The sequence below is a fragment of the Chionomys nivalis genome, chromosome 1 (genome assembly GCF_950005125.1).
Source record: "Chionomys nivalis chromosome 1, mChiNiv1.1, whole genome shotgun sequence".
Classification (NCBI taxonomy): domain Eukaryota; kingdom Metazoa; phylum Chordata; class Mammalia; order Rodentia; family Cricetidae; genus Chionomys; species Chionomys nivalis.
Genome location: NC_080086.1, coordinates 149076137 through 149351005, shown reverse-complemented (window position 1 = coordinate 149351005; position 274869 = coordinate 149076137). Strand labels below are relative to the sequence as shown.

Genomic DNA, 274869 nt, shown 5'->3' with positions numbered 1-274869 from the left:
CTCTGTGTCTCATTGGTGGGCTATACAGTGGATGGGTATGCAGCTGCTGCAGGACGCTGGCCCCCAAGAACTTGGTGTGGCATTGCAAGTGTTAGTGAGATTTAAGTGGCAAAGGCAATGAGTTGAAGGTGTCACTGGGATGTGGGCTCAGGGCTTTGGTAGGATTCTGAAGTCTCAGGAATAAACACAGGAGCTAACCTGAGACTCCTGTTTGCCTGCTGCTGGTAGACACTAAGCCTAGAAACATCTTCTAGGGACTGTGGCTCTTGTCCCCAATACCCTTTGGTGGTGAGTGATGTGGGAACCCTGGGAAACTCACAAGGGACCTCGTGGGAGAACTGCTGCTCACTTGAGCTGTGTTACCATTTGGGATGATGCACACTCTGTTCCCTTCTTTCCCAGCTGTGAAACCAGTTTCCTTGTGCCCTAGACTTACTTCTGGGGAATTTGAGAATGTGCCTCCCGAGCATGGTTCTGCACATGCCCTTTACCGGAATTTACAAACTTGGATCGACTCCCATTCGCACCATTTCTCCAGACTCAAGAACATTCTGGGGCCCGGAGGGAGGAACAGTGTGCTCCCAGCGAGGGTAGAGAAGCAGAGAGAAGGTGCCACAGGCAGATGTACTTTCGCTCTCCTGTGTTCCAGTCGGGACCTTGCAAAGTCGGTGATGCAGGGAAAATTGGGACTGAGGGTGAATGGAGAGGGAAAGGTGAAGCTAGTGTAAGCACCAGCCCTGGGGTCTGTGAACCTGCTCACCTTTCCTTAAGCTGAAACCCAACGATTTGATCAAGTTCACTGTTATTCTGGCCTGTCTCTTGTTGGGTTATATAATGGATATAGTCTAACAAAGCTGAGCAGTCTTCAACAGTGTCCTCGCAGTTTCCCCGGGCTGGGGTATGGACTGGGTGTCGTGCTCTCTGGCCATATAGATCTTTACACAGCATGCCTAACCCAAAGATACAAGTTAGGGTGACTGAGGGCTAGAGAGATGGCTCAGAGGGTAACACTTGTTGCTTTTGCAGAGGACCCAGGTTCGGTTCTGGGACTCCAGTTCTAAGAGATCCACTGCCTTCTTCTGACCTCCACCTGCACTAGGCATGCATGTATATACATACATACATATACATACATGCATGGAGGCAAACACTGTGTACAACATTAGAATCAAATCATTTGTTTCAATTTAGAGCAACTAGCAGAAGAGGTTGCTACTTTCAAGAAGTAATTCTTATGCTAATAGTTGTGAGTATATATTAATATTGTGATACAATGTATCTGATACACATTGTGCAGAGGAAGGTTAGTCTAAAGCTGGCTCCAGAGTCACAGCCTCCTGGTTGGGGTGGGACAGTCTTATAGAGGATAAAGGATGTCAAGTGTCTAGCAGATAAGTTGAGGCACAAGGAGGACCAGGCAGTCACACTCCTTCCCTATAGAACCCAAACGGTCTAAGACCCAGAGTCCAGGGACTCACTAACTGGGAGAAGCTAGACAAATGGAGGAGGCTGGGCGAGTGTGGAAGGCCGCCTTTCCCTGATTGAGGCTCAGGTCCCTGGAGCATGGAAACAGGAGCAAATGACCTGTCCTCTATGGGGTCCTCAAAAGAGCAGGGCTGGCCGCAGGGAAAGCTGCCCTGATATCCCCCTGATGACCTCGTCAGTGAGCCTTATGCCCTCCTTATCAGACAGGGAAGGAGGTGAAGGGAAGGGTGGACTTGTTAATCCAGGGTCATCTCCTGAGGAGCAGAATGGAAATTCCCTTGTATATCAGTGATATCAGTGTTCAAGTCCAGACCTGGGAATGACCTTTGCCACACCATCCCCTTCCTTATCTGTCCTTCAGGACAGTCACTGTGCTCTTTTATTGGCTTCATTTTTTTTAGATTTATTTATTTTTATGTGTATGAGTGTTTAGCTTGTATGTATGTATGTATGTATGCATGTATATGAGTATGTGCACCCTGTGCATGCCTGGTACACACAGAGACCAGAGTTCATTGGAGCCCCAGGAACTGGAGTTATAGATGGTTGTGAACCACCATGTGGACACTGTGAACCCCAATCTTCCGCAAGAGCAAGAGTGGTAACTGCCAAGCCGTCTCTCTAGTCCCTTTTACTGGCTTCTATTTTCCACTTATCTCCCCACTCCATCTTCTGTCTTCCCCTTGAGACAGGGTCTCATACAAACTGGATGACCTCATATTTACACTCCTTGCTATTCCTTCAGCCTCCGTGGCCTTCCTCGATCCCCTGCCCTGGCCAGTTGCGTTCAGTCACGTGTCACTCCGAGAGAGACTTACTCCCATCCCTGATTAGAAGTGAGGTCCCACTAAAGTCTCACAACACCTGCTGAAATTTAGATATGATCTCCAGTGCACATTTGCCGTGGTTTTTTTCTCCTCCAGTTTCCCCTTGGAACCCACCCTTTATCACCATCCTGGTCTCACCCAGACTCTTCTGAAGAAAACCCAAAGGCTGGGGGTGCGGCTCAGCGCAGAGCTCGCCTTAGCTTGGGTGCTTTCCTGCATAGTAGGGAAAGTATCCCTGGCATGAGGAGCGGAAGAGTGGGATGGTGGCGGGTGAAGCCGAGGAGCCTTTAGTTGGGACTGAGGTCCCTCTGGGTACAGCTGGCCTCACAGTGGCTCTGCCACCCCACTGCCCACTCATGTGCTCTTGTCCCTAACAACTGGCCTCTCCTGCAGCTCCCCTGTCAGATTGGCTCTCCACAGTCAGGCTATGTCCAAGTGTTGCTATGGGGATGGGAGAGCTTCCCTCCCTCTGACTGGCCTGGACCTCCAGGATTGCAGAGACCGATCTTTTCTGCTCCCAATCCCTGTTGAGGCTGCTGTTTGACACACCCTGTCTCCTCTGAGGAACAATTGGTTATGGCCTTCTGGAGAGGCCCCTGAGGGGCTGGACAGACTTGTGGTAGGAGACTAGTGGCTATCTCCTGAGCTGGGAATGGTGATGCATGCCTTCAGGCCATACTCTGGGAGCTGAGGCAGGAGGATTGTCTTGAGTGCAGGCTAGGAGGTACTACATAGTTACACACACACACACACACACACATGGCGGGGGGGGGCAGGCATTAGTTCTCCAAATGTGATTGTCCTGTCTGCAGAACTGATCACAAAGCCTTCCTTTCTGTAAAGAACCAATGCATATAAGTGCAGAATGCTCTGCATGAAGCTAGAGCACCCCAGTAATCACGTGACTGAGAATAAATATTCAGCCCTGCCATCTGCAGGTGTCATCTGTAAGCCCTGGAGCACCAGCTCCCTTGGCTGCAGGTCCATGGTCTCTTCACTGCACCACTGCTCAGCTTCCCTCCTGTGCTACACCCTGAACTCACGCAGGGATTGATCTTAGCTTAGTCCATCTTTATAACCAACACCTCCCGTTCTATTCGGTCTGCATGTTGCAGAGGACTCCCTTATTGCCTTCCACAGAGGTTTTCTTTGTCGTATTTGTGCTCCTAGGAATTGGAGCTGTGGCCTTGAGCATACAGCAGACAAGCGCTCCACCACAGAGTCACATCCCTAGTCCCCAAGTAATTTTTCTTCTAACTTACTCCAGTCTTGCAGGGAACATCACTGTGGTTTTTTGGCTCTCTCTTGCCTCAGTGTCCCCTCTTTCCCATGCCCTATTAGGACTCCTAATTCAGAAGAAAATGCCTAGATGCCCTTTTTGAACCAGGGTTTTGTGTCACCTAAGCTGGCCTCAACTTGATGTGTAGCTGAGGATCTGCTGGCCTCCACCTCCCAAATGCTGGTATTACAGTCACACTTCACGCAGTTCTCAGTTTGAAACCAGAGCCTTGTGCTTGCTGGGCAAGCACTCTACCAACTATGTTAAAGTCCCAGGCACCTGAGACAACTGAAGGTGGCCCCTTTAGGGGGACGGTGGCCCAGCTTTTGAGAGATACCCCCGCCCTTGCCTGCTTCCTTCAGACCCTGGGAGCAGGGCACCCAGGCACCTGCAAGAACTCGGAGAGCTAACAGGTGGGTGGGCAGCTTGAGTGGGTGCTTGACTTTCTTGCTGGCTTTAAAATTATTTCCTAGTTTAATTGAGTCTCAAAACACTATGGTGTAAATGTGGTTAGAACTGCCGTCGCTTCTAAGACAATTACACCGAGGCACAGAAATCTAAGTCATTTTCCCAGTGACCAGGACAAGAGTCCCAACTAGGGTGTTTCCACCACATCCGGCCCTCAGAGTCATGCTGCGCCCAAACCCTGCTGGTCCTCAAAAGGACAAACAGCCACCCTTTGTACAGCCCCTCTCCACCCCAGCCCTCCCCCTTTTACAGCCTTGAGGCTCAAGGTCAAAGTTATCATTTATCATCTCGCACAAAGCCCACGCCACTCTCTTATATCATAGCTGGGCCCCTAGGGCATTTGGGTTGCAACTCCCAAAATAAGGACCGGGGAGGCATATGGAGAGTTGAGAATATGTCCCTTGAGAGCAACCAGCCTCTCTGGGAGGGGCAGCTCTTCCTTGACTCCCTCTGGTTGCTTCCACAGGGATTGGTTGACTTTGGGGATCAGGTCGCTAAGTTTCTAAGAGAGTCTAGAGACCTAACTGTTCCCATGGAATTTCTCAAATTTTAGGGGTGGCATCAAATAGAAGTGTTTAGGACACAGTGTGAGATCTGGAGAGATGGCTCATCAGTTTAGAGTTCTTGCTACTCCATCGTGAGGACCTGACTCAGATCCCAGTACTCACATAACAAGCCAGGCATCCATGAGCTGCAGTCCCAACTCTGAGAGACAAAGACAGGAGGATCACTGGGACTGGCTAGCTTCCAACCTAGCCAAGAAAAATTGAGTCCCGGGTTCAGGGAGAGACCTTGCCTCAAAGGAATAGGTAGAGATAGAGGACTCCTGATGCCCCCTTCTGATCTCTGCGTACATGCCTGCACACATATACACACACATTCACACAAATAAGATGCACATGCATGCATGCATGCATACATACGTAAATACAAAAATAAATATTTTTTGAAAGACATTGTGTGGCCAGAGCAACACACAACCCTCCTCGTCTGCCACCTGTCTTCTCTCCCTCAGCCCTGTCTCAGAGGCAGCTATGAGACCTCCACCCAGAAATGCATGTCCATTTGGAGGTAGGTGACGAAGCATCTCTCAGTATATTTAGGAAGGCTGGATGAACGCAATGGTGTGCTGGCAGCTATGCCACCACTGGCCCTAAACAGGGAAGGGGGTTGGTGAGCCTGCTCTGTGTCCTTTGCTGGTTACAGTGGCATAAGGAGCTGAGACAAGACTCAAGCATGGCATTGGCTGGATGTTGCTATTATCAATGTATTGAAAGAATTAAGATGATCGGGCACAGTGGCACACACCTATAATTCTATTTGGAGAGGCTAAAGCAGGAAGATCAAGAGTTCAAGACTAACCCCCAGTGCTCTGGAGGCACAGGCATGCAGATCTCTGTTAGCTGTTAGTTCCAGGCTAACCTGGTCTACATAGTGAGTCCCAGGCTAGGGCTACACAGGGTGACCCTGTCTAAAAAGGAAGGAAGGAAGGAAGGAAGGAAGGAAGGAAGGAAGGAAGGAAGGAAGGAAGGAAGGAAAAGAAAAGAAAGAATTCAAGGTTAGTCTGGACTCAAAATAAGACCCTGTTTAAATCACATGTTTATATTAAAAAAAAAATAATTGAAAATGAAGCCCAGTAGGCATAGAGAAGTCTATAAAGAGGCTTTCTCCAACTTCTGTCCCTTTTTAATACTAAGTATAGAGAGTTAGATGAGCAAAGATTTGGATGAAGATGGATGGCCACATCCCTAGACTTCTGCATGTCACACCGATGGTGACTGTTAGCTATCAGTCCTGGAACCCAGAGGCTCCCAGCAAGTAGAGCAACGAGCTGATTCTCCCAGATACACACTGGCAGGATTAACCATTGTTTCTATCTCTGAGTATGAGGGGCTGCTTCACAAGCATGGAGTGGATGTGTGTTTGGGCACAATGGAAGGAGAAAAGGTGTGAAGTTTCAAGGCACATGGGGTTATGGGATACGTGAGTACCAAGCATGACCCTGTGACCTGAAGACAATGTTCTCGTACCATCTCCTGCTCTTATGCTGTTCACACTACCCAGGCAAGGTGGTAGTATACCCATTTTCACATGGAGGAAATGGAGGCTCCACACATCTGTGTAATACTCAGATTCAGTATGTATGTTGAGGCTGGCATGGGATGCGCTACTAGAATGCACGTGTCTAAAGTGTCACATTCAATGCCTTTCAGAGAACTGGCCCTGTTCTCAGGTTCCAGGTCAGGGTCACAAATGGCCTGGCGGTATGTCTTAGGGCGTGCCACAGGCGTGCCAAAGGACGATATGCGTGAACTAGTATGCCACGGCTGCTGGGTCTGCACCAGACGGGCAACCTGAGCAACAGACGTGGCCGCAGACCACTTCTCCCTTTGCCTCTTCACGCCCTTCTGTGTCCATTGTCCTGAGCCTGTTTCCCTTTCCTCTAGCACACTGGTCACAGTGGGTCAGGGGCTCTCCTGTGACCTGTGGTCTCTTTCTTTCTTTTAAATTATTTTAGTTTATTTACATCGATGTTTTAGCAGCATGTATGTCTGTGTGAGGGTGTTAGGTCTCCTGGAACTGGAGTTACAGACAGGTGTGAGCTGCCATGAGAATTGAGCCCAGATCCTCTGGGAGAGCAACCAGCACTCTTCACTGCTGCATCATCTCTTCAGCCCCATTGAGTCTCTTTCAAAGTTCACATTCTGATGTACTGGACATGTCCAGAATTAGGGGTCCACCATTCAGCCCACACAGGGGCGGGAACTGCAATAGCTGCCCTCAGTATGTGGGACTGTGTCTTCAGAAAGATGATCTTGAGGTGGATGGTACCTTCGGGAGGTGACTAGGGCTCAATTCTCTGGGAACCAAGGCACTGAGGGACAAGTGGACACACTGCTATTACTGAGGTGCTGGAGAATGAGCCCCTGGGGGCCTGCCTGCTCCAGGCCTCCTCGTGTGGGAGCATGCAGGACCTCACGTGACACCAGTTACTCTGGCATTCAGTGAGGTTCCTCCTGATGACCCCCAGCTCAGATACTGCAGTCAACCATGCTGCTGCCTCCAGCAGAGGAGGGGACACACCTCCATTCTTGTCACTATTTATTTGTGGCACCTCCTTGTCACAGGGGGCTGGGAGGGTTGGCTCACTTAGGGGGTGACAGTTCCATTGTACCCTGGGCACCCCCACTGTTGCCAGCCCAGGCTGTGGGCTGTCCCAGAAGATTCATTCATCCCTCACTGTCACACACCTTGGGCTTTGGGACAGGCTGCACAGGTATGCTCCTCCACCCTACCTTGTGGCCAGCACTGCTGCCGTTCTGGGGCACTGCCCCAAGGCTGGGGCTGATATCCGCTCCTCTCTATGCAGGAACCAAATTTGCCTTCAGGAGAGTGACTTCCCACCCCCAAAGAGTTGCTCACGCATGCGCAAAGGCTCTGACGTAACAGCTGCTCAATGAGTTTGAGAACTGGGCAAGGAATTTAGATTTCGTTAGTGTGATAGGAACCATTGTCAGATCTTAAAAAGGATGGACTGTGTTCCTAGTCACACCTTCTAAAATATTGATCTGGCCATGGTGTAGGAAACAGGTTAAAGAGAGTTGGGGGTGAAGAGCTGGGTCCAGGAGAGAGATGGGGGTGCACAGACCAATACTGGTAGTAGGCACATGATGCAGATGGACTTGGAGGATCAGGAAGAGACAGAAAGAACCCTGACCCTCACCCCGTAGTGGCTGTGAGGGTGGCCGAGAAGAGGACGCTAATGACAACAGGAAAACATGGGAAATGCTGGGCCCTGGTGCTGGCTTGAGACAACTGGTGAGACAGTTAGAGGGGAGGGGAGGGGACTCGAGACACAGGCACAGGGGTTCATGGGCTATGGGATGTTTGTGAGCTGCTGCAGAGGCCACTGGCAGCCAAGGTGGGGAGGGGGCTGGCCGTGTGACCCGCAGGGACACATTGCCTCTCGTCTCCAGCTCTCACCCGGGCTTGAAATCGCAGTCATAGCCTCAGCCTTGCTTGGTTTAAATGTCAGCCCCTGCCCTTGGCTATTTCATGAAACAGGGTCTCATGTAGCCCAGGCATAAAACTTGCCTTGTAACTGAGGTTAGCTTTGTACCCCTGATTTTCCTGCCTCTACCCTCTGAGGTTATTTGTTTTCTAAACTGAATGTTTGGGAGCATCTTCACTCCCTCCTCCCACTCCTATCTGCCTATAGCCAGCCTCAGGCTGCAATACAGACTGGAAGCAGAGGCAGCCTATAGGCTCAGGTGGTACAATACTTGCCTGTCAGGAACAAAGCCCCCAGATTCAAGCAACAGCACTGCATAAAACAGGTTTGATGGTGCACACCTGTAATCCCAGTACTCAGGAGGTGGAGGCAGGAAAATCAGACGTTCAAGGTCATTCTCAGCTATGTAAAGGTTTCCCAGCCTACTTGGGTTACCTGGAACAAACAAAAACAACCTAGAGGCAGGCTCCCCTCCTGACTCAGCAGATGCCTGTGTGTCCGCTGTAATTCTTCCTAGTTTAGTCTCTGGACACCTGCCATCTGTTCCCATACCATCATTCATAAGACCCTCCGCAAGATAAAGCCTAAGCCCCAAGGCGCCTCTCCCCAAAAAAGGCTATCTCTCTGTGTGCCCCAGAACCATGGCACTCTCCCACCCTCACTTACCTCATCCAGGTGGGCCTTTCTCCACATCTAGTTCATGGTTCTGCACAGAAGACCCAAGATGGCTTCTGTGCCTCACCTATCTGGGTGGAGAATCCCTGTTTCCACTGCAGAGTCTGAACGGCTCCTGGCACTAAGCCCTCCACCCCAGCTTGTCTATTCAGGGACTTCAGGGGTCCCCAGAGGCAGGGGGATGTGTTTCTCATGGCATGGACACTTACAGTGTGTAGAGTAGGGAGCTCTGAGTCCACAGGCCCAGCTTTCTTCTATAGACGCCTCTGCTGTCACCCCCAACTCAGAGCTCAGACAGTTGGTCTTGTGGGTTTGCCTGAGACTCATTCCCAGGGCGCACACTTCTGCATGACTCCTGAGCGGTCCTCTCCTTCCTGTAGCCCCTAGACACAGCCTCTTCTCAGGGTGTAGGATGTAGGCTTCCCATGTTGTGACCTATCTGCACACTGGTGTAGCTCTAGGTTCTTCTCCGCTGGGATGTGTCCAACAGTTTGGGAAGAGTCCAACTCCCCTGGGATCCCAGAGCCTCGCATAATTAGTCATTCTGAGTAATCACCTGGCTATTTTCTAGGGGCCCTGGCCAAGCTCTCACATGCTACCTCCAGGGTATTTGTGCAGCTTTCCCACTCCCCTCACCGCCCCCCAACAGATAAAGGGCTCTGTGGGTCTTTTGTTACCACTGTGCCCTAGCAGAGATCAGCCAGCAGCAGGATCAGCTGGGCCTACAGGATGAGGTAAAGGCAGACCAGGAGGGCAGTGACACTGTGGGACCAAGAGGGTAGCCATGCGTGGGGCCAAGCATTGGACCCCTCTGTAACCTCAGCCATGGTGACTCAAGACAGGGCTCCCTGTGTTGCAGATAAGGAAAACGAGGTGCAAAGGTGCCAGAGAAGGCGGTGCTGAGCCAGATGTGATCCCAAGACATGACTGTAGTGCTGAGATTCTCACCCTGGGGCAGCCCCTCCTTCCAGAGACAGGGGACAGTGTCTTACTGTGTTCTGATGATCACCCCAGAGAAAGAGGAGAAAGAGTCTGGTAGAAGATAATGTAGGCCAGGGATGCTTCAATCGTCCCGCTGTGCAGAGGAGAGCCACCACAGTAAGTCACTCTGGAGCAGGAAGTATAACTCGGTACTAAAAAGACCATGCTTGTCATCCTGTCCCAAATGCCAATGGTACCAAAGTGGAGAAAACATGTGTTACAGCCTCAGCTAAGAACATCACGGTGGTGTTACCTGCAGGGACTTTGCCCAGGGCAGTGGGTTAGGGCCATAGAGGATGGCAGGGCAGGGCAGGGCAGTGGGGCCAGGTTGTCCAAGCCCTGTCCCTAGACAATTGATTGCCAGATCAGAGTGGTCAAGGCAAGGGCCAGTTCTAGGAGCAAGGCCTGTTGCCTGCTACTGGCACTGACTGCCACCAGTCTCAGAGAGAAGGGCACTCTGGGAGAACAGCTGCCAGTTACAAAGGTTTGCAAAAGTCAGGGGTGGGATACTAAGCTGGACTAGGCCCTGAAGACAGGCCTAGCCTACTTCCTCCCTCTGCCCACAGGGAGGCTTCTTAGCTGCCACCAGAGCTTTGACCCCAGGAACACTTGTTTCTGCTCACTCACAGACTGTACTGTTTGGAGATACAAGGAGCTGGCAGAACCAGCTTTGACTATGACATCCTTGGTCATGGGCCTATTGTCACACAGTCCCTATTGCTTTTCGACCCTATATACTTTCACCAAGTTCCACAAGGAATGCGGGGAACCATGGCGATAGCTTATTTGGTAAAGTGTTTACAGTGCATACACGAGGGCCTCAGATTGATCCCTAGTTCATGTAAAAAGCCTGGACATCATAGCATACACATCCCAGTGCTGGGGAGAGATGGGCCCCTCTCTAGGGCTGGCTAGCCTGCCAACTTAGACTAATCAGCAAGCTCCAGATGAGTTTTCAAAAGATAAATAGTTTCTGAGAAATGACATCTGAGGATGACTTCTGGCTTCCACGTGCATGCACACCTGCATATACATATATACCCATGCACATGAACATACAGTATACATACACACTCACAGGGAAGGGAAGAGAGGGAGGGAGGGACAGAGAGAGCCCCACAGTCTATTCCACATTGCCAGCCTCTTGCTATGCACATCACTTCCTGAGGGCCAGGGTAGAGCCTCTGAGTTTCCCAAGCTTCTGGTTTCCAAGTGGTGCCAGGAAAGCAGGAGGAGCTGGTGTGCCCCGAGGACAATAAGCTTCTGAAGCCTAGCAGCCTGAGGTGAGGGATGGGGAACTGTATGACCCTGATCATTCATGCACATGCTTCCTCGTGATACACAGATAGATGCACATCTGGCCACGATCCAGGAAGAGCCCCATAGCAAGGGGCTTGCTTGTTTCAAATTTAACCAAGAATTTTACACAGGAGCTAAGGAGACCGCCATAAGTACACTGACATTTATCTTAGACAACTTGGTGGTGACTCTCTGAAGATTTATATGTTGGAAACATGTGCTTGAGTTTGGGAGTGGTGTTCAAGAAATAATCGAAAGTAAATCAGCTGTAACGCACAGGCTCCCAGGAGTCTTGTCTTCCTTCACACATGCTTATGCACTCTCCTGCTGGGGGGTTGCATGATGTGTTTTGTGTGCACGTATGTTTGTGATGTGCTCTGGCTGTAGTAACTGAATACACCTGTTGATGTGTCTGTGGCAGCAGAGGTTGAAGTCAGGTGTCTTTCTCTATTGTTCACCACTTTATATTTGAGACAGAGTCTCTCTGTGAAGCTGGAGCTCACTGATTGCCTAGACTAGCTAGCCAGCTAGCTCAAGGGATCTGTCCATCTCTGCTTCCCGAATGCTGGGGTTACAGACGTACTTCACTGGGCCCAGGATTTTACGCATGTTCTGGGGATCTGAACCCAGATCTTTGTACTTGCATGGGAAACACTTCCTAATTTAGCCATCTCCCAGCCCTTTGGTGTCCTTCATTAACAAGGCAGGTGTGTGGGAAGGTGGGAATGCCAGTGTGTGACTCTGTGACTCCTGGACAGGTGTTCCTTCCACAGAAGATTCTGGGGAGGCAGCTTGAGATGAAGGGGAGACCCAGGGGCCTCTATACCAGAGGTCTGATATGCTTGCCCAGTTTGTAACCTCATGGTGACTTTGGTAAGTCACGTGGCTCTGAGAACACGATTCTCCTTATCTTTAGATTAGAAAGTCTCTCAGGCAGGCGCCTGAGGTGTCTGTGAGGACCAGGCAGGTTATTGTGTGTGAAAGTGTTTAGCCAACAGTGAAGAAGTCCTATGCAAATGGAAGATGTGTTGTTATTACTGAGATAACACTGGTTCAGACAGGAGCCTTACCCAGCAGGGAAGCATGCTTCAGATCCCAGACTGACTGGAGTAGGCGGCTTCCTCTGCACCTTTGATTAGATGCAGCCTCTGCTATGTCCAAGATACTTGAGAGTTATCAGCAAACAGGACAGGGAAAAAGCCTTACCTTTTGGGAGACTGCACCCTAATGGGGTGGGGGATAAAGATGGGGAGAGAAGCATTAACATAACCAGGAGGAGGTTGTGTAGACTAGGGGAGCTCTAAAGTACTACTGAGAAAACCGAGCAGAGTAAAAGCAGTAAGGATCTTAGAGGGGAGAGGGAGGATGCAGGTTTCTTCTCATTACTTTATAGCGAGTGGAGGTGTGCATGGGCCACGGTGCACATGTGGAGATCAGAGGACAAGGTGCCTGAGTCAGTGTGTGTCCTCCACTGTGTGCATCCTGAGGATCTAACTCACAGCGTGGAAGCAAGCCCTCTACCCCTTGACTTATCTCTCCAGCTAGGTGCTACAGGTTTTTGTTTTTATTTTGTTTGAGACAGAGTCTCACTGTGAGCTGTGACTGGCTCTGAACTTGCTGTGTAGATGAGGCCAGAAACTCACAGAAATCAAGGTGTGCACCTTCATGCACAGTCTAAGGCTATAGTTTTCAGTAGTGGTACAGATTGTGTCCAGATGAGAACAGACCTCCAGGAGGTAAGAGCCCTGCAGGTGGTGGAGGAAAAGCACCCCAGGTAGGAGAAAGCCAGGGTGAAGCTGGAAAGTACCTGGCTTCCAAAGAGCCACAGAAGGCTATAAGGAGAGAGTCAGGAGGCCAGAGCAAGAGTGGGGGAGGGGATAGAGGGGGGACTGCAGGACTTGGGTCTTACTGGAAATCAGATAGGGAGCCTGGGGGGCCCAAGCCCCCACCAAGTATCCTTTTTTATGGTTTTGGTTTCTTTTAGCAACTGTGATTTTTACTGATGGGTGACAACATCTTGTTCTTGGCTATCAGAACTTCACAACTGGAAATGCTGCAGCTGCAGGAGGCTTGGGCCTCCCTGCTCTGCCCATTCTTCCTATACGTAGACACACATATGCATCTTGACCTGTTGAGTGGCTGTGTAGGGTACCCCTCTGACTGCGGTGCCAGGAGCAGACTGAGGCAGGGTGGGAAGCTGACCGCTTAGCGCTTGTGGTCTTGACCTAGGGGATAGCAGCAGAAAGGCAAGAAACTTGGATTTTGGAACCAGAGCCAGGGGAATTATCTTTTCAGAGTGAATGTAAGTATGAGAGAAAGTTGGGATTTTAGAGTGGCTCAAGAACTGGGGACCTGGGCCATTGGAAGAGGGAAAGAGTGGAGAATGAGGTAGAACTTAATGAGGAAGTAAGTTTGAGCTGTCAGTTAAAGAACTGAGTGGAAATACTGAGTCAACAACTAGAATTAGCAGTCTGAGGGCCGGGAGAGAGGAAAACTTCAGAGGTAAACCCCTGGTACCTAGTGAAAACAGACCTTCAGGAGGTGGTGGTACCAGTCAGTGAGACCTGACAGAGGACTATAGGAGCTGAGCTCTTCCTCTCGTGGTTCCCCAATATTAAGAGGGAACATGAGGATCAGGACAGAGGAGAAGCCTGAGGCAGGAGGATAGCAGGGAAGGAAGCAGTTTCCTTGGTCAAATACTGTAGTGTGCTAAGCAAGACACAGCCTGGGGTAGTGGCATTGGACAACGTGGAGGCCACTGGTGTTCCTGACAGGGACACTCTCGGTGGGCTCCTTTCACCAAGGTCCATTCACCAGGATTTGAGTTCCAGAAGGAAAGACAACAAGTGCAGATACACTCTTGAGAAGTTTCACTGAAACTGCAAGAAGTAGGGTGGGGAGAGTCCGAAAAGGATAGGGAAACAATCCTGTTATGTACTGGCAGGAAGGGTTCACTAGAGACTGAACGTTGATTGTAGGATGAGTGGGGAAGATAGTCAAGGGTATACGGAAGGAAGGTTAAAATGCTACACATTATGGAATAAAGTTGACCTGCAGTGTGGCATGGTGGTAAAGAATTGATTTAACATTCATGAGGCCCTGGGTTCAATTCCCATCATTCTGCATCTCCCTTGCATTTCCAGAGTTCAGCAGGGGACAGTGGGCCACCAGATGGCATCCTGGCCAGAGATGAGGACAGGTGTTTCTCTCAAGGAGGACTGGGGCATTCCTAGGGACACAGTGTTAGAATTGAGGACATGAGCAAACCTCCAGGAAACCATGGGGCTTCTTCCTGAATCTCTGTCCTCAGCTTTGTAGCAACAAACACTGAGGACTCCACTAGCATCTGCAGACAGCTCAAATAGTCAAGAAGTTTGGGACATGAAGTGATGGACTCCTTTAAAGCAGGGCATTTGGATACTATGTGAGGCTTCGGAGGGCGAGAGAGGCTATAGTGGGGATGATGGGCTGCCCTACGGAAGGGGCCCAGAGTGCCTCCATTGGCTCCAAGCTCCAGAGGAGGAGAGGGGAAAGCTTGTAGCTTTGTGTGTCCAGGCCCAGCCTATTCCCCTCCCCACTGCAATTTGCTCCTGAGTCTTGGAGTTGTCTCCTATCTAAGCCCTAGACTCTAGCCAAACCTGTGAGCTGTTGCCCAAGGAGGAGGCATGGTGACTGTGTGGGACATGTCCTTTCTTCCCAGGGTACGACCTAGTTCAACTACTAATGCAGTCCTGCCTACAGGCAGAGCCACACTGGGGTGCAGTGGGTGCTAGCATCCTTCAAGACTGCACAAAAACATGACCCCACACACCTGCCATATCCTCAGAGATGGGCACCTAGCCTGGGGTGGCTCCTTTTTATTTTTTATTTTTCATGGCGCCTTAAGCTATTCAGAGTGACCTGCTCCAAGAGACCACCTAATTAAGGGAGGCCTTGAGGGGGATGAAAGAAAACTGGCTGTGAATCCAAAACGTGCCTTCCCTCTGGGCCAGCGGGATGCTCATAGCCCCAGAGGCCGGCTCTGCGCTCCTCCTGCGACCAGCAGCCTCAGCTCCCCGGTGTTTGCAGTTCATTGTGTGTGCGGTGTGTGTGGGGGTGGGAGGGGTGTCAAGGAGCATCCCATTAGACTGAACAGACCCACGCAGGCAGAGAGGAAGGAGGACCGTGCCTTCAGCTAACCTTTATCATGTACCTGCCCACGGCGCAGGACCCTGGGGACCCCACGGTAAGGTCTTTCCCTCATGGCAGGGGGCCCATGGTGTGGTATGTGGTGTTGAGGGCACAAATGAGGTGTGGCAAGGGACAGAGAGTGACTCTGAGGAAAGGACGGAGGGAGGCCGGGTGTCCCTGAGGACTTCACAGAGGAGTGGCAGACAGCAGCTCAGACCTCGCTAGGAGCAGCACCCACTAATTGTGGAGCTGTGTCCCCACGCCTCTCCGCCCCTCCCTCCCCACCCTTCCCTCTTGTCTGCCTCAGTTCTTTTCTGTCTGGAGTCTTTGGATCCCTGAGCAAGAAAGGTCCTGGATGGAATCCCTGGGCCAAGACTCTCCTGTTACTCCTGAGGAGGCAGGAACGGCAGATAACAGCAGCTCATCCAAGGTCACACAACTGTTTTGGTGTCCTATTTTTTTCTCTGTTTTTTTGTTCACTCATATTTGCTCTGTGTGTGTGTGTGTGTGTGTACACATGCAAAACACAGAAAGGCAAAGTTACACAGAGACAGCGCCTCTTAAGCAGTAGGCTGTGTGATGGGCACAGATGTGTCCCGACAGTAAGGGGAGCACACAGCTGCTCAGGCAGGGGAGCCACTGTGATGGATCCCACAGAAGGATTGTATCTGCCTCTCAGGTAGGGTAGGAGTGAGACTGTTGAGGTCTCAGAGGCCTTTCCTACCATTTTGAGGAACTGGGCCTGGCTCTAAGTTCTAGACAGAGTTTCCAGGGGACTTGGAGCTTAGTCACCAGACTCTGGGTCCCCTTACAAGTCCCAGGATTTCCTGACCTAAGGAGAAGGGTGTGGGGCTTGCTTAGATTTGGGATGGACCATGTCACAGAAATCAGAAGTCCTGGCCCTGAGAGCTCCAAAGAATCTCTCTTTACACTCTCCCCAATAAAATAAGGGTAACTGTATTCCTCTGAGGGAAGTTTTACTTCTGGGGTATAGGGAAAGCTGACAAGAGAAAGGGGTCTCTCTGGCAAGCCGCCCTTTCTCCCTCTTCTCGCCTTTGTTCCTCCCCCCCACTCCCTCCCTTCCTCTCCCAGCCAGCTTCTCTTCCCTTCTTCCAGCCCTCCATTCCCCTTTCCCCACCCCCTCCTCAACTCCCCCCTTCCTTGTCCCCAATCGGGACCTCCACAGAGGGAGGGACCACAAGACTCTGGACTCGGCTGTGTCTAGGTGGCCATCTTCCCGCAGAGAAGGAGTTAAGTCTCTTTCCCGCATCCCTCCTCCCTTCTCCGCCTCCCCTGGCCGCGGTGGAGTCCTGCAGCTGGGCCCTGGGCTGACCTTCACCGGGAGGGAGGCCGCAGCGCGCATGCTCGGGCTGGGGACCGGTGCGGGCGGAGGGAGGGCGGTGCAGGCCCGGCGGCCCGGGGCCCCCAGTGCACCGGCTGTGGCCGCTCGCTCCGCACAGTTGGGGGCGAGGCGGCCGGGTCCGTCCCGCGGGCCGCAGCGCACCGCTCCCTGCGCGGGGAGCGGCGCTTTGCCATTTGGTGCTGGTCGTGCTTCTGCGAGGGAAGGAGAGATGGGGGGACGACAGGGGGGACTCCGGCTCCGGGCAGCCTCGCAGGCCGCCCTCCCCTTGCCCCAGACACGCTCTAGGCCTGCCCGGGTGTGGCCTGTGCCCTGTCGGGTTGGAAGAAGTCCGGGCTCTCCGCAGGCACTGTGGGCGGCATGTTGCTGCCCAGCGCCCTAGTGGCACTGAGCTGGTGGGGATCCTGGTCTTTGTGAGAAGGGCTCCCTGACCAAGAACGCCCCCCCTCCCGCACCGGACCTGCTAGAAGAGCATGCTAATGTGTCTGCTCGCTTGTGAACCCAGCTTCTCGGTGGGGGAGGTCAAGGTGGCCCCTTGTCCCTGTGGCGGTTTGTCATATATGTGCCCCTAGGTGTGTGTTTCGGGTTGTGTACACATAGCTGCCGTTTGTGCAGTATGATACCCCCTAGAGGGATGGTTTGGACCTGACTGATGCTCTCCATCTTCCTAGGACTGGTATTCACTCAGCCATTGGTGAAACCACGTCCCACAATCTCCTTTACCACCAAGACCACCCCTGTAATCTTTCAGCTCACTCACAGATCTTGTGCCCCTTTCTCCTTTGGTCATTCCAGACCCCTACAGCTGAGATGCCAGCCCAGCTACTATCTTCTGCTTTTCCTAAAGCCTAGCGGTATCTGCAGACCCACTCCAAGGACTGGGGTTTCCCATTCCCTGCTGGAAGTAAAAGTAGAGGTAGCTGTGATGACTCAGATCTTCGGGTAAATGGCAGAAGTACCACCTGCATCACTGGCTTGTTGCACTTCGCAGGTGCCCTCAACTTTCGGTGTTGTAGAGGACCTGTACCCAGGCCTGGGGGAGACATGGGCGCAAGGCCAGGCCCTGCCCTCAGGAGTCACAGCCTCCTTGGGATACCAAACCCAACACACCTGAAGCCAAGAGTGCATGAGGCATTAGTCCAGTTTCTGGACAAGATAGATGATACCAGCCATTTGGAGAAGACCAGGATGTGTTCCCATGAGTGAGGCCAAGGAAGACTCCCTGCAGGAAGCAGGGTCTGACCTGAGCCTTAAAGGATGAGTGGATGGGACAGGCGGAGGGCAAGTGGAGACATTCCACAATGGCAGAAGAGCCTCGGACTAGGGGGTGAGTGGGGGTTGGAGGAGCAGCTGCACCCAAGCAGATCATCACTCCAGCTACCGGCGCCTGTGGCTGCCGGGGTCAGCCAACCCTGAACCAGTGGCTCCCGCAGCACCTATGTGAACAAAATGTTCTCTCTAATCGTTCACGGTAACAGTGGGCACCCGAAAGGACAATGACAGCTAGGCATACTACCAGGACCTCCAGGAAACTTAGGTGCTGGCCATAAAGACTCCTGGGAGAACCAGCCCTCTCTGCCTTGCCCTGACCAGTGAAGACATTCTGAAGGGCCAAAGGTTAGGACCCCTCGGTGCAATGCTGGGTCTTGAGGGCTCAGTTTTAATGTGTTCCCACAAATCCTCTCAGGCATTGTCCCACCCTCATCTGAATTCTGACAGCTGCAGTCCCAGCAAGCCCATAAATGTGACCCTTGCTTGTCCCAAAGCCTGCGGACTCCTCCTCCAGAAGGTGGGAACAGGCGTGGCTTCTGGCATGGGCGGGGCCTGAGTTCAGTCTGGGGATCTCACTATCTGCCCCCTCTTTTCTGTTCTTCCTCCACTCCGGGGTCGGCCAGTTTTCTCCACATGATTCCTTTTGGGGCTCCCTCATCTTTCCACTTCACACTCCTGCTTTCTCTTCGGTCCTGGGGCGGACCTCACCACCCCCAACCTCTCTGGGTCTCCATGCCAAAGCCATCAAACCCTGTTTGCCTCACTCTTTCCTTCTTACCCACCCAAGTACCCATCCTGGCTCGGCACCGTTCTCCACATTTACTCTTCCTGTTCTCATGAGCCCAATCCATGTCCCCTTTTCGGAAATACTTCCCCTATTGCCCTCTCTTTCTCACACAGAGACAAACAAAGACTCACAAGCCCAGAAATAGACTCCCACAGAGCTGAAAGACACAGGCCGTGTCCTGCCCCACACGCACGCGCGCAGCACAGCGGCTCTTGTGGAGGGAAGCACACAGACCCGGCGTTTGTCAGTGCACGCACATAAACATCCACACCCACAGCCACTGCGCCGTGCCACAAAAGGGTGCAGACACACGGTGTGCGAGACAAGGGCACACACATCTTGCGGACGCCCGGGAACCCGCCTAGCCCGGCACACCCACCGCGGCCGGCCCTGGGGCAGGAGCAAAGCCTCCTCCGGGCTCGGGCTCCCCCCCAGATTCCTTCCAGCAAATGTTTCCCTACTTGGCCTGCCTGGTCCCTGGGGAAAGGGCCTCAGAAATGCGGCAGGAGCCACTTGGGGGAAGAAAGTTGGAACTGCTTGTTCTCTGCCTGGCCCTGTCGGCGAATTCCCTAACCAAGAAACTATTTGTGGAGGAGACAGGGTGGCCGGCGAGCCCCCTGTCACCTCCCCCGGTGCTCCCTCCCCGTGTCGCCACCGGTGGGCCTCCAGCGGCCTGGGCGCTGCGCCGCTGCCCATCTCACAGCCTCCGAGCTGATCGGCTTGGCTTGCAGCTTATCTGCGCCGTTTGGACCACGCGGGGTGCACGGGAGGGCTGCTCTGTCCCCGCCGCGTCGCAGGCAGACCCCGGGCCGCCGGACTATTTCTGTCTTATCAGTGCAGGAATGCGGCAGCCGCGGCGGCGGCGGCGGCGGCGGCGGGCGGGCGGCGGCGGCGTGGGCCGTGGGCCGTCAGGGCAGCCCTGAAGGGGCCCCCTCCCCACTCCGCTCGAGTAGAAGTGTGAGAGAGCCCAGCAGGACTCAGAGGGGAGAGTTGGAGGAAAAAAAAGGCAGAAAAGGGAAAGAAAGAGGAAGAGAGAGAGAGAGTGAGAGGAGCCGCTGAGCCCACCCCGATGGCCGCGGACGAAGTTGCCGGAGGGGCGCGCAAAGCCACGAAAAGCAAACTTTTTGAGTTTCTGGTCCATGGGGTGGTGAGTGGGGGAAAGTTAGCGGGGGAGGGTGAGCGAGCTGGCTCGGGCTGAATGGAGGGATGATCGGGAGGGGCCGCCGGCGCGCTTCGGCTCTCCCACCTCTTTGGTTGGGGGGCGCACGGTCATGGCCCAACCCTGGGACCTTGCTGGCGCCCTGGCATCCGAACACGTCGCCAAGCGGTCGGCTGGGGATGGGCGCGCGGCAGCGGGGAAGAGAGGCGTCGCGTTGGCTTGGGCTCTTGTCAGGGGCAAGGGGTGGGATGTGAGCACTGTGTCCCCCCAAGAGGTGGGTCTCCTCTGTAGCTGACACGTCGCCCGTTCTTTTACTGGTGGCCCCAGGTGTTACCCCTGCCCTGGGGTGGGGGTGGGGTGGCAACTGGAACACACAACTAGGGTTGGGCTGCCTGTTGTCCCTGTTCATCCACTGGGACAGTGTCACTCTGACTGGCTCTGAGGAACTAGGAGCAGGTGACCCTGGAGGCACCTGAGAGCAAAAGCTCTCTGAATGAGGAACCTCAGCATCCTAGCAAGAGGGTCCTGAGGACCTGGCCCTGCTGTCTGAGCTGAGAGAGGCCTACTTGAGAGATGGACCCCAAGTTAAAGAGGTCAGAGGATCCATTGGCAGGCTCAGCCACCAGAACTTGATGACCTTAATACCTCAAAGGTGTGAAGGGCTGGAGTTGGGGACACACGAGGCCTAGACACCAAAGGGATGACAACTATACTGTCCTGCCACAGACATGTGAACACACATGAAAAGCCAGAGGGTACCCAGGGACCTAAGGAGGTAGATGATGGAGTTGAGCCCCTGGAGAGCCTGACAGAAGGGGGTTCCAGGCTTGGGAATATGCGATGGAGGGGAGAATCACTCAGATTTACTATGGCCAAATTTGGTTGTGACTCCAGGAAGCACCTTCTCTGAGAGAGGCAAGGGCCCCCCAATTCCTGACCTCTTGTGATGGTGGTACTAGTGGCAGGGCCCCAGGAGGCTCTTTCCTCTCAGGGCCTCTCAGTAAACCAGACAGTATCAGTGAGTGGCCTTGATAACAGGAGAGCAGCTGATAGGGGAGCCGGCTTCCCTGTGGCAGCCTGTCCTCTGCCCGCAGGGATCTCTGGGGTGCACTTCCCAAGGCAGTCCTGTGGGTTAGTAGAGTTACCAGTCCTAAACCTGGCTGCTTGGGGGAGTTGCTTTAGAGTCCCATGGGGCGAAGAGGAGGCTCTTCTATGGATTTGACCATGGCCATCTTTGGAGGTTCAGTTCTTGAGTGATCGAGGGCCCCTAGGTAGTGGGGAATGGTTTCCACCCTAGTGGCATTGGTGGTATGAGTGACAGAGTCAGGTGGAATGGGGGAGGCAGATTCAGGGACTGACTGGTTTCACTGTAGACAGATGGGCAGGGACAGCTGCTGGCAGAGGGTGTAGACCTTAGGGATGAGCAGTGCTGGGGTGGGAAGGTGGGGGGTTGCGGTGAGAAAGGAAGCCTGGGGGTTAGGGTTGGGGCTTCTTGATCCTGGGATGAGATGAGGAGTGTTTTGTGTTTGTTTATTTTATATTGAGACAGGGTCTCCTATAGCCTACGCTGGCCTTGAACTCACTATATAGGGGAGGATGGTCTTGATCTTTCTGCCTCCACCTTGAGACTGGGGATTACAAGTGTGTGCCACCATGTGCAGTTTATTTGGTGCTGGGGATCGAACCCTGGGCTTCACGTGTATTGGGCAAGCACTGTACCAAGCTATATCCCTAGCCTGAGATGGGGGTGTTTAAATAATAGAGTCTGTACCCCCATCACCTCCCTATTCCTCTGAATCAGTCCTACGTCTTGATTAGCCCTTAAACCTCAACTCCCTTCCCAGGCCTGAACAAGTGGACTCTGGAACACTCCGCTTGGATTTGCACCTCATCTGTTTTGATTGACTGCTAGAGGTGGTGGCTGGGAAAATACAACCCGCCTCCTTTCCCTCCAATTTCTACCCTTGCTGGGATGGGAAGGGAAATGGGTTATGATGTAGGCAGATAGGAAGGAGAAATGGATGCTAACATTGATGCAGCTTCCTTCAACCATCCCTGCCGCCCCCCCCCACCCCGCGCGCGCCCCGCAGCCCACTTCTAGCCCAGTTCCCCACTTGCCATTCAAAAACTCAGACCCTCAGGTGCCCTTGCCCAGCCTCTTGAATCACCTTGGAAGAAATAAAAGTAAGGAGGCAGGCTAAGTCAGAGACTTGGGAGTCCGCTGAAGGAGTTGAGACCAAGGATCCAAAACCAGGGGCCCTGAAAGGGAGAGGGGGGGCTAAAGTACAAAGCCCCAGAAGTGGGATGTGGAAATGAGCTCAGGAGATCAGCGCCTCGAAGCAGCGGGGAGCAGGGCCCATCAGGTGCTGCCTTTGCCGGAACGAGCTGGGATGACCTTGGCGAGGTCGCCTTTCGCTTTGAGCCCCAGTTGCCCCATCTGTCAATTGGGGATGAAAAGACCTGCTCTGACTAGCTTGCAGAGGGCCGTTCGGATGTGAACATCCTTTGAAAGGTTGAAAGGCGCCATTAATATTCATTTTTGCGGTACCTTGCACGGCTCCGAGGCTAGGCTTTGCCCTGGGCAATTGCCTGGCTTCAGTTAGCTTCCTGCTAGGAGACGGAGCCCCCTCCTCCAGAGCGGCGCAGATTCCCGCGCCCCCGCCCCTCCCACCAATCACTCCCACTCCTCGTTCAGCGCAGGGTTACCAGCCCCGGGTCTTGGAGAGGGGCGGGGACGCAGCACGCTGGCCTGGGGGTCGGGACCGAATCTGACCTGCCGGCGCCGGTTTCTGCTTCACCTCCTGCCCCACCCCCCAGCGCCCCGGGATGCCGTCTGGAGCCCGAATGCCCCACCAGGGGGCGCCCATGGGCCCCCCGGGCTCCCCGTACATGGGCAGCCCCGCCGTGCGACCTGGCCTGGCCCCCGCGGGCATGGAGCCCGCCCGCAAGCGAGCAGCGCCCCCGCCCGGGCAGAGCCAGCCACAGGGCCAGGGCCAGCCAGTGCCCACCGCCCCCGCGCGGAGCCGCAGGTGAGTGCCCCCCCCCACCCCCGGCGTGGAAGGGCGGGCAGGGGCGGGCAGGCAGAAGCCTCAGGGACCAGGTGGGTGAGTGATGGATATGGGAAGCCAAGAAAGGATGTTAGCAGCGACCAAGTCATTCTGGCTTGGATACTCTCTGGGGAGGGCTTAGGGGGCACTGGTCTGGTTCTTTTGTGTGCCCACAGTGGAGACAGGCTGCAATAGTCAGCTGCCAGTGTCCCTTCTCTGCACGCACCTCTCGCTCTCCTGCTTGTCACCTGCTAAATCCTTTTTCCAGTCCTTTACCCCAAGTTCTAGGTGATGTTTTAGTCTTTGGGGAGAGAGGCAGGGCTGGCAACAGACTGAGGGCTGAGCTCTAGCGGTGTGTTTTCTAAAGTGTGGTCCTCCGGTACCTCCCTGCCAGTCCCTAATCCCAGGCTGCATCAGAGTTCCTCTAGACCTCCACAGTCCCTATCTTGACAATGGGTGTGAATAGGCGGTGTAATTCCTCAGAGGGACCAGCTCTGCCTCCAGGCCACCGGACCAATTTATTTCCTAGTCTGAGAAGTTGGTGGCACTCCCATGGCCCCAGATGACTGTTGGCAAGATCCCTATGGGCCTCAGTATTTAGCCAAACACACGTGCTTCTTTTTGCACAACAGATGGGTTCTTATACAAGGTGTAATATCAATTTTACCTCGTTTTAAGTAGTTTTTACACATCAAGGAAAATCATTTATAGGTGACCCTTGATAAATTATTTTATAAAATGAATCATTATCTTCTATAGTAAATAACTCTTTGACTTGTGTATAAGTTAAGTTTTGTGTGTACAATTTATTTGAAATCCTTTCATGAGAGGCTTGCATAGTCTAAGAATGGGTCGGTTTTTTTCTTTAATGAGTGAGTGGCTTGCCTGGGCATAGAATAGGGAGGGGGCAGTGTGTGGGACTGCCACATGGGGGCAGTGTAGAGCTATCTTCTAGGCTGTGTGCACTCTTGGCCAGCCAACGGTTTTCTGGGTTGCTTTTGAAACAGAGAAATTCCAGGTGCTGTCTACCATAGGTCCAGTCACTTTGGTTCCAGTGTTGAGTCACACTCACATAGAACACTCCTGCACATTTCCAGGGTCCTTGTGAATGTGGTGTGTCCCTTGGTTGGCAAATGGTCCAAGACCACAAGCGCCTCGTGCCCTTAAACAGTCCCTTCCAAGCCCCGAGCGGCAGGGGTGCCAAGTCCCACCAGCTTCACACCACGACGGCTCCTGGAACCAGGTGGAAGAGTCATCTCTCCTCTTCTTGGAGCTCGGGGCTCTCTTGGGCATGGACCTCCTGCTTGGCAGGAGAAGAGGGTCCTCAGAGGCTGTCTCTTCTCTTCTGTCTTCCCCACCTCCCAGCTTTTTGCGAACATTTCTGCAGTCACTTTTGGCAGCATCTCCTCTTTCCCTAGTTTCTCCTAAGTCTGAATTCCTCTGACTCTGAGAATGTGTGTGCTGAGGTGTAAGGTGTGGGGGGTGGGGGAGTCCCAAGCCAGAGAAAGGACAAGTCGCCCTGCTTTCCAATGGAAGTACGAGCTCCATGTCGCGGTATAGCCCTCAGACGGGCAGACAAGCAGGCTGTGGGAACCCCAGCCAGGCGGGCGGAGATGTCGGGATAATTTAGCAGGTGGCCTCGTTACTCCCAGATCTGTCGCCATGGTAACCTGGTTTTTTCTTTTAAAAATGTACAGTGCCAAGAGGAGGAAGATGGCTGACAAAATCCTCCCTCAAAGGGTGAGTGCCTTTCACAGCAGCCCCCAGCCGGCCCCCACCCTCTGCTGCTCCGCCCTCCCCTCCTCCCTCAGGAGCAAAGCTTTGGGCTCAGCTTCATAGCCACTTTCACTTTTTGCTTTAAAAGCTCATTAAGAAGTGAGGCTCCCAATGTGAGAGGGCAGGGCAGGACTGAGGAAAGAAGCTGGAGAGCCATGGGGGAGGAGGGGCAGAACACAGGGCCTGGGGTTAAGGAGTGGAATGCCAGTAGTCTGAAGGCATAAAGGCATGGGACAAAGAAGGGACAGGAGATTGCTAGGTAAAGGGAACAGAAGGTAGCAGGAAGTCCTGGACATGGGAAAGGGCAGCAGGTGTGGGGCCCTTGAGGCCACCAAGTCTACCTCCCACTGTTTTAGGGAGGTGGCGGGATGAGGCTAGGCTCTTGTGCCTGCTGGGCTGCTGGTTGCTGCCTCCTTCCCTGGTGATGAGATGCATGGATTTTCCTGGAGGGAGAAGCAATCTTTATCCACACACAATGGGGCAATGAGGCTATAAAATAGAGTCCCGGGGATAAGTCCTGTCCACACTTGCAGAATTCCACACCCTGAAATCAATCGGACAGCTCCCCTGCATGTCCTTTGTGTCCTGTGATCACAGAACAGGCACACATTCTGCATTGCCTGACTGACAGCCCTGCTGCGACCCTGTTCCTCCTCCAGATTCGGGAGCTGGTCCCTGAGTCCCAGGCTTACATGGACCTCCTAGCATTCGAGAGAAAGCTGGATCAAACTATCATGCGGAAGCGAGTGGACATCCAGGAGGCCCTGAAGAGGCCCATGAAGGTGCCTTAGTGTGGGAGCAGGAAGAGGGCTCTAAGTCCAGGAGGAAGCAGGGTACCCCCGGGTGGGTGCACACAGCCCTTGTCCTGTGATACACTTTATTTCTACAGCAAAAGCGAAAGCTGCGCCTTTATATCTCCAATACTTTTAACCCTGCGAAGCCCGATGCTGAAGATTCTGATGGCAGCATTGCCTCCTGGGAGCTGCGGGTGGAGGGGAAGCTCTTGGATGATGTACGTCCTGGCCCAGGTCTCTCCAGGTGTCCTGGGGTGGGTATGGGCTGAGTCGAGGACATGTCTGTACTGGGAGTTGGGTCGTCAGCCCTGGTTGGGGTGGGTGGGCAGGCCTGGGGACAGTCTGGGGACAGAGGACTGCCTCTGAGCATACCACTTGCCTGCTGCCAACGTGGCCCATTCTGTGTCCATGGTCCCTGTTCTGCCCCCACAGTCCCTGTCACTTTCCCACAGCCCAGTAAGCAGAAACGGAAGTTCTCTTCCTTCTTCAAGAGTTTGGTCATTGAGCTGGACAAAGATCTTTATGGCCCAGACAACCACCTCGTGGAGGTAAGACAAGTTGCTTCTGCCCTTGAGTCCCCACCTTCCCGCCTACCCAAGGCCCCAAGGAAGCTGCAAATTTGGACTGAGGATCCTCCTAAAGTTCTCAGCCCCATCAATCCAGATGGGTCTGCAGGTGACCTAGCTCTTCCCCCGCCCTGGACAGTGGCATCGGACACCCACAACCCAGGAGACAGATGGGTTCCAAGTGAAGAGGCCAGGGGACTTGAGTGTGCGCTGTACCCTACTCCTTATGCTGGACTATCAGGTTGGTTTTACCCCTCACCTGCATATACCACCCAAAGACCCCATTCTCCTTCCTACTCATCTTCTTTAGGAGCGCACTGCCAAGGACCAGAAGCCCCATGCCCCTGAGTCCCACTTCTTCCCCCTTTAAGCTAGTTGTCCTGGTGACCTTTTCCCAGCCTCCTCAGTTCAAACTGGACCCTCGCTTAGCCCGACTGCTGGGGTTGCATACACAGAGCCGCTCAGCCATTGTGCAGGCACTGTGGCAATATGTGAAGACCAACCGGCTGCAGGACTCCCATGACAAGGAGTACATCAATGGAGACAAGTACTTCCAGCAGGTAACAGATGTCCTAAGTCCCGGGGTCTGGGAAGCAGGCATAGTGACCTAGCATCAGCCCCTCCCAAAGGTAGCCAGCTCTCTTGCTGAATCCCTGAATACCAGGAACTGAGTCAGGGTTATGGCCTCATCCAGGGTCTCATCCAGGCTCTTCCACAGTCTGTTTAGCTGCTTCCCAAGGGAAACATATCTGGGACCCTCCTGGGGGGAGGGGCAGTGAGCAATACCATTCTGTAATGTAATCTTCTTGGTACCTGGAGTTGGGATCCCTGGGATCCCAGTCCTGGGTCTAGACTTGGGGTAACCTGCATTGCTATCCTTCCTGCCTCTGGTTCTGTCTTTGGTGTGAAGGGTGGTAAAAGCTGTGCCATGCCATCACATGTAGCTGGCAGCTAAGAAAACCAGATTGTTGCAAAAATGATCTGGGAAAATTCTACCAAAGTAGAGTATTACTATTAGTGTATTTCAAAATAAACACAGCAGATAAATCTAAGTAGAAATAGTAGTTGGAATTTATTGAGCACTTACCATATCCCATTCCAAACACTTCTGTATTTTAATTCACCTGATCTTCATGACAACCCATGAGATGGAGATTGTTAATATGTCCCCATTCTAGAGATGAAGGCACCAAGACCCAAGGTGTTAAGTAACTTGTTCACAGAATGTGGCAGACAGGACTAACAACCAAACAGGTGTACTTAGGGCCCCTGGCTGGCCTCCCCATTAGTCATGCCTGTTTCTCCACCTCTAACCTGGCTCGTTGCCATGAGCACCCAGTAATCTGACGCTCAGTTTCTTTTGGTCTTCCCAGAATGGAAGTATCCAAATTAGTTACTGTCTCTTCACACATACACAGGAATGACCCCTCTCAATCCCACTTAGATTTTCACACATACACAGGAATAACCCCTCTCAATAATACTGCTTCAGATTTTTGACTGTCCCCGCCTGAAGTTCTCTGAGATTCCCCAGCGCCTCACAGCCCTGCTGCTGCCCCCTGACCCAATTGTCATCAACCATGTCATCAGGTGAGGTGGCCTAGCTTACTCCCACTGGGGAAAGTCTCCCTGCTTTCTCCACCCTCCTCCTGTACCCGCCCCTGCCCTACCTCTGGGCTTCTATGGGGTGTACCATGGACATCATAGGCTGGACTTCTCTGGCAGCGTGGACCCATCAGACCAGAAGAAGACAGCATGCTATGACATTGATGTGGAGGTAGAGGAGCCACTGAAGGGGCAGATGAGCAGCTTTCTGCTGTCCACGGCCAACCAGCAGGAGATCAGCGCTCTGGACAGTAAGGTGCGGCCTGAGCCCAGAGCTAGGGTGAGACCTTAACCAAGAGAGAGGACAAAATACTCAGACCACAGCATGGACCTAGGACTGAGGAACACACAGCCCTTCCCTGCTGAGAAGCTGACCTCCTTCCAAGTTCAGCTCTGCCCACCCCCTCCCCTCCCTGCTCAAAGGAAACCGGCTCTGGGGAATTGTGCTTCACAAGAGAAGCAGGTCCCCCACCTCCTTCTTCCTCTTTCATTCCTCGCCCACATCACGGGGTCAGGTGGAAATCATTGTCTTTCTACCTGCAGATCCACGAGACGATTGAGTCCATAAACCAGCTCAAGATCCAGAGGGACTTCATGCTAAGTTTCTCCAGAGACCCCAAAGGCTACGTCCAAGATCTGCTCCGCTCTCAGAGCCGAGACCTCAAGGTGAAGAGAGGGCTCCGGGAGCATTGGCACCCAGACAAGCACATGGGGAGGGAAAGGTGGACATGCAACTCAGGCAGGTGAGGTACTGGGGAACTCAGGACAGACCTCATGCTCCCCCAGGTGATGACAGATGTGGCCGGTAACCCTGAAGAGGAACGCCGGGCTGAGTTCTACCACCAGCCCTGGTCCCAGGAAGCCGTCAGCCGCTACTTCTACTGTAAGGTAATGGAGGCCCTTGAACAGGAGGCTTCCCTCTCCTCCCAGTGAATCCTTGCTTCTCGCCTTCCAATAGTCTTTGGTGCCACCTACACTTAACACCTGTCCACCATCCTACATCCCCATGCAGTAGTCTCCGGGATCCCAGACTCTTCCAGGGAAGGGGTGCCAGGAAGGGGTACCCCCTGGTCACTCACCAGGATCAATGTAACCCTGCCCCTGCTCACACTTCCTCTAAAGATCCAGCAGCGCAGGCAGGAGCTGGAACAATCGCTGGTCGTGCGCAACACCTAGGAGCCCGTGAACAAGCATCACTGTGGACCAGCCAGCCACACTGTCCAGCATAGGCCCTGGACTCTGGGCCTCCCTCCCCTGTTGCTGTGGGGTTGGGGGTGGGGGAGTGGGGAGGACTGGATTAAAGGTCACTCATCAGACAGCAGCAGCCTTGTGATCATTGGGGACTGGGAAGGGAGGGAAAGAGAGGGAAAAGGCAATGGAATCCTGTAGACAAACTCTCCACAACCCTCCCACAGATTCTTCTTACCCCTCTTCCTAAAAACAGTTTGGCAGAAGATACTTTTAATAGCATTTTCTTATTTTTAAAAAAATACAGTAACAAGCCCTCCATCTGTCCATCACCTTGCCTTGCCCTGAGGCTATGGCAGCCACAGGGGTGGGGAAGCTAAGTGCTGTTGGCTTGCTCCTGTTCAAACAGAGCCATGGCAAGCTGGGTACGGCCTCCCAGCCCCTCCAGATTGCTGAGGCGACAGCGGTGGTACAGTTCCTCACTGAGCCGGGGGCTACAGTCCCGCAGGGAGAACTTCTGCACCAGCCCTGGCTCTACGGCTCGAAAGAGGTGGAGCCCTGAGAACCGGAGGAAAACATCCATCACCTCCAGCCCCTCCAGGGCTTCCTCCTCTTCCTGGCCTGCCAGTTCACTAGCCAGCCGGGCACGGGCTGCCAGGTAGTCAGCATTGTAGAAGCAGCCCTCTGCCGATGCCTGCCGGTCAAATCTGCCCCCAACGGGAGCCCCCCGAGAAGGGTCCACACCAGGGGATGGGGGATCGGGGCCAGCCCCAGGTCCCCCTGGGGGGGATCTCTGTGGTGACAGAATAGGGTTGAACTCTTGAAAATGGACTGGAAAGAAGGCCTGCCAGCCAGATATGGCATTCATACGGCAGCGGTTGAGGACTTCCGACCCAGGTCTCGTCCACACGGTGGTAAGGAAGAAGAGTGTGTCCACCGGGTGTTTCTTGGAGATGACATCCATGAGTCGCACCTGGGAAGGGGCCTCTGCTCGCACAGCAAGCCAGGCCAACCTCGCCCCAGGGTACCGTCGTTCTAACTCAGCGGCTGCAGCCTTCACCCCAAGAAATGGGTCAGGGCCCCCACGGCCTTCCCGGGGCCCATATACCAACAACAGGGTGAGCAATGCATGTTCTCGAGGCTCCAGAACACTGGCAGCAAAGGCCTCAAGAAAAGCCAGGGCGGCCGGAGCTTCAGCCACCAGGAGCGGCAGCACCAGCTGCACCCGGGTAGCCTCAGTAACATAGGGCATTGGCAGGATTTCCACCCTGCTCAGTGGCCGCAGCAGGCTGACTCTGCGGGCCAGTGAGCGTCGATGCCCTCGCTGAGTGACAGCTTCCAGAAGCAAGTCGAGGGTGTATTCCATGCCCCTCGCGGGGTCAAAGCGCCTGTAGCCATTGAGCAGTCGCTGCTTCTGAAAGCGCAGGCGCGGCTGATAGCGCCGATTGAGCTGCTCCAGAGCAGTGTCCACCGCATCGCCTACGTCTGCCCTGCTTGCCCCCTGCAGCGGGCATTTGGGAGCCCCATCTGTACAGGCGAAGGTGTGCTGCTCTGTGAAGTAGTCCCAGCCCAGCACCTCGAAGCGAGAGTGTGGAGTGAAAGGGGCTGGGAGCCCAACAGGCCAGCTCAGCCCTGCCTCTCCCTCAGGAGTCAGCACGGTCAGGTTCCGGATCTGAGCCTAGGTTGGAGGGAATGCACTCAACATTAGTGCTGGTTTTAAGATCCCACCCGACTCCAGATGCCCAGGCTCTGAGGTTCCAACAGCAGCCTCCTGGCTAAACACCTAGTCCCTTGCATGTAACAGAACTCATCTAAAGTGCACAAAGGATGAGCAATACCCACCTTCCACAGCTGCTGCCAGGGGGATTGTGTGCTCCACAGAGCAAGTGGGTCTCGGCACGCAAAGCTCAACACTTTCACTCCCATGGCCACAGGACTCACATCCTCTTCACGACCAGACCTTTGCTCCTACCTATACCCCAGCTCTGGAGACCCACACTACAGAATTCCCCTCTTTTTAACCCTTTAGGACAATTCTAGAAGCTTGGGATTTTGTGGGTTGCTGTATCAGAGGAGAGCAGTGCTGTAGAGGCATTTAAGAAAGCTCCTGGGAGTTTACCTACACATTTAGTGGCACCTGAGTCAGCCCAGGGCTTACTTTACAATGTCCTGGAGCCCAGGGTCCCTTGTCCCTCTGGTCGTTTTAAATTTAGGAAGTTAGCCTCTTTTTACCTACTAGCCCAGCCCCCAGCTCAGCTGCCTCCTCCCTAAGCATCCAGTCATTGCCCTCAGGCACAGCTCACTGCATCGGCTCACTGAATCTCACTGCATCGGCTCACTGCCATCTCACTACATCAGCTCACCTGCAGCTCACTGCAACACACTGCATCAGCTCACTGAATCTCACTGCTTTGGCTCACTGCCATCTCACCTGCAGCTCACTGCATCAGCTCACCTGCAGCTCACTGCATCAGCTCACTGCCATCTCACTACATCAGCTCACCTGCATCTCACTGCAACACACTACATCAGCTCACTGCCATCTCACCTGCATCTCACTGCATCAGGTCACCTGCATCTCACTGCAACACACTGCATCAGCTCACTGCATCAGCTCACTGCCATCTCACCTGCATCTCACTGCATCAGCTCACCTGCAGCTCACTGCAACACGCTGCATCAGCTCACTGCCATCTCACCTGCATCTCACTGCATCAGGTCACCTGCAGCTCACTGCAACACACTGCATCGGCTCACTGCCATCTCACCTGCATCTCACTGCATCAGCTCACCTGCAGCTCACTGCAACACACTGCATCGGCTTACTGCCATCTCACCTGCATCTCACTGCATCAGCTCACCTGCAGCTCACTGTAACACACTGCATTGGCTCACTGCCATCTCACCTGCAGCTCACTGCATCAGCTCACCTGCAGCTCACTGCAACACATTTCATCAGCTCACCTGCAGTTGCTCTATTTCGTTGTAAGCCCGCTCCAACTCCAGGGCACTGAAGCGTTTGTGGAGGCGGTACATGAGGGTACCCTCGGAGACAGGGTGAACGGTGAAGGCGCTCAGGAACGCAGAGCTCCCCTCCTTCTCAGGGTCCCTATTCTTGGCCAGTTCGAAGGAGCGATACTGTTGTCCCTAGAGGACCAATTAGACAATCAATGCTGCACACATAAGCTGTTGCTCCCCAAAGCTCCCTCAGCCCTCCTTAGCATTCACACCATCCCTGCTGCTGCTTTAGGATGGACAGAAATGCAGTGGCTCCCCCACCTCCATTCCCACTTCCAATGCCTACATTTTGGAAATGAGAAAGCAAATAGGCAACTAAGGATATCCTCTTCCCCCAAGAACCCCACTACAGCCGGGCGGTGGTGGCGCACGCCTTTAATCCCAGCACTCGGGAGGCAGAGGCAGAGGCAGGCGGATCTCTGTGAGTTCGAGACCAGGCTGGTCTACAAGAGCTAGTTCCAGGACAGGCTCCAAAACCACAGAGAAACCCTGTCTCGAAAACCCCCCCCCCAAAAAAAAAGAACCCCACTACTCAGTGAGGATACAGTCACAGAAGCACCTCCCAGAAGGTTGGTATATAAGATGGCCTGCCTCTGGGAAGCTCCACCTTCTCTGGGGCAGCAGAGGGACCTCTGGACTTTCCACTTTGGGGAGTGGCCAACTCTAGAACATTTTCACATTGTCCTTAACTATGATGTGCACTGAATGTGGAAATGGGGTGGGGGGGTGATTTCTGGCACCTTTCTGGCTTTAGTGGTCCCTAAGGATACACGCATTTGATGGCCCCAGCGCTGTAAGGAGAGCAAGGGAGAACTGAAGGGGCAGGCTGGCGTCTGGGAAGGACAAAAGGATGGACTCAAGAATTCAGTTTGGATAGCCATCATTCATTCACTGCCAACCATTGGGGGACTGGGATTGCCTTGAAGGGGCTGTCACCTGGTGCTGTGAGACACAGCCGATGCCCAGGGTGTCGATGAGGCAGCGGCCGAGCCATTCATCAGGCCGAGCACTGAGAATGTCCCCTCGGCAGCCATCTAGATGTGGCCGCAAGCGCAACAGGAGACTCCGTGACAGCAAGTAGCCAAAGCCCCCATGGCAGTACCGGGCCTGTTCGCCTGCACCAATGAATTCCTCTGCACGGCCCAAGTATAGGTCCTGGTTGATGCTAAGGTGGCCAGCAAGAGCTGCCAATCGGGAGGCCTGCACGTAAGTATCATCCTGCATGATGAAGAACCAGTCATAGTCAGCCCCAAAGTGTGTGTGAAGGTAGCGCAGAGTCTCTGACATGAGCCAGGCAGGCCGCTCATCTCCATGAGATACCACCTGCATCCCTGCCGGAGCCCGGGCCCCTCGCTGCCCTGTGAAGTAGAGTAGTCGAGGGAAGTGATGTGCTGCTGTACGGTTAACAGCGACAGCTAGGGTGGACAGTGTGGCGCGAGAAGTCAGGACAGCTACCAGCAAGCGCTCACGAGAGCCCAGCTCTGTCTGAATATAGCGAGTCCTGTGGAGAGATCAGAAGATAAGGGGTCAACTCCTGAGTCACTAAGGGAGCATTCACCAGCTGGCCCAGCACATACATCCCTAGGAATGAAAGAGCTGGGATTAGGAAAGGGGAGAGTACCCCTTCTTCATCACTACTAACTAGCTCCCCATGTGAGTGCTCACTGTGTAGGAGATGCTGCACTAGGGGTAGGTGAGGGCAGCATCTGCTCAGGTCTATTCAGTGGGTCAGTGCAGGTACAGTTTTGTTCCAGAACAGTGGATACTAACACCAATGGGTGAGACTCTCAGCCTTAGGGAGGAGAAAATAGGAACAAACCAAGATAGGGAACAAGTGCTTCTAGGAAAGTAACTCTGAGTAGCAATGCAAAGCCAGCAGCAAGCAGCTCGAGAATGAGGATCAGTGCTGGGGACTGTGCACCTATCACCCTCACCTGAGCACCTTCTTGTAGGGCTTGTTAGGATCCCTGTAGTAGGGGACAATCCTGGGTTTGAAGTCTTCATCACTTTGGTCCAGTCCAGTTTTTGAGTCTGGATTCTGTGGCCCTCCTGGCTTCCCCACAGCCTCTACACAGGAATCTTCTCCCTCACCCTGGATCCAGGAAACCCGCAGAAGGCTCAGGCTGCATCCCAGAGACAGCCCCAGGATGAGAGGGAGTGCTGGTCGCAGCAGAGCCAGCAGCGAGCTCAGTCTCATGGTGGCAGGCCCTGACATTGAGTGCCCCAGGGCACAGTCTCAAGGAACAGTAGGTTGATGGGCACCAGACCAGCAGTAGCCCCACAGTTTTAACCAGGGAACCTGAGGTCAATGAGGTCAGCAATAGAGAAAGGAACAAAGTGTGCTGGCTTCCAGGTCCAGCATCCCACAAAGACTTGCCAACGCCCTATGCCTGGTCTTCAGTGGCCATGGTGCTGATCTACCCCTCAACAAAATACTAATGTCTATGTGAACAATGCCACTCACTACCAGGACTGCAGCCTGTAGTCCAGTAGAAAGAGGAAAGAGAGTGCAACGCTGCCAAACCTAACCCAGAAGAGGTTACATTCATCTGAAGCATGGCCTGATCTGAAAGTCAGCAGCACCTGATCAGCAGGGGTTAGGGAAAAGTGCATGCAGCATCCAAACGACAGTCCAACCAAAGGGCCCCACCTCAGCCACCCTGCTCTGTCCTGTAGGGATCATGGCCCACCATGTCTGTTCAGGCGCAATAAGGGCTCCGGACCTACTGCTGCAGGCTAGCACTAGAGAAGGGGTCAAAGTCTCCTTCCACCCTGCTCCCGAGTGTCACAGAAACCCATAGGTTCTAGTAACCCCCTCCTTGTCACAGAAGACCACTAGCCATGCAAGGTGAACACCCATCTGCCCACCCAAAGGAGGTAGACAGCCACAGTGACTCAGCACAGCTGGCCTCTCAGAGGAGCGCAATGGCTGACGGAGCCATCTTGCAGACCATCCCACTCAGCTGTCCACCTTCCTTAGAACAGCAAGAGACAAATTATAGGCACTCTTTACGTAGTTAGAGGTTACCAAATAAAGCAACCCGGGAGACAGCAGCAGTTAAGAGAAACGCTGAGGTCTGGAAAGGCCAGCAGAGGCTCACCACCTTCCTTCCAACAGGACCTCCGCCTGCACCAGCCAGTGCCCTACTAGGTCCCTTGGCAACCACAGCCCCGTGCCAGCCCTCGGAAGAAGCCCCAAAGCGAATCCTAGCCGGTTGTCTGAAGTCAGAAACGAATTGCCTACGTCCCCCGACTGCAGAGGAGGCCCGGCGTCCAGCTGGTTTGCTCTGCGAGCCTCGGCGGCGGAAAGCAGGATCAAGTGGGTGCTCAGTCCGATAAGGCCGACAAGGACACCCGACCCCCACGGCAGGCCAGGGCGAAGATGGGGCCGCCTCGCGAGTGACGAGACCAAGAGCCCACCCCGTTGCGGGCCGAGGAGCTCAGCTCAGCAGCCGCTGCCACCTCACAGCCTAGCCTTTCCAGGGCTTCCTCTTCCGCTGCCTGTCATTCACCCGTCTCTATGGTGACCACATCCGGCCCCTCGCTCCCGCCTCGCGCTCTCTATGGTTGCGGGTGCACCACTCTAATCATAGGTTGTGGTTCCTAAAACCAAGCCGAGTGAACCCCGACTGAACCAGAGATGATCCCTCACTTCAGCTCAACCCTGTTAGCTCTAAAGAAAAGTGCCTTGGGCTAGCCTAAAACTCTCTGTAGCTCTAAGGCAGTGAGAATTACTGTAGACAAGCCGTAGACACTAACACAATGCGGTAAGTCTCAAAGCTGGCAAGTACGGAATTAAAAATCAGTCAGATAAACTCACCATTTGAAGGTGCTTGCCACCAAGACCTGAGTTCCATGCCTGGTGAAAGGAGAGAACTGAATCTATCAAGTTGTCCTCTGACATCCACACGATTTTGCCCTCTTGTGCACGTGTACACACACACACACCAAAACAGGAAGAATTAAATTAGATTGGGATGTGGACGTGCTGAGACCCCAAGTTTCAGCAAGATTTATCCAGGCATAAAGCAGAGTTTTCCAGGTAAAGGAGGGAGCACAGGAAGGGCCTAAGAGGGAGGAGATTGACTAAGGCCAGGACAGCTAGAGCCAACTGCACACCAGCCCAACAGGAGGTAGCAGGAAAAGATGGCAGCGGGCTCCCTAGAAGGACAGTGCCACACCCAGAGGGCAACTTAGAAATATACAGGGACAATGTTGTTGCCAAATGATACCGGAGTATGTGTGCATGTGTGATGTTTGAAAGCTGTCCTGGCCGGGGGTGGTCGAACACATCTTCAATCCCAGCACTTGGGAAGCAGAGGCAGGCAGATCTCTGAGTTTGAGGCCAACTGGTCTACAAAGTGAGTTCCAGGACAGCCAGGGCTGTTACACAGAGAAACTCTGTCCTTAACCCCACCCCACCCCAAAGAGAACCAATTCTGCGGAATTTGTAGTATACAGTGTTCTTCCTGCATATCAGAAGAGGACACCAGATCTCATTACAGATGGTTGAGAGCTACCATGTGGTTGCTGGGACTTGAACTCAGGACCTCTGGAAGAGTAGTCAGTGCTCTTAACCTCTGAGCCATCACTCTAGCCCTGCATGTGCTAAATTCTTTTTTTTTTTTTTTTTTTTTTTTTGATTTTCGAGACAGGGTTTCTCCGTAGTTTTTTGGTTCCAGTCCTGGAATGTGCTAAATTCTTTAAGATTTATTTTTATTTTATGTGCAAGGTTGTGTTGGGTTTTTGTTTTTTCTGCATGTGTCTGTACCACGTGTCCAGGAATGGAGGAGACCAGACGAGGACATCACATCATTTAGAACTGGAGTTATAGATGCTGCATACAGCCAAGTGGGTGCTGGGAGCAGAACCTGGGTCCTCTGGAAGAGCAGCAAGTACTCTTAACCACAGAACCATCTCTCCAGTCCTGTGCTAAATTCTTTTTTTTTTTTTCGAGACAGGGTCTCTCCGTAGCTTTTTGGTTCCTGTCCTGGAACTAGCTCTTGTAGACCAGGTTGGCCTCGAACTCCCAGAGATCTGCCTGCCTCTGCCTCGCGAGTGCTGGGATTAAAGGCGTGCGCCACCACCGCCCGGCTCTGTGCTAAATTCTTAAGAAACAACTCACATGGATGGAAGATTGTCAGGCTTGAAATATACTAAGTTATCATTCTGGGAGCTTTATCACATAGAGATGCATGTCAGTGTCCAGAATGCATTTGTGTTGTCATGTTCACAATATTCTCTCTCCATTTTCGAGAATAGTGAAATATCCCATTACACAATGTTTTCTTTTACTTCTTTTTCTTTTATGGTTGAGAAACTATAATTTTATAGTTTTATTTTGACACCAAGTCTGACCTTATGACATGACCTTGAACTCAGAGATCATCTTGCCCCTGCTTCTTCAGTGCTAGGACGGCAATCATGAACCATCACACCTGGCTATTGCCACAATCATTAAAAGTAAAAGGAACAGAGGAATTAACTTTAATGTTTTATTGTATTAGATATGTCTTAGGGTTTTTAATTGCTGTGAAGAAACCCCATGACCACAGCCATTCTTATATTTTAGAGGTTCCATCCATTATCATTGTGGTAGGGAGCAGGGCAGTGTGCAGCAGACATGGTGCTAGAGCTGAGAGTGATACATCTTGTAGGTAACAGGAAGTCAACTGAGATACTGGGCCGTATCCTGAGCATAGGAAACCTCAAAGCCCGCCCTCACAATGACATACTTCCTCCAAAAGACCATACCAACTCCAACAAAACCATACCTCCTAATAGTGCCACTCCCTATGAGATTATGGGGCCAACCACATTCAAACTATTACAAGATATAACTAAAATGTCAGTTTAATGTATAATCAATATGAAAGGATATTGAAGTGATATTCTACATTTTTCCATATGCCAACTTTGAAATCCTACCAATGTTTTGTTTCCTTGAGACAGGGTCTTGCTATGTAGACCAGTCTGGTTTTGAAATCACAGCCATCTTCCTCCCTGAGTCTCATAAGTGCTGGGATCACTAGTTTGTACCACCATAGTGAGCTCAATTTATAAGCTATCTTAATTCTGATTAGCTGTATTTCAGGGCCCTTGTGTAACCATTTGTTTCCCAGCTGACCAGATCCAAATAATCACACAGAAACTTTATTAATTACAACACTGTTTGGCCAATGTGTCTCAGGCACACTTTTAGCTAGCTCTAACATCTTCTATCCATTTCTATCAATTTATGTATTATTATAGGTTGTGGCCTACCGGTAGGTTTCCTTCTCCTTCAGCAGCTACATGGCATCTCTTTGACTCCTCTCTCTCTCTCTCTCTCTCTCTCTCTGTTCTGATTTACCACCTGGTTTTACTCTGCTAAGCCACTGGCTCAAACAGCTTTATTCATCAACCAATAAAAGCAACACATATGCAGAAGGACATCCCACATCATACCTTGCATCTCCTATATTAGTTACTTTTCCTGTTTCTGGGCCTGGAGAGATGGCTCAGCAGTTAAAGGCTAGGCTCACAACTTTTCCTGTTGCTGTGTTAAAATACTCAGAGCAAAAGCGACATGGGTAGAAAAGTTTTACTTTGGTTCATTGTTCCAGGGTACAGTCTACTATGGTAGCTGGGGCTTCAGGCAGCTCTTACATTGCATGTGCTGTCAGGAAGCAATGGGAGTTGAATCCAGGTATTCACCCAGTCTTCTCCTTCTCCTGCAGTTCCCAAGCTCAGGGAACACTGCCACCTACTTCCCACTTCAGTAAGCCTACCCAAAACAATCCCTGACAGTATGTCTGTCTTGTAAGTTATTCTAGATTCTATCAAGTTGATAATACTAAGATATTGGGCACTATAGTTCCAGACCCTTCTTAGTTACTAACTAACTTCTTAGGCAATACTAGACGATACAGTTCCTTCCTCAGGTCTTGGTTTCTTCATATTTTTCTATTAGAATTTTTTATATTTTTAGACTCCCTATGTGGCCCAGGCTGGCCTTGAATGTTCTAGTTTGCTTTCTGATGCTGTGATAAGACACTATGACCAAAGCAACTTGGGAGAGGAAAGACTTTATTTGGATTATAGGTCAAAGTCTATCATCAGAGGAAGCCAAAGCAGGAACCTGCAGGCAGTAGCTGATGCAAAGGTCATGGAGGAAGGCTGCTTACTGGATTGCTCCAGTGGCTTGCTCAGCTTGCTTTATTATACAACTTAGGATCACCTGCCTAGGGATGGTCTTGCCCACAGTGGACTGGGAGCTCCTAAATCAATCACTAATCAAGAAAATGCCCCACAGGCTTGCCTACGGGCCAATATGATGGAGGCATTTTCTTGCTTGAGGCTTCATCTTTCCAAATGACCACAGCTTGTGTCAAGCTGACAAAAAAAACTAACCAGGCAGGACAAATGTGAACCAATAATCAGTTCTTGCTACACTGAGACTTTCTGTGACTCTTTCATAGTCAGCCTTCATTTCTTCTCCTCTCATCCCCAGTACTTTTCCATGCACAGGATTTTAACTCTGGGTGGGAATACCAAAATATCCAAGTAGTTAGCCAGTTTTCTAAGATACTCTGCAAAGAAGACTCTGCTTAGCAACTGTTTACTCATAGGATATCACAACTGTGATTGGCTATACTGACAGTACCTGATGGTAGAAAACCACAAGATTCTGGCCTTAGATTCTTGTGCTGGCTCTAAGTAGCCGTAGGTTTTGGGGGTTTCTGTTTGTTTGTTTTTGTCTGTTGATTAGTTTTTCTTTCTCTTTCTTCTTTTTTCTTTCTTATTTATTTATTTATTTATTTATTTATTTATTTATTTATTTATTTATTTATTTTTGGTTTTTTGAGAGAGCCCTGGCTGTCCTGGAACTAGCTCTTGTAGACCAGCCTTGCCTCAAACTCACAAAGATCAGCCTACCTCTGCCTCCTGAGTGCTGGGCTTAAAGTCCTGCACCACCACCACCTCACTCTATTTTTCCTTTCCCCTTCCCCCATCAGACAGGGCTTCTCTGTGTAGCTTTTGTAGAATGTCCTGGAACTTGCTGTGTAGACCAGAGTGGCCTCAAATGCAAAGATCCTCCTGCCTCTGCCTCCCGAGTGCTATATTTTTTTATGCTTAACTATGTTTTTTATTGATATTTATTGAACTCTACATTTTTCTCTGCTCCCCTCCCTGCCTCTCACCTCCACCCTTCAACCCTCCCTCAAGGTCCCCATGCTCCCAACTTACTCAGGAGATCTTGTCTTTTTCTACTTTCTATTTCCCATGTAGATTAGATCTATGTAAATCTCTCTTAGTGTCCTCATTGTTGTCTAAATTCTCTGGGATTGTGGTTTGTATGCTGGCTTTCTTTGCTTTATGTTTAAAAACCACCTATGAGGACTGGAGAGATGGCTTAGTGGTTAAGAGCATTGCTTGCTCTTCCAAAGGTACTGAGTTCAATTCCCAGCAACTACATGGTGGCTCATAACAATCTATAATAAGGTCTGGTGCCCTCTTCTGGCCTGCAGGCATACACACAGATAGAATATTGTATATATAACAAATAAATAAATATTTAAGGGCTGGAGAGATGGCTCAGTGGTTAAGAGCATTGCCTGCTCTTCCAAAGGTCCTGAATTCAATGCCTGGCAACCACATGGTGGCTCATAACCATCTGTAAAGAGGTCTGGTGCCCTCTTCTGGCCTGCAGACATGCACACAGACATAAAAACCACCTATGAGTGAGTACATGTAATAATTGTCTTTCTGTGTCTGGGTTACCTCACTCAAAATAATGTTTTCTAGCTCCATCCATTTTCCTGCAAAATTCAAGCTGTCATTATTTTTTTCTGCTGTGTAGTACTCCATTGTGTAAATGTACCACATTTTCCTTATGCATTCTTCAGTCAAGAGGCATTTAGGTTGTTTCCAGGTTCTGGCTATGACAAACAATGCTGCTATGAACATAGTTGAGCACATGTCCTTGTGGCACAATTAAGCATCCTTTTGATATAGACCCAAAAGTGGTATTACTGGGTCTTGAGGAAGGTTGTTTCCTAACTTTCTAAGAAATAGCCACACAGACATCCAAAGGGGTTGTACCAGCTTGCACGCCCACCAGCAATGCAGAAGTGTTCCCTTTTCCCCACAACCTCTCCAGCATAAGTTGTCATCAGTGTTTTTTATCTTGGCCATTCTTACAGGTGTAAGATGGAATCTCAGAGTTGTTTTGATTTGCATTTCTCTGATGACTGAGGATGTTGAACATTTCCTTAAGTGTCTTTCAGCCATTTTAGATTCCTCTGTTGAGAGTTCTCTGTTTAGGTCTGTACTCCATTTTTTTTTATTGGATTATGTGTTCTTTTGGTGTCCAATTTCTTGAGTTCTTTGTATATTTTGGAGATCAGACCTCTGTCTGATGTGGGGTTAGTGAAGATATTTTTCCCATTCTGTAGGCTGTCGTTTTGTCTTGTTGAACGTGTCCTTTGCTTTACAGAAGCTTTTCAGTTTTAGGAGGTTCCATTTATTAATTGTTTCTCTCAGTGCCTGTGCTGCTGGGGTTATATTTAGGATGTGGTCTCCTATACCAATGCATTTAAGTGTACTTCCCACTTTCTCTTCTATAAGGTTCAGTGTGGCTGGCTTTATGTTGAGGTCTTTGATCCATCTCGACTTGAGTTTTGTGCATGGTGATAGATATGGGTCTATTTTCATTTTTCTATATGTTGATATCCAGTTATGCCAGCACCACTTGTTAAATATGCTTTCTTTTTTCCATTTGATATTTTTTGCTTCTTTGTCAAAAATCAGGTGTTCAAAGATGTGTGGATTGATATCCGGGTCTTCTATTTGGTTCCATTGGTCCTCCTGTCTGTTCTTATGCCAATACCAGGCTGTTTTCAGTACTGTAGCTCTGTAGTAGAGTTTGAAGTCAGGGATTGTGATGCCTCCAGAAGTTCTTGTATTGTACAGGATTGTTTTGGCTATCCTGGGTTTTTTTCTTTTCCATATGAAATTGAGTATTGTTCTTTTGAGGTCTTTGAAGAATTTTGCTGGGATTTTGATGGGCGTTGTGTTGAATCTGTCCGAGTGCTATGATTTAAGGCATGCACCACTACTGGCTTGTTTTATTTTTATTTTTTTAAAGATTTATTTATTTATAAATAAGTATCCTGCCTGTAGGCCAGAAGAGGGCACCAGATCTCATTATAGGTGGTTGTGAGCCACTATGTGGTTGCTGGGAATTGAACTCGGGACCTCTAGAAGAGCAGTCAGTGCTCTTAACTGCTGAGCCATCTCCTCAGCTCTGTTTTGTTTTTTTCTAACAAACACTGTACCTAGAATGTGTAGAATGGTAACAGTGATAACATCATCCACCTCAGAATTTTCTGGGTGAATTAAATATGATAATAGAAACAGCATAATGAATTACTAGTCTCAAAAAATAAATATTATTTTCTTGTAACCTCTTACCTGCTTGTGACCACTATGTTAAATAAGGCTGGGAGAGGAGATATGTTGTAGACAATGCTCCCAGGAAGGGTTGTGTATATGTGTATGGTACATGTGTCTGTGTCTATGCAGATGTGTGTACATATGTGTCTGTGCATGGTGAGGCCTGAGGTGGACATAGGGTGTCTTCCTCATTCACTCTACACTTCACTTTTGGAGACAGGATCTTTTTACTAAACTCAAGTTTACTGACTCAGGTAGACTGGCCGGCCAGGGACCCAGAGATCTGTCCTCACTTCCCCAGTACTGGGATAACCGGTGAGTACTACTGTGCCCAGTGCATTAAACACAGGGCCCCGTGCTGATGTGGCAGACACTGAGTGAGACATCTTCCCTGCTTCCTGGGTGAAAGATTTTGACCCACAGCCATTGGTAGCTCCTTTGCTTCAGAGAATTTTTTTAAAGTCACTTACCTTTTTCTCATACTAGATGCTCTGCATTTATTGACATTAAATAAACAGCAAAGCACATCATCCTTAAACAAGTATCCCACAAGCCACAGGAGAGCATGACATAGCCCTGACGGAACTTAATTGGCTAATAGAAACCTAGGAATTTGGCTAATCTTTCTAATCGACTTGAGGTAAACACCCTACTACTGTCATTCTGGATGGGAAGGCTGGGTTTAAATAAAGTAGTGTATCAGTAGTCACTGCCTAATCATGCTGTGCCAGTGAGCCTGCCTCCTTCATCTGCAGTGGTTCACACAAGTCACCTCTTTCAAGGCACTTAGCACCTGGGTGTCATGGTCTGCTTATCTTTCAAAGGTTCTTTTTTCATAGCTCAGGTAATAGTGGCAAGAGCTAACAGGTGAGGTCACAGCACAGTAAGACGCATCTGCCCAGCAAAGGGAAGCAATACCAGAGTGAAGGGAGAGCCAGAAAAATGCAAGAGCACTTTTGCCAGCTACTTGTCTGACACAGTGGAATATATAAAGAACTGAAATAATTAAACATTAAAGAAACAAACAGTCTTATCAGCAAATGGGCAAGTGAACTCAATGGACAGCTCTAAAAAGAAGTAGAAATGCCCAATAAATACATGGAAAAAATGTTCAACTTCTTTAGCCACCAGGGAAATGCAAACTAAACCACACTGAGATTCTGTCTCACCCTAGAGTAGTAACTACCATCAGGAAAACAAAAATAGTCTACAGAGTCAGTTCCAGGACAGCTAGGGCTACACAGAGAGACCTTGTCTCAAAAAGCAAACAAACAAAGAAGAGGAAGAAGAAGAGGAAGAGGAGGAGGAGGAAGAAGAAGAAGAGGAAGGAGGAGGAGGGGGAGGGGGAGGAGGAGGAATGAAAACAAAAATAATGCTGGGTTATGGTGCACACCTTTAATCCCAGAACTCAGGATGAAGAGGCAGGTGGATCACTGTGAGTTCAAGGCCAGTCTGGTTTACAAACAAGTTCCAGGACAGCCAGGACTAAGCAAAGAAACCACGTCCTGAAAAATCCAAAAAAGCAGAGAGAGAAATAATGCAGTCAAAGAAGGGATGAGATGTGGGACAACACCTTTGTACACTCATAGTGTTGGTAGGAACGTAATTAGCCCAGCCACTGGGAAATCAGCCCGGAAGTTCCTCAAAGATCTGAAAACAGAACTACCACATGATCTTAGCAGATCACTCCTGGGCATAGATCTAAATGACTCAAAGTAAGTCCCTATGTAATAGCTGCATACCTAGGTTACAAAATTATCCACAGTAGCCAATCTATGGAATCTGCCTATCAATATCTGTCTTATCAGTGGTCAAATAGATAAACAAAATGGAATCTAGTCCCACAATGGAGTATTTATTACTCAGCCTTAAAGAAGAATGCAATTATGTTATTTGTAAGAAAATGGGTGGAGGCAAGCAGTGGTGGCGCACGCCTTTAATTCCAGTGCTTGGGAGGCAGAGGCAGGCGGATCTCTGTGAGTTTGAGGCCAGCCTGATCTACAAGAGCGAATTCCAGGACAGTCTTTAAAACCATAGCAAGCTGGGCGGTGGTGGCGCACGCCTTTAATCCCAGCACTTGGGAGGCAGAGGCAGGCAGATCTCTGTGAGTTCGAAGCCAGCCTGGTCTACAAGAGCTAGTGCCAGGACAGGAACCAAAAGCTACGGAGAAACCCTGTCTTGAAAAATCCAAAAAAAATAAATAAATAAATAAATAAATGAAACCATAGCAAAACCCTGTCTCAAAAAAAAAAAAAAAGAAAGAAAGAAAGAAAGAAAGAAAGAAAGAAAGAAAGAGAGAGAAAAGAAAACAGAAAAAGAAAATGGGTGGAAGTGGAGAAAATGTTAAGCAACAATAAGTTAGACTTAGACAGATATTGAATGTTTTCTCATTTATTAAAATCTAAATTTAAAAACAGAGGAGGGCAAAGACTGGAGAGATGGCTCAGAGGTTAAGAGGAGCACTGGCTGCTCTTCCAGAGGTCCTGAGTTCAATTCCCAGCAACCACATAATGGCTCACAACCATCCATAATGAGATCTTGTGCCCTATTCTGGCATGAAGGCAGACATGCATGCAGAATACTGTATACATAATAAATAAATAAGCATTAAAAATGATGTAAATTTTAAAAAAGAGAGAGAGGAGGGCTAGAGATAACTCAGTTAATAGAGGGATTGTGTAGTAAGCACGGAACCCTGGGTTTGATTCCCAGTACATATAAATGTGGGCATGGTGGCACATGCCCATATCCCTACTACTCAGGAGGTACAGAGAATCACAAGTTCGAGGTCATCCTGAGCTAACAGATAGTTTAAGGTTTAGGCTATATGAGACCCTGAAAAACATCTCAGTAACACAGGCTCATAATTTTAGTCATCTCATCTACCTTGGAGGTTGAGGTACAAGAATGATCACCAGTTGTGTGTGTATGTGGGTGTACACGCTCTGGGATTGAAGCTCAGTGGTAGACATATGTGAAACATGCACAGGCCCTCAGTTCAATCCTTAGCATGACACAAAACATACAAGTGAACAAAAGAGCATGAAGGTAGAAGGGGTCAAGAGTTAGGACTAGGAAAAGTAATAAACATGAATGATGGCATATGCTATATACATGTGAAAATTGACAATACAACTCTCCTTGGACAGTTGATGTAGGCTTTGAGTAAGGCTCCTTAAGAGCTTCATCAGGAGTCAAGGGATAACTTCTACATACTGAAGCTCCATGTGAGTTTACTTACTTCATAATGAGACAGGCTGGCATAGAGAATGGCTCAGCAACCTCTGGCTACACTTAGTTTGGACCATTCATTCTTTTCACAATTTGGCAACCTGGGACCCCCACCTGCCTCTCTCCCAACAGTGCACAGCATCCTGCTGGAAATCTGGAACCCCATCTGTATCAGCCTGTAGGTATACCAACTTTAAACAACGGAAACAAGTTACTTCCTTTAGGGATCCCTAGATAATGCCCCATTTCTATTCAGACATATGCTGTAACTCATCCTAAAAACAAGAGGGATGGGATAATCTGACCTAAACTGGGTTTGGGTGCATGTGCAATACAAGAAACTGTGTTCTTTGAAGTTTTAGGGAGAATCCTCTATTATCATTTTATGCCTACATACAACTGGGATGGTACATAATTAAAATCAGATGCATGGGTCTGGGGAGATGGCTCAGCATTTAAAAGCACTTGCTGAACAAGTATGGGCACCCAAGTTCAAAGCCCCAGAACTCATACAAAAAGGTAGGCATGGTTGAATATGTCTGTAACCCCAGTGCTATGGAGGGTGGTGGTGTGGGATATTTGTACACTGTGTGAAGGTATATTGCTGTGACTGATGTAATAAAAAGCAGAAGAGCCAATAGCTAGGCAGGAGGTGTAGGCGGGACTTCTGGGCAGAGAAAGGAAGTAAGAAGAAGAGCTGAGCATCCAAGAGGAGACATGGAGGAAGCAAGATGGGCAGTACATGATGGAACGTAGATTAATAGAAATGGGCTAATTTAAGTTGTAGGAGCTAGTTGAAAACACGTCTAAGCGAAGACCAAGCTTTCATAATTAGTAAGTCTCCGTGTCATTATTTGTGGGTTGGCAGCCCAAAGAAAAGTCCGACCACAGGGTAGTGTGGAGACAGAGGATTCATAGGGCTTGTTGGCTGCATCCCCCTCTAGGCTCAGTGCCTCTGTCTCAAGGGAATAAGGCAGAGAGTGATAGTGCAGGACACCTGACATCTTCCTCTGGCCTCCATACACATGTGAGCATATACCACACACACAAATAAAAAATTTTAACTGGCTAGTAAGATATCTTAGCAGGTAAAAAGATCTCTTGCCACCAAAGCTTGATAATTTGAGTTTGATCTTGGGAATCCATGGTGGAAGGAGAGAATCAATTCAGAAAGTTGTCTTCTGACATCAATGTGCATGTGGTATACACATAATAATAAATAAAAATGTAAAGATCAGAAGCATCATGGGAAAGGTCATGAGTAATGAGCAAAAGCTTATGTAACTCAAACCTGTCTGTCAAAACAGAGAACCACTCATATTACACCAGTCAGTAAGCAGCCCCTTTCCCTTAGACTGCATAAAAGGAAGCCCCAGACATTCGTCAGGGCCCTTGAGTGCATCCTCACTCACGTGCCCTGTGGTCAAGAGTGACACTATGTACATTCCTGATCTGTATTGGCCTTTGAATAAAGTTTTCTTGCTACTTTGAAAGCTGCATATGGTTATTTCAATTGTGTAAGATGTCAATAGCACTACTCAGCTGGTGGAGGTTATACAGGGAACGTGGTCAGTGGTGTTTAAGTGACATATCTGAACTGTAAGCACTAGCAGACCATCAAGGAGGAAAACTGTTTCTATGATGCGGGAGAGGTGGGACCAGCTTTCTGAACCCTATTGTTATAGACCTCCCCTTCCCAGTCACTGTCCTCTCTGCTTAATCAGTTCCAATGAGGCACAGAAGGTAGTGACAACAGAGTAAGATGAGGCCATCCTCAAAGGCAGAAGTGGACAATGGACTGAAAAAGGAGCATTGTAAAGGAAAAAGATTTCTCAAGGGTTAGGTGGGTTAGTTTCGGGAACAGCATCTGGAGCAGCATTTTCCTGTCCAGGTGATTGACAAGCCCATTTGGATCTGCTCTGTGTGTGTGTGTGTGCCTTCTTGTCGCCATATTCACATGTGTGCAGATGCCTGCAGAGGCCAGCAGAGGGCACCAGATTTCTGAGGACTATTTTCACAGGCAAGTCACCTGGTGTGGGTGCTAGGAATCAAAACACGCACCTCTGCAAAATGCTCTTAACATCTCTCCAGTCTTTGGATGAACTTTTGTTTGTTTGTTTGTTTGTTTGTTTGTTTGTTTGTTTTTGGAGACAGGGTTTCTCTGTGTAGCTTTGAAGCCTGTCCTGGAACTCACTCTGTAGACCAGGCTGACCTAGAACTCACAGAGCTCAGCCTGAGGTCTAGTCTTTAAAACACAAACAATGTAACAGCAGATTAAAAAGAATTAAAGGGGGAGTCTATACAAAATAGCCTTTACCAGGACAAACCAGGCTTCCCTTAGTGGATCTCAACAAAGCTTCACCTTCACCTTCTTCCTTTTCTAATCTTTGTAATCCTTTGAAATCTTGGGTGATGCTTTCTTTCTCAAAATTAGTGTGCTATCAAAGACACAGGAAGCAGGATCTGAAGCTGCTTATGATGTCCATCCTCGTTGACCTTCAAGCCTAAATTTCTATTTAGCTTGGGGAAATAACTGTAGAGTGCGAGGCTCACTTTCTCAGAGTGCACTCAACGGATGTAACGGTTTCTTTTGTTTCCTTTGGTGTCAACGAGCCTGGAGAGGTAACAAGGGTCAAAAAAAAAATTAATTACATCGTTTTGAGGCCACAGAGTAGAGTTTACAAAGTACCTAACATTGAGTCTGTTAGAAATTTTAGACAGTGAATGTTTCATTTCAAAGGAAATGGAACGGACAAGTCACAGCTAATTGTCCATTAACCTAAACTCAGCAACGTGGTACTTTTACTTTAGACTGTTTCCACAACACTTACATGACTCTGATGGAATTCAGTAACTCGGCTAAGATACCAAACAAAGTTCAGAACAACGTCTGGCACTTTCTAAAAGTTTGATTAACGATGAACGAGGCTCTTCAATTTCGGTTCCATGAAACTAGGACTCCTTTCTCGTATGGAGCCGTTGGTGTGGTCTGCGAAGGGTTACCTCACTTACAGTGCCGCCTCTGCCCAGCAGCACGGCACTCTTCCTTTTCCCTCCACCGCTACCTCTCTGCTCCCATTGTTAGGGCCAGCTCCCTTTGGAGGCATGCTGGGAAGCGTAGTCGCACTCTGCTGGTTAAACCAGTTGAGCAGCCGGGTAAACTTATCTGCTAGAGGTGGTGTCCTGTCTGGGATATCAGCTCGCCTCTCCGAGGAGCAATCTGGGATTTGCAGTTTCCAGCGCTTTAAACCGGCCTGCTGGGACAGGACTCCCGGACTCTAATCCTCCCGCAACGCGGAGTCTCGCGCGTTCTGATGGCGTCACTAGGATCGCGCAACACCTGGGAGTCACTGGTAGTTCTCGAGGAGAGTTCTGCTCGAGGTTGTTGCTAGTCAAGAACTACATTTCCCAGGAGCCCACGCGGAGGCGCGCCAAAGGCCGCCCGGGGCCGTGATTGGCTGGCGAGCCGGCCGCACGCGGAGGAGCTCAAGGAGCAGCTCTGTTGCGACAGAGGCCGAGCGGCGAGGCCCCGTGAGTTGAGGGGGAAGGGGAGCCGGAGGGGAGGAGAGTGCGGACCCGTGAGCAGGAAGCGGGAGGAGAAGCGGAAGGGAGATCAGGATCGGGATGGAAAGGGCCGAAAGGGAAAAGAACTGGCCCAGGCAGAGACGGAGACGCGCGGGTTGTGGGGGAGGTTAGGGGCAGCGAGCGCGGAGACCCTTTGGGACCCGTCGCGGAGGACGCGTGGCTCCCGGGAAGAAACCGCGCCGCAGTCGGTGGGGTGGAGGGGAGCGGCCAAAGCGAGGTCCGGGACGAACTCCTGGCGAAGACCCGAAAAGGAGGCGGCGGGCTGAGGTGCGCGAGCGCCAACTTGGGAAACTAAAGACTAGGGGCAGAGCGGTCCCTCACCGAAGGCCCTGGGGGAAGAGCGCGTCCAAGTGAGGCCGGCGGTGGGGATTGGCGGGCGAGCCCAAAGGGAGGAGACGAGGCTGGAAGACCCGGTCGAGAGAGTGTGAGGGACCCTGACAAAGTTGGCAGAGGCAAGGCGGGGACAGAGTGGAGCACCAGAGGCTTGATAGGAAAATTCCAGGGAGAGATGGACTACTTCTCAGACATTCTTACCAGTAAGTTTAGAATTTTGTAGTATCTGTTTCCTTTTCTTCAGACTCCTGAAAGAACAGTAACTACCCCTGTGCCTCATCACCATGCCCTCCGACCTGGCCAAGAAGAAGGCAGCCAAAAAGAAGGAAGCTGCTAAAGCTCGACAGCGGCCCAAAAAGGGACATGAAGAAAATGGAGATGCTGTCACAGAACCTCAGGTGACAGAGGAGAAAAATGAGGAGGCCAATGGCAGAGAGGCCACAGGTGATGGAGGGGACTTGGGTGTATTTTTTGACCTGGTTGCCCCAGTCAAAATCAGAATCTGGGGGCAGAGGCAATGAAGAATGTGTCTAGTTGGGTGCAGGTGAATAGTCCTGTAATGTCAGCATTCGGGAAGCGAAGGCAAAATAATGGAGGGTTTGAGGCCAGCCTGGGCTTCTTTTACAGAATAAAAGTTACAACACAGGACTGGAGAGATGGCTCAGTGGTTAAGGGCACTGACTGCTTTTCCAGAGGACCTGGGTTCAGTTCCCAGTACCCACATGGCAGCTCACAACTGTCTGTAACTCAAGTTCCAGAGGATTTGACACCCACTGCAAAACACCAATGTACATAAAATAAAAATAAAAAAAGGAACTGTCAATAGTTTAAAAAAAAAAAGTTACAACACACATGTCTTTATATGCCATGAAACCTTTTAGTGACAACCAAACCCATAAAGTTGGAGATAGTGCCACCTTGTTAGCGATCGAGGAAACTGAACTGAAGTGGCCAGCACAGACGGGAGTTGCTGATCCACCCCGATGCCATAGCAGACAATGACAGAAAAGGCAACGTCCTATCCCTCTTCTCAGTTTTCCTTCCAACCTGTGGGGGCGAGCATGTCAGGCTTTCCCATATGGCGGTACTCCTGATGTCACGGGGATGGTGATCATACTGATGAGAGTAACTGGCTGTGACGTGCTGTTCTATGAAGCTCTCCTGAGAAAACAGCCGTGCTTTTGGTGCATTTGGGGATGTATTGAGCTTTTCTCCATACTAACTGTGCTGCTCACCCATGCTGCAAACAGGTTGCTTTCAGAAAATCTATTTTCTGGTTTCCCTTCTCTGTTGCTGTGAAAAAATGCTGACGGAAACCAATTTGGGAGGAAAAAGTTTACTTCCTCTGACATGCCCAGGTTACAGTCTATCTTGGAGGGAAGAAAAGCAGGACTATGGAGAAACGTTGCTTGCTGGTTTGCTCAGCTTTCGCATGTAGCCCACACCCACCTAGCTAGGGGTGGCATTGGCCAGTCTGGTGAAGGCAGTCTTCAATTGGGGTCCCCTCTTCGCATGCCTTTGTGAAGGTGATAGCTGAAGTTAGCTATGACAAGGAGGGGAGCATGCCAGTTTAAGGCCTGTGCCTTCACCACCCCGAAACCTGGCTGCACAGTCCTGGGGCTGCGTGTGCACTGCTCCTTGTCCCTTTGATGTTACCACATTTTTTATCCTTCCATGCATTAAGTTTTGATACCATAGTGTTTGCGCAAGCTGTATGTGACATTTTCTCTCAAAGCCTGGTTTAGTATGGCAGTGCCTTCTGATGACAGCTAACATCAGTCGTGTTCCTGTTCACTCTCCCCTGTGCCATTTTGCAGTGTTTCGTATATCTCTTTTAGTCATCTCACTTGTTTATATGAATATGCAGGGACCATGTTTTGAGGTGTGTGTGAGAGAGAGAGACTTGTACCACAGATAAACACTAAACATTTGAAACATAATAACATTAATAATGGGAACAGAAATAATAGAAAGTAGAGTTAAAAACGACTGATAGAGCTAAGTGGTAAGAATTGTCTCTAAAGTAAAGGTTTAGAGGGAAGCTAGTGGATCCTGGCTGGAGTAGTGGACGGTGGGGAAGTTAAGCACAGTAGGAGGGCAAGAGAACTCAGAATCAGAGAGCGCATAGTAAAGCTTGTCTGTGAAAGCAAGTCTTGTCGTGTGTACTGGATGTAAAGCTCTCAGAACTCTTGAGTCTGCTTCAGATGACCTGAGCTCAGGACCTGTGGAGCGGCCTGTTTGACCCCCATCTGAGCCTGACAACACCTCCCCACATTACATCTGTCTCTAGAAGTGGATTTGCTGACCAAGGAGCTAGAGGACTTTGAGATGAAGAAAGCTGCTGCTCGCGCTGTCACCGGTGTCCTGGCCTCTCACCCCAACAGTACTGACGTCCACATCATCAACCTCTCTCTCACCTTTCACGGTCAAGAGCTGCTCAGTGACACCAAGCTAGAGCTAAACTCAGGCCGTCGTTATGGCCTCATTGGCTTAAATGGAATTGGTGAGGCCCTCAGAGAGCAGAGTGGGAGGGTTCTCTTTCTTGGGCATCTGTTACTCAGTATGTATTTAACACTAGCAAAACAAAGAATTCTGTGAGTGGGGACCAGACGTGCAATTTATGACACAGCCGCATGCAGAAGGTGCTAGAGCAGTTGGTGGGGGAAATGGGGATGGGGATAATGTGTGAAGCCATTGTAAAGGAACAGGACCTCACAGGAACAGTAGCACAAGACTTGACCTTGGAAAGGGAATCCTGCAAGTGAAGGATAGTGGGATCTGAGTGAGAGGTGGAACCAAGGAAGGCCCTTAAAGAGTGTGGACCCTGGTTTGTCTTTATGTCGCTCTCAGGAAAGTCCATGCTGCTTTCTGCTATTGGGAAGCGTGAAGTGCCCATCCCTGAGCATATAGACATCTACCATCTGACTCGCGAGATGCCTCCTAGCGAGAAAACACCCTTGCAGTGTGTGATGGAGGTGGACACAGAGCGGGCCATGCTGGAGAGGGAAGCTGAGCGCTTAGCTCACGAGGATGGTAAGGCTCTATACCCAGGGGCGGGCTGGGCTTCCTTTTGGAACCCTCGGGAAGCTGATGGTTATGTACTACCACAGCGGAGTGTGAGAAACTCATGGAACTCTATGAGCGGCTGGAAGAGCTGGACGCCGACAAAGCCGAGATGAGGGCCTCAAGGATCTTACATGGATTGGGTTTCACACCTGCCATGCAGCGCAAGAAGCTGAAAGACTTCAGTGGTGGCTGGCGGATGCGGGTTGCTCTTGCCAGGTGAGTTTGCTCCCTTCCCCTCTTTCTTTGGAGCCCCCATCTCTTGGAGTGGAATGTTTATTCTGGTAGGATTGTAGACCTGGTATCATGGTCAGTTTGTGCCAGCTGAGGTAACCATCAGTGATGTGGCATGGACAGGTGTGTGGACTAGACTGAACGTCCTGGCTTAGGTACTCAGAAGTGCTTCCATGCTCAGTGCTGGGACCTCTAATGTGGGCCAGGAGTACTCCTGACCAGACTCAAGTTAAACAGTAGAGTTAAGCTTTTCTTTCACCTGACCCTTCCTGTTTTTTGTGCTTCCATCCTGCTAATTTTTATGATAGTAAAATATTAGACAGCCTTGATGTCCCCTGTCTTTTTACCCCTGGAAACCTGTGCTTACAAGTGAGTTTCTATAGTCCAGCTGCTTCCGTGCTCTCCCCAGAGTGCCTAGTCGTGTTTATCTGGTTTCTGGTACAGCTATGAAGTAGCTGAGTGAGGCTGCACACTTGAGAAAGAAAAGAGGCTCGTGGTTCTGGAAGTACAAGGCAAAGGGGCCTCGTTTGGTGGTTGTTTTGCTAGCAGAGTCCTGGAGTGTAGTGTAGGCTTCATGTGGTGGGAGAGACAGAAGTTCGCATGTCTGTCTTCTTGTCTCCTTATACAGCCACGAATGTGCTCATTGGGCTCTATCCTATGACTTTGCCTAATCCTGCTCACATTGCAGAGGCCAAGCACCAACATTTAGATGCATTTCTACCCTCTTAATGTCTCTCAGTGGGGACTCCACATGTATCCAAGCCATAGTTCTGATTAAATGGGTGATACCTTCTGCATCACACCGTTCCTGGGTAGCAGGTTGCTGAGGCCCTTCCATGGGTCTAGAGAGTTGCCCGTGTCTTAAAACATGAGTGCAGTGGCTCCACTTGCTAACCAGAAGCTGCTCTGGCTGGCTTAGGAGCTTCGGAGACAACTCTCAGTTTGAGTGTGATGCTCAGAAATATTCTTACCAGGTTCCCAAGAGTGGTGACTGCAGTCTGGAAGCCAGAGCTTTAGCCTGTTCCTTGACTACCTGCATAAGAAAAGGACTTTGGGGGCTGCAGAGATGGCTCAGAGGTAAAGAACAGTGGCCGCTCTTCTGGAGGACCCGGGTTCTATTACCAGCACCCACATGGCAGCTCACAACTGTCTGTAAACTGCAGCTGCAGGGGTTACAACACCATCATACAGACAGACAGGCATGCAGGCAGAACACCAATGTACACAAAATAAGGTTAAATAAATTATTTTAAAAAGAAAGAAAGAGAAAGAAAGAAAGAAAGAAAGAAAGAAAGAAAGAAAGAGAAAGAAAGAAGAAAAGGACTTTGGGTGCTTGTTGGAGTCTGGTAGCCCCATCCATTGTCTAACTAGGATGGTTGTTACCTTGCTAACTTGTTTCCTCTTGTGCTCTGATGCTTACCAGCTGCCTGCCATTTCAAACCTCACAGGTACAAAAGGCCTTCTCAGCCTTACTGTAGGCTGCATCCCTATAACTCACTTTCTGCCTTTCAGTCCTGAGTTCTGGAGACCCTTCTTTCTCTGAGGTAGAAAACAGAGATTACTGTTGTGGAATATTTAACTGTAAAAATATGTTACTTTTTTTGTTACATTTTGCAGAATATTTGTTAACTGAGTAAAGATGTATTACATTTGTTTCACCTTGCCTACCTAAGGCACTGATGGATAGAATAAAAAGCTGAAAGGCCAATGACTAGGCAGGAGAGGGATGGGCCGTGCTGGTGGACAGAGAAAATAAGTAGGAGGAGGATTCTCAGCTGGGGGAGGAGAGAACGAGGGAGAAAAAGAGGGAGATGCCAGACAGACACAGAGGAAGCAGGAAAGTAGGACATACACAGTGAAAAAAAGGTAAAAAGCCACGAGGCAAAACTTAGATGAAGAGAAACGGGTTAAATTAAGATATAAGAGCTAGTGAGACAAGTCCAAGTTAAGGCCGAGCATTGGTAATTAATAAGTCTCTGTGTCATGTTGGGGGCTGCAATCCAAGAAGCCTGCTACAGATTGACTTGAGGATTCAGTCCAGACCTGACCAGTATTGTGGCAGACAAGCTGTGCCTTCCATTCAGCATTCAGGGGGCCTCTTGTTCCCTTTTGTGTTCTTCAGAGCCCTCTTTATTCGGCCCTTCATGCTGCTTCTGGATGAGCCTACCAACCACCTGGACCTGGATGCTTGTGTGTGGCTGGAAGAGGAACTTAAGACGTAAGGGGTGGGACTGGGAGCCACAGATCCTGAGGGGTCAGTAGCACAGTGCAAAGAAAATAGATGCCCAGAAACTGCCCTGATGAGTGTGAAAGGAGACCAGAGAGGCCAGGTGTAGCCAGTGCCAAATGCAGTTAGAGTAGACCTTTCTGTTTCATTGGGGTGTTTTTGTAAGTCTGAAATGTATGAGCCTTTAAAGCCAAAACCTTTTGTTTTTCCTATGTCTGAAGTACATCTTTATTAAAGACAATGTTTAATTGTATGTATATATCTGTGTATGTGCATGCACAAACACACAAAACATGTAAAGTGAGTCCAATACTTCATGACATGGTGATAAAGAAAAATATTATCAAATATGATCATGGTTCTTTATAACCAAAGAACTGAGTAGCTTGGAATATTGTCTCAGCTTTAAAAGGAAATAGTAGCATATACCTCAGTGCTGTCTCAAAAGAAAGGGCTCAATGTTCCTCTTATGGAATGGGTTTGAGTTGGCCTAGCCCATAGTTCTGGATACGTTTTATTTAAATATTGTATATACAGACTTCACTGCCGCTCCATCTCTACTCTGTTCTGCTGACAGAACGGAAGACTCGGGCTCAGGCTCTTACCATTGACAGGCTCTAGGAGCTTTACTGAGGGAATGCAGTGCTGCCTAAGTCCCTGCTGGCTGCAGGAGCTGCAAGGGCACTTGGGTGTGAGGGTGGGCTTTCTGGATGTGGCTATGTAGGCTTTTTTGACCAGTCTCTTGCTTGCAACCTTCCTGATTGGCTCTTTGGCTTCACAGTTTCAAGCGCATCCTGGTCCTCGTGTCCCATTCCCAGGACTTTCTGAATGGGGTCTGTACCAATATCATCCACATGCACAACAAGAAACTGAAGTACTACACGGTGAGTGGACCTTGGCTCCTGCACCCAGTTCTTATTTGAATTTGTTATTAAATACCAAAACAGCCTTTTAAAGAGGTCCTGCAGCTTATTTTAGTTCCAAAGCCTTTGCACTTGACCATAGTCTACAGTTGGCAGCTGCTATATGTGTGTGCGTTTACGCAAAGAAGTTGACTTCTTTCAGTGCCTGGGGAAGGAGCTGGTCCTGCTCACTGGTGTGAGAGAGAGGTTGATGCACAGGAAAATACGGTAGTATCTTAGCAGTCTCCCTGTAGTGCTTTGTCTTTTTTTTTTTTTTTTTTTTTTTTTGAGACAGGGTTTCTCCATAGCTTTTTGGTTCCTGTCCTGGAACTAGCTCTTGTAGACCAGGCTGGTCTCGAACTCACAGAGATCCGCCTGCCTCTGCCTCCCAAGTGCTGGGATTAAAAGTGTGCGCCACCACCGCCCGGCCTTGTCTTTTTATTTTTAAAAATATTTGTTTTTATTACTGTTTTCAATTATGTGTACCTGTGTGGGGGTTTGTATAGGTATGGGTGTCTGCTCTGTTGGATCCTCTGGAACTGAAGTTAGAGGCAGTTGTGAGCACTAATGTGTGTGTGTGTGTGCTGGGAATCTAATGAACACACACCCCCATACCACTAAATAAAAATGTAATAAATTTTTATGTGTGTAAAAAATGGAGCCAGGTGTGGTGGCATCTACATGACCCAGCACTGTTGGCTAAAGTGTAAGGGTTGTACCAGCCTGGATTCCACAGTGAACATCAGTTTCAGATGGGAAGTAGGCAAACAGACCTTTAAATTCATAGTCACAGTCACTGTGGGAGCATTAATGTTTTTTTTTTTTTTTTTAAGATTTATTTATTAGGTATACAGTGTTCTGGTGCCTGCAGGCCAGAAGAGGGCACCAGATCTCACTACAGATGGCTGTGAGCCACCATGTGGTTGCTGGGAATTGAACTCAGGAACTTTGGAAGAGCAGCCAGCGCTCTTAACCTCTGAGCCATCTCTCCAGCCCCATTAACAGAGTCTTATCACCTTCCAAAATTCTGTTTATTTGTAGAAAATATTATTTATGGATACACTCTTTATCTTTAATCTTCTAGAGTCTAAGTTCTTTTCTTTTTTAATATTTTTTATGGTTTATTTAACTTTATTTTATGTGCATTGGTGTGAAGATGTCAGATCCCCTGCAACTGGATCTTCAGACAGTTGTGAGCTGCCATGTGGGTGCTGGGAATTGGACCCGGATCCTCTGGAAGAGCAGTCAGTAGTCTTAACCACTGAGCCATCTCCCCAGCCCCTAAGTTCTTTTCTTTATGTGTATGGGTGTTCATTGCCTACATGGTCTCTACGTGTGTCATGTGCAGTGCCCAGTGAGGCCAGAAGAGGGTGTTAGATCCCGTGAAACTGAGTTGTGAACATGGATGGTTGTGAGCCACCATGTGTGTGCTGAGAATTGAGCCCGGTTCCTTTGGAAGAGCAGCCAGTGCTCTTAACCACTGAGCCTCCAGCCCCTCTTCTGTCATCTTTAATAATCATATTTTTCAGGTTACTTTTAAAATTAGCAACTGCTTTCTAGGTGAATATACAGTCTGCCTCTTTAGTGGCATGTTTGTTAGGTCTTTTTAGTGGATGACTAGCTTGAGTCTTAGGCTTTGGTTCAGTTAGAAGCCATGGCAATCCAATTGGCCATGATCCTAAGTCCAGGTGGTTTGTTTTCCCTTGTGGGGGAAAATCCTTATTACCCATAAGTGGCATTAGCCTCTAGGTGGGCTGTAAGAGGTGGTTGAGGGCCTGAGCTCCATGGTGTCTGCATGGCTGTATCCGGGGCTTCTGCAGATACTGAGTGTTCTTCTGGTTAATCTTAGGATTTACAATGAACCTTGGCTTGGCTGAGTAAAAGACATGGAATTGAAAATAAACATCCATACATTTCTGGTTAGGCTGTAGCATGACTTAGTGGTACACCTTTGCCATGTCATGTTAGTGTCCTGGGTTCCGTCCTCAAGACTACAGACATAAACACCAGGTTCTAGGTTAGCATGCACTGCTTTAATGCAGTTCCTCTCTTACTACTGCTCAGACTTAGAGCAAAGCCGGTCAGTGATGCTGTCACCCTCTAATCTGAGTGAGAACCCAGGACTGAGCCCCCTTGCCTGGGCTGTCCCCCACAGGGTAATTATGATCAGTATGTGAAGACACGGCTGGAGCTGGAGGAGAACCAGATGAAGAGGTTTCACTGGGAGCAGGACCAGATTGCACACATGAAGGTAGGGAAGTTACGCTGCTGTTCTCCACTTGTTTTGGGAAATGATGGGGGCTGGGGGAAGCTGGGAAAAGCTGGGAAGGAACGCGGGTCATTTCTTACTCAAGGTTAAAGGGTTAATGCTGGGTGTGGTGGTGCACGTCTTTAATCTCAGTACTTGGGAGGCAGAGGCAGGTGGATCTCTGAGTTCGAGGCCAGCCTGGTCTACAGATTGAGTCCCAGGACGCCAGGGCTACACAGAGAAACCCTGCCACAAGCAAACAAACAAAACAACAAAAAAAACTACTGCTTGTGGTGTTCTGTGCACATGCACACCCTAAGCCCCAGTGTGGTCTCCTGTACACCCTTTAAGCTTTTCTTGTCTCTCTCACACACTTCAAGCCCTCTTCTGGTCTCTTTCAGAACTACATTGCTAGGTTTGGCCATGGCAGTGCCAAGCTGGCCCGGCAGGCTCAAAGCAAAGAGAAAACGCTACAGAAAATGATGGCATCGGGACTGACTGAAAGAGTTGTGAGTGACAAGGTAAGGTCTCGTGGTTACATTAGGTGGCTGAGGCATGGGTTAGGAAAAGTACTGACACGAGATGCCTTCTCTTCTTAGACGCTGTCATTTTATTTCCCACCATGTGGTAAAATCCCACCACCTGTCATTATGGTGCAGAACGTGAGCTTCAAGTATACAAAAGACGGGGTGAGTATAGGCCAGCGCACGTGTCAAGAGCCTGTGTGTAGCTTGGGGGCCGGGTATATTTTGCATGGGCAGTTTCAGCAGTGGAAGCCTCTCCCATTTTTGCTCCCTGTACCTGCTGACTTTTACCAGGAAGGGGACGATTTTCAGGCTTAACAGATGGAAGCCGTGGGTTGGGATCAGCTTTGACGGTGATACCTCCTCCATTTTCTCCACCTATGGAGTTGGCATGCCAGGCTGAGCAAATTCAAGTGCTAACCTTTGTTCCCCCTCTCTCTCTTTAACCCACCTCAGCCTTGCATCTACAATAATCTAGAGTTTGGCATTGACCTTGACACACGAGTGGCTCTGGTAGGACCCAATGGTGCAGGGAAGTCCACTCTGTTGAAGCTGCTAACTGGAGAGGTAATGGTGCCAAAGTGGTTCTGGTCCCTTCATTAAGGAAGAAGGGAGGGAGGGAGTGCTCTGGTTGAGTGAGCCACCTGGAGGAGCTGGGGCAGTGCTGAGGCCAGGGAGGCTGGGTGGGGAAGAATCTATGACTGAGAATGCTTGTGAATGCATGCATGTGACAGTGTTTGTTAGGCTGTAAGGACAGGGCACCTATACCTAGGAGTTTCTTTAGAGAAAATGTGTGTTGTGCCTACATCAAGTGCCTTATTGATATATTATACAGTGGGCCTTTCATGTCCACCTAGTCAGCTGCTGTGTATCTTTGCCTCCCTTAAGAGTCTGTTTCAGTGAGTCTTCCTAGGTTTATACTTTTATACCTGTTTTATTGTGTGTGCATTCACATGTGGTCAGAGGACAGTGGTGGGTGTCAGTTCTCACTTTCCACCATGTGGCTTCCAGATCAGCTCAGGCTGTCAAGGTCGGCGGCCAGTTACTTAATCCACTGAGTGTCTGCACCTATGGTAGTCTGTGTGTTAGCGAAGTAGATCAATGGGAAGGTTGTCGAGCCATGTACATGTGCTAGCATCTGTTTGGGTTTCCTTTTTGCCGTGTTTGCTTTTCTGATTCTACTTAACTTTTTCCTAGCTTCTACCCACAGATGGAATGATCCGGAAGCATTCTCACGTCAAGATAGGACGTTACCATCAGGTACAGGCCCGGCGTCAGTGTTGGGGGTCCAAGCCCCTCCTCTGGGAACATCCGCTTCTGCTTCTCCCTGCTTCTTGAATCCTGAGCAAGTACCTTTTAGGGTAGGCCCCTGTCACACCAAGTGGCCTCCATTAGGAGGAGGTTTCCCCTAAATATGGTGGTCTTGTTTTCTCTGCAGCACTTACAGGAGCAGCTGGACCTGGACCTTTCACCATTGGAGTATATGATGAAATGCTACCCAGAGATCAAGGAGAAGGAGGAGATGAGGAAGATCATTGGGAGATACGGCCTCACTGGGAAACAGCAGGTGAGAGAGGAGGGGTGGGAAGGACCCAAGATGACTCAGGCTGTGACCAGATGGTCAGGGAACACACATCACACCTAGCTTTGGGAGTGATCCCAGAGTCTCCTCTATTTCTTTTTTCTAAAGTGCCATGTACTATGAGGTTGTAGGAAAGGATAGTGAGTGGGACTCTTGACAGGCTCTTGAGCCAGACTGCGTGAGAGAACTAGAAAACAGACGTGAAACTGCAGAGTCCCTGGATCATGCCATTGCATCAGAACTGACATGCTGATTGTAAGAGGCTGAATGGTCCTGTTCCCAGGTATCCCCTGTCAGGCCTCAAGGCTAACGGCCTGGCCAGTGTCTTGCTGTATGATCTTGGATCATCCTAGGCTCATGTCTTGCAAAAAATAAATAAAAGGCAATAATGGCAACGGGAGCTGGAGAGGGGAAAGAGGACTCAGGCTGCATGGCAGGTGTAACATCAAGTTCTTACGTCATGGTTCCTCTAGGTGAGCCCAATCCGGAACCTGTCAGATGGGCAGAAGTGCCGAGTGTGTCTGGCCTGGCTGGCCTGGCAGAACCCTCACATGCTGTTTCTGGACGAGCCTACCAATCACCTGGACATCGAGACCATTGATGCACTGGCAGATGCCATCAATGAGTTTGAGGGTGGCATGATGCTCGTCAGCCACGACTTCAGACTCATCCAGCAGGTGGGTGTGACCTGAGCACAGAGTGGAGTGTGGGTAGAAGATTGTGTGAATCACTTGTGGCCCGTGGAGGGCATAACACGTTTGCTAAATTCAAGGAAGGGCTCGGGTCCTTGTGACCTGGTGACAGCCAGATCTCATGACTCTGTAGGGGTAGTAATTAACTTGGTCTAGGTGACCCAGATGAGGAAATCAGACTTTTATTACTGTCTCTGGATTATGAGGAGGAAAGGCGGCTGAGCTTGTAAAGAAGCAAGGGTAGACACGTGGTTCATGAAGCCTCTGAACAGATCAGGAGCCTGTTGTAGACCTCACAGTGGGGGGTGGCACAGCAGGATCTGGCTTGGAAAATTCTGGAATGCTGGTTCTAGTGCTCTTGGGTAAAATACCCCCAGATAAGGGTTTGGGCAGGGCCTCAGAGGAAAGGCTGTTTCCTTCGGGAAGCCTCATACAATGCCTGGTGGTGGGGAGGGTGCCGAGGACCGGCCGTATTGAGCCCAGCATCTGCTTCCAGGTTGCACAGGAGATTTGGGTCTGTGAGAAGCAGACGATCACCAAATGGCCTGGAGACATCCTGGCCTACAAGGAGCACCTCAAATCCAAGCTGGTAGATGAGGAGCCCCAGCTCACCAAGAGGACCCACAACGTGTGAGCCCTCAGCCAGGCTTGGGTCAGGAATGCCACCTGGAGACTGCCAGCTGACACCTGACCAGCCACTCAGGACAGGACCCTGGGGCTGTACTCCCGCATTGCTGCAATACTGCCCCCAGCCTCTCCCCTCAGCCTGCCTTTGCTGCATCTTATCTCCAGCTGTCCGTTTCCCATCTTCCTTCCATTTGGATATGTGTCTGGACTTGGCTGGCTGTTCCCTCCAGACCTTCACTGGCTACCTTGTCCTGAGAGATGCAGCCAGGGGTCCCTGGGTTAACCCAAGGGCACAAGCCTGGGTCTGGCGCTGGAAGGATTCAAGAGCCTTGTTTTATGGGTTTTGATGATGTTGGGGGAATACTGCCAGCCCATCACCCCCATTCCTTATTGCTTCTGGTTTGGAGCCCTGGGCCAGGGCTGTAGTCCTGGTCGATATTTTAATAATTATTTAACTGTAGATCTGTGTGTCATCTACAACGTGTCCAATAAAGAGGAAGCCACAGTCCCTCCTTCCTGGGTCTCTCGAGCATTCTTTCTCTCCCTGAAGTCAGCATTCCCTTCCCCTCAGCAGCCATGGGCCTGAGAAGACAGAAGTCTGTCCCTCTGGAGCTGCAGAAACGTACTGCTCCCCCCACCCATCCTGTCCAGACCAAGCTTTCCCTCAGGCCTGTGTTTCAGGAGACTTGGCTGTGGAGAGGGCTCGTCAGGTCACAGAGGTGGACCTTGACAACTTTTTGACAGTAATGGACGCAGCTAGGAGCTAACGTTCCTAACCAGTTTCCTGGTGTGTGATGCTGAGCAGGAGGCCGTGGACCATACTTTGCAGTGTGGTGTACTCTTGCCGCCACTCACCTCACATAGGTAGAGCTTGTTAAAAATCCAGATTCCTTTCTACACCTGTCAGTTGGAGTGGGAGGTGCAGAATCTGGGGTCTGCATGTGCGGTTCCTGGACTGACAGGAGTCTTTGTCTGGCTGGCCTTTTGGAACTTTGAGGCTTCGTGTCAGCAGGCACTACCATATCCACCTTAGCGGGGGGTGGTTGTTACCCCTGAAACCTTAGTGGCCACCTTTGTTGGAAAGCATGCCAACCATTTTAAAGTATGTGTTAGCAGCACATCTAAGAGCTTACAAGGAGCATCCAAACAAGCAGGAAAGGCTATAAAAATTAAATTGTGGTTTGGAGACTAGGAGAGTCAGAAGTACTCAAAAGGGAGGGAAATCTCTGACCACAGCCTAGGAAGGCAGACTTAATCCTGTTCCTTTAAAAAAGAAAGTGATAAGGATCTGCCCTCCCCAGATGGTGAGGTCCCAGAGCTGCTTAGCAAAGGGACCAAGCCATCCATCCCTTTGAGAGCTGAGACTGGCAGGTCTCTGCTCCCAGGGGACTTGGCTCTGCTGCCTGGGCTGGGAGCAAAGTGGTCTGAGTCACCTGCCCTGAACCTGTAGACTTTGTTCAACAGAGCCACTTGTCACCAAATCCAACTACCTATTGTTATTAGGAAACCAGCTGTGGCACAGGCCTAGAATCCCAACACTAGAACACTAGGGAGTTTGAGACCAGTCTGGGTTCTTTTACCTCTACCACCATCAAAAAGAGAAAGACTGTGGCCCCGGAGCTCAGGGTTGAAAGGACTTGGCATCTGAAGGAAGGGAAGTACACGCAACCTCATAACCCAGTCAGCCCATTTGTCACCTACACCCACTCAGCAGGAGAAAACCAATCTGACCGTTTTAAGAATGCCTAGAAAGTCTGCAAATTATCTAAAATTAGCTGTGTCTTGTTTGGGATTCAGAACTGCCCTCGGCCTGGAAGCAAACAGCAGCTGCGATGTCACCGGGTTGTTCTGAAATGGAGCAGGGGTGGCAGTGCCGCGTGTTTTCACACACAGCAGGTGGCATTTGCTGCGCACCCCCACCATCAGTTTCTGATTTGTGGTGCCCTCTATTCCCAAAGTTGGTGGCTTTCGAGCTGTTCCAGGATTCTGTAGTCACTGTGTTCAAGTACCTGTGGCTTAGCTCAGATCTAGGATCAAAATCCGGCAAAAGGGTTGGGTCAGGCATGGACGAGGGTAGCTGACGGCCTGGTGTTACCTCATTGAGCTGAGAGTTGCCGTTCACCCACGTGGCCCTGATAACAGGATGACCAAGTTCTTGACTAGCTGCAGCCTTCTGCTGGCAGGAATGGCCAGAGCAGTGACTGGTCAGGTACCCAGCCAGCTCTGACTCCCCCACTGGCTTAGCCACCTGTCTCCTACTTTACACTGACCAAGTCCCCCATTCACATCTTAGGGTGCCTAGTTCAGAAGTCTCTGTGATGGAAAAAGACACACGCATAGAGGAGTGCCCTACTCAAAGTAATTTGTGGTCAGCCCAGACCATCCATCCATAGGTCACTTACCTCCTGGTCCAGCGACGCAGTAACTGCCATACAGATGTCCTTGCTAGACAGCAAGTTGCTCACCAAACACCAGTTAAGTGAACATATGCTTTGACTGACAGCCCTCCCTCTAAGAATGTCACCTCCAGGGATAACTCACTTATGCAGGGCTCTGAGATGCATTTGTAGAACAGCACAGTACACAGCAACCCTTGGTGTCAACTGTCACTCATCCATATTAGAGACAGCTGCATACATGTACTGATGAGGACAGCAAGATGCAGGTGCAGAGAAGCAGTACAGTTAGACCTGAGTACCCAGGGCTGGCGAGATGGCTTGTTGCTCTCACAGGGGATCCATGTTCAGGTCCTAGTTAGTACTCACTGTTTTGGGTGACTCCAGCTCCAGGGTCTCTCAGAACGGTATGCATGTGCATATACACACAAACATAAAATCTAACAAAGACCCAGGGATCCCTAGCATGCATGTATAAAGCTGGGCACACCAGCACACTCCTGAAATCCCAGCCCCGGAGGAGCAGAGTCGGGAGGATTCCCAGAACCTGCTGGTCAGACAGTATAACTCAGTTGGTAGGCCCTAAATTCAGTGAGAGACCTTGTCTCAGAAAAAGAGGGAAAACCTTGTAATCCATTAGATCTACTCAAATCAAACTAAGGATCAAAAGAAAGAAAAAGTCGTAGAAGGGGGGAGGGGGAGAAATAAATTCAAATATTTCTATAAAAATGCATAAACAAGCCAGGCAGTGGTGGTGCATGCCTTTAATCCCAGCACATACGAGGCAGGTGGATCTGAGTTGGAGGCCCAGTCTACAGAGAGTTCAGGACAGCTGAGGCTTCAGAGAAACCTGTCTTGAAAAACAAAAAAACAAACAAAAAGCAAAGCATGGTAGTGTATAGGCAGCACAGAGGAGGCTGAGGCAGGAAGGTTTAAAGCCAGCCCAAGCTACATAGTAAGAATCTGTCTCAGAAAAGAAATTGTGTTGAACTGGATGTGAGTTCAGTGGTAGGGCACTTCTCTGGCATGAAGAAAGCCCCAGGTTCCATTCCCAGTCCTGCAAACATAAATGTTCATGACCAGCTCATACATAGAGATACTGATGTCAGGGACCACTGTTTTAATGGAGGCTTTCAAGGAGAAACCAGGAAGCTGTGTTTCCACTTAACTCCTACCCTCAAAGTTTTGGCAATAGATGGGGACAGTGGCATACCCCCATTTAGGGAGAGTATTGCCCTTATCAAGATGAGCTTTTTTGGCAGAGGCACTGATGTCAGGGACTATGTATTAATGGGAGCTTTGGCTACAGAAAGAGTGTGTTAGGATTCTGCCTGTGGAAGTTCAAGGTCATCCTCATCTAAATAAGGAGAGATTTGCATAAGGCTCTGAATTCAGTCACCACCAACACCCACTCCCCCAAACAAAAAAATATATCTGCATTGTGCTATCTCTCAGCACAGTGGCTGTTAACATAGGATACAATGACATGGATGAGAAATAAAGTCACAAACAGAGCTGGAGCAGTGGATGGGTTGTGAGCTAACCAACACCCTGGTACTAGGAATCGAACACGGGTCCTCTGAAAGAGCCACAAGCAAGCACTCAACTTCTGCGCCATCTCTCCAGCCTGTGTACTCAGGTCCGACTGCTCTGTCTCCCTGCCCCTGCATCTTGCAGTTTTCATCACAAATAAAGATGCCGCTCACTGGCTTGTTCCATTCTCCTTGAGAGCCTTCATTAACGCAATGGTCCCTGACACCCACATCTCTGCCGAGCCTCGGCTTGATCACGAACTCTGTCCTAGTCTGTGTTCTGTTGCTGGGTTAATCACCATGACCAAAAGCAGCTCAGAGAAGAGAGGTTTATTTCAGCTTACAGCTTGCAGTCCATCCTTGTGGGAAGTCAAGGCAGGAACTCCCAAGCAGTGAAGAAGAAGAAGAAGAAGAACGTAGAGCAGAAACCACAGAGGAATGTTGCTTACACGAATTCAGGGTCAAGTTCAGCTCCTTTCTTACACAGCCAGGCCCCTTGGCCTAGGGATAGAACTGTTTGTAGTGGGCTGGGCCTCCTACCTCTGTTAACAATCAAGAAAATGTCCCAGGCAAAAGGACAAGCCTCTGATGGAGGCAATTCTTCAATTGAGGGTCTCTCTTCCCAGGGGTGTCAAGTTGACAACCAAGGTTAGTCATCACAAGTCCTTTGTGGGTGATTCCTTTTGGAGGCCGCCTGGCTGGCCCAGCCAGGCTGAACACGGACTTCCTGGGAAGTCCAGACAGCTGTGTGTCTGTTGTTGCTTGGAGAGCTGGCCAAGCACACTATGTCAGGGGCATCGAGAGCATCACCTAGTACACCAGCTCCAAGTGACGTATGTTCCCGTACACAGTGTTGATTTGAAAAAGAGATGTGATAGCCGGGCGGTGGTGGCACACGCCTTTAATCCCAGCACTCGGGAGGCAGAAGGCAGGCGGATCTCTGTGAGTCCGAGGCCAGCCTGGTCTACAAGAGCTAGTTCCAGGACAGGAACCAAAAGCTACGGAGAAACCCTGTCTCGAAAATCAAAAAAAAAAAAAAAAAAAGAAAGAAAGAAAGAGAGAGAGAGAGAGAGAGATGTGATAAACCATGTGTTATCTGGGACAACAGTGTCCACAGGTGGAATCACAACACACTTTATAGAAACTGCTTTCTGGAGACATGCTGTAAGTGACAGGTGTCAGAGCTGTCTTAACACAGTGGGCTGAAGCAGGACCAGGGCGAGGACCAGGGGTCTGTTTTTATGCTGTTTTCATTTCTGGGCCCACAATCCCTAGGATGTGGGTTGGTGCCATTAACTCTCATCTGTGCCATCGTACTAATGTGACAGCCACTGTGTTTGGACACTGCAGACTGATTTGTTTCTGCAGGGCAGGAGGGTGGTGGTTGAACTCAGAACCTTATATAACTCTTGTTATGTTTTTGTTTTGTTTGAGATACGGTTTCTTTTTTGTTTGGATTTTCGAGACAGGGTTTCTCTGTGTTGTCCTGTCTGTCCTGGAACTCACTCTGTAGACCAGGCTGGCCTTGAACTCACAAAGATCCGCCTGCCTTTACCTCCCGAGTGCTGAGATGAAATACAGGCACCACCACCACCTGGCTTTTGAGACAAGGTTTCCTGTAGCCAAAGTTAGTTCCAGTCTCCTTATTTAGCTGAGGATGACCTTGAACTCTGATCCTCCTTCAGCCCCTGTGGAGCTGAGGTACGTAGCACCTGTTTATCCAGACAGGGCTTTGTGCGTGCTAGGCTACAGCCCCAGTCGGCAAATGTGCGCTTTAGGATATGAAAACAGGAGTGGTGGCTCACGCCTGTAATACCAGGACTCAGGAGGTGTGGGCAGAGTTAACTCAAACTCAAGGCCAACCCAAGCTACAAAGTATGTCAAAGAGAAATAACACGTACAAATACATGTAAACTGTAGGTTAAATCAATTTATAGATAACCTGCTATTCTAAATAGCCTAAAAGAGCACTGTTTTATTTATTTATTTATTTAGGTTATTTTGAGGTTATTTTGGAGACAAAGTCTCACTATAGAGTCTTAACTGGACTGGAACTACTTAGATCAGGTTGACCTTGAACTCACAGATCCAGCCGCCTCCTGAGTGCTTGAATTTTAGAGTCCTGTATCACCATGCCGACCTTGTTGGGTTTTTAACTTTCCTCTAATATTTTCTAATAATTTCTCCCTTCTCAATTTAAGGTGTTTATGAGATTCATAAATTTTCTCCTTTGTGTTTTGAGACATTTGCAAAATGCTCACAGACACACAAAATTGCAGTTATAGCCTGTCCTCCGCCTGGACCCCCACTTGCCACATACATGCTTTCTCTTTCACCAGGTTCCCTAAAGACACACCTACTCTCCTCGAACTCTGGAGAGACTGAGCAGAGCAGGGGACTTACTTGGGCAGATTTAACACTCTCTGTGTTCGCCTTGTGGCGGATAGATCTGGCTTGTCATGAAAGGACCCGTCTTGAGATGATGGCTGAGATGCCACTTCAGAGAGCAGCCCCTCACACATCACAGATATTACTCCTGGCTCAAGATGCATGTTGCTTTCACACATTGAGAATCAGCCATCCACACTTGGGTTCCACAGCTCCAGAGAAAATCCAGGGGCCCAGACCCAGAAGATGGGGCCCGAACCTCACTCTGCCAGCTTCACCACTTGGTCTGACGCTTTGATGCTGAAGGTGCCATGGGAGACACGAGGAGTGAGGAGCGCACCTCAACCCTGAACAGGATCACCATCTAAACACCGTCCTCTGGTTGTCTACAGCACGCATGGGAATGCCACCTCTGCCCCTGCATCCCTCAGCCGCTTCCTCCCCCCTCCTCCTTGGCCCTTCCTCCTTTCCTTCCTTCCTCTCTTCCTCCATCCCTTCCTTCTTGTCCTTGCTTAATACTGAGCCAAAAAAGTACCTCCCACCACCAAAATCAGGGAAAGCGAGCGAGTTCAGGGCTTTCTGACCACAATCCAGTGCCTCTCCCTGCTCCTGCCATACAGACTTCTCAGGTAGGCCCTCCATAAGAGCCAAGCCCAGGCTGAGGCGGCTCAGGGGAAGAATGTGTGCTTATCACTTACCAGGCTCCGGTTCTATCCCCATTCCTCTACCCCTACGACAGGAGTGGATGCGTAGGAGAAGGGGGTAGTTATCGTAAATATGGTGGTTGAATGAGATGTCTCTATCACATTGGAATATTTGGTCCCTAGTTGGTAGCACTGTCTAGCTTGGTTTAGGGAGTATGGCCTTGTTAGAGGAAGTATTTCACTGGAGTGGGTTTTGAGAGCTTAAGGCCTTGCCCTATTGGCAGTTTTCTCTGCTTTGTGCTTGAGGTTAAAGATGTGGGCTCCCAGCATCCTGCCCCGGTCGCCAGGCCTGCCTGTACTATCTGACCTGCCATTATGGACTCTAATGCTCTGGAACTAGAAGCTAAAATCTTCCGGAAGTTGTTTTGGTGAGGTCATGGTGTTTTATCACAATAGGAGAGAACGAACAGAGTGTACGACTGTACACTTGCTACTTGGGAGGTTGAGGAGGGGAAGTGTGTTGACACCATAATAAAATTCACCTGAAGTTTCCTCTGGATGAGAAGTTGCAGTTGAAATGATGCCCCTGGAAAGTGTACTTAACCTGCCCCTCCCCGCAACTCACAGGCGACATCAAAGAGAGAGACTGTTAATTTATTGGTAGGCACAAGAAAAGTGTCAGTTGTCCCACACTCTGCCCTGACATTTCTATAGCCATCACCCAAGGACCTTTCAGTGTGCAGCCTACACAAGTGTCCCCAACCCTGTACTCCCCAGCCCCACCCCTCTGCTTTAGAACATAGGTACAATGGGTCAGAACTCTTCAAGCCAGACTGTTCTGCTCCATGTAGCTTCTGTGGTTCCACCAACTCACAAAAGGGGATCGAGGGGTGAAGACACCATGTCTGAGGGGTGAGTAGAGAACCATTGGGAGCGAAAAGCAGAGACTACACTGGACCTGAGGCCAGGGAGGGGAGCTGGGTGCTGGCAGGTCCTGAGTGGGTTTGAGCATTCCCACAGCCCCTGGTTGTGCCACCTGGGACCGGTTTTCAGCCTGCAGACTTCCCCTGGGCAGTTCATTCTGATCCCAGAACTCTGTGGAATGGAGGCACCTCCCTACTCTTCCTCACCCACAACTGCAGACTTTTACTGCACAGTGGATGGAGCAGTACTCTCACTTACAAAGGACGCAGTGCTTCTACCCCTCGCAGGAACATCCAGGCCCAGACTCTCAAGCCTGGTCTTCACTCTCCTTGCTGATCCATCAAAGACCTGAAGACCCTTATTCTAGCCCTAAAAACCATGCCCGTGCCTGCTCATTTTCCAGTGGCCCCTCACTTTCCTGAAGTCCACTTTGACAGCATGAGCATCACTCCCTCTAGAACCCAGAGTTCACAGTCCCGGAAAGGCAGTGACTCTTTCCCCTTGTCCTCACTGTCCCCCGGTGGTGCTGGTGAGACACACAGCTAGCACGTTCTCTCTAGAGCTTACCAACGCCTCTGGGAGGCCTCCCATGTGACTCTGGAAGAGGTGCTGGAGAGAGAGCCTTCTCTGCTGGAACCGGTGCCGGGCCGGGAGAGGCAGAACTTCCAGTACAGGGTCTCGGTGCTCTACCTGTACTACCTGGGGCTGCTGCGCCGCTTCGACATGGCTTACGACCAGATGGTGCAGCCACAGAAGCGCCGGCTGCTGCGTCGCCTGCTGGACGGCGTAGCAGGCCGCGTGCTGGAGCTCAAGGATGAACTGGTGCGCGTTGACCTGTGCGAGACCCACTGCCTGGACCGAGTGTTGCAGGATCTCAATCTGACCCCAGTGCGTAAGCAGCCACCCGCGATGGGGTGGGGTTTGGAGGGACTGGGCAGGCCTTGACCTGAGGCAATTCTGTTAGGGAGCAGGATGATGAGGGTTGAGGTTTAGACTCTCAGGAACTGGGGGGCTTTGGAGTTGGCCTCACACTGCGTCTGAGAAGACCTGGGAACCTCGGCAGGATGGATGAGCAGGGCCTTAGGGAAGCTTGCTTCTCAAAGTATGGTCCCTGGCCTCACCTAGGAGCTAGGTGGAAACGCAAAGAATACCTCAGATCCGCTAAAGCTGCACTTGTTTCTTGAAACATGCCAGGAGGCCTGTGAGCACAGCCAAGTTTCACATAGCCAGAGATTTTAGAGCACAGTGCTAGGCAGCCTCCGGTCCTGTTCCATCAAGGCCAGAATTCAGTCCTTGCTCCATAGCCAAAGGAGTGTCAAGGTTTCCCCAGCCAGCTCCCAGAAAACTTGAAGATGGGGTGGGAGAGAAGGCTGCCCAAGATTCTACGTTCTTATGTAGAAGTCAGGGTGGTAAAGGCACTGTCAAATGCTTTCCTGTAATCCTGAGGTACGACTGGATTTGGCATCCTCAGAATTTATCTCAGTCAGATGTGGGGCAGGGGTGACTCTTGGGTCACAACCCAGCATCCATGTTTCCCATCCCAGGCCTCTAGGTGGGAGGGAAATGGTGTCAGGACTACAGACATGGCTAGAAGCCCAGCAGATGGCCAGAGGCCTGGGTTTCTAAATTCCTCATCCTCCTTCTTCCCGTATTGCGCTGAAGGCAGACCTGGAGGTCCCCATCCCCAAATATTTTCAGCTGGAGCAGTCCAGCGCCATGAAGGCACGACAGCAGATGCTGGCTGAGATCCTGGCCAGACTGGAACCACTGATTTCTCAGGAGGTAATGTTGTAGGATTGTTTGGGTCAGCACCTGAGTCCTGGAAGCCTTAACAAAGTGGGTAGGTTCAGCTGTGCACCCTCACCTGGCTAGTTAGACAAACTTAGAGTGAAGAGCAGAAAAAGATGTATCCAGTGTGGCCACAATGCAGGTCATCCCACGAGATTTAGGTTCAAATAGAGGGCCAGAAATAAGCAGAATTAAGTAGTCCCTCAAAGTCCCAACCATCACCACTCTCTGGGCTCCAGTCTCTCCTGCAACTTAGGCTAATGATTGGTACACCCCCTAAGTATCTCTTTCTGGGAGATAATCTCACCCTCTGACTGGTAGCAGGATTCTAGCACTTTCCTTTTCCTCCCTTGATCTTCCTGGGAGAAATCCCAATTTCTTGGGGTTCATTGCCTCGGTCATTTGACACAAGTATCTCTTCCAAACATCTGCCTTCCTGCCGGGATGTTTACTGTATGTGGGGGTCGCCCTCCAAGAGTCCTCCTACAGGACAGACAGGTCTTGCCCTACCCTGCTCCCACTTTGGACCCTCCAACACCTTGCAGGGCAGATCTCCAGCACCTAGGACTATGCCCCTGGTACATCCTCGGTGACTGATCTCTCGGCTGCCCTGGGTACAAGCTCTTGCTCATGTCTTCCTATTATTTTGTCCCTGTTATGGCAAGAATTTTCGAGGAATGAGCCGGACTGAGGCCCTAATTCTAGTGCAGAGTGCTGAGCGGGCCAGGCAGGGCCGACTGCGAGCCACCTTCATGCGAGAGATTCGGAAAGAAGAGGAGCGGGATAGGAAGATCCGGGAGGATGGGCGCCAGAAATTCAGTCAGGACCAGGGAGCCATTGTCATACAAAAGGTAACCCTGAGTGGCCGAAAAAGGGCCAGGGTAGACTCTCTCCCAGTAAGAGCGGGGCTCAGCAATTAACCCCAGGAGCGAAGGTGCCCCAAGTCTGTGGTCCACAGCTTGGTGCTAAACACAGGACCTTATCTATCAATAAGCCCAAGCACAAAGGTATGTTGGGATGGATGTGTCTGGCACCTAGGAAAGCACGTTGGTCCACTCTGTACTCAGGTCCCGGAGAGGTCGTCTCTCAACTCTAGCCCAGTTTCCCGAGGCTGGAGAGGTTACGAGCACTGGCTGCTCTGGCAAAGGCTCTGAGTTTGGTTCTTAGCACCCACACGGTAGCTCACATCTATAAGTCCAGTGCCAGAGCATTGGCTACCCTCCTTCCTCCAGTCCCACCCTAACCTCCTGGGCTAAGACCTTAGGAGATAACAGTCAGCAGGAGGTACCCCTGCTGCTCCCCCTAGGCCTGAGGTCACATGACCTGGAGAGCATCTGAGTGGCATGTGTCCCCAACCCCAGGTGTGGAAAGGTTACCTGCAGAGGAAACGCATTGAGCAGGATCGGCGTGCGGAGATGGAGTTCATTGGCATGGTAAGCCCTCCCTGGCCCACACAGGGCTTCCTCCTTCCCCATCTCCATCCTCTGCACCCTGTCCCAGAGTCCACTGTGGCAGAGAGGCAGACCCTGGGGAAGAAAGAAGCATTAGGACAGGGAAATCACTGATTTTTTCAACCTGTCCCCACAGCATCTCAATTGTGGGGATGGGGACAGAAAAAGGATGGACCAGAGCATCCTGGACCTTGCATCCCTGCCCTTACTAAGAGGAAAGGCTGCAGGCGTAGGTCCAGCAGGAGCACCCTGTGGTGCCCTCAGGCCTCTTCTAGTCTCAGGGAACCACTGGAAGCCATGTTGGGGTAGGCATATACCCCTAAGCCAGGACTTGTGAGGTCACCACTTGTTTTGGGAGCCTAGGTGAGCTTTTCTGCTCTGCTGAGTGTGATTGCACATGGGGGGCATGAACTGGGAAGGGGCTGAGACCCTTGCATGTTGTACATGTGCACATGTGTGTGTCCAGTTGGAGGGAGCAGCCCCATTCTCTTAAAGTGCCCTCTGTTCTCAAATCCTTCCCTCATCCAGTCAGTATTTGTTGAAGGCCCTGCCAGGGCGAGGGCCACACTCTGGGGAGAGGAGCTTTGCTCTAGGTAGATCCTGTGGAGACCTGGTTGATAGAGGAGCTGTGGGGGGGCAAGGTCAAGGCCAGAGGGACTAAGAGGAAGGCTTCTGGGGTGCAGGCTCAGTGGCGACTAGGGGGCTGCTGTGTAATAAGTAGAGGTCAAAGACTTGCTAAGAGGCTGCAGAATGGGACCCCCCAGGAGGGAGAGCAGGGGTGGGGGCAACAGCAGTGGGTGAGGAATGAGCCTGGCCGCCCGGGCCCATCAACAGTGTGAGCTCAGCGTTTTCAGTAATTGTCTCTGCGCAGAGTGATATTTAAAATACATTTGGGAGCCAATGAGGCGGGAAAGTGGCTGTGAGAACGGCTGCCAACTCGGCCGCCGGGCGGGGCATGCGTGGGGGCTGGGGCCTCAGGCTCACGGGGGAGGGCTGCTGGGGGGGCCATCCCGGATGCATCTAGCAAACTCATTACCAGGGTAATTTACACAGACAAATTTCAGCTCCAAACACAATTTCTCCTGATGCAGGCATGCCGTCGTTCCACGAGGGCATGTGCATGAGCTGGGCAAACGTGTGAGTGTATTGGGGACCGAGTGGGGGAAGTGTGTGTGAACCCCCCCCCCCCCGCCTCTCTTCACTTCCCCTAGCTCCCCTCGGCCAACCAGACAGCACACCTGAGCATCCTGACCCAGGCCTTCCTGGGGGAGGAGTCACGGAGGGTCCGGCAGGTGGAAAAGGAAGAGGAATTTCAGGATGCCATAGGGAAGACCCACGATTCTCTCACAGAGACCGAGGGGCCTGACATGAAGGAGAAGATGAAGGATCAAATCCGACAGTGGTTTATTGAGTGCCAGTCAGTGTCCACAGCCGCAGCTGTCCCAACCTTCTCTCCCTCACCCATTGTCCCCAGAGCCTGTTCTCTCTAGAACTGTCCCCTTCTCTATAAGCTCTCACCCCTTTCTAATGCTCTTGGTCCAGACCTTGAGCCCACTCTAAGGACCATGTCCACACCTGACTTCCCATTTCCCTGAGAGAAGAGAAGGTGCCAGGACAAAATAGGGGGAGTACTGTGACGGCCCTATGGCCCTCAGCTCTTTCCATTCTGGTCTGCCTATTCTTTCTCTCATCCCCAATCTCTTTGCCCTTCCATCCGTTTATCCTTCCCTCTGTCTATCCACCCACTCCCTCTGGGTACCGATCCACTCATCCTCCTCCCACCCATCCCTCCAGCCACCATCTGTCTAACTACATTGTATCCACTCAGTGCCCTGACTGGTCGGTTCCCGGACTATCCAGATGAGGCTTCGGGTGGATCCTACCTGATCTTCGCAGACAAGACTCCAGAGCAGGTACTCCTGAGATGGGGACAGGCACCGCCTGGGATTGCAGACGACAGTGCATGTGAGCTGAGGATGTTGTTAGTGTGTGGGGGGTCAGCCTAAACAGAGATAGCTGTGGCAGCGGGGGTGAGGAGGAGATGAATGAGTGGCAAAGAGACTGCATGGGGCCCAAGGCAACCAAGGCCCTGAGGAGCAAGGGAGCGGTCTGGTGGGACCACTGAGGCTATAGACTCACATGGCCCTGGAGAGGGCAACAGCTCCGATGAGAACAGCTCTTCTCAGCATCCTCTTCTTGTTGACTCCCCACCCTCAAGTATCTCTACCCTGGCAGTTTCCCCAGGCTGTAAGAATCCAAGTCCGCCTGCGCCTGGCTTTGGGTTCTTCCTGTTTCGTTTTGTTTTTTCAAGACAGGGTCTCACTGTGTAAACCACACTGGCCTTGAACTCAGGGAGATCCACCTGCCTCTGCCTCCGGAGTGCTGGGATTAAAGGCGTGCGCCACCACCGCCCTTCTGGGCTCTCCCGCTTCTGTGAAATCCCTTCAGTCTCCCAAATGCTGCTTGTTGTTCGATCCAGGTGAGACAAGAACTGGAGACACAGGCCCAGGAGAACAAAAAGAAGGAACAAGAGAAGAATAGGGAGAAAGAGAAGGAAAAGAAAGAGAATAAGAAAAAGAAAACCAAGGACGAAAAGGCCCGGAAGGTTAGCTAGCTCCCTGCAGAGGAGCCAGTAGGAGGGAGAGCCTGAGACAACAGGAAGGGTATCTCAGCTGCCTGCAGGCACAGGTCAGGAGGCAAGGTGGGTTTCATGTTTCCATTCTAGGAACCAGAAGTGATATTCAAAGTGTTGCCTTCCAAAGTCATCCCTGTAATTAATGCTGGCCACGAGGAATACACAAGTAAGAAGGGAGATGGCTAGAGGTGTGTTGAGAGTGGGGATGGAGTGTCTCAGAGCCCCAGGTCATGGAGAAAGTAGGTATCTGCCCTAGGGATGACATTGGCAGATGAAGAGGAGTGTGTGATGGTTGCCTGGGTTTTCTTCTGAATTCTGGAGTCAAGCAGTTAAGCCTAGGGCAGCCAACAAGAACAGGAGGCTAGCTATGATTCTCTCTCTCTCTCTCTCTCTCTCTCTCTGCCCCTCTCCCTCTCCCTCTCTCTGGCCTTTTTCTTTAAAAATGTGGTCAGGTGTGTGGAAGAGCCGTTATGACAACAAACACCCCAGCCAGAACTTTGACTCTGAGACACTCCGGGAAGAGAAAAGGAAGGAAGTGGAGCTGGAGATCCGGGCACAGGTGTGCACACAGCCTGAGGCTCCCCTCAAGCTGCTACCTTCTGTCCACCTCTGGAAAGCCTAGCCACTTGAGACCCCTCCCGATTTGTGCCCTCCAGGTCTCCACCCTGGGCATCCAGCCAGTCTTCTGTGAACCTCTGTTCTCTGTACCCAGGCCAGGTTCTACCTGCTGTCCCATCACCCACACTGTCCCCAACTTCCCCAGTGTCCCCTTACCCCTCAGTAAAGATGTGAGGGCAGGAGGAGGAGCCCAGAGCCATGACCAGATTGGGCATGGTGCTGTGCCCCTGCCACACCCTGCAAACCTCTTGACTGTACCGCCAGGGCTATCTGCTGGAAGGCTATGCTGTCCTTTAGTTCCATCCTTGGTAGGGTCCTCACTTCCAGCAGCCCACATCAAGCCTGTGACTGCTTAGGTCCCCACGATTTTAAAGGGTGGATTTCTGGCTCCAGCTCTAGAATGTGGACTCCATCCCGTGTTAATGGCTGCTGAGGGTAGCTTCTCATGTCACAGAGAACAAAATGTGAATTCAGATCTGAGCAATGGAGGGAAGGGGACCTGCCAGCTCTGTAGTGGGAAAGCCTTGGTGACCCTCTACTCACTTCCTCTCCACCTCGACTTTCCCCTGATGTTCCTCTCCCCCCCCCCCCACTTCTCACTTATCCTGCCCACCACACACCCTGCCATGTCCCCAGGTGGATGAGCTGATGCGACAGGAACTGAAGAATTTGCGTCTGGCCGTGGACAAGGAGGAAGGCAGACCCCTGAAGATTCCGAAGGTAGATGAGGGTGGAGGGCTGAGGAGGAGAGGGTACCTGGGGGTGGTGAGCGGGGAACAGAACATGCTTACCTGTAAACTTACTGTCCACCAGAAAAAAGCTGGGAAGAAGAGTGGGAAGAAGAGGAAGGAGAAAGATCTGACCCCGGACAGGTAGTGAATCCCTGCTGCACATGTCTGTGGGGGACCCTGATTTCTGGGCTTGGTTGTGTTGCTGTGTGGCATTCGGGAAGTTACTTTACCTTGCTGAACCCCTAACCTTGTCCACCAAGTGCCTTTAAAAATGAAAACACCTGGGCTGGAGAGATGGCTCAGCGGTTAAGAGCATTGCCTGCTCTTTCAAAGGTCCAGAGGTCAATTCCCAGCAACCACATGGTGGCTTACAACCATCTGTAATGAGGTCTGGTACCCTCTTCTGGCCTGCAGGCATACATGTAGACAGAATACGATATACATAATAAATAAATAAACATTTTTAAAAAATGAAAACACCTTCAGGCGGTGGCGGCACACACCTTTAATACCAGCACTCAGGAAGCAGAGGCAGGTGGATCTCTGTGGGTTCGAGGACAGCCGGGGTTCTGCAGAGAAACCTTGTCTTGAAAAACACAACATACAGCAACAAAAAATTGGATGTGGTGTGTGGGTGGGAAGACAAGTGTATTCCTGACGCTCACTGGCTAGCTAGTCAACCAAAACTGGCAAGCTTTCTGTGCAGTGAGAGACTGCGCCTCAAAGAGTAAAGGGAGAAAGTGAACAATCCAGGAAAGGCAACATGGCACACACACTGACAAAGCAGAACAACACGCATGGGGTTTTTAATCATCATACATGTTACCACTCCAACCTTTGATTGGCTCTATCCTTTCAATCTGTGCCTGGATTAACCACCCTGGGAACACGGGGGGACCTGCCAAAAGACGCCTTCTTGCTAATGCCCGCTGCCTGGGGACCACAACTCACAAGGAGAGCCGCACCTACACTTGGCTTGGGAAGAAGGGAAAGAAGGCTGTGCTGAACCCAGATTTCAAATGGTGGCCATGAAAGGTCTGGTGGGCATCGTCACAGGATGCATTGGCTCCTGCCACAGGGCACCCACTGTGGAGTACCTGTCCCCTGACACTGTGGCCAAGGACCTCGACTTCTGATTCTGGCTGTCCAGAAGCTCTGTTGACATTTCTGATCACAGAATGTTAGCAGGGGACCCCTTGTTCTCTCCTCTTGTGCCTACAGCATCCCCCATCTCCACCTTCCTTTCCCCTCATCCTCTCCCACTAATGTCTGTCTGCCAGGACTGTGGACTCGTTGTTCGAAGAGCTTGTCGTCATCGGCCTTATAAAGAAGTGCATGCTGGTGACACTGAGTGACTACATCGGTGAGGCCCCTCCCACGCCTCTGCACCTAGGGGAGGCCTCCTGACCCTTGCCCCCACCTCCTGAGGCCTCTCCTCCAGCAGATCTCTCCTTCAGGAGTGCCATTCACAGGTGGCTCCTCCCTGTCCGACGCAGGTGATTGCCTCTATCTTGGGTCCACCCTGACTTTGGCAAACAAGATGCCCATGCCTTCCCTGTTTGATATACGACAGAACATGGCCTTGTACGGGGTTCTGCGGCTGGGTGAGAACCCCAGGGGAGTAAAAAGCCAGGGCTGGGTAGGACCAGGGGGGCATGGCTGATTCTCCCTAACCTGAGTGGGTATAACGACCCTGACTTTCACAGAGCCTTCTGCAGTCACACTCAGATTGGGCCACCCCAAAGATCAAGTGAGTCCATGACTTGCTCAGTCCCAAGTGACACCCTGCCATCAGTCTCATTTTTCAGAAGGGCGTCCCTGAAAGCTTATTAAATGCCGGAGACTGGGAGCTTTACAGACCAGTGTGTCATGTGCCTTTCCGCACCACCCACCGTAATCCAGGGTTGGAAATGCATGGTATGGAAGGCAGCAGAGTTCCCTCCTGGCCTCGCGGTTTCCTGCCATGGGGGTTGCTGCAGCCTGGGGAAGCTGCTCAGGTACTGGGGAGGGAGCACAGCCCAGATCTGCATCTCACCCTCTCCACCCCAGGCCTTGGCAGAACCTTCAAGGGTCTTCTACAGCCTTCTGCCCAATTTTGGTCCATGGCCTGCCCCAGCCCTGTCTCCTTCTTCCCAGGCTCTCATGACATACATTCCATGGCTCCCCATGTCCGCTCCGTCCTCCTGGTGGGACCCTCCGGCATGGGGAAGAAGATGTTGGTCCATGCGGTATGCTCAGAAACCGGAGCCAACCTGTTTGACCTGTCACCCGGCAACGTGATGGGCAAATACCCTGGCAAGAATGGGGCCCAACTGCTGGTGCACATTGTCTTTAAGGTCGGCAGCCTTTAGCTTAGAGCAAGGGTGGATTTCTCAGGATGGAGACAACGGCAGGGTGGGTTTTCTGAACACTTTAGGGGTGACCCATATTGTGCTGAGATACAGGGACCTGAACGGACGTCTTTCTTCCAACCCTTGTGGGAGCCTGGGTTCCCCTGAAGCTCCTGTGATGGGGAATGTGGAAGGCGGAGAGGCAGAGGGGAGCGAATAGAAGTCAGGGACTACAAAGTCATCTGATGGGGTTTGACCCAGGTAGGGATATGACCCTTGCCCAGGGACGTCTGACATCTGGTTTCTATGCTCCACCCTATCCAGGTGGCCCGGGTCCTCCAGCCCTCTGTCATCTGGATTGGAAACACTGAGAAAACCTTCTATAAGAAGGTCCCAAAGGAAGAAAGGCTGGTGAGCAATGTGGGCAGAAAGGGCTGTGTTGGACAACCAGAGCCCGAGGCAAGGCTGGAAGTCCTGCTCAAGCTATTGGAAACTAAACTGGCATCTTGTTCACACTCTGTTTAAAAGGCCAGTGACACTCAGAACTGATGTGAAGCACAGCCTAGGCCAGGGGCTCTGAGACCAAGGGTCTCACAGGCCCAGGCGTCACGTCTCAACCCTATAACCTTCCCTCCTTGGACCAGATGGACCCAAAGAGAATAAAGAAAGACCTCATGAAGGCCACTAGACTGCTGAGCCCCGGTGACCGTGTGATGCTGATAGGCACAACTGACCGTCCACAGCTGGCTGAGATGAAGGGCCTGTGCCGGTTCTATGAGCGCATTCTCTTCATACCTCGGCCGGATTATGCTTCCCGTTATGGTGAGGCCAGGAAAGGAACCCAGAGACCCAGACCTTTTGGCGTCCCTTGCCCTCCCCCAGCCCCCACTGCTGCTCTGAGCTTCAGCTCTCCAGGGGCTTGGGGCTGCTTAGACACAGCTAGAGGCTGTGGGCCTGGCTTTCCTGTGGCTCTCTGACCCTTCCTCTGCCTGCAGTGCTCTGGAAGCGCATGATAGAGAACCGGGGACCACAGGCGGCCCAGAATCTGGACATCAGTGCCCTGGCGAGGGTGTCTGACGGCTACACCACTGGTCACATTCTCCAAGCCATCCAGTCAGTGCTGACTGAGCGGCGGCTCCTTCAGCTGTCCAAGAGGCCACTGGTTGCCTCTGAGTTTGTGGGGCACCTGGCAAGGCTGGATCCAGTTTACAGGGAAGAGGAAGAATCCCTAAAGGTGAAGCTGCCAGGCCAGGGTTGGTGGGCTCAGCAATGGCAGCCAGCAGTCAGCCCTCTGCATGCCTGGGGTTCCTCCCACTGTTTCCCTGTTGCCAGGAGGTGGTCAGGGCAAATGAGTTTGGGCTTCTGTTGGGAAGGGGACTAGTAACACCAGGGAGGGGCCAAGGTGTAGGAGCCTGAGCAAGGAAGCGGGAGAACACCATCTGGGCGGGTGGCACTGGCTGCTGCGGTTGATGGCCATCTCTGGAGGCAGGTTGACATTAGGAGTCACAGAGGCCTGTAGGGGTGGAGGGAAGAAGACCTGCACCTCTCAAGAACGGCTGGCACTATGGCCTGGAGTACTTGCTGGAAACTGGGAGAAGCCCCTGCTGTGTGGGACATCCACTGCTCCCCCACATCTGGGAGGAGGATGGGAGAAAATTGCAGGGGAAAAGAGAGTTTGCATCCAGCGGACTGAACCCCTGCTTTTCTGCCATCCCAGGACTGGTATTTCAAGACTCCACTGGGAAGAAAGAATATAAAATTTAGCAAGGACCTACAGGAGGCTGATGAGGCCAGACTGGCGAAGGAGAAGAAGAAGAGGAAGTGATGGCGGCCGCCTGTTGGGTGGGCCCTGGCGAATGAGTAGTGCCTCGAGGGTCAGGGGAGGGACAGACACATAAAGGCCCAGGTGGCTCCTGAGGGCTTTCTTCTTTTGTTTACCATCTCCCTGGGCCCCACCCCCTTTACCCGCCTCTCTGCCCTGGCTGCCAGAACCCCTCCTATCACCCCTGTGACTTTATCTTGTCATTTTCCTCTGCTGTTTCTCCTCTTCACTTGTTCAAGGCACTTAAGGGATGGGGTACAGGGAGACACAGGAAGTGAAGGACTGAGGGGAGAAGATCCAAAGGGAGAAACACCAGGTCTAGAAGGGAGTTCGCCCACTCCCTCTGTAACCTGTCTGAGCCTCAGTTTCCTTCTTTATAAAGTGAGGAGAGGACTGGAGAGATGGCTCAGTGGTTAAGAGCGCTGGTTTCTCTTCCAGAGGTTCTGAGTTCAATTCCCAGCAAGATCTGGTACCCACTTCTGGAGTGCAGGCATACATGCAGACAGAACACTGTATGCATAATAAGTAAATAAACCTTAAAAAAGAAAAAGAAAAAAAAAAGTGAGGAAGCCGGGCGGTGGTGGCTCACGCCTTTAATCCCAGCACTCGGGAGGCAGAGGCAGGTGGATCTCTGTGAGTTTGAGACCAGCCTGGTCTACAGAGCTAGTTCCAGGACAGGCTCCAAAGCCACAGAGAAACCCTGTCTCGAAAAACCAAAAAAAAAAAAAAAAAAGTAAGGGGAGGTTGGACAGGACATCCTCTAAGGTTCTTTCCAACCTGGAACTCAGTTATGCTAGGCAAAGTGTCTCCAGGTGTGAGGAGGGAGTGAAGGAGGTGAGGATGCTTAGGTGAGAGTGGAGGTGGGGCTGGAGGGGTTAGGGTGGACCACAGAGATGGGTAGAAGCTTTGAATAGTCTTCCCCTCCACAGTGGTGACTGTCGCCTTGGCGGGATCTATATCTGGGAGGTAGTTTGTAGACTGGGTTGATCGGGGTGGGAAGACCCACCCTAAATGTGGGTGGAGCCATTTCATGGGCTGCTGTACTGAATCAAATGCACTGGTATTCTTCACTCTGTACTTCCTGATTGCGGAAGCAATGAGACCAGCCCCCTCACGTGCCTGCTGCCTGTCTGCCTGACATGACAAACTGCTTTCCCTTGAACTGCGACCTGAAATAAAAAGCCTTCTTTCAGTCGCTTTCATCAAGTCTGTTCGGGTTTTGTTGTTGTCGTGTGGGGTTTTGGTGGTGGTGGTGGTGGTTTCGATTTCATCTTGTTAAAGCAAGAACAGCAACAGTTACAAACTCTTTCCTGCAAACCCCTCCGAGTGGGTGGGAAACTCGGAGGTCAGGACTACTGGCTCAGCAAGGGCTAAAGAAGACACAGTGCCTTCTCAGGAGACAGACCTGCAAACCCTGTACAGAGGGCATGAGGAAGGTCAGTCAGTGCCCATGGTACCCAGTCAGTGTGAACCAGACCAGGGGAGATCCCAGAGCCCACAGCAGGCAGACTCAACAAACCAAACCCAAGAGCTTCACTTGGCTTTTTTCCTTTCTCCATTCTTTTGCTTTTTATCCCCACCTTCCTCAATCAAAGCAATCTCTATCTTCTGGGCTGAATGGCCAGAGATGCCTCCTAGATCACTCCCAGCTAAGACTTCCTTACAGTTCTGGAGGGGTAGAGACGCCAGGTAGGAGATGCTGGGAGTCACCCAGGGAGTGAAGTTGGCACTTGAGATGGGCGGGGGAAACCGGTGCCTGGAATGTGTCTGAGGGACTGGCCCCAAGAATGGATGGGAGGCCAGAACTTAAGATGGGCAGGGAGTTGGTACCTGGGGTGGGAATGGGGATCAGCACCTAGGAGACGTATTGTGGGTCTGAGTGGGCCAGTAGCTGGGCTGGACGTGGGAGTGTTGCTGCCTGGGGACTGAGGCCCTATGTTCCTGGGCAGGAGTCTGTCTTGCAGAGAACCCCTAAGAGTGCCTCACACAATCTCTCTGGTGCTCACCTCAGTTACCAACTTCCTTTGAGCTTAGGAGCAGAAGCTTGTCTTCGAGGAACAGGAGTCAGTGGCCTCCCTGGAGGTCACAGACTAGGCATCTGGAGCTGACTTGTTGATGGAGCAAGTGACAGGCAAGAAGGAGCTTAGGATCAGCGGTCCAGTCCTGGCTCTGGGGCAAGGTATCTGTGGCCCCTAGGCACACCATCTCCTTCCCTGGAATGTTCTTCTGTCTGTGAGGCAATGGCTTGGACAGCATTAACTTTGATGCTGTCCAGCCATAGGAGCAAAGCTCCTGGTTGCTTTCCCACCACTTTGTTCCGCTTCCCTCTCCCCTCTCCCTGGCAGGAGCATTCCACTGGGTACTCAGAGCTGCTGCTATTTACGGCTGGCCTGGAAACTCCATTGCACCTCCCATGCTGAGCTCCTCCTGGCTGGGGCCCAGCATTGCCTGCACAGTTCAACTTCAGCGTGGCTCAAGTCTTGCTTCTTTGGCTCCTTCTTCTAGAAACCAGCCATGCCTGGGGGAAGGAGCTCCCCTCCCCATACAAGACACCACCTGGGGTGCCTCCCCTCTGCCCCTACCTGCCAGATCTGGAGCATGCAAGCCTATTCATCCTGGAGGACCCCTCGGTCATCACCACTGCTGTGCCGTGACATGGCTCTGCAGAACGCACTGTACACTGGGGACCTGGCGAGGCTGCAGGATCTGTTCCCTCCACACAGCACAGCTGACCTGCTGCTGGAGAGCCGGGCGGCTGAGCCTCGCTGGAGCAGCCATCAGAGGGGTGAGGGGCAGCCGGGGGCCGGGAGGCCTGAGATGGGACAGGGCTGACTGCTGCAGGAACAGAGGTCCCAAGGACTGAGGGCAAGTTGAAGTCCCTAGCTGCTGTTCCCCCACACCAAACTTTCCCAACACTCTAGACCTTGGCTCAAGATAGAAGTCATGTGGGGCCCAGAATAGCTCCTGCTGGACATTGCGTCCAGGTCAGGCTCCAGCAAGGGACACAGGGCCTCTTCCCCTCTGTCTTTTCCCTCCTTTCATCCTCTCTCTATAGTCCCCTTCTCTTCCCCTCTGATCCTTTTCCCACATGCTCATGAGCTGGTCTCCAGAGGAGTGCAGGGGCCAGGGAGAGCCTCGGGGTGACAGACACTCCCTCTGCGCCAGGCTGGTGGAGAAGCCTGACAGAGAGTCTAAGGAGCACCTTGAGCCTGGCCTGGGACCTATCACCACCCGCACGGCTTCAGGACCTGTCCTTGCCTTCTGGCAGGCAGTACTGGCTGGGGATGTAGGCTCTGTCTCTCAAATCCTCGCGGACTCCAGCACTGGCCTGGCTCCAGACTCCATCTTTGATACCAGCGACCCAGAGCAATGGAGAGATTTCCGCTTCAACATCCGTGCTCTGAGTATGGGCTAGGCATGGATGGGTCTGAGTGGGAGAGGAGGGGCTTCAGACAGAGCGAGCTCCAGGTTCATCCCACCTCTGTCAGCTTCATCCCTGTGCCTGAGACAGCTCTTTACCTCTGTCCCTCTCTCCCTAGGGCTCTGGTCTCTGACGTATGAAGAGGAACTGACCACTCCATTGCATGTGGCAGCCAGTCGCGGCCACACCGAAGTTCTCCAGTTGCTGCTGAAGCGTCGAGCCAAGCCAGACAGTGCCCCTGGAGGCCGCACCGCTCTGCATGAGGCCTGTACTGCAGGTCACACGGCCTGTGTCCGCGTGCTGTTGGTGGCTGGAGCAGACCCCAACATCCCCGACCAGGATGGAAAACGCCCTCTGCATCTCTGCCGGGGCCCTGGTATCCTTGAGTGAGTGACCTCTCATGCTGGACTCCCTTTCAAGGGGGCAGGACCAGCTGGTGTGGTCAATACGCAGTCACTCCCAAGACATCCACTGGACAGTTTTCCTGCTCCTCTGGGGAAGAGTGGAGAGCTGGAGCAAGGGCCCAGCCTCATGGCCTTCCCTGAGGGCTCTGACCAGCTTTGTAATGGAGAAGATAGTATTGCTATAAATCTTTAATGTTTTCTGTTAAGCATGGTCCTGCCCTCAGGGAACCTGCTGTCCTGTAGCCAGACTACAAAGAACTGAGTTAGTCCCAGTGGGTAGAGTGGCAGGCTGGATTCCCATATCAGCATCTTGAGAGATGGGGACAGGAGGATTAGGAGTTTAAGGCCACCCTTGGCTGCACACTGAGGGAAAGGGGACTAGATTCAAGGGCTGGGAATGTGGCTCAGTGGTGGAGTACTCACTTAGGCTTCCCAGAGCCCAGGGTCCCATCCCAAGTACAACAGAGGAACGAATTTGAGTTCATAAGACAGAGATTGGCACATCTGTGTGATTCGTCTCCCATAGGGAAATATTCCTTTGCATTGGCCTAAATAATTGTGTTTTTTTTTGTTGTTGTTTTTTTTCCGAGACAGGGTTTCTCTGTAGCTTTGGTGCCTGTCCTGGAACTAGCTCTTGTAGACCAGGCTGGCCTCGAACTCACAGAGATCCGCCTGCCTTTGCCTCCCGAGTGCTGGGATTAAAGGCGTGCGCCACCACTGCCCGGCTGGCCTAAATAATTGTGACTTGAGATTCAGGACCCTGAGAGGATGAGACCCCACTTACCACTTTGTAGTCACCGTGGAATCTGAACAGAAGGGGCCTGGGAAGCCCCATACACTCAGGCTCTCCCTGCATGGCTCATGCCTTGTAGAAAGGACAAGTCATCCATGGTGTCCCCTCCTATGAACCCTGTCCCCTCGTTAAGCTCGCTCACCCCCAGAGGATTTCACGGGTTAGTCACACAGCTGAAGAAATGGTCTATACCAGCAAGGCCCAATAGAAATCTAAAATGAAGCCGGGCGGTGGTGGCGCACGCCTTTAATCCCAGCACTAGGGAGGCAGAGGCAGGCGGATCTCTGTGAGTTCGAGACCAGCCTGGTCTACAAGAGCTAGTTTCAGGACAGGCTCCAAAACCACAGAGAAACCCTGTCTCGAAAAACCAAAAAAAAAAAAAAAAAAAAAAAATGAACTGGGCAGTGGTGGCACACGCCTTTAATCCCAGCACTTGGGAGGCAGAAGCAGGCGGATCTCTGTGAGTTCGAGACCCTAAAAGTTCCTAGAAGCCCTAACAAAAAAATTAAATAGGCAATTGCAGTAAAATACATATAATATAAAAAAGTCCATGCCCGCATGGTGGAACTAGAGGGGCTCGGGGAACCAAACAAGGGTTCTATGGACAGGCAGCCAGTGCTCCTAATTGCTGAGCCTCAGCAGCGTCAGGTGCATCTCTTACTAGTGTGTAAGCCTGGGCAAGGTCCCCAGGCCTTGCAGCCTCGGTGTCCTCTGGGAGCTGGGAGTAATAGAGGACCAGGGACTGGGCCGGGCCATCAGAGGAACGTGTTCCAACCACGTGGCAGCTCGTGACTTGTTCTTTCTTTCTTTCTTTCTTTCTTTCTTTCTTTCTTTCTTTCTTTCTTTCTTTCTTTCTTTCTTTCTCTTTTCATGACAGGGTTTCTCTGTGTAACCTTGGCTGTCCTGGAACTCACTCTGTAGACCAGGCTGGCCTCAAACTCACAAAGATCTGACTGCCTTTGCCTCCCGAGTGCTGGGGTTAAAGGCCACCACCGTCCGGCATGACTTGTATTCTCATGAGGATGTAAGGAATGATTCCTGTAGAAAGAACTCAGGGTTTGTTTTGTTCTTAAAGGTTACTTTATGTGTATGTTTTGCCTACATATATGCAGGTGTACCATGTATGTGTCTGGTGCCTAAGGAGGTCAGAAGAAGACTGTAGGATTTCCTAGAACTGGAGTGTGGATGGTTGTAAGCCACCATATGGTTGCTAGGAATTGAACCTGGATTCTCTGGAGGAGCAGCCTGTGCTCCTGATTGCTGAGCCATCATTCCAGACCCTAATGGTTTGGTTTTTAAGGCCACTTTGCTGGGGCTAAAGAAATGGCTCATCAGTTAAGAGCATGTACTGCTTTTGCAGAGATCCAAGTTCGAGTCCCAGTAACCATGTCAAGTAGCTCACAACTGCCTACAGCTCCAGCTTCCATGGATCTAATGCCTTTGGGTGCATGCATACACACACACACCATTTTTAAAATAATAAAAATCAATCTTTTCAAACAAAACCCAGGAAGATGTCACCGTAGGCTGCGATGGCTGGTGCCTGTAATCTCAGAACTCTGGGGGCAGAGACCAGAGATCATCTGAGTTCAGGAGCTGGAAAGCAAGCACAGAAGATTCACTGTTGCTTCTGCCTCCTGTTTCTGGGAAAGTCGGATGGAAGGAGGGTGTAGTGCCATGAGGTCCCCAGGGTCCCCGGTGTATTTGCTGTGCTAAGACCAGAAATACAGAATTGTCGTAAAATTGGCAATGCAGAAATGCAGCATTGTTGTCCAGCCACCTTCCTCACCTACTATTTCTCCCTGCGTAGGTGTGTGGAGTTGCTCCTGAAGTTTGGGGCACACGTGGATGGTAGGTCTGAGGATGAAGAAGAGACTCCTTTGCATATAGCTGCCCGGCTTGGCCATGTGGAACTAGCAGACTTGCTTCTGAGATGGGGTGCTTGCCCTGATGCCCGCAATGCTGAAGGTTGGACCCCACTGCTGGCTGCCTGTGATGTCCGCTGTCAATCCCTCTTGGATGCTGAGGCCACCACCCACCGCTGTTTCCAACTGTGCAGCTTGCTGCTCTCAGTCGGGGCAGATGCTGATGCTGCAGACCATGACAAGCAGCGGCCCCTGCACCTGGCTTGCCGCCGTGGCCACTCGGCCGTCGTGGAGCTGCTACTGTCCTGTGGCGTCAGCGCTAATGCCATGGACTATGGGGGACATACACCTTTGCACTGTGCTCTGCAAGGTCCAGATACAGCCCTGGCCCACAGCCCTGAGCGCATGGTGCGAGCTCTACTCAACCATGGTGCTGTCCGAGTCTGGCCAGGGGCACTCCCCAAGGTACTGGGGGCATGGCTGAAGGCAGGGAAAAGGTCACTGTGGTGTGGGGACTAAGAGAGCCAGACCTGTGTCGTGTTTGCTTCTCAAAAGCAACTGGAGCGTTTGAGCAGATAGTTCTTCCATTCAACAAGAAAGTAAGACCTAAGGATAAGGAAGGGCATGTAGCAGCAGCAAGTGTGTGTTTGTGTGTGTGTGTAAACAGGTATGTGTTCATGTGTGTTCATGCACTTGAGGAAGGTGGACTGAGCACAATGGACAGAAGATCCAGGACCAATGACGGAAGCAGTCCCTGAGCTGGGGAAGGTAGAGTCTGAAGAGACCTGATATAGCAGCAGGATTAGCTGAGCAGGATGCGCCCTGGACCTGTGTGAGCCCTCCAGAGGACAGAGCTTAAATCTGCTGCTCCCCAAGGCTCAAGGGTTCTGAGCACTTGCAAAGAAGGAACACATCCCTCTGCTGTCTGAAAGTTCAGGACAGCCCCCCCCCATTGCCAGTTAGCTGTCACCACCCTCTGGAAATGCTTTTCACTGTCATCTTCCAGTTCTGTCTTATATCAGCATCCCTGAAGGGCTCTACTTGAGATGCTGGGTTAGGGTGTCCTGGGAAGGGGCTTGGTCCCATGCTTCATTGAGCTACATTGCAACATGGAGGTTGCTGGGCCTGGAGTGGGGACAGTTATTCTCAAAGGGGATATATCAAATCTAAATTGGCTTTCTGGGAGGGTGACAGCTATGGGCAGGTTCCCGCTAGCCCGGCCTTCCTCCCTAAGTCATCCCTGTTGTCCCTGCCTCTCCCCTTTGCTCACAGACCTAGCAGCATCTGTCTGGATTCCTAAGCAAGACCAAATAATTAAACAGCCCGGGAGTTCGGCAGATTGGTCTCCCCTTTGGGAAAATACAAGAAAATCAACAATTAACACTAATTAATCTCCTATTAACACCAGATAATTAGGAGACGAGCAATTCCCTGTAATCTGACTGCGGTTCTGACAGCTAATGATTTTCCCGCCAGGCGGGGACAGGAACAGGACCTGGTACAGCAGCAGACAGACATTCCAAGACCCCCACCTCTGCCCCTGCACCTGCCCCCCACCAGCCTGCTCCTGCCCTTGGCTGTCTCAGAGAGAACGGTGACCAGGAGAGTAAAGGACACCATTTGTCCCTTTCTCACAACCTGCAGCCCCTCTAGCCTTGGCTAGAGTCCCAGCCCTCCCAGCGAGGGTGACTCTGAGCCTGTCTGTGTGACACGCCAGCCTCAGCAGTTCTCTGGAAGACTGATGCGTGGGGCATGATGCTGAAGAACTGAATGCGACTCTGACTTTGACGCTTGTTTGTGAGACTGGAGGGGAATCACTGAGAGCCTTTCGCTCCCAGGCTCCTGGCGAGGCGTGTAGCCTCTGCTGAGGGGATGGGAAGGTGTGGCAGCTCAGAAGGGCAATGCCCACCAGGCAGTGCACACTGGGTTGCTCAGCCCACCAACGGCCTGCAAACCTAGCTCCCATGCAGGGCACACTGTGTGTGCAAGTCACTTCTTCCTGTGCCTGTTTCCTCACTTTAAAAAAAAATAAATAAAGTGGGTGGGGCTTCTCTACATCCTAGAGTTAGTGTGGGGACTACGGTTCACAGGTGTAACCCTAGAAGAGGGCGTGACCTCTGCACGGTGCTCAGGGTGCCTTGGCTGATGTTCTAGGATGAGGTGGATGTGTGAGAAAGCTCTTGCTAAGCTGCCAGGAGTCACACTAGTACACAGAGTCATGAGGCAAGGGAGAGGGCAAGGCCAGCTGGAGTAGCCTCAGTGAGGCTGGAGGACCACCCGGCTTCCTGGAGGTGGGACTTGGCACGGGTTCCTTGGAGAGAGGGAGGGGACAGAGCAGGCCCTTCCAGCAGAAACATACTGTAAAGTACCAGGCAGGCTAGGCTGAGCCGGCTCTAGTAAGCACTGTCCAGAGGCGACAGGAAGTGGAGGCACTGGACCCATAAAATGCTGGCTCCAGGAGCCCCTGTGCCTGAACAAGGCCCTTCCACCTGCCTTCTCGACTCACTGGTGCCCTCCTGGGAAGCAGGGGTATCCAGGTTCCTGGTGTGTGCACTGGTGTCTATGGTGGGTTAGATGAGGTTATGCGTGGAAATATTCCTCAGGGAGACAGCACTTAGCAGCTTCACTACCTCTGAGTGCTGGGATTGAAGGCATGTGCTACCATATGTGATTTTTTTTAACTTAAAACATTTTTATGTGTATGAGTATTTTGCCTACATCTTTGCCTATGCACCACATATATGCCTGGTGTCCACAGAAGCCAGGAGAGGGTGTTGGATTCCTTGGGACAGTAGTTACAATGGTTGTGAGCTGCCATGTAGATGCTGGCAAGAACAGTAAGTGCGCTTACCTTGGAGGTGTCTCTCCAGTGAGGGCTTATGTGTTTATGAGAAGGGTCTCATGTAGCCCATTTGCTTCAAGCTCTCTTTGTAGCCAAAGATGATCTTGAACTTCTGATCCTTCTGCCTCCACCTCCCCAGTACCAGGATGACTGGCCTGCACCCCACGGCAAGTTTATATGGTACTTACCATTGAGTCAAAGACTGCGTACACAGGGTGAGCCTTCTAGCACTTGAGCTATATCCCCAGCACTAGCTCTGATGTTCTTATCTGCCCAGGAGCCCACAGCCAGGCCAAGGGCTACTTTTTAGGCAGCAGAAAAGTTCAGGACCCAGTCCAGGAGAGGCAAATGGAAGGGCAGGACGGTGCCATAGTTGGGAGCCAAAGGCCACTGTGCCAGGCATGCCTGGTAGAACTGCCATCTGGCTAAGCTTCGTAACGTCTTTGTTCCTCAGTTTCCCTCACTTACAAATTGGAGACAATAACAACAATCCACATCCGGTAGAAATGAGGATTAAGGGTCCATGCCTGCAAAGTGATAGGAAAAGAATCTGCCACTAGCCATGTGACCACTAGACACACGCTCGCTGGCTTCCTGGCGCTGCTCCAACGAAATACCACTTCAGGGCTGCGCCCACCCACGACAGTTCTTGTTCCCAGTATCGAAGGCTGGAGCTCGAAATAGAGGTGCTGGCCAGACTGGTTCTTTCTGAAGGCTCCAAGGGAGGTGCACTGTACACCTCTTTCCAGCTTTGGTGATTTCCTGGTATTCCTTGGCTTGTGCCCATATGGCTCTGAGATCCTCATTTCTTCTGGCAGGCCCTGAACTTGTGATGGAGCCAAGGATGACCTTGAACTTTAAGATCTTCCTCTTTTCATCCCTGGATTCCTGGGATTGCAGGCATCACAGACCCGGTTTATGTGGTACTGGGGATCGGATCAGGGTCTCATGAATACTAGGCAAATTGTTAAACTATATCCAAGCCCTGTTCTTCATATAAGAATAACTGCCATATTCCACAGAGGCCACCCTAACAGCCATTGACTTGACTGAATCTGCGAAAGTCCTGTTTCCAAGCTGAGCATGGTGGCACAGATTTGAGATGCCAGCATTCGAGAACTAAAGTTCCTCCACTCTGGGTGACTTACCACAGCCTGTAACTCCAGTTCCATAGGGTGTGGCCTCTACAGGCACCCACAAACTAACATACACACAGAGACACAGACACATAAGGCACACCATGATAGATAGATAGATAGATAGACAGACAGACAGACAGACAGACAGATAGATTAAAAGATAGATAGATAATAAAATTTTGCCAAGCATGATGGCACACATCTTTAAGCCCAGCACTTGGGAGGCAAAGGCAGGTTGATCTCTGTGAGTTTGAGCTCAGCCTGATCTGCATAACAAGTTTGAGGTGAGCCATGGCTATATAGTGAGACCCTATCTCAATAAATAAATAAAAAGGGGCTAGAAATATGGCTCAGTCGCTAAAAAAACACTTGTTGATCTTCCAGAGACCTGGGTTTGAGTCCCAGCATCCACATGGCTGCTCACACCTCTCTCTAGTTCCAGTCCCAGGGAATCTAATGCTCCCTTTTGGCCTCCACAGACACTGTACACATGTGGTCCACAGGTGTACATACAGGCAAAACATATACATACATTCAAATAAAAATCTTTAAAATTAAATAAGCAAGTAAAAATAAAAATAGAATCAAGTAATAGGACTTCATTTTCAAATGAGGTCACACACATATCAGCCATTAGAACTTCAGTAGATTTGGGGGAGAAACTGACCCTACAACCGTCATCCAGTCATCCCACATGGCCTGATGGGATTCCCTGGTGAATCTCTTTCTCTTGCAGGTGCTAGAGTGCTGGTGCACGTCCCCACGGACCATCGAGGTCCTGATGAACACCTACTGCGTGGTGAAGCTTCCTGAGGAGGCCAGGGGCTTGGTGCCACCTGAAATCGTGCAGGTCAGTGTCCAGGACCCTGAGCACTGTGACTCAGCTTGGCCCTGAGAGACACCATTCCCCGAGGGGCAGCCTTGTCAGTCTCCCATAGAAATCGCACAGCAGCCCACTCATGTCCTAGAAAAAAACGTTCCTTCTGGAGCGAGATCTGAGAGTTTTTATGAGGTTCTCGGAGATGCTCCCAGCGGTCACCATCCTGTCCCTGCTAGAAGTGGGAGCCCGTTGTCCCAGGCTGTCCTCACCGAATCCCTCCTCCTGTCTCCAGAAGCACCATCGATTCTACTCTTCACTCTTTGCCTTGGTGAGGCAGCCCAGGTCCCTGCAGCATCTTAGCCGTTGTGCCCTCCGCTGTCACCTGAAGAGCAGTCTGCCCCGCGCGTTGCCACAGCTTCCCCTGCCATCCAGCCTGCTCCGCTACCTGCAGCTGGAGTTTGAAGATGTGCTTTACTAGGTGAGCCCTGGCTTCTGGGGACAGTTACCCTTCTTGGGGACAGGGTATGGGCAGGAGGCAGGAGAGTTGGAGGGCGGCTTCCAGGGCCATTGGAGTTCTTTGATGCCCTGCCTCTCCTTCCAGGTGTGTGCTGCCCCTAGAACAAAGCAAGCTCCCCCAAAGGGCACCTCTGCAAGTACACAAGCCAGGTCATCTTGCCAGCACAAGGTCCATCTTCAAGTCGGGAACGGGTGCCTTGATCCACACTTGAGAGAAGCAAACAGATGAGCATCCGGCTGACACTGATGCAGAGAGAGCACCTGTGCAAACCTGCATGTGCATTGGAAATCTCCAGGCTGAAGCCGTAATAATGCTGCGGATGTTGTCTTAGCACTTGGAAAGTAGAGGCAGGAGGGTGGAGAGTGACCAGATTGTGCTACTTAGTGAGACTGTCTTTAAAAGAAAATCTACAAGTTGTATGATCTGGTATTGTCTCCAACAAGTCCCCACCTTCCTTGAGGTGACTCCGGCACAAAGGATCAGGACTGGGCTGCCCCATGCGCGAGCTGTCTCACGGCTCCCCTCGGTATCCCCTCACCCTACATGAGATGAGGGAGAACTTGTCAGAGTAGGCGGCCTGAGTTGTGCAGGGAGGAGGCAGAGGCAAAGGGAAGTTGGTAGCCGGGGCTGGAAGGGATGGGAGAGCCCCTGGGGAAAGGGCTCAACATATGTGGGCTGGAAAGTAGCTCTCTGAGCACCACGCTTAAGAAAGCCACCGTTTCTACCCAGTGCCTAACCCTGTAGGTCAGGGAGCATCTCCCATTGCACGTCTGGTTCTGGCTCCTTCACTCTGCTTCTGTAGTTTTTATTCTACATAAGGGTGTTTTACCTGAATATGTGCGAATATATGTGTGCGCATAGCGCACGTCTGGTGCCCCTGGAGACCAGAAGGGGAAGTCAGATCCTCTAGAACTAGAGTCACAGATGGTCGTGAGCTGCCATGTGGGTGCTGGGAACTGAACCTAGGTCCTTAGAAAGAGCATCCAGTGCGCTTAACTGCTGAGCCATCCTTCCAGCACCTTTAATCCAATTTTTGTTGTTGTTTGTTTGTTTGTTTTGTTTTTTGAGACTGGGTTTCTCTGTAGCTTTGGTGTCTGTCCTGGAACTCACTATGTAGACCAGGTTGGCCTCGAACTCAGAGAAATCTGCCTGCCTTTGCCTCCCGAGTACTGGGATTAAAGGCATGCACCACCAGCCTGGCATTAATCCAATTCTTTAAATATAGCTTTGTGGTAGCAAGAGTGTAAAGCGGTCACTAGAGCCGGGCTCTTCTCTCAACTCTGACACCAGCTTGTTGTGGAATAAAAATCTCCCCTAGACTCAATCTCTACTTCTATAAAACGATAGACTAGGGTGCCATCGCAACAGCCAGCAGTGGGCGGGGCAGAGCACCAAGCGTGCTGTGGTCCGTGGTGTCAAGGGTCGCAGGACAGAATTCCAGGGCTTGCTGAGCACTTTCCCAGCCGCCTACAGGACTATGTGGGGCGGGGCCTGGAGGCGGGGCGAGAAGGCCGTAGAGGCAAGAGGCTGAAGGTGGGTGGACTGGCCTCTGAGTCTGGCCTTACTCACCTTGGACTGACCCACCAGCCTGGGCTTCCGTCGCCAGCACGTGGCTTGAGGACTGGCGAGTGGCCTCTGGTGTGATCAAGAGGGTCCAGGGCTTTTTTGCAACCTCAGCCATGGAAACGCCTGTATTTTGCAAGGGTAAATAGGGCCAGAAGTTGATTTCTAAGTGTTGACAGGGAACCCACAGCAGAAGGTCCTTCGCCATCCACGGGGACCTCTCTGGGAGACCCTGTCTCGTCCCTGAGATGAGGGGTTCTGGAGGATGTTCCGAGTTCATTTGTTTGCCCAAAACTACAGCGCCTCCTGTGCTCTAGCCTGGACTGGCACGAGGCTGCAGGGGGCACCGGGGCTAGCTTTCTGTCCCTACTCTGCAGAAAACGCTAGGCAGACGAGAGGAGGTTGCACATGGTACTCAGTAGAGAGACGCAGGCAAATAGTGCTGTGACAGCGCTAGGGAGTTATTTTGGATTCAGTGACAGGGAAACCTACTCTTTGAGGAGGTTGGCATTTAACATGAGATCAGAATAACAGGGAGGAGTCAGCCTGTCCGCCCGTGGGGAAAAGCAGAATAATGGGGCCACTGTCCCTCAGGCTGTTCTCTGTGAGTGGCTGGTTTGAGCTGGGCGAGCTTTGAGAATCCAGAAGGTTAGTTGGAGACTAAAGCAGCCATCCTGGAATGAGAGGCGGATACCAGCGAGCAATTTTGGAACGCTTTGGGGGGATGGATAGTGCTTGCTGAGGGACTCACCCAGCGTGCCTCACAGTTTCTTGTTTTGTTTTGTTTTTTGGCTTGAACAACTAAGTGGGTGGTGATACTGAGGTGGGTAGAGAGGTCTGTGTTAGCCAGATGAATCTGCTAGACATCTCAAGGAAGATGGGTTCAAAGGCAGGATGGACCAATGAATTTGAAACCCTGTTTCAAGAGGACCTTGCTGCCCAGAGAACAGCTGTGTGCATCCTGTTTAGGAATTCTATTTCATCCCTTTCGCACCCTGCCGGGATTAAGGTGGTAAATACAAGGTTCTGAGACATGGCCCTGCCCTCAGAGAAGTATCAATACAATCACACCGCCCTCACAGAACACACGTGGACTAGTTAGAAAACCAAGAGCAAGGTGTGCAGGGAGAGAATGATTGAGAAGGTGTGTCACAAAGGGGTGAGAGCCTCAGAGGCTCTTCTGCCATGTCTGAGGAATACTGGGTGTGAGACTCATTTTCAAGGAGCCAAGAAGGGAAGACCAGAAAGGGGATGTGGAGTGCTTGGTTTGAAGAGGCTGTGCCTCGCTTCATGTCTCGCTCCTTAGCGAATCAGCGTTAGGAAAACCCTTTCTGGGGTTAGACATCCAGACACTTGCAAGCCAGGGAGCTTCCTCCCCAGCCTCCTGGCTGGTGGTCCCGCGGGCCCAGAACCTCTCCCTGGTAATTGCTTTCCGTAATGTGTTTGCTCCAAACCAATTTCACGCCTCCGTGAGGACTCCGCCCTGCGCTGGAGTTGCGGACCTCGCTACCACCCACCTATCCGCCTGTGAACGGATGGGCTCGCACATACCACAGAGTCAACATAACAGATACTCAGAATTCGAGAACCCTGACATAATAAAGATGCATATACCTACATGCGTGCATGCTAGACTTTAAGATACTCGTGTACCCGCACCGAAGCCCGCGCTCACTGTGGAGTAAGAAGTGCTTTGAAGCTTGTACCTCTTGCCCGGTTCTAGTTTCTTTGCACTCGACGCCTCTCTTGACTAACGCCAGGGGGCGCTGCGGCGCTCCGCGGCTCCCTCGGTGTGACTGCAGTTGCGTCCTAGTGCCACCAGAGGGTTCTCGCGGACAGAAGCCGACGTGGCCCTCAGGTCCAATCGGAGATATGGACCTGTTGACTTTGGCTTTAGAACACTTTGTTTATTTTTTGTGTCCTAGGTGCAACTGCCAGCACATGAAGTAGAGGACAGAAGGTGAGGTCTAACAGAGACCAAGCAGAGAGGGTAAATCAAACTATTTAGACACTTGTAGAGGAGCATGCCTGCAGGGGGAATCTCGGAGTTTGAGACCAGTCTGGTCTATATAGCAAGAACTAGGTCAGCCAGGCCACATAAGCCCTAGGTTGTTTGTTTGTTTGTTTGTTTTGTTTTCTTCCGAGACAAGGTTCCACTGTGAGGTCCTGGCAGTCCTGGAACTCACTCTGGCCTCGAACTCATAGACATCCACCTGCCTTTGCTTCTGGGATTTAAGACATGTGCCAACGCCCCACCTTCCCGCAAGCCCTGTTTTTAAAAACCAAGTAAGTAAATAATCACATTTAAGATTATATTTCCAACAAAGAAATGAAAGCAAGCAAAACACAAATTCCTGTGCCTAGCATTTTCCAAAGCTCTGCATGGTGAGAGCGGGCCACCTCAGAGTTCATGCACAGCTCCATTTTTTTTATTTTATTATTTATTTTAATGTTTTTTAGATTTTTGTTTATATGAGTGAGTGTTGGACCTGCATATGCATTTGTGCCCCACGCTCAGTGCATGCCTGGTGCCCAGAGGTTTGAGGAGGGAGTCAGATTCCCTGGTACTGAAGTTACCAAAGGCTGAGAGCTGCCACGTGGGTGCTGGGAACAGAACCCGCGTCCTCTGGAAGAGCAGCCACTGCTCCTTAAGGGCTGAACCATCTCTATAGCTCCCTGGCTCCATTGCAGGAAAGATCAGGTACTAGAAGTTCGGGAATTCCATGGCAAAGTCCCCATTTTCTGCTGGTAAAGAGCCAGTTTTGTTCAGATTCAGTGGCTTTGATGGCAACCGTGTCTGTCCTTGGTCTAAAGTGCTTCTGACTGGGTGGAAGATGAGTCCATTCTCTCTTGGGCAGATACACTCTTCCTTTACTCCTTGCAGCAAGAACTCATTTTGGAAGACTCATTCTTCTTCAGATCCATGTAAGCCTTGCTTCCTAAGCAGCTCAGATAATTGCTCCCTCTTGCAGACAGAAAAGCTAAGTCAGAGGTGCCAGAGCCATGTGGCTCAGGGAGGGCCAGAACTGGCCTCCAAGTTTCTTTTTAAATCTCCAGCAATGCTTTCCCATTTGCTGTGTGGTCTCAGCTCCACCCAGAAAGCAAGGGCAGAGACAGAAATTGGGCTGCAGCAGTCACCCCTGAGCATGTGATCCTAGCTGCTGAACATCAAAGACCGGAGCAGCCACTCCTCATGACCCCAGCGGGGCAAGGGACTGATTGAAGATATAAATGGGCTACAGAGCTCAATATCTGGCTCACCTGCCAGGTCAATACAAAGTCCCTGAGGTGTCACTTAGCTCATCACTTCTGAGTGGGCTGCCCACTGGGACTCATCGGTACCAAAATATAAACCTCCACCTCCTTGCAGGCTTGAGTGGGGAGTAGAGTGCTCTGAGGGTCAGTGCTACACGATAAGCTCCTGGCTTGAGACGGGTGACACACATTTCTGAGACCAGAAGGTCTTTACCCGCTAGTCCCTGAGACTGTGATGTGTTCTGTGTTCACAGAGAATGGCCGGCTTGCTTGTATTCACTGTCAGAGCTTTGGGACAGAGGTATTTCAACATATGTCCTTTTGAGCTTTTGAAATTTTGTTCTATGCGATGTTATTACCTATGCAAAAAATGGATGCAATTACTTTTAAAAATGGCTCTTCTCCGTGTGTTATTTGATTGGTGCAGAAGCTACTCATACAGCTTTAATTGCTGTAATTGTAGCTCAAAGTTCCCTCCATAATTCATCAAGTCAATAAGCCTCTATTATGTATCCAACACTGTAAAGCCATCAAACCAAGTACTTGACCTCTCCCTTCTGAAGTACATTATGCTTTTGAAATCTGGTCTTCATTATCAGCGCCGTGGAGGGCTTGGTTAACTTAACCAAGAATTGTTTGGAAGACTGTCTTCAGCCAGTGGTGTATTCTGGTTCTTGATTGTGAGCTGGGGGCTCCCAGACTTAGCCAAAGCACCTCTTCTTTCTCCAAGGTGGCATCTTCTCCCCAGTCTTGTCTGTAGTCTTCATTGGCAGCATGGAGAACCCCAAGTCTATCAGGGCTGCATAGAAACAACACCATCTTCCATTTGCTTCTCCGGTGAATTTTCGTGAAGGTGTAACCTCCCTCTCCCTTCCCTTCCACTCACAGGGTCTCACTGTGTGGCCCTGGCTGATTTGGCCTTGGGTTCAGACTGGCCTAGAACTTGCTGTATAGCTGCCGATGACGTTGAACTCCTGAGGCTCCTGCCTCTGCTTCCCCGGCTGAGAACATCACCTCCAGCTCAATGTCTGTGTCAGGTAATCCTGCCCTCTTCCTCGGTGCTCCCCAGCCTGACAATATAGCTCTGCCCACTAGCTAATACAACACTCCCGCCTGGGACAACCGCTACTGAAACCCAGCAGGGCCATCTGCCCTCCTCTGTCCCCTGTGGCAGCAGTGCAGCTCAGTCTGGTAGGTTTTTCTCTTTACCTGAGTCACTCGCATTCCTGAACTGCACCCTGTTGAACTTGTCTGTCTTGGCTATCGACCTTTCTGTTAGGCTCTTCCTGACCCCACCTGAATAGTTCCCTAAGCCGAAAGCTGCAGTTGTTGGACAGACTAACGCTGCATTCTCAACTTTGGACCACACTCTTCTTGCCTCCTTCCCACTCGCTGACCTGAGGTGCTTACGCAGCCAAAGCTGCTGACTTTTGCCTCTAGAACGACAAGTCTGCTGCTGGGAATCAGAGGAGGGGGACAGTGAAGGCGGAATGGGGGAGGTGAGCAGAGTCATCTGCAATTAGCAGATAATTAGCGCTGCTGACCCTTGGGGCTCATCAGCGCTCCTGGGGCCAGCCCCCAGCAATCAGCCAGGGCAGGTCGAGAGTGTCAGGCCCAGGAATGAATAGGCTCATCAGACGCGCTGGAGCCAGGGAGCCAATCAGGGAAATTAATGAGAGAGAGAGAGAGAGAGAAGAGAGGGGAGAGAAGGAGAGAAGAAGGGGAGAGAGAGAGAGAGAGAGAAGAGAGGAAAGAGGGAAAAGGAGAGAAGAAGAAGAGAGAGAGAGAAAACACGAGAGACAGAAGAGATACACATAAAGGCAGAGAATGAAAAAATAGGGTAAGACAGACTGGAATAGAGAATCGAAAAGAGAGGAATAGGAATTTAAAAGGAGGCCAAAAAGGGAGGGAAGGGCAGAGGAAGAAAAAGAATGGAAAGGGTGGGTGGGAAAGAGGTGGAGAGGGAAAAGTGAAGAAAGGGTAAGTACTTGGTCTAGTGTGGGCACTCAGGAATTCCCACGGAAGCGAGAAGCTGGAGATGGAGGAGGAAGGAGGGAGAAGGGGCAAGAGTCAATGCTTAGAGAATGGAGTCCAGGTCAGAGAGTGCAAAGGGGCTGAGAAGACTAGGAAAGCTGTTGCCCACGAGTGGCCCCAGGCGCGCACGGGGCCCTGGGCGGAGAGCGCGCCCCCTGCTGTCTCCCGCCGCGTCCGGGCTTCTAGGGACCGCCGCATCGTGAGGCCCGGGTGGGATGCGGGCCGGAGTACTTCCTGGTATCCTGTGCATCCACGTCCCGCCGGGCCCCGCAAGCCCTCCGAGCGACGCAGAGCCGGGGCCGCGTGGACTGAGCCGGGAGCAGGTCCGAGAGCAGGGAGGGGACCTGGCCAGCTGCCGTCGCCGCCTCCTCGCCCGCCGCAAACTTTCACAAAGCAGCGGGTCCGGCCTCATCAATCTGCATTAATAATAGTTGGTTGGGCCGCGGGGGGCGGGCGGGGTCCTGGGCCGGCCGGGCCGTTGGGAAGGCGCGGGGCGCGGGGCGCAGGAGCCGAGAGCTGCGGCGGGCGGAGGGAGCAAGTGAAGCGTAATTTGAGGAAGATGGATGAGTCCGGAGGGCGACACCCCCAGCCCTCCCGCCCGCCCCCTCCCTCCTTATGAGCGAGGGAGCGCGGCGCCGGAGCCACACTGCGCCGAGCCCGCGCCCCGCCGCCACCTCGGCCCGCGCGCCCGCAGCGAGCCCTGCGTGTCTGCGCGGGGCGCACGGCGGGGCCCGGGCAGCGCCATGCAGAGAGCGGCGGGCGGCGGCGCCCCCGGGGGCAGCGGCGGGGGCAGCGGCGGCCCGGGCACCGCCTTCTCCATCGACTCGCTCATCGGGCCGCCGCCGCCACGCTCGGGCCACCTGCTCTACACCGGCTACCCCATGTTCATGCCCTATCGGCCACTCGTGCTGCCACAGGCACTGGCCCCCGCGCCGCTGCCCGCCGGCCTCCCGCCACTGGCCCCGCTCGCCTCATTTGCCGGCCGCCTGAGCAACACCTTCTGCGCCGGGCTGGGCCAGGCGGTGCCCTCGATGGTGGCTCTGACCACTGCACTGCCCAGCTTTGCAGAGCCTCCCGATGCCTACTACGGACCCCCGGAGCTTGCCGCTGCAGCCGCCGCCGCCTCCACCGCCTCGCGAAGCAACCCCGAGCCCGCGGCTCGGCGCACGGAGGGAGCGCTGGACGCCGACGAGCTGCTGCCGGCGCGCGAGAAAGTGGCTGAACCCCCGCCGCCCCCGCCGCCGCACTTCTCAGAGACTTTCTCGAGTCTGCCGGGTAAGTGCTGGGGACGACGTGGGTTCGACCGTCAGGAAATCCCAGACCGGGACCAGTCCAGAACTCCTGCCGCCTGCTTGGAGCCCTGGAGTGCCAGATCCCAGCTCGCTCGCGCGATGTTCATTCCCCAACACCTCCAGGTCCCAAAGCCCTGCTCTGGCCTCGGAGCGCCTGAAGCCTCACCGGCGGCACGCTTTTTCGGCATTGTAGTCCACAAGCCTTGCCCTGTCTCTTTTTTCAGAATCCCTTCGTTTTTCTCTTCTCAAGGATGGGATTCCTGAGGGCGTCAGCAGGACCCTACGGTGACAGCATTCGGGGACAGCTGTCACTTTAGAATGTGGGGGCGCATTCTGAATCGACCCCTCAGCACACAAATGGTGGGCATGGGCTTTGTGGATGCGGTGCAGAAGGAGGGGCTGATGAGCCTGTGGCTTCTTCACCTTAACAGAGGTCACTATTGAATGCTCATTTAGACTAGACCTAAACATTAGAGAACCAGATAGGGCGCTGGAGCAGCCAGCGCAGGCCAGGACTAGAGAGGTGCGTTAACTGGCGGCTGGTAGAGTTGGGTGTGGCAGTGCAGACGAGAGTTGAGGATCCTGCTGACAGGTCATTCAAGAGCCCTGGGAGGATGCCATCTCCACGGTGACAGGGTGCATGCCGCTGTAAACGAACCCTGATCAGAGTCCATTTCTGGAAGTCCTCTTACCCTGTCCTCAGTATCCTAAAGCCAACAAGCTTTCTCCTTTCCCGGCAGAGCCAGGTGCGCTGAGATGGAGGCTTATGCAATCTGGGGAGTTCTAATGAAGAAAAATAACCCATGTAGAAGTAGAGAGCTTAAACTTCCTTCACACTCAGATGAGCCCACGTCTTCTCCGCAGTTCATGGCACCTAGCTTAGCTGATGTAAATGACCCAAAGGGTTTGGAAGTTGACCATAGCAGAGTCAAGCAGAGGATCCAAGAGTCATTGGGCAGGGCAGGTAGGCGATTCCTGAGGACAGGATTTTGCTGTGGAACTGCCCACAGGGAAGGGGGCTGCCCACTGTCTCAGGTGCTGGGGGGGGGGCTGTAAAGAAGCCTGTCTTCCAGTTTTGATTTTTGGTTCTGGGCACTTTGGCTGTGGGGATTCATCCGTTGTTAATTCCTTTTCCAAACTGGCTGACCCAAGAGGCTCTGAAGTCAGAGCAGCGGCTCCTCAGGAGGACCCTAAGAAGAAGAGAGACACCTGGAGATAGCAGACAGTGTCTTCAGGACAAGAGGACAAGGCAGAGCAGAAAGAGGCTCCTCAGAAGGAAGAGTTGGGATAGTTCAAAAGCAGGAAGGAGCAGGGCTGGCTACTGAAGAGGTGCTGTGGAGGCCACGGGGCCTGGAGGCACAGCCAGGCAGACACAGGGGAGCCTAGAGCTGGAGGGAAGGAGGGAGGGGACCCACAGGTGGGGCAGACCTGAGGGGGTGTGCTCTTACCATGGGGGAAACAAACTGCTCATCCACACACTGCCAGGGTCCCCTGCCCTTCTCTCCACTCTTATGTATAATGGGGGTTCTTTTCTGAAGTAAACCCAATATTGGCTATAAAACTGAATACGTCAACAGAAGAAAAGGGAACAAGAGAACTGCTCAGAAGAAAGGAGGAAGGAAAGAGCCATGACAGGGGCGAGGGGGTGGGCGAGAGGGGGTGATGGCAGACACTGACTGGAGATTGTGACTAGGGAACTGGCCGTCTGTGGGAAGAGGAACCCTGGGCTGGGCTGAATGAGGAGTGAGCAACTTCACTGAAAAAGTGTGTGGGGATGAGTTGTGTCGAGGCAGGACTGGGAGAGAGCTAACCAAAAATGCCAGGGCATGCCGAGAGCTTCAGCATGGACAGAGTGTGCCGGCAGGCTGGTGACCCAGGGAGGAAGAACAGGTTTCCTGATCTAAGAAAAAAGGAACCCACAAGAAAGGGAGCTGTGCATACCGCTGCTGAAGCACAGGGAAGGGACTTTGTTGGCAATATAATGGGTGGGGGGCAGAGGAGGGTGCTGACAGTTTCTGTGCTGAAGGTCGCGTCCCAGCCTGGGATGGTCTATGGCAGTATCACCTTAGGTGCTGGAAGAGCAGTAAGGAAGTCAGGCTTCAGAGGGACGGGAACCTGTCTTCACCCTCAGCACAGCTGTCCCGGCCCCTTTGCCGACAGCTGCTCACCTACTTCCCCAGCCGGGAGTGTTCCCTGACATGACTGTGGAAAGATAAAAATGCAGTTACCCAAAGGTTAGGCATAAACTCCATCCGGGGAATGACAGCACAAGGCCGCCAAGGCTGATGGGAAATAGAACCTTTTGTTGGGGGACTGTCTCGGGCTACTTGGGATGGAGTAAGAGAGTTCTCCGCTGTGCGTGGGACCGGAACCTCCACAGAAAAGTACAGTCTTTAAAATGACAGAGGGAGAGTTGCTTTTCTGGTGGGGATGAGTGGGAGGCATTGGGCTGAAGTTATTGCTCATTCACACTTGTTGAATATTTAATGTATGCTTGCTAGCCTCTCCAAATGACCTTATACAACAGCTGGGCGGGGTGGCACCCATCACTAGGAGGGAGAGACTGACAGATGAGTAGTTCAGAGTCGACCACAGCCACATATTATGTTGGGGGACAGCAGGAGTTACTTGAAGCCCTATCTTTAAAAAGAAAAGAAGAAAACTTCTAGTGAAGACAGGCCAATTTGGAGAATGAAAAAGTTCTATTCTTTGGGAATTACAGGGAATTGTTTTTTGTTGGCTAAGAATTAAGAAAGATGTCACTCTGTATGAGAACTGAGGAAGACACAGCCCGGAACCTCGTTATAATTTGAGGGTAGGGCTAAAAGTTATGTTAGCAAATGGGGGGGAAAGGGAGGACTGTGTGGAGAAAGGGTGGCTAGAAGAAGCCCTGAGAACGGCAGATGGAAGGAAAGGAGTTCTAGGTTGGGAGCATGGGGAGCAGTGGGGGTACACTTTTAATAGGAGCATAGGGAGGATTAAATATGGCCCAGTAGGGCTGGGGTGGTAGAGGGCTTGCCTAGAATGGGTGAGGCATTGGATTCTATACACACGTGTGCTCACACCCACTTGAGCTCTCACACACTCGCATGCACGTGTTCACACAAACATACCATCAGAAGAACCCAAAGAAGTGAGAGTTTACTAGAAATACCAAACAAGCAATTTATTAATATCTGTAATTTAAAGGTTTTTTCACTGGTCTTTTAAAAAGATAAAAGAAGCTAGTGCAATGAATGATAATATTCTTATTTAATCAAACACGTCTAAAATATTTCATCATCGATCCACATCCATATTCGAATGGCATAGCTTGTATCCCCTTTTCATACTGCCTTTGAAATCCAGTGCGCACATTCTCCACTCCCAGCTCAGCTGCCTTCAAACTCGCCATGTTTCAGGTGCTGACAGTGACCGTATCAACACATCTGAAGAGTCTGTAAGAGCAGTCTCATGACAGCCATTGGGTGGCAGACCCTTAGTGTCCAGATTCAGCCCCAGCTGGGAGGATCTGACCTGGTCTTGGGGACCTGAAGAAATGTGTGAGCTCTGGCTGTGAGAGTCAGTCACGGCTAACCTGTGTGCCGGATATGGCAAGGCTGTGCAGCACACAGCTGATGACGGGAAAGGATGCTGTGTGCTGGGGAGAAATGGAATAAAGCTATCCACTGGGGACAGTGCAGACTGGAGCTTCAAACCGAGACTTTCTGGAGAATCCCACTTGAAGGTTGGACCTCTTGGATGTAGAAGCTTAGACAGCGAGTGGGGGTGTGTGTACACCGTGGAGAACCATTAGATGGACGATAAAGATACCAGGAGAGACAGACATGATGCCTGTGTTGAAAGAGGGACAAGTGTAAACACTGGTAGCCAGGGTGGTGGAGAGGATGAGAGAGGATGAGGGACCAGCCTGAGAGATGTCAGTGCAGTGAGCACTATGTTTTAAAAACCGAGCAGGTAAGGATTTGCTAATTTCCAAATGGGAATTGCAGTGATGATGGTAATCACACAGGGAGCCAGGAAACTTCAGAGCAGCCTGGTATTCAAGGGCTGATTGCTGTAAGCAAGGCACCTGATTATAGCTAGGGAACATTTTTAGATGACCATTAATTAATTTCTGAATAGGTGTCCATTATGATCGCCAAGATACAGTATTTATCTATGAGAGGGAAATGACGTGCGTAGAGCCAGAGATTTCTGTTGTTAAAAACAAGAGGGGGGACTTTGCTTTCTAGATGACAAAGACCTAGAGTATATTTTCCTGGCACTTTAGAGAAAGTGCACAGAGACTGATTGTTCCACTGACTTTGGGGTTTGTTTTGTTTTTAAAAACAGGCTATCTTTCAGTTTCCCGTGCTGACCTCAGAGTCACTGTGTAGCTCAGCCTGGTCTCAAACTCACGGCACTCTGCCTGCCTCTGCCTCCCAAGTGTTGGGATTAAAGGCGTGCGCCACTATTCTCAGCTTGCTCCATTGACTTTTCACATTTTGTTTTTATTTTTTCTCTCTGAAATATTTTATTTTTTAACATTACATGTATATGTGTCCAGAAGCCAAAAGACTGTCGAGGACCCTGGAGTTGCAGGTATAGGCAGCTGTCAGTGGCCCCCTGATGTGGTGCTAGGAAGAACAGTCCTCCTAAACTGCTGAGCCATCTTTCCAGCCATTTTTATTTTTATTTTAAGACAAGGTATTGAGACAAACCTAGGCTGGCTTCAAACTCATAATATACAAGATGATCTTGAATTTCTGATGTTACAGCCCCAGCTAACCTTCTACCAACTTACTTCACTTTTTTTTGTTGTTATTGTTTGGTTTGGTTTTTTGAGACAGCATTTCTCAGTAGCTTTGGAGCCTGTTCTGGAGCGCTGTAGAACAGGCGGATCTTGAACTCAGAGATCTGCCTGCCTCTGCCTCCCGAGTTCTGGGATTTTTTTTCTTTTCAAGACAGAGTCTCTCTATGGAGCCCTGGCTGGCCCCAACTCACAGAGATCCGCCTGCCTCTGCCTCCTGAGTGCTGGGCTTAAAGGCCTGTGTCACTACGTCCAGAGGTCCCCTGACTTTTAAAGGAGACAAACGTTGGGCTAGAGAAATGGTGTCAGCTCTTGCTGTCAAGTCTGAAGACCTGAGTTCAATCCCTGGGACCCACCTGGGAAAGGAGAAAACTGATCCCACACACATGTTCACACTGACACACTAAATAGTAATGTGATGGTAATAGTTATAAAAAGACAAGCATTGCATTTGCTCGCTGTAGTTTAAGTTCTGACTCAAGGACTCAAGTCTCAGCTTTGTCACTATTTTACTGTGCAATTTTGACACCTGCTTCAGTTGGAGAATATTTTATTGTTTGTCTATTTTTTAATTTTTTTATTGTATGTCTATTATGGGCCTAGGGTGTTTAAGACACTTTGGGAGAATCACTGTCACACAACCTCTTTAGGCTTTGAGTTTCCTCATCTAGATCAAAAGTTTTCATTGAGGTGACTTTGTGTATGTGTGCACATGTGTGTACATGTGTGTGTATGCATGCATGTGCATCTGTTCACACACATGTGTGCACGCATGTGTGCACTGTGAGTGTGTGCACATGCGTGTGCACGTGTGTGCATGCATGTGTGCGCACATGTGTGTACATGTGTACATGTGTGTGTTTGGCTGGGTTTTGTTTATTTGTTGTGGTGGATTTTTGTTTGTTCGTCTGTTTGGGGGACATGTTATGCTGGCCTGGAACTTGCTTTGCAGCCCATGCTGACCTTGAACTCCTGGAGGTCTATTTGCCTCTGGATTAAAGGCGTGTGCCACACTTGGCCCACAAGGGGATCTTTGGTGTCCCTTTCTATTCCTAGATTGGGTGTTTAAAGCAGGGATCTGAACCTGAGCTCCAAGGACCACCTGACAGGAATCTGTCAACATGATGAGTGAGGTCACACCCTAAGTCACTTTACTAAGTCCTAGTTAAAAATTAGTATGTCCTTTAATGTGTGATAGTGGAACGAAAAAACGTGATTGTCTTAGCAATACATGAAGTTTTTTTTCATAGAAATCATGTATTTTCATGAAGATTTACATTCTTTGGAGAGAGAATGTTTCTTGAGTTAGTAAAGGAGCAGGATTATATGACAAGATTAAGTTTAACTGGGTGGTGGTGGCTCACGCCTTTAATCCCAGCACTCAGGAGGTATAGGCAGGAGGATCTCTGAGTTCGAAGTCAGCCTGGTCTACAAGAGCTAGTTCCAGGACAGGCTCCAAAGCTACAAAGAAACCCTGTTTTGAAAAACAAAAACAAAAAAGATTAAATATTTAATAACTTTTAAAAATACTTATTTTAATTAATTTTTTAAAACATTTTATTTTCTGTATATGAATGTTTTGCCTGTGTGTATGTGCACCATGTGCATGCCTGGTGCCCACAGAAGTCAGAGGAGGTCATCGGATACACTGGAACTGTAGTCATGGATTGCTATAAGCTGGGTGCTGGGGACCCAGCCTGTGTCTTGAGAGCCACTCACTATTGCTGAGTATGGTGGTACATACCTTTAACTTAATCCCAGTACTCAGGAGGCAGAGACAGGTGGATCTCTGCAAGTTTGAGGAAAGCTTGTTTACAAAGCAAGTTTTAGGACAGCCAGGGCTTTTATACAGAGAAATCATGCCTCTAAATAAATAAATAAATAAATAAATATGTGTTCTTGTCTGCCCAATCATCTCTCCAACTCCTTTGTTTTATCTTTTAGGGTTTTATTTTATTTTTGTCTTGGCTGTCCTCGGACACAGAGATCCAACTGCCTCTGCCTCCCGAGTGCTGGGATTGAAGGCGTGCGCCACCACCACCCCAGCCTATTTTTAATTATATGTATATGTGTTTGACTATGTGTAGGTATTTGCACATGAATACAGGTACCCTCTGAGGTCAAAAGGAGGTACTAGATCCTTTGAACCTGAAGTTGCACTCATTTTGAGCTTCCAGACATGGCTGTAGGAACTGAACTTGGGTCCTCTGAAAGAGCAGTATACACACTTAGTCCCTGAGCCACCTCTTCAGCCCTTGATGCTGTGTTCTAATTTATTGGTTTCAAGTATAAAAGTGTACTCTCTGCTGCATAGCCGGAGCTGAGAAGGGGCTGGCAGGTTTTAGCCACCTCCAGGGGAGTTTATGGTACAAAGCATTTAAGACCCCCCAGGACTGGCAGATCTCAAAGTCCATTCCTGAGAGGCAGTCTCACTGTGCTGGGGGATTGGACCAGAGCTTAGCTCCCCTGACTCAGATGGGGAGGAGCAGCTTCTGCAGCGGCGGCACACACAGTGTGAAGGCATATATTACAGATGGTTAGGGAGAGAATTCTTTTTGTTTTATTTTGGGTTTTTGAAGACAGAGTTTATCTGTGTAGCCTTGGCTGTCCAGGGACTGGCTTTGTAGATCAGGCTGGCCTTGAACTCAAAGATCCACCTGCCTGGGATTCAAGGCACGTGCCACCACACCAAGATTAGGAAGAAAATTCTTTAACTCAGAGTAATGGGCTGGGAGGTTCTATTGGGAACAGTGGGAGAAAGACAATAGGAATAGTGGGAAGAGCCAGTCAGGCACGGCAGGAGGGATTCAAGGCCACTTCTGTTCTTGAACAAGTTTGAGGTCAGCCTGTGCTACCTGAGACCCAGAGAGAGAGAGAGAGAGAGAGAGAGGAGAGAGAAATAATAATAATAATATAATTGATTGGGCATGGTGGTGCATTCCTTTAATGCCAGCTCTCCAGAGGCAGGTGGATGTCTGTGAGTCTGAAGCCAGGCTGGTTTATACAGAAATTCCTAGGTCAGCCAGGGCTATGCAGTGAGCCTCTGTCTCAATGCACCTGCTGCTGCACCCACGCTCAGAACTTCTTGATGTTGGCCACATCACCTCTCTGCTTCCTCATCAGGAAAATGAGGGGTTTGAATTACGTTTTCTTTTTTTTTTTAGTTTTTATTTTTATTCTTTTTTAATTAAAATTTTCACCTGCTCCCCGTTTCCCATTTCCCTCCCCTCCTCCCAAATATTGCCAGAATTACGTTTTCTTTAAGGTTGTTTCTGGCTGTACAGTTCTGTTTGTTGTTTGTATTTTAATGTGCTCGAGTTTGTGGGTTTTTTTTGGTTTTTTTTTGTTTTTTTTGTTTTTTTTTTTTTGGTTTTTCGAGACAGGGTTTCTCTGTAGCTTTGGTGCCCGTCCCGGAACTAGCTCTTGTAGACCAGGCTGGCCTCAAACTCACAGAGATCGGCCTGCCTCTGCCTCCCGAGTGCTGGGATTAAAGGCGTGCACCACCACCGCCTGGCAGTTGTTTGTTTTAAAGATGAGGATAAGTCTCAGTTCCAGGCTGGCCCAGAGCTCACAATCCTCCTGCCTTAACCTCTCAATTAGCTGGGGTTAGAGGTGTATGCCTCAAAGCCTGGTTTACAATCCAGCTTGATCCTTAAGGATACTTTTATTGATGAGTCATTCTTTTTCTAAAAGGGGTGGGGCTGGAGAGATGGCTCAGTGGTTAAGAGCACTTGCTGCTCTTGCAGAGGATCTGAGTTCAGTTCTCAGCACTCATGTAGTGGTTCACAACTGCCTATAACTCCAGTTCCAGGGGACCTAATGCCTCTTTTGATACCCCTTGGCTCCTGCGTGTGTGTGTGTGTGTGCGTGTGCACGTGCGTGTATGTGTGATATTTAATATACATTAAAGGTACCCTGAACAAGGGGTCTGTGAACACTGTGCTTCCCAGTGAGGTGTGGGTGTGCCCACGAAGAAGTCAGAGGCTGGCTGGCTGTGTGCGTCGTGTGGTGATGTCGGGCGTGGGTCTGAGGCTGGGGAGGTGGAGTCAGGCAATGGCATAGGAGTGGAGGTGTGTGTACCTGGTGTGCATCGAGGGCAGCAACCACAGCAGGAAAAGCTGGCCTACAGAGCTGGCCTTTCTGTTGCTGCCGTCCAGTTTATCCTTTAGCTATACAACACTGGATTCTAGTCTCTTCACACAGTCAGTGGTAAGAAGGGAGGGGCACAGAGGTGCCAGCACAGGTTGTGCCTGGGAAAGACGGGCATAGACCCAGCATTGCTGCTTCTTTGAGGAATATAACTGAGACTAACCTGAAAAGCCTCAGTGGTCTTTACCAGAGAAATGAGGGCCATGGCATCTATCGCAGAGTTACCAGGTATGCAGGAAGACCTTTACACTGAGTCCTGGATTTAAGGAAGGTCTTACTGGAGGGCTAAGGACATAGCTCAGACAGCAAATTGCTTGTCCAGCGTCTAAGTAGCCCTGAGCCAGATCCTCAGAACCGCAGGTGTGGTGGTCATGCCTTGAGTCTAAGCACTGAGGAGGTGGAGGCAGGAGGATTAGCAGTTCAAGGCTGTTCTTGATGAATAGTAAATTTGAGATTTGAAGCCAGCCTGGAGCTATATGATAAACTATATCAAAGTGTGTAGGGGGGGTGTTGGAGGGATGGCTCAGTAGTTAAGAGCATTGGATTCTATTCCCATCACCCACTTGATTGCTTACAACTTTCCACAACTCCAATACCAGAGGACCCCAAACCATCTTCTGGCTTCCCTGAGCACCAATATGCATGCAATAAACAGGCATTCATGCAAGAAAAATACCTATACACACAAACATACTTACATACATACATACATACATACATGCATGCATGCATACATACATAAATCGACAGAATCATCACTGTCACAGCTCTTCCAATAGCTGGTAACTTTGCACAGAATTTTGCTGTGAGAGCTCGCCTTAGAGGTGGCATAGGAGAGGTAGCTACTGACCAAGACAGATACTTTAGGAGTGATGGTGGACACGTGAGTCTGAGGACAGGCAGAATGGAGCATTGTGCTGAGTCTGATATAATACAGGCTCCAATTTGTCTTTGCCTATTCTTGTTTTGGAACTTATGACATAGGCCAGGCTGGCCCTGAACCATGATCCTCCTGCCTTAACCTCCCAAGTACTGAGATTACAGATGTGAACCACCAAGGCCACCTGCGTGTCTGGCTCTTTCTCTTTCCTTTAGGCTTCCCTGTCTCCATTTTGACCTGAAGTGCTCTCCTGTGCCCCCCTGGGGTCTGCTTGCTCCTTCCTCTGCAGTCTTTTCTCTTGTCTGAATTCCCATGCTCTTACTGCTTCTGTTTGGAGCTGGAAACAAAGCTGTTGACCGGCTGACCCCGACACTTAATCAGGAGGGTCGTGGAGATGTTTAACTTCCAAAGGAACTCCAGACTAGGTGGTGCTCTGAGGAAGGGCGTCAGGAAATGGGGTGGGATTGTCTCCGATGGACTGTTGTAGGTGTGGGGTGGAGGACCTCATGTCTGCAGTCTGTTGGTCATTGCTGCGCCTTGTGACAGCATCCCTGCCCCCAGACAGGGTTTCTCTGTGTAGCCCTGGCTGTCCTCGAACTCACTCTGTAGACCAGGCTGACCTCGAACTCACAGAGATCCCCCTGCCTCTGCCTCCCAAGTGCTGGGATTAAAGGCATGGGCCCCCACTTCCCACTTCATTTAACCATACCCCCATGGACTGCTTATGATGGTAGCTCAACCCAAATTTTAAAAAATACTTATTCACTCATCATTTTATTTTGTGTGTGTATGTGTGTGTGTGAAAGAGAGAGAGAGAGAGAGAGAGAGAGAGATATTGTGTATGTGTTCCATGTGCCATCAGATTCCCTGGAAACCAAAGCGGTGAGCCACTGAACATGGGTGCTAGGAACTGAACCTAGGCCCTCCAGAGGAGCAGCAAGTGTTTTTAAACACAAAGGCATTGGTTCTAGCTCCTCAACTTTAATTTAAGCTAAAATGGGCATATGTTGATTCATGGTACAGCAAAGTACCCAAGTGCATCCAAAATGCAGATGGTGTGGGTCTTCCTCTCTCTGTGTCAGGCTTCTCTCTCTCTCCTTTCTCTCCTCAAGGCCCCTCTACCCTAGAGAGAGGTGGAGAGGGCACAGCCACAGCTCCCTTTACTGTCACAATCCCTACTTACAGTTCCTGCGTGTACAACTCGGGATACAGCATGTCCTTACAGCCCTGTCTAGCCGCAGGCCAACCTGAGCCCAGAAGCACAGAAAAATGTGATTGACAGGCTACCAGGTACTGTGTTGCCCAAGAGGAACAAGGCCCTAAAGAAGGGGGTGTGGTCACTGGGCCAGAAATAAGGCAGGACGGGGGAGAAATACTGGCGGGAAGGCGCTTAGGTTTCTCTTGGGCCAGTGAAGCAGCCGGAGGACTGGGAAGAGGTCAGGGTGGCTCTGAGAGCCTGGGGCCTGCGATGAAGAAAGCAGAGCTGAAAAACTACCTCTCAGCAACGCTCTGGCTTTTTGTTCTCATTCCAACCTAAGGAAGCTCTGCTGGTGATTGAATTCAGGGCTTTGTGGACACTAGGCAAACCTTCTACTATCTATGCTACAGCCCCAGTCCCCCTGCCCCCTTTTAGACAGAGTCTTACTCTGTAGCCCAGGCTAGCCCTTAAACTCACCATCCTCCTGCCTCAGCTTCCTGAGTGCAGGGTAGTGTGTACTACCGTACCCCCCCCTCTTTCTCTCTCTCTCTCTCTCTCTCTCTCTCTCTCTCTCTCTCCTTTCTCTCTCTCCCTCTCTCTCTCCTTATCTCTCTCTCTCTCTCCTTATCTCTCCTTATCTCTCTCTCTCTCGTTTTGTTTTTTGAGACAGGATTTCTCGGGGTAGCTCTGGCTATCCTGGGACTTGATTTGTAGACCAGGTTGGACTCAAACTCACAGAGATCCACCTGCCTCTCCTTCCTGAGTGCTGGGATTAAAGGTGTGCAGCATCACTGCCCAGCACATTTTTCTCTTTTTCAAAAATTTACTTTTAATTGTGTGTGTTTGTGTGTCTGTGTGTGTGTGTTTATGTGTGTGTCTGTAGGGAAGTGTGAGTATGTGTGTTTGTGTATGTCTGTGTATGTAGGTATGTGTGTGAGGTTCTCTGTTATCTGTGTGTTAAGTGTGTATGTGTCTGCATGTAAGTATGTGCATATGAATGAATACAGGGATCTCCCTGGACCTGGAGTTCTAGGTGATTGTGAGCCAGCTCAGGTGAGTACTGGGAAAAAAAACTTAGGTCCTCTGCAAGAGCAGAATGTGCCCTTAGCCTCTGAGCAATCTCTCCAGAGCTAGAAAATACATTTTCAAAGAAAAGGAATACCAGCTGGTAAGATTCTGTTCCACATGCTCTCAAAGGCAAGAAAGATCTGATGGGAATTCTGTCTTGGGAATAACGGGAGAAGAAGTGATACTTAGGGACAGGCCCTCTTCTGTGAGCACGTATGTGTAGCTCAGTGATTAGAGCCTGTGTGTATGGAAAGAAATGAGGTTTACACTTGAACCTGATAAGAAGGCAATTTAGGGCTGGAGAGATAGCTCAGTGGTCAAGAGCACTGGCTGCTCTTCTAGAGAGAGGACCGGCTCCAATTCTCAGCACCCACATGGTGACTCACAACCATCTGTAACTGCATCCCCAGGGGATCGGGTACTCTCTTCTGGCCTCCTTGGGCACCCGGCACACGTTTGGTACAAAGACATGGTTGCAGACAAAACACTCATGCAAATAAAACTAAGCCACACAATTTAAAAAGGTTTTCTATTTGCGGGGGGGGGGGGGCACTGGACAAGAGCTGTTACTTTGAGCGGAAGGCAAGGGGAAGAAAATCTGCTGGAAACGCTGGAATGCATGAACGCTAGGTTTCAGATACCGAGATTCCGGATGCGGCACAGTGTCCCCAGGTGTGGGACTTAGAACATCATCTCACCCTTTCTCAGTTCCATTTCCTTCATCTGACAGTCGGGTTAGCGACTCTGCTGTCTGTGCTGATAGAGTGGAGCAGCCCTACATCTTCAGCCTTCAGCCAGTGGCCTAAGGTAGAGAAAACGTGGAAAACGCGCAGGAAAGTCCAAGGTTACACAGAAGCATCCTGGGCAGCAATGATGTTAGAGTCCGTGAAAGGTCGTTGGGTCTGAAACAGCCTGGTGTCCTAGTTTGCTTTCTGTTGTTGGGGAAGAAAGGGTTTATATGGCTTCAATTACAGCCCATCATCAAGGGCAGGAACTCAAGGCAGGAACTAAGGCAGAGGCCACAGAGGAACATGGCTCACTGGCTTACTGGTGACTTACTCAGCCTGCTAACTCAAGATGGCCTGCCCAAGGATGGTGCTATCCTCACTGGTCTGTGCCTTTTCACTCAATCATTAACCAAGAAAATGTCCCCAAAGACGTATCCACAGGACAGTCAGGTGGAGAATATCCCTCCACTGAGAGTCTCTAGCTTGTGTCAAGACAGAAAAACTAACTGGGACACGTGGGTACTTGGAACTCCCCTGAGCTTGTCCCAGAACTGGGAGAGGCAGAATCGCAGTGATCTAGCAAAGGTCCTCCTGTTTCTGTGGAGCAGGGAATGCCAAGGGGCCGGAAGAGAGTGCAGAGACAGGAATGCTGCTTACGTGTATCAAGTGATGGAGACAGTGGCATGCCAATCGCATCAAGTCAAAGGGTTGAGCAAAGAAAGAGCTGGAAGGGGACTGAGACAGTCCTGGTCCGCAAAGGAGTGGTTCGGTGCTGAGGACTGGGAAGTGCAGCTAGATCTCTCTGGGGAAATGACCTAGGATTTCTCCCACCTTCTCACCCCACCATCTGGAAAAGAATGACTGTCTAGGGAGTACGAGAAGGGAGGGTCTTTGTCCTGGGAGCCAAGTAGGGCAATGTTGGTGCTGTTGTTTTTCAAGAAGACAAGAGAAGTCAGAACTTGGGGCTTCTTTCAGCCCCACAGGCGACTGCTGTCCTCTAAGCCTCAGTAGCTGGGACAGCGAGGAACAGCTCAGTCTGAGCCTGTCCTGGGGCCTAAGTCTGAAGACATCCCTTCAATGGCATTCATCGTCCTTGGTGACTCCAGTGTAGCAGGCAAGTCTGGTGCTGTTCCAGGCTGGCCTCGAACTCACCATCCTCCAGTCTTGACCTCCCCAGTGCTGGGATTTCTGACAGGCACAGCAATGCCCAGCCTGAGCACTGTGTGGTCTCTCTGCTGGGAAAATACCTCCCATAGATTCTGTGTGGCTGGTGAGTTCCTCTCTAGCCCAGCTGGACCCATTTATTCCTTTTATTTTTGAGATTATAATATAGCTATAACATTTCTCCCTTCGCTTTCCTCTCTCCAAACCTGCTCATATACCCCTCCTTGCTCTCTTTATAATTCATGGCCTTGCTGGGCGGTGGTGGCGCACGCCTTTAATCCCAGCACTTGGAAGGCAGAGACAGCTGGATCTCTGTGAGTTCAAGGTCAGCCTGGTCTACAAAGTAAGTTCCAGGACAGGCTACAAAGCTGCAGACAAACCCTCTCTCTCAAAAGAAAAAGAAATCATGGCTTCTTTTTCATTAATTGTTATTACATACATAATACTAAATACAACCTGCTCAGTCTGTATCACGTTACTCTTATATGTTTTCAGGGCTGACCACTCGTTGCTGGGTAGCCAATTGGTGTACTCTTCTCTAGAGAAGGCTATTTCTCCCACTTACTCCCTTACCTGTAGTTCTTTGTCTAGAGGATGGGGGAGGCCTTGATAGGGCTTCCGGTCTCTGGAGCCTCCGCCCTAACTCTGAGGCAGCCTGAGTGTAACCTCTGCACTCCGAGGGGTGGCAGCTCTCTTGACACCAACTCTCTGAGTAACTGTAGTTCAAGCTTTGCGAGTTCGGGTTCTCCAAGTCCACGAGGAACAGTCCCTAGGTCCTATAAGTCACAGGAGCAGTCCTGTGACTTCTGCCTGTTTCCTACTACCCAGCCTTCCGCACCATCACCCAGCCCCGCGGAAAGCCAAGGCTTCCCCACAGGCTCTGGGGTCACAGGGAGCCTCGCACACACTCTGGCAGCAGTCCTGACATTCCCACACAGGACCTTTCTGCCTCCTTGGCAACTTCTACCTCAAAACAGTTTTCATTTTGCTGAAGATTCCCCTCCCCCAGAATCCTTGTTTTCCATTATAAATTGTTCAGTGGAAGCTGGTCATGATGTTCACACCTTTAATCCCAGCACTAGGGAGGCATACACAGGTGGATTTCCGTGAGTTTGAGTCCAGCCTGGTCTACGTAGTAAGTACCAGGACAGCCAGGGCTACTTAGAGAGACCTGGCCTCAACAACAACAAAATTTAAGATGTTCAGTGGCATCTTGTTTTATCAGCTGAGTCCATTTTCAACTGGAAATTTTCTTCTGTGTATCTGGCGTCTGCCTAGTCCAGTTCCTCTAAATCAAACTTCACAAATAGAAAATTGATGAAAAAGTTTGACAGCTAGGCATGACAAACCCGAGCCATGTAATCCCTCTCTAGGCAGAAACAGGAAGATCGCTGCAAATTCAAGGTGACCCTGGTCTCCATAGCAAGCTCCCAGGCACTGAGTTACTTTGAGAGACTTGATCTCAAGCAAGCAACAGGCTTCCTTAGTGCTTCTGTTTGTTTTTAATGAACCACAAAAATGTGGGAATTTTATTTAGACTCTTTTGCTATTGATATTTATTATAAATCAGATAAAGGAAAACAGCTTGCATTTCTTTTCCCCCTCCTCCTCTTCTTTAAAGCAGGGTCCCACTTCACAGTCCTGACTGAGGCTCTCACTGCCTACATCAGAGAGCCCTGAATCCCTAAAGGTCTACCTGTCTCTCTTTGTGTTGGGATTAAAGGTGTGTGTACTACCACACCCAGCTGCATTTCTTTCTTTCCTTCCTTGCTCTTTCTTTTTGAAAAACGATGCATTCATTTTATTTCATGTGTGAGTGCTTTGTCTGCATGTATGTACGTGTCCCAGGTGCATCCTTGGTGCCCCAGAAGGTCAGAAGACGGCATCCAATCTCCTGGAACTGTAGTTATGGGTGGATGGCTGTAACGAGCCATTGCTCCAGCCCCCTGCATTTCTTTCTTAACTAAGTTACGAGGAAATGGTAAGCTGTGTGAGCTTGCTGCCTGTGGGGCCATTCATTCCTGGCCACTGACTCCATCCAGGTTCTCAGTGTGCCCTCTGCTGGTGGAGCAAAGAGCAAGTGACAGCAGCAAATGTGTCCGTACTGGGGGTTGGGGTTGGAGCGAGGAAATGGTGCTGTTCAATTTGTCCATACCGCCCCCCCCCGCTCCATTTTCCCTGTCTCTGTAAGAAACTCAGCCTTCCACTTTGTCTGGTTCATCATTCAGTTTCCTGCCACTTCTGGGCCCTGCTCCCCTCTGGCTTATGTTCCTCTCTGCCTGCTTTCCCTGTCCCTTCAGTCGCTCCTCTTTGGGATTCCTTCACTGTTCCAATGGCTGTCCTCTGAGGCCAGCTTTCGGTTGTGCGGTCCCTCCACTGCCCCACCCCCACCTCAGTCTAGAGGTGGCTTATCAGAGTCTTCACTGTCACAGTCATAAAGGCCCAGGCAGAAACTCTTGCTCCTGCCACTCAGTGCCCCACGGGGATCAAGAAACAGTGAGAGGCCATGAACCCTCGCTCCTCTTGTGGCTTTAAAAGTGGCAGGGAGGGTGGCCTGCGTGTGTGGGCTGGAGTTTCTGGATCTGTCTGAAGACAGAGGGATGGATGAGATGATCTCAGGAGGGCTCTGCCGGATGGAGGAGCGGGGAGCCTCCTCTCAATCATTATCAATTTAGATTTATTGGATGCCCCCCCGGGGCTTGGCACTGTACTAAATGGTTCCCTCTATCCTTCAAGCCCTGAAATCCAGTTTCTGCCCTTTTAACACTGTTTGAAACATTGCGCCATTGGGTTATGTTTTTCTTAACATATTATTAATTATTACAGAGTGTGTTTTATTTTCTTCACTTCTTTTAGTGCCTTAAGATCCGCTAGGACTCTTCTGGGTATGGGAAGATCAGAGGCACACTGCACACTGGGGTGTATGCACAGGAAGGGAGTCATCCTGATGCTGGGAATGGGTGGAGCTGAAGGGGGCTATCTCAGGAGGGCCTGAGAAAGGGAACAGCTGGAGAGAGGGAGAGAGCATACATGCCTGCCCTGGAAATAGCTACTTTTATTTTGTTACATATTTATTAAATGCCTACTCTATAGGTAATTTTTAAGCTACCAAAGCTATAACCGTGAATAAAATACGATTGAAACCCACATTTTTGTGTTTATATTCTAATAGGAAGAGACATAGTTTGCTTTTTTTTAATAAAGTGAATGAGGTTGATGTCACTCACATATTATGGCAGCAGATGAGTCCAAGAAGCATCCAAATTCCAAGAGAATGACAAGGAAAAAGGGCCAGCCTGAAGGAGCCAGGGAGGGAGCCAATGCCTGATCTGGGGAGAAATGTGGTGTCCCCAGCAGAGACAGGGCTAGGGACAGGTGGGTACAGAAGACAGGAAAACCACTAGAAGAAGCAGGTTTAGTGGTTAGAAAGGGCCCAGCTCTGGTCAGATCTGAGAGGCAGACTTGTGAGGGAGGGGTTGGATAGGACCATGAAAGGAGAATAAGAGTGTTGTCCTGGTGGAGTCTGGTGATGGGGAGGAGGGGTTTCCTAGGCCAGCTGTGATAGCATAGTAAGGGTGAAAGCTTGGAGGAAGGTTGAGACTTCCATTTGGGACTTGAGAAGTGTGAGTCTGTGCAAATGAAAAAAAAAATGGTATGAACAAGATCCTTTAGCAAGAAGAAGGAGGGTACCCATGTCCTGGTCCTGAATCTTTAGCAAAAGATTTATTTGCTTTTATCCTGTGTGTGTGAATGAGTGTTGGCCTGCATGTGGTGCCCATGGAGACCAGAAGAGGGCATCAGATCCCTTGGAACTATAGTTACAGGATATTCTGAGACATGTTGTTGCTAGGTTCTGGGAACAGAACACGGGTCCTCTGCAAGAGCAGCCAATGCTCTTAACCACTGAGCTGGTTCTCCAGCCCCCAGGCCTTAATCTTGCAGAAAAGAAAATATTTGTGACTAGGGCTGAGGTAATATTGGCACTTTTTCAAGGCACCTGAATGGCAAAGCTGCTTATGGGAAGGTAAGGGGCAGTATGGATCTTGGTTGGTCTGCTGCAAGCTGGGGTCGGGGCAGCATGAAGGTGTTGGCTGCAATAGTGGGGTTGGGGACAAGGCCTCAGAGGATCCTGAGGAGAAGGAGCAGGCCTGAAGGAACAGGTGTGGACTCACTGGGAGGTAACAGGTTGTTGACTCCAGGCCAAGTGGGAGGGTCTACAACAAGGGAGGCCAACTGCTCGCCTTCTGGGTGCTATGCCTTTGTACAGCCTTTCTCTTACTCTTCATTCCCAGCACCCGGGATCCCGTTTGCTGTGAGCTGCAGTCTCACTGCTGAACATGCCTAAGGGCTGTGGATGCAGTGTGGGTGACGTGGGCGTGGGGGTTTCATCGCTGCTCTCATCCAGTCTATCTTCACTGAGCTCCTAAGTCACAGCTTCCTTGGGGTCTTTCCTTACTGGTTGCTGGGCTGTCTTTTAAATTCCTGTTGTTTTCTTTGGGCAGAAAATAAAGAACTTTGCAAAACTCACATACACACACACAAAAGAAAAAAATAGAGGAAATTGTGTGTGTGTGTGTGTGAGAGAGAGAGAGAGGACAGCTTTTGAAAGTTGGTTCTATCCTCTTGGCATATGAGCCTCAGGGGCCCAACATAGGTCACTAGGCTTGGCAGCACCCACTATGCTGGTCTCTACCTTAGTTTTTTTGAGACAGGATCTCTCACTGAAACTAAAGCTTACTATTTTAGCTACACTGGTTAGCTGGTAGCCCCCAGGGTCCATTGCTGCCCTGTGGCTGGGGGTACAGGTGCGAGCCACCATAGCTGACCACATGTGGCTCTTTATGTTGGTGTTGCAGATCTATAGCCGGTCCCTCGTGCCTGTACAGCTAAGCTGTCTCCCCAACTCTAAAAAGCATTTGAAATGTGTTTGCTCGCCGGGCGGTGGTGGTGCACGCCTTTAATCCCAGCACTTGGGAGGCAGAGGCAGGCGGATCTCTGTGAGTTCGAGACCAGCCTGGTCTACAAGAGCTAGTTCCAGGACAGGCTCCAAAACCACAGAGAAACCCTGTCTCAAAAAACCAAAAAAAAAAAAAAAATGTGTTTGCAGTCATGACAGAGATACAATTAAAACCAGTGATTTAGATTTTAGAATTAAGTATAGATGAAAATTCTTCTATCCTGTGATAACACAGTCACCCACTAGGAGTCAAGATGTCGTCCCACATTCCCTCCAGTCTTCCCTGCTCTCCTCCGTTGGTGTCGTGCAGGAGAGAGATAATGGCTTGCTGACATTAAGGATGAGCCCTAGAAAGTTTGGTCACAGATAAGGAGGTGTCCGTGCTGGGCGCTTTCCCATCAGGGCAGTCTGGTTAAGAGCTGGAACCAGGTAGACGAGGATATCCCGTTCTCCAGCTTTGTCAGTTTCTTGGCTTCAGACTTGGAATGAGACCAAATGACTTTGTAGTTTCCATCTTGACATAAGATTCTGTGACCTAGATCTAGTATGTGTGTCTGGGGGACTAAGAGTCAGGATACCACTTGCTCTTGGGATTCCTGGGAGCTCTAGCTCCCTCCCGCCAGCTCCCACATTGTTTCCTCCCGGGACTGCTGGTCGGGGTTAGGAGGGTGGGTACCAGGTTTGGAGGAATCTGGGAGGTGGTAGGGAGCATGAAATGGGGTGGTGGGAAAGTTGGGGGGGGTCACTGTCATACGTGTTGCCTCTCTGCTTTCCCATAGTGAAGTCTGCTGGTTAAAAACTTTCTTCCCATTCTTTGTTTCTCCGAACCCTTTCCCCGCGCCCCCTTGGATGCCCATCTTGTCTCCCGACCCATCTCTTCCTCTCCGAATGTGCTGTTTCCTATTGTCAATGACTCATTCCTGGCCATGCTTCCACGTGCCGCTCCTTCCCCATCCATTGGTTTCTCCACTCCACCCCCCACAGCAGAGGGGAAGGTGTACAGCTCAGATGAGGAGAAGTTGGAGGCCCCAGCAGGAGACCCAGCAGGCAGCGAGCAGGAGGAAGAGGGCTCAGGCGGTGACAGCGAGGACAGCTTCCTGGACAGTTCTGCAGGGGGCCCAGGGGCTCTTCTGGGACCTAAACCGAAGCTAAAGGGAAACCTGGGGACTGGCGCTGAGGAGGGGGCACCAGTGGCCACAGGGGTCACCACCCCTGGGGGGAAAAGCCGAAGGCGGCGCACAGCCTTCACCAGCGAGCAGCTTTTGGAGCTGGAGAAGGAGTTTCACTGCAAGAAATACTTGAGCCTGACAGAGCGCTCCCAGATCGCCCACGCCCTCAAGCTCAGTGAGGTGCAGGTTAAGATCTGGTTTCAGAACCGCCGGGCCAAGTGGAAGCGCATCAAGGCTGGCAATGTGAGCAGTCGTTCTGGGGAGCCCGTGAGAAACCCCAAGATTGTGGTGCCCATACCTGTGCATGTCAACAGGTTTGCAGTGCGCAGCCAGCACCAACAGATGGAGCAGGGAGCCCGGCCCTGATGGGGCTCCTGGGGACCAGAAGGCAAAGGATCTGCACCTGTCCCTGCCCAAGACTCATTGGGTGCTGCCCACTAAAGGGGCCTCGTGGACCCTGCTCCAGGAGAGGTCAGCTGTGCTCCCTGGATTGCAGACATGAGTGTTTGGCCTGGGACTGTGCTGGAGCCCTCAGACCTAGGGATTTCAGGGGTGCAGGGTTCAAATTCTGATCCCCGAGAGCTTCTGGAGCAGAAGTGGACTCCTGAGGTGGGGATACGAAATGCCCAGGACCTACAGGGTTCCATGGCTAAGGCCTGTGGGAGCAGCTTCTAACAGAGGGGAGAAGTCCTAGGTGGTATCAGCCTGGGGCCACAGTTCCTTATTTATTTTGTGTAAAGTTTGTGTATATGGAACTATTTTATCTTTGTCCGTCTGTACTCCTATGGGGCACTGGGACAGTTTCCTTGAGCCTCACCCAGTTTGTCCCCCCCTACCGCTTTGTGAAGGCGCTATTGTGCTGTTCAGTGTAAGGACATGCAAAGACATGAGATGGGACTGTAATGGCCAAAGTGAGGGGTTCTTCAGCAGCCCCCTCTTCCACTCTTAAGCATCCCTCCACAGTGCATCCTGACCCCACCCCACCCTCCTGTTCCCACTGACTACTTTGTCCCCACTTCCCCAAATCTTTCTGCTCCTGGTGTCTTCTCTTAGGGAGAGGTGGCACACTTTGGGGACTCAATTCAGTTTGCATTGAAGGGAGATCCCAGTTTAACTTGGAGAATGTCCAGGTCACCTACACAGAGGACACTGTCCTGTCAGTGACTAGGGCAGGACAGGAGGCTCACTCCACCATGCGAGCTAGATAAAGAAGTGCTTCCTTTACAGAGTGCACAGCTTCATCTCTGCCTTCATGGCTATCTCATACGCAGGACCTAGGGCAGAGACCCAGCCCCTCTCCGCTTTTGCGATCTTAGCTGTGCTCTCTTCTGTCCAGCTGTGCTCTCTCTTGTCCATTATTACATTTGGAAGGGTTAGGTTCCCATCGGCCTCTTCTACTACAGAGCAAGATGGGTTGAAAGAAGCCACTGCCGAACTGACAGGACAAGAGTGAGTCCAGGATGGTTCTGGAAGGTTATGGGCAGAGATGATGGGCGAACAAATCCCAGGAGCAGGGCTCTAGAGATCTGCAGACGTCAGGGCAAGGAGACTGTTAAGAGAAACGCACTGCGGCTGCTGCTGGGGTAACGAGCTTTTGGGGGAGAGACGTGACCTGTATGGATTAGGGAGAGTGGAAAACAGAAAAATGAACAAGCTGGATCAGGCAGCTGCCAACGACAAGGGAGGAGTCCTGCCTTACAGGCTGCTCTGGCCACGGGTGAGCCCCAGTGGCAAAGGTGTCAGTTTCATGTTCATGTACGTGTTGAATACTTCTATGAGACCAAGTCAGTCTGTCCTTGGCAGTTCATCTCTCCCAAGTAATTCTCTAGTTGAGAACATAGATCTAGAGTAAGGTTGTCTCTTTCTCTGGTCCTTGGAAATTTAACTCCAGTAAGGCGTGGGAATTTAACCTTGAATACACAGTCCAGGTCCAGCTCATTCCCAGCCAGGTGGACCGCAAAGTCAAGAGACTTGGATCCCATACTTATACTTGATCTACACAGAAGTCAACACAGAGGTTAAGCTGTTGCCTCTTCAGCAGAGCTGGATGGAGTCCAGGTTCTGAGAGGGCAAATGACCAGCATCCAGGCTTTTGGCTTTCCATACAGCTTCAACTGTGCTAAGTAAGCATGGAGCCAGCCCAAGCAGCTTGTCTAGTGAGTCTGGAGCTAGCCCATCCTGTGTCCGGGAACCAAGTCCTGTACCTACTTATGGCACTGTTCAGATTCTGTCATGTAAGACTCTTAACAGACTTGAAAGGGGGGATGTGGATGAAAAAAAATAAAATCTGGTTTCCTCTCAATAGCGTTATTTGATTATTAACCGACATTAATCGGTGGGTTAAGTGCCCTGGCAGAGCAGCAGCCCATCACCTATCCAAGACGTCTCAGAGAACATGGGCCCCTAGAAAGGTCGTTTCAGGGATAGGAAACAGATCCAACACTGAGACTCAGTCAATTCTCATCCATTATAAACTAGAAGGGAGGCGTTTCCCAAGGGTTTCTTTCAAGAACAAAGGGACATGGCAGGAAGAGAAGGGGATCTGGACTCTGCTTCCAGCTTTGCTCAGGACAGGGTAAGCTTAGAGCGCTGCTGGAGGTCGCGGTGGCTTTTGGCCCTGCCCCTCTCTTCTCCTCGAAAGGCACGGGCCAGCCACTTTTTCACACAGCTGTTCTCCTCACTCTGGGAGAGCCTCCACACAGCCCTGGATGCCTCCCTCAACACTGGCCACCGCGGTGTTGGAGTCTCTCTAGAAGAAGCAGAGGCTATGCCGTTACACACTGGCCAGTGCAGGGCGTGCTTACTACACAGAACACCAACGACAGCAGGGATCACTGGGAGTTTTCAGGAGTGGGCGGTGAGAGGATAAGGCGGCACAAAGCAGGAAGTACAGCCAGTCTCCTCTGTTATGGGCAGGTTTGCTCTGTCAGCTTCCCCTGCCCAGGAAGGCCGAAAGAACTGACAGGAGGAGGTAACTAAGGAGAGCAGGGGCCATAAATCTCAAAACAGATCACAAAAGCAGAAAGTGGAGGTGAAGGTCATTCTGGGAAGGTCAGGAAATCGAGCACAGAGAAATGACGCCACACATACAGCCTGGTTTATTGGCTCATCATACACACGCCACGTATATACACGAACATAAATACTCCGATGTACAAATTTTACATGGGACTCACAGACTGGCCCCCTGGTCTCTCATCTGGCACCCCCATCCTGTGTCCTGTCCTTTCCCACCCATTGCAGGGTGAAGGCTTGTGGGAGCTGTCATGAGGAGGCAGGGTTCTGGAGGAGGGAGAGGTCCTGCCCCCCTCTCCTCACAGGTACCTCCAAAGGGTTCTGTCCCTTAATGGCACCATAGGGCAGAGGGCTGCACAACACACTCCTGCTCTCTGCTGCAGCTCAAATCCCAAAGTTCTCCTCCATCCCTGGACCCTTCTCCTTTCCTCTTCTTCACTGTGCATCCCTGCTTCTTCTCCATCTCTCTGTCCTCCAGGCCATGGAGCCCTTCTGGTCCCTCTGCCCTCTTCCTGAGCTTCACAGGAGACTAGGGCTGCGGTGCAGCTCTGCAGAGGAATTGGTGCCATTAGCAGGCTCTCTGTTGGGAGTGGGTGCTAACCCACAGCCCTCCACAGCGCACCCATGCTGAATCAAGATGTCCGCACATTCCTGGCTGCCGGCCCGGCGGGCATAGGCCAGCGGAGTCAGACCCCGGGCATCACGGCTCCTCACATCCACCCCGTACTGCAGGAGAAAGCATATTCACAGTTGGCATATGTGGAAGGAAAGGCTTCAGCTCTCAGGGCAGGGGAGAGGCAGCTTCTGAAGGCTGAGAAGGGGGGACCAGGACAGGCCAGAGGTACCCAGACTCACCCAGATGAGCAGCTGTGTAAAGACCACATTGGCCATGGCACTGGACAGGTGCAGGGCTGTCCTCCCATCACCATCCCCGTATGTCTCGTTCACCTCCTCCTTGGACCCATGGGCCAGCAGCATCACCAACAGCCGCAGGTCATCCTCCACCACAGCCCGGAGTAACTGCTGCCCCAGCGGCACATCTGAGCTTGGTAGCGGGGCCAGGAAGAGCTTCTGTTCATACTTGGCCCGGATCCAGCGCTCCTTTTCCTCTCTATAAGCACAGGCCCATCAAGGCATGAGAAAATGAAGGAAGCAGGCATTTAGGCAGGGACTAGGGACCACTGCAACGATGAGAACGAAGGCACAGAGGAGCCCCAGGGACCCCAGGGCCCTCAGGGGCAACAGGTCACATAAATAGGATGGTATTGAGTAAAAGGGGAGCGACACTGAAGGGAGACCTCTGGGGCCAGTGGATACGAGGGCAGAGAGGGCAGGAAGATTCCAAGCAGGCCTGAGCGGCAGCTTATCAAGCTGTCTGAACTCTTTGCAATTGGTAGCACTGGAACAAAGAGGGTGACAGCTTGAGAGGGGGCCATGGCCACCCTATCTACCACCCATTCTCCCCATCTCAGCATGCAGGCTTGCACACAGGAGCCACACAGTGATATGGGTCCTGCGCATGCAGCTCCTGCTGGCCCCTGACCTACCGATAACAGCTCAGAAAAGGCCCTGTTGTTGTGAGATGCCTGAGTGACAGGTACCAGCAGGGGAGGGACACCCCCAGAGGCCAACCATCATGCAGAGCAACAGCGTTTTAACCCTTCTAATACTACCAGTGCTATAGGTTCTGTACACACACACACACACACACACACACACACACACACACACACACCCGCAGTGGGGCCTGGCTGTCTCCTTCCTGGGTACTAGCTTACCTGCAGGCTTCAGGGCCTGGCTTCGAGTAGCCATCCAGAGCCCCCTCCCAGACACTGTTAGCCAAAGCATTGCCCATTGCAGTCATGACAGCTAGCAGTTCAGGTGGCCAGTCATCAAGGTCCAAGGAGCGGACCCGGGACAGGTGAGCCCCCAAGTGTCGGTGGATCCCTGAACACTCGATACACATCAGGGCGCCCAGATTCAGGCTGGCCCAGTCTGGATCTATGTGGGCAGAGGGAGAAAGATACAGCAGGTGGCACCCAGAGAGAGGGCCCTTGAGGAAGGTCACCCCTTCTGCATACTGTCCACCACCCCATGCCATTAGAACCCTAGACACCCAGCTCCCAGATCTATTGTCCTTGTACTCACTGGGGGCTTCACAGTCAATACAGAAGCTGTTGCCACGGACCGTGCGGACAGCCTGCACAGCCAGAGCTGTGTTCTGGTTCCCCAGCCGAGTCTGCCATGAGGCAAGAGAGATAAGGATAGTCGATCAGTCCCAAGTCCCCTCCCTGGCTCTCATCCAGCCAGGCTCTCCAAGCAGGCTCTACCACCCCATGCCAACCTTGTCCTTGGCGCTGCGACAGCCCTGGAGGCTAGCGAGGATTTGGGCCTGCACGCTCTGTACCCACAGCTCCCGTTCTTCTGCTGTTGAGGCCTCAAAGTGCCAGGTCTGACCGGTGAGGGACACCACCACAAACTCAAAGGACTCCTCTGCCTCTGGGGAGAGGACGTTTACATTATTAGGGCTCTTTGCCAGCATACACACCCAGGGGCACACCATTGCCACAACTCCATTCAGATCCTGCTTCGCCAACACTCATCCTTCTTCCTCATATATGCCCACAGCAGCCCTAGGGCCGCACTATTTAGGACATTCACAAGCAGGGAAACTGCCTGCTCAAGACCAGTTTGAGTCCTTGTCCTCCACTTCTGACCACCTGTGGAGTCAGGAAATGACGGGGGCCAGTACTCGCTTCCTGACCATACCAGAAAGGGACACCATGAGAGGGCATCTGGAGGAAGGTGAGCTAAATGTCTGGAGAAGGAGGTGACGGGTGCTAGAAGGCACATGCTGGGCAAGGAGGCGGGTGCGAGCACCACCCGTACGTGTCAGCTGCAGCCTCCTCATTTTGCAGCTCATTAAACCCAATATTCCGGACGGCGTCAGCACAGGGCTCCTGGGAGCTGGGCCCCTCCCCCACTGCCCTGGCATAGACAGGCAGGAAGGGCAAATGGGTGGGGGAAGACATGTTTTCTCCAAGAACTGGAGGATGGGAACCAGCAAGAACCCAAGGACATCTGTAGAGGCAACAGTGGCCAACACCAGGGCTGCACTGTGACCCTAGGATTGTGCTCTCCCACTCTGCTCCCCTAGACCCCTTAAAGACAGACAGATCTATTCTCAGTGGCCACTGTCCTTAAAGAGCTGCCAATAGGCAGTGTGACTTGTCATGGGGGCTAAGAGAGACCTAGTACTTATATGGTCTTAGGGTGAGCCATGCATTCTGCCAGGGTCTTCCCTGATCCTAAGTTCTTGCTGCTTCTCTGCCACACTCCTGGAAATCTCCCCCTGCTGGTTCCTGCTCTGGGGACCCTTAAGAGCACTGGTTTTCCCCACGTGTAAACTGGAACCTCTCCTCTCCAGGTCCCTCCTCGTGCTTTCATGCTCATTCTACCACTTGGGAGGTCTTGAGTCCCCAGACCACTGGACACTGTCACCATGACTTTGTATCACTGTCCAGATTCACTTGAGCCACGTCCACCCCCACAACAGTCAGAACACAGATGAGGACTTACAAGTTCACAGATGCTACTTATGTAAAGAACCCCCCCCCCCCCGGTACTTGGGAAGACGCTGGAGGAGCAGTGTTGTGGTGACAGAGAACAACAGAGAAAGGTCAGAAGAGCATCTTGACCACTGAGAGCACACGTGTGAGGCACCCGTCACATCCCTAGAGAGCACTGCCAACCCTACATGTGTGAGGAACCTGTCATGTCCTCAGCACGCATTACACTCATGGCTAACTGAAGAGACACAGAACCAGCCTTTCTCAGCAGGTCTTGGAAGCTCTCATGCTGCCTGCCTTTCTCCAGGAAAGACAGAAGCAAGCCCAGCTCAACAGGAAGGATTCAGTAAGGTGAAGGGTCTAGATTATCGGAGGGTCATGAGTACTTCTTTCAGGAATCATTCATGAGAGTGCTTCCTCCATCTATCACAAGGAACAACTGAGCTTTTACGGTACTGTACCCATATCCCACTGCCCACCTCTGGGTCCCCCTAACCTTCAGCAGCACTGCTGGGGCCGTCTGGTCGGGGGGTCCCGGTGGTGCTCTTTTTCCGGCGGTGCTTCTTCCGGTTGGAGTGGGGAGATGGGGGAGGCTCCAGCTTGGGGCTGGAACTGAGTACCTCAGCTGGGTCACTGGCTGGTGAGGGGAGAGGTGGAGATGTGTGGGAAGAGGGAGGAAAGCTGGGCACAGGGTATGGGGAGAGCCAGTCCTGCTCACTATAGGTGGGTGTGCAGGGCACCTTCTCTGGGCCAGAGACTGCCCAGGCCTCCCAGCCCCAAAGCCTCCTGCCCTGAAGGAGGAGAACTAAGAGTTGGAAACTTAAGCAGAGCGGGATAAAGCAGAGGGAGGCAAGAGCTTCTGCAGCCTGGAGGGGTGGAAGGCGGGCGGCCCAGGGAACTCACAGGGAGCTGAAGCCCCAGCAGCTCCGCACCAAATTTATCCTCAATCACACTCCCCGCTCCTCACAATTAATAGCAGAATTAGAAACAATCAGGGAGCTGCCTAATTACTGTCAATTAGAGCGCGCTAATCAAGCTCCGCTCCCACACCCCGCCCGGCGCTCACCACTAAATGTCAAACTTCATTAGAGGCAGACACACTCCCTCCCTCCCTGACTACCTCCTTCCAGACTCAACAGAGGGGCTTCACCAAAGCCTAGACAGGTCATGGGTCGGTGACCCAAGGGAATGGCCCTGGCTCCATGCTTACTTTCCCCAAGGTGGCCTTGCTTCAGGATGGGGACATGTAGGGGTTCTTCTGGCTACTGGGCCCAGAGCACAGTAGCTGGGCTTTCTGTTTGTACTGGGAGTGGGGAAGGGTCTGTGAGAGGCCTCTGTGAGAAAAGTAAAAGTGACCCACCCCCCTGCCCAGTGAGTAGGAGCTCAGGAGGGTGGGTGAGCAGGGCAGAAAGGGTCTGTGGCCAAAAAGTTATGGGATTGGGGGAGATAATATTTGGGAAGAGCAATGGAAACAGGATGGATGAAAGCCAGTCTCCAGCTCTTTGGACAGCAGGCCCAGTCAAGGGAAGCAGGACACGGGCAGAGGCCTTTCAGGACAGCCCTTCAGGGACTAGGATGCTCTCTGCAATGGCAGGTCAGTGCTGCCCCAGACATGGCTCTCGCTGTGTACAGCCCCCAGCCTCCAATCTCCCTATTCTGCTTCTCGGTCCCCCTGCCGAGAGGCTGATGAGCTGACTGTGCAGGGGGCTGATGGGAATGCAGGAGGGCTACCAGCAATGCTTGGGGGCTCAGGAAGAAGGAGCTACAGAGGGCAGGCCTATAGGCCTGGGGCCAGAGAAGCTGGCTGATGGAGACGGGACTGAGTCCCTGAAGTACCCAGCCCTGCAGTATACAGTATCTGAAACAAGCAGTGAAGGATTCCGCGGGGCCCACCCCATCACTCTCCAGGATTCCGCGGGGCCCACCCCATCACTCTCCAGGCTTCTGGGCACCCTCTCTCTCTCTCTCTCTCTCTCTCTCTCTCTGACGTTTCAGCAGAGGCCAGAAGAGGTGGGAAGTGGCAGAGCCACCACTCACCAGGGTGCTGCACGCAGGCAGGCAGGGCAGCTGCCTCATTCCACTGGTCAGCACTGGAAACCGAGCAGGAGCGCTGGTGCAGCCCCTCAGGGCGCAAGCCAGCCCAGGCTGAGCTGCTGTGGGGGCGCTCAGAATGCAGGGATGCGCTGCTGGCTGAGTGGGGGGCACCTGGGGGAGGGGAAGGATCAGGCTGGGAGGAGGGACAGGTGGGGGCTGCATAGAAATTATATGCTAAACAAGCCACAGGGCAAAGCCTGAGTTAACTCCAGCTGGACAGTGACCAGAAAGGAGGGCCTGGGCTTCACTGGGTAGTGTCAGGCTCACCAGGGCGTGCCAAGGCCTCCTGCAGCCTCCATACCTGAAGGAGCCAACTTCTAGCCTTCACATCCTCCTTTCTCCGAGAATATAAAGGACCACAGTCATCACTATGATTGAGAGCTGGGAGAGGCAGGGGCATGGGTGCACACAAAGTCATCCATACTGAGGTCTCCTGGCCAAGGCTGAGTGCTGCAACCTGTCACTCCCCTTACTCACACCCCACTCAGGTCCCTGCATCTAGCACTTCAGTTGGCATGTCACTTGCTTTGCCTCAGCTTTGCTGCCATTCTGACGAGAAATAAGTGTATCAAATTCAAGTAATTATGTCTAATTAGTATTAGTAATTATCCTGTTGGGCTGGAGAAAATTAATCTTTCGTTTCCCATCAGGGAAGAAAGGCAAAGCCAAGGGGAATCGAAGGCTTGAGGAGTTCAAGGCTGGGCAGGCACAGCCCTCCGTGGGCAAAGAGGATGAACATTCAGCTCTCCCTGGCTCCACCCAGGGTCCAGATAGAGGCCTTCTAAATAGAGTCTGGCAACAGCCACAAAGCCTGCATCACTTACGGGGCCTAGGAACCGAAGCTTCTTTCTCCTTCTTCAGTGTCCCCAAGACTGAGGGTGGTGATGAGGCTAGGAAGAAACGACCCAACAGATGGCCCAGGACAAGTGGGACACAAACCCGAATGTTCTCAGGATTCCTGAGAAACTCCAGTGTGGAAGTTCAAGTGCAAGCTGATGAACTAGAGCCGGCCAAAGCTGGAGGAGGCAGGCAAGGGCAGGCAAAGAGAAATGCCAAACGGCTGGTCTTGCAGCCTGGCAGGTCAAGCATGTGGACTGGGTTTCTGGATGTCTAAGGAAGCACAGAGCTGAAGCAGCTCTAAGAGGAAGGGAGGGGGCCCCATGCTACAAATGCTCTGCAGAGTGGCCCTTCAAGGCAGAGATGAGCTTGATGCTACCCTTCCAGTTGCTGCATAATGACTGGACACAGTAAGAGCCTGTAGCACGAACATGGTACCCAGGCTTCAGCTCCCATCCTCAGGTCTCAGGTCCCCTCCCTAAACATTGGAGGCCCCTTACTTTTCCCTACTTCTTCCTAGTCCCTATGCCTTCTGGATTCCAAACAGGACCCCCTAATCCCTTGCCTGGACCAAAGGTATCATAGGCCCAACTTCCTCCCCAAGCCCCCAACCCAAACCCTAAGGGAAGGAAAGTGCTTTCCTTTTCTTTGTTAATTCTCCTCTCATTACGCCTGCAATCCCACAATCAGTGTGCACTGTAATTGTCGAATTTGATGCTAATGATTAATGAATTAAACATGGAGCCATCAATTAGTCCTCCGAGGATAATTCTGCATAAAGCAGCGGATAATGTAATTACAGTAACAAAGATAATGAGATGTTAACATCGCCCGGTGAGCGAGAGACATGTGTGAGTGTGCATGAGGGTTGGTGTCAGCATGCGGCAGGAGGAACTCGTGCTTGGGAAGCGTCATCCATGTGTTTCTGTGTGTGGGTGCCGTAATTAGAGGAGTGAGTTGCTGGGGCTCCCTCCTGCACTCCACTGTGGCATCCTAGGTAAAGGCTAGGAGGGTGGGCCCAGACTGGGATGGGACAGGCCAGAGGCATCTTGCTTCTTCCGTTTTCTGGGGAATACTCCAGTTTTTCTCTCATTACCCATCTTCAAAGACAGGTCTGCTTTTTGGCCACTTTACCCCTACTTCCTGTGGTACCAACAAGAACCCCATGATGAGGCTGGCCAGATAGGGATCCCTGGGAGACATCCTAGCGGTTCAGCCCTAAGGACAGCATATGACCCAATATTTTTGCCACCAAGGCCAGCCTCTACAGTCCACCTTATTAAGCAGGCTATCAGCAAATAACCCCGCAGGTAGACTATGTCTTCCTTGGCCTGTCCCCTTTCCGCGGTCCAGAGGTCTCCCTGCATACACCTCAAGGGCTCCGCATTTCTGGCTCATGTGCTTAATGGAAGCAACAGAGTAAATCCCAGATCCCATACCTACAGGACTTTACAGACATTAGTGCACCTCTCAGTCCTTGTTTTCTCATGGAAACAGGACAGTAATGTCCACACACTGCTGTGGCCCTGGTGCCCAGGTCACAGACAACCACTGTGCTGGCACAGATTAACTGATGACATCAGGTCCCTCTTTCAGCTCTCCCCACACCTCCAGCCACAAATAAGGTACCTTACTCCAAACGAGGACCATTCTTAGAGGGTGGTAGACTATAGCTCATTGGTAGATTATTTGCTTAATGTGCACAAGGCCCTAGGTTCAAATCCCACCAGCATTTACAGCGAACAGTTTTTTATTGTTTGGAGTTTGTCCTTAGGCCTGTCTATGTTCTCTCAGTATCTAAGATGCCCTCCTATCATGTAAAAAGAACCCCCCATCTCCTTACACCCTTGGCAAGGTGGCACATCTCGGGAAAATTGGTAATTCTAAGAGTGGGCCTCTGGGGCAAGGCACAGGGTCAGCACTGGTGAGCCACCTGTGTCCTGAGCAGCAGTCTCAAGAGAGTCAGGACAACTGAGGACATTAACCCTACAGAAGGGTCCAGAAATCCAGGGCAAGTCTAGGAGCAAAGAAAGTGAGTGAGGGGAAGAAAAAAGGTCCAGGGAGAATGAATGGCACCAGGACCTGGGGACAGAGGGCCTTCCTTGAGACCACACTGTTACATGAAGAGGTAAGAGTACAGCCGGGGACCAGAAGATGACTTCGTGATTAAAAGCACACAATGTTCTTCCAGAGGACCTGGGTTTGATTCCCAGGACCCACACCAGGTGATTCACAACTGTCTGAAACTTCAGTCTCAGGGGAATCTGGATGCCTCTGGTCCCGGTGGACACTTGCACTCATTCTCACAAACATACACAAGCATAAACACACCCACACAGGAAAGAACACAATCAAAGAAAAGCTACCCATACACAACTGTCTACTCATGGTCCCGAACTCTCCATTCCCTGCCCTCCCAAACCACTGGGTTTAGACCCAGTGCTTTCTGTGCAGAGACCCTGCATCTACTACACCTGAGGTGGCTGCCTGGGTAAGCCCAGGCAACTCTACCCACTCCTGTGGCAAGTGAGTCACTGGCCTACCTTAGCTAAAATGCAGGGAGGCAGGATCACTAGCTGTCCCCACATCCCAATCCCAAGGCTCCCAATCCCCACCTGATAGCCAAGGCTACCACAACTAGCACTGTTAGGTCTGCATACAGGACATGACTCCAGGTGGAGAGGATCTTCAAAGTGGTACCTTGGCTGGTGAGCATGTTCGCAGCTCTGACGTCTAGGCTGAGAAGCAGCCTGTTGTGCTAGGCCCATTCACATCCACCACCCTCTCATTTCTGAAACTCCCCACTCTCCTTCACAGTAGCCACCTCACCTGTGCCTCCACCCAGCTGTGTGTTACTCCGCTCCATGGCCAAGCCATTGGCACGGGGACTGGTGCCTGGGGCTGTGGTAGGTGTGGCTCGGGGCAGGCGTTTCCCTGGCACTTTCACGGTGGTCCGTAGGAGGTCAATCTCCTTGCCATGGATGTTCTGCATGTAATCCTAAAGGTGCACAGACGACAGAAGATGCATTAGGCACGGCTCTCCTCAGCAGCTTGTCTCCAGTACTACCTAAGACTCTTCCCTCACTGCTAACTGGTGTGTGTGTGGGGGGGGGGGGCAATGAAGACTCACACACTTAGTCTCAAAGCAGGTTTTTGAGGCCCAACCAAGTCTCCAAATCTGGATCACACCCAAGTCTTCACAGTGCCCAAAGTTGAGTGAGGAAGACAGGATGAAGGCTTAAAAAGGCTCTGGAGCCAAGCACTTAGGCTCAAGGCCATGACTTAGGTGGTAAAGAGATAGATAGGGCACCTGTGTGGCTGAGGAGGGGAACAAAGAATTCTGAGCTAAGGACAGAGCAGTTCCAAGTCTCCGTGATGCTCCTATCACAAGTTGGGCACTGAGGAATAATCAGCCCTTAGGACGACCACAGATGACAATTTGTTTGTTTATAGGACAGTCTTGAACTTTTTCCAACGGACTTGGGAAAGCATCAATGCACACCATGGATTTTCTGTCAGTAGTACCTGTCATCATCAGACTGTTATTTGCCCATCCCTGGGTTGTGCGTTATGTACAATATATACAGTTAATTTATCAGTATATTTCAAATTCCAACTATCTAAGTGAGGTGTTTCCAGGCTCAACTCACGGCAATCCTCCTGTCTCAGTCTCCAGAGCATTCTTTGCCCTATGTTGGAGATGAAGAAGCTGAGGCTCAGGAATGCTAATCCGCTCAAGATCACAGTAGGTAATGGAGCTAGACCAAGCCCAGGTTTGCAGATTCCCAAAGTTTGCCTGCAAGCTAAAGACTACAGAATCCTCTGTCCCTGTAGCTTTTGGTTAAAGCTAGACCTGACCTGGAGCCTGGCTTTGACTACAACTTCCCATCTCTTACTCCAGACTGCTTTGGCTTCCACATGAAAATAGTTCCAAGCTCTCAATCTCCATACTGTATGACAAAAATTCCTCCCTTGGTGCTATGTAACTTCCTGAGAGAAGAATCTAAAATTGTATTGATCAGATATAAAACCCAACCAACTGCTGCTCCTCCAAGGTGTGTTGAGGGCTGAGTTTTAATCCCTGCCTCCACTACATCTTGATTTGTGTCTGTGCCTTTCTGCTTTGTCTCTTCCTGTGATAAGGCCTGGCTTGGGCACAGCTGCTCTAAGATTTTGCTCATTTTTTTGGATTCCTAGAAAAATCTACCAAGAAATAAAAGAGAATAGCCTCCAACCCACGAGGACCTTGACACTTCTGGCTTCAAGGTCATACGCCCACAGACTGCCTCAAGGACCGCCTCACCTGACCATTCTCTGTTCCACCAGGCACTGTTGTTGGTCTTCTGGTTTTTATTTTAGTGTCTAGTATGTAACTTCTCTCTCTCCCTCCACTCCAGGCTTGGTTCTACATGTGCTCACCTCTAGATCCTATACACACTGATCTGAGTCTCTGGACACACTAGCTCTGGTTCCTGCTCACCATCTTCAGTCCTTATATATAACTACATCTTGCATCGGCTGCTCCAGACAACTGCCAACAGCTGGCTGGGCCAAAGGCCCAGCTGTAGTCCCTCTCCTGAGGGAGGGGCTTGGGTTGCTCCAGTTCGCAAGGAGGTCACAGCAATTATAACAGTTTTCAGGCCCTACTCAAGCTCTCAGATGCCCAAAGCTGGGATGTGGCACGAGAAAATGACCCTAGGCCAAGAACAAGAGCTACACAGAGGGATTTTATTCAAGGCCAAGGAGCCAATAGCTGGCTAGCAGAGAAAGGACTGCCCAACTTATACATCTGACTATACCATATCCTGTGGCTTAGGCAGGAAGAAACCCTCAGAAGTTTGGGCTGAGTGGTGGGCTGTCTGATGCAGCCTGGGCTTGGAGGGCATGGTGAGGAGCCTGGAGGAGCACCAGCAGGAACAGGGACCTCAGGCAGAGAGCAATAGCGTTTCCCTCCGTCAGCAGAACAGGGGAGCATGGTGGTGGCAGCGACTGCTCAGGAGAGCGGTCACCACGGCTGCCTTTATTACCCACCATCAAACAGCAATTTCTTCCCCAGCCTCCTCGCTAATTACCCAGCCAGCGTTCTCATCTCGTTTTATTACTGGAATTAACAACGAGTTCAGAGCGTGGAAAGCTATTAAGATGTGTGATTAAGCCACATTCAATTAGTTTCTACAAACAATTTAATTGATGTTGCAGATAGAATTAACAGAAGGTGATTGTGTGAATGGCTCCGCTGGCTGCAAAATGGGGGAGGCTGTGGCAGGCTCTCTTGGGCCAGGCGAGATTCGGGCACGAAGCTTGCGGCCTGCCCACCAACTCATGTTCCACGTGCTGGGCCTAGCCGCCTCCATTACTAGAAGAGGCCTAGACACTGTGGTCCTGGCTCTCAGGTGAGACCTGTCCCCTTCAGGGAAGCCAGACAGACCCAATCAAGGCTGAGAATTGCTGGGGTCCTTTCTTTCACTGTCGAGATTGAGGTTCTAGCATCCGAGGGTCTACGATTCTTGCAGGTTAGACTGCTAGGTCACTGCTGTGCTAACACACTTCTGAGGTCTGAGGAAGGTGGCAGATGGAAAACAGAGGAGAGAGCAAGGAACAGCAGGAGAGGATGGACAAGCCAAAGCCACAGGGCAGGTCAAGCGGGAAAGTAAGAGCCAAGAAATGAACCAGGCCTGCTGTGTCTAAGGGGAAGTTTTCAAGGGAACTAGCAACTCTGATGAGAAGATGAATCTACAGGGAAGGCCAGGCTGACTGCTATGTCAGTGCCCCCTGACATCCAATGTGATGGATGTGATGGTGGAACCAGCTCTTTGGCTTTCTGACCAAGTGATGCAATTTGAGATACTAGTCACACAATCCTCACAGAGCCCAAGGGGGCCTGGGGGGTTAGAATACAAGAGACTAGGTCAATGGGCGGTCATCTCTTAGAGTTCACCCTGCAAAGGCATTAGGGCAGATCTGGAAGTTCCTGGGCCCAGGTCCTGTCACACAGTACAACTATGGTGAGAAGGAGTCCTGGGAGACTCGGATGCCCAGCCAGGTCCCTGGCAGCTTTACCTGACTTACTCTCTGTTCTGGCTTTTGCAGCCAGTCTCAGAGGTAGGTGTTCTTGGTAAGCATTGGCAAGTTCAGGTAATACTGATGACAATGGATCCTCATCTTCGTTCAATTACTAGCTGGGTGGCTAGAATGCGCTACAAACCCGCTGAGCCACTACTTTCCAGCTGTAGCTGTAGGAATGATGTTCCTACTTCCTTCCCTCTTGCCCTCTGGTTCCAAAACCAGAACCTAGCTTGATACAATTGAGCCCCCCCCCACGCCCCTGTCTCTAACCCTCTTCTTCACCCTGGCTCCCCTCACTTTCCAGTACAAGGAACAGCAAAAGGGACAGACCCTACACCCAGCCACAGTTGCACAACCAGAAAGACACTGTTGAGGATGTAGGCAGGAGGCAGCTAAGACCACCCACACAGGAGGAAGGCAGGTGTCCTAGTCAGATAGTTCTCAAGCGCTTGGTCTCGATGTAAACATACAGAGAACATATGCCAACCTGCCCAGTGGACAGAGGGTGAAACATGACTCATAAGAGTTGGCAGGTGCTGGCATGTTCCTGGGTCTCAACACATAGCCCAGTTCCTCCTGCAACTAGGGAGGACCCCTCAGATCCCTTTTGTAGGGAACACTTTGAATCTACAGTCTGTCTAGCACATACTCCTCCAGCCCTCCCTGGGTACAGAGTTCCATGGAAAGGCCTTGTACCGGCAGAGAGCACCGTCGGCCTAAGACACCTTTAATCTCTGCAGTCAGTGCTACCTGAATTAGCCAACTGCCTCCTGTTGTCTTTTGAGGACATGGGAGAAGGACGAGGGCTGTGTGAGAAACGGGGTCGAGGCGAGAAGAGTGGCTGCTGTAATAAATGGATGTGGCCCTTCATCTCTCAGGGACCACGACCACCTGGCATTCTGGCACAGGAACTAAGAGGATTAACTTAACCAATGTTCCCAGGGGGGGGGGGGGGATGGGAATCCCTCGCTGCAGACTGGACTGAATGGAGACCTCCCCAGGCCTGTTCTGCCCAGGCCTACATCCACATCAGGCCTCTTAGGACCACGTAATGGCCAGGAAATGCAAACCCTGGAACCTGTGGGGCAGGACTTCCCTGATATCCTGTGATTTAAAGATGGCCTAGGGACCCTCTGAGGCAAGCCCAGAGCTTTTGAGTGGGGGGGGGGGTCGGAGGGAGGTGGGGCTGGCCCACGTGCTGTGCTCGAGGGGCTTCACAGGAGAACTCATTAGCCCCACAGTGGGGTGGTGACAGAGATGGATTCTGGTGACAGCTGTGTGCTGGAGCCACGCAGTGAGGGGAGGAGAAGGAAGGAGGTGGGGAGAGCTGCCACAGGGGCCACATGATGATCACTCGAACACCCATGCCCCCACTGCTGGGCATACACCATGTGTGCTCCAGACCTTTCTACTCCTCCTAGGCTGAACTCAACATCCAGGCTCAACCATCATCACTGGCCCATGTTGCCATGTCAGCTCCTCGTTGCCATGGTCAGCCTCAGATACTTGTTTGGGAATATACATGCCCTTGTCCACAGAAGTTCTATAGTTACACAGGACACAGAGCCTGACTGGCAAAGGAGGAGTAAGCTGGCCATAACAGCTCAGCTTAGCATACCTGGTAGAGAGCTTGCTTTAAAGGAAAGGCAAAACCTGGGTTCTGTGCTCTTCCCACACTACAGAAGTATGGTGCATTCTCAAAGGGAACCCCATGAGATCACCAGGAGTCCTTACTCTGTCTCTTCCCTCATCCCCACCCCATCTTCTGGACTCACGTGCAGGCTGGGGTGGTAAGTAAGCAACCCGTTGTCACAGAGTGTCACATACTTCTTCTTCCACTCCTTGTTCAAGGACTTGCCACTCCTCTTTAGCAGGATCCCCTAAGAAGAGAGGTACAATGACGGACCAGGAGTCAGCATGTGGAACACTACACCCCAAGGACAGGGTTCAGACCACAGACCTGTCCAAAAGTCTCTAAATTCTGATGTCTGGGACCTCACTCAAGACCAGGAGCCGGCCTAGCACAGGAAGACCATGATGTGATTAAGCAACCAAATCCTCACCCTGCTTTCTGTTGGAACCACTGCACCTGAGCAGAGGGGTTAAAGACCTTCAGGTGCATTAGGAGGGCAGGAGGGCATTTCCCACAGGCTCTGCTTTCAGTGGCCATCCAGGGGAGGCCGTTTGAGCCGCTGCTAATCTAGAAGGCTCTACAAGAGAGGAAAAGGCCAGCTACAGAGGCTTCTGACCTTTTACCACCCGAGGGAGCACCAATATAGGACAGAAAAATCCCTTAACTGTCCCAACAAGGCCCTAGACCCCATGCTAGGCACCAAGAAGTCCAAGCCTTCCATCTCAGCCACCTGAGCCTGTCCGTCAGCTGCCCCTGCTGCCCGCCCCCCACACCTAGTACGGGGGTTTGCTTTGTAAGCGCTCTATCACCAAGCAGTTTCCTTTTTATAGCAGGCGCTGACTAAATTCCCTAGCCTGGCTTCACACTCACTCTGTAGCCTAGGTGAGCCCTCCTGCGTCAGCCTCCTGAATAGCTGGGATTACAAACCTATACCACAAGGTATGGCATGATATGCCCTTCAAATGTGGAAGTCCCATAGGCAAGGGCAAGAGCAAGGCCCATGAGCAGCACGAGGACATTTGTGTGGGTTTTGTTTCCTGAGAACTCTCAGCATCTAGCACGACACCTGGGCCGTAGCGAACACTGGATGTATCTGTTAGAAGAACTGGGAAAAAAGCACCTCCCCCCAAGACTGTGCTGTGTGGCTGTCAAGAGATGAAGGCAGGACATAGAACCGGATGGGTAATACCCACCACAGCCTTCCTTTCTCCCTCCCTCCTTCCCTGGAAGAAACCTGCTACTCTAACAGGCCCTTAAAGAGGTCTCAGTCCACGACCATAGCACATGAAAACAGCTGGGAACATAAACAGTACAGATGGACACCAGGTGGCTGGGTCCTCAAACACCCCAACTCCGTACAGGTAGGAGGGAGAATGAGGTAGATTCACAGCCTGGGATTCGGTGGGCGGAGTTATGAGAGACATTTCTGGGGCAGCAGGAAGGTGTATTCTGGGCTCCCCATGGGGATGAAGGGTGATAATGCACAGATATGGAGGCAAACGGTGGGCCCTGCCCTCAGCCGGCCAGGAAACTGACGTGGAGGAACGCCAAAGAGCAGGCCAAGTACCAGAGTCACCCACACCCTTCCCTGAGTCCTTCTGGATCTAGTGGATGAGATTAGAATGTGTAGGTAAGGAAGTGAGAATGGTGGCGATGCCTGTGGCCTCAGGGCTTGAGAGGTTGAGGCTGAAGAAAAGTTAAGGGCCAGCCAGCCTAGACAACAACATAAAAGGCGATTTAGGATTTACAAGTGTTCTCACCCCTGGCCACTAGGGGGCAAACTGGAAGCTGAGGAAGGGTGCTCAACCAAGGAAGCCTGAACAGCTTTAGTTCCCAGCTCCTACTTTCAACAAGTTATCTTTGATAACTCTCCTCCTGCCACCTTCAAAGACAAATGTCACTACAGGAGATGCAAAGGTACTCGTAGCATCTGAGGACACAAATGGAGCTTCTGAAGGCAGACAGCCCGAGATAATTTTTTTGTTTTGTTTTTTTTTTTGAGAGAAGGTTTCTCTGTAGCTTTGGTGCCTGTCCAGGAACTAGCTCTTGTAGACCAGGCTGGCCTCGAACTCCCAGAGATCCACCTGCCTCTGCCTCCCGAGTGCTGGGATTAAAGGCGTGCGCCACCACCGCCCGGCTCTGAGATAACTTTAAAACCATCCGTTCCTCAGTCATATAGTCTGTGTCTATGGCTATAGTGTCCTTGCTGTCGGCCAGCGGTAGAAGCAGAAGAGAGCCAAGTTACTCCCTCCCTCTCCTGGGCCCTAAGGGCAAACAGTCTCCGAGAACAGACAACCATCAGGAAAGCAGAGGGAAGGAAGCCAGGCGGGACAGCAGGGTGCAGAATCTCCTGGGAGACCCAGGGGACTCACAACTTTTCTTGATGTTCGTCATCACAGGGCTCTCCTCTTAGCCTCCAGTTCCAGGCCTCTCACACCTGAACCCTCTGCCTCTAATCCCCGGGCCCAGCTCCCCTCTGTGCTACCAGCTGGCTAGGAACATCAAAAATCCACAATAGCTCTGAGCCTGTCTGGGTCAGAGCAGCCTTAAGACCACCGGACCTACGCAGGTCCTCCTCCACCTGGCAAGGTCAGACGTCAGGCTGCTGCGGAGGCAGCTCAGGAACGAAGCCCTTACCGCCCAACAGAATGTCAGGCTCCCTTGCGCTTAATAGGCTCGTTAGTAAAGGACGTGGGCGTGGCGCTCAGGGCTCGCCAACAGGCTAGAGGGCGGTAGAGCGACCCTAGCCCACACCCTCTACCCAGCTTTGCTGCCCTCCACCCTCCAGTCCGAGTTCCAGGAGGGAGAGAAGCTGCGGGATTCCCGCTCCCTCCCTGGCCGGCCGGCTGCGCACCACGGAGCAGGAAGCAATCTGGGGCGGAATGGGAGCGGTGCGGAGGCGACAGCCCCCAGAGGACCCGTTCCCGCCGCCGCCTCCCTCCCAGCTCCGCCAGCCGACTTAATTGCGGAGTCCGGATTGATTGGGAATGCAAATGGCAACTGAAATGCAATCTCCACTCCCAGCAGGAGCTAGGGGGAGGGGAAGGAACCGAAATGGGGAGCACGGGACAGGAGGGCGGGGAAGGGGAGGGACCATGAATGTGGCAGGGTGAGACCTGATGGGGCTGGCGAGTCTGGAATACACCCAGGAGGAACGTGTAAGGGTGCACCTGAGGAGAGCATTGGTCCCCCTCCCTCACGGGCAGGGCCTCCTGAATAGGCACACCCCCCCCCCCCCCCCCCCCCCCGCCTCTGCAGGTGGACCACAGATGAGCGACCTCATCTTCAGCACAAAAGACAGACACTAGGCCAGACAGCTACCAGGGCCTCAATGCAAGAGGGACCTTTCCTTTCCAAGAAGATCAGGGAATGTAACAAACAAGTGACCACCTGATTTCCAGGCTGCAAGTTGACAGGACTGCCTCTTCCCTCCACCCCTGCATGTGGGGGACTCAGAGAATAAATAATCCAACCTCAGCTACTGCAACCCCCAGACAGGAAAGCGAGTGGGAGCTGAGACAAGTGTTCTCATTCACATCAAATGTGTTTGGGTGTGTATAATAACACCACCACCACTCTGAGAGCACCTGCCACCTTCAGCCTCCCACTTCCACACAGGCAGGTGACTGGGCTGCATCCAGAGTGCACCAGAAAGCCCAGGACTCCAGGGATCAAGCCATAAACAGGATCCTGTGTCATTATTCTGTGAACACAGGAACACACTGGCATACTGAGGGTCAGGAGGAGGCGGGGACTCTCAATGCTGCCATTCTATCTCTCACCTTCTCAGGTGACTCCCCTCCCAGGAGACTGGCCCAACTGGAATGGTCCCTGCCAGACATAAATTCAGTCACCCCAGAGATGAAGAAGAGAAAGCAGGAGAGAGAACAGGGTGGATTGTGTGGCTCCCTGCCCTAGCCTCTGGGCCCTTATAAGCCTCCTAGGATGCTTTCTTCTATATACACACCTACACAGAGCATCAGAATCACCCCCTCCCCCACCTTAACACATGATGCAGACACAGGGACTGGCCTGTCCCCAATAGCTCACACTGCAAATGAACCCACAAGTCCCTGAAAGGGTTAAACATGTCTCTCTGCAGCCACCAAATACTCGAAAGATCTGTACCACACCAGCACCAAGAACGGTCCATTTGGCACACTTAACTCCTAGTGGTGCCTGTGCACTCAAATGTCACCCTCCACTCAGTAGCGCTGCAGCTGGGCAGAGCTCCTACTCAACACATGTACTGCCGCCTTCACCACCCGTGCCTTCTCCAGCAAGGCGTCCCACTAGGAGGCCTGGATGACCTAGTGCTCTCGGGGAGTGACTCAGACAGCGACAGCACCACTAAAGTCTTTTCTTTAGGAGAAGGTACAGAAATTCACATGCTTTCTTGATAGATACATCTCACCCACCCCACCCAAGAAGCTTCCATTTGACAGAGAATAAATGACCATGGAAGCCCAGCCCTAAATGGGATATCTATAACACAACCCTACACTTAAGGCTTTAGGGAACACAACAGAAGAAGGGGCAGAAAGATTCTTTCTAAGAACCAGATGACCAAGATAGTGTCTTCTGGACATGACAGGATGCTACTGAGGGAGGAGAACCCCTTTTCTTCAGGGATGAACCCAGATAGGCTACCTAAGCAGTGAGCCTTAAACCCATATGCGTATGGGCAACAGTCAGTAACTGGAATCAGTAGATGAGAAAGAAAAAAAGTAACAAGAGATGCTCACAATGGTAGAACTGTACCAGTAAATCCCAGATGGGATCATCCCTTAGTACTGCCTCTTTCTCATGCTCCTTTGTCTGGCATGTGTGGGTTTTGTTGTTGTTTTTGTTTTTTTTTTTAAGTTTTCTGAGACAGGGTTTCACCGTTTGGCTCTGGCTATCCTAGAACTTGCTTTGTAGACCAGGCTGGCCTCAAACTCAGAGCTCCGCCTGCCTCTGACTCCTGAGTGCTGGGATTAAAAGTGTGCGCCACCACCGCTTGGCATGGACTGTGTTTTTAAAACAGGGTCATGGCCATGCCTTGTAGCTGAGACTGCCCCAGGATTCCTTACACAAACCAAGCCTTTGCCTCCCAAGTCCTAGGGTTACAGACATGTGCCACCATGCCCAATCCCTTATATTACTGCCCTCAACTCTTTTCCTTAGCCCAGAGACCAGGAGGCCCCCCTCTACAGGTTGTATGTACCAAAGAGAACCATCAGGTTTGGAAGCCAACTGAAAGCGGCAAGTGGCTCTCTGCTGCCCTCCGGTGGTGATGAGGAGGAAAGACAACTGTCTAGGGACCAGGTTTGTCGGGCCTCAAGCTTCATACCAGAACCGCCCTCTCTTGGTTAAAAGGTAGTCCTGGGAGGCACAGGGGAGACACATCCTGGGCCAAGAGGAGAGAGAGTGCTGACCTGCTTGATGGGGATGGCCCGGCCGCTACCAATGCTGTCTACTTTGCACTCAGCAGCCTTCTTCTCCCGGTCCAGGTCAGCACCTTTTCGAGACTGGAAGAGAAAAGAAGAGGAGTGTTAGAGGTCTGGGGCCTTTTGGGGCGAACAGCCCGCCTGCAGTTCCCCACCCTCCCTACTCCTCCCTCTCCTGGGCAGTCCTAGCACTGGGTCAGGCCTGGGCGGCGGTCGGGAAGGAACCGAGACACGAGTATTCCAATGGGTTTATTCTTACACACGGCACCATACAGAGCAGCACAGGTCACTGAGCCGGGCCCGCCCCTCACAAAGAGCAAGGACATGAAATACGTAGGGCGCGATGAGTACGCAGCCCAGGGGCTGGAGTGTAAGTGACGGGAGGGGCAAGGAGAGGTGGCCCGGTGGGGCTGGCCAGGAGCACAGGGCACGACAACCAGGGAGAGCAAAGTCCAGAAGTGAGTGGGCAGGTGCTCGTTTGCGGCACAGACACATGGCACCGAGTGCATTGGTGTGGCCCGAGGGGCACAGTGGATGGAGAGAGAGAGGAGAGAGGCCAGAAGAGGCCCTGCACCCTGCCAAGCTCCTGGGGCAGAGTCCACCCAAATGCGGATCCTAGGAAATGGGGAGGGGCCAAAAAGAGGGGGCAAGGCAAGCGCGGTGGCGGCGGCTTCTGGAGCAGCAGCAGGAACGGCAGAAGTCCATGCAGGAAGGAGCAGAGGAGGGGAGGGGCAGGAAAGCTCCCCCCAGGAGCAGCTGGGCCAGTGGGCTTGAGTGCCCCCGCCCCTCTGGGCCTCGTCGCTCTGGCCGGCCGGCGTGGGCCGAGCTCCCTTCTTCTCCATTCAGCGAGCCTGGCGCAGCGTCCAGCCGGGCCTGGTCCCCCGGCAGCCCCCAGCGTGGGCTCCGGCGTTCCTAGCCTTCCCTGGGGGTGGGGTTAGTTACAAAGGTTCCTGTGGGTCTCTGGAGCGGGGAGCTCGGCGGCCGCTTCTCATCTGAGAGCAGTCCCAGGGCCCGGCCCGCCTCCGGCCCCGCACAGGGGGAATGTCCAGAGGTGCTGTGTGTCACCACCTGGTCTTCTAATTTGGAAGGAGTTGGAAAGGCCTTTTTGTTGATGAAAAGTTGGAAACAGTGGCACATATCTGCAAATATCGAAAGAATAAAGATTTTGGCAAGTTATACTTAAGCCCCGCAAAAGTCGGTCAGCACTGGTGAGGGCAGAGACCCAGGCGCCTGGGGAGAGGCGGCAGCGGGATGAAGAGGAGGAGGAGGAGGATGTGAGGAGGAGGTTGGAAAAGGAAAGGAGGAGGAGGCCGCTAACAGCTGGACATTTGTGGCCCAGCAGTCAATGTCAGCAGGGTATGTTCACCACTCTGCTGCCCGGGCCCCATCCCTCCTGTTTTCCCAGGCTGTCAGAAGCCAAGGGTACAGGGTCCGGACAAAGGAATGCAACTGCAATGTGTGAGAAAGCCCAGCAGGGGGAGCACGAAGAACTGGGCAAAATTACTAAAGATTAAATTGCTGCCCAGCAGCTCCACAGACAGCACCTGCCTCCAGACCCCTCCGGGGGCTAAAGCCCTCTGTCCCTTTGGCCCCAGGGGGAGGAAGGAGGATGGGACTGTTGTCACTGGGTTCCCAGACTGAATTGCTGGTCAGGATGAGTGTGGTGGGGTCTACCCCAGCCAGGCTGGTAAGCCAAGGGGCTGCCAACAACCAGAAAAATCCCAGGAGCCAGAGTGGCACCTCCCCACGAAGGATGGGAACTGGAACCAGGGCAAGAGTGGCAACAAATGAATACATGGAGTCATGAAGGGGAGACTGGGGACATCACAACCATGCCCAGCGAGGAGTCACCAGTCACAGAACAGGCAGCACATAACAGGATCCCCCTGGAGCAGGTCTAACTCCTCCAGGAAGAATGAAGGAAGGGTGGCCCCAACAACAATGATGGGGTGAATCCCCAAGATACACCCATAGAGTTGAACATGCCTTAAGGCTGTTTCAGGGACAATGGCGCAAGTGAGGTCACCATGGAAACGATGAAAAGAAAAAATAAGGTCGCCACTGTGAAGATGGAGAAAATGGAAAGGCCTGGAGGGAAGGCCGTGCTCGCAGCGGAAGGGATGCGGTGGTGCAAGGCAGCACAGTTGAGGCAGGCAGGCAGCAGAGTACACAGGGAGGGAGCCCAAAGGTACTGTGGCCAGGACGCCAAGCAGGGAGGCAGGGATGACCTGACGCTGAACCAGCCATTGAGGGAAGATGGGAGGATGTTAAGAATGGAATCAAGGCAGTGGATGATTGAGACACAATGTTGATGTGGGGAATAGGCTGTGGAGGGTACCAATGGCGGTCACTGTGACATAGGCACCCAAGGGCTTTACAGCAGCAGTAGCAGCAGCAGGTGTGGACACGAGCAGGCAGCCACCAAGACTCTGCATATCTCAATGGATGGAACAGAACAGAAAGGAGAAGCTGTGGGTCTGGAGGGTTGGAACTGTGTAAGCACAGTATGCCCCAACAACAGCAGCAGTAGCCATCAGCAGAAAGAGGCCAGTGAGCGCGCACACTAGGAGCCAGCAGACAGAGGGATGCAGGGCAGAGGTTTGTCAAGCAGGATAGATGTGAGAATGGAGGATAGAGGCCCAGGGGCACTGGCTCTGTCTGGGCAGGGTCCAGAAAGTCTAGCCTGGCCAGCTGGATACAGGCCCAGGCCAAGAGCCAAGCCCTGGCTCTCAGAAAGAGGTGTGGTGTGATGCAGAGGGACAGGCTGCTCACCCACCTTTTGTCTGCCCACAGCTCCTGGAACAGTTCAGCCAGAGCCCCACAGAAGGGCCACAGCCAGGGCAGGGAGGGCATGGTGTGTAAAAACTGGAATGGGGAGTGGTAAGTTCAGGGACCAAAGAGCTGAGGGGTTGCCCCTGAGCAGGGAGGCTCAGTGGACCCCGGGCAGGGGCATGAGGTTGGTGGGGAAGGGCAAGGAGCTCACAAGGAGACAGGACAAACCTGAGCGGGAGGCACGAGGCAGCGTGGTGAAGCCCAGGAAAAGATGGCTAAGCCTTTGTTAAACCAATCACAGCGGTAGGTGGGAAGCATGAATGTTCCCCTCGGCAGTGGGGTAACGGAAAAAGAGCCAGAAGGCGGACTGGGAGGCCTGGCTGGGACTCTAGCTCGGCCAGCTAACCCTCTGTGTCGCCTTGGGCAAACAGCCTTCCGGCCTCCGGTTCATTAGCTGTTGAATCAAAGGGGGTCAGGGAAGTTAGGCCACAAGTCCAAAGATCCTTTCAAGCTGATACAGAAACTCTATGGTTTGGGAGGGAGGGAGGCTACAGGGGGTGAGCATGTGCACAGGGGAAGGTCTGAGGGAAGCCCCTCCTGGCCTGGAAGATGCTGCAGGTCCAATGAGGAACCTCGAGGAGCCATGTGTGTCTAAGTGTGAAAGAGACTGCATCCTGTTGACCTGGGGCTGCCTGCCCTCCTGCTCGGGAGCTCGGCGCAGCCCTGCCTGCGCAGTGATGGCAGCTGGGCAGGGAGGAGGACGGGGCACGTACCGTGAAGATGTTGGAGCGCCTCTTGGATTGCTTGCGGATGGGCGTGGGGGTGGAGGAGGCAGCGATGGTCTCGATGCGCAACTCCCGCTGGCTGATGCTGGGGGTGGAGGGGACTGAGGACGAGTAGTCACTGAAGGCGCTGCCGCCGCCATTCGTGGCCTAAGAATAGAGAGGGCTGCTGAGAGTGACCTGGGCAGGGGGCGTGGCCTACGAATAGAGAGGGCTGCTAAGAGTGTGACTTGGGGAGGGGGCGGACAGCACAAGAGGCAGCAGAAGGGTCACTGACTCCTAAAGGTGGTACTGAAGGGAGCTGGCGTGTCCCGGAGGCCAATGGAATCCAACTGCCACCATGAGGAACTTTACTGGGGTGCTGGAAGGGATTGGATGGGGATGCTTCTGTGCGAACCTAAGAACTAAATCCGGGGCAGAAGCTAATGTTCCAAAATCAGGGACATAGCCTGAAAGTGAGCCAACAGTGGCATCATGGTTTGCAGGTGGTCTGGGACAAGGAAGTAGGTCACCATTTCTAAATCCTCAAAATCAGGGGCAGGAGGCTGGGGGCTGGGTTCTCTCAGGATGTTGGCAGTCTGAGGTTTGCTTTGACAAAGTGTATGGCAGAAAGCAACAGTCTGAGGTACAGTGCAGAACAGAGCAAAGGCTGCCACGCACAATAAGCTGCAGATGGGGAATGGAAGAGGAAAAGAAAAAAAAAAGGCCAGAAATGTTTCTGGGATGGAGACAGAGGCCACAGAAGTGTCTTCCCAGGACCAGAGAGATGTCGCATGGAAATCAGGCCTCACTAGAGTGCCAGGTCCCATCTCCAACAGTAATAACCAAGGGACTGCAATGCACCCCTGCCCATAGCAGCCCCCCAAGGGCAGGCCCACTGCGAAGGGGCAGAGTGTGACCTTAGCCCTGTTGGTGAAGGTAGGTGCACCACTTAAAAGATATAAAGACATTCTTCTCTGTCCCCTCCTTATCCCCCATCTTTTCACTGAGGAACAGTGTTAAGAATCCTGTGCTTTCTTACAAGTCCTAAGAAGAAGGGGTCCTGGCACTGTAGCCAAGCTGTCATTGGAAAGCAGTGACCGACCATTAACCACTGAGGATGACTCTGGGCTTGCGGCAAAGGGCGGTGAAGCAGAACAGGAAGGGTATGCAGCTATGGAAGCAAGCACTGGCCCACACGTCAAAGGTCAAACACTAACCCAATAATAGGCCCAGGTATAGACAAATGTCCAGATGGTATGACAGGACATGCAATGGCAGGAACTGGCTCAGAGTCTGCGCATTCCGAGTGGAGCTGAAATCCAAGCACCTTCATGAGGATATGCTGCTCTTCTAATATAAAAACACTGCCACAGGGCACAGAGGGCCAGCCTTAGTGCCTAGTAGGCTTGGGCTATCAGTCACTTCCTCCTCTCTGGGAAGAAGGCACTGCACCTGCAACCAAGTGGAAGTGTTTGTCCATCAGAGAAGACAGGGACAGCTTGCCTTACCAAGAGGAGTGCAGAGCACAGGAGAACTTTTCTCTCGTGCCTGCTAAGGTTTCCTTAAGCAGTAGCTTAGGAGACCATTTAAAGCGAGTTCACTAGAGTATGTGTTTGTGATGTCTTAGCTAAAGTAGTTGGGAGGGAAGACAGAGGAGTGAATAGCATAGAAACTGGGATAAGGGGCAGTCGCCACAAGGAAGAGGCCAGACCAAGGCCAACCATGCAGGCTACACGAAACTGGAGCCACAAGCAAGGTTAGGAGTCGAGAGAGACGAGCAAGGGTGAGGATGAGGCAAAGATGTTGGGAAACAGACACACAAGGCCAGGAAGTACAGGGAGGTGACCGCACCTGATTGATGTGTACAGCCGGGATGGAGGCAGCAGACACGGCCGAGTGGCTGGGTGAGTTGGGCAGGGACTTGCAGGGCCCAATGGCCAGCTGCTGCTTCTTCCGCAAGGCTACCACTTTCTGGGCCACTGCAGAGAATAGCAAAATCAATTCTATTGGCTGGAAAGAGGGGTTGAAAGCCTAGCTTGGCGGCTCCCCAAATACACATTGCATTAGTCGCTTGCCACAGAGCCACCCTATACCCAGCTCTGGGATCCTGAGTTACCATCCTGGAAGACTCGTTCCACATTGAGCCCATAGGTTGCACATGTTTCGTAGTAGGTGCAGCGCTTCAGGTCTGTGGACAGCTTGCGGGCCCTGCTGTCATCAATGACCCGGGGATTGGCGGCACTGATGGCATCTGTTGGAAGATGGGGAAATCACTCAGCTGGCTGAGAAGCAATAGAGGGCAATGCACTGGTGGGCAGGCAGAGGGCCAAGTGGGGTGCACAGAGTATGAAGAACTCAGGTGCCTAGACCTTGCTTCATTCTACTAATGCCTTTTTGAGTGAAAAAACAAACCAATGATTTAATGAGTCCATGCCCATTCAATGAAAACAAATGTGGATATAGCTTGGTGTTATGGCACATGCCTATAATCCTAGATTTGGGAAGCTAAGACAAGAGAATCGCGAATTCAAGGTCAGCCTGGGCTACAGAGTGAGACCTTGTTTCATAAATAAATAATAATAGTGAAAACTATGGACATAATAATCACATAGATTTCCAGAATCATCCAGAGAAAAACAAATTAAAGACCCTGGGTTACAGGTCCCATGGTAGTTAAGAGCCTGTCTCTGCTCGGCAGGGAGTCGGAACTGGGGGGGGGTGTCATGGCCTATTTATGGAAACTTCACTGGTCCACCACCATACCCTGCTATACAGCATGGCCTGCCTCACCCTGTGTGCCCACTAGCACCATGGGCACCTCGCTGGCATTTCTGAAGCTGCAGAGGCGCAGGAAGTAGTTGTACACCGTCTGGAAGCTGATTTCATCCTCCAGGCTGAACACAAACACCACTGCATCCACCCAGGCAGCAAACTGGGGAGATAAGCAGAGTCAGCATCTCACTGGCCCTGGTGAACGTGGGCACTAGGCATGCATGTCAACAGAAGCATCACCTGGAGCTCAGGGGGACCTCCTTCATCTCGGATCAGCAGCAGGTAACTCTGGCCATCCACCACAATCTCCTTTTTAAATCGACCCCCTAGGACAGAATGGAGGTCAGGGCCAAATGTAAAGAAAGGGAACAGGGTGTGTGTGTGTGTGTGTGTGTGTGTGTGTGTGTGTGTGTGTAGATACAATGGTGGACAAAGAGGCAACCTATGGCCAGCTTCTAGGGTAGCCTAGCCTGTGATGCTCACCTTCAGGGGACTCTTCCTGGACGTAGGTCCCTGTCAGGTATCGGTGTACCAAGGCTGATTTCCCACTAGACAGGTTCCCCACTATGCCCTGCAGAAGAGGAATGGGTAAATCAGCGGTCAGAAAGGCACAAGGAAAAAGTGAGATTGGGGTTTAAGAGTAAGGAAGGAACATGCAGGTTGGAAAGGTAGAGAGAGGCCCAGAAATCGCCAGAGAAGGGAGGGAGCAAGGCAGGAGAGGAAAGACTGGAAGTCATTAGAACCAATGTCCAGACCCACAACCTAAATAAAGTCTGGCCCACCCAGTCACAGGGCCTCTAGGCTCCCATGGGCCCACTCACCACTTTGAGCTCTGGCACAGAGCGGCTCAGGGTCCACTCCTGGCTGTTCACAAATGAGTCTGCAAAGACAGAGCCATTCCATCAGGGCCATGGTGGTACACACACACTTGCCCTAGCCTTCACCATGGCCACCTACAACACCCCTCTCTCAGTCAAGGGCACAGGAGATTACTGTCCTCTGTGGAACCTTGCCCCTCACTCCTAACTCCCTAGGAACAGAGCAAAGACAGTCTTCAGGGCAGGCTGTGAGCTGAGGCTCTTCCTGCCCATACTCCTCTTCATGGTCCATCAGGGGCATAGATTCCACATGAGATCACCTGGCCTGGTGCCTGAAGCCTCTCACCCAGGTGAGAGGCTACTCCAGCAGGTCTCAGACCAGACCCAAAATAGGCAGGGCCCTGGCAAGGGGGACCAGTCTCCTTCCTGCGAGTAGGAACAGCTCACCCTTGGCAGGGTGGGGCCACCTACCACATTCCTGAGCCAGGGCGAAGAAGGAGGAGTCTCACCTGGCGCTGTACTGTAAAGGTCCAATGAGATACATCTACCAGGCTCTGCCAGGGCTTCTCCCCAGCACCTCTACAGGAGACCAGCCCCCAGGCTCCCTCTCATTAGACCACACCCAGCACCACCGGACCCCTAGACTCAGACAAGGTCCTTGGGAAGGAAAGCCTCTTGCTACTCAGTGCCCATGACCTGACAGCCAGTGCTCAACTATTCCCCAACAAGTCTAGATGGCCAGAACTGGGCTGGACTTCGTCTGGGCAGTGCTTGCTGTCCAGCCCAGCTCCCACTCACTGGCTCAGCCCACAGATGTTTCACAGTGTTATCTTATTCAAGTTCACAATCAGCCCCTGACCTCAGCTGCAGAGCCAGCTAGAGTGAGGTCCCAGCTCTCAGGAAACTCTAGACCTGCCTAGAGCTCCTTTCCCAAGCAGCCAGCCATACTTTACTGTATCCACCCTATAGAAAGAGGGTGGCACTGTAACCCCGGTCCTTCAGGTCTCCTAGGACACCACGCCAAGATGCTATGGACAGTCCCACTGCCTGGAATTCTCTGCCACTGCTATCTCCTTTGAATACTTCCAACGACCCTAGACGTACCACCTGGGCGGCGAGAGCACTTGGGTCAGACCCAGCTATTCCAGGCAATGTACACCACCCACCAGTCTCTACCAGGTAGGTTCAGACCGTCTCTCACACAAAGTGTTTTCGGCCAGACTCCAACTTAAGAGGCCACCATGGCGCACGGCAGGCGTTCCCCCTTACCGCTCGAAGTGCCCAGGAGCCCCGGGGCCCGGGCTGCCCGGCGGCTCCACAGCGGCGCCGGCGCCGCAGGTGCAGGCTCTCTCCTGCGGAAGCGGCTGGTGAGCAGCTTCCAGAGGCTAGCGGCGGCGCGGGGGCGGTCGGTCTCTGGCGGCGCGCGCGGGGTGTCGGCGCCCAGCAGGTCTCGGCGGCTGGGAAAGGTACCCAAGGAGCTGGCGTCGCCGTCGCTGCGGGTGCGCGCGCGGGGCGGCCGGGCAAGCAGCCCCGACTCGGAGCGCCGTATCTCTTGGCCGCGGCGCAGACGGAAGCTGAAGCTCTTCCTGAGCGCAGACAAGCCGCGCCGGGGACTCTCGGTGCTGCCGCGTCCGCCGCCACCGCGGAACACATGCCAGCGCTGGCTACTCCACAGCGACGCGCCCCGCAGGAAGCCCGAACTCCCCGTTCGGCCAAGCCCCGCGCCCGGTGTCTCCGTCGCCGCCAGCTCTAGACGGTTCACCTCCAGGAACGTCATGCTGGTGGGCCGTGGCCTGGCTGCCCGTTCTCCGGGGCCGCGGCTACGCCGGACGGGCGCCGGGCTGGGCTCAGGGCTGGGCGCCGGCGAGCCAGGCCGTTCCGAGGGCGCAGGGCCCCGACGGCCGTGGCGCGGGCGAAGGAGGCCGAGCAGCAGGCCGCGTGCGCCGGAGGGCGCCGACCCCGGGGTTCCGGAGCACACGCTCCGCGGCCGCGCGGGTTGTTCGCGCGCGGCGCACAGGGCGGCCTGCAGGGCGGCGGCGGTCCGATCGGCCGGGGCGCTGTGCAAGTCCAGCGAGTCGCAGACGCTGAGGGCGCGGCGGCAGACGGCGGGCCGCTCCCCGCTGCAGCTCTCCCCCGGCGGCCAGCCCCGCTCCATGCTCAGGGCCCACAGGCGAAGGCCAGGCCCATGGCGAGGGATGCGGGGCTGGGCCCGGGCCGGGGCCGCGGCCGGGGCGCACGGACCTCCGGCCTCTGGGCACCTGGTGCGGGCCAACCGAATCCCTCAACACCTCCACCTCGAGCCTGCAAGCCCAGACCTGGAAGGGCCTGGAGCCAGCCTAACCAGGAGAGGCGGCAAGTCTGGCCTGGAACACCCAGGAACGGCGGCACAGGGCAGTCGGCCTGCTAGGGCAGCCCCTGGGAGCCCTCAGAAAACAGGAAATTCCAGCCAGGGCTCCTCCTAAGACTGGGCAGGTAGGTGAGGAGCTGTCATTAAGAACAGGCCAAATAAATAACAGTCCCCAAGCACACCCCACACAAAGCACCGTTTTGGAGAAAAGTGAGTCATTTCTTCATTCTCCAAAGAGAAAGGACCAAGACCAAGGGACCCCAGGATCAGCCAAATTCGTTAGAAGCCCAAATTCTGAGCCAGGACACTGGCAAATCTCATGTCATCTCTGAGCTTCAGACTTCTATCTGCAAGCTGGAGAACTTAGCAAAATGACTATATCACAGTTTTTGCCTCTGACATTCTTAAAGCTGAGAGGTGCTTGATGCTACAGCGGCTTCTGTTGATGACTGAGAAAGTCTTTTTCTCTGGAGATTATAAAACTCAGAAGAGGGCTGGAGAGAATGGCTCAGTGGTTAAGAGCATTGCCTGCTCTTCCAAAGGTCCTGAGTTCAATTCCCGGCAACCACGTGGTGGCTCACAACCATCTGTAATGAGGTCTGGTGCCCTCTTCTGGCCTGCAAACATACACCCAAGCAGAATATTGTATACATAATAAATAAATAAATATTAAAAAAAAAAACTCAGAAGATACAGTTTTGCTTGGACTAGACCAAAGGCAGCAGGAAAATCTAAAGGTGTTAAAACCTCCGTGCTTAGGAGAGACTCCTGAGCCCCCACTGCCTAGCTACGTCCTGGAGATAGTAGTGACAAGTTGTGGTACTCACCTTTCTGAGCTGACACTGTAAACTAAAACACCCCTAATTCCAATATCTTTTTAGCATCAGTAGTGTGGGCTGCACACAATGCCCAGGATGGGCAAAAGCTCCATACTATGGACATGACGCTATTAGCACCACTCTATGCCCCCTGGCCCAGACAGCCAGCTTCCATCATCCAGAGGACAACCACTGGCACCAGGAACAGATCGGGAGAAACCAGTTTTGGGTAGTGCTTGACTGAGAGTCCCTGAAAAGGGATCATCCTCCCAGTTGCCTCCACCCAGCCCAGCCCAACTCCAAGTCCCGTCCAGTTTTAGAATCCCATGGTCCTGGAGAGAACAAGCAGATGAAAGAACGCAGCACATTCCTGAGGGGGCTGGGGTTAGGGGAATGCCTGGGAAGGCAGGGCCTCTCCAATCAAGGTGCTCCTAGAAAGGAGAGCTGGAAACTCTCAAGTCCTGGGCTGGATCTCCAGGGCATTCTGCATTCTCGTGGGACTAGTTATTAAGAGTGGAGAGGATGATGGTTGCTTCCCTGTTCCTAGCACTAGATGTAATAGGCTGTTCCACAGAGAAGCCAGGATCTCAGGCAGGCCCAGGGACACAGACACACTCCAGCACTCTTGACTCACACCTTCTAACATTAAGTCGGCCAAACGTCCTGAGCTACAGATCAGGGAAACATTAAGTCTTTTTCTTTTACTTCAGCTTCCTGTGATATTTGGTTTTGTCAACCGACACAAACCTAGACATATATGGGAAGAGGGAAATCTTTTTTTTTTTCCTTCTTCAGGTTTTCGAGACAGGGTTTCTCTTTATAGCTTTGACTGTCCTGGAACTCAGTTTTTATAGCCCAGGCTGGCCTCCAACTCAGAGATCCTCCTGCTTCTGCCTCCTGAGGGTTGGGATTAAAGGTGTGCACCATCATATCAGGTGGAAGAGGGACTCTTAATTGGGAAAATGCCTCCATAAGATTGCCAAGTCTGTGGGGGCGTTTTCTTGTTTAATGATTACTATGTGGAGTGGTGCCAACCCTGGGCAGGTGGGCCTGGGCTGAACAACCCATGAGGAGCAGGCCAATAAGCAACGCTCCTTCCTGTGCTCTGCTTTGATTCCTGCCCTGACTTCCTTCAATGACGGACTGTGATGTGGAAGTGTCAGCAAAGTAAGCCTTCTCCTTCCCAAGTTGCTTATGGTCATGGTGTTTATCACAGCAATAAAAACCCTGACTGAACAGCTCCCTGCCTTCCTTCATCTATCTGTCCCTATGCCCCACACACAGAAACTATGCTTCCACAAAAGAATAGGACTGCCCACTACACCCCCCCCATACCCAGTGAAAATGCAAGCACATGGCAGCAGCTGAGGACCCAGTGTCTGAGGACTAAAGGGGACAGCGGACAAGGTGCCCAAGGGGTGGACTGCATAGTAGCGTGAGAGCAGCTGGGAGGTGTGGGTTCCAGCCGTGTATGCACACTCATACACTTGCTCCACATACAATAACCTACAACGCTGGCCTTGAAAGGTATGTGCTGGAACTGTCCAAACAGGACCAAAACCAGACTTTCCTCAGGGCAGCTCTTTCTTATAGCTCTCTTTTCTATTATTTTTTAAAGATTTATTTATTGTGTATACAATGTTCTGCCTGCACTCCAGAAGAGGACACCACATCTCATTACAGATGGTTGTGAACCACAATGTGGTTGCTTGGAATTGAACTCAGGGCCTCTGAAAGAGCAGTCAGTGCTCTTAACCGCTGAGCCACCTCTCCAGCCCCTTATAGTTCTCTCTTTTTTAAAAATATTTATTTATTTATTATGTATACAATATTCTGTCTGTATGCCTGACGGCCAGAAGAGGGCGCCAGACCTCCTTACAGATGGTTGTGAGCCACCATGTGGTTGCTGGGAATTGAACTCAGGACCTTTGGAAGAGCAGGCAATGCTCTTAACCACTGAGCCATCTCTCCAGCCCCCCCTTATAGTTCTCTTAAGTACCAGGCTGCATCTGTACCAGAGGGGCTGAGTGGCTCCTTTGGAAGTTTCTGATGGATTAGTAATAAATCTCTCAGACCCTGACTGTGCATTCTAGGTCAGGATAAACAATTTCTTCCCTGGCCAGAGTGTGCAGAAGGCAAGCACTAAGCAACCCTCTGTTCCTGTTCAGCCTGGGTGTCAAGACCTCTGCACAGAGGTGTCTGGGCACAGAGAAGCCTAGGCAGAAAGAGAAGGACTGCATGGGCAGGGATGAGATGGGAGACACACCTGGGAAGAGAACACTGGGTTCCTCAGCAGAGGGGAGGGTCGTCTATGCGTAACTCCTACAGGCCTCCACCTAGTGCAGCTACTGATGCTCTGGTAAGCACAGTGACTGCTATAACCTACACAATCCACGAGAAAATGGTGGCTCTCATTCAGTTTCTGCCCGGAGACCAAAGCTTGCACCTGGCTTCCCAAGGAATACATAAGGTGTCTTAAGGTGTGGCCTGTATGTCCCAGAGCCTCCAAGACCATCCATTCTCTTTCTGGCCACAAGGTGGCAGCAGAGCATCTTCCTGCAGCAGGCATGCTAGCAGCAGGGTCCTTGGGCAGGCCACACTCTAAAGGAGGCTTATAATGTACTTCCTGGGGTAGGGGCAACTGATGTGTCTGGAGGGCTCTTCCCCCAACACAGGTGTTCAGGTCAGGTGTCAGGGAATCAAGAGAAAGAGTTCCCAGGTTGGGGACACTGCCTTCTTACAAACTGTAGCAAAACTCATCAAATTGCTTCTGCAAAGACAAATGGCAGAGCATCTGCCCCTAGGCGCTCAAGCCAAAGAAGCAAGGGCACTCAATGCCTATTCCCACCACTTTCGTACTGATCCAAGCCTTTGTATCAGCACTCTCTCCAAAATGGGGTTCCTTTGTCCAATAGCCCACCTATGCCACCACATCAACTTCCTAATGGTATCCGGACCCTCTCTGGCACCACACTGACACATATATTCATGCGCCCCTGACACTGCCTGCTCTCACCTATGATCGCCCTTTCCTCCCCTTCACCATACAGTCTCCACCCCTTCCTTGTCCTTTTGGTCACTGAGACCTCAGGGGAACTGTCCCTCCCCTGGAAGACTACACGACCTCAGTAACCCCTGTCAACATCATCTGACTCTCTCCACTCTGAGACCTCTTCATGTGCTTTTTGCACAACTCAATTAAAGTTTAGCAACACATGAATTATGTACCAGGTTCTCCCTTAAGGAGAAGGAGATGGGCCTCAAAGAGACAGTTCCTGGCAGGGACAGTGTTGAGACACTAAGTCACAAGAGCACAATCCACACGAGCCCAGAGCAGAAGAGCACAGCCTGGCTCACACTCATCCTCCAGCACTGATTATCAACTGAAAGAACCTGAAATCACCCAGGAAGCCAACTTCTGAGCATGGCCGTGAGAAAGTTTCTAGGTTGGACTGGCTGAAGTAGAAAGACGCACGCCCTAAATATGTGTGCCACCATCCCACAGCTGAGCCCTGGACTGCATAAAGAGCAAGGGAGTTGAGCTCCAGCACTCCATCTCTCCTCTTCTCTTAACTTTAGACGCAATGTGGCCGGCCTGCTGCCCCACGGTCCTGCCTCGCTTTTCCCCACGACGATGGGGAGGCAATACACTCAGACTACAAACCAAGATCAACCTTTCCTTGCCGAAATTGCTTTTTGCCGGGTGTTTGACACCAGCAACAATAAAGGCCACTAATATAGGACCTACTTGCTATGTGACCACCTATCTTCATGGAAACCTTGCTGACCTCAGATTTGGTAAACAAAACAGAGAAAAATTGCGCCTTTCCAGCTCGAGCTGAACACAGAGCAAGAATAGGGTCTTGAGGCCTGGTGGGCAGCAGATGAGCAGTGAAAGGTGCAGGCCTCCCTGCTAAGAAAAGGTTGTGAACTCGCCAGGCAGCCAAGCCTAGGCGAGTTCCCTCTCCCTTACTCCAGCCTTCCAATTGGAGGCCCCACCTACAGTTCTCAGACATAATCTGTGAAGATGGTTGTTGGACATGTGCTTACTAAGATGATGAGGTCAGACTGGAGTAGAGTAGCACCTGACCCCAGTGTCCTTAGAAAAAGGGGGTGCTAATGTAAAGAGGCACCATGGGGCCACTCAGCTAGCAGAGTGTTTATTTAGCATGCGCAAAATCCTAGGACTGATCCCAGCAAAGCATAAGCCAGCCACATAAAGCACACCTGTAATCCCAGTGCCCAGAAGGCAGAAGGATCAGAGACGCTCAAAATCATTCTCAGCTATAGAAAGTTGAGGCCAGCTGGGGCCACACAGAGACACAAGAAGAAAATGGTCACCTATAAGCCAAGGGCAGATGTGTTCCTAGTACCTTCAGAAGTAGTGTGGCCCTCATAGCATCTTGATTTCACTAAACTTTTGTTGTTACTGTAATAAGACAATAAATTCCTACCTGGCTCATGGTAATTTGTTGATTCTTTGCCCAAGGAAACTACAAACCAAGGACCCTGTAGAAAAAACTCTATGCTGAGGTAGCTTTTAGGAAGTTCCCAGTCTCCTTCAGCCTGCCAGGATTCCAGGGCAGAAGCCACAGCTTAGTTTACTGGAGGTGATCACTGTGGTGCTCAGAGAAGGAAAGTGCACTGCCCAAGGTTGTACAGAATGTGGGTGGTAGAGCCAGATCAAGCCCAGGACTCCGATGCCATGGAAGCTGCAGGCTTCCGAGGCTTCAATATCTATATTGCAGCGCTGTTGACTGAGATTTCATGACTTCTTGGAGGCAGCTGTAGCGGTTCCAGCTTGGGAGAGCAGAGATTTCTGCTTACACTTTTAAGGGCTTGGGAGTGCTCCTAACACTGGCCCCTGCTTGGGTTTGCACCAGCAGCTCTACACCTGGCTCCTAACTCCCGCAAAATGTTACAAAAGGCTGTTACTTCCTCCTCTAGGGCAGTGGACTGGTGTGTGTGTGCGTGTGTGTGTGTACTTGATTGGTTCTTCTTTGACCCTTCTGGGTCAGGCTCACTCTAATAGCCTGGCTTTAAAATCATGGCAATCCTGCCTTACCTAGCATCCTCAGTGCTAGAATTACAAGCATGAGCCCCACATCTGGCTCTTATGTGTTCAGTTTTGAAGGAAGAAACCATTTTATAAAAAACACATGAAAGCCGGGCGGTGGTGGCGCACGCCTTTAATCCCAGCACTCGGGAGGCAGAGGCAGGCAGATCTCTGTGAGTTCGAGGCCAGCCTGGTCTACAAGAGCTAGTTCCAGGACAGGCACCAAAGCTACAGAGAAACCCTGTCTCGAAAAACCAAAAAAAAAAAAAAAAAAAAAAATGGGCTGGAGAGATGGCTCAGAGGTTAAGAGCATTGCCTGCTCTTCCAAAGGTCCTGAGTTCAATTCCCAGCAACTACATGGTGGCTCACAGCCATCTGTAATGGGATCTGGTGCCCTCTTCTGGCCTGCAGGCATATACACAGACAGAATATTGTATACATTCTAAATAAAAACAAAACAAAACAAAAAAAAAACACATGAAAGGCTGGGCGGGCGGTGGTGGCACTAGCCTTTAGTCCCAGCATTCAGGAGACAGAAGCAGGCAGATCTGTGAGTTTGAGGACAGCAGCCTGGTCTAAGTGAGTTCCAGGACAGCAGAGCTACACAGAGAAATCCTGTCTCAAAAAAAAAAAAAAAAAAATTACATGAAAGAAGGAAATAGGTCAGGGGTGCTGCTGCAAAACCACTGCTTTCTGGTTCAGAAGGGTCTGAATTAGGATAAAGTGGAACCAGTAAGTGTACATACATACATACATACATACATACATACATACATACATACGAGAGAGAGAGAGAGAGAGAGAGAGAGAGAGAGAGAGAGAGAGAACTTTCAGGCTCTGCTCTGTGTTTAAGGCATGCAGTGCCTCCTGGCTGAGTGTTTCTCTGCATGCTAGGAGAGCATTTTTTCATGGTGACTGATCACATGAGTCTCTTCATCTCATCTCTCTCGTCCTGCTTTTCTCTTGGGTTTTTCAAACCTATTTCTTAACAACTCGCAGGCGCTCTGTGCAGAAGGGATCATATTAGTTGCTTATCCAGTACACGTATTCTGTGTGACGAGAGATGTAATTCTACTGGTAGGCTTGTAATGGATCAGAGATGCGAACACTATCACCAGCCATCCACCAGACAAGAGCGGTATTTGTCAGGGGAAGGGAGGCAGTCTCTCCACTACCACCCAGCACAACCACAGACACAGGCAAGGACCATCAAGGTACACTAATGCCACGGGAAGGGCTGTGTACAGCTTGTTCCCAGGGTGTGGAAGTATCCCCCTACAACCTAGCTTACTAACACAGGACAGGAGAAGAGCTCTTGGCATAGAAACCTGGTTACTACCCTACTGCCTCAAATGTCCTGCCATGATGATCAAGTAGCGCAGGACATTTTCTCCATACCTCAACTTTTCCCACCTGAAAAATGGAATCAGTACCTTGTAAGGATGGTCCACAACCTACACTGTCAGGAGAACAACGGGTGTGGGGGGCAGTATCTGGGCCAAAGTGCCAGACCAAGTCCCCCTCTCATTGCTTTTCTACCTGAGATGACAGAGCTGGTCCTGCACCCCCAGCTCAGACTCCTGCAGTTCCTCATCACCCACAGCAAGAGCTGTCAATCTTGTGACATTTGCAGCACAAACACAAAACGTGATGGAATGAGGGGTGGCACGTTTGCGTGGTTTGAAAACACACTACGGCAGCAATTTTCATACTAAAATCATTACTCCACTAAAACTGTGTCTGGCCGTGCTCGTCAGGCAGCAGGCTAGTGCTGCACCCACCAGCATTTGCTCAGCCACTCTTGCTCCACAGCCGCTAGGCAGCACCCATTTCCAGCCACAATCTGTGCACTCGGGATTCTGCTAAAACAAGAGACTTTGCTTTCTGAAAGCACAAGTTTTCTTTGACGCTAACTTACCAACACACACACACCCTAACCCTACTTCCAATCTGGGTGCCTGGCCCAGCGGACTGTATTGTTGATCAAGAAATGGCTGTGATACTGTTATCCCCACGTTTAGATCACACCTCTGCCAGCCCTCAGTTTCCCCCCATGGTATCCTCCTCCTGGGTATACCAATTCACCCTGGCTTCCAGGCAGAAAGGGATGGGGTAGTCGGAGTATCCAGAAAGCGATCCTCTGCCAAGCTCCCTAAGATGGTGTCCCCATACTCCTGAACTTGGCCTATTCTAGGCCCTCCTCTGAGGAAGAGTCCAGTCGTTCTCCTTACCCTACCCAAGTACCATCAATGTCTAGTGCTCAACAAAGCCCACGGAATGTATCCCTGTCACCAGGTCTAAGACACTGGGAAGGAGGTCTCATAGCTAAGAAAAAGGAAGATGCCAATGTTCATATCTGAAATGGTCCCATGCTGTCCTCAGAGTCACCTGGTCCTACCTAAGATGGACCACAACTCCTAGACTCGTCAAAAAAAAAAAAAAAAAAAAAAAAGAACAGGCATAGTGGTGCACACCTTTAATCCCAGCACTTGGGAGGTAGAAGCAGGTAAATCTGAGTTCAAAGCCAGCCTGGTCTACAGAGTGAGTTCCGGGGCAGCGTGACAGGCAGGGCAGGCAGCACCTGGCTGGAGACAGAGTTGAGGGGCTGGATGTGTAGACTGATGGTGGTTTGGGGGTAGGACACTAATGTGGGACAGAGACAGGATAAAAGTGTGCCACTAGGAGAGAACGTTTCCCACACATAAAAGGGCAGTGACCTGTCTGTCCCTGACAGGTCCTAAGGGTTCAGTCCTACACAAAAAAGTGCACACACCAAGAATCTTCTGGGCTGCTAGGTCGGCAAGGAAGCTCTCTAGAATTTGAACCATGATGGAGGTGGGTCTTGTATTAATCTGTTGCTTTCATTGGTTCATTAATAAAGAAACTGCCCAGGCCCATTTGATAGGCCAACCCTTAGGTGGGTGGAGTAAACAGAACAGAATGCTGGGAGAAAGAAGCCGAGTGAGTCGCCATGATTCTCCCACTCCAGACAGACGCAGGTTAAGATCTTTCCTGGTAAGCCAGCTCGTGGTACTACAAAGAATATTAGAAATGGGTTAGATCAATATGTAAGAGCTAGCCAATAAGAGGCTGGAACTAATGGGCCAGGCAGTGATTAAAAGAATACAGTTTCCGTGTAATTATTTCGGATAAAGCTAGCCGTGCCGGCGGCCGGGTGCCAGGAACATAGCCCCGCCGCTATTACAGAACCAGCTATGTTGAGGGTTCAAATATGTTTAAGAGGCTTAAACAGGTTTAGGACAGCATCGCCCCCTAACAGTGACAAAGATGAAGAAAACTGATTCTTTCTGTTGTTGTTAGCTTGATTTTTTTTGAGACAGAGTTTCTCTGTGTAGCCCTGGCTGTCCTGCAGATCAGGCTGGTCTCAAATTCACAGAGACCCTCCTGCCTCTGCTCTCAAGTGCTGGGACTAAAGGTGTGGGCCAAGACTGCCCTGAGAATTAACTCTTAACATGATGATCACTTCAGGCCTCTCCAAACTGGACTTGTGGAGGCTTGGAGTGTCCCATCTGAGCGGCATGCATGGCAGAGGACAACAGGGTCCGACTGCTGGCTGCAGGCTGCAGATACGGGGATGAGGAGTCAGCTATGGCGCGCAGTGACTGCTGCGGCACTCTGGGACACTCCTGGCTCAATACTCCCTACTTTTTCACTGAAGCTGGGGATGGGTGGAAGGGGGAACAGATGAGACAAAACAAGGAACAAACCTTAGGGAGGGGTTGGAGGGGCTCCTTAGTGCCTCCCGTTTCCAAGAGAAGAACGTGCACAAGCTTGCTGTGAGAGTCATGATACCTCTTACCATAAAGTCAGGACAAACCACAAACATCTTACAAGAAAGAGTCCTTGCCTAAACTGCCAGAATGGGGTGCGGCCTTCAGTTCATTCACCCTCTCTCAGGAAAATCTTAACAAGTGACCAGGATGCTGACGGATGCAAGGCTCACATGGCCTTCCAGACTGCCCTAGGAGCAGGGAAGAGTCACCATACTTCCCTCCCTCCCTCCCCTCCCAACAGAACTGTGTGAAGCATGAACAAGAATCACTACACACGAAAGTCATACTTCTAGGTTTTCAGAAGACATTCAGGACTAAACACTGCAGAGGGGTAGGAGAACTGGCAAGACGGCTCAGCCAAGGTAAAGTGTTTGTAACTAAGCAGGATGGCCTGAATTCTAGCCACAGGATTCATGTGATAGAAAGAAAGAATTCCCTAGTTGTTACTTATTTCTGCATGTGTGCACACTGTGGCACATGTGTGTGCACACACAAATAAATAAATGCAAAATAAACCCTTCTGGGTATATTTAATGCTTTCAAGTGGATATATTTGCCATCAATCACCTTGGTGGGTGCTCAATAAATATTAACTGGGGAATGGTAGCACCTGCTTGTAATCCCAAGCCTTTGCAAAGTTGAGACAGGGAGGCTGTGTGGGCTGTGTGTTTGAGGCCAGCTAGGGTTAGATAGGGAGACCCTGTGCTGTCCTACCAACAAAAAGTAAATAAGTAAAAATATTTGTTAGGAGCTAGAGAAACAGCTTAGTGGTTACAAGAGCACTTGCTGCTCTTGCAGAAGACCTTAGTTCCCAATATTCACATGGGGCAGCTCAGAACTACTGGTATTTCAGGGACTTAAATGGCTTCTTCTTGCCTCCATGAACACTGGCACACTGACACTGATGCACACCATTTATATATATTTAGGCCTACACAACACACAGAGTAAAGATAAATCTGCAAAACTGAAAAAGAAATTAAATGACTGCATAAAAAGGGGTATTTATAGAAAAGGCGTATTTACTTTTGCACAGGGCAAAAGGACACAGACTGAAGGAATCATCCAGAATGCAGTTGTATTTGTTTGTTTATTATTTTACACGCACTTATTTATTTACTTATTTTGTGTACATGCATGCACATGTGCACAAGCAGGTCACAGCACACATATGGAGGCCAGAGGACAATTCCCAAAAGTTGGTTCTACTATGTGGATACCGGGGATTAAACCTGAGTTGTCAAACTTGGTTGAGTCATCATACTGACAGTCATTTTTATTTTTGTTTGTTTAATTGTGTTTGTGCATGTGTACGCATGTGTGTGTAGGTGTATGCTCCAGGGTGGGGAATCAGTGGGCAACTTTAAGAAACTGGCTTCCAGCAGGGTGGTGGTGGCGCACGCCTTTAATCCCAGCATTCAGGAGGCAGAGGCAGGCGGATCTTTGTGAGTTGGAGACCAGCCTGGTCTACAAGAGCTAGTTCCAGGACAGGCTCCAAAGCTACAGAGAAACCCTGTCTCAAAACCCCCACCCCCCCCAAAAAGAAGTTGGCTTCCACTGTGGTGGAAACTCAGGTCCTTCAGACTTGTGCGACAGTACTTTTATTCACTGAGCCATCTCCCCAGCCCTAGAACACGTCTCTTAACTCGGTTCCTTACACTCGGACGACTTCTTCCAACGTAGAAGGCTAAGAAGAAACTTGAGCCAAGAGTCAAGCAAGCAGGGTTTTGAATCATGGAAAGCAGACAAATCTCCACAAGTTTCCTCAGAATAAAATAGTTAGGGTGTCTTAACAGAAAACAGTCTCCAAGGGCTCAGAGGTTAAGAGCACTGAGAGCACCAGCTGCTCTTTCAGAGGTCCTGAGTTCAATTCCCAGCAACCATCTATAATGTGATCTGGTGCCCTCTTCTGGCACGCTTGCAGAACACTGTATACATAATAAATAAATAAAACTTAAAAGAAAATAATATACTCCAAACAAGAGTGATACTCACTGTCCCACAAACGCTACGAATCGGAGGCCCTGCCTGTCAGGAGCACTTGAGGCCTACATCGCCCTCACCCTTCATCTTGACTCCTAGTCTCAGGACTGGCTTTGATCCACTCTAAGCTAGGTTTGGGTGCACATGCTAGGGCGGTAGGTGGTACCCAAGGAGGGGAGCTAAGGCAAAGAAAAGGTAGCACTCTCCAACCAAGCAGCAGGTACCACCATGGTCAAGGACAGGGTCCCCATCAGGGACCAGCTCTGTCAGTCCTGCTTAGAGCACAGTGGGCCAAAGTGCTGACAAGAAAACTCGGTATGGGGTAGAAGGGCTGACTTGACTCCCAGAAAAGAGAAACAATTCAATAGTAAGCCTGAACAGACACAGGAATAGCACAAAGGAGCCTGCACAAAGGAGCAGCATCAAATCACATGAGAAGAAATGGTGTGTGTGTGTGCGTGGCCAGGAACGGAGGCCGGGACTCTGTTTGATAAGCAAGTATTCCACCCCTAGTCCAACAAACCTTTAATGATTCTCCCTAATAAAAACAATCAAATAGCAAAACAAATAAGCTTATAATCAAAGAAATATAGGTAGAAACAGGGAAAGCCATTTCAACTTTTCCTTTTTGATTTTTTCCTCTTCTGTCAGGGAAGCAGGCAGGGAAAAGGCTATCTCCACCCCTGGGAGTCAGAACAGTGGCAGAAGTCCTAAAAATGTGCGAACTCTGTATCTTACCATCTTCATCTGGGAAATGATCCAAAGGAAACTATCAGACAAATGTACAACTAGGTAATAAACAGTGTGCACTTACCCTTCTGAAATAATGCCTGCCATCAACATGGGCTGGCTACGTACCAGAGACTAACCTAGCTCATGTATTATCCTGTTGTTCTAAGCTCACCAAGATTAAGACATATCAAAAGAGACTCTCCTTCCACCCACAGACTCGATTCCATTGATGAGCCCCTGTAGGCTTTAAGGTGAGACATCGCAGAAGCCTCAAAAGAGAGGGCTCTGTACTGAGCTTGTAGTCCTCCTCAGTCCCCTGGTTGGCAGCTAGGACCCCTGGCCCAAAAACAAGCATGAGATGGTTCTAAATAGGTAACTGCACAGTTCTTAGGTAGACATAATTGAGATATAACTCTGGAAAGATAGGCACGGAGCCATGAAGTAAACTGCCTTCATTGTCCTAGTCAGGCAGACGCAGAGCAGGAACAAGGACCCAGCATCCTCACTCCCTGCACAGGGGACTGCCAATCAACAAATGATTCTTACTACGAGAAGCCAAACCTCTGGCTCCTCTTCTCTCACTGCAGCATCTGTCACAAAACCAAAAAAAAAGCCAAGTACTGGGGAGGGGTGGGGGGGGTTAAAAAGTGGCTGGAGAGGTGGCTCAGTGGTTAAGCACTTGTAGCTCTTGCACAGTACTGGGGTTCAGGTTCCAGAACCCACATGACAACTCATAATTATCCATAACTCCAATTCCACTAGTACCAGGCATGCACACGTTGTGCATATTCATACTAGCAGGCAAAACACTCATGCATATAAAATAAATCTCTTTTCTTTCTGGTTTTTCAAGACAGAGTTTCTCTGTGTAGTTCTGGCTGTCCTAAAACTCACTTTGTAGATCAGGCTGTCCTTGAACCCACAGAGCTCCATCTGTTTCTGTCTCCCAAGTGCTGGGATTAAAGGCATGCAACAACACTGCCTGGCTAATAAATCTTTCTTGAAAAGTGTAAAGCCAACATGATGTTGCCTACCTGTAACCCCAACACTTGGAAAGGAAAAAGCAGTGAAGCAGCAGCAGTTCAAGGCCATTCTCGATTGCATAGCAAGTTCCAGGCCAGTTAGGACCACACTGAGTCTCAATCAAAGAAACAAAGTATAAGGACCTGAATTCAGTTCCAACCACCCATACAGAAAAGCTGGGTATGGTGGCATGTGCCGGTCATCACAGCAGAGGGGAAAGTGGCACAGACAGGAGATTCCCTGGGACTTCCCAGCCAGCCAGTTTAGCGGAATCGTCGAGGCCAGGTTCAATGAGAGACCTTGTCTGGAAAGGAGCCCAAGGAAGCAGGGCAGGTGCTCCTGACAGAATGTCTAGGTAGGAAGACAGGACAGTCACAGTTAAACTTCCTGTGCTGCATCAGTTGGGTATAATAAACACAAACTTTTTTTTTTTTTTTTTTTTTTTTTTTTAGCACATAAGCATGTATTAACTAAGATTTTTTAGTGCTGGGCATGATGGTGCACACCTTTAATCCCAGCACTTGGGAGGCAGAGGCAGGCAGATCTTCAGGTTTGAGGCCAGCTTGGTCTATATAGTGAGTTCCTGAACAGCCAGGGCGACATAGAGAAACCCTGTCTCAAAAACACCAAAAGTAGAGAAAGACTTTTGTGTATGTGAGTATTTTAGCTGTGCTGGATAGTTTTTCTGTGAACAACCTAAAGTCATCTGAGGATCAGGAGCCTCAACTGACAAAATGCTCCATCAGATTGGTCTGGGACAAGCATGTGAAACATTTTCTTGATTCACCAATCAGTTGATGTGGGGGCACATGATGTGGGGGCAGATGGTCCTGGGAGATTTAAGAAATATAGCTGAAACCCGTGGGGTAGTGTATCCCTTTAATTCCAGCACTAAGGAGGCAGAGGCAGGCAAATCTCTGAATTCAAGGCCAGCCTGGTCTACAGAGTGAGTTCCAGGGCAGCCAGGGCTACAGAGAAACCCTGTCTCAAAAGTAAAACCAACAAAAAAGAAAAAAGAAAAAAAGGAAAGGTAGCTGAATGGAAGCCTGGAGAACAAGCCAGTAAACAGCATTCCTCTCTCTAGATGCTTGCCTTGAGTAACTGCTGACTTCCCTTCCAGATGGGATATAAGCTGTAAGGTGAAATAAACCCTTTCCTCGCCAAGTTGCTTTTGGTTTTGGAGTTATCACAGGAACTGAAACACAACTAAAGCTGCATGCATGAACACATTGTACCACATACGTGCTTGAGGCCTATAAGGGTATCAAATCCCTTAGAACTGTAGTTACAGAAGGTTATGTACTGTGATGCAGATGTTGGGAACTTAACCCAGCATCTAAAAGAGCACTAAGGGACCTTAACCACAGAGCCATTTCTTCAGTCCTTCAAACGAGGTTGGTACTATTTATTTAGTTGGAGATAAGGTCTCACTGTAAAGCTTTGGCCGGCTGGAACTTCCTACATAGACCAGGCTGGCCTCAAACTCATATGGATTCAACTGCCTCTGCCTCCCAAGTGTTGGAATCAAAGGTATACACAACTATGATGGCACAAATGAGGCTTTGAGTTGTTGTTATTCTTTTTCAAGACAGGATTTTTCTGTGTACCCCTGAGTGTCCTGGAACTTGCTCTGTAGACCAAGCTGGCCTCGAACTCACAGAGATCTGCCTGCCTCTGCCTCCCCAGTGCTGGAATTAAAGGTCTGCACTACTACTACCTAGCTGAGGTGTTTTTTCATTTTTATTTTATGTGCATTGGTGTTTTGCCATAGGTGTTGGGTCCCCTGCAACTGGAGTTGTGAGCTGCCATTTGGGTGCTGGAAATTGAACCTGGGTCCTCTGGAAGAAGAGTCAGTGCTCTTAATGGCTGAGCCATCTCTCTAGCCCACACTGAGATTTTAAATATATATATAGTAATGTCTCTGGGGTAGGCATCTCTTCATTTATGCTATCTCCATGCATTCAGCTGACTGGAAGTGAAAACATCAAGTGTCATGCTTCAGCTGGAGAGTCTAGAAATTGAAAAAAAAAAAAATTACACCAGGAGGGTTTGAGAGATGACTCAGTGGTTAAGAACACTGACCCCTCTTCCAGAGGAGTCGGGTTCAATTCCCAGCACCGAATGGCAGCTCACAACTGTGGGTAACTCAGTTCCAGGGGATCTAGCACCCTTGTACAGACATACATGCAGGCAGAACACCAATGCACATTAAAATAAATAAATCTTGAGAGAGAAAGAGAAGGGGCGGGGGAGAAAGTTACAGCAGGGAAAAAGAGGTCTGAGTCATGGCAAACTCGACCCCACAAGTTTCTAATAGCTAAACTCCAGGGCTGTTTGAATCTCAAAAACTTCCCTTGGAGCCATTTGGGTCAACCATGTGCCACCATGTGCCCATCTGACCAAGCCTTCTTAGTCCTCCCAAGTGAGGAGCAGGAACAGCAGGCCAAGGCCCTGGCCCTGTAGCTCATTTGGGGGCCTCTGGGAGGCTATTCTAAGTCCCAGGCCATTTCATGTGCAAAATGGAAAGGATGCTCTGGGAAAACGAGGGAGACTGCAATACCGAGGAAGTCTGTCTGCTTTCAGGACATAGTTTAAGACCAAGGAGCATAGAGAGCTGGCAGGCAACACCCCTGCCCCATCTGCCCGCTCAGCTTCCTGTCCCACCTCCACCCCAGAGCTGAATCCACTGGACAAGCGAGCAGCTCCTTGTCCTGGGCACACACTGTGAGATGGAGGGCAGCAGTGGGGCATATCACCAGACGAAACTAAATTCAGCTCCCCTGACAGAGGATGTGGCACTACAGGCTGATGTTTCCCCGAGTCCCCATGGGCCCTTGTGATTCCTGCTTGACGAGGCCAGAGCTCCTCTACACCTGGGCCGACATGACACATGCTAACGGCTGGCCAAGGACTCACAGGCAAATGCACACATGGCGAGGGGCCTACCCTCACACAAGCCACTCCACACTCCTGACTGAACCCTCCCAGGCCACCTTATGTCACACAGAAGGAAGCACCAACTCCCGTGGTTTCCTGCAATCTTCAAAGATGGATATAAATAAAAATTCCTTACCCAACCACAACTGGACAAGGTGCAGAAAGAGAGACTTTAGGTCACTCAGCTCTAAATGGGGCGTTTATCAGCCCTTTCTCCAAACCTCAGGGAGCTATGCACAAGTAGCAACAGGAAGCCGGTACGAGCCAGAGGCCAGAGATGATGCCAAGGAAACAGTGTCTTCCCGACACAACAGGACTGACACACATGTGAATGCACAGAGACTGTGAGAGTGTCCACGTGACCTTCATAGGTTCAAGGAGTACTGGGTCCCAGTACTGAGGGGAGGAAGTGGACACAGGCTCCCACACCTAACCAAGAATCTATCTACAATTCATATTCCCTGGAAAAGAAAAAATTAGTTTTTTTCCAATGGAGTATATTAGCCACACTTCAAGGCAGGCCCCATGTCCAGGAATAATTGGCCAACACCAAACAAACTCAATGGTATTTTTGTAGACTTTTTTTCACCTCATGCTGTTTTATTTTGAGAATTTTTTTGTCTTATTGATCTTTTTCTTGTATATTTTAGTTTGTTTTTGTAGGGTTGTGTGTGTTTCTTTTTAAAGAGGAGTGGAAAGGAAAATAAGGTTGAGTGGGTTGAGAGGTAGAGAGGACCTGGGAGGAAGAAGGGGTAAACCACGATCAAAATGTATTATATGAAAAAAGATTTTTTTCAATTAAAAAAAAAATCCTTCTCCAGGGTCCTGCCCACTTCACCCATCTGTTCCCTATGGACACAGAGACCAACTTGCTATATACCCTGAATCCTACCACATACATGTTCTCACACCACCCCAACATAATCCTGTCCCCTCTGGTGGGAAAGCCTCCACCCACCACACCCAGCTCACACCTGAGGAGAGAGTGAGAGCAGGTAAAGAAGACAGCAGGCAGCACTTAGGGGCCAGGACTGCCATGAGGGAGGAATAGCAGGCACTGACCCTAGAGCCAATGGAATGAAGGGGGTTTTCCTGAGGTCATGGAGTCTGGGAGCAGAGCCTCCACTTGTCCCTTCTAGCTCTGAAGCAGGTCTCCCAGCTTTACCCTAGTTTAAAAAAAAAAAAAAAAAAAAAACAGCTTCAGAGTTACACCATGCTGGTGCCCTTGGATACCTCCTGCCTGCTGAGCCATCCCAGGGCAGCTGTTACCATGTCTCCTCTCCTTTCTCACCTTTGTACTCCAGGATTCTGAGGTCCCAGATGCAACTGGGCCACCCAGTAGGAGTTAAAGAGATGGATTGGGAACAAATACGCTTTTTGCTGCCTACCAGCACCCCACAGGGGTATCCTCTTTTTCAGAATTCCTATTAGAACCCTTGTGTGCAAAGTTCTACATAAGCAGCCATGCCCCCAATAGGTCTTCCCCACTAAAATAGCTAACTGTAGGAATTACAGAGTGACAGATGTAGGTTCCAGCCCATTCCTGACTTGCAATGGGGCCGCTGGGGAAAGCCTAGCTTGGGCATTGCACAAGACAGCAGATCCTGTGGTGAGAATCCTGGCCAGGTGGAGACTACCCAGAATAATCAGTAAAGTTAGGAGCTCAGGAGCTTCCTGTCTCTAAATGGAACTAGCTTCCATGTCCTTTCCTTATGGCAGGGATATGGTAAGAGAAATCGCAGGACAATGGGAATATGCAGTCATAACACTCAAGGAGAGTCATGCGGGGACTATGGCTAGAACCCTCTTCCTGCTTCCTCTGGGCTTTCCCAATATACCTGGCCCCTTCTCTGTCTAGCAGAGGCTTGATGCAAACAGGAAGAAGCCCATTATCTCTTCCTCCCAGTTCCTTTGGGATATCATTTTTTTTTGTTTGTTTGTTTTTGGTTTTGTTTTTCAAGACAAGGTTTCCCTGTGGCTTTGAAGCCTGTCCTGGAACTAGCTCTTGTAAACCAGGCTGGTCTCGAACTCACAGAGATCCGCCCTTTGGGATATCATTTAAGCCACAGTCTGGGTAGGAAGGCAGGCAGAATGGGAACTGCACGAATGAGGCTGAGAACAATCCAAGGAGATGGACAGGAATGCTCAAAGGAACTTCTCCCAGTGGAAAACAAAGGGGTTTCATGCAAACACAACACAGGCCATATGGCATCACACCTAGGTACTGTCCACTTCCAGGCCCCACTGCCCCATACCCCACAGGCACACACCTGCCCAAGGCTGTCTTCCTAAAGCACTGGAGTCGCATCTTCCAGTACCTTCTCTGGGCTCCTGGATGGCGAGGTCTAGTGTCTCCCTGGTCCCCACTCACTGCCATCAACTGAAGCCCCGCTGTGCCTGCATTCTTCCTTCTACAGCCAGGAGACTCCTGTAAGTTGGGAACTCTTCTTTGGGAGAGTGTGCTGTCTGGCTGGGTTAGCATTAGTCCCTCTCTTCTCTGAGCCTCAGTTTCTCACTGGCAGGCTGAGTGGGTCAGAGGTCCTGCATACAGTATGTATTCCAGGCCCCAAAGCTGGCTCCTGGTGGGTGCTTCTTTCATTCCCTGGGGCCTAGTGATGGGCAGGTGTTCTCTCTTGACTAGGAAAGGAATTTTAATATTTTAAATAGTTTCGGCTGTCACTCTCTGATAAGACAAATAAGCCCTTCGCCAAAGATAAGTGAAGCCAGGTGAAACGACAGCCCTTTGCACAAGGAAACAGAGGCTCCCGGCAACTCTGTGTTTATGTAATAGTCTAGGTCTGCTGGGCTTAGGGGGCTCAGCCTAAACAGAAAGAACAAGGGCAAATCCAAGATGCTACTATCTTCCTACTCTGGGCAAGGTGGGAACACTGCCTTATAGGACAGATCAATATGGTTAGGCAGATGGAGAATTCTACCGCAGGAAGCATTACAGGGCTGAACAGTGGAGGAGTCTGGTTGGTTGGGTTTGGGCCTTTTTTTTTTTTTTTTTTTTTAGCCTGCCTACAGTGTGGAAAAGCTGGGGCGATAGAAGTGTGAAAGCCAGCAGGGTGGGGGTAAAAAAAAAAAAAAAAGGCTCCCAGAAGAGGCCCAGAAGGGGAAGGTGCTAGGACTCTTCTCCAGAGAGCAGGGTGGCAGGGACAGGGAGGAGACAACAGAGCTGAGGCTTGGTGTTTGGGAAGCAGCTGGGTCAGTCTGGTGACAGTGATCATCAGGTCCCAGGATTTCATGATGGTGACATAAAGCTTCCAGACAAAGCAGATGGAATGGTAGGGTACTTCCAAACCACAATGGGGAAGTTAGTCTGGGGGAGGGCTCTAGGAGTGGAAATGTTGCCTATCATGCTGAACTCAAGACAGAGCTAAAAACCAAACCAAGTACTTCCCAGGACCATGACTTGCACAGAACATGACCACTCTGATATGTGAGTAAGAGTGACTTAGGTCACTAATAATACTAATAAACAGGAATTACATGTGGAGCCCACTCAGCCTGTCTTCTCCCTGCTCTGGAAAGTCTCTGGGACAGCTAATGCACAGACACAGACACACACACTACACACACTGGTGGCTACCCAGTAAGTTGCTTCATCCTCCCAAAAAGGCAAGGGAAATCATCCTGGGAGTTCGTACTTCCTCCAGAACAGAGAAGAGCTTCTTCTGGCCTCACCCTCTCTGAATCTCTTCTGAAGACCCTGGGCACACACAAATGTCACCTCCCAGTCTCCAACCACAGCAGTGAATCAGGCCATTTACTCAAATCCACGTTAATGAGTTTTTTCTGTCACCTAATTAGTTCACAGTGAACTCTGCCTTGAGAGAGAAGAAGCAGGCTGGGAAAAGATCAAAAGGAAGTCAGAAGGGGATGTTACAACAAAAGGGGCCCAGATCTAAGGGGAAGGAGGTTGTCTACTCAGGTAAGATTCAAGACTCATCAGCGATGGATACAATAGAAAAGCAAAACAGGGATGTTCAAGTACAGAGGGCTCCAAAGTCTCACACAAGATGAAGCTGGGAACAGGATCTGAACTATAGGGCCCAAAGAGTGGGCATACCCTTCTCAACCCCATGTCAGCAGCAACTGGCCTTGGCTCTCCCTGCATTGCCACTAAGGCAGAACCCACCTCCTGCTGGTGGGCGTCCCCCTTCAAGCAGAGTTGGAAAAGGAAGCAGATGGACCAGGGCGAGGCCCATCTGTCCAAGCTGGCTAGAAGGTCAACACTGCCACTGGGGTGCCTGTTGCTACTGCCAGCCGGCCTCCACCGCACCAGAGGTAGTGGGGCTCCATGCCAGCAGTGTGCCCCCAATTAATGTGCCCTTCTGCGGCCCCAGTTCATGACCCAAGTGCCCACAGGAAGGACCATTGTTTGAAGCAGCGAATGGTCTGGAGTTTATAGTCCCTATATCCAGGTCCGACCTCCCTGGAGGTCAGTCAGCATCCGGTAGCCCACGGTAAGCAGGCATAAATGTCCTAGGGGTTAGAGGACACTGGCAGCGCGCAGAGGGACCATCCAGCGCCTCCCACGCGGCCACAGCTCCCCAGCCCTGCGCCAGGCCAGGCCCGCGCCCGCCGGGCCGCAGAAGCGTGGGGGTGGGTGTGCGTCGGGAGAGGGGGCCGCGGGGTGCGCCACCCTCCGAAGCCTGCGGGAGCGGCCCAGGAAGGCTGCCATCCACTAACCCAAGGTTCTGATCCTCTACCCCTACTGCCGGCCAGAGCCAGGGCATCAGCTAAGATTATTCCCGAGCATCGGCCCCACCTTCACGACCCACCAAGGTCTTCCGTCGCGCCCACCCGGCCCGACGATGCCTGGCCAGATGTGGCCCCAAGGCCCTTGGAGACTCAGAGTGTGCAGCAGTCCTTGGAGCGACACCACCTTCACCTTCTGGGTCACGAGGAGCAAAAATCGTGTCCACTAGCTCAAGACGGACCCCCCCCCCAAAAAAAAAGTGTTCCTGGCTAAGACATGGAAAAACCTGGACCAACTGGGGCTCTGCAGTGCCAATGAGCAAACCGTGAACCTCTGCTCCACAAGACCCCTGAGCGCCAGAGAGGGGCCGGGCCAGAACCCGAACCCGGGCCCGGGTCGTGGAGTGCCCCCGTCAGCGCTGCAAAGGCCACCGCGCCCCAGCTCCCGCAGCCCCCCGGCTCCGCTCACCCTCGATGGAGATGACGTGCTCTCGAATCTGGTTCTGCAGCGCCAAATCCTCGATGCGCTCGATCAGATCGTAGATGGCGTAGATGTTGGGGTGTACCGACTCGAAGCGCTGGATCTCGGCCCGGATAGCGGCCGAGTTAGAGAGCGCGAACTGTTGGGGGGGCCCGCCGGCCAGCTGCTGCGAGGGGCCGCCACCCCCGGCTCCCGGCCCCGCGCCGCCGAACTGCCCGCCGCCCCCCGCACCGCCGCCACCGCCGCCGCCGCCCCCCGGCGCCGCCAGGCTCTGCTGCTGTTGAGGACTCTGGCCCCCGCCCGCCTGGAAGTTCATGGCTCCGGAGCCGCGGGGCCCGAAACGGGCCCAGGCAGGGCCCGGGGCGGCGCGGCGGCGGCGGCGGCGAGCGGGCGCGCGGGCGCGCGGCGCTGGCGGGACCCGAACTGTGAAGCGCGCGGCGCCGGGCTAGCGCATGAGGCCCGGAGCCGAGGCCAGAAGGCGCGGCCGCGCACGCTGGGGCCGCCGCCCGGCGTTTACCGGCGCTGAGATCCCGCCGCCTCGGAGCTGCCTCCAGCGGCAACAACAACGGGACCGGGAGCGCGCGGCCCGGGCCCTCCCCCCCGCGTCATGCGCACGCACCGCCGCCCCCGCCGGCTCCGGCACACGCAGCCGAGCCCCCCTCCCAGCCGCCCCCGCCCCTCCAGCGCGTCGCCTTGCGCCCCCGCCCCTCTCTCGCTCAGGCTCAGCAGCCTCCACCCCCAAGAGCCGCGCTTTGGCCGCGACGCGCGGCCCCACCCACCCGCCTAGGCCCTTCCGCCCGCTCGCCCGTTTCCCCCACCCCCCTATCCCTCGGCGCCTCGAGGCCACCCGCCTGGGGACACGACCGCGCTGTCCCCACGACCGGCCAGCTGCCTTTTCACCTCTGCGCTGCTCTAGACTGGTGTGGAATCCCTGGTCCACTCCGAACAGTTCCCTGCGCCCGAGGGTGCTGATAAATGGGGCTGATTGGCCGAGAAGCTCGCACAGGCCCAACGGCGCCACCCTCTTTTGGTGCAGCACCGGTACCTCTGTCCCCAGGCCTCGAGTTCAGCCCTAGGGATCGTGCCTTGGTTCTCTTCCCTGGCTCTCTGCCCGGGTTTCCACTGCTGGCTCTGGCTGGGAGACAGGGACGGGTTCCCTCGCTCCTATTTCCAGTTCTCCCTGAGTTTCACCAGAGGGCCCTGCAAATGACCCTTAGAAACAATAGTGTCCCAATTCTTATCTCCCAGTGACAGCCCTCTCCCAAAATACCTTCCCCTGTCAAACTGAGGAGAGTTCATTGGTTCATTACCGAAATTCACCAGAACCCACATGGGGCTCATAATTTTTCTTGTCCTACCCCCTTGTCTATCTTGTCTCCTACTAGGGCTAGAGAGCTTCCTTCAAGGTTCCGGTGCTAATTAATCCACATCCCCAAGGCAGATTCCCCAAACCTCCAAGAGGTGACCTGTGCAAGTGCAAGGGAGTGACCCTGTGGAATAATTTGCTAGAGTATGACAGGTATCATGATGTACACCTGTTATCCTAGCACAGGGGAAGTGGAGTAGGAAGATCAGGAGTTCTAGGACAGCCTGGGCTATTTAATGAGACTGTCTCAAAAACCAAATCAGCTGAATATGAGTATGTGCCTGTAATCCTGGTATTAGGAAGGTAGAGCCTAGAAAATCACCAAACCTGTCTGAAAAAGAAAAGCAACGCCAGGCCGTGATGGTCCACACCTTTAATCCTAGTTGGGGATGGAAGGGGGTGACAGGCAGATCTCTGAGTTCATAGCCAGCCTGGTCTACATATCGAGTTCAGGACAGTCAAAGCTACACAGAGAAACCTGTCTAAAAGAAAAAAAAAGAGAGAGAAGGAAAAGAAAATCCAAACTTCAGGGCTGGAGAGATGGCTCAGAGGTTAAGAGCACTGACTGCTCTTCCAGAGGTCCTGAGTTCAATTCCCAGCAACCACATGGTGGCTCACAACCATCTATAATGAGATCTGGTGCCCTCTTCTGGCATACAAACATACATGGAAGAAATGTTGTATGCATAATAAATAAATAAATCTTTAAAAAAAGAAAAAAAAAAAGAAAATCTAAACTTCAATGGGGCTGGAGAGATGGTTCAGTGGTTAAGAGCACTGACTGCTCTTCCAGAGGACCTGGCTCATAACCATCTGTAACTCCAGTTTCAGGGAATTAAACACCTTCTGCAGTACCAGGTGCTCATGTGTATGCACGTGCTGCATAGACACAGAAGAGTTGTCCTTAAAGAAAAACAACTCTGGGCAGTGGTCTGCTCGCCTTTAATCCCAGCACTTGGGAGGCAGAGGCAGGTGGATCTCTGTGACTTCAGGCCAGCTTGGTCTACAGAGCAAGTTCCAGGACAGCTAGGACTGTTAACCCTATCTCAAAAAAAAAAAAAAAAAAAAAAAAAAAAAAAAAAAAGAAAGAAAGAAAGAAAGAAAGAACAACCACAAAACAAAGCACAACAAAGAACAGTGATTCACCCAGGTATCTTCTGAATACTATTGAAATGAGTGAGGTAACGCCATTCTGTCTCTACTGTATTTAGCTTGTGTTTGCCTATTTCTCAGTCCTCTATCCCTCTATCACCAACAACCATGTCTGCCTTGGCAACACATTTGAGATTTCCATGACCTCAACCATGGTTCAGTTATATTAGCCAAAATGATTAAAGTAAACTAAAATAACTAAAGGCAATATAAATAGAAATTGTGAGCCTGGCATGGTGGTGCATGCTTTTAGTCCCAACACTAGGGAGAAGCAGGGGAATCTAAATGAGTTTGAGGCCAGTTCAATCTACAAAGCAAGTTCCCGGGCAGCCAGGGCTACACAGAGAAACTGTCTCAAAAACAAAACAAAACAAAAAAATTGTCATGTTATGTTTGAAATAATTACCATGCTTTGCCAGAAATAAACGTTTCAAGGTTACTATGACCCTCATCTAATTTTGATGTAAATTATAGTCTTTGTGGGTTTTGCCCTTTAAAACTTTGTAGCCCTGGGCTTGGACACCAAGAGGTTTCAGAGACACATACCTGCTCTTGGTCTAACATCAATAAAAACAAAAACTTTTTTTTTTCTTTTTCAAGACAGGGTTTCTCTGTGTATCCTTGGCTATCCTGGAACTCACTATGTAGACCAGACTGGCATCGAACTCATTGAGATCCTTCTGCCTCTGCCTCCCGAGTGCTGGAATTAAAGACACTCACTACTACCACCCAGTCCAAAAACTTAAAACTTTTAATATCTTAATATGTTTGTTGGCTGGACGGTGGTGGCACATGTCTTTAATTCCAGCACTTGGAAGGCAGGGGCAGGCGGATCTCTGTGAGTTCGAGGCCAGCCTGGTCTACAGAGCAAGTGCCAGGACAGGCTCCAAAGCTACAAAGAAACCCTGTCTCGAAAAAGAAAATGGTTGTCAAGGTTGTCAATAACTATTTCAAGTGGGTCATTTCACCATTGATACATGCCCCGCCCCCTCTTTTTTTCTGGTCCTAGGGTTGGACCTTATTAAGCATGCTAGGCAAATGTTCTAGCACTGAACACCACATGCACACAGCTACACACATTGTCTTTCAGAATGTTATTTTTCTGATGTGTATGGATGTGCATTACATGCAGGCAAGTACCTGATGCCTGTGGAGGTCCGGTATCTCTAAAACTAAAATTACAGATAGAAATGAGCCTAGGTTCTTTGAAAGAGCAGACATGCCACCGCGCTTAACTGCTAAGCATATTTCCAGCCCACATATTGTTTTTTGTTTATTTTTTTACATTCATTCCCACTTCTCAGACCAACCTGAACTTTTCCCCAAAATAAAACTGCCTATCTTTGACTTTCTACACATCTTTGCTCCTTCCTACATGTCTCTTACTTTCCAAAGGATCAAGTGCAAACTAAGGAAAACTTGGACCTCTCAAACTACAGAATGGTGGGTATTTCTGTTTGTATGGCTTTAGCAATGTCTTGTCAATTTTATGGTCTTACTCTGAAAAAATAAAGTGATTAAACAGAAAATATAGCTTTTCTCACAAAAACATGTAGTTCTTATGCTTTATAATTCTAACACTAGTGTCTCTGGCCAGGTGGTGGTGGTGCACACCTTTAATCCCAAGCACTCATGAGGCAGAGGCAGGTGATCTCTCTGAGTTTGAGGCCAGCCTGGCCTACAAAGTGAGTTCTTGGACAGACCAGCAGACCAGGCTACACAAAGAAACACTGTATCAATAAACCAAAGAAGAAAGAAAGTAAAAGGAAGGAAGGAAGGAAGGAAGGAAGGAAGGAAGGAAGGAAGGAAGGAAGGAAGGAAAAAGACTGGTCTGTATGGGTTAGAGAGATGACTCAGAAGTTAAGAATAGTACTTGCTGTGCTTGTTGAGCTTGCTACTCTTCAGCGCTAGCATAGGACCCTGGTTCAGTTCCCAGCACTCACATGGCCCCTAAAAATTGTCTGTAATTTAAAAGAAAAAAAAAAAGGCTGGAGAGATGACTCAGAGGTTAGGAGCATTGCCTGCTCTTCCAAAGGTCCTGAGTTCAATTCCCAGCAACCACATGGTGGCTCACAACCATCTGTAATGGGGTCTGGTGCCCTCTTCTGGCCTGCAGGCATACACACAGGCAGAATATTGTATACATAATAAATAAATAAATAAATATTTTTTAAAAAAACTGTAACTCTAGTACCTGCCTGTAACTCCAGTACTAGGTGATCTAATGTCCTCTTCTGACTTCCAGAGGCACCAGTAATGCACATAGTGCATATATATATATATATATATATATATATATTCATTCAGGTAAACATACATACAAATATAATACATAAATCTATTTTCAATAATTAGATTTCAATTTGCAAACATGAGGACCTCAATTTGAGTGCACGCATTCATGTCAAAAGCCAGGCATGGCTGCCAATGTTTGTAACCCTAGCATAGGGGAGCAGAGACAAATAAATCCTGTATGTGTGTACATTCACATGAGTGCATCACACACGTATACACACATGAATGTTCAAACTCCCAAGCAAAAACTGCTCTATAAAATTCACAACTCAAGGCAGGCGGATCTCTGTGAGTTCGAGACCAGCCTGGTCTACAGAGCTAGTTCCAGGACAGGCTCCAAAGCCACAGAGAAACCCTGTCTCGAAAAACCAAAAAAAAAAAAAAAAAAAAAAAAAAAAAAAAAAAAATTCACAACTCAAGAAGTCTGTGGCTATTTGGGGTCAGAGGAGTAAGGAAGAATCGGCAGAGATTAGCTGTCACAGATCTACCTTGACATCCTCCATGCTGAAACATTTTTCTTAGATGTTGGGGAATGAGACAGAGTGTTTGTGGGTGGTCAAAAGTGGTTTCAAATCTTCCTACCTCAAACTCTTAGTGCTGCATTTACAGGGATATGCCACCATACTTAGCTAGTTTCTCAGTTTAGGTTTTAGTGAAGCAAATGCACTAATACTAGACGTTTGAAATAAACACAGTGACATATTTTACATAGCTGAAATACTTATTTAACTGACTTAAAAGAATTATACTTGTTCAGAGATTTAATAACCCACCAGAGATTATGTAGCTGGTGAGCCTACGAGAGGCCTTAGGATGTGTGCTCTGTTCTAAAGTCTATGCCAATTGTACAATCCCGTAGGGACAAGATGCAGGAGCAAAGGAGGAGAGGCCTGGAAAGGGAACTGCTGGGGTCAGGCACTCTCCCTAGCGAGTGAGGCAGGCAACCCACGCCTTCTCGGATACAGAGTCACAGAGTCAATTTAGAAAACCAAGATGCTTTCTGACGTCCACTGTGACAGTAGGCGAGGTCCGGGTAGTGGCCACCTGAGTTCTCTAGAGCCTTCATCACTGCATCACCAGCATGGGTGCTCTGACGTGCTGCAGGCTGACGTTGGTGTCGGGAGTGACAGATGCCCCAGCAGCTAGTGGCAGAGCGGGAGGTTCTCGTTGCTGACCAAATCTCTGTGGACAGGCACAACCCCTAGGGTCGTCCCCGCGGGCCATCAACGATCTGCGGGTACCGGGAACAGCTGGTCCAGCCGGGACGTGGGTCCATAGGGCGGAGGGCGGGAACTAATCAGGGCGAACTACAATTCCCACAATGCTCCCGGGTCGCAGCCGCGGGGAAGGAGAGGGACCTCAGGTGTCTGCGACCTCGGTGCCTCCGGCCCGGAAGTGCCCGAGGGGCCGAGATGGAGCTGGTGGAGTTGGGCGGTGAGTCGCCGCGTGTGACCGCGCCCACCCTGTCGCCCCAGGCCACAGCTGGGCTATGCACGCCCCGCCCCGAGATCTCTAGTGCCCTCCTGCTGCGGGGGGGGGGGGGGGGGGGGGGCGAGGCGGGCAGATGGAAGGAGTGATGGAGCAGTGGGGGTGGGGAGAGCTAAGTCTAGGTTCTCCGGAAGGATCAAGGGTCTGGAGATCTCTGGGTTTGGCAAGGTTGCCCCCACAGGCGCTGAGTAGGGCTACTGTGGGGTGGGGTTTGGGTGGACCCAAGAAGGGGCCGAGCTGGGTAGGCAACTGAGCTCCCTAGGCTCCAGATTGGCCAAGGGCAGAGTTTGACGTTTAGCGTTGTCTGGGAAGCTTTGGGAAGCTCTGTGTGTTGTGGGTGGGGTTTGGGTAGATGGTAAAGGGGAGTGTTAGGGGCTATAGGAGACCCTTCTGTCGAGAAGAGAAACTTAAAGGACAGGGCATCAGATGAGCTTTGCTGGGAATAGGTAAAGGAGTGAATTTTGGGATGAAGTGGACAAAAGTATAGGTAAGCTTTTGGGTAAAGTTTGATGGAGGCTAAATTTAGGAAGGGTCGCTTAGAAGAGCAAGGCCCTTACTTGGATATAGGGTTTGGGTGAATTGGGGAGCTGAATGAAGATCTAGAACTCAGACAGCAAAGTTAAGACTTGGATTCTGGTGATGGAAAGGGACAAAACAAGAAAGCAAATTTGGGACTACAGGATGCTGGACCAGTCTGTATCCTGGGGTAGGTAAGAAGACAGAATAACTGGAACGGTGGGAGGGTTGTAGCACAGTGGATCCAAGGGCTTGTTGAAGTCGGGATGACTCCTGGTCAGAAGGCAGCCTCTCATCAATCCTTGTGCTTCTTTAGCTCGGTAGCACCTCTGGCAACTCAGGTGCCATGGCCTTGATTGAAGGAGTAGGTGATGAGGTGACTGTCCTTTTTTCGGTGCTTGCGTGCCTTCTGGTGCTGGCCCTTGCCTGGGTCTCAACACATACCACTGAGAATACAGACCCCCTGCCACAGCCGTCAGGGACCGCAACCCCAGCACAGCCCAGCGAAGCCATGGCAGCCACAGACAGCATCAGAGAGGAGGCCCCAGGGGCTGAGAGCCCCAGCCTGAGACACAGAGGTCCATCAGCACATCCAGAACCTGACACCGAGGTCACAGCAACAGCACCACCTCCTGACTCCCTGCAGGAACCCCTAGTGCTACGGTTGAAATTTCTCAATGACTCTGAGCAGGTGGCCAGGGCCTGGCCTCAGGACACCATCGGCTCCTTGAAAAGGTAAGCTGGGAAGAGGGTAAGAACAGAATCCTAAAAATGGGGTGGGTGACTATAAAAGGGCCACTAGAGATATCTGAAGCTCACCCTTATTTTCTGTTTGAGAAAACTGTCTCCTCTGGACACTTACACCCTATAGCTGTTAACCTGTTCAAACCTGCCCCCCAGAGGCCAGGATCTGGGTGCTTTGTAGAGTACAGGGGTGAAGGTTGGGATCGGTCCTCAGAGCAAAGGACCAGGACTTCCTGAGGCCTGCTCTCTTACCCAGGTCCCTCTCTCCTCAGGACCCAGTTTCCAGGCCGGGAACAGCAGGTTCGACTCATCTACCAAGGCCAACTGCTAGGAGACGACACCCAGACACTGGGCAGCCTCCACCTCCCCCCCAACTGCGTTCTCCACTGCCACGTGTCCACGAGAGTCGGTCCCCCACATCCCCCTTGCCCACCAGGGTCAGAGCCCGGCCCCTCCGGGCTGGAAATCGGCAGTCTTCTGTTGCCCCTGCTGCTTCTGCTGCTGCTCCTGCTTTGGTACTGCCAGATCCAGTACCGGCCCTTCTTTCCCCTGACAGCCACCCTGGGCCTGGCCGGCTTCACCCTGCTCCTCAGTCTCCTGGCCTTTGCCATGTATCGCCCGTAGTGCCTCCACGGGCTTTTGGCAGCGTAGCCAGCCCCTCTGGACCTCAGTCCCCAAGGCGCAAAGGGAGCTGCTGTCTGCCCAGGCCCACCTCACCCACTGCCTGCCTTTTCCCACTCCCCTGGAGCCCAGCCTTGCATCGCAGAGGACTCCAGGGCTTAGCGGAGGCTTCTCCCTGTGATCTTCATATCTTGGGGCCATCTTCTGGGGCTGCTGGCTCTCAGCCTTCGCAGACAGTAGGTTCTTCTGGATCAGGCACTTGCTGTCGCTGCCTTGGCCCGGCACAAAGCCGGGCCACCCCACTGAGCCCATCTTAGTGTGCTGCCAGAGGACCTAGGTACGTCTAGTTCCAAAGAGCTGCCGTGGCTGAGTTGGGGACCGATGGACTGGGAGACTGGTGAAGGGGAGTTGAGAAAAGCGGAGCTGTTTTCTGGAATTTTGTGCAGATTAAAGAAACTGTGACGTTTTCATTCCCAGTGTGTCTGTGCGGGGCTTGAGGGTGGGGAGCCCTTGTTCTGGGAGAACGGGACCTGCCCTAGGTCCTGTGTGCGCAAACTGCCCAGGGCTGGATAGCGGACCATCGCTTTCCGCATCATTACCGCAGGTTTCAGGCCAGGCTCTATGGCACCGCCTCCACAGCCGCGCGCGCACTTCCCGGAAGCTGGGGGCGGGGCCCACGGCTCCCCCGCTCGCAGCGCCTGCCGGGAGCCACGTCTCCGCTGCCTGGCACTGAGCTGCGATTGGCGTCTGGGGGCGATCCGGGGGCTGCTGGGAAGATGGCGGACTCGGTGGCCCGCTGATGAGGAGGCCACGGGGGGAGCCCGACTCCCGGGCCCCGAGACCAACTGAGAGAGTGACCTACGCGGGGCCCGGGGAGTCATGTAGGGTGGCGTCTGCGGGGAGGGTCGCGGGAGGGTGGCGGGAGCTGGTGTTAGCGACAGTGGCCACGGGCTGCTGGCCTCCCAGGGCCGGGACAGGGTGTGGGGGCCTCTCCCGCGGACAGCACCGACCCCGCGCCTTGGCAGACGGCGCACTGGGGCCCAGCGCGCGCCCTGCGAGTTTGCGCTGTGTTCTCATTTCACTGGTGAGGAGACTTAGGCAGAGAGGCGGAGACACTTGTCCAAGGTCACGCAGCTGGTAAGTGGGAGCGCCCAGCATGGGACCCAGCACCGTCCGGCTTCAAAGCTCGCGTTCCGCCCACCCCGCCGCCGCCTCCAGCGAGAGGGGAGGTGGTCTGCAGGGCGCGTCGCCGGGACCACCGGGGCTCCAGGCTGGGTGTGACCACTAACCCTGTGAATGACCTCGGGCTTTAACCTCTTCGTCGCTCTGGGCCTTGTTTCTCCACCTGTGAAATGAGGTAATGCCAGCCCCGCGACTCCTCATCAGCGTGCACGGAGCATCGAAGGAGATGTGTATGTGAAATGTGTATAGAGCTGCACCGAGCACACTTAAAGAATTAGGATTTCTTTAGGAAGGAACGGGGAAAGGGAGCATGGTGGGGAAGAGTTCCAGAGCAGGCCCTCTGGGTTAGTTTTGCTTCAGGCCCTTTGGGTGGGGAGTGAGGTAAGGACTAGATAGCTATTTCCCCTTGGAGGAAACCTCACCCGGTTTTCTGGGCCACCCCTCAGGGTCTCCATCACCCACCTCCATGCTTCGAATCCTGCTCTCTGCCCAGAATTCCCCTGCTCGGCTGTCTGGTCTGCTGCTTATCCCGCCAGTACAGCCCTGTTGTTCGGGGCCCAGCAAGTCGGGGGACCGGCCTTTTGGAGGAGGCCCTGTGCAAGGCCTTCAACGGCTTCTGGAACAGGCACGGAGCCCTGGGGAGCTGCTGCGATGGCTGAGCCAGAACCCCACCAAAGTGCGAGCTCATCACTACCCTGTGGCCCTTCGCCGTCTGGGACAGCTCTTGGTATCTCAGCCTAGGCCCTCCCCTGTGGAGCAGGCCACACTGCGGGACTTGAGTCAGCTCATCATCCGAAACTGCCCCTCCTTTGACGTGCACACCATCCATGTGTGTCTACACCTTGCAGTCTTACTTGGTGAGGAGGGTGTCGGAAGGTGTGGGTGTTTAGGGAAGAGTAGTGGAAGAGCGAGCAGAGGACTCTCAGATTCCCACCTAGTAATGGCACCTCCCCAAGCACACATGCTGAGTCCTCTGATGGATGATCCTCATGGTGGATGTCCAAGTCAAACAACATTCTGCCTCTGCTGGATACTAGGTTCCTTCTAATACAGCGCTCTAGGAAGCCACAGCGCTTTGTTAGACTTGGCACAAGGTGACTTGTCTAAGGCTTTCCCCACACACTGTTGATACATCATGCTCACGTGACCACCTCTCTCCACTGAAATCAGTACACCTTCCCACTCAAGAAATGAAGACGAGGAAGTTGGGGACTCATTCGTTCCACTTGGCAAGATAGCACACCACAGCTTTCTTACTAGGATGGTCTTTGTCCCTCTCCCTCCCAGGCTTCCCATCAGATGGACCGCTCCTGTGTGCCCTGGAGCAGGAGCGAAGGTCCCGCCTTCTTCCAAAACCACCCTCCCCACATCAGCCTACCATCCATGGTGGGCAAAGGTTGGAAATGGCCCTGAGCTGCCCCCATTTCCTGCGGTACCCTCGTCAGCATCTGATCAGAAGCCTGGCAGGTGCCGAGGGTTAAAAGCAAAAGGGAGGCAAAGGGATGAGATGGAGCCGCTGGGATAGAGTTCCTGGGCTGGAGCGCAGTCTAGCCCCCAGCAGCCTTCCTTGAAGGCACAGTATGACAGGCTGTTCTTCACAGAGGCAAGGCCAGAAGAACTGACTCCTCATGTAATGGTGCTTCTGGCTCAGCACCTGGCCCGGCACCGGTTGCGGGAACCCCAGCTTCTGGAAGCCATTGCTCACTTCCTGGTGGTTGAGGAAGCCCAGCTCAACAGCAAGGTGGGCTGGCCTCCCACCCTCCCCTGCTTCTCTGAGTCATCCTCAGCTGCTCGATCGGGCCCAGCTCCCATCCAGCTTGTCTGGCTTCTGTAGCAAGCATTCTACCCAGGCTGTGTTCTGTGTCCAGGACATCTGTCTCTGCTTACTGGTTGTCCAGTTCCCATAATCAGTATAGTAGTATGTCTGGAGCCCTGAAACTCTCCAAAGCTCCTGCACAGCAGCCTAGCTCCATAGGATCCACTCCTACAGAGAGATCTACAGGCCATACACTCCCCTGCCCCCAGTTATGTCCCTTCTGTGAAAATACTGCTTATGTTGCAGAACTTAGAGTGTGTGCTGGTATAGAGGGCATTCTGCCTTGAAAATTACTGATAGAACCAGGCCTCCCTGAGATTGTGCCTATCAAACATGCCAGGGAACTTGGCATGTGCCTCTAATCCTGGCAGAAGCAGAGAAAGGTGGATCTCTGAGTTTGAGGCCAGCCTGATCTGCATAGGGAGTTCCAAATTAACCTGAGACAAATTAACCTTCTTTGTCTCAGAAGACCCTGAAAAAAAGCAAAGCAGTGTTTGCTGCTGGATGCCGCTGCCTTTTTCTGCAGGTGGTACAGAAGCTGGTTCTGCCCTTTGGGAGGTTGAACTACCTGCCTCTGGAGCAGCAGTTCATGCCCTGTCTTGAGAGGATCCTGGCTCGGGAAGCAGGGGTGGCACCCTTGGCCACAGTCAACATTTTGATGTCACTGTGCCAGCTACAGTGCTTGCCTTTCAGAGCCCTGCAGTTTGTCTTCTCCCCCAGTTTCATCAACCACATCAATGGTATGCAGACAGGATGGTTGGTGGGGCCAAGGGCTGCAGGGCAGGGGTGTGCCCAGGTGTCAGCGGCCCAGTGTCCCCCAGTCCCTGCTTCCCCACAGGCACCCCTCCTTCTCTGATTGTGCGACGCTACCTCTCTCTACTCGACACCGCCGTGGAGCTTGAACTCCCAGGGTACCAAGGCCCCCGCCTTCCCCAAAGACAGCGAGTGCCCATCTTCCCACAGCCCCTCATCACTGACCGTGCCCGCTGCAAATACAGGTGGGCCAGAGGAGGGGCAGCCACAGGAGCACAGAGTAGGAAAGCCAGAGCCCATGTCTCCTAACAGAAGAATAGCCTTGAGGCAGCAAAGGGCCTTTGCAGGGTGGCAGTGCTCAGCAGGTACAGGGGCCTTCCCTCTACCACTGTCCTTTCTCCTCAGTCACAAGGACATAGTAGCCGAGGGGCTGCGCCAGCTGCTAGGAGAAGAAAAATACCGCCAGGACCTGACTGTGCCTCCGGGCTACTGCACAGGTGAGGTGTGGATGGATGTGGGTGGCCAGCAGTCTAAAGCCAGCACAAGGCTAAGGCCTGTCTGCCCTGCAGACTTCTTGCTCTGTGTTGGTAGTTCTGGTGCTGTGCTGCCGGTGAGGACACAAGACCCCTTCCTGCCCTACCCACCACGGTCCTGCCAACAGGACCAGGCTGGCTCTAACCCCACAACACAACACTCCACCCAAAGGTAAGGAAAATGAAATGGTTGGGGAGTCTTTGGCTACTGGGCCAACAGCAACCTGAGCCAAGTCCACTCTACTTCAGGGTGGTGCTGATGCTGCGAGAACGCTGGCATTTCTGCCGGGATGGCAGGGTGCTTCTGGGCTCTCGTGCTCTGAGGGAGCGGCACCTGGGCCTGATGGGCTACCAACTCCTGCCGGTGAGAAGTCCTGTCCCACCCCACCCATATGTATATTAAGAGCTAAGCCACTGTAATCTTCTGTCTTCTCTCTGCAGCTGCCATTTGAAGAACTGGAGTCTCAGAGAGGCCTGCCCCAACTCAAGAGCTACCTGAGGCAGAAACTTCAGGCCTTAGGCCTCTGCTGGGGACCTGAGGGTGGGTGAGGGAGTACAGACAGGGCTCAGGATGGAACCCCTATTGGGGAGGGGGCAATTTGCACTTTGGCTCCCTGTTGGCTTTTTCATTAAAATCCCTTTCCTTCCCCATGGTGAGTCTCATTTCTGGACCAGGGAACAGAGCTGGGCCGCATCTCTTTCTGTTCATGACCCCCACTAACAAAGACAGAAGACCAGGCCTAGGTTGGGGTTGAAGCACTTTACTGCAGGGTGGGGAGAAGGGGGCTTTAAATTATTCACTTAAATAAAAATGTGGAGGGGTAGGAGGGGAGCCCCAGCCCCCAACCCCTGTCCCCTACCCATTAGTCCCTCTGCTATGCTCAGGACAGCAGCTACACAGGCATGGGCATCTCGTTGTACTCATCCACACCTTCACGCTCATCAAACACTGGCTCTGCCTCATTAGCATCCAGCTGTGAGAGGAATGGAAGTGTTGACCTTTATAGAACCACGGAAGAGAGGAGTGGAGGAGAGAGAGAGAGAGAGAGGGGAAGGGATGCTTACACATTTCATTTCTCGCTCGGTGAAGATGCGGGTAAGTACCACCATGCGTAGTGGCACTGTGAGGATGAGGATGAAGGGGAAGGCCAGGGAGGCGGCTGTGGACATGACTGCCCAGAGCAGGGCCAGGCACAGTAACTGCAAGGCAGTGAACAGGTGCATCCGCATGGTCCGAACCTGGGGGCAGAGAGGAGGCGAACCTAGACATATATCCCAGCCAGCCACAAGAACCAGGACCCTCCTTCCTCTCTCCTGGGAGATGAACTACCACAGGGGTTTCTAGAGCTACTATGTACAGGGAGGAGACACACAGTCTGGCTGAGGTGGGGTTCTGCACCCCTTGAGTGCAGGAACTTACCTTCTTGACGTAGGTAACATCTGGGTGGTGTTTGGGTGGCATGAGTAGCAGGTGCAACCGCTCATAGAATTGGATCCCATTAAGGGAAGTAACTCCCATGTATAAGAAAATGCCAAAGAGTACAGCCAGGGGGATCTGTCGCAGTAGGTCCCCAATGACCATGGAGAGGCCTGGGAAAGGAAAAGAAACAGTTGGTTCCCTCCAGTGAAGCTGGGGACCTACAGGAAAGGTGAGGTTCAGAGTAAGGGCAGCATACCTACAAGCAGGGCCACCAGCAGCCCTGTTACCCGCTGTTCCTTGACCTCCTGAATCTTGGGTTTGTCTCCAGGTGCCACAGCCTTGCTCATGACAGTGAGTGCATTGGCATGAGTGACAGAGCGGACTGTGGCAGCAGCCAACCAAGGAAGGCCAAAGAGGGCACAGATGCCACCCATGGCTACAATGAGCAGCAGGTCCAGGTGGAAACCAGAGCCCTTCTGCAGCATCCGCTCTTTCTTGGAGATGATCAGCCTGGGGGAGGAGAGGCACTGTGAACCCCAGGGCACCCACAGCATGGGAGATCATATCATTCCAGCAGGTCCCAATTGGTTCTGGTGGACTCTGTTCGTCCCACTGGAACTCCATCATAGAACTGAACTTGTATCCTTAGCTTGTATCTTACAGGATTCCTCTAAGCTCTGCTAGGCTAGCTTGCAATGTGTGTGCCCTGTCCCACCTCAGCTAACGTCAGTGATGCTTCTGTTGCCTGCAAAAGAAGCTGGTTAGCTGGCATCCAGGGTCCCCTGAGGTCCTTGCCCCATGGAGATGGATCCTATACTGTATCTCTGAGCCTGGCTGAGGACTCTGGTCCCTTAGCTAGGATGGCTCACGTGGTGATCTGTGTCTCCATGAAGATAAGGATGAACACCAGGACAGCAGGCAGCAGGCTGGCCACCATCATCCACACGGGAAAGGGGCTCTTTTCTCCAAGAGGGTTGATGACCCAGCCCCGCTTGTCTGGGGCTGTCACGGAGAATCCACTAGGCACACTCAGCTTCTGCAAGGCAGAGGGAGTGTGCTGTTACAGAGGGTACTCGGTGGAGCATCAGAACCCAAGGTGGTGGAAACAGCCCAGTAGCACCTTGCTGCTACTTGTGCAATGCCTCACCTGGGTGTAGGTGTCCTCAATACTGTAATCCACAAGCACCATGATGAGGATCGCGATGGGCACCCCGAAGTCCCCAATTACCCGCCGGATCTAAGAGGGCAAGCACCATGCTCAGAGACCTCTTATCCCATGCAACTCCCCCATACTTCCAAGTCATCCCCTTCCTGTCCTCAGCTCCTCCAGTCTGCAATCCTACATACCCGGCCAGGGAAGAACCGGCTGTTCTTGAATTTGCGAAGGAAGAAGGCGATGAAGAAGGTGCCAGCCATCAGCACCAGCGATAGCAAGGCCGTGTTGGGCTGGCCCCGGGGCTTCTCTGGTCCAGACTGCATGGCTGTGCTGCCGTTGTCTGGCACCAGCATGGTTGCTGTCCAAGTCATATTGCCACTGCTGCTGTCTGCCTCTGAGTCGTTGGAGACTGAGCAGCCATGGAGAGGGTGTTCCTGGAAGATCTGGGGAGGAGCCACAAAGGACCATGGGCTGAACTGGGGTCAGGGTGGATGTTGGCGAGGTAGAGGAGTTTGGCAAAGGCCAACCTGCCTTCTAGAAGCTTGTCTTACCAGGTTAAGAAAATGACTTAGTGCTTGCTCCAGTAGCACAGATACTAAAACTGGGTACAGAAAAGATCAGAACGGCCCTGTGCAAGGATGGTATGCTGTGCTGCAATGTTCCATATATTCAAAACTCAATCCAGTTTGTTTTTGTTTTTTTAAGACAGAGTTCCTCTGTAGTCTTGGAGCCTGTCCTGGAACTCACTCTGTAGACCAGGCTGGCCTCGAACACACAGAGATCTGCCTGCCTCTGCCTTCCAAGTGCTGGGATTAAAGGCGTGTGCCACCACTGCCTGGCTAATCCAGTTTAAGTTAACACTATCATTCATTCAGTGTCTCAAAGAAAGGTTACAGTCACAAATTCGCATGTACAGGGTCTGACCACAAACATACAAAGTATGAGATGTATGTGTGGAAATTTTCACTTAACTTAGTTCATTTTGCGCAAATATTATTTCTTTACATTTATTTATTTATTTATTTATTTATTTATTTATTTATTTATTTATTTATTTAGTGTGTGTGTGTGTGTGTGTGTGTGTGTATGTATGCAGGCATGCATGTGCCACTCATAGCACCCATGTGGAGATCAGTATGACTTTAGGGAGTCAGTTCTCTTCTACCCATTAGGTAGGTCCCAAGAATCAAACTCAAATCACCAGGCTTGATGGCTGTTAACTTCATCCACTGGGTCATCTTGTTGGCTCTCTACAAATATTTATTTTTTTCCTTTTTGACATAGGGTTTCACTATGTAGACCAGACGGGCCTCAAACTCAGAGATCTAACAGCCTCTGCTTCTGCATCCAGAATGCTGGGCTCAAACGTGTGTGCCACTGTACCCAGCCCCAATATTTTTTTTTAAAATATTTATTTATTTATTATGTATACAATATTCTGTGTGTATGCCTGCAGGCCAGAAGAGGGCACCAGACCTCCTTACAGATGGTTGTGAGCCACCATGTGGTTGCTGGGAATTGAACTCAGGACCTTTGGAAGAGCAGGCAGTGCTCTTAACCTCTGAGCCATCTCTCCAGCCCCCCCAATATTTTTTAATATATCTCAGTAACAGTTTTGTCAGTTAACTTTATGAATTCCAAAAACCCAAATTACATTTCTTTAGATTCATTTTACTATTATGGCATTTAGACTCTGGTTTTTAAACTTTTTAATTTGTTTTGGAGCTGAGGACCAAACACAGGGCCTTGCACGTACTTAGCAAACACTTTACCCCTGAGTTAAAACCCTGGCCCCTATTACAGCCTTCAGAGAGAGTGATCAGGAACCCACTTCTTCACTGGCCAAAGGTTGCACGGTCATGTCCTGAACAGCTTTTTAAATGTCGGTATCTATGGGTAGCAATGTTCTCTTCGTGTAAGTGCCTGTTCAGGGTTTCAGGTTTTTAAAAATGCCAAATATTTTCATAGTCACCTGCATGTAGAAATCTGTAAAATATTCAGAGACTTTGAAAACCAACTGTTTCAGCTCATGTTGAGCAAGCATGACGTATAATAAAGAATTTGAAACTGAAACTGAAGTAAAAGAAAAAGATTTAGTTGAGTCTAGAGAGTCTGGTGTAAGTGTAAGGCTACATGGGGTGGAGAGGGGGCGGAAAGGTCACGGGGAATGGGAGAGAGTCAGAGCCAAAGCTGGGCTCAGGGGCTGAGGGAAGAGGAGGAGCCATGAGCACAGAGGATCAAGGATAGTAACTTCTGAGATTTGTGTGTTAGATATCCAGACTGACTGTGTGTCATCTCTGGGCCCTCATTTTTCCATTCCTGGATTCTAATGAAAGTGCATGTTATCCTTGCTATGAAAAATATGAGTTTTTGAAATACTAATCTGATGTTGTTTGCTGATGACAAGGAGGCCATGGAAGGATGGGGGTGGAGTGAGGGAGCACAGACTGTGGCGTTAGAGCTCAACTCTGCCGCGCTCCCAGCGGCCTTCCTGCTTTCCCAGCTCTTCTAGCCCTCTCTTGATTCCATGTTACTCTGTGCTTCTGAAGAGACGATGCCAGAATTAGCCTGGCCTGTAGTCCAGAAGAAAAAACCAAGATATGAGACAGAAAAACACAATAAAGTGAAGAATGCAAGGAAGGAAGCAACAGGACTCAGTGGGTGAAGGTACTTGATGCCAAGCCTGACAATCTGAGCTCCATCAAAAGGTCAAAGAAGCGAAGCAACTCCTGTGTGCAACCCTGACCCCCTCCACACAGGCACTGTGACCCATGGACACATGCGTGCGTGCACACACACAGAACAAAGACAACCGAATTAAAGCATTCTTCTAAAGACAAGACAGTATGCCCCAGGCTCCTTTGTACCCTACACACACACACCTTGATCAGCTTGTAGAAGGTCTCATAGATGAAGATGAGGGAGATGAGGAAGGCAAAGATCTCCTGGGTGAATCGGGAGACAAAGCGGACCAGGAAGCTCCCCTCCAGAGCCACCATGAGCAGGGCCAGGAACACCAGCCAGAAGCCAATCCACACTCGGCCCACCAAGTACTCCAACTGATTGCTGCTGCAGAACTGAGCAGAAAAGGTGGGGAGCCCTTAGGGTGACAGGAGCTGTGTCCAGGAAGGGCAGTGAAGTGAGAAAGAAGGAGCTCTTACCGAGAAGAAGGCCTCCTCAAACACTAGCAGAGGCCCAGAGAAGCCAATCACCAGCAGTGGTTGAGCCCCGAGCAGGCAGAAGATCACACCTTGGAGTGCTGTGGACATGATCAGCTCTGATACTCCTATCAGGTCCTGTGTCTTCTCTCCTGGAGTGGAAAAGGAACAAGCTCAGTACCTGGTGGCCAAGCCTTATGCCCACCTGCCACCCCCACTAAAGCCTCTCCTTACCTAGTAGGCCCCCAAAAGTGATGGCAGGAGACAGGGCGGCAAAGTAAATGAAGATCACAGCAGCCAGGCACTGAGGGTCAAGTGCATCACGGAAGTCACTCAGGTAGTGGGGGTATCGGCGCCGCACGTCACGGATCAGCCCCCCAAAGGGCCGGCCCGTCCTCCGAAGGGGATCATCTTCAGCTGCACCTGCCACCTCTACCATCTGCAGGAGCGCTGCAACCCAGGCCTCCGTCAGGGTGCCTGTGGAGCCCTCCCTCCCATCCACCCCATCAGGCCCTCCTCTGTGAACACAGACCACATCGGCGCCAGGAGCAACATAGTTGGCCTCCTTTGCCAGGCCCCTACAAGCCCTCTATTGCCCTCAGGCTCCCTTCTTAAGGCAGCATCTCCTGGCCCAGGCCTACATGGGCGTACCCTTATCTTGGGCAGACTTGGGTTCTAGCCCAGCCCCAGGGGGTAACAGGCGGCCCTGCTCCTCTCGCTTCTTTAGCATCTGGCGTTGGAAATGGGCAACAGAACGCAGCAGCTCCTCGCCCTGCACTTCTGAAGGTGGTAGCACCACACTGCAGTCCAGGAAGGCATTGATAGCAGTCAGCAAGTCGTCCCGTTCATCTGCCAGGTAGGCTGCCTCGTGGAATTGCTGCTCAAGCAGATAGGAATCAGGGAGTATACTAGGAGGGGGCCAGACTGGGAACTGGGGCTGTACAAGGTTAGTGGCTGAGATAGGATGCATAGGATCAGATGGAGAAGAAGCTGACCTTGTCAGACATGAGGGTGGAGATGGAGCGGCCAATCTCATGGTAGTCCATGTTGGCACTGCTGGGGCCCAGAAGCAGGAAGAGGAAACGCACGGGTACAGGCACCTCCAGAACTGCATCCAGTTCCACAGCCTCCCGCAGACGCACAAAGGCCATGGTGGGGCGAGAAAGGAACTCCACACAGCCTAGGGATATGGAGCCACCATGGGCAAGAGCAGTTGACAGGAACCCTCTGGTCTCTAAGTCCTAGATGGCCCTGAAGCCCAGCCTCTACTATCCCCTATCTCGTCCACATACCCACTAGGACCACGGTAGCCTCAGCATTCTCGGGGATCTTCTCCAGCAGCTTCAGCTCATGCTTGGACTTGGAGCGGGTAATGCCTGCGGGTGGGGCTGGGGGTGGGAGCTCACGCTAGGGGTTGGGAAGGGAGGAAGAGAACAGAACTCAGTCTAGGCAGCACCTCCCACATGTTCCAGCTGCATCTCCACATTGCTCATATCCTACTGCCAGCCCCTAGACAGGGTTCATTCCCCTTCACCTCTCTATCCACCTCCAGCCGGGTCTCAGGAACACCACTGATGAGCGGCTCCGTGACGTGAGGATCACTCTCGGTCCCCTGGGCATGGTGATGCCCCAGCAGAGAGCCTAGAGAACCCGCTGAGATGTTTCGGGGAAAGGAGAACTCTTTCTCGTCACTTGGGTGGCTGATGGGATGGAGGACAGTGAGGGTCAGGAAAGACAACAGTGGGGCTAGGGTCAGGGAGGCAGGATGTGACGGGGGGTCTTCCTACCCTGATGCCATACCTGTGTTTCAGCAGAAGGGCGCGTAGCACATTGGCTCTATCCTCTGCCTTGATCTGGTCAGAGATGACCATCTGTTCTACCACCTGATGGGCCACCCCAGGCAGGGTCTGCTGATCCAGGTCCAAGAGCACAGCTCCTGCGATAAGGTGGCAGGGAGAGAACCAGTAACAGCAGCGGGGAGCAGATGGGAGGGAAAGTGGGAACAGGTTGGCTCAGCCAGGCAGGGTAGGCCAAGGGTCTGGGCTTGAGTACCACCAGCTCTATTCCTAAAGCTTCTACCACTTTGCCTTTCTCACCTATTTGTCCCCCTCCTTCTCCCCTCTCAGGAATACTGTATGAGGTTGATAAAAACTACCAAGATTTAGTTATCCGATGCCTTATCCCAGGAGCACCCAGCTGAGGTGACCCAGGGCACCCACTACAGCTACATCCTCTTTGCTGTAAGAAACTCATGGTGCTGCCTCCCCATGATGCTCCTAGGGTCCTGGATCCCCCTCATATTCCAGCCAGTCTGTGGCCTTGTCCACATGGCAACCCTGGGGTCAACTGAAAGTTTCTAGACTTCCCCCTTCACTTCTGCTAGCCCAGTGGGTGCTTGCTGGCACCCCAAAAACGTGTAGAAATGGAACTCCTTTCAAAAGCTGCCGGGCCACTTATCTGGCAAGGTCAACTTTCCAGAACAAAGAACTAAGGAATAAACAGACTCAACTGCTCTGAGCAGCCAAAACAGCCTAAGCGATAAAGCTCTCCCTCTGGTGTTTTACTCAAAGCCTAGAAACTTCACTTGCAGCGTGTTTGCTCTTCGTTTGGAAACAATTCCAAGAGCAGAGTTCTCTGTCCTCAGCTGCTAAGAAACAGCCTTTGAAAGAACAACTGGGAGTGATTACCCAACAGGAAGGAGGAAGCAAGTCCACCGGAGTCCTGAGCCTCTGGGTATTTAGTGACGTTCAGACAGCCCTACAGGTTAGGTAATATTCCCAGATCCTCTAAGATGTTAAGAAGGAAGCTGGGTGTGGTAACACATGCCAGTAATTCCAGCCAGCACTCAGGAGGTATGGGCAGAAGGATAAGGAGTTCAAGGCTGGTACCAGCTAAATAGTGAGTTCAAGGCTAGACTGGGCTACTGGAGGTGCCTAAAACAAAACATGCTATAGAAGGCGCATCAGGAATGTCAGATGTTTTTCATCCAAATGCTTTCAAGTCATTTTTAGCTTCAGTTATGGAGGTAGAAGCAAAGGGTTCATACAGCAGGGAAATGGAGGTATACCGTGGGCCAGTGTTCTGCGGAGTTCCAGGAGGCTTCGGAAGGACAGTGAGGCCACATGAGGCTTCCCCCAGCGCTCGGTCTCCTCCTCCACATCCTCCTCAAATTTTATCCAGCGGGCTGTCTCCCGCCACTGAGGCTCCTGGTTTTTGTCCAACAGCAACTCATTCAGCTCCACAAACACCTTGGGGTGAGATGAGAAAATGATGCAGGGAACATAGCCAGAGGCTCCTGGAATCCACCTCAGGAAAAGCAGCACCAGAAGCATACATGACCTAGGGCCATGGTGGATGGTACACGGGCATGTGTGACTTACTAACCAGACATGGGTTTCCCTCATCTGTAAAATATCTACTGTGAAGATTATTCACGGAGACAAGTGGAGTCACCATGCACGGAAGACATGGGCTTCTGGAGACCCACACAAGCCTGACAAGACTAACAGCAACCGAGCGGTGGATGATCTCTGTACTCCCAGCCCTCAGGACACTGGGGCAGAGAGGGCTGAGGCAGAACTGCCTTGTGGTGGAGGCCAGCCTGGGTTCCATAGCAAATTCTAAGCCAGTCTAGACTACAAAACAACAGGGCACAGTCATCTCTATAGGACACTGCCAGGGTGGTAGCAGGAAAGGATTTGCTGAGGGTGGGAACCATCCCTAGCTGGGCAGTGGCCACCTGGGTGTTGTGGGCGTAATGTGTCCCTGGACTGGACACTTGGCACAGGTGTGATTTACATTACAGTGCTATTATACCTCAATAAAAACATTTAAAAAGGAAACCACACTATGTCAAAGTTCAGAGCCCTGCAGTCTGAGATGGGCAGGGTCCCTAAATAACTAAGTGACCTTGGTCAAGGAACAGACCTGGTTTATGGCTGATACCACCTGTACTATTTCTGCTTCACCAGCTGGTGGAAGGCTCAGCTGAGCAGGGAAGCAGGGCTTTGACAATGAAGCACTACATGCAGGCAGCCTGAGGGTTCCGTGTTTTCTCCTGCAGACCACTTACTGCAGCCTGCCAGCAGATGGCCGGGATACACACCTCAGGGAAGGCTCACCTGGCTGAAGGCTCACCTCACGGAACACAGTACTCTACATGAGCCCATACTGCCCTAAGGACGCAGTGGGCAGCTTCCCTATTACAGAGGCAGCTCTGGGGCACCACCATCGGTCTGCCTGGTAGAAGGGGAGGTGATAGAAGACATGATATAGACAGATGTACCTCATGGGGCTTATGGGGGGCCCGCGGTCGTGCCCGAGGTGTGGGGCCAGGCTCTCGACCTTCCCGGGCAGCTTGTGTAGAACCTTTGGCATTCTTCCTCACCAAGTGTCGCCGTACCCCAGGAACATCCTCAAACCGGTGACCTGGGGGTGCAGAGAGGACCAGGATCAATTTCCTCCTTTTCTTACCCTTTGTCCTACCAACAATGAGACTGATTATAGGACCCAGCAAGCACTCACTTTTCATGAGGTCAAGGTCAGCTGTGGCTAGTGTCTGGGCCTCACTCTCATCAGTAGGGACCCTGGGCAGTAGTGCCTGCTCCACCCCTGTCATACTGCCAATTCGTCTTCTCTCCTGAAGGTTGTAACTTCGATGTCCAGGCTGGGCTTTGGTCAGGGGACGTCCTGCAGCACCTCCATCATCACCTCCAGCCGTGCCACTGGCCACCGCTACCATCTCCTCCACCAGCGTTCTGTAGAAAGAACAGCCGTGAGTCCAAAGAGCCCGAGAAGCGCACTTACCTCAGCCCTCCTCATTCCCACTCTTGCAAGGTGGGCACGTGACAAGACTTGAGGATTCTGAGAGCCGACAGCCAGCCAGCATCTGAATCCCAGTTCCAGCCTTTCGGGGTTGTGCAGTGGCCGCAGCCACCCCAAGGCTCATCTCGATATAAACCTTCCTCATAGCACATGCAAAGGCCAGCACTCTTCAGTGTTTTAGAAGGTGAGGTTCTGGAAAAGTAACATTCAGAGCCTAGCATTTATCAATATTAACTCCCCTGCCCTTCCAACCTGGCAGTGGGCTTTGAAACTGTAGCCAGACAGCTATGTTTATGGAGGGTTGAGCCTTGCCCTTCAGATGCACCAGTTCCTGCCCCTACTCCTATCCTCTGCCAATGCCAGCATCCACTCAGCCCACGACCTCGCTATGCCACGGTCTTGCCTGCTTCTCCTTTCCTTCCTCAGTGCCAGGATTTCCTTGCACCTCCCACCTGTTACCCTGCCAGCCTGGCACCCAGTGAGCCTATACACTCACTCTCTAGAGGGACACCATGCCCTTTATTTCCCATAGCACATCACACTGCCTGGTACCCAGAAACAACAGGTCTGTGATAGTCATAACCTTGAGATTTTGTTCAAAGTCATTTCCTCGTGGAAGCCTTCTCTGGCTAGTGCCCCCACACTCCTACCAAGTGCCTGGACTGACTCTGCCTGCGCCCGGTCACTGGACGCAGGGATGTTCTGCTGCCACTTCTGGTGGCAACATCTGCTTTCCAACTGGGTGCACTTGGCAGCTCGAAAAGAAAGAGGGGATTCTAGTGAGTACTCCATCACTGGCCCAGTGCTCAAGCCAGTACTGGGGACGGGAGCAGCTAAGACTGGTAAACCACCCTGTAATCCTTATCAAGGCCAGTAAGCTCCGTCCTGTCATGCTCTCACCTCCCCAAGTAGCTGGGGAGAGGCGGGCCTGGAATCTGAACCCTAGCCTGGTTAGTTCAGGACTCCCGCTTTCTTTCATGCCTCCTCCCTGCTCTAGCAAGGGGAGTGCCTACTCAGAACACTGCTAAGTACAGTCTACTTACCCCGTCTGTGCCCCTTTGGTGGGCCGGGAAGCTGTCTCCTGGTGGGGTATCTGTGTAGGGGGGGATGGGCTTGTTCTCTCTGCCTTCCGTTCTCCACTTTCATCCTCTTGGAGAAAGAACTGCAAGAGGAACCCACAGGGAAAAGTAAAGGCAGGACCCTGCTGACAGCCCCTAGGGCCGAGGCACCACTTACCTGCACTGAAGAAGGTGTAGAGGCAGGGGATGGCTGCTGTGGGGGAGCCCTGGACCCTTCAGCTTCACTGGTTTCATCCTCATCTTCCTCCCCTTCCTCGATTGTAGGGGTCTCCCCAGTGGGAGAGGCTCCAGGGCGCCTCCGAGGTTTCCGTCCTGGGCCCTGGGGAGTCTTGCGGCGGCGGGCATCAGGAGGCAGATGGGTGGACAGTGGATGGTGGATATGGTGGGAGGACTGGCGGTGGTCTGCAGGGAGGAGGGACTTAGCAGCAGGCAAGCACAGCATCCCTCTTTCCAGTCCTGGCCTCTCCCACTAAGACCCAGCCCATTCTCTGTTGGACAGTGCAAGCTGAGCCCTCAGCCCCCCTTTCCCAGCTGCCCTCTCACATTCAAAGTCTTCCTCCCCATAGCTTCGGCCTGGCTCCTCTCCTCCTCGGGATCCAGCCTCCTGCAGGATCTCCTCGAACCGTTCTACACCTAGGGTACGAAGTTCGTCTTCTTCTTGCTCAGGGAACCCAGGTGTTCCGGGGCTCAGGCTTTCAGGCTCTGGCTGTGAGAAGGAACAGATGGGATTCCCTGGGAATTGTACCCAAAGGCCCTAATCTGCTCAAGGCTAGAGATCTAGTGACTCTATCAAACTATCATCTCGGGCACACAAACTGAATCCCACGAGCAGCAACCTAATCCTTCCAACGTAGGGACCTAATCCACATCCCCAGCAACTGCGGCCTCCAACGCCAGGGACCTAGCTTCCCAGCAGCTCACCCCCCAAAAAAACGGCCCAATGAATCCAGGGCAGGCCCACACTAGACTCCTCAGAACTCCTGGTCTAGCCCTTCTGCAACCAGGCAGAATGTGAACTTCCCTGTTCCCGCGGCAGAAGAAATTCCTTTGGCTGGAGGACAATGGCTGAGCTTTAAAAGTAACTTCTGAAGGCATCTAGGCTAACTGCCTCAGAGTAGTTCTGAGTCAAACCTAACCCTGCCTGGACAGAAATGTATGCTCCTGCTTAGCCAGAAAGCCCCCATCCCCTTCATAGCAGCACACATGCCCACCTAGGCTGCACTATCCTCCCCTCACAGCCGGCCAGCCAGCCAGTCCCGCCCCTCACCCCACCCCCACTCCCCCCCACCTGAGTCATCCTGCGGGAGAGCAGCAGCTGACAGCAGGGCCAGGGCAGGCCAGAACTGCAGGAAAGCTCAGGCCGGCTAAGGGACCAGCAGCCTGGCCCAGCAAGCCTAGCAGCACTGGTCCAGCCCCCCTACCCACCACACCCCCAGCAGGTCTCAGCTCCAGGCGCCACCACCAAATATTTGCTCAAGAGCTTCGGGACCTGAAGGGCGTCAGGACCTCCAAAGGCCAGGGTATGCCACCCCTTCCATGGCAGTGCCAGCTGCTACAGCAAGGAAGAGCCAGGGAGAAGGATCAGTCTTAGGGAGACATGCAGGGGTAGAGGTGGGGGGACACAGAAAAAAAAAAGATCCAGGGCAGGCAGGGACGCGGGACTGGAGAAAGGAGGTCCTGCCCAGCCCATCTCTCTGCAGCTCCAGCAGACTCTCCGGAGCACTTGCCCCATTTCCACCAGAAGCAGCTGGGCAGGAGGAAGCTGGTGAGTGAGGGAGCAGCAGCAGGCAGGGAGCAAGAGAGGCACCAGCTCCTGAGGAGCTTGTAGGGTGGGGGAATGGGCCATCTCCTCAAACCTGAGGTTGCAGGAGGAAGTCCATGGCGGCAGGGGTGAACCTGGAAGGGGGAGGGCACCAGCCAGTGTCCCTTCCCAATCACGTGCCCCGATGGGCTAAAGTGACCAATATAATGCGGCTGATTGTGCCACCAGAGTTAATCATTAGACTCCTTAGGAAAATCAGAAGAGGGCCATGTGGGGTAGTGGCTACATCGGGGAGGGGGGGTAGGGCGGGCCTGGATGGCACGTGGGCCAGGGGCGGGGCCAGTCACTGCCGGCAAGCTCAGACTAGAACTCTGGTGTGTAGAACTTCTTGTGGGGGCCTATACAGTTAATACCCAGTCAGAGAGGGTAACAGGGCTTAAGATCTAGGGCCCTCAAACTTCTATCCAACTACTCCTAAACTGGTTTCAACTCCTCAGAAAAATGGAGACCACCTGTCCCTCCCCTTCCCCATTTCAGCACCCTCATGCTCTCAGCAAAGTCTGGGTATGGATGGCAGTGCCTCTCAATCCAACGCAGCTTCTTTTTTGTAGTTTCTGCACCCCACCCACACCCCACTGGAGCCTGGGCCAGCTCACCTGCAGGCTGGGCTTACCGTGTGCAAAGAATCTGCGCCCGAGGCGGGGCGCCTGGGGGCGCTGCTCATGGCCAAATCTTAGCCCTTTTCGCTGTCGCTTCGGCTTTCAGGGCAACAAGGTGGAGGCATAACCTGAGTAGGGAAAAGGGCTAGTCACCATCGGGGAAGAGTAGACCAATCCCCAGCCCAGCTCGAGAACGTAGAGGAGCCTCAGCCGTCTGCCACTTTAGTGTCTCCAACTATACCAGATCCTTCTAGACTATGAAGGACCTCATAGTAGCTCTCAGAGGTAGCAAGAACAAAGAGGAGAGTTAGGTATAGGAAAAGAAGACCAAAGAGTTGGACTGCAGATAAGGGGCTGGTTGGCTGGCACAAAGACAGTAGAGAGAACAGAAGCAGAAAGGGAAGAGGCAACAAAAATGAGGCAGGAAGGAGTCAAGGCCCAGCCCTGGAAAGAAAGCAGAAGAGACGAGGGAGGGAATGGTAAAGAACAGAAGGATCAGGAGTGAAGGGCCAGCCGGGAACAGAAACCAGGGGCTCCTGGAGGTGAGCCTGAGACACCCCACAGAGCAAGAGGGGTGTGGAGGCCAGGGTGGCTGGCTTCCCAAAGAGAAAAAAAGAGGACCAGAAAGAACTTTGGAGAAAACCCAAAAGGGAAAGCAGAGGGCCTGCAAGTAAGGAGGTGGTGCCCCCACAGGGCAGGCCAACCAGCAGAACGACCAGCCTAGGCATAGGACAGACGCAGGCTCCCCAGCGCAGCTCCACTTACTCAGTAGGACGAAGGACAAACGAAGGGACTGGACAGTGGGGCTTATAATGGGGGAGGGGCACGTGACATCGTCAAGGGGGTGGGCACAAGAATCCTGAGGGGCAGTCTCTATTACTCCCCTCCCTAGCCCTGGGCCAGGAAAATCTGAGTGGCAGGGCAGCCCTCCTGACAGTGACTATAGGGTGTGAGCTCTGTGAGGGGGGTGGAGGGAACCCAGCCAGTGCAAACTGGGGTACCCATTCCTAGTGAAGGCACCACCCAAGGCTCTCCAAAGGTAGCTAAGCTAAGCTGTTGAAGTGCTGCTGGGAAGTTGGGGTTGTCTGACTTATGGCTACCTTGGCAGTGAGACAAGTTAGTACAGGGTCAAAAAATAGAGATCTTGGGGGGAATCAGCCCAGGGTGGGGAGTCTGGGCTACACATTCCTGGCAAGAACTCCAACTCAGCTGACTGATCTTTCCACCTCCCCCCTCAGACGGCCTTCGGCCAGGGCCGGCCAGTGTGGGGGAGAGGTGCCAGGGAGGGGACCTGGTCTAGGAGGGGTATAGCGAATCTGTCCTCAGCACCTGCAGGTGCTCACTCCCACCTCCAGGCTTCGCCCTCATGTGTGTTCCTCCACCAAGCCCTCCTCCCTTTACCCATGCGCTCCCACTCCTCCCCCGCGGTCGTAGAATACAAAGCAGCCTCTGTCCAGAGCATCGGTGCCGATAATCCTAGTGGGGGCACATTCCCCGGACCAGCCCCGACGGGCCCAAAGGATTAGCATCTCTCCCCCAGCCCAAGAGATTAGCAGTCCGGACCCCCACTTGGGCATTAACCTTATTCCCCAAGTGAATTTGTACATTCCACAGCTCTTGGCTGTGGGGCTGGTGGGGGCGGAAAGAGTTTGATAAAGTGGACCCAGATTTGAGGCAGCACTGCCTCCACACCCAGCAAGGAGTTTCCTAAACAGAGAATGGAGCCCCCTAAAAATCAAACTTCAGGCTCTTCTTTCCCATCCTCACCCAGTTGCTCCCCCTTCTGTCTGACCTCTTGTCCTGCCCTGACCCGCCAACCCCCTTTCAGGGCTCCGTTTTCCAATTGCGAGATCCAGGCGATTGAGATCCTGGGCAACCCCAAAACTGGCAAGTTTCGGGGGAAAAGGGTAGTCTGGAACCCTCCCTGGAGTGAGAGAACAAGCTGAAGGCAGCAACACTCTGAGACTACCCCCTTCTGGTAACAGGGGGCGCGGCACCCTGGCTTTAGGTAACTCTTAAAAGGCGGACCCCGGGATCTCGTTTCGGAGAGGTACTCCCATTCACCTCCCCATCCTTCTCTCCCTAAGACCTCGCTCCCTGCGCCCCAGTCTCCGCCCTTTCCTCCACTTCCACTCCCTCGGCGCTCGAGTCTCCAGTCCCCCCCGCCTCCTTCGCGGCCCTCCCCCTCCCCCACCTATTTGCTTACCCGCTAGCTCTGGATTTCGTGTCCCGGGGGTCTCCGGGTCTCCCCTGATCCTCCGGAACCCTCGCGCGCTCCCGACGACTTCCCGGTGCCCACCCCGGGGCGCGCCCCCGCCGCTCCCAACTTCTCCCAACTCAACTTTCCCCCGCGCCGCGGGCAGGCCAGCCTCCAGCGTGCGCGCCCCCCGCAGAGCGCCGTGCGCGGCCCCGGCACAGCTAGCTGAGTGGTGGAGAGAGGCCGCTGAGACTCTGCGGCGGGAGCGCGCTCCCAGGCACAGCCCGACACTGCCGGCGCGGCACCCCGGCAGTCCCCCACCATCACCACGCCTGCAAAACCTCCGGGGACGCCCTCTTTTGGTCTAGTGAACTACCTCTGGGAGGAAAGGAGTCAGTTTCACGTTGGGGATCGAGAGAGGGCCAGGAAATGGAGGCTCAGGGACTTGAACAACAGATTCTCTGGCGTTAAGGCTCAGCAGGGCTCCTGCCCAATCAAACCCACTGCCTTCAAGAAAGCCCTGGTGTCTGCTTGAGAGAACGGATGGCACACGAATGTGAGGGGTAATGATGCTAGAGTTGGGTGACCGTGACCCTGAACTGATAAAAAACCTAACGACTTGTTGAGGACTGACTCACTTTCGCTCGAACTGCCTCTGCCCTGAATGGAACCCTATTCGCAGTCGACATCTCTATTTTAAAGACCTTAGTGTGTCATCCTGTTTTCTCAACTAAACCAATTATTTCAGATAAAGAATGCACTTTATGCGTCTTCAGTCTGCCACGTGGGCAATTCACAGTATTGTTTATGCAAAAGCACTCAGATTTTAAGTAAGTTAATAACAAATGGTTAGCGTTACTCTGGTTCCGGCGCTGAGGAATGCTGTTTGGGGCCGTTTTCGCCCAGTTCACAGCCCTCAAGAACGCAATCATGAGACAATTAGAGAGCAGAGCAAGAAAATCTATAATCAGCTCCTTTATGGGGTGAGGTAAAGGCTGCTTGCTGCAAGTGTAGCATCTGTCTGTGGTCTTGTCTTTGAGGGGAGTAACTGACCTGCCAGTCCTCGTGGACCACACCCTGGCTGACTCCAGTGGGCCTGCTCTGAAGACTGGGATCTGGGGGACACCCAGGCTCCAGTCAGCTGGCCTCGGCATGTCAAAGTGGAGCCTCTGGAGTCCGGTGGCTTTCGAGACGATAAAATGGGCCCAGCAGAAAGAGGGGTCTCTGGCGTGTGTCCCTCCACTCAAATCCAGCCTCTAATGGGGCACACCTGTCTCGCTGCCCAGCCCTGTGGTCAGCTGGTCCCTGTGAGGTCATCAGCAGTAAGACATCGCTCAGAGTCATTCCCCAATCAGTCCTGGGGTCACCAGGTGGCCTAGGGAGAGGTGGAAACTAGTGCTGAAGCTGTCAGGAGGTCGCTGGCGACTCAATACACTCAACCAGGTCAGAGCCGGGCCAACAGCGCCCGGGATCTAGGCCGTCAAACGCAAACTTCAAGCGGAGTACCCCACCCCCTCCCTCACTGTATTCTGGAACGCGTAGTCCCGGAGCGGCCCTTTTCTGGAAGGCTGTGAGAACAGAAAAGGCATAATAACAAGAGCGGGGCACACTGGGAACCTCCGCTCCTTGGCGGAGACGCCCGGAAAGCGGACACGCGGTGCTTTCTGGGAGTTGAAGTTTAAGGTTTGTCTTTGCGGTGGAAACGAGTCCCGGGAGTTGATCGCTGCATAGAGTCCGAGCGCAGCCTGTTGGACTTTGTAGTCCTCATGCCCTCCGTCACGGGCATTCTTGGCAAACATGGCCATCCCGGAACTACAAATCCCAGACGCCTGTGCGTGGGGGAGCGGGTGGGCGGGGCTGGAGCTGTGGGTACCACCTCCTCTGCAACGCCGGGTCCGGGAGTCTTAGAACCCAGGGCCCGCAGGGGTCCCCGCGGCCGCTGCGATGCAGAAATACGAGAAACTGGAGAAGATTGGGGAAGGTAATGGAATCACGAGATGTTCCTGCAAGGTCCTTTTCTGAAGACCCTGTTTGCAGTCCCTGCTCCCTTACCGTCAGCTATCTATACCTACAGGGTCCGATCTCAGCACTGGTCAAAAGACCTGGCCGCTGAATCCAACACTCGGTGCAGATACCAGCCCTTCTCCCTGTGTTAGCATCTGCGGCAAACTCTTGCTCTTAGCGTTAGCTGTCTCTATGGACCCGTCTTCCTAGCCGCGGCACTTCCTGCATTTCTCAGCCCTAGCCTCAGCATCACATGCAAACCTCACCTGGAACCCCTGCTTCAATTCACTGCAGAACCTCCAACCTTAACATTTTTTTTGAAGGCCTTCACTGCTCTCCTAGATGATTCCTCGCTACTTCCCGACCCCACCCCCCACCCCCCACCCCTCACCCCCGAGCTTATGGCAGATCCTCCCTGCAGCTGAAGCCTTGAGCTTTTTTAGACACCTTCGCCTTGGCATCCTCACTCACAAAACTACTCTATGCCCAGCCTTTACCTGAAAACTTGCCCTTACACAGTAAGATGTTGAGAAGAATCCTCTACCCCACCCCCCGACCTTCCCCTAGGCACCTATGGAACTGTGTTCAAGGCCAAAAACCGGGAAACCCACGAGATTGTGGCTCTGAAGCGCGTCAGGCTGGATGATGACGATGAGGTAGGACTGAGGCCTGGGGGGATGGGTATAAGGCCTATTTGGGGTGGGCTATCACTACTGTCCCCTTGCATATTGTAGGGTGTGCCAAGTTCAGCCCTCCGGGAGATCTGTCTACTCAAGGAACTGAAGCACAAAAACATTGTCAGGTAAGGTCTTTTGGAGGAGCTAGACCCTCATTAGACTGGGCTGGTACTGGGCGGCTAGAGGCCTATTGGGGGATCTGGCTGAGCCTTTCGTTCTCCCTAGGCTTCATGATGTCCTGCATAGTGACAAGAAGCTGACGTTGGTTTTTGAGTTCTGTGATCAGGTGAAAGAGGGGCAGGGGGGCTTAGTAATCATGGGAGGGTATAGGAGCCCAGACTAAGGTTGAACTCTGTCCTCTTCTCTACACCCTCGTCTCTTTAGGACCTGAAGAAATATTTTGACAGCTGCAATGGTGACCTGGACCCTGAGATTGTGAAGGTGAGGCGGGGGGTGGCTGGGGGTTCACAGAGCCCAGGTGTGCCTATAGTATCAGCACTCCTTGGGTAACAGGTTGAAGTCCTGGCGTACCAGAGAAAACCTGGTTCTGCCCTCCAAGGCTACTAGTTTTGTTTTCTTTTTTTCTTTTGGTTTTTTGAGACAGGGTTTCTCTGTGGCTTTGGAGCCTGTCCTGGAACTAGCTCTGTAGACCAGGCTGGTCTCGAACTCACAGAGATCCTGCCTCTGCCTCCCGAGTGCTGGGATTAAAGGCGTGCGCCACCACCGCCCGGCTAGGCTACTAGTTTTGGTGAACATTCTTTGACTTGCACAGTATCTGACTTCAATGATGTCATTTGTACTTGAGAGATGAGACACATGAGAAATATCTCATGGATTCAACAAATACCAGCCCTGCAGAGGGGCACATATTTCTAACTTTAACACTCAGAAGTCCGAGACAGGAGTATCTCAAGCTCAAGACTAGCTTGAGCTACATAGCAGGGCCTTGTCTCAAACATCAAGGCAAAAACAAAACAGAAAGGGATTGGAGAGATGGCTCAGTAGTTAGCATATGTTACTCTTGCAGATGATGTGAGTTCCGTTCCCAACCCCCACATGAGGTGGCTCCTCAACCACCTGTAACTCCAGACCCAGGGGGATCCAGTACTCACTCTTGGCCTCCAAGGGCACCCACACTCATGTGTACATACCCTAAACTAAATCTTAAGAGGGGAAAGCTAACAAAACAAATATATGCTGTAGGTTTTGCTTTGTACCAGTCACTGTTCTAGGCCCAAGACCAAGTGCCATGGCCCGGGTTCCATACTATAGCTATGTGTCTGTGTTGATGGTCATGGCGTGTGTGCTAAATATCAGCCGTGTAGGGGAGACCAGCATGGACTGGAGATGCAGGAAGGCCCACTAACCTGCCAGTCTAGAAAGGTATGAAGAGCAAGGTCAGCTTGGTTACTGTTGTACCTCTTCTACCCAGTGCATGCGAAGCAGATTCATAAAGTAACCGAATGAGAGGCTGAAAAGCCAGATTGGTTTTAGAGCACTTGCTGCTCTTGCAGAGGACTCTTCTCAGTACTCACATTGGGTAGCTCGCAACTACCTGTAACTCCAGGTCCAGGTGACCCTACTTCTGTCCTCTACACATATACACACGCACTCAATTCCAGAGTAATTGGATGGACTTCTCAATTTGCTGCAGGTCATATGGGCTATAGGGCACAGCGGATCTGACTTCCTCTTCCCTGCCTCTCCCCAGTCATTCCTCTTCCAGCTGCTGAAAGGCCTGGGATTCTGTCACAGCCGCAACGTGCTGCATAGGGACCTGAAGCCCCAGAACCTGCTCATAAACAGGGTATTGCTCTGGGAACAGGGAGTGAGTTTACACAAACCGGAGCCAGGGATGGGGAGAAGGAAGTTGGAGCCTGCCCTAAACCATTTAAAAGTCGTCTCCATGTCTGCTTTATGTTATCTCCCCTTAGAATGGGGAGTTGAAATTGGCTGATTTTGGCTTGGCTCGAGCCTTTGGTATCCCAGTCCGCTGCTACTCTGCTGAGGTGAGCCTGGGAAGTGGTATGTGAGGTTGAAGGGAAGGAGTCCCCCAGTGGCTTCTCTATACCACGTTTCCTCTGCTCTCTGAGCCCCTCCTGGACCTCCTTCCAGCACTCTAAGTGGGAGGGGGCTCCCTGTGGGTGGGGTCTTCTCCAGGTGGTCACGCTGTGGTACCGCCCACCGGATGTCCTCTTTGGGGCCAAGCTGTACTCCACGTCCATCGACATGTGGTCAGCCGGCTGCATCTTTGCAGGTGACACATTGGGGTTCTGCAGAAGCACTTGCTTTCCCAGCTGGGCTAACAAATAGGGTCTGGAGGATCTTTTGTGAGGGGGGGAGAGGGGCTCTTGGGGCTGGGACTGGAAGGCACAGGGGCACTACAGAATGATGGGTCCTTCATGTGCTCTATTTTATCCCTGTCTCCTTCTCAGAGCTGGCTAATGCAGGGCGGCCTCTCTTCCCTGGCAATGATGTGGATGACCAGCTGAAGAGGATCTTTCGATATCCTTCCAATGCCCTTAGCCCAATCTCCTTCACCTCTTTGTACAAAGGGAGTGAACATGGAGCTCCAAGCAGGGGTCAGAGGTCACCATTGCTTACCCTCCACAGTGTCCTTGCATGGGGTCACACTGTGGAGAGATGTAGCCTGTTGGACACCTGATGAGGCAGTTGAAAGTTGCTCCAGTAAGCCTTAGGATAAAGGAGTAGGGGTTCTTGGAGGAAAATGACTGGTTTCTCATTTTTAGGACCACAAGCATCAGGGGTTGATTTTCCTGGTTCACTGTAAACACCATAAAAATGGGGTTCATCTCAGGCTAGATTCAGGCGTAGAGCAAGATGGTATGAGAGAAGGGGAGGCGGGAGTAAGGAATCCTCCCCCTTTCCCCTGAGGTGTAGGTGTAACCCTCCCCACAAGTGACCCTTGACCACATGGACACACTGCTAGGGACACCGACTGAAGAACAATGGCCTGCCATGACCAAGCTGCCAGACTATAAGGTGTGACTAGCTACGGGAGGTCTTAGTTCATTAGAGGACTCTTTTGTTTTCCACCTCTTACGCTCCATACCTCTGGCCTGACTCTGCCTGGCCCTCCTCTGCAGCCCTACCCAATGTACCCAGCTACAACATCCTTGGTGAACGTCGTACCCAAGCTCAATGCCACAGGGAGAGACCTGTTGCAGGTAGGCACCTAGGGGTAGACGCAGATGGGGGCATTTGCCTGCCCATGGTTAGAAACTGGGGATTGTGGTGCTTGTCCAGAGGGACAAAAAGATGGTGGGCTGTCCTGGTCTGAGCGCGCCTCTGCCTTTCTTCCCACCTGCAGAACCTATTGAAGTGTAACCCTGTGCAGCGCATCTCAGCAGAGGAGGCCTTGCAGCACCCCTACTTCTCTGACTTCTGTCCCCCGTAGGCTCTCTGACCCCTGGTGGCCAGGCTGGGGCCTGGCCTATTTAAGCCTCCCTCACAGGAGGGTGGAGAAGTGGGGTGTGGGAAGCCAAGCCCCAGCTGTGCTGGGCCCAGCCAGGGTACAGTTGCCCTGGCCTGCAGTTTTCACTCCCTCCATGGACTTTATTTAATTTCATAAATTGGCTCCTTTCCCACAGTCTGCTGATATGGTGGCGGGGTGGCTCTGAAGGGTGGCTGGTGACCCCTGCTTTGACCTGCCACCCTCTGTGATCCTGCCTACAGCTTGTGCAATGAGCTGCTCACTGTCTACTCTGCCTCTTTACATGTCCTGAGACTGGGAACAGGAAGCCATGATCCCCATCCTTTTGATTGTATCATGGCAGCGCTGTCTCCACATGCAGGCTTATATCCTCCTGCACACTTTTCTCTTATGCCTAGAAGGGCCAGATACAGTTCTGAGGTAGGATGCTGCTGGCCTATATGCAAAAGTTGAGCCTCCTCCAGAATGGGGAGAATGGGCCAGGCCTCTATGGGTGTTTCCACATTCTAGATAGAGCCTTCCTTCTCTGTGTTCACACTCGGAGTTGTAGGCTGGGGCAGGAAGGACCCAGAACTATGTGGGTCTCTGTCATGAGAACAGTCCTTCCCAGTTCCTGTTTGCCAGTCTCCCAGTGGTTGGGATACAGTAAAAAAGGAGACGAGCTGAGGCAGAGGTCCAGTGTGCCCTCTTGGCAGGAAGGAAAAGGCAGACTCTTTCAGTCCCGCTGTCTCAGGTAGGCTGTCATCTTCTGTGGAGTGGTTGGAAAGGCAAGAACTTTCCCATAGCATGACCTTCGGAAGCAGGACACCAACCTGTGTTCTTGCACGAGGACTAGATCCTCTAGTGTAAACTTGCCACTCCCACCTTCTCGCTGAACTAGTTAGAACCTCGTTCTGGCTATACACTTGGTACAGCGAATACCTACTGACCATGCCCACTGTGGGCCATCACATCTGGGCATGCAAAGGCTGCCTTCTTAGCTGTTGATAGAAGGTAGGCCTGGCAGTACCAACAAGCCTGAGGCAGGAGAGCTGCAAGGCCAGTGTGGGCAGCAGAGTGCAAAGTCAATCTGGACAATTTAATGAGACTCTGTTTCTAAATAAACAAGATACAAAAAGGGCTGGGAGGCCAAACATGGTGGTATATGCCTACGATCTCAACATTTGATAGGTGTGGGCAGAAAGATTAGGATCAAGATCAGTGGGTGCACAGTTCACCTGCAGCCTGAAGTATGTGAGACCCTGCCTCCGAAGAACAGAGTGATGGGGATGCACTTCTACTGGAGAACACTGCACAGCAGGCGTCCTCCAGACCCCGATTTCAGTCCTCATTACTCAAAAAAAAAAAAAAAAATTAAAATGGGTTTGATAAGCTCATTAACACCAAGGTGCAATTGATTGATCTCTTAAAATTACCCTTCCCCCCAGAGAGTTGTAAAGCCTAACTGGGACCCAGGTCCCAGCTGGACAGTGGACGGAAGTGGGGAGGCTGGCACCGACTGCTAGTGTCTGATCTGTAAGGCAAACCCTTGAGGCACATGCACTAGAACTTTATTAGCGTAAAGACGGCAAAGATGTACAGGCTGGACATGTCCAGGATGTCATGGTGCAGCCAGGTGCTCACAGCCGGTCTAGAGCCTTGTGACGAGGTAACAGGTACGGTGGGAGGCAGAGAGTGTCTTGGTGACAGCACACGGAGGGGTAGGAGGCCTGGTGGGGCAAACCACAGCACTGAGCGGGACCCCTCCACCTATTCGCCCTAGATCTGAATTTCCTCCTCTTGACCTGTCCTGTCCCTTGACCTTATGGGGTATGTCTTATATTACCTGGGGCCCAGGCAGAGGTGGGGGCCATGTGTTCGATGGCCATTCAACCCTTCCTGAAGCTGTAGGAAAAGGGAGAGTCAGGTGGAGACCAGCCAAAATGGCTGCACATGATAGCTCCTGGACCAAATATTTAGGGTCTGGGGTGAGGCCTATGATGCTAGGGGGTGGGGGAGGGTGAGAGGACTCTTACCAGGGTACTGCGAGAGTGCCTTTGAGAGCTCCTTCTGTTCCAGAAATACCCCAAGACTCTGTCTTGGAAAACCTGGGGCAAGCGACAGGAATAGGTGGCCAACATACTCCTCCCTGGACACTTGAGGCCTGATTCCTCCCCATCGCGTCTGGGGTTCTGTCCCACCTCACAGAGGTAGTCGAGGATCTCGAGGATGGTAAGCAGGCTTGCTCCAATAAACAGTCCCATCTGTCCCCCAATGTCTCCTGTGGAGGCAGGGTGCTGTCAGCTCACAGTCACCTGCCCTATCCACACCTCTGCAGAACCAGGTACTCCATACACACCCAACAGCTCCGACACCTCATAGGCTGCCTTCTGTTCCACCGCCTCATAGTTGAGGACCTCAAAGAAGATGTCCAGAACCAGTACGTTCTCCCTGGAGGAAAAGATGCCTCAATTGCTTGCTGTACACACCTGGTGCCAGGTGGAAGTAGGTGTGGATGCACTGGCCAGTTTGGAGAACCTTGGGTTATTCTCATCCCCCAAATCAGAAAGTTTAAGTAGTTTGCCCAAAGTCCCAGAACCGGTTATGATGTGGAGATGAATCCAGCCTGGGCTATGTGCAGAAGGGCTACGGTCCTGTTCCCTGCTAGGAACCCCTCGACTCAGGCACTGTGCCTCCAGCTTTGCTACCAGCCCTTGCTCACGCGATGTAGGTCTCGCTGCGGTTGTATTTCTGGGCCAGGTAGCGAGCTGAAGCGCGGCTGGGAATCCGCACCATGGAGAGCTCCTTGGCGTAGCGCGTAGTGGCGCACGGGCTGGGACAGACACACGTGTCCTTTCGCAACATGGCGTCTGCAGGCAGGCCCCAAAGCAAGGATCAGGACCACTCAGCAAGAGGGTTGAGGTCAACAGCCGAGTGGATGGGGTCGGGACAGGGAGGCTAAAGAGTTGTGCCCTTACCCAGAGCTGGGCTGGCACAGTCCTTGTACTGCTGGGGGCTGCACACTGGTGAATTTCCTAGGATAGGACGATGAGAACGAAGCCCAGGAGCGCCCCCTAGGGTACCCCCATTCCCTACTCCCAACAGACCCCAGCTTCTTACCAGGCATATGCATCATTCGACATCCACACTTCCGAGCCACATAGCGGGTCTCACAGGCCAGGCGACACCCTATTAAACTATAAGGAGGGCTGGGGCTGGGGTTAGGGGAACCCAGGGAATCAGAGGGCTCTGGATCAAAGTCAGGGTCCACAGATGCAGTATTGCAGTCACCCCAGGGTGGTGGCAGGAAGCTCAGCTGTGGAGGGACAAGGTTAAGGAGACTGCATTAATAGAAGTTTGTGGGGTGAGGGCCCCAGAAACAAGCTGAGGCACTGTGGCTTGGGGTCTGAGGGTCTTCTGAGGTGGGTAGGAGTTTGGGGCAGGTGGGAGGCACAGACAGTTGAACCAACATACTTGCTGCTGCTGGCAGGATACAAAAGTCTGGTGGCCTGGGGCTGCCCCGAAGCCCAGCTGGTCAATGGCAGGGGGCTCCTCCTGGCTGTGGATCTGCACTCGGATCCCCACCTCAAACGGGGTCTCTTCTGCAGGGAGGGGCCTTTAAGGCCCCAGACACCCCACTCCCAGGAGAGAATCCCTTGGCAGTTCCTCTCCCCAGGATTTGGAAAAGCCAGCCCTGTCTTTTCTCACGAGATGCGCTTTGAAACTCCTCCCTCCCCACCTACCTCCTCTCCTTCCCATGGTCTCTGTGATTTCCCAGCCTCATGCATGCCTCCCCCCTCATCCCGCCTCACAGGCAAATGATCCTGTGCCCCTCACCCATGTCCTTCCAGATGGGCAGGTACTCCTCCTGCTGTACATCCAACATAATCTCCAGCCCATTGCCAGCACCACCTTTTGGGGTGGTGAGCAGCTCTGCCCCATGGGCACCGGAGTTGAAGGTGTAGCACTGCCCCATGCGAGTGAAGATCTGGGGACAGAAAGGCATAGCCCCTCTCTTAAGCAAGCCCTTGGGCATGGGAGCACTCCCCTCCTTGACCCCTTCTCTTTGTTTTTGTCATTTGGGGCTTTTTTCTTTGGGGGGGCATGCAGCCTGGGCTTGTCTGGTGCTTGCTATATAGTTGAGATGCCCTCCAATTTCTGGTTCTCCTACCTCCAAATACCAAGTGCTGGGATTATAGGTATGAATTGCTATACAAATCCTTGGATGTTATCCCCTCAATGTGTTACTTAAATACTTGGTGGGGGGGACTGGACCTAGGTTACTAAATCTAGGTGATCTAGCTGAATTTCCACCCTACTCACTCCAGCTCCTCTGCCTCTCACCAAAGTCCTGGGTGCAGCCGATGGGAGTAATTGGAATAAAAGGAAATGGATCTATTAGTGTCCTCCTTTGGAGTGACAAAATTTGGATGAGACAGAAGAAAGTCCTCTCCTAGCAGAGAGGGGTCTTCTGCCCCAGAATAGTCCCAGGGCATTGAATTTTACCCTCGGAGTACTGTCTCTACCAGCTGGCCCTTGGTCCTGCAGCCTGCTTGGGTCAGTGTCCTTGCCGAGAGGCATAGCCAGGTGCACAAATGTCTAATTGTGAGCTGGAGAGAACCCCCAGAAGCCACTTCACTAGACTAGACAGAATGGCTTGGTGAGTGGAGAGCCTGTGGCTGGCAGGCAGGAAGGAAGGAATACCCAGACATGGGGTGTTAAAGTTCCCTGTTTTGGGGGAATCTTGGGCTAACAAGGCCGAGGATTATAGACATGGTATCAGGGCAGTTAGCTCACCACTGTGAAGTTCTCAGGCCCACAGGGCTGGCCACGGTAGCGGCAATCCAGTAGCATGTCCTCAAGGGAGTGGCCGGCTCTGGCGTAGAGTTGTGCCATGTCGAAGGTGGGACTGGGCATGAAGCCAGGCGGTGCAGGGCCCTGGCCCAGGGCACGAAGGTAGGCAGCATGTTCAGCAGGGTCCAGGCCCAGCAATGCTGTCCCAGCCCAATGCAAGTCATTGGGTGTGAGGCGGGAGCGGCGCAATGGATTGATATTACACAGAGTGACCGCTGGGAAGGTGAGCTGGTGGCTTTCCCGCTCATCTAGGGTGGTTTTATGGTGGAATTCCCCATAGTAGCGCACTCGTTCAGCCACCTGGTAGAGGAAGGCCGCCAGCGACAGGAGCACAGCTGCGGCCCAAAGCCCACGGCGCAGGGTCAGGCCTCCCGGGCCAAAGACGTGGCCCAGACCGTGCATTGTACAGCTGCTGGCGAACACCCGGATGTCTGAGGCCTGTCGCCGCTGGGCCTCCTCCAGTCCTGAGCGGGGTTTCATGGCTATAGCCCAGGGAAAGGACTGATGACTGGGTACAGGCACTCCAAGGAGTGACAGAGGCTATTTTATAGGACAGTTGGGGAATTGAAAAGGGAGTTAAGTGGCTCAGTGAGGAATAGGGAGGAGAGCAAAGGAGAAGGTAGAAAAGAGGGTAGAGACTGAGAGGTACTGGCCTGGTAGGACTGGATGAGATGAATTTCGGTCCAGCTCTGCTTTCCCCAGAACAGGCGTTGGCTCCTTGGAGCTGGGGCTCTGCAGTAAGGACCAGGTAGGGCGCAGGAGGTAGTGGCAGGCAGGGGCTGGAGAGCAGGACTGAGCTGAAGCTGCTGCAGAGGATTAGGTTTCAGCATGAGGGGGGCTGGGGGCCAGCAGAGCAGTCTGGGGGGGTAGGGAAGGTCCCTGGGGCCCCAGGCTGAGCCATTAGTGCAGCACGGGGGGAGTCACTGCTGTCAGAGACCAGAGGCGCCAGGAGGAAACCGCAGCAATGCTGGGTAGGGTTTGAAGGAAACCCAGACATGTATTGGGGTTGGGGATGCCTTTGGGGCCCCTCAGGCTCCCAGTCACAGCCCCTGAATGCCAGACCAGAGGGTTAGCTGCTGATTTTTGGTTCAACCCCTCTTTCCTTTTGCCTTTCCTGCCCTTCCATGAACTCACCTGACATAACCATTTGTTCTTTCTCAGAGTGGACCTGGCTCTTGACCAAGCTGGAGAGTGGTGGGAGGTTTGGCACAAGCAGATCTTCTTTTCCTATGCCCCCAGCGTCCTGCATGACTAGGCCCTCTTCAGATTCCATATCCAATGGCTTTCTGTGTTTAAGTGTCCCGCTCGACCTGGTGACCCAGACCCCACCTCCTCATTCTCCCGCCCTCCTGTTTGTGAGGCTATATTCCTCCGCAATGAGTATGGACTCTCCTGCTACCCCGCAAAATAGCCAGGGTACTGTGTGACTTGACACCTTCCTCTCTCGATTAACATATTCTAGGATCATGACCTCTGGCACCTGGAAAGCTTCCTCATTTCTGAAAGTGGTCCAACACTATCATGGAGAGGTGATGTCTTATGTCTTCTCTGATGACCACCGAGGAGTCCAGCCTTTCAATACCAGCTTTGTGATCAGTCATAAACTCCCTGAGTTTCTGGGTTTTGACTACTGCCTTATAATTTGATCGCTGTGACCAGATCCGCTACCCCCACCCTTAATAGCAGTTGTGCCATTCTGTACTCCTTTTAGTCTTGAGCAGGGAGGATGCCTGGAGGGCATTCCAGGCCCTAGCCCCCCCCCCCCCCCCCCCCGCGCCCTACCACTGGGCAAAGGCAGCATGTGATCCAAGGCATGGAGCTACTTCCAGGAATTCAGAAGAGAAGGGTAGAGCTGTAGGGGTGGGGTGTGTACACTCTCCGAGCTGGAGGACTAGCAGAAGCTCAGTGCTAGCTGGCTTGGTGGAGTGCGAGGGACTCTGACGAGAGGGGCCATAGCCCGAGGGTATCTGAACAGGGACTGCAAGGTCTGTGCTGGGTAAATTCTATACTCTCATGTATCTGGGAATTGGGCAAAATCTTAGTATGCTCAAGAGTAATCAGATACACCCACTAATTACATACACTTTCTTCTAACGTTTCATTTATTATTTATTGGGGGTGTGTGTCACAATGTGTGTGAAGTTAGAAGAAAACTTGTGGGTGTGCTCTCCACCATGTGAGTCTTGGGGGATGGAACTCAGGTCCTTCAGTTTGGTGGCAGGTGTTTCTCATTGGCCCCAGAACTGTATTTATATTTCCTGTCTTTGAAAAGCACTGGAGACCAGGTTCATTCTGGTAGCTTCTGGCCTTGAGTGGTGGGGACGTAGTTCCACCAACTGCATAGTGCGCTGCCTCTGACTGTACGCACACTGGTCCTTCTAGCAAGCACTCAGGGCTCAGTCTCAGAAACTGTCCCAGGTTTAGTGGCAGGTAACACCTTAGGAAAGACAGGTGACTACAATGGCGTGGGGCACAGGTCTGACTGCTCTTTGGGACCACTGCACTGTGGCTTTTAAGGGCCTTGTTATAAAATTTCCCCCTTAACTCTTGGAAACATATTTTGAGAGGAAGCCCAGCTAATCTGCTGTTCTCTACTGAGGGGCTGGCAGAGTCAAGCCAGGGCGATAGGGTAGGGTCACCAGCCATTGGTCATAGGGTCCCATTCCCTGGTGAGTAGCCATCCTGTGGCTGTCAGGGGGCTTAGAATCACACTAAGTGATGTGTACACTGCCAGTCAGGTGACTGTGCATGATGCTGAGCCACTTGGCTGGTTGGCTGCCCTGTGAGGGAGATTTTATGCCCCAACTGGACCAAGGGTAGGGGCAGACGGGGGAATTCCTATGGAAAGCAGAGGCCTTTCTCACTTGGTAGGGTGTGGGGCACGGTGGTGACGAGGCGACTGACGCCACCCAGAACTCAGCTTCCAGGACTGTCACTACAGATGCACTGTGGACTAGGGATCTTGGGTTTTTTGTCCTTACAGCAGTATATGGTCCTAACCACAAGACCCACCCCAGTTTCTGCACTCACTTGAGCCTCTACACTGGCCTGCCTCCAGCAGCAGCTGTTTCTGCATTCTGTGCCCATCGCTCCTAAAAGACTATTATCCTTTGCCACATGAAAAGTATGAAATGTTTGTCTGAATATGAAGTTACAGCACCTTTCCCCTGCCCTGGTTTGCTGGCCTGCAGAGTCCTACAACCTGGATGTGGTTGGCCGGGGATGGTGGATTCTCAGTGGAAATTGACCTATAGTACCAAGGCTAAAGGCCATCACCTTTGGGGGTAAGTTAAGTGGATGAATGCATTGGCAGCTCTGGGAGCATCAGTGCCATCTAAGGGTCCTTTGCATGCTTCCCTGGACACCTGAGAAGCCAATGGAGGCCCCAACTTGCCTCACTTACAGCTTTGGGGCCACATGCTCATGTCATTCAGGCTGTCTGCTTATCCCCATTCAAGGTGAGGCCACCATCCCACCACTTCCATGATCCTTATGGCTACTCATATGAACCTCATATTGCCTTGTGTATTAGCTGTGCCTTCCACCTTTGGGGCAGGCTCTCACAAAAGCCATGATAGCCTCAAACTCTATGTAGCCAAGGATGTTCTCAAACTGATCACCCCGACTCTACCTGCCATCTCCAAGGATTACAGGTCTGCACCACCATGCCTATATCTGGGCACATGGCCCAGTCTCAGTCTCTTTAATGTCTCTTCGATTTTATAGTCTCACCAGGTCAGATATGAAACACACAGGGAACAGCCAGGCAGGCTGGGTGCTTCTTGTACAATAGACTGCTACCACTTCATCCTGCCAGAGACCATGGCTGCGGCTTTGTGGGGGATGCAAGGGTAAGGCTAGGGATGTATCGGCCTACCTAGGGTGAGGTGGAGCCTAGGTCTGAGGTCCCGGGTTACTCCCAACCCTGGATTTTATTATTTTATTTGCAGTGCTAAGGCTCAAATCTAGGCTCTCCTATATGTCAGGCACTCTGCTACTGAGCTACAGCCTTAGTCTCTTTTAAAATTGTCTTTTATTATATTTATTTATTCAGGATTTGAGACAGGGCCTCACTATATAGCCCCGGTGGCCTTGAACCGCTCGGTCCTCCTACTTTAGTCTCCCAAGTGCCTGAATCACAACGCATTCTACCAGGCCTGGCCAGACCATGAATTTTCAGTCCCTGCAGTGAGGGCCTGAATAACCTTAGAGTGCTGGGTAGGACTGGGGCAGAGGGAAAAAGTCAAGCAGAGGTGCCTCAGGGACTCTGCCTCACCTTGTACATCACAGTAATCACAGAGCTGAGCCAGGACAGGTGGGAGGAAAGTCACCTTCCCACCCCAGCTACTAGGCCCAGATCCTTTAAGGGAGCACCCCACACTGGCCCCTTAAGAGCTCTGTCCCCAGCAGAGCTCCAGCCCCAGACTGGCTCTTGGCAGTGACCTGATCCCGGGGGGTGGGGGGGTCTCAGGCTTTCCACTGGGGGCTCCTGGGGTCTTCAGGCTTCTCTGCAGGTGGGGCCGAGGTCAGTGGGGCATCCAGGGCTTGTCTCCGGATAAGCTCTGCATACAGCCCGCCCTTTTTAAGGAGTTCTTCGTGGGTCCCGGCCTGGAGACAGAAGGAGTGTCATTTCAACAGAGCTAAACTTAGAGCGAGCCCCAGCCTCCACCACCTGTTAGGCTCCCAGTCACTTAAGCTAACGCCCGTTTTAGAGACACTTGACAACTCCGGGCTCATTTTAAATGAAACACCTCGGACATAGCTTGATTAGTCAGTGCCACCTCCTGCTCAGCTGACATTGAGAGGTCTGATCTCTCCTGTGTCTCTTTCGGCTGGGGCTGTGAGATATACATGCATAGGCTCTGAGTTCTGCCCCTGACTGCTCCCGTACAAGTCCCTGGTCTACAGAGGTAGTTCCAGGACAGCCACGGCTACACAGAAAAAGCTGAATAGGTTTCTCAAAAAACAAAACAAAACAAAACAAAAAATCACAAGTCCCTGATGCGATATCTGAGCCCCTGGCCAGCTCTGTGCTCTGCCTCAGTTTCTTCAGCAACACATACACATCTTCTGGTCCTGGGAGCCTGCAGCTCACCTCTCCCAGAGGTCAGAGCTTATCTGCAGACAGGAAGACCTTGGTCTGTTGGGGTGTTGTTCCCAGAACATGACCTCAAGCACCTGGAGCCAAGCCAGGTGCTCATATAGCTTAGCTATGCTACCTGAGCCACTGCCTACTCCCAGCCCGACTGACCTCACAGATTTGGCCATTGGCCATGACGACGATGCAGTGGGCTGCACGAACAGTACTGAGCCGGTGGGCAATGACTAACACGGTGCGACCAGCGCTGGCCCGGTCCAGTGCCTCCTGCACTACCCTTTCAGATTCTGCATCTAGGGCACTGGTTGCCTCGTCCAGGATCAACACAGTGGGATGCTTGATGAGGGCACGTGCGATGGCGAGGCGCTGCTTCTGGCCACCAGACAAGGTTGTGCCCCGCTCACCTAGGGAAAGAGGGGACAGGATCTGAAGTGATCCTTGGCTCCACACTTGGCGGTGGTAGGCAGTGGGCACTGGATACTTAGGAACTTCCATCAGGCTCCTCTCAGGACCCCGTCCCTACCCCATTGTGCACACTTCTCAGTCCGAGAGCTCCAGCAGGACAGTGCACACAAAACACATGCATGAGTGCCCCTTCCTAGACGAGTCTCTGAGCTGAGTGAGCAGTTCCTAGTAGGTGCCTACAGCAACAACTAGCTTCCGGGATCCCAGCCTCAGCTGTAGTCAGACCTCTTGGTAACCAAGCAAAATGCTAAACAGAGAAGCACCTGAAGCCACAGAGGACAGACGTGACATTCTGGGAGCCACAAATAACCTCAAGGGACTGCAAAAGAATGGCAGGGTCACAGGTCAGTAAGGGGAACAGTCCTGGGAAGCCCAATAACAAGGGACACTGGAATTAAAAGCACAAGGAAGTGCCCAACAGGAGAGATGACAAGGGCCTCCCATGAGAACAACACAGAGCCCTGAGCATGTAAGCACAGCGACATTAGGACCTGAAGGGACTGCTAGAGATGGGCACAGGCTGAGAGATCCAGGTCAGTAGCTGAGAAGCCTCGAGAGGTACTAGAACATTCTGTACATAACCCAGCGGCTGGCTAGCACATACTTTCTATATGATACACACAGCCCCAGAGTTGGACAGAAGAGCTGTAGGGATGAACATCCAAGGCTCAGGGTGTCACAGGCATGAGTTAGTGTGCTACTGTATGGTCCAGTACCCTGAAATGAGAAAGGCCTGCACAAGACGCCAGCCTGTTGTGCTGAGGGATGCCACTGAAGTGCAAGAGACCTGGGGTATTCTGGGAACCAGAAGAACAAGGACAGTTTTGAGAGGAGTCCTCTTTCCTGTCTTGGGTTGTGGTAGGGCTCCAGAGTATACAAGTCCCATTTACTGTTCTCCCATTTACCACTGTTATATTCTCTGTCTCCTCTCAGAGCCTAAGTTGGAGTTCTGTCCCCATAGAGCCACCTTTGTCCCCTCAGCCACGGTCTGGCATTTCCTGGTTTGACTATCTCTGAGCTGCCCCTCTCAAGAGTCAACACTGAGTTGCTCATTGCCCGTAGAACCCTGGCTACTGAGCCTCAACACTGCCCTGATGACCCAGTAGCTTCCCACCAAGGGACCCACCAACCACGGTACTGTAGCCATCAGGGAAGCTGCTAATGAACTCGTGGGCGTTGGCTTCTCTTGCAGCTGTATACACCTCTTCATCAGAAGCGTCCACTTTCCCGAATCGGATATTCTCCATGATGGTTGTTCCAAATAGGACTGGCTCCTGCAAGGTTGAAGGGCACAGGAACACAGAGATGGCATTTACAGACTATACTGAGTTCAGTCTCAGAATTTGGGGACTGCCATGAGCACCAGGGACCTATTTTAGAGAACCCCAATTGCAGGGAGGGTCTGAAGTTCAAAGCCAGACTCCAATCATGTGAGGACAGGGTGGCTCATTCAGTGGGACACAGACTCTCTCACCAAAGGTGATGATGCACAGGCCCTATAAAGTAATAGCGGGCCATTTGAGTTTTAGTCTCTTCCTACACGTGGGTAGTTGTCCCTCCCATAGTGGTGTGCTGGCTTTATCTCTAGTCCACAAAGAAAAAAATGGCCCTTGTTGGGCTGGGTGGGTGGTGGCCACTGGCAGTCTCAGGACCACTGCTTTCAGATCCTAAGACTGCAATGTCTATGCTCTGGGGTACGAGGATCGAGCTTCAGCTGTCTGGGAGAGGACATCCTGGACCTAGAGAATGGCAGGGAACCATTTAGGCCGCAGACATCCTCAGAGGATCAGGGAGAGAAGTAGTGGAGAAGAAAGAAAAGGGGCCCCGGTTTGATACTCGGACCCTGCCAGCCTCTGCCCTTCACCTGGCTGATGAAGCCAATGACCTGGCTCCGAAGCCAGGAGGGGTTGAGAGTACGCAGGTCGTGCCCATCCAGTGTCACCATGCCAGCTGTGGGGTCGTAGAAGCGCTCCATCAGGGAAGCCACTGTGGTCTTTCCTGGAGGAAGGGGAAGTTGGAGGTGTGGGGAGAGAAGAGAGGGTTTTGGAGACTCTCCCAGCAAAGAGGGACCTTTGTGGCATGGAGGATACCCATCCCAGGTAAGAGCAGGAACCAATGAGGGTTTACTACCAGCCATGCTCCAAGTGGTTACCAAAAAATGAACCAGAGAACAGGAGATGGTGAGGTTCTCCTTACCTCCCCCAGACTGACCCACAAGGGCCACAATCTTGCCAGGTGGCAGCGTCAGGGTGAAGTCCTTGAGCACCTCGAAGCCAGGGCGGCAGGGGTAGCTGTGGATGGCCAAGTGAGCCCCAGTCAGACCGGGTTTCCGAACCTTACTGTCCTTCTAAGTCCCCCGACAGGGCCTTGCTTACGGGGAGTATTCCGTTAGAATGCCTCCCGACTTCCTCTCATGCTCAGCCCACCCACCTATGCTGACCTGAAGCTGACATTCTGGAAGGTGATGGAGCCATGGAGGTCCTTGCTGGGGATGCAGTAGCCCCCTGTCAATGGGATGCAGGGGCTCAGGGCCATGTACTCAAAGACGCGGGCACCTGCACTCATTCCACGTACCACCTGCAGAGGGAATCCAGCTTGTAGTTTAATGGGGCTCCCATAGAAGGGGGCTTCTGGTACTGGATAGGGCTGTAGTGTGTCCATCCAGAGCTCTCTCAGCCACACACACATACACACACACACACACACACACACACACACCATCTTGGGACAATCTCACTTACCTGACCAAACAGGACAGAGAGACTGGCCATAGACCTGTCAGGTGAGAGAGTTGGAAGAGGTGTTAATAAGAGCCGGAGAGAAGGGAAAGGTTGTGGTAGGAGAGACAAGGACACAGGGCTAATGCAGAGAAGGCCCCCAATATCTTATGGCTACAGGAGCCCTGAGACCCTGTGATACCAGATCACTAAGCTTCTGTCTCCTCTCCAGTTATGGGCTAAGCCAGGATCTGAGGATGCTCCAGGAGGTGGTGAATGTGGGACATGCCTGGGACTCAATGGTATGCCCAAATGCTTCCAGGCCTTCAGTGCGCAGGGTGAAGCTGGTCCACAGCACTACAGAGGATATCAGCCCAATGGAAAGGGTACAACTGATTCCATGACCTCTACCTGACCTGACTGTGTGGATGCCTTGACAAAGGTCACAGGGATAGGTGTAGGTCCACAGTGGGAGGGCAGATCTAATGCTAGACATCGGGGGAAGCAAGGACTCACTTTCAAAGTAAGGTCAGAAGGAGTCACGCCCTTTCAGAAAATGAAGAAAATAGGGACCGGACTATAAGGGGAAGCCCTGGATAGCCCCCAAAGCAAAACTCCCCCACAAAGATTTTACTGTGGGTTTGCCCTAAAGTTGGGTATGTGTAGGAGATGGCATGTGTTTATCTGTCTAGACAGTGGGTCACCTCCCTTGTCTTGGCAGGGCTGGGGCTGGAGCTGGTCGCCTACTATGAGCTAAGGAGGCAGATGAGTCAACAGCCTTAGTCACGGTCCCCAGTGGGTTGGCCAACCCATCACTGTATATGCCGCTGTGTGCAGTGGGTCTTTTCTGAGGAAAAAGGCTGCCATCCCAGAAAGCTATGGGACAAATTCACTTTTTTTTTTTTTTTAAGGTGCTGGAGTAAGCACCTTAAAGTTCCCAAGGAAACAGTCATGGAAGGCTTAGGGAAATAGGTACTTGTCAGGAGTAGGAGGCTGTGGAGGGTGGAGCTAGGTGGGTGAGTTATCTGTGGATGTGGATGGGACCAGCTCACAGACCTGGAAGCCATTAGAGCCTGGCAAAGGGGCCAACCGCAACTGAAATCCAAAACACACATGACTCACGGGAGTGCCCTGACCTTGCTCTGAGAGCTGGCACAATGGGGCCAGCTGCAGACTGATGAAGTGAACTGGCCCGGACAAGTTCCCTAGGAGACCATCCATTCTCTGCCAAAAGGAACACTTAGCAGGGACTGCTCTGTCCTGCTCATTCCTCCCTTTGGACCTCAGTCCCAACATGTGGACCCTTGGATACACAGCAAGGGCCAGGAAGAAACACAGCAGCTTCCTTAAGGAGGCCGATTCCTCCAGGTGGCTGGTGATGGCGATCTGACCAGGGCCTGAGATGGTGCAGGCTGCCCCCAGGGCTGCCCCGCAGTTACAAGCACAGTGCTGTTTAGGGCTTAGTAGTACAGCAGTATGCAGGTAAGAACATGAAGGTGGGAGGTGTGTGCCCAGGGAGTAGAGCCAAGTAGTTAGGCTGAGTGCATGGCACAAGAAGGATCATGAGGTGCTGAAGTCCAGGCTGACCAGGGAATTGATTAGGTCAGCGAGGTAGCAGAGGGGACATGGTGATCTCCACCTCTTCTGCAATCAGAGCGCCTAGATCCCAAAGACAGGAAGGAACAGCTGCTGGGCCAGAGGGTCTGAAGGTCCTTGGTGTGGAACAGGAATGGAACCAGGGGCAATGCTCATGCAGCTGGGAACCAGGTGTACTCTGCAGACCTCTGGCTGCAGTGGGGATGGGACTGTTCTACCATACTCAGGATTGGCCTTACTTCACCGGGGCACTGTCACTAAGCCATTCTCTAAGAAACTGTGGAGTTACAGCAATGGCAAGATAGGACTCTGGGCAGGGACAGGGCTCCACTGGGGTCAGAGTGTCATCTCTAGCTGGGCAGTGTTGATGCACACCTTTAATCCCAGCACTTGGGAGGCAGAAGCAGGAGGATCTCTGTGAGTTTGAGGCCAGCCTGGTCTACAGAGTTAGTTCTAGGACAGCCAGGGCTACACATAGAAACCCTGTCTCATCCCCTCCTCAAAAGTTTTATCTCTGGCCGGGTGGTGGTGGCGCACACCTTTAATCCCAGCACTCGGGAGGCAGAGGCAGGCGGATCTCTGTGAGTTTGAGACCAGCCTGCCTGGTCTACAAGAGCTAGTTCCAGGACAGGCTCCAAAACCACAGAGAAACCCTGTCTTGAAAAACCAAAAAAAAAAAAAAAAGTTTTATCTCTGTAGGGAAGGATCAATTTGAGAAGAGGGGGCACTTCTTGACATGGATGGTGCTAATATGTCTTTGCTCTTAATTATTTATTATAGTATACTCACTCTTTAATTATTTATAATATATTTATATGTTTATGCTTGCTATATATAGGGAAAGTAAGGTAGAAAACAACAGAAAGTGTTTGAGTTTCATTGAGAAAGAGAAGGGGATTACATTAGAGGCCTGTGAGGGGAGTCCACTGAGGCTGCCTTATGCCCAAGGGGACAGATGTGCTCCAGGTTGCCGCACAGGGTGGATGAGGCTCAACTAAGCAAGGAAATGGAAGCTACACCAAGTAGCATTTGTGCAGTAAGGAGGCTGTGTCTCATCCCAGGAAATGGTCTGAGGCCAAGACAGCCCTTAAAAAGCTTGTCAAGGATGGTCTATCTACAGAATACTCAGTTCTGACACATGCCACAAGATAGAGGGGACCCTCGCCCCCAAAGCACTGTGCTGGGTGAAAGCAGCCAGGCACAAAGGGAGGGACGATGTGTGACCGCTCTTCTGTGTGCTCTTTAGTGTGGCCAGGGTCACAGAAGGCAGGCAGTAGAAGGGTGCCAGAGCTGGGGAGAAGTAGGAAGCTAGTGTTTAAAGGGAGTGAAGTCTCACTTTTGTGGGAAGCTAACGTTCAGGTGATGGGTGTCAGTGGTGGCTGGAACACTGGGACATGCACAACGCTACCACAGTGGATACTTAAAAATGGCTAAGGTGGTAAATTTTCCATTGTCTATGTCACCACAATTCACTTGGTTTTTGAAAGCTTCTCAAGAACACTTGAGGGTTGTCTGGAAAGCTAATGATGCTGACTGCATTCCTGAATACAGGCTCAATGAAGCCAGAGAAGGCTCTGGTGGAAGTTTTGGGGCTCTTCCCTGTTCTGTGTTTCCTTGGGGGACCAGGCAGGGTTAGTGTTATGCACTAGCCCCTCCCCCAAGCGTGCTGGCACCCCTGTTCTCCTAGTAAGCAGGGTTATGGGAGGATGGGACAGATGAAGACAGAACTACTGAGAGATGAGAATGGTCCCCACTTACCTCTGTACCGTCTGGGAAGCCACCAGGAAGGACATGAGGTCTCCCCCTCTCAGCTGCTGTTCAGCCACAAGGGAGCCCCCAATGAACAGGGTGCCCAAGACCATACCTACATGGAAAGGGGCCAGGCAGTGAGGCAGGAAATGGCTAGAGATGAGGGCTGAGTCCTGAGTCTTATCCCTGCTCTGCCACCAGCTGACTTTTAGGCCTGAATTCCTTATTTGCAAAACAAGATGAGCATGCCAGGTTTAATGATATTTAGTTAACACTCATGAGGCTAAGGCAGGAGGATCACGAGTTCAAGGCAGCCTGGGATACAGAAAAAGTCTGAAGTTAGCCTAGGTGACTTAGTGAAGGGCTGGGAAGATGGCTCAGTAAGTAAGGGCACACATCGCTCAGGCTGAGGACCTGAGTTCAGTTCCCAGCAGCCACATCAGGCAGCTCACAACTGCCTGTAACTTCAGCTCTGGGTGGCCTCTGTGGGCCCTGCACTCACATACACAGACCCACATGTACACATAATTTAAAAATAAAAAAAAAAAATGAGGGGCTGGAGAGATAGCAGCTCAGTGGTTAAGAGCATTAATTGCTCTTCCTAGGTCCTGAGTCCAATTCCCACAACTACATGGTGGCTCACAACCATCTGTAATGAGATCTGGTGCCCTCTTTTGGTCTGTAGGTATACAGACAGAACACTGTATACATAATAAATAAATAAAAATCTTTAAAAAAAAACTATAAAGGGCTAGACAGACAGATCAGTAGTAGTAGTTTTCCTAAAATGCTTAAGGTCCTGATTCTACCCTAGTGGCACAAAAATAAACAGGAGTAGGGATGGACAAGAGTACACACACTCCCTAAGGGTCCCCTGTAGCATTCTCCGTAAACTAAGGAAGGAATGTCACTCTCTAGTTCCCTACAGTTGTTGGTAGCTGGAGCATCTCACAAATGAAGGTACTCAATATGTTAGGAACATCTGGGCAGGTGGAGACTGCTGCCTATCTCTGCTCTCACCTAGCCCATGCCCACGTCCCCTCCCAGGCAGGGCCTCATTCACTCACAGTTAAAAGCGATGTTGGAGAGCCCTTGGAACAAGGCAATGCCCCTGCCCAGCTCTTCTGCTTTACAGCGACATGACTCCAGCTCTGTTTGATAGCGTCTGGGAAGAAAGGCCAGGCTGGGCACTCAGGAAGCATCCGGGCTGAGGGCCAGGGCAGGGGAGGGTATGTGAGAATGATGGACCCATTTTGTACTCTGCTTTCCCAGGACTTACTCCTCTTCCCTCTGCTCCATAGCAAAGGCCCGCACAGTCCGAACATTGCCTAGGGCCTCGTCTGCTACGCCTGTTGCCCTGGCAATCTGCATGGAGACAGAGAAACAGGGAGTAGGTTATAGACAGGAAGAGGGGCTACGAGGGTCAAGAAGAATGGACCAGAGATGCTAGGAAGAAACAAGGGGGGCATGTCAAGAATTCCAGTACCTGCTCCTGACATTGGCGAGACAACTTTCGGAGACCTGAGCCCATCAGGGTGCCCACTCCCATGAGGGCAGGTGTAGCGATAGCCAGCAGCAGTGTGAGGCGTGGGGACAGCATAGACAGGGACACCAGGCTACCAATCACTTGGGTACAACTGCGCAGTCCCTGGGTAGCGAGAGGAGGGCAGGAGGCTTTGGAGCATCAGCACAGGTGGGGGGCATTCTGCTGAGGGTGGGATGGGTACAGCTCTGGAGGTCCTGGGGCAGTCACTGGTGACCACTCAGGACCTGATCACAAGCTGTGGAAGGGAAAGGTGGGAATGTCCGCAGGCTAAACTCCTTTGATTCTAGACAAATCCATTGCTTATTTCTGTTCTGGACACACTGAGCTGCACAGGGATACGCTGACTGCCATGGGCCAGAGTTCGGCCAAACCTGGAGCCAGGTGAGGGAGGAGCTCACAGGGTGGGCTGTCAGTAAGCAGGAGAGTCATTCATGAATTCCACGCTGACTAGCAAAGGGTACAAAGGGGTCAGGCTGGGTCAAGTGAGTTTACTCCTGCCAGGGTGGTTCATAATGGCCTATAAATGGCTTTCTGGGGGAGCCAGGGTTTCAGAGAGTGGAGCAGCAGCCTGTCCTGACCTTGACACTGTCCTGTGACTCCCTCCAGATTCATTGTTTTCTTTATCTCACACTTTCCCCAGGCAGTAGTAAGCCTCACTCTACAGAGAGCTGGGCAGGGGCACTGCCTTGTTCCAGCGCAATTTCAGGACGTCAAAGCTGGGGCAGGCAAGTCTGGCTGCTGACTTTGCACAAGGGCCTGACCCACTGACCTGGGAGATGACAAGCTTGAAGGACGACTTGAATTCTTGCACGTCGGTAGTCAAGCGGCTCACTAGCTGCCCTGTCTTTTTGGCATCAAAGAAAGCAATGTCTTGCCTGGCAGTAAAAGACGATGGTAGTAGGTGGAGGAAGATAGGGAGATGTTACTTCAGGATCTGGCCCTCCGAGACCTCCTGGGAGCCATCAGTCACCCTGGACCCACCCCCTACAGCTGGCAGTACCGGAGCAGGGAGCTGAAAAGGGCTCTCCGCATGTCCATGGCCATGCGCTCACCGATGTGGGACAGCAGCACTAGGTATCCGAAGGTCAGCAATCCCTGTAAGAGAGGCCTGGTACTCAGGGAGGTCTCAGGAAGGCTGCTGTGAGCCCCAGGCCCTCCCATCCCACTGTACCTGAACACCGTAGAGTAGGAGCAGCTGGGTACTGAGCCTACGGGACTCAGACATGAAACTCCCCACACGGTCCCTCATGTACTTGGCCACAATCTCCACCAGCTGGCCCAGGAGCAGGGGGATCTGCACGTTCACTAGTGCCGCACCCAAGGCCAACTGGAATGGGGACAGAGGGAAAAGACACTTGGAGAGGAGGCCATATTTGTCCCCTCCCCAGTTCTGACTTTGGCCTCTCCTTTCCCCTTACTGAGCCTTGTCCACCCTGGGGCTGCTCATGTGGTCACAGAAGCGTCTCTCTGAGAGTTAAGTCCAGGCCTCCAGCCCCTGAGTTCTCATATCCCACAAACTCAGTCCCCCCCGCATGGGTCATCCTGATGCCCGGAGCCCAGGCGGTCCTTGCTGTTCCCACAAGGCAGAAATGTTCTTCCTATGCAACTCAGGTTTGGAGCTGCCTAGGCCTTTCCTGGCTTGCACATAGAGGGGCACGGAAAGCCTCACCACAATAGCTACCCCCAGGGCCAGCAGGTGGGGGTGAAGGAAATGCCAGAACAGCTTCCAGTTAAAGCGCAGCTCCAGGGTACTGGGTGTGTGCTGGGCAGGATGGGATCTTTCGGCTTCACACAGTGCTACAAGGCAGAGGCGGGGATGCTGCCACAGCACTGCAGGAACCACCAAGGTTCCCCCAACCCAACACCAGGCAGAGGGGCTCCGTCGGGAAGCTGGTGGAACTTGAGGGAGGTGAGCCCGGAGCTGTGACCGGAGCTGGGCCACTGCCCGGAGGAGGCAGGAGCTGAATCGGTCATCTGAAGACCTGTAGATAGGAAAAGGCATCGACAGCTGTGGTCTTGGTTGTCCTTCAAATGACTAACCACTCCCCTGGGCTCTGGGTGAGCCTTCTGGAACAGCATTTTATCTGCTGCCTCTCCTAGGGACAGTTTTTATTTTACTTTACTCTTGAGATCTACTAATATTCCCCAGCCTGGCCTTGAACTTCTGCTCTCAAATGACCCTCCTGCTCAGCTTCCTGAGTAGCTATGACTACAGGTATGGGCTACCTCACCTAGAGTGAATGTCTTAGGACAGTCTTAAGCAACTCTGGTTTGTAAGACACTTGCACACATGCGGAATGCAATGTTATCAGACTACACTCTTTTTTTTTTTTTTTTTTTTTTTTTTTTGGTTTTTCGAGACAGGGTTTCTCTGTGGTTTTGGAGCCTGTCCTGGAACTAGCTCTTGTAGACCAGGCTGGTCTCGAACTCACAGAGATCCGCCTGCCTCTGCTTCTCAAGTGCTGGGATTAAAGGCGTGCACCACCACCGCCTGGCCTCAGACTACACTCTTAAGAGTCTTTCCCCTAGCATTGCATTGCCTTTCAGCCAGCATGCCCCCCCCCCACCCCGTTAGCCTCCAGCACCCTGGTCAGCACAGGTCTCCAGCCTGTCAGAGTGAGAAGAGTCCTGGAGTGGCAGCCAGCCCCAGGCCTCCTTTACAGGGACAGACCAAAGCTTCCTAGAGGCCGGCTCAGAGAAAATCCTGGGGGCAAGCTTCTTTGGGCCTGGCCCTATACACGTGAAAGGTTATCAACACGGCAGCCACGACCTAGAAATAGTGAGTTGATGGTCCACAGCCCCTCCATGACTCTAGAAGATGTCCTTATTCTCTCTTGGTAAGGAAAACAACAGGCAGGTGGTACAATTTGTCCCCAGGGATGAGATGGGAAAGAGGGAACTTCGCTGTCTGGTTCCAGAATCCTACAGTTCATTCTACCATCCTAAATTTGATATGGCCAAGGCTATGTGTGGTAGTCGAGGCCAGAGAGGCCCCAAGGTCTTTGGATTTATTTCACCCCGTTACCCTACCTCCCATAGGTAGGCCCTGAGTGCCTGATGCATGAAGACAGAGGGCCAGACGTTCCTCTTCCACTGCTGACAGAGGACACAGAAAAACACAAAGAACCAATCTCATCCTCTAACATGATGGCCAAGTCCTTCTTTCCTTCAGGTCTCAGACATACATAATGGAAAAGTAGATTCAACTGCTTACAACATCTGTGAGCCTAGTGTGTCATAAAGTATGGAACTGACCAAGTTGGGCAAAGCAAATTCCTTCTCCCGGGGTCATGCTGGTTGGGGCAAGGGTGGGGTGAAGAGGCCTAGAGGTCAGAGAGCAGCAGGCGCTGCTGTGTTTGACAAAAGCATCAGAAGAGGCACTAGCGAATGGGCGCTGGTCAAGTTCAGACAGGGATAGCGGGGAGGGGAGGCAACGGAATGCTCTCTGGAGCTCTGGCAGTAAGAGTAAGAGTTTCAGCAACAATGTAGCTGTGACAGGGCACATGGGGAGGGAGAGGAAGCAGGTGCCCTGGAGGGGCAGTCATCCCAGTCTCGGCAAAGCACTGGGATGTGAGAAGACCACTGTGCTGGCTCTTCAGGGCCGTCTGTGGTTTTTAGGATAAGGCGTAATGAAATCAGATTTGTATTTTAGAAGTCATAGGAGAGGAGCAGGAGGGGAAGGCCAGGGCAGAGGGAGTCTGTTTGGAGCAGAGGTTATCTGGCCAAAAGTACACAGAGGAATGCTCAAAACAGACTAATGAGGAGGAGGACAACACAAGCGGGGTGTGGTCATGCATTTCTGAAATCCCAGACTTGGGAGGCTGAGGCTGGAAGATTTCAAGTTCAAGGCCAGCTGGTGCTACAAAGTGAGACCTCATAAACAGTTCCCTACTGCTCTTATTGAGGACCTGAGGTTGATTCCAGCACTCCTATCAGGAAGCTCACAACGGCTGTAATTGCAGCTTGAGGGGATTCAATCTCTCTGGCCTCCTCTGACACCTGTGCTATTGTACACATAACCCTCACACATACACACATAAAGATAATTAATATAAACATAATTAAAAATAAATAAGAATCCAGAGTGAGGCTTTGCTTGGTCTTTAGTATCATGGCTTTTCGTATTTCCATACCCTCCTTATTATAGATTTTACCCCTTCTTTGCTCTCAGGAAAGCCTGTGCTTAACCTTGCCTGGTTTGTCTTTTTTCCCACTGTCCCTGAAGACAATCTATCTTCAGTTTCAGACAAAACTCACTTCCTTTTCTTTCTGTACCACTGGCCTACTTTTTCATTAGCTAGTATCTTCCTGAGGGGGCAAGGCCTTATTTTATTCTCCAGAACACAGGAAACCTCTGGGATGTGAGATGTCTACTGAGCAGATGTTTGTGGGGCTGTGCAGGTCCCCAAGCACAGGGAGCTGCATCACAGGCTGACCTGACTGACACCTGCAATGTTTTGCAAACATACAGATTCACTGTGACTGGCACTGTATATTGTGACTTAGCACAATTCCCCAGTACAATCCAGCACTCTGTGTGTGTGTGGATGCCAAAGCTGAAAGGTTTCACAAAATACTTCCCTTAATTATGAAACACATATTCTGACAGTTTCTACTATATTCCTTTCAAAATGACCCTGACTGCTAAATTCCTTTCATGAATTGAAATGAACGCATTCATTTTTTTGGTCTTACCTTGTGTCTCTTTATGGTTTAAATATTATCAACACCCTCATTCTTTCCTAAAGACTGTTTTCAAAGCATTAATAATTTACCATGGCTACTTTCCAGATACTCTCATCTCCTCCAGACCAAGACTCTAAGAAGGCACTGCGATCACCAACAATTGGTGGACAGCTTCCAGCCTAGCACTTCTAGCTCGGGGCTTGTCCTTCCTCCATCAAACAGATGGGCTTTCCACATGGTCACTCACCCTTGGCAATCGTCCTCTGGACTCCTTAGGGAAACAGTTGCTTCTTATAGAATATTTACAATTAAATTCTAGATTCTGGGTAGTAGGGCACCCCTACAATCCCAGCACTCAGGAGACAGGGGCAGGTGGATCTCTGTGAGTTCAGGCCCCAGGCCAGTCAGAGCTGCATAGTCTTCAAAACAAAACAAAGCAAGGGGAGAGGGAAGGAAAAAAAACAGATTCTGGATTCTTGCTTGTTTTCAACCTATTTTTTCCTCTGGTCCAGTGAGTATAGGCTGGAGGGTTTTTTTTTTTTTTAATTTTTTTTTTTTTCAAGACAGGGTTTCTCTGTGTAGACCAGGCTGGCTTCAAATTCACTGAGATCCACCTGCCTCTGCTTCCCCAGTGCTGGGATTAAAGGAGTGTGCCACCACTGCCCAGCTGGAGTTTTATTTTTTAAATCTTACCCAGAATGGCTCAGGTTTTTCCACCCAGGGTACTAGGAATTGAGCCTATGGTTCACGTATGACAAGAAAATGTTCTACCACTGAACATGATCCCAGCCCCCTTTTTGCTCTTTATTTTTTACATTTTATTTATTTGTGTGTGTGTGTATGTGTGTGAGTGCGTGTATGAGTGTGTGTGTGCACGCCCGAGGGAGTGGAGATCAAAGGACACTTGCAGGAGTCAGTTCTCGGCTTCTACGTGTGGGTCCCAGGGACTGACACACTCAGGGGATCATGCTGGCACCACATCTTTACCTACTGAAACATCCGAATGGCCTTTTTACTCTTCATTTTGACACAGAATCTTACAAAGTTGTCCAGTTAGGCCTAGAATGTATGATATGCATTCTACTGTACATTGAATTTAGACTCAGCCTCCTGAGAAAACAGGACTGTAGGCTCCTACTAGGCCCAGTTCAGAGTGACTCAATTCCTAATGCATCTAGCTCTAAGAATCACTTCTTGATTCATTCTGTACACGCCATAGCCCAGAAGGACTCAGAACTCACTCTGTAGCCCATGCTGGCTTCAAATTCCAGCAGCCTTCCTGCTTCAGCCTGAACGCTGATATTTCACTGCGTAGCTCTTAGCTCTGGCTGGCCTGGAGCTCTCTAGAGATCAGGCTGTCTTGAATTCACAGAGTTCCACTAAGCCCAGCTAGGAACTACTTTAAAAAATTTAAATGTATACGGAGAAACCCTGTCTTGAAAAATCAAAAAAAAAAAATTAAATGTATGTGTTTATTTATTGGGTTTGGGGTCAAAGGACAATTTGCCAGAGTTGCGCTCTCCTATCGTAAGAGTTGTCAGGTCGAACCCAGGTCTTCAGGCTTGGTGCAAGTGCCCTTGCCTGCTGAACCATCTCGCGAGCTAAAGAATCTCTTTTCATCGTTTAAAATTATTTCGGCTAATCCTGAAACACCATCAATAGTAAATATCTATGGACACCAATTACAGATACGTCCAGATCTCCAGGTGGATTACCAGAAAGCGGACGCCGGCTGCGAGAGGCGCCTCTTGATGGGCAGTGGTGCCTGGGTGTGGCCACAGACCCGGAGTCAGAAGTGTCCTAGTAGGTGCAGACCTGCGGAGCCTCCTGCTGGCACCCACACTGCACCGTAAATAATTGAGGCCAATTCCCTGGGGAGTGACATTCTACTCCTGCCGAGAGAGCCTACAGCTCCCAGAAGGCTACGCGCGAGTCCAGAACTCCACCTCCCAGCGGGCCCCGCGCGATGCCGGCCGGTCAATGGCCTGCACTTTAAGAAACCCTCATTCTTTTACCTGGAGGCCGAGAATGTCTGGAAGCGCAAAGATTGTAGCGACCAGCCTGGAAATGGACCACCCCGAATTCCGACCCGAAATAAGTGCACCAACATGATGAGGCAGTAAGGCAGGAGCAATGGGCAACGGCAATCTCACTCTCATCCTACCAAGGGCTCCATGTTAGCTATGGCCACCATCCCGACAACCCCCTCGCACCTCAGCGGTGATTGGAGAAAAGAGTCATCAGACTTGTCACAAAGCTGTGATTGGATAAAATGTTGGCTGAGGCGGTACTTTTCGTTCAGTGCCCTAGGGTCAGGTGACGGTCGGAGGGTGTGCTACGTTTGTTCTCACGTTAGGGGAGGTCTTAACGCTCTGGCTTCAGGCGGTTTCCCTAGGGATATTCCTGATAGTCTCTACGTGCCCGGACATCTTCAGAGAGTTTTGTGCTGGTTTGGGGGTCGGAGGAATGGGCGAAAATAGACTGGGGAAGTTTAAAACAAACCAAAACCTACATGCACGTGACATGCCACCACTCTAGTCTCCAATTCTTGGAGACTTGAGCCACATGCATTGAAAACGCCTCGACTGGTCCTATAGTGACCCTCAATTATTTTGAATGATTAGTATGGAGGTTATGAAGCTTATCAAGGTGCAACCTAAGATCTAACCCACAGGTTCCTTCCTTATTTGGGTCTTAATCACTGGCCTAAGGTTCTAGCCCAAGAGCGAGAGGCGCTTGCACCTGTGGGGCACTTATTGTTGCTATAATTATCCCCTACACGATCTCCCGACCGAGTCCTGCTACGTAGCTCTGGCTAGCCTGAAACTCCCTTCGTAACTCAGGCTTGTCTTGAACTCGCTATCCTTCCTTCCCAGCGCTGGGATTACAGGTTTGAGTCACCAAGCCTTCTATGTAATTATTTTCTTAAGTGCCTCCTCCACCGGGTTGTGGCTTCTTGGTGGGAGTGGCTCTGACTCGTTCCTGTTCCCCCTCCAGTCTTGTCAGGAAAAGCGCCCTGATACTCACTGCTCACCAGGGGGCGCTTCTTCTGGCCCTCATCTGAACATTTGAACTAGTGTTATCACGGATGGTGCTTCCGAGATTCAAAATGACTGAGGGAGGAAAATAGATGCTGTGGATATGGGAATTTAGAGTGAAACTGGACCGAAATTCTGAAGCCAGAATTTGTTTGAGATTGGGCTGAGGAAATCAGGCTGTGTGTAGTCGCAAACAAGTACGGACCATCAAGGATGCTGTGTGAGTGATGGCCTAGGGAGGTACCAGTTAAAACCTCACTTAACCTCTCTCTCTAGAGGTCTCAGAAAGATCATGAGTCCCCACTCCCATCCCCACCCCCGATTCTATTTTGTCACTTACAAAAAATGTTTTCATAGTTCTACACCTTGTCCAGCCACAAAGGTATGGAAGTCATGAAAACTATGGTGACAATTCGTTTGCCAGAAAGGAGGCAGAAAAATAATAAGAAAACCAGGCAGCTTGGGTCAAACTTGTGGGAAATTCCATGAAAGTCCTCCATTTTCCTCCAGGAAAAAGTCTAGGAAGCACCATGTTCCTCTCCATTTCTGGGGTACTAGCCTAAACCCTGAAGGCCCTGACACCTGCTAGCCAAGTCAGCCTCTCAGGCATGGCTTCAGTTAGGGCACTTGGTGACTCAGGACCTTGGGAATGGCGTTGGGCAAGCCATCAGACCAGCCACCTGGGCCTCCTCCTCCCTGGTGAGGCAACAACAAGGAACTCAACTCAGCCAGTCCATCCCCACATGCCCACATCATCCTCCCAAGTTCTTACCACCTGCCTTTGCTGGAGCTTCTGAGGAGGCCTCTGACACCAGGTCAGGGCTTGGAGGAGAGTATACCGGGGTTAAAGAGGGTAAAGAAGATATAACGGAACTTGAAAGGAACCAGGCTTTTCTACTTTAAGCCCCTTAGATGATTTCTCAAATCCAAGATGGCTAGCATTTCTTCCTTTTCCTTCCTTCCTGCTGTTTCCTCCCAGCCTCTGTCTCTTCCCAAGTGCTGGCAGATCTGAGTGGGCAGGTGATCTTCAGTCATTCTCTTAGGTGTGGAGGGGAGGGAATCAAAGATTTAACATCGCATTCCCAAGACTCCATAACCCTCTGATGGGATTTTGATTTTCTTGTGCTTGTTATTTTTGTTACGTCTACCCTCTCTTCCACTTTTGTGCCCTCAAGGGCTGGCAGCAGAGATTACAGGTATCTCTTCTAGTCCCCAGAGCTCTTGAACCCCTGCCTCCCAAACTGTTCCCTCCCAGGCGTGGAGCCTGGACCTTGGCCCCAGGTTGCCCTGCAAGAAGTGTGTGAGTGATCCTACAGGTGCCTGAGGCCTGCCCAGCCTGAGTCACCTGCTGCTGTTGTCATTGCCCCTGTTGTAGTCTCTGCTTAGCTTCACAGACCTCTGTGGAAACAGCAGCAGCCCAGTCCCTTCAACCTCTCAGGAGAAGCAGCCGCCTGATGGTGAGCCGAATGGGGTGGGGGGGGAGCCGGAGGCAGCGGGGGCGGTGGGGAGACTTGGGGCCCAGCTCAGTGCCTCTGCTCCCTATGGCACTGCCACTGCCTGCTTCTCCATGTCGGGGACTTGGGGGAGGGAGGATCTCTGTCTTCTCTCTGTCTCCTGCCCCTCGTACAAGAAGCTGCTCCTCTTCACTGTTTCCTCCTGCCTCAGGGTCCCCCTGCTTGATGACTCAGGAGGCAGGGGCTTCTCAGCTTCCATACAATGCCTCACCCACCCCAGCCACACCCCTAACACAGACCCATCCCACAATGACACCCACCTCTGCTTTCCCCTCGTGGGGGTCCCACTCCACCCCACCCCTGGCCTCGGTCACTCCCCCTCCCTCCTGCCGATGCTCCCAGGACCATCCTGGGCTGCGGATAGGTCCTCTGATCCCTGAGCAGGATTATGAACGACTAGAGGACTGTGACCCTGAGGGGTCCCAAGACTCACCTCTCCACGGGGAGGACCATCAACCCTTGCTTCATGTGCCTGAAGGACTCCGTGGTAAGTGTGGGGGTATTTGAGAAATGGAGCAGGTTGGAGATCTAGGCAGGTTTGGGTTTGCATGGGCCATGATACCAAGTCCCGACATGGTTTCTCTGTACCCAGGCTCCTGGCATCACATCCAGAACCTGGACAGCTTCTTCACCAAGATATCCTTTGTGGCCAGCATGCAGAGGGACATGGTGGGGGACTGTGGATCAGGGGAGAGTGGGGGAAGTCTCTTCGGGAAGAGTCCATAGACAGGTATATTTCTTGACAAACTTGCCACATCTACAGCTACCACCAGCGGAATGGTTTTGCCTGTATCCTGTTGGAGGATGTCTTCCAGCTGGGGTGAGAAGTCAGTCCTGTCCCTAAATTCTGTCTTCTTTTCTTATCTTTAGGTTTTTGTTTTGTTTTTGAACCAGGTCTCATGTATTCCAGGTTAGACATGAATTCCTGTTACTCCTGCCTCTACCTCCCAAGTGCTAAAATTACAGGCATGTGCTACCAAACCCAGTTTCTGTGGTCCGGGAGAGCAAATCTAGGGCTTCATGTATGCGAGGCAGACACTCTACCAACTGAGCTGTGCCCCAGCTCTCCTTTTTCAGTTCTAGTCTTGGTGCTCTGATGAGTGAGGGGTCATATAGCGCCTCAGCTTGTCTGGCAGCTGGTCTAGGAGTCCACCTTGCCCTTAGGACTGACCAGGGCCCTCTCCCTGCTTCCCTTTCTCAGACAGTTCATCTTCATTGTCACCTTCACGACCTTCCTCCTTCGCTGTGTGGATTACAACGTCCTCTTCAACAACCAACCAAAGAACCATACGAGACCTGGAGCATTCCACAACAAAGTGACCTTGTCAGATGCTATTCTACCCTCAGCCCAGTGTGCAGAGAAGTAAGTGACAGTCTGGTAGGTGCCTCTGGATTAAACTCACAAAAGGACGGAGGAAAGGAACCTCCCTGTACTGTCCCTTGGTCTAGATCAAGTCTCAAAGTGCTTGGCATATTTAAAAACATACTCCAAGTTGACTGAGCATTTCAAAGAACCTTATATTATGAGTCACACTTCTATTTACCTTATTAGAAATTAAAGGTGAGGACAACTGTTTATTTTTAGTGCTGGGGAGCAAACCTAGGGCTTCTGGCATGCTGGGCAAACACTGTACCACCCAGACACATCCCTAGCCCTGAGGACAATTTTACAATTTAAGAATGCACAAGTGCATGTTATATAGGGTGTCAGTATGGTGTGACATCTTCACTTGTCCTGTAGTTCCTGGAAAACGCCATTTCACACTCATGAGGATACAAGAAACAGACAGCATGAGCGTTGTTTGTGAAAAGTGTTGACTTTGCAGACACCTTCGAAGCCCTCACTGAGGACCCCCACCCAGCCCCACTGAGACCTGCAGGTGTTTCTGCGGGTTTCCCACCTTTCTGTTCCCCTTCCTGTCCAACCTCCTGCAGGATCCACGACAGTCCTCTGTTGGTCTTCCTCCTAGTCTTGGCTGCTGGCTTCTGGCTGTTCCAGCTGCTTCGTTCAGTCTGCAACCTCTTCAGCTACTGGGACATCCAGGTGTTTTACAGGGAGGCCCTGCACATTCCCCCAGTAAGCCTGCTGTGACAGCATGGGCAGAGGACAGGAGAGAGTGGGGCCAGACACATGGAAGGACCAACTGAGATGAGCAGAAAGATGGAGGCTGAATGATACCTGCCCTGGGCCTTGAGTAATAGCAGGAGACACTGGCACTGCCCTGGCACTTAGCAAGCTTGGCTCTGACCCTTGTGGAACTTCCTTTACTCAGATGGGTCATATGCGGTGACTTATAGTCACATGCTGGTGGTAAAAACAGTGGCTGTTTGGAGGACGGGCTGTCACTGAGCTTTCTAGGGCAGGAGGCATCCTGATTAGGTGAGGAAGGTCAGGCCAGCCAGACCTCTGAGCAGGAAGTGAGGAAAGCACAGGCCATAGGCAGTGGGGATGAACTTGCTTGCCTCAAATAGTCTTCCAGGACACCTGAAATGGAAGCCACTCTCTTTTTCATTTGTTTGGTTTTTGGAGACAGGGTTTCTCTGTGTAGCTTTGGAGCCTGTCCTGGAACTCACTTTGTAGACAGGATTGGCCTTGAACTCATAGAGATCCCCTTGCCTCTGCGGAGATTAAAGACATGTGCCATCACTGCCCCGGCTGAGAGCCACTTTTTACTGTCCGCTGGTCATGTTCCTTCTAGCTTTGTCCCTAAGTTTATTGTTAAGACATCTTCTTCAGTCCCCCATTTGTTGCTTCCCCTTGAATAGCATGAACCTTTGGAGTAGGGTGGTGACCGGGCGCAGCCACTGCTGGGGCTGTTGGCCCCGTCCTTCTTCCCTCTTGCCCTTCCTTTTCTCTTTCCTGCAGTGGAGGGGAAGATGGGAGGAGCTGTGGAGGCTGGTCCCGAGGAAATAACTGGACTGGGGAGACTGGGCTAAAGTACGGCTTGAGGCTCACATGGGTCCCTCCAAATGAAGCGTGGGAGTGCTCTCTTCCCCCACACATGGACACAGGCAGGGCTGTGTGGAAGCTAGTCAAGCGATTGTACAGAGTGGCCTGGAGTGGGATGAGCACAACCCTGGTTCTCAAAGCTTGCTCAGGCAGAAGGTAGTGAGAAGGGAGAAGAGGTTCTATTCTTTTATGTGTGGCAGTGAAGGGGGCTCTAAAAAGGAAGCCAGGTCCCAGTCCCTGAAGTTTACTAAAGAGGTGTCACCAGGAAGCATGTGACTAATGGCTACATGAGTGGCAGTGACGAGCAGCACAATTAAGAAGTGGCAGAAAGAATGGAGAAGTGCTTCTGTCAGCAGAAGGGCTAAAAGACAGAACGCCAAGGTAGGGAGGTCACCGGGCCTGGAGTTTGCAGATAGCTTAGTGGGTCATGGAGGTTGTGCGTCTCTATGGAGGGGAATACAGGTCCCTAGGCTCCCCTGTCCCCTTTCCTCAGGAGGAGCTCAGCTCGGTACCCTGGGCGGAGGTGCAGTCCCGCCTCCTGGAGCTGCAGAGGAGCGGTGGACTGTGTGTGCAGCCGAGGCCGCTGACAGAACTGGACGTCCACCACCGCATCCTGCGCTACACCAACTACCAGGTGGCGCTGGCTAACAAGGGTCTGCTGCCTGCCCGCTGTCCACTGCCCTGGGGGGGCAGCGCGGCCTTCCTCAGCCGCGGCCTGGCGCTCAACGTGGACTTGCTGCTCTTCCGCGGTCCCTTCTCGCTCTTCCGCGGGGGCTGGGAGCTTCCCGAAGCTTACAAGCGCAGTGACCTCCGGGGCGTCCTGGCCACACGCTGGCGACGCACTGTGCTGCTGCTGGCCGCCGTGAACTTGGCGCTGAGCCCGCTGGTGCTAGCCTGGCAGGTGCTGTACGCCTTCTACAGCCACGTGGAGCTGCTGCGGCGTGAGCCTGGTGCCTTCGGGGCGCGCCGCTGGTCTCGCCTGGCCCGCCTGCAGCTGCGCCACTTCAATGAGCTACCACACGAACTGCGTGCGCGCCTGGGCCGCGCGTACCGGCCTGCGACTGCCTTCCTCCGTGCCGCCGAACCCCCTGCGCCCCTGCGCGCGCTGCTGGCCCGCCAATTGGTCTTCTTTTCCGGAGCGCTCTTTGCCGCGCTGTTGGTGCTCACCGTCTACGATGAGGACGTGCTGGCCGTGGAGCACGTGCTCACTACCATGACGGTGCTCGGGGTCACAGCCACAGTGGCCAGGTTCGATGGCACATAACAGGGAGGAGATATTGGTGTGTGGTCTTTCTCTGACCTGGGCGCAGGATTCCTTTCCCTTAGCGAACCCTTCTGTCACCATCAACGCCCTTCAGCCCTGCATCCTACCTGCAGGTCTTCCTAACTGCATCCCTTACCCCTGTCCTGCCCTTCAGGTCCTTCATTCCAGAGGAGCAATGCCAAGGGCGTCCCTCGCAGCTCCTATTGCAGGCGGCCCTGGCACACATGCATTACCTCCCGGAGGAGCCTGGTGCGGCAGGTGCTCGTGCCAGCTCTTACTGGCAGATGGCGCAGCTGCTTCAGTATAGAGCAGTGAGTGCCCGGGACTACAGGAGGTTGTGGAGTAGGCCCTGTACAAGTAGTCTGGGAGAAGCTGTGGGCCACACGGGGTGGCGTTGGGTCCACGAGGAGGCTTTGGAGTGAGTGGCTAAAGGCCTCTGACCTTAGACAGTGTTCCTGGAGGCTCGTGACCATGGATCATTTGTGGGGTCCTTTCGAGAATCTCTGCTCAGCCTCACCCTTGCTTCCTTAGGTCTCCCTCCTGGAAGAACTCCTGTCTCCACTCCTCACCCCGCTGTTTCTGCTCTTCTGGTTCCGCCCCCGTGCTCTGGAGATTATTGACTTTTTTCATCACTTCACTGTGGATGTGGCTGGTGTTGGGGACATCTGTTCTTTCGCCCTCATGGATGTGAAGCGCCATGGGCACCCTCAGGTTAGAGCTCTTCCCTGGCCTTCAAAGTTGTGCTAGACAGGCATTTGCTTGCCTTACCAACGCACACCAGGTCTATAAAGCCGCTTACAGATTTGCTGTTACATAAAAAAAAAGATGATAAATGCAGAGGAGACTGCCCCCCCCACCCCCAGCCTATAACGGGGGGCTGGTCAGTGGGGTAAAGAGCGGAGTACAGACTTGTCTTGGGAACTAGGGCTGCGCAGGGGGCAAAACACCAGAGCTGACTGTATCTGAGACTAAGCACCCATGTCCTGCTCCGCTGCTGCCCTACTGGATGATCTTGAACAAGTCCCAATCACAGCCTAGATTTTCTTCATCTGGAAGGCAGGGCAGTATTTGCTGTCCTGTCTACCCGTGTCCTGGTGTCTCTAACACCAGAAGGATTCTTCCTTGCAGTGGCTCTCGGAGGGACAGACAGAAGCCTCACTCTCTCAGCGTGCAGAAGATGGAAAGACTGAACTCTCCTTAATGCGCTTCTCCCTGGCACACCCACGATGGCAGCCACCTGGGCACAGCTCTAAGTTCCTTGGACACCTTCGGGGCCGGGTACAGCAAGATGCAGCTGCCTGGGGTGCTACCTCAACACGAAGCCCGCCGACCCCAGGGGTGCTTAGTGACTGCACATCCCCACTGGTGAGTTCCAGGCCTGCCTACTCCTTTGCCTGTCCCGCCCTCCATCTCACCTGGGCATTTCTGACTTGTGTTACCCTGGTAGCCAGATCAACCCATCACATCTCTTGTCTTCCTCGGGCCTCCCCTTATCCCTGCTGCCCCTCTGATGCTTTTGGCTCTCTTTTGTTCAGCCGGAAGCCTTCCTGGCCAACCTCTTGGTGAATCCCCGCCCACCCCAGAGAGACCTTAGTCCCACAACTCCCTGCCCTGCTGCCACAGCCAGCATCCTTGCCTCTATTTCACGAATGGTCCAGGACCCCAGGTGAGAGGTGGCGGCCTGAGATGCCTGGGAGTTTGGATTGGTGCTGACTCTCTGAGAGAGGGTGCTAGGGTACAGAGGGGACTTGGAAAGTGGGATGCAGTCTGGCCCACCTTCCTTTGTGAGGAAGGTGTCTCTTGACACTGTCATCTTGTTTTAGCTGTGTGTCCCCAGGAGGCACTGGGGGCCAGAAGCTAACCCAGCTCCCAGAGCTTGTTTCTGCTGAGATGAGCCTTCATGCCATTTACCTACACCAGGTATGGAGAGGGTATTGGAAGAAGGTGAGCGAAATAAATACTGGGGGACGGGCCAGAATCTAAAGAGTACTCAACAGGAACTATGAGCTCTCTGTAGGTAGCTGAGGACCTTGGCCTTGCTCCCCAGCCTCACATATGAGGGTGTCTCTCATCCTTCTTCCTCTATCTAGCTCCATCAACAGCAGCAGCAGGAACCATGGGGAGAAGCTTCAGCCTCCTCCCCACCCAGACCCTGGTCCAGCCCTTCACAGCCAGGCTCACCAGATGAGGAAAAGCCATCTTGGTCAAGTGATGGTGAGAAGGGTAGGGGATAGAGGCAAGATCTTGGTGTTTCTTAAGCATCATGTCTGTGCTCACCCAGTGGCATTGTCCCCAGGCTCTAGTCCTGCTTCCAGCCCAAGACAGCAGTGGGGTATCCAGAGGGCCCAGAATCTGTTTCCAAGGGGCTTTCAGGAGACCACAGACACCCAGAAGGAGCCCTTACCAGGCCCCTTACACTGACTGAAGATACCTCAGGTCAGTATTGCCCACACGGTCAAGCAAGCAAAGATAAAGAAACTAATTTGGGGTCAGTTTTGGAGAGATGAGGACACACTAGTTGAATCTGGGATGGTGGGGCTGTCTCACTAGAGCCTAGGTGCCTGGAATGCTTGCTGACAGCCTTTTTCTCCCACAGGTTCTGGCTTTCCCAGCTGCAGGAAACTAGATGGGGTGGCATGGAAAGATACATGGAGCCATCTTTTGAGCTCCACCCCCTCCCCAGGTCCAGGGTATTTTAGTTGGTCATGATCTGGGACTCAAAGAGGAGCTTGCCCAGAGAACAAAGAGTAGGAAAGAGATGGCTGTGAGCTGAAGATGGGCCCCACAAGAAGGGCTAAGATGGCACTAGTCCCAACTGGCTGTTGTGGAGTAGTTGCCTGGGAAGAAGGACCCCAGTGCCCTCAAGGTGGAGGGCAGGGCCCAGGCAGTGGCCCAGCTCAGTGTTAGGGATCTGTGAGGCACTGGGCCTGAAAGGCAGGGAAGTTGTTCCTGCTGGCCTCGCCTTTGAGTTCCTGTGGGACTAGGGGTGGGGGATATGGAGACTTGTGAGTGGAAAAACTAGAGAGGGTTGCTGTTTTTGGACGTTTGCGCTGCTGTGATGTCTGAGGAAGTGGGTGGGGCTCCTCATCCTGTGTGAAGTAAGCGGTGAAGATTGTTCACGGCTGCACGGCACATCGCTGCCATGGGAATGTCTGGCATGCCCCACTCCTGGAAGCTGAGGGCTGCACCTGTTCACTCAAACACAGAACTGGCTGTGGCTGGTTGGAAACTTTTTTCAGAGTACTGGGTCACATACAGAGGTGTCTAGGACTCGCTGTCAAAGAATTACTGTCCCCACATCTGTACACATTAAAGAATGGATTAAAAGATTTTTCAATCATCGTAATCCACAAGAGTCGGGTTGGGCATCTCATGACATCTAGCATGATCTTTTATGATAAATCTCCAATAAATACCGGGATGACATAGACTTCAAAGTTAAAATACTCCAGAGAGGGATAAAGGAGTCTACAGTCCATCAAAAATATACCTAGAGGGCCAATACCACAGCTAGAGGAACCTTCAAGATGTAGGCCGAATCCCTCCCTGCCTAGGTGAACTGGAGAGATTAGAGTTCGTATATCCGCAGTCTCGCGACTCATGCTTGTAGGCATTCTCGAGAGAGGGTGGCTGGCTTTGGTCAGCCGAACAGAGTGAGACAGTCCCTCTCTCCGAGAACTGGAGGGGAAGAGATTGTCACGAACCCGGGGTTTCTGGGCCGGGAGGGTCGAAGGACCAGGGCACTGCACCTCGCAGCTGTCGCTCCTGCAAGGAAAAGCTCTGGGTGCGTATGCGGCTTGTCACCTCCTGGGTGCGCAATGTAAGCCCGAAGATGTCCTCGTGGTAGCGTTGCTGATCCTGAGAGGAGGAAAAGAGATCGGTTAACCCACCAGAACATGAGCAGCCAGCATAGACCTACCCTAGCCAGGCCCGGGCCCGCCCCTTCGTACCCGCAGCACGCCGATGACGTCACCGGCCTCGTCCAGCTCCATGTCGCCCTCTGTTGCCAGAATTCGCTGTACGGTCTGCAGGACGCTGGTTGCCATAGTGACGTCGCCGCAGACAAACATGTGTCCTTGCTCGAGGCACAGCACGCGGTGAACCTCCGCGGCCAGCTCTGTCCTCAGGAGGTCCTGTACGTAGGTCTGGGGGCGGGATGGGAGGCGGGCCTTGCGGTGAGAACACCCAGGCTGGGGGCGTGTCTAAGGGGAGGGTTGGGACTGGGTGGGGGGCTTGGGGACCACCCAAGTCTGGTAGCGCCATCTGCCAGCTCTACCGCCTGCTGCCTGGTACCTTAGGGCTGCCAGGATCCCTGGAATAGGCGGTGAGGATGTGTCCAAAAACCCCGCGCTTCTGGGCATCCAGTACTTCGTCTCGGTAGAGATGGTCGAGTTGGGAGCATCGGCAGCCAAACACCAAAGTCATGGGGGCAGGCTGCAGCCCTGAGAGCAATAAGGTGGTTTGAGAGGGCCTCCTTCCTCTGGAGGAGCCTTGTTATCACCACCTCCAGGCCACGCTTGCCCAGGGTGCCAGCCAGGCTTTTGGGTTGGAGCAACCACAATCTTGGCTGTTCAGCCTCTAGGGGCAAATAGGGTGCTTTCACCCAGACCCTGGCACACCTCTGATTTACAGAAGGAAATAGGCATTCAGGCAGCCGAACCAGGAGTGGAACTCCACTAGAACCTGCTCTATCTACTCAATACTGTACTCAAAGTCTGTGTGACATCCCAGGTTCACTTAACTCCAGGCCCAGCTCGTATTCTTCTGTACCTTTCAACCATCCTCTCCCACACAACCTTCTTTTATTGACACCTGGCCAGAACACTGATAGGGTGGCCCTAGATGAGCTCTGACACGGTTAGGAATCTACCTGGAGCTGTCTCCTGTCTGAATTCCTACCCTATCCCTTCATTCTTTACCCTCAGTCCACTTCAAATCCTATTATATGCAGAGGGACCACCAGGAAGGCAAACAAACAGGACCCAGTCCTCTCCTCTCCTCCCCTCCCCATTAACTAGCTTCTTTTCACCTTTGGTCCCACTTTCTTTTATGGTCATTTCCTCCAGCCTCACTCCTTTCCTCCTTGGCTCTCTTCTGACTTCCAGGTGCACCCTTCGCCCCAGCCTCACCTTTGATCTCAATGTCATGTAATCTTTCCTGCCAGAATCCCCGGAAGGGTGCGATGCCAGTCCCTGGGCCCACCAGGATGCAGGGCAAGTTGGGATCAGGTGGCAGCCGGAAGGAGGGAGCCCTAGGCAGAGAGAATCTGTTAAGGCCTCTTTTCGGGCTGGAGAGATGGCTCAGAGGTTAAGAGCTATTGCCTGCTGTTCCAAAGGTTCTGAGTTCAATTCCCAGCAACTACGTGGTGGCTCACAACCATATACATACCCACCAAACTTTGGCTGTATAGACAAGAAAGCCGAAGGCCCAATAACAAATGGCATGGGTTTCTTTGTTGTTGTTTTGTTTTAGGCAGGATCTCACTATACAATTCTGGTTGGTCTGTAACTTGCTTTGTAAACAAGGTTGGTCTCAAACTCACAGAAATCTGCTTGCCTTGGTCCTCCAAGTGTTGGATTAACGGTGTAGAACCACCATGCCTGCTAAAAGCCTAGACTTTTAACATAGTCTGTAGCCAAGGACACAGAGAGACATGCAGGGGGCTATACTTTCACAAAGCACTAGGGCCACTGGCTAATCCATGTTGTTTCTGGCAGTTCTGGTTTCAGGGGCAGGACTCTGCACTGTTATTGAGGTCCAAAGCTCAGCCATAGTTGTGAAGTGACCCAGAGACCCCACTGTTCTTGATGTACTAATAGGCCCTCCATGCTTCAGAGGACCTAATTACCAGCTAATCCTTGTGGTACCCCTACCCCCTCCATGCAAACACACACACACACACACACACACACACACACACACACACACTCCCCACTGGTCCCTGCCATGCACGTAGCACTTTCTCACCCCTGCCTGGACACAGATGACCTGTTCTACCCCTTCCCTACCCCAGAGGCCTCACTTACCCCCTGATGAAGCAGGGCACCAGGTCTCCTGCCTTGAGTTGGCTCAGCCACGTAGAACACACCCCATAGTGCAGAGGGCCCAGCCCATCTAGGGATTAGGAGGAGAGGACATTTCAGAGGTCTGTCTTGGTCTTGCCAAGACCAGGCACTTCCAGCTCCCAGCCTCACCCTGGGTTCGATACGCCAGCACAGCTACGGTGAGATGGATCTCTCCTGGGTGGGTGCTGGGTGCTGAGCTGACAGAGTAGTACCGGGGCTGGAGCAGGGGCAGCTGGGTGAGGATCAGAGGGGCAGGCAATGCCACTGACGGGAACTGCTCCAGCACCTCCAACAGTGTGGGGCAGCGGAACCACTTCCACTCTTCATAGCGCCGGGGGTCCTGGGGGCAGATATGCTGAGCTGAGGACCCCGCAGTCCTTGCCAGAGTGACCCCTACCTAGATGGGTCTCCTTAGCGTTTATCCATGCTCAGTTCAGGCCAACACACACCCTTGAAGACCCAGAGCAACAAGGAGACAGGCCTTAAAGCACCAGTGCATGTTGGCCAGGAGAAGCAAGTCCAGAGAACTTGGCATGTATGGAGTACTTATTTTCACTGAATGTCCCCAATTTATTTATCATCCTCTAGTCTAGCCCCTGCTCCCTACAGCATGGCCCCCACCTGGCTGAGGGCTTCCAGCTCCTGCTGTTCACTGGACTCTTCTGCCAGGGTGCTGAGAAGTCGAAGGAGGCGAGGGCTGGGTGGGGAAGTGATGTCCAGGAAGAAGGTGAGAGCCTGGCGCAGCGTACATGGGGGCAGCCGGGGGTCCCGTACCCAGCCAGGGGGAGGGCCACCTGGGAGTGATGCACAGAGGGGATCACTGAGGCTGGGTGGTCTGAACTGAAGCTCCCTTTGTTGACTTTTGGGGGACTGACCAGGTGTTACTGTGTCTTATTGAAAAATCTGTCCTTGAATGGTGGCATGTGCTTTTCTGAGCAGCTCTGATATGATATGAGCAGGGGTGGGGGGGACCCTTGCTAAACTGGGTTTCTCTGATCTCCTCTGCCTGTAACCCCATCAAGTTATCTTATCTCCATGCATTTGTTGTGGAAGGAGATAGGCCAGCTACGGAGAAATTAGACTGTGGGGAGGCTGAGGCTGGAAGGAGGCCTTTAGGGTGCTTGGTGGGTTCTGGAAAAGGGCCACATGCAACAAGGTCATCCTGGTTAGAGTGGCAGCTAGGTCCAGGTAGTACCTAGGTGTGAAGCATGGTGGTAACCCTGTGGGCACTGAGCACCATGGGGTCCTGTGCCAGGGGACGCAGCAGGCTCTTACTCTCCCACCCCAGGCCACAATCCTCACCAGGGCTGCCCTTCTCCAGTTGCTCCACGGCCACAGACTCTGTGGATGGCGGAGGGTCCTCCACTCTGCTCAGCAGTGCCTCCACTAGGCCGGGTCGGTTGGGTGGGCACACACCTATGTGGTCCCCTGGCTGGTACTGCAGTCCCTCTTGGCCACCAGTGTCCAGACGCACCAGGATTGTGGCTCGGCTAGGAGTGTGAAGGGAGGAGTTATTGAGGTCAGAAAACAGGGAGGAGGAAGGAGGAATGTGGGAGGAGTATGGTAGGTCTCCATGAGGAGGACCCTAACAGTGAGGAGCATGGGGTGAGCCATATTCCTCACGTGGATTTGCTGCTCTGTAGGTTTTCCACAGAGAGGACCGTAGCCTGGAACATCTTCCGCCTATGCACATGGGTCAGCCCTGGGGAGCAAGAGAATAAAGGGGTCTGAGCAGGTGAGTGGGTCTTGGCCTGTGAGGGAGAATCCTAGGACCACCCCCCCTCCACTCAGCAAGGTCAGGTTGAGGTCAGGGTTGTACCTGGTAGTAACTGCAGGCTCTCAGCCTGGGTACTCAGTCGGTACCTCTGGCGCTTCCAGCTGCGTTTGGGGCTGAAGATGTCTCGGGCGGCAGCCTTGGCATCTTCTCCCACACAGAAGGTCTCACAGGCGGCCTGAGGGATGAGTAGTGAGGGCCTAAGGCTCCTTGCCTCCAGGAAGCCTCAGTGTATTAAGGGAGTATTAAGGGAGGTAGGGCTGGGCCTGCCGGTCACCTGCAGTCTCTTTTCATTTCAGTCAGGGCAGCCCAAGTTCCTAGCTGTGGGGTCAGCACCCACATTGGTGACAGGGAGACCAAGGCTGAGGTTATTGCTGACCATGGCACTTTATTTTCTAGCTCATTTGGCCACTATCATAGGGCCCTGACTTGTCACATCTGCTTGTCTGATAAGTACTGACCCATGTCCCTGAGAGCACACTGTTGCTCGGTGAAGGCAGCTATGAACTCGGACCTGAGTCTGGACTCTCTCGGGACCTAACATCCTCTGTGTCTCAGTTTCCCTTCTTGGCCCTTCAATTAGGTTCCAGGAAAGATTAAATAAGATCCTTCTGTTTTCAGAGGCAGGGTCTTTTGTAGCCCAGACTGGCCTCTAACTTGCAGTGTAAAAAGGGATGGCTTTGAATTTCTGATTCTCCTGTCTCCACTTCCCAAGTGCTGGGCTTACAGGAGTGTGCCACCACACTTGGCTTCTGTAGTGACAAGGGCTGAACCTAGGGCTTAGTGCATGCTGGGTAAGCACTTTACCATTGAGCTACACGCCCCCATTCCTCTCTGAGATGCTTCATGCAAAGCCCATAGAACAATGTATGCAGAGGGCCAGTGCTGTCTTGTTGTAGAAGAGGGGGAGGGATCCTGCTCCTCCGTCTGTCCGCTTCTGGTCAGGGACAAATGGACAAGCAGCTTGCTGTTCCAGCCTTGAGATGCAGGGCTCCCGTGGTGGGCTGGGTCCTCTCTCCAGGCTGTTACTGTTTCTCTTCTAGAGTGTGTAGCCTTCTATCTCTTCCTTCCTCCCTGGGCCCCCTCCCTTCCTTCCGATCCCCACTGCTACTGTCCCAGTGAGCCTGTCTTCCTGCTCCTCAGAGGCTTTCATTTGTCTGCATCACCACAATTATAAAACATCTCCCTGTGGGCTCACCTTGCTCAGAAACTTACAGCATCTCCATTTTCTCTAGTCTCTGGGTCGTATTTTCTATTTCTTTTTTCTCAATCTTGACCTTTTCCTTCCAAGCAAACCCTCTGGTTTCTTGCATTGGGTCTTGACTAACAAAAACTGAGTTCCAAATGGATGGACAGATGTGGGGGCTCCCTCACTGATTGAGAAGTTTCAGAGTGACGAAGATGCTCTGGGGGAGTTCCCTGGGATACTTCTCTGTCCAGAACCAGCCCTTCAGACCAGGCACCAGAACTGCTCTCCAGCTTCCTGGAGTTTCTACTGGCCTGAGCTTTAGCCCTGACCTCTGAATGACCCTCTGGGCCCTGTCTTTCTTCTTCCATCTTGCTTGCTTTGAGTAGGAGTCCTGATATGGAATTTCCCTCTGTATGCTATGAATACTTTTTTTTTCTTTTTTTAACCATTGGTTAATAAAGAAGCTTCTTCTGCCTATAGCAGGGCAGAATATAGCCAGGCTGGAAGAGATACAGAGAGAGAATAGGCGAAGTCAGAGAGACTCCATGTAGCTGTCAAAGGAGATGGTTGCCAGAACCTTACCCAGTAAGCCACAGCTTTGTGGCAATACACATAATAATAGAAATGGGTTAAGATATAAGAGATAGCCAGTAAGAAGCCTGAGCCAATATGCTGGACAGTGTTGTAATTAATATAGTTTTTATGTGATTACGCAGGTCTGGGCGACCAGGAAACAAACGAACAGTCTCCATTTACAAAATGGTGGCCATACATTTGGGGCTAACCTGCATGGCCAGCCACACACTTCGTGTCTGTGCTTGTATGCCCGTGCGGGGTTAAGAGGGATGTAGCTGAGAGCATGCCTTCCACTCAGCACCCTGCCTGGGAAAGCAGCTGGATTGGGTCTGCTAGCTGTGCACAGGCAGGAAAGCATGGCGGATTCCCACTGCCATACATGGAGACCTTTCCAGGCCACGCAGCATGCTCCCTGGCAGATTTAGCTTTTACTCAGACAAAAGGGGTTTATGTGCTGCACGGTGCTTCCCAGAGTTGAGGTGGTGAGCACAGCTCCCACCCAGAAGTCGCAAAACTGGCAGTGAACCTCTGCCATGTTGGTATGGGTGGGGCCGAAAGGCAAAACAGCCTTAGTCCTAGCCAGTTTAGCATTTGAAGAAGCAGTCCTTGTCAGAAAAGGATTTCAGATACACAACAGGACAGAGTCAGACATAACAGACCTCTAAATGAGACACAGTGTGTTTAAAAAATGTACATAGGCTCAGGAGAGAGAAGGAAAAAGGTATAGATAAAACAAAGCCTTTAAAGAGACAGTAAAAGGGGCTGGAGAGATGGCTCAGTGGTTAAGAGCATTGCCTGCTCTTCCAAAGGTCCTGAGTTCAATTCCCAGCAACCACATGGTGGCTCACAACCATCTGTAATGAGGTCTGGTGCCCTCTTCTGGCCTGCAGGCATACATGTCAGATAGAATATTGTATACATAATAAATAAATAAAAATTTAAAAAAAGAGACGGTAAAAGTAATATAAAAGAGTACAAAAAAAATAAAAAAAACAAAAAAAAAATAAAAAAAAAATAAAAGAGTACAGATAGTCATAGATTATTATATAAAGGTAATAAATATTAAAAAGTAATAGAGTAAAAAATCAATGTAAAGATAAAAAATATACAGAGTCTGGATTATGCATATTACTGTGTTTTCTTTAAATTTTTTGACTGCAGGAAAATATTTGATTCTGGGGCTGCTAAGTTAAACCAACATAAAGGTCTCTTGACTTCAAAATTTGGGGCTTTGGAAAAGAAGTTCTGCCTTTGTTTCCACAGAAAATAAAAACCTGTGGATTCCTCCCAGGCTAATGTGGTTTAATGGAACAATACCCCCAAAAGTTCTCTGTGAACCCTAAAAATACTTTGCCTAACAAAAAGCAGGAAGCAGTTTGGAGAAAACTACGCCCAAATCCCCAAAATGATTGTTTATAAATGTTTGTTTTCATTTAAAGGGTGTTAATTATAAGTGATTAATGATCACAGTCAATTTCAAAAAAAGATAAGGGGAATATGATATAAAGATAAATACTTTGTATTGGTATGGATCTTGGTCTGTTGATACAAATTTAAAGTTGATTTTGCTACACTGTATAGTTTCTACTCTTGTTTAAGGTATTGTGTTTGTGCAGCTCATTTAAAAATGTAATGTATAATTAAAAATTACAGATTAATAGATAGTCATTTATAATTGTCAAACTTGTCTTGTTAGTTAGGTTTTCTAGATGTACAAAGATTTATTTCAGATGGATAGGTATTCTTCAAACCTTTCAAAGACTTACAAAATATGGTGTTTAAAATGTTTTAAGAACTTAGACTTTTCTCAGCAGTGAGACATGCCTGCTTCTGGCAGCACCAATTACTTCAGAGAGCTTGGTGGGCATTGAAGAAACTCATTATGGAATTTGCCTTCAGTGTGACAAGGCTAGCCATCTGGGCAAGAAACTGCTCCTGCTTGGACTGCTTGATGGTATGCTGTATGAACTGGACACACAGGACCCACAGAAAAGCGACTGCTGAACTTTCCAAAAGACGGAATGGTCCTCAGGGTTCTGGCCTCATGAAAAAAATCCTGCCAAACATTTTGTAGGACTCAAAAGAAAGCAATGGATGGACTTTGTCAGTACAAGGCAGAGCAACAGATCTTCAAATCTCCTGCTTCACTGAAATGTCTGTTAGATATTATGGGCCTGTAGGCTAAATATGGATGCCCCAACATTACAGAAGAACTTTGGGTGACTGTCCAGGCAGCCAGATGTCTCTGTCAATTCTAGAGTTTTGGAAGTTGCTAACAATGCACTTCCTGTTTACTTAGGTAATATTATATCTTCCTGGGGTCTTTAAAGAGCTGAAGACAGATAGTTATAGTTTTCCTTAGTATGATAAATGTCTCTGTTAATTCTAGAGTTTTGGAAGTTGCTAACAATGCACTTCCTGTTTACTTAGGTAATATTATATCCTCTTGGGGTCTTTAAAGAGCTGAAGACAGATAGTTATAGTTTTCCTTAGTTATGATAAAAGATTAATTAGATATGAAACTTTAGATTCACAAAGATAAAATAGATGATAGTATATTTTCTTTAATTTTGCCAGGTTCAAATAGACTAAGTACCGTAACTGTAATTCTTGCTTAAACCTGTCTTGCTGTATGTAATTTTACTATATTAAAGTTAAAACCTTCCTTTTTATTTAGACAGAAAATGGGAGGTGATGTGGGATTTCCCTCTGTATGCTATGAATATGTCTTATTACCATTGATTAATAAAGAAGCTGCTTCTTCCCATAGCAGGACAGACTATAGCCAGGCTGGAAGAGATATAGAGAGAGAATAGGTGAAGTCAGAGAGACGCCATGTAGCTGCCAAAGGAGACGGTTGCCAGAACCTTACCCAGTAAGCCACAGCCTTATGGTGATACACAGAGTAATAGAAATGGGTTAAGATATAAGAGCTAGCCAATAAGAAACCTGAGATAAAATGCCAAACAATGTTTTAATTAATTAATATAGTTTCTGTGTGATTATTTGGGTCTGGGCGACCAGGAAATGAACGAGTAGTCTCCTACTACAGAGTCCTGGTGCCCTGACTTCATTCCTTTGTGCACCCATTCTTGGGGCCAGCTTATGGCTATCTGAGGAGCCCTTCTGTAGGCCCTGCCTGTTCTTTTTTGCCATGTTTCTAGCCTGATGTGGTGCCTCTGTTGGTAGTACCTGTTGTCCACTACTTGGGGCTGATTCCAGAAGGGCCGGCTATTGAGTGGCAAAGTTAAGGCAATTTTGGAAAAGAACAGGGCAAGGCCAGAGAACCAGATTAGGAAGTCAGCGAGCCTCTAGTCTCAGTATTTCAGGGTTCAACTACAGAAGCCTCAGGTCAGAGTCAGAACAGAGGTTTGCCCAGGGTCAGATATAGGGCACCGGGGCGCTCACCTGGAAGGCTGCCTGGGCCCAGCCTCGGAAAGCCTCCTCCTGGCCGCAGAGCTCATCACCCTGGCCCAGCTGCAATAGCCGTTCCCCACCCAGCTCCTCCAGCCTTGTGTCCACTGCCCGAGCAAAGGCACAGAAGTGGGGGTATGCTCGGGAGCCGAGCCCAAAAACACAGAACCTGTGGTACAGGGAGCCTTTGTTGAAGTCCCCATGCCAGTCCATGTCTACCCAGGTGGTTTCTCTCTCCCGTTCACCCCCTTTAGTGAGGACCCTAACCTGAGGGTGCCCAGGGCCCCTGCGCTATCTGTGTTACTGGACTCTTTCCTCTTGCGCCGCCAAGACGATACCAGGGGGTCTGAGCAGGAGACGCTGTTGAATCGGATTTTGTAACTCCTGGCAAGAGAGGATAAAGATGGGGTGTCACAGGGAACTGGAAACATGGCCCGGTCCCAGCCAGGGAACAGGTTTGTGGTTCCTACTCCTGGAGTGAGAAGGGTTGAAATGCAGCCTTGAGGTAGTGGTGGAGGGCTCTGCTCTGCCTCTCCTTCTGGAAGAGACCTCAGGATTGTAGGGGGAAGTCATAGGCCTGGAAATGATCAGGTTCCCAGTGAGGGGGGGGGCTTGTGGCTGGATGGTGTCCAGGCCTCATGCTCTCTGTTCCCCAGCTTGTTGAAAAGGACTTGAGAGACCAGGGTAAGGTCCCTAAGACCTCCCCTTTAGTGTCCCCAAAGCCTCTTGTCCCGTCTTCCTGCTCCCACTCACTTGTGCTGTTCCGGCCGAGGGGAGCTGTTGTAGGGCCCCGACATCTCCATCAGTGCTGCTGCGAAGCTCTGTGCAGGGAAACACCATGTGTTTGCATCATGGTTAGTGTTATTTTGTACTATACAGGAACTTAAAACCAGGCTGGCTGTGTGTATGTGTGTATGTGTGTAGCCTTGTATCATTGAACACGCATGCTTTGACTCACAGAGGGTTACATCCCAACACATGCACTCTAAGCTGGGAAGGCTTTTTTTTGGTTTTTTGAGACAGGGTTTCTCTGTAGCTTTGGAGCCTGTCCTGGAACTTCCTTTGTAGCCCAGGCTGGCCTCGAACTCCCAGAGATCCGCCTGCCTCTGCCTCCTGAGTGCTGGGATTAAAGGCGTGCGCCACCACCGCCCGGCTGCTGGGAAGGCTTTAACAGGATGTGCAGCACACCCTTTACCCCTCTCCCCCACACATCTAAACGCACCAAGAAAGCACACTAGAGTGTGGTTCTTTCCCTGCAATTGTGGGTAAATGGGAGCTGCCCAACAAGCCAAACACAGCATCCCATTCCATGTCTCTAGTCTGGGCACAGATCCAAGTTCAGAATCTGAAATACATTTCTTTCTTCTTTCTTTCTTTCTTTCTTTCTTTCTTTCTTTCTTTCTTTCTTTCTTTCTTTTTTTCTTTCCTTCCTTCTTTCTTTTTCTTATTCTTTTTTTTCATGATAGGGTTTCTCTGTATAGTCCTGGCTGCCCTGGAACTAGCTCTGTAGACCAGGCTGGCCTCAAACTCACAAATATCCACCTGCCTTTGCCTCCCGAGTGCTGGGATTAAAGATGTGCACCATCATCATCCAATGAAATAATTTCTAATGGACTCATATTGCCATTATATAAAGTAAAAAGTCACAATTGAAACACACTAAATTGGAGGCTATTGGTACTTATATAGGTGCATATAGTTTGTTTTTTAATGGAACCATGTAATTCTTGCTTGGTTTTTATCAGTGACTATTGTGGATAGCCTTCTAAGCCAATATCTTAAGCTTGGCTTCATTCTCTTTTCTGAGATTTATTTCTTTTATTTTATGCATATGAGTGTTTTGCCCACATGTATGTTTGTGCACTGTGTGCATGTCGGTACCCATGAAGGCAAGAAGGTGTCAGATCCCCTGGAACTGGAGTTAAAGATGGATGTGAGCCACCATGTGGGTGTTGGAAATCAAACCCGGGTCCTCTGGAAGAGCAGTTGGTGCTCTCAAATGCTGAGACATCTCTCTAGCCCTTTGACTTCTTTATGATGGCTATATCCTCCACCCATATTTGCCTGTATGGTGGTGTATGACATCCTATGACTGAAGGACACCAGGTAGCCTATGAACCGTTAGTTCTCCAACATCCTCACCCACATACCATACATCTTTGTGAGGCTCAGTCAAGCGGTCTTTAGAGGTGGGGTGGCTGAATGAGGACTTTAAAAACTGGGTGGACATGCCAGGTGTAGTGGCACATGCTTCTAATCCAAGCAGGTTGATCTGTATGAGTTTGATGCCTGTCTGGTCTACACAGTGAGACCCCATCTCAAACAAAACAAAACAATGGACAGTGACCGGTGAGAGGGCTCACCAGGTGAAGATGCTTGCTCTACACGAGGGGAACCTGAGATTCATCTGTGGAGCCCACCTAAGAGTGGAAGGAGGGAACCAACTTCACAAAGGTCCTCTGACTTCCACACACATGTCACAGTGTACACACACACACACTCAAACTAATAGTCAATTCTCAGTGGGGTGGTCAAGTCCTACTTGAGTGGCGAGGGAAGGAAGCTCATTCTTGTCCACATCAACACTGGGCACGAGCAGCCCCCAGCACTTTAGCCAGCTTTGGAATGGACAGAGCTTCAGGGCCTGATGGAGTGTAGGGGGATTATTTAAGTGGGCCACCTCAGAAGGCTCTTTTACATTTTGGTGCCACCATGGAAACAAGTTAGAAATCACACAAAACACAGCTCCTAAACGCTAACTATAGATAAGCTGGGGGGTGTTTCTGTGGGGTTACTCTAGTCAGCACATGAGACATGAACTTCAGGGTTTTTTTTGTTTTTGTGTGGGTTTTTTTTTTTTTTGAAACAGGGTCTCATGTAGATCAGGCTTGATTCTAATTTGCTATATAGTGAAAGATGACCGTGACCTTCTAATCCTCCTGCCTCTAACTCTTGAGTGCTGAGATTACATATGTGCCAGCACACCTGATGAATGTGGTGCCAAGATTCAAACCCTTTGAATATGCTAGTCAAGTACCCTACCAATTGTCCTATGTCCCCAACCTTGAGCTCCGTGTGTGAATGACTTAGAGTAACTACATAGTCATGTAGGTGTGTGTGATCAGCATCCCTCATGAAGTAGTGCCAGCATCCTGAAGTCACCTTTGTGCCTCATACTAGTCTCCTGATAGAGAACCCCCCCTGGGTTAGAGTTGCCTGGTTTTGAACTTCAGACAAAGTGGATTCTACCATATGTATTCATGGCCTGTTTCATTTTTCATCTGTATTGTGTGTTGTAATTTGTTCACACTGCTGTACCGCATGTGAGTTTATCAGTGTTTATCCAATCTACTGTTGATTGACACTTGAATTGTTTCCAGTGTGGGTGTTATGAGCAATGTTGCCATAAATATTCTTGTTCATATCTTTTGGGTATATACTCTGTTTTCTGTGTGATATTTTTCTACATTTCTTCCTCTAAAAAATTTGGGCGTGAAATTGAAATGCTCACATCTCAAAAGCGTGGTTTAATCTGGTCATTTGACAGTCTGAAAAAACAAAATAGACCCCCCCCCCGAAAAAAAAAACAGTTAAATTTACATCTTCCCTATGACCCAATAATTCCACTCCCGGGTATTTATCCAAGAGAAATGAAAACACAAGCCCACAAAAGCCTGCTACAAGAATGTTCTTAACAGTTTTATTCATAATAACCCCAAATTGGAAACAGTCCAAGTGTCTATCAACAGAAGAATGGATAAACAAGCCGGGGCTGTTCACACAGTGAACACCACTCAGCAGGGGAAGAAAGTACTGAGCCATGGACAGGGACAAACCTCCAAAACAGGCAGAGTGACCGAAGCCACAGCACTTGCACTTCCGAGACCCATCTATCTGTCGTGACTGGAGACTGACTTGGAGAAGCTGACGAGGCTTTGGGAGGAGGTGGGGCGGATGAACCGCTCTGTGTCTTATTGGGACTGTGGGTCACACACACCACTTCTCTGCTTCAAAGCTAAATCATGATGTCACTTACAGCTTGGTGTTTGTCCCTCCAATCTCGTGTTAATGACATTTGGAGGTCAGACCTTTGGAGAGGGTTGGGTTGAGAGGGCTCTGCCTTCATGAGTGGTCTCATCTACTCCCGGATTAATGGATTAATGAGCTGTATTGGGAAGCCCTGCTATAAAAGCGGCCCTCTCTGGAGCATTCCTACTGTCTTGCTGTGTGATGCCCTCTGCATGTCATGATGCACAGGGAGGTCCCTCCAGACACCGAGTAGATGCTGAGACAGGTGTTTGGATTTGTTTGTTTGTTTTAAATCTTTTATTGCTCTTATTTTAACTTGCATGCACGCACGTCCTTACAATGTATAGAGGTCAGAGGACACTTTGCAGCAGTTGGTTCTGTTCTTTTGTCTAGGTCTTGAGGATAGAATTCAGGGCCCCAGGCATGGCAGTGAGTGCCTTTACCTGCTGAGCCATCCACCTCTTCTTACCTGACCCAGTTTCTGTTTGTTTATTGTTGTTGTGGAGACAGGGCCTCATTATGTAGATAAGGCTAGCCTGAACTCCATCTGCCTTTGCCTCCCTAGTACTAGGATTAAAGACATTCCTGTTTTGGAATCTCCTGTAGCCCAGACTGGCCTTAAACTCAGTTTTGCTGTAGATAACCTGAAACTCTTGATCCTCCTGCCTGTGCCTTTCAAGATTACATATGATATTACACCTGACTCATGGTGCTCTGTTTCAGTTTGCTTGTTTTAAACAAACAAACATTACAGCCAGGGAACTGTCAGAATTCAAGCTTGCTGTAAGCCATTTACCTTTGGATTCTAGAGGAGGGACTCAGCACTCATAAGGGTTCTGACATCAGAGGTGGGAACAGATGAGCAGGCGGAAACGCCTCAAACTTGGGGCACAGAGCATACCACGGGAAGATAATGGTTATCCATAAGGCATTTGATGGCCTTGGATTTTGTTTAAGCCATGTTGAGCAAGTGAAGCTATTTAATCTATGCTGGCACCCAGAGAGTGCACATGCTTCTTTTCAGAAAAAGAAAAGGGACAGTTACAGTACTGAAGTGAGCAGGCAATCCTTGTTTTTCTCATTTGTCAAGACCTGGAGGCACTCTTTGGTCAGCCAGGAAGTGCCTGCCTCATATGAAAGAGTAGCACTGATAATAGAGATGGCTAGGGACATGGGAGTCAAGGTTCCAGCAGCCAGTTCCCATTCCCGTCAGGAAGTGGGGCTACTTCATCAGATTTATTTTCCGTCCTGGTGCATGTGTGTGCGCGTGTGTGCGCATATGTGTGTGCGCGCATATGTGAGTATAGTATGTATGTCCAGCTGCTCCTGTTTCTAGTCTTTCCTCACTCTCTCCACCCTGAAAGCCTTACCTCTCCATTCTCCGGGGGATCCCCATTCCCAAAGGTGCTGGTCACCACCAACACCAGTGCCTCGTGCTCCAGGGACACTACGTCGTACTCATCCATGCACAGGACCTGTGGTGAGGAGAAGATGGATGTTGGGACTTGTCTCCCTGCTGTCCCTGTCCTCACTTAGGCTGCCTTGGAAAGACAAGGCCTGATTGAATCCTGGATCCTTGTAGATTTTAGTTTTCTTTGTGAAGCCCAAATTTTACCTTTTTTGAGACAAGGTCTCGTGAAGCCCAGGTTAGCCTTGAGCTCATATGTAGTCAAGGATGACCTTGAACCTTTGCTCCTCTTGACTCCACCTCCCAAGTGCTAAGATTACAGGGATGCACCACCATTCTGGACTTGACATGAACCCTTCCTTTTAACTCTCTCATCATCTAGGCACCTCTGAAGAGGTAGACAGACTCTTTCCCCTTTCCAACCCCTGCCTCCCAGGCCACAGTCCTACCCGGGGATCAAACGCCTTCCGGAAGAGCCTCCCCAACTGCTGTGCGTAGCTCTGGGCTCGGCCAGTCTCAGAGCCATACAGGATAGTCGCCTTCACACGCTTTGCCATCACAGTGCCCATGAGTGATGCAGAGATCTTCACTGCACTGCAGGCAAGGGTGGGGTGAGGGCATCCTATGTGCATAGGGGCCAGACCTCCCAGGTAGGGGTCCAGACCTCATCCCAGCAGTCTGGGGGTACCACTACTGGGATTGTTCTCCTAAAGTATGGAGAAGGGATGTAGTCCCAGGGTACCCACTTGGCCACTTCCTTGAAGGTCTTCTTCCTGGTGATACCCGTGCCCTTTGCTGCACTTCCCTTCCAGGGGTCAGGCTGCAGAAAAGTGTTGGGGTGGGGAAGGGAGGAACATGGAAGACAAAAGTTAGCAGTCCTTGTGGGCTGCCTAGAGTTGTGCTAGGTGGGCAAGAGCCAATCAGGTTGGATACCTGGTAGTGGAAGGCAGGGGACAGGAAATAGTTGACCATCTCCTGATGGAAGACAGGAGTGAGGCTGCCTGAGATGGGGGGCACAATCCAGGCCCAATCAGCAGGGCAGCCCCCTCTGGCCTTCTGCTCATTCTCCAAGTGCTTCATGAAGGAGGCTGTGGCGGCATGGTGGTCTACAATGGTCACTTTGGCCAGCTGAGGTGGGGACAGGAAGAGGCTGGACTCAGAAATGCCCTAAAGATCCCCCACCTTTTCTTTGTCACTGTCAGCCTTGCCTGTGCCTTGGGTCACTGCAAATGACATTTTGCAAATGTCCCCACAAATCTCTGCAGATTGCATAATCTTGCTCCAAGTTTTAGCAGGGAGAGCAGCCCTGATTTCCAGTGTCTGTGTGCCTTGCCACGAGGGCTGGGTGCATAGATAGACCTGGGGCCTCCCAGGCTACCGCTCTGCCACACCCTCAGGTCCTTCCTTAACCCTTTCAGACTCAACAAAGGTATTCACCAGGCATTGGTTTCCTCGCCAACCCCCTTCCCCTGTATTATGACACTCTCATACCCAGCATGCTTGCTTTCTTTCCTTTCTTTCTTTCTTTCTTTCTTTCTTTCTTTCTTTCTTTCTTTCTTTCTTTCTTTTTCTTTCTTTCTTTCTTTCTTTTCTTTCTTTTTCTTTTTCTTTCTTTCTTTCTTTCTTTCTTTCTTTTTTCTTTCTTTCTTTTTTCTTTCTTTCTTTCTTTTTTTCTTTCTCTTTCTTTCTTTTCTTTTTCTTTTTTTTTTTTTTTTGATTTTTCGAGACAGGGTTTCTCTGTAGCTTTTTTTGGTTCCTGTCCTGGAACTAGCTCTTCTAGGCCACGCTGGCCTCGAACTCACAGAGATCCGCCTGCCTCTGCCTCCCGAGTGCTGGGATTAAAGGCGTGCGCCACCATCGCCCGGCCCCAGCATGCTTTCTACCCTAGTATTAGAGATTCCAGATGCCAGCGGGTCCCACAGTATGCCTGTGTCCAAAGCTACAGGTACAATGTACCCCATGACACATGGGCTATAGCATATCCCAACTCTGCTCAGTTTCTGTGTCCCCTAACCTCTCTTGCCCCCGGCTGGGCCCATGTACCTGGTAACTGTGCAGTACAGCCACGTTGATTTCCACTGCTGCCTTGTCTTTCCACAGCGAGGACGTTGTCCGAGTGTCTAGATCCATGCAGACAGCCACATCCTGGGACAAGGTGTACAGGGTAGGGACAGAGCAGCAGGAGTGGATAGGAGGAGGGGTGAGAGGAATACTGAGTTGAGCCAGTGTTTTGCCCACCAAGGTACTACGGGGCGGAGAGGGCAAGTCCCTTCTCAGCGCTGGCCCTTCATTTCTCCTCTCTGAAATGGGTGTAAACCTTTTCTGGGAAAAGGTCCCCTTTGAGCCAGGCATGGTGTTCAAGTCTATACTTCCAGCTCTTGGGATGCTGGGGCAGAGGGATTATCATGAGTCCAGGACCAGCCTGGAAACATGCATGCATGCACACACTGCTTTGAGAATCTAATGAGCTGTCCTCCACACACGTCCTCACTTCTACCGTTCTTTCTTCCCAGCTTTGGTGACTCCAAAGCTCACCCACATCCCTGGACCGCACTCAGCTCACATTTTCCCATGGCCAGCCCTCTGGGTTGGGGAAGGGGTGGCACACAGCTTCACGTTCCCTTCCCTCAGCATCCCCTTACCTCAAGTATGTTGTAACGGTGAGGGTCACACAGGTCCCTCATGCCAATCTCTGAGCTCATGTACCAGCCGTTGAAAGGGGCAGCGGGGAACTCCAGGCCCCCGATTTCCAGAAGCATGTTGGACACAGCTGGGAGGGCATACCAACGCAGGCCAAGGGCAGCAAACCACTCTAGCCTAGGATTTCGGGTTCGAATTAACCTCTGTGTAGAGTTGCCATGTGCCCCTCACAGTCCTTCTTCAAAGGACTCTGGGTAGTCCCACGCCCACCCTGTCCTTTCATGCTCACGTGGGGTGCTCCAGAGGCACCTCGAGGACCAGCTCTGGGGGCAGGGTGAAGAGTTCTGGGGGCTCATCGGGAGCCTGGAGTAGCAGGGGCAGCACATCAAAACGGCCATTTCCTGGGGCCCAGCCGTGTTGGATACAGAGCTGTGGGAAGCAGACAGAGGAGAGTTCAAGGGAATCCTCACCATTAGCCATTCCCCATTCTTTATTTACTTCAGGGACTCCTCAGCAGGCTCGGTCTTTGTACCTGCTGGAGGACCCTGTCCTTTTGTAGTCAGGGCTTTCCTTGCACTCCTGACCCTCCTGCTTCAACCTATCAAGAATTACAGAAATGCACCACCATGCCTGGCTTCCCATCTTTCACCCCAAGGAAGGTCCCCTCCTCCTGCTCCCTTGGTGCTCTTCTCTGCATTCGATGCTGTATGCCCTGGCTTTCCTATCCTCACAAGCCTGGGTGCCCACTTGTGACGAATACTCTTGGCTGTCAACTTGACGCACCTGGGAAGGGGAAACTTCAACTGAGGAATGGCCTCCATCACCAGACTGGCTTGTCTACAGGGGACTTTCATTGATTGCTGATTGATATAGGTGACCCAACCCACTATGGCCAGTGCCTGGGTTGTCTGGGCCTGAGGTATTTATAGAAGGTAGCTGAGCAAGCCAGTTAACATTTCTTCATGGCCTCTGCAGGTTTCTGCCTCCAGGTCCCTGACTTTCTTCAGTAATAGAGTGTGACCCGTGAGTTGTAAGAGGAAAGAAAATCTTTCCTCTCCAGATTACTTTTGGTCAGTGTTTTACTACAGCAATAGAAAGTAAAGTAGGTCGGGCGCACTACTGTAATCCCAGCACTTGGGAGGCAGAGGCAGGCGGATCTCTGTGAGTTCGAGGCCAGCCTGGTCTATAAGAGCTAGTTCCAGAGCAGGTTCCAAAACCACAGAGAAACCCTATCTCGAAAAACAACAACAACAGAAAAGAAAGAAAGAAAAAAAGAAGGATGGAAGGAAGGAAGGAAGGAAGAAAGGAAGGAAGGAAGGAAGGAAGGAAGGAAGGAAGGAAGGAAGGAAGGAAGGAAAGCAAAGTAGTATACCACCTCAGTGATCTCCACGTTGGCAGGGTCCCCTCGCACGGAGCCATCCTGCTGTCTATAGCCTGCATAGCGCACCAGCTGGCTGTTCCAGATCCGGAAGTCTCCTCTGCCAGGGCAGCGCTGAGGGAACACTGTGATGGCTGAACTGGCAGGGGGAATGAAGCTGGTTAGAGCCCCTTCACTGCTGCCTGGGGTGGGCTTGGGCCTGGGGTGGGGTCACTCACCGAATATTGCCTCGGTTTGTTGCATACTTAATATGGTTGCAGATGTAGGTGAACATTTCCTGTGCGGTCCTGCAGTCCCGGGCATCAAATACCTGGGCCCAGAGGGGATAGGTCAAGGATGTAGGAGACAGGTGAGGTTTTGAGTGCCAGCTCCAGAGGAGTGCTAGCACGGGGCTTGTTGGGAAGGAGGCAGGGTCTGGAGGAGCTACCCACTGCCCTACTCAGCCTCCTTTGCCAGACAGCCCCACGTGCCCAGAACAGCCTGATTTTCCCAGGACACATCTCCCCACTCCCCTCAGGGCAGACTTGAACACCAGCACAGAGGGGCACCTGCTCACTGCTGAGGGGATGTCTGGGGAAGGTTTCTATTTGACAGGGACCCCACCTAGGGGTACTGGCATTGAGTTGCTCATTGGCCAGAGTGCTCATGCCGAGGCAGGTGACCATCCAGCTCCCTTGAGTCGGCACAGTGACGGAAAGAGGCGGCCGTAGTAGGTGCTTCTAGGAACCCTGTCCGTGGCATCCCGACACTAGGAGAAGGCTGGGAGGTCCTATCCTGTGGGGGGGGCACCTGTGACAGGGTAGGGGTGGCGGTGGTTGACCAGTGGCTAAAGGAGGGGCACAGCAGGGAGTGGAGCTTATTATGAAAGCTTAAAGGGTTCAAAGTTGAACTAAAGCTTTGAACCACTTAGAGGGTTGGGCAGGCGGTAGACAGATTGTTCTGATTTTATTGGCGATGCCTTTGGCACGGCCGAGCGTGTGGCTTTCGTCCACATTCTTTCGCGGCCACTTACAGCCCAGGAGGCCAAGGTCATGAGTTCCCCTGTAGGCCCTTGGCTTCTCTCAGTGCTGAGGCTGTTCCAGTAACCCAGGCTAGTTCTGTGGTGTGTACCGGTGTGAAGGAGGGTGTGGGACTGAGGCTACAGGGGACCTCAGGGGAGGCGGGTGTGAGCTGAAGGCCTCCAGGAGGAGCAAGTCAGCTTTTCCAGCAACATTTCTCGTTCTCTTTACCAGCTGTCCTCATCTACTCAGGGAGCCTCAATATTCTGCCTCGCTTCTGCCAAGGACTGCGGGGTTTGATCGCCACGCCTTAGTCAATAGGTTGAGGGCTATCCCGTAGCATCCAAGGACGGAGCTGACCCCTTTAGCTTAGATAGACAGGCTTGGGTCCACTGCCTCACACCCGCCCCCCAGGGAGGCCGCAGGAGCTTCCTGTGACCCTCTTTTCCATTCAGGCCCCTGGTACCCGTCTGGGCATGTACCAGCTGGTTTTACCTGCAGCTTTCCCCACTGGATCCGACCCACACAGCGGGGAGCATTGCGCCAGGCCTGCTTCGCCCCAAATACTAGCTCACTCTCCCGGAGCTGGTAGGTGCCTGTGGCTGCCACCTCAGCCTCCACCTCTTGAAGCCGCTGTTCATGAGCCTGGGAACCACTCCTGGGGAGAGGGGAGGGTCACAAGCCTGGGTGTCAGGACAGTGGAAGGTGTGAGTAGTGATTAGGAGGCTTCTCAGCTCAGTGGTGGGGTGCTCCAGAGCAGGAGAGACCCACCTTTTGATGGAGTTGTAGTACTGATTGATGAAGTCCCGGGCCTGACCCAATAGCTGCTCAGTGGGTGAAGGGCCCTGGGTGGGCCGGCTCTGTAACTTCCTTGGAAATACCAGTGATCCCAAGCAGCGTCTTGGGGTACAGGGTCCATCCTGGGCCAGAGGAACAGAGAACATAAAGTCCCAGATCAGGTCAGAGTGCAGGATGAGCTGTGGTTAGCAAGGGCTGAGGTAGATGCCGAGCAGAGGGAGGGAGGTTTGGGAAAGGATGGACTCAGATCCGGGCCAAGATTGGAAATGGGATGAGGTCAGATTGGCTTAGGGTAGCACTCGGGGCTCAGGGCCAAAGGGTTGCTGAAACCATTGCAATGTTCCTTGACCCCTCTGTCCCTTCCCAATTTTCACAGCTTGTAGACAAGACCAAGACTAATCAAAAAACCTTGCTCATTTGGGTCCCCACCTGCGCCCAGGCCTCTTTCAACCCCTTCCCAGTCCTAGAAACCCGGGTAGGGCCTGTCCTCACCTGCTGAGCCTGGGCACTGAGGGTGTCATAGGTGATGCTGCCCACTTCCCAGTTCTTCACCCGAGGAAACTTGGGTCCCTCTGGGGGCCGGGTGAGTGGGGGGCTGTTGGGAACCAGGGATGGGAGAGAAGTTTATTTCTTTTAGGCCTCTGCACTGTAGTCCAGGGCAGCCTTGTTCGTGTCAATAACCCCACAGGGTCATCTTCCACCCACCGCTTCCTGATATTTTCTGTCTGCTCCCACAATAGCCTTGGCAGGTGGGCAGCACCTCTGCGCCCCTTCTTACGAAGGCATCAAGGCTTAGACGAATGGGGTCTCTAGCCTGAGAGAGCACGGATGGAATCCATGCTCTGAGCACTCTCTAGCCTGGAGTGCACGGGGTGGGGGGTGGGGGATGGGGGGTGGTGGGGTGGTGGTGGGGTGGTGGTGGTGGTGTTCAGACAGCTCTGAGCACTCTCTAGCCTGGAGTGCACGGGGTGGGGGGTGGGGGATGGGGGGTGGTGGGGTGGTGGTGGGGTGGTGGTGGTGGTGTTCAGACAGCTCTGAGCACTCTCTAGCCTGGGGTGCACGGGGTGGGGGGGTGGGGGGGTAGTGGTGTTCAGACAGCTCTGAGCACTCTCTAGCCTGGAGTGCTGGCCCAGACTGGTCCTCACTGCCTGCATAGCCTCTATTTTGTCTCCACTGCATCTGAGGTTCTTTTAGTGTGAATGTACAAGTTGGAAGTTTGGACACCCAGGAAGCAGTGTTGAGAAGTTAGTGATTTGGGAGGTGAGGTATAGAGGTATAGATTCGTGCACTGACAGACTGACTACTGGGTCTACTGGGTTCTAGTGGGGTGCCTTTGTCTTGAGAAAAAAGAAAGAGCTCTTTGTTCTGCTTTCTTGGTCCAGGTGTTTACCAGGGGAAGTCCTTCCCACCCGAGATGCCACATGAGGCCTGTGTCACGCTCGTAGATGTCTAGACAGCTTTCTGAACTGCGAGTGAGATGACCTCTCTCGCGTGTGGTGTGTATGTGTGTGTGGCACGTGTGTGTGGCATGTGTGTGTGTGGCGTGTGTGTGTGGCACGTGTGTGTGGCGCGTGTGTGTGGTGTGTGTGGGGGATGTGTGGTATGTGTGTGTGTGTGTGTGTGTGTGGTGTGACTGTGTGGTGTGTGTGGTGTGTGTGTGTGTTGAGATAGGTTTGTCTAGCCTCAAGCTCCATATGACTGAGGATAGCCTAGAATTCCCGAGCCTCTTGCTTCCCCTTCCCAATCGCTGGGATCACAGTGGTAGCCCTCCACACTGGCCCCTACGTCTCCCTTCGACACGTTACCCTGTCTTGAGGATCGTATTTTGACAAGTGGATAGGAATAGGCACGGGCCCTACTAAGGGCCTGAGAGGAGCGAAGCCCCCACAGGGAGTCCCGTCCTCTGATTTTGCTCCCACTCACACCCCTCTTGACAGCAGTCATCGTGTGAAGGGAAGCCTCAGAAGCCTTATCACTTCCTCCAGAACCGCCTGCCTGCGCAGGAGGAAGGGAGGGACTTGGGGCCCTGGTGTCCCTGAGCTGCTGCACCAGACCCTCAGGCTTGGCAGGAGCTGCTTGGCCTGACACCCCGCTGCGATTTTTGGTCTTTCTTCTTTTCAGGGACTCAGGCCCAGGGAAGATCCCCGAGGGCTAGGGCTGCAGGGTTGTATGTGGTAAGGGGCTGTGAGGAAGGAGTCCTGTAGGGGAAAGGGCCTAGCGGCTTTGCCTTATCCTCCACCCCAAGTGTTTGGGTCTCAAGTCCCAGCTCTCCCCAGTTCTGTGAAACCCCACTCCTAGAAGGCCTCTCCCCTGCTCCTGCCTTCTCAAGTTCAGTAGCCATCACCACTGTTTGTTGAAGACTTCCTATGAATTTGGTAAGTAATTCAAGTCCACATTCTATTCACACAGAGGCTCAGAGAGGTTAAGTAACTTGTTTGAAGTCAAACAGTTTTTGATAGGTGAGCAACATTCAAACTCTGGCCCAATTCTGTAGCCGGGCCCCTTATTTCTCACTTTTACCCATTACCTGCCAACTCTGTGTTTGGCCTCTTCTCAGCCATGCAGCCTCTCATCCTGTCCAGTTCACACTAGCCGCTTTCCGCACTGGTAGCCTGGTCCTCCTGGCTCTCCGCTCTAGGCCTCAGCCCTTCAGAAACCCCCTTTACTCAGAGATCTTACCTGCTCATAGCCATGGGGCCCTCACCTGTGATCTGGTGCTGGTTGGGGCGGGGTCAGGGATGCTGGTGCCTGGCTAGGCTCTGGTGCTGGAGAGGTTGGGCCCTGCTTGCCGCAGAGCCCCAGGCCCAGGCCAAGCCCTAGGCCGCAGGGTGGCCCGGGCTCCTGGCCCACACTCTTCAAGTTGCCCATGCCGCTGCACCTTGACTCTGCTGACAGCTCTGCTGAGTCCCGGCCCTTTCCTTAGGAAGCAGGGAGGGGGTGGTGGGAGGGGGCTCTCCGATGCTGGCCCTCGCCCCGCCCCTGTCCCACACACAATGGGACAGGAACAAGGCTGGCGGGAGGCTCTAAAACCTCGGCTTCAAGCCCGCTGGCCCAGAGGGTGGGGGGCCGGACGCCTGGGTTCCGCCTTGAGGGCGAGAGCTGATAAGTGGGAACCCAGGTGTCCATTAGAGGCCTGGGACTGAGTGTAGGAGCTGGTCTTAGGGGAACGGTGGGCTGGAGCTACTAGAGGGTGGGAAAGATGCGTTTGTGGTGTCAGGCCACAGTGGAGGGTCAGTAGCAGGATGCTGGAATATCTTACTCCTGGTGTCACAGGGATTCTAGTTTATCCTGGTCCTCTTGCTCTTTACCCTTCCGATCCCAGCGTCCTCTGGGGGCTTGGGGACACAGGTTCATAAAAGATGCAGCGCCATTTTTTCCTGTGGCTGGCATTAGGGTATCTTTCCCCCTCCCATCTCAATTTCCTGAAACCCCCACACCCCATGACTCAAAGTGGGGGGAACACAAAAAGGCAGGAAGCTGCCATCCAGGGCCTCCACCCCCAGTCCTGTCATCAAGTGACGCATGTTTCCCTGGGCAGCAGGTCAGTGGAGAAACCTAACCATCAGGGCCAAGGCAGATGAGTTGGGGGGGTGGGGGGTGGGCACCGAGTGTGGGCTAGGCAAACTACAATTCCCAGAATGCAGAGGAGGCACATACCAGTATCTTTTGGGCACCTTAGGTACAAATGCATGCTGGAGTTTGTAGTTCTGTGCTATCTGAGTGCTGGCAGAAAGCTAGGAGCTAGATATTTGGGCGCACAGGAGTGGGAGCCTTGTGAGCTTGAGACTTCAGAAGCCAAAAAAGAAACTATGAGAAAGAAACAAACAGAAGCCTAGAGACAGGGAGAGGCAGAGACTGGGAGAGGCAGACAGGCAGACAAACAAACATGTAGATTTGTGTTGGCTGGACTCTTGAAAAGCAGAGGAGGATAAGATTGGGGTGAGTCTGGGTAGGGGGCTGGCAGGATCGGCCGGAAGGAATGGGTTGTGCTAATCTCTGGGGTCACTAAGAAGGTGGGCTCCACCAGTTTGGGGTGGGGCAGGAGGAGGTGAAGGGGCCTCACCAATAGGGAGAAGCTTGTCCCTGAATATGAGTGCTGGTCTCCCCGGGTGACTGGTGGGGGAGCAGAGGGTCAGCGGCAGCCCTTACTCACCCCAGCTTGCTTTCAGGACTCCTCTTTCTGAGCATGTGGAAAGGAAGCTGTGACTGGCCTCAGTGTCAAGGTTATCAGCACCATCACATGCTGTCGCTTTCAGGACTTCTTGCCCATACTATGGCTAGAGCACATAGTGCCCAGGTCTTCTGACCCCAGGTTTCCCATCACTTAATTCTCACCACTGCTGGGTCCTTCTATGGTCTTCATTTGAAACCTTCCACTGAAACTAGGGCCAGGGCTACTCTAACATACCAGGTTATCCTGTCTCCCCAGTTTGCTGTTTGTCTATTCTTGATACATTGGCTTTCTTAAACACTCCTATGCTTTTGTGTCTCCAGGCCTCTGTTAATACTATTCCTCATCCTGCCCAGCTCCCCCCCCCCCCGTGTGACTGTCTTGATGCCAAGATTCCCTGATGGGCAGGCGGAGACCCTAGAACTCGCTGTATGAGGCCCCTCTCAGCTGCTGTGACTTTCCTGCTCCCATATACCACAGTCATTAGCTTGTTCTAGATCCTTTCCCTGTGCCCTGTTCCTTCTTTTCCTGGTCTATCTGTGGCCCCAGTAATTCTCTTAAACTTCCAATGCCCTGGTTTCAGACCACTATATAGCCCCAAGGGGTTCCTGCCTTCTCTAACACCTCTCTTCTATACTCTTTGTCACCTTAGTCCACATACTGGGAACATCTCTTCCTTTGGGCCCTCGGGGTTATTGGATTTATTTATTTATTTCTATTTCATGTGTAAGAGCCTTTGCCTGCATTTATATGCATGGGCACCATATAATGCAGTGCCTAGAGGGAGGCCAGAAGAGGTTGTGAACCACTCTGTGGGTGCCAAGAACTGATCCTGGGTTCTCTGAACGAGCAGCAAACTCTTTTAATCACTGGGCCGTCTCTCTAGCCCTTGGGTTGTGGGTTCTAAGCAACCTGCTCGGTGTGAGAGTCCTTTCTACTCCTTAGGATCCCCTGCTGAGTTTGGACTCCTCTGCAGAGTATGTGCTTCCTAAATTACTTCTTCTGCAAGTGTGTGTGTGCGCCTGCGCGTGCCCGCGTGCATGCATGTGTAGCCATCAGGTGCCCAGGGCTGTGTTTTGGAGGCTAAGGGGAGAAACTCTCAGGACGGGTGTGGTTGAAGTAACATGGCTGGGTGAAGGGGCAAGTTCAAGAAGGGGCATTGCTCAGCCATAAGAGTAGAGGGAGTAGACATGTGGAGCAGAACACACCAGGCTAGAGAAAAGGAAAATATATCCAGAAAAAGTCAGAGGCAGAACCTCTCCCAGTAGGTGAGGAGACACTTCCAGTTGTCCTGACTTCTGCACTGAGGTACCTCTGGTGGGACTAGTGTGGTGGCAGCGGGAGGGAAAGACAAGAAAAGGCTGGCCAAGGTTCAGTTTTCTCTACCAATAATTCCTGACTTTCTAGTGCACAGCAGGACGACTATGGAGAATGATAATGACAATATACCCCCAATGCAAACAACTCAAGAAAAAAGAGGTCTAAATATATTTGTTTGTTTGTTTTTTTAGCATAAATGATAATGTTTGAAATGCCCAGGCTGTTCTCAAACTTGTTATGTAGCCGAGGGGCTTGAACTCCTGGGCCTCCTGCTTTGACTTTCCAAGTGCTGGGATTGCAGGCATGTTCTACCATGTCTGGGTCACCGGAGTTTCAACGTGACACAGGGTATATATGTACTCAAACATCACATAGTGGTGTCTTGTGTCTATCTATCTATCTATCTATCTATCTATCTATCTATCTATCTATCTATCTATCCACTGATTCCTCCATTTCTAGAGTGGGACTTCTCCCTGGCTCCCGGGGCATCAGAGGTTCTTCTTCTGCCATTTGCCTGCAGTCCTTCTGGACCCCACTGACATCTTAGTGACTGGGTGCTTACATGGGTAACTCTATTGTATTTATTTAATAGCTGCTTTAAAAAGTTATATCTGGGAATTTTTTTTGGAAAGCTTCGGGTGCATCTCCATTGGAAGGAAATCACAGATTTAAGTTGTAAGGTATCAGACTGGATGGGGCTTGGCTGATGGGCTGAATAGGAGCCCAACCCCACCCTCCCTAATGGTGGGCAGTGTTGCAGCTAGTGGGAAGGTTAACTCAGACCTCAGACATCATTAGTTCTGGTTGACAGGGTGACAGGCTTCTGTGTGTGAGTAGGGGCCCCTTTCTGGGAGGGCTAGCTCTCTGGTCCCTCCTGCCCCTTCTGCACCCTCCTAGGCTTCAGTCTTGCCAGAGGTCTGGGTAAGTCTGGGAGGGGGGTAATCGCTCTGATCTTGAAGTGCTTATGTTGGGAAAAGAAGGCCCCAGGTCCAGGGTGCGTGGAGGAGCTTTAGCAGCTAAGGAGGATGGTGAATGGCAGAAGCCAAAGGCCCTGACTCCTTCTAGCCCAATCCTAAGTTGTTCAGTGTGAACTGGAAGTGCCCCACCCTCCCCACTATGAGCAACTTCCTTCCTGCTTGCTGGCAAGGACTGGGTGGGGAACAGAGGGGAAAGGAGGGAAGGGAGGAGGGTCTGCCATTCTGGAGGCCACCCGCATACTCAGGATGTAACTCATGCTGTGTGGGGGGAAAGGTTTGCTCTGCTTCCAGGTCTCAAGGAGGGGCTAGATCTTTAGGAGGACTTTGGGGTGAGAGGCAAGGAGGTGCAGGTGCCGGCTGCAGGCAACGAAGGGGTTTTTGCTGGCCTGCAAAGGGCTGCTTTATTGGCCTTGGGCGCCCTCTAGCTGCTTTTGCGATTCCTGAGATAGCCACATGAGGGAAGCAGAGAGCCGAAAAGAAATGATCTGCGCTTCTATGTCTTGGGGTCGAACCTTAAACAGCCAGTGACAGACAGGGAAACCAGCCACTGTCTTGAGTTTCTCATTTAATGGTGTGTCCACAGTGGCCCTCTAGGGGTCCAAAAGTAACTCATTTGTCCAAAGCTCCCGATGATGACTCTACTTCTGAGGGTAAGCCTCTTTTCTGCCCTCCTTCTTGCACAAACCCTCACGAGGCTCCTAAGCCAGCAGCACAGGAGCAGTGTCTACTGCAGCCAGGAGAATGACGCATCAGATGCCACGACTCCTGTAAGAAGAGGCAGTTTCTGTACCCCAGGGAGCCAGGGAATGACTCTCGGAGCTGTTCCCATCCTGCCGGTGGGTTCCCTAGGAAAGAGCCTGGTGAGTTTCCTGTTCTCACCCTATATGCTCTGGAGCCACGTCTGTCTAGCAGCTTTCTCAAGCATCATGGAAAAGTCTAGTGGAACAGAGGCTCTTGGAATCCTCCATACCTGTCCTGGCAGCTACCACCAGCTTGGGGGCTCCTAGGGTCTGCTTCATAGAGACAGTGATTATGCTCACCATCTGGTCCCTGTGCTTCCGAAAACAGGGCTGTGGATGTGAATGTGATTGTTTTAACATCCACAGGGGCCTGAAAATGCTTTTCATTCTTGGTATCTGGTGTGAGAGTGAGTGTTTAGGGTCAGGCTAGGATCTCCTGAGTGACAAAGGTCAGGATCTCTGTCTTAGGCCTTGAGAGCCATGCATGGAACTCTATCACTTCCCAGGGCAAGGCTCTGGGATGAACCCAGACCTCAGACAGACAGCTGTCAGGGTTCTGTCCAACAAGCAGCTCTGCACTTTCTCCCCTCCTCTCTCTCTACTCCAGTCCCTCAGGCTGGCCCAGTTTCCTGGTGTGGTTGCTGTGGTGCTGGGTCCCTTGGGAACCAGGGTTTTAAGCATTAAGTATGCCAAGCATGGAAATTCCGTAGCAACCAGCCCTGGAGATCAGTTGAGGGGGGTGTGCTTTCTTGGCCTCCTGGGTATCCAGGGAGGAGCTGGACCCTCTCTCCACACAAGGAGGGAGGAGTAGCCCTTAGAGGCCCTGCAGATGGGAAGACAAGGGCATTGTGACCACAACCTGAAGGACTTTGGATTATTGTGAAGTTTCTGTCTTTTAGGGAAAAGCCTATTTTGGCACATGGTTCCAGCCCACTATTAGTTGGCTTGTTGCGTTCTGCTGGTGGCCAGGCAGCAAATCACAGATATGATGAAACAAAGCTGCTCACTTCCTGCGGCTGGGAAACGGGGGTCTTCTTTCTGTCCTTCCAAGTGGACTCCGAGTTAGCAGCCTAGGACCAGTGAGTAAAGCAGTCCTGATGTATTTGCTGCTGATAGGCTGAGGTCTTCTTGGGATTCCCATTGAGAGCTCTGGTCACCTAAACCCCAGCCTAGGCTGCTTCAGGTAATGCTGGCCCCTGTTCCTAGGGGAATCTGAAATTAATGGAGTCTGGCCTCATAGATCCAGAAGGCAGAGTGCCTTCCCTGGGTCCTTTCATTTCCAGGGTAAGAGGACCTAGTCCCCATACCGTGTTGGATTTCTCCTGTCACCTTCCCATATCACTGGTGATTTCCAAAAGGAAAGGGCCACGGGGTCCTGACCCCAGTTCGCAGCCCCACCAGGTGGCTATACCTTCCCTACTCTATTCCCCTACACAAAGCCAGAGCATCCACGGAAGGTAATTTCTCTTGTCAGATGCTATTCGTATTTAGCTCCCACAGTATTGTCTTCATGTAAGAACATCTTTTCTTCTTAATTGACTGCAGCTCTTCAAGGTCTGGAGATGGACTTTAGATCTTGTGTTTTATTTGGTGACCTGCACAGTATGGCACACATAGAAAGTTAGGGGTGAGTTGGTGAGATGGCTCAGCAGGTGAAGGAGCTTGCTGCCAAGCCTGGTGACTTGAGTCTGATCCCTGGGACCCACATGGCAAAACAGAGGACTCCTGCAGATTGTTCTCTAACCTCTACATGTGGGCTGTCACATGCAAATCCATACACCTAAATAAATAAATAAATAAATGTAAGAATATTTTGGGGAAGTGGCAGGTAATTGTGAGTAGGTCAGGGGATGACAGGGTCGGAGGTTATCAAATTGGATCTTAAATCTCTCTGTGGTCCTTAGCACTTCTGCTTAGTGATCCACGGAGAAGCAAGGTTCCCTTCAGTGCAGAGCGAGGGGTGGGGTACCATTCTCACTCTCATGATCCTTGCACCCCAGACTGGCTCTGGATTCTGCCTGATTTCAGCCACCTCTGACATGGCCATCTCTGTTATTCATATTCATGTTTTCATTCATTCTTACCCCCATCTCGATCTTTCCTTGAATTCCATATTTTTCTAGCTCTTGATATATGAGGTGTATAAGCCACAGCCTGCCTTGTATGGTGGTTGAGTCACTTGACTTAGGAGCAAGAGGTCCAGCTCCATTTCCAACTTGTATGATCTCCAGGGAGTCTTTGCTACTTTGTGTCCCTGTCACCTAGAATAATAAAGTATTTATTTCCTGCTTGGATGCTTCCTAAAGTGTTAGCCCCACCCCCAATGGAGTCCAGAGAATTTCATGTATAAAATCCAGGGCAGAATCACATGGTTCTGTGGTGTTTGTTGAGGAGCTTGAGAGAGGTAGGAGAGCTCTGGGTACACATGAGACCTGGGTTTTCAGCACTCAGGGAAACCCAGGTCTTACTGTGTCATATGCTGTCAGGTGGAGCCATGGTATGAATTCCAGGATTTTCATGATTCGGGAAGCTGCTGAGTTCACAATGTCCACAAGAGGGCCCTCATCTTGGTCACCTGGGTTGCCCTACTGGCTTCCTGCAGAGCCTGTGAAGAAGAACTTTCAGCACCTTGGACAGAGACAGAGTTCCAGGGCTTGCTGAAGTTTTGCGC

The 274869-nt window shown here is 51.6% G+C and overlaps 15 protein-coding genes across 39 annotated transcripts in view; 9 read left to right on the top strand and 6 right to left on the bottom strand.

Moving 5' to 3' along the window:
* Positions 1 to 28871, top strand: part of Smarcd3 (SWI/SNF related, matrix associated, actin dependent regulator of chromatin, subfamily d, member 3) — a 32590-nt gene extending 3719 nt beyond the window's left edge. Inside the window, exons 1-13 of one of the 4 annotated variants that reach the window (XM_057762112.1) lie at positions 19132 to 19762; positions 22592 to 22803; positions 24519 to 24561; positions 25257 to 25379; positions 25487 to 25625; positions 25824 to 25939; positions 26097 to 26198; positions 26356 to 26517; positions 27450 to 27547; positions 27683 to 27818; positions 28106 to 28228; positions 28349 to 28450; positions 28685 to 28871. In XM_057762112.1, the coding sequence (XP_057618095.1) occupies positions 19685 to 19762; positions 22592 to 22803; positions 24519 to 24561; positions 25257 to 25379; positions 25487 to 25625; positions 25824 to 25939; positions 26097 to 26198; positions 26356 to 26517; positions 27450 to 27547; positions 27683 to 27818; positions 28106 to 28228; positions 28349 to 28450; positions 28685 to 28738 (1488 nt within the window). In that variant the 5' untranslated portion in view covers positions 19132 to 19684 and the 3' untranslated portion in view covers positions 28739 to 28871. Of the gene's footprint in view, positions 1 to 19131; positions 19763 to 22591; positions 22804 to 24518; positions 24562 to 25256; positions 25380 to 25486; positions 25646 to 25823; positions 25940 to 26096; positions 26199 to 26355; positions 26518 to 27449; positions 27548 to 27682; positions 27819 to 28105; positions 28229 to 28348; positions 28451 to 28684 lie in introns of those variants that run through there. The other 3 variants (XM_057762104.1, XM_057762121.1, XM_057762129.1) reach the window with 3 other exon arrangements.
* Positions 28872 to 29082: 211 nt separating this feature from the next.
* Positions 29083 to 35257, bottom strand: Chpf2 (chondroitin polymerizing factor 2). 2 transcript variants are annotated; one of them, XM_057762095.1, is made up of 5 exons: positions 33703 to 35257; positions 33092 to 33269; positions 32705 to 32986; positions 31715 to 31897; positions 29083 to 30428 (listed from the first exon to the last, which is right to left on the bottom strand). In XM_057762095.1, the coding sequence occupies exons 1-5, from the start codon at positions 33981 to 33983 to the stop codon at positions 29127 to 29129; spliced, it is 2226 nt and encodes a 741-aa protein (XP_057618078.1). In that variant the 5' UTR covers positions 33984 to 35257; the 3' UTR covers positions 29083 to 29126. The 2 variants fall into 2 exon arrangements, with proteins under 2 accessions (XP_057618078.1, XP_057618067.1); XM_057762084.1 differs by having other exon boundaries at positions 32705 to 33269.
* Positions 35258 to 48891: 13634 nt separating this feature from the next.
* Abcf2 (ATP binding cassette subfamily F member 2) lies at positions 48892 to 61960 on the top strand. Of its 2 annotated transcripts, none has more exons than XM_057790203.1 (15): positions 48892 to 48967; positions 49599 to 49798; positions 51645 to 51857; positions 52205 to 52387; positions 52465 to 52636; positions 54774 to 54869; positions 55660 to 55762; positions 57936 to 58031; positions 58430 to 58549; positions 58628 to 58717; positions 59009 to 59119; positions 59750 to 59812; positions 59991 to 60119; positions 60608 to 60811; positions 61323 to 61960. In XM_057790203.1, exons 2-15 carry the CDS (start codon positions 49639 to 49641, stop codon positions 61458 to 61460), a joined length of 1878 nt encoding a protein of 625 aa, XP_057646186.1. In that variant the 5' UTR covers positions 48892 to 48967; positions 49599 to 49638; the 3' UTR covers positions 61461 to 61960. The 2 variants fall into 2 exon arrangements, with proteins under 2 accessions (XP_057646186.1, XP_057646183.1); XM_057790200.1 differs by lacking the exon at positions 48892 to 48967 and adding an exon at positions 49001 to 49288.
* Positions 61961 to 69314: 7354 nt separating this feature from the next.
* Iqca1l (IQ motif containing with AAA domain 1 like) lies at positions 69315 to 80715 on the top strand. The gene is made up of 19 exons (XM_057791214.1): positions 69315 to 69325; positions 69898 to 70225; positions 71000 to 71119; positions 71791 to 71976; positions 72487 to 72558; positions 73788 to 73993; positions 74405 to 74489; positions 75056 to 75181; positions 75302 to 75377; positions 75664 to 75770; positions 76466 to 76549; positions 76643 to 76701; positions 77841 to 77923; positions 78057 to 78164; positions 78697 to 78896; positions 79215 to 79301; positions 79535 to 79712; positions 79886 to 80124; positions 80608 to 80715. Exons 1-19 carry the CDS (start codon positions 69315 to 69317, stop codon positions 80713 to 80715), a joined length of 2463 nt encoding a protein of 820 aa, XP_057647197.1.
* Positions 80716 to 83713: 2998 nt separating this feature from the next.
* Positions 83714 to 93818, top strand: Asb10 (ankyrin repeat and SOCS box containing 10). 2 transcript variants are annotated; one of them, XM_057777555.1, is made up of 6 exons: positions 83714 to 84116; positions 84252 to 84519; positions 87141 to 87660; positions 91913 to 92026; positions 92334 to 92474; positions 92598 to 93818. In XM_057777555.1, the coding sequence occupies exons 1-5, from the start codon at positions 83801 to 83803 to the stop codon at positions 92472 to 92474; spliced, it is 1359 nt and encodes a 452-aa protein (XP_057633538.1). In that variant the 5' UTR covers positions 83714 to 83800; the 3' UTR covers positions 92598 to 93818. The 2 variants fall into 2 exon arrangements, with proteins under 2 accessions (XP_057633538.1, XP_057633532.1); XM_057777549.1 differs by having other exon boundaries at positions 92289 to 92474.
* Positions 93819 to 100093: 6275 nt separating this feature from the next.
* Gbx1 (gastrulation brain homeobox 1) lies at positions 100094 to 121128 on the top strand. The gene is made up of 2 exons (XM_057788762.1): positions 100094 to 100640; positions 120578 to 121128. The coding sequence occupies exons 1-2, from the start codon at positions 100109 to 100111 to the stop codon at positions 121126 to 121128; spliced, it is 1083 nt and encodes a 360-aa protein (XP_057644745.1). The 5' UTR covers positions 100094 to 100108.
* Positions 121129 to 123842: 2714 nt separating this feature from the next.
* Positions 123843 to 174994, bottom strand: Agap3 (ArfGAP with GTPase domain, ankyrin repeat and PH domain 3). 9 transcript variants are annotated; one of them, XM_057788697.1, is made up of 18 exons: positions 174395 to 174994; positions 150535 to 150593; positions 150197 to 150284; positions 149954 to 150039; positions 149732 to 149873; positions 149058 to 149192; positions 148793 to 148920; positions 146951 to 147109; positions 143394 to 143486; positions 138119 to 138223; positions 133107 to 133275; positions 129384 to 129551; positions 127843 to 127983; positions 126122 to 126276; positions 125926 to 126016; positions 125556 to 125778; positions 124633 to 124888; positions 123843 to 124503 (listed from the first exon to the last, which is right to left on the bottom strand). In XM_057788697.1, exons 1-18 carry the CDS (start codon positions 174720 to 174722, stop codon positions 124297 to 124299), a joined length of 2733 nt encoding a protein of 910 aa, XP_057644680.1. In that variant the 5' UTR covers positions 174723 to 174994; the 3' UTR covers positions 123843 to 124296. The 9 variants fall into 9 exon arrangements, with proteins under 9 accessions (XP_057644680.1, XP_057644662.1, XP_057644689.1 ...); XM_057788679.1 differs by lacking the exon at positions 174395 to 174994 and adding an exon at positions 151801 to 153312; XM_057788706.1 differs by lacking the exons at positions 127843 to 127983; positions 129384 to 129551.
* A 5559-nt stretch (positions 174995 to 180553) lies between these two features.
* On the top strand, positions 180554 to 183043 carry Tmub1 (transmembrane and ubiquitin like domain containing 1). 3 transcript variants are annotated; one of them, XM_057777176.1, is made up of 3 exons: positions 180554 to 180653; positions 181540 to 181958; positions 182240 to 183043. In XM_057777176.1, exons 2-3 carry the CDS (start codon positions 181570 to 181572, stop codon positions 182589 to 182591), a joined length of 741 nt encoding a protein of 246 aa, XP_057633159.1. In that variant the 5' UTR covers positions 180554 to 180653; positions 181540 to 181569; the 3' UTR covers positions 182592 to 183043. The 3 variants fall into 3 exon arrangements, with proteins under 3 accessions (XP_057633159.1, XP_057633168.1, XP_057633150.1); XM_057777185.1 differs by lacking the exon at positions 180554 to 180653 and adding an exon at positions 180960 to 181417; XM_057777167.1 differs by lacking the exon at positions 180554 to 180653 and adding an exon at positions 180961 to 181413.
* Positions 183044 to 183280: 237 nt separating this feature from the next.
* Fastk (Fas activated serine/threonine kinase) lies at positions 183281 to 187542 on the top strand. Of its 3 annotated transcripts, none has more exons than XM_057792639.1 (10): positions 183281 to 183469; positions 184217 to 184627; positions 185058 to 185237; positions 185372 to 185511; positions 186113 to 186326; positions 186425 to 186584; positions 186745 to 186836; positions 186909 to 187044; positions 187122 to 187236; positions 187314 to 187542. In XM_057792639.1, the coding sequence occupies exons 1-10, from the start codon at positions 183388 to 183390 to the stop codon at positions 187419 to 187421; spliced, it is 1638 nt and encodes a 545-aa protein (XP_057648622.1). In that variant the 5' UTR covers positions 183281 to 183387; the 3' UTR covers positions 187422 to 187542. The 3 variants fall into 3 exon arrangements, with proteins under 3 accessions (XP_057648622.1, XP_057648641.1, XP_057648632.1); XM_057792658.1 differs by lacking the exon at positions 183281 to 183469 and adding an exon at positions 183483 to 183725 and having other exon boundaries at positions 187314 to 187541; XM_057792649.1 differs by lacking the exon at positions 183281 to 183469 and adding an exon at positions 183483 to 183945 and having other exon boundaries at positions 187314 to 187541.
* A 61-nt stretch (positions 187543 to 187603) lies between these two features.
* On the bottom strand, positions 187604 to 204680 carry Slc4a2 (solute carrier family 4 member 2). Of its 6 annotated transcripts, none has more exons than XM_057792605.1 (23): positions 204398 to 204680; positions 200945 to 201058; positions 199053 to 199215; positions 198667 to 198911; positions 198474 to 198592; positions 197131 to 197363; positions 196892 to 197034; positions 195674 to 195854; positions 194407 to 194542; positions 194141 to 194306; positions 193899 to 194013; positions 193602 to 193786; positions 193258 to 193483; positions 192841 to 193056; positions 192610 to 192758; positions 192331 to 192525; positions 189640 to 189891; positions 189440 to 189529; positions 189162 to 189328; positions 188549 to 188802; positions 188293 to 188462; positions 187938 to 188111; positions 187604 to 187846 (listed from the first exon to the last, which is right to left on the bottom strand). In XM_057792605.1, exons 2-23 carry the CDS (start codon positions 200993 to 200995, stop codon positions 187766 to 187768), a joined length of 3711 nt encoding a protein of 1236 aa, XP_057648588.1. In that variant the 5' UTR covers positions 200996 to 201058; positions 204398 to 204680; the 3' UTR covers positions 187604 to 187765. The 6 variants fall into 6 exon arrangements, with proteins under 6 accessions (XP_057648588.1, XP_057648577.1, XP_057648567.1 ...); XM_057792594.1 differs by lacking the exon at positions 204398 to 204680 and adding an exon at positions 204181 to 204376; XM_057792584.1 differs by lacking the exon at positions 204398 to 204680 and adding an exon at positions 203137 to 203292.
* A 290-nt stretch (positions 204681 to 204970) lies between these two features.
* Cdk5 (cyclin dependent kinase 5) lies at positions 204971 to 210609 on the top strand. Its single transcript, XM_057787782.1, has 12 exons — positions 204971 to 205108; positions 205699 to 205787; positions 205866 to 205933; positions 206034 to 206094; positions 206193 to 206249; positions 207520 to 207615; positions 207743 to 207817; positions 207969 to 208065; positions 208244 to 208314; positions 208752 to 208811; positions 208916 to 208996; positions 209140 to 210609. Exons 1-12 carry the CDS (start codon positions 205072 to 205074, stop codon positions 209224 to 209226), a joined length of 879 nt encoding a protein of 292 aa, XP_057643765.1. The 5' UTR covers positions 204971 to 205071; the 3' UTR covers positions 209227 to 210609.
* A 245-nt stretch (positions 210610 to 210854) lies between these two features.
* On the bottom strand, positions 210855 to 215782 carry Asic3 (acid sensing ion channel subunit 3). Its single transcript, XM_057774017.1, has 11 exons — positions 214039 to 215782; positions 213079 to 213229; positions 212716 to 212843; positions 212362 to 212557; positions 212220 to 212276; positions 211964 to 212111; positions 211601 to 211692; positions 211443 to 211522; positions 211278 to 211349; positions 211088 to 211146; positions 210855 to 210971 (listed from the first exon to the last, which is right to left on the bottom strand). The coding sequence occupies exons 1-11, from the start codon at positions 214573 to 214575 to the stop codon at positions 210893 to 210895; spliced, it is 1599 nt and encodes a 532-aa protein (XP_057630000.1). The 5' UTR covers positions 214576 to 215782; the 3' UTR covers positions 210855 to 210892.
* A 147-nt stretch (positions 215783 to 215929) lies between these two features.
* Abcb8 (ATP binding cassette subfamily B member 8) lies at positions 215930 to 234145 on the bottom strand. 2 transcript variants are annotated; one of them, XM_057779133.1, is made up of 16 exons: positions 233968 to 234145; positions 228936 to 229248; positions 228438 to 228593; positions 228267 to 228361; positions 228036 to 228141; positions 227207 to 227368; positions 227000 to 227085; positions 226788 to 226885; positions 225730 to 225835; positions 222400 to 222433; positions 222099 to 222235; positions 221855 to 221949; positions 221523 to 221656; positions 220785 to 220932; positions 219347 to 219597; positions 215933 to 218703 (listed from the first exon to the last, which is right to left on the bottom strand). In XM_057779133.1, the coding sequence occupies exons 1-16, from the start codon at positions 234060 to 234062 to the stop codon at positions 218563 to 218565; spliced, it is 2157 nt and encodes a 718-aa protein (XP_057635116.1). In that variant the 5' UTR covers positions 234063 to 234145; the 3' UTR covers positions 215933 to 218562. The 2 variants fall into 2 exon arrangements, with proteins under 2 accessions (XP_057635123.1, XP_057635116.1); XM_057779140.1 differs by lacking the exon at positions 228936 to 229248 and having other exon boundaries at positions 215930 to 218703; positions 233968 to 234144.
* Positions 234146 to 236444: 2299 nt separating this feature from the next.
* Positions 236445 to 243988, top strand: Atg9b (autophagy related 9B). Its single transcript, XM_057771726.1, has 14 exons — positions 236445 to 236991; positions 237097 to 237140; positions 237260 to 237324; positions 237706 to 237867; positions 238440 to 238581; positions 239948 to 240702; positions 240873 to 241029; positions 241250 to 241429; positions 241847 to 242083; positions 242254 to 242384; positions 242542 to 242638; positions 242809 to 242932; positions 243015 to 243154; positions 243315 to 243988. The coding sequence occupies exons 1-13, from the start codon at positions 236445 to 236447 to the stop codon at positions 243137 to 243139; spliced, it is 2766 nt and encodes a 921-aa protein (XP_057627709.1). The 3' UTR covers positions 243140 to 243154; positions 243315 to 243988.
* A 91-nt stretch (positions 243989 to 244079) lies between these two features.
* Positions 244080 to 267859, bottom strand: Nos3 (nitric oxide synthase 3). Its single transcript, XM_057771720.1, has 26 exons — positions 267692 to 267859; positions 265480 to 265582; positions 264961 to 265109; positions 264685 to 264847; positions 263410 to 263501; positions 263189 to 263330; positions 262103 to 262242; positions 261816 to 261990; positions 261217 to 261318; positions 260107 to 260301; positions 259920 to 259993; positions 259623 to 259767; positions 259136 to 259240; positions 254490 to 254557; positions 254004 to 254120; positions 253731 to 253905; positions 248603 to 248735; positions 248407 to 248485; positions 248086 to 248273; positions 247405 to 247577; positions 246913 to 247123; positions 246745 to 246832; positions 245848 to 245969; positions 245012 to 245160; positions 244669 to 244863; positions 244080 to 244576 (listed from the first exon to the last, which is right to left on the bottom strand). Exons 1-26 carry the CDS (start codon positions 267853 to 267855, stop codon positions 244415 to 244417), a joined length of 3609 nt encoding a protein of 1202 aa, XP_057627703.1. The 5' UTR covers positions 267856 to 267859; the 3' UTR covers positions 244080 to 244414.
* Between the last annotated feature and the right edge of the window lie 7010 nt (positions 267860 to 274869).

Excerpts from the sequence above, each read along its gene's own strand:
- Chpf2 (XM_057762084.1), bottom strand. The coding sequence starts at position 33,983 with ATGTCAGGGCCTGCCACCATGAGACTGAGCTCGCTGCTGGCTCTGCTG. Across the intron at positions 33,270-33,702 it reads CCCTACAAGAAGGTGCTCAG|GACTCGCTATATTCAGACAG; the intron begins GTGAGGGTGATA and ends ATCTCTCCACAG. Across the intron at positions 31,898-32,704 it reads GCTGTGTCTCACAGCACCAG|GGACAACAGTATCGCTCCTT; the intron begins GTGACAGCCCCT and ends TTGGTCCTCTAG.
- Abcf2 (XM_057790203.1), top strand. The coding sequence starts at position 49,639 with ATGCCCTCCGACCTGGCCAAGAAGAAGGCAGCCAAAAAGAAGGAAGCT. Across the intron at positions 55,763-57,935 it reads AGAAACTGAAGTACTACACG|GGTAATTATGATCAGTATGT; the intron begins GTGAGTGGACCT and ends TGTCCCCCACAG. Across the intron at positions 60,120-60,607 it reads GCCTCACTGGGAAACAGCAG|GTGAGCCCAATCCGGAACCT; the intron begins GTGAGAGAGGAG and ends TGGTTCCTCTAG.
- Iqca1l (XM_057791214.1), top strand. Across the intron at positions 75,182-75,301 it reads AGGACGAAAAGGCCCGGAAG|GAACCAGAAGTGATATTCAA; the intron begins GTTAGCTAGCTC and ends TTTCCATTCTAG. Across the intron at positions 75,378-75,663 it reads TGGCCACGAGGAATACACAA|GTGTGTGGAAGAGCCGTTAT; the intron begins GTAAGAAGGGAG and ends AAATGTGGTCAG.
- Asb10 (XM_057777549.1), top strand. The coding sequence starts at position 83,801 with ATGCTCATGAGCTGGTCTCCAGAGGAGTGCAGGGGCCAGGGAGAGCCT. Across the intron at positions 84,520-87,140 it reads CGGGGCCCTGGTATCCTTGA|GTGTGTGGAGTTGCTCCTGA; the intron begins GTGAGTGACCTC and ends CTCCCTGCGTAG. Across the intron at positions 92,027-92,288 it reads TGCCACCTGAAATCGTGCAG|AAGCACCATCGATTCTACTC; the intron begins GTCAGTGTCCAG and ends TCCTGTCTCCAG.
- Gbx1 (XM_057788762.1), top strand. The coding sequence starts at position 100,109 with ATGCAGAGAGCGGCGGGCGGCGGCGCCCCCGGGGGCAGCGGCGGGGGC. Across the intron at positions 100,641-120,577 it reads GACTTTCTCGAGTCTGCCGG|CAGAGGGGAAGGTGTACAGC; the intron begins GTAAGTGCTGGG and ends CACCCCCCACAG.
- Agap3 (XM_057788679.1), bottom strand. The coding sequence starts at position 152,686 with ATGGAGCGGGGCTGGCCGCCGGGGGAGAGCTGCAGCGGGGAGCGGCCC. Across the intron at positions 150,285-150,534 it reads CTGTGCCAGAGCTCAAAGTG|GGCATAGTGGGGAACCTGTC; the intron begins GTGAGTGGGCCC and ends CCTCTTCTGCAG. Across the intron at positions 143,487-146,950 it reads GGCGCTCCAACATCTTCACG|TCTCGAAAAGGTGCTGACCT; the intron begins GTACGTGCCCCG and ends TTTCTCTTCCAG.
- Tmub1 (XM_057777176.1), top strand. The coding sequence starts at position 181,570 with ATGGCCTTGATTGAAGGAGTAGGTGATGAGGTGACTGTCCTTTTTTCG. Across the intron at positions 181,959-182,239 it reads ACCATCGGCTCCTTGAAAAG|GACCCAGTTTCCAGGCCGGG; the intron begins GTAAGCTGGGAA and ends CTCTCTCCTCAG.
- Fastk (XM_057792639.1), top strand. The coding sequence starts at position 183,388 with ATGAGGAGGCCACGGGGGGAGCCCGACTCCCGGGCCCCGAGACCAACT. Across the intron at positions 185,238-185,371 it reads TCTGATCAGAAGCCTGGCAG|AGGCAAGGCCAGAAGAACTG; the intron begins GTGCCGAGGGTT and ends TGTTCTTCACAG. Across the intron at positions 187,237-187,313 it reads TGGGCTACCAACTCCTGCCG|CTGCCATTTGAAGAACTGGA; the intron begins GTGAGAAGTCCT and ends TTCTCTCTGCAG.
- Slc4a2 (XM_057792605.1), bottom strand. The coding sequence starts at position 200,995 with ATGAGCAGCGCCCCCAGGCGCCCCGCCTCGGGCGCAGATTCTTTGCAC. Across the intron at positions 198,593-198,666 it reads CTACACCTTCTTCAGTGCAG|TTCTTTCTCCAAGAGGATGA; the intron begins GTAAGTGGTGCC and ends TTCCTCTTGCAG. Across the intron at positions 192,759-192,840 it reads CACTTTTGGGGGCCTACTAG|GAGAGAAGACACAGGACCTG; the intron begins GTAAGGAGAGGC and ends TTTCCACTCCAG.
- Cdk5 (XM_057787782.1), top strand. The coding sequence starts at position 205,072 with ATGCAGAAATACGAGAAACTGGAGAAGATTGGGGAAG. Across the intron at positions 205,788-205,865 it reads GGCTGGATGATGACGATGAG|GGTGTGCCAAGTTCAGCCCT; the intron begins GTAGGACTGAGG and ends TGCATATTGTAG. Across the intron at positions 207,616-207,742 it reads AGAACCTGCTCATAAACAGG|AATGGGGAGTTGAAATTGGC; the intron begins GTATTGCTCTGG and ends ATCTCCCCTTAG.
- Asic3 (XM_057774017.1), bottom strand. The coding sequence starts at position 214,575 with ATGAAACCCCGCTCAGGACTGGAGGAGGCCCAGCGGCGACAGGCCTCA. Across the intron at positions 212,277-212,361 it reads TCGAATGATGCATATGCCTG|GAAATTCACCAGTGTGCAGC; the intron begins GTAAGAAGCTGG and ends GTCCTATCCTAG. Across the intron at positions 211,147-211,277 it reads GGCACTCTCGCAGTACCCTG|CTTCAGGAAGGGTTGAATGG; the intron begins GTAAGAGTCCTC and ends CTTTTCCTACAG.
- Abcb8 (XM_057779133.1), bottom strand. The coding sequence starts at position 234,062 with ATGTTGGTGCACTTATTTCGGGTCGGAATTCGGGGTGGTCCATTTCCA. Across the intron at positions 227,369-228,035 it reads TCAAGCTTGTCATCTCCCAG|GGACTGCGCAGTTGTACCCA; the intron begins GTCAGTGGGTCA and ends CTCGCTACCCAG. Across the intron at positions 218,704-219,346 it reads CCAATGGCCAAATCTGTGAG|GCCGGGACCCACGAAGAACT; the intron begins GTCAGTCGGGCT and ends TTCTGTCTCCAG.
- Atg9b (XM_057771726.1), top strand. The coding sequence starts at position 236,445 with ATGGTGAGCCGAATGGGGTGGGGGGGGAGCCGGAGGCAGCGGGGGCGG. Across the intron at positions 242,385-242,541 it reads CGAATGGTCCAGGACCCCAG|CTGTGTGTCCCCAGGAGGCA; the intron begins GTGAGAGGTGGC and ends ATCTTGTTTTAG. Across the intron at positions 242,639-242,808 it reads ATGCCATTTACCTACACCAG|CTCCATCAACAGCAGCAGCA; the intron begins GTATGGAGAGGG and ends TCCTCTATCTAG.
- Nos3 (XM_057771720.1), bottom strand. The coding sequence starts at position 267,855 with ATGGGCAACTTGAAGAGTGTGGGCCAGGAGCCCGGGCCACCCTGCGGC. Across the intron at positions 261,991-262,102 it reads GTGCCTCTGGAGCACCCCAC|GCTAGAGTGGTTTGCTGCCC; the intron begins GTGAGCATGAAA and ends CCGAAATCCTAG. Across the intron at positions 245,970-246,744 it reads GTGCCCTGCTTCATCAGGGG|GGCTCCCTCCTTCCGGCTGC; the intron begins GTAAGTGAGGCC and ends CTCTCTGCCTAG.